This window comes from Eublepharis macularius, chromosome 14, assembly GCF_028583425.1.
Source record: "Eublepharis macularius isolate TG4126 chromosome 14, MPM_Emac_v1.0, whole genome shotgun sequence".
Lineage (NCBI taxonomy): Eukaryota > Metazoa > Chordata > Lepidosauria > Squamata > Eublepharidae > Eublepharis > Eublepharis macularius.
Window position 1 is genome coordinate 48,750,665 of NC_072803.1, and position 269,258 is coordinate 49,019,922.

General features: G+C 44.7%; 2 protein-coding genes across 8 annotated transcripts; both read left to right on the top strand.

Moving 5' to 3' along the window:
- Positions 1 to 20,984: 20,984 nt before the first annotated feature.
- ARRDC1 (arrestin domain containing 1) lies at positions 20,985 to 79,182 on the top strand. 2 transcript variants are annotated; one of them, XM_054998411.1, is made up of 9 exons: positions 20,985 to 21,291; positions 49,881 to 49,991; positions 71,780 to 71,830; positions 72,684 to 72,838; positions 74,155 to 74,337; positions 75,449 to 75,625; positions 76,013 to 76,424; positions 76,507 to 76,721; positions 77,186 to 77,229. In XM_054998411.1, exons 1-8 carry the CDS (start codon positions 21,174 to 21,176, stop codon positions 76,716 to 76,718), a joined length of 1,419 nt encoding a protein of 472 aa, XP_054854386.1. In that variant the 5' UTR covers positions 20,985 to 21,173; the 3' UTR covers positions 76,719 to 76,721; positions 77,186 to 77,229. The 2 variants fall into 2 exon arrangements, with proteins under 2 accessions (XP_054854386.1, XP_054854387.1); XM_054998412.1 differs by lacking the exon at positions 76,507 to 76,721 and having other exon boundaries at positions 77,186 to 79,182.
- Positions 79,183 to 93,584: 14,402 nt separating this feature from the next.
- EHMT1 (euchromatic histone lysine methyltransferase 1) lies at positions 93,585 to 241,974 on the top strand. Of its 6 annotated transcripts, XM_054997506.1 has the most exons (29): positions 128,246 to 128,268; positions 128,528 to 128,575; positions 166,890 to 166,977; positions 171,213 to 171,772; positions 181,188 to 181,347; positions 184,250 to 184,386; positions 185,667 to 185,849; positions 190,164 to 190,244; positions 191,766 to 191,846; positions 194,761 to 194,881; positions 196,336 to 196,467; positions 198,436 to 198,581; positions 201,775 to 201,918; positions 206,210 to 206,436; positions 207,477 to 207,644; positions 208,914 to 208,996; positions 211,188 to 211,294; positions 212,221 to 212,343; positions 216,103 to 216,204; positions 218,377 to 218,481; positions 221,457 to 221,611; positions 224,892 to 225,059; positions 225,765 to 225,909; positions 226,592 to 226,669; positions 229,186 to 229,301; positions 231,066 to 231,152; positions 235,749 to 235,827; positions 237,704 to 237,879; positions 240,277 to 241,974. In XM_054997506.1, the coding sequence occupies exons 2-29, from the start codon at positions 128,555 to 128,557 to the stop codon at positions 240,473 to 240,475; spliced, it is 3,972 nt and encodes a 1,323-aa protein (XP_054853481.1). In that variant the 5' UTR covers positions 128,246 to 128,268; positions 128,528 to 128,554; the 3' UTR covers positions 240,476 to 241,974. The 6 variants fall into 6 exon arrangements, with proteins under 6 accessions (XP_054853482.1, XP_054853484.1, XP_054853481.1 ...); XM_054997507.1 differs by lacking the exons at positions 128,246 to 128,268; positions 128,528 to 128,575 and adding an exon at positions 93,585 to 93,605; XM_054997509.1 differs by lacking the exon at positions 128,528 to 128,575 and having other exon boundaries at positions 128,185 to 128,268.
- Positions 241,975 to 269,258: the final 27,284 nt, after the last annotated feature.

Below are 269,258 nucleotides of genomic sequence, written 5' to 3' on the forward strand. Positions count from 1 at the left end.
ATTTGCAAGAGCTGACCAAACCTGCTAATGATAGGCCATTGGGGAGGTCATTAGTTCATAGTGTCACCATAGGTTAGAAGTGAGTTGACAGCGCATAACATGAACAGTCCAAGAAAGGAAGCACAGCCTTCTGAAAAACTACACCCAATTAATAGCAGTGAAGTCTTGGCTGTGTTATTCATGAATGGGTATAAGGCAGCCAAGACCTCTTCCTGAACTGGGTGCGTTTAACAGTACTGGATTAAGTGCCTTCCCTGTAGTGTGTATACTGAGCGATTCTTTCCTTACAGCAAGGAGCCATCTGAGCTGACTGGTTGCAAAAGAGGCTTTGAGAAAACAAAGGTCATGCAGGTGCCCAAGCTGGGATGTTTTGCAAAGTTCTCTTTTCCTTGTAGACCACGAGGGGTGCCTTAAATGACTCCCCTGGAAGTTCACACACGGAGCAGGGATAGCTAATAAGCATTTCGGCAGACTTAGTGGCTTGGCTCTGGATGGCACAAATCAGAACAGCTGTCCCAACTGAAAAATGTACTTTTCTTTGCTCATCCCCCGTTAAGTCAACAGCTGCATAAAGTGATGCCTTTTGCCAGTGATTCTGCAGCAGGGTCAGTAAAGCATTGGTTCCTTGAGCAAACAGGATGGGATCTGCACCAGGCAAGAGCACCAAAGGGGAGGCTGGCTGGCAGCCAAGGAAAGAGCCGCTGAGCAGCTTCTGTTCTTGGGAGTGGCTGTATGTGCAGAGGTGATGGGGAACCCCAGCTGATTCACTTCCTCACTGCAAATGAAAAGAACACAAGGTCGCCTTGCCATAGATGTGGTATAGTCATCCACCAGCAGCAGGAAGAGTGGCCATTTGCTGAAGCTGGCATAGCCAGCCCTCCCCATTTATGGTGGTTCTGGGGGAGAACCAGGGCTCATTTCAAGCGGGAACCCACAGGAATGCAGTTCCAGCAGTTCCCCAAAGAGGTCACATGTCAGGTGGCCCCGCCTACCTGACTCTCGGCCATTTTGGGCCAGTTTCAGCCTGGATTGGGGCTGAAACATCCCGGACCAGGCCTCTGATGGGTGGTGGATCACTCTCCCACTCAGCAGTGGCCTGATCCTGACCATTTTGGGCCCCTTTTCAGCCATTTTTAGCCCCTTTTTGCCATCTTGGGCCCAATTTCGGCCTTGAATGGTCAGGCTTGGGTCCAAAACAGCCAGGATAGATGATGTCAGGGGGTGTGGCATATGCAAATCAGTTAAGCTAATGACACACTTCCGGTGATGGCAAAGGGTGTGGCATATGCTAATGAGTTCCTCCAGCTCTTTTTCTATGAAATGACCCCTGGGGAGAACAAAGTACAGATCACAGTTGTGGGGGCTTCAGATCACTGAAGATTTCCTGGCCCTCCGTGTGATTACTGGAATCTGAATACATTCTGCAAATAAGAAAATGTGCCTGTTTCTCATGGGGGTACATTTGTGCAAGTATGCGCCAGGAAAAGTTGCTTGGTGAGATATGCGTCAATATTACAAAGCAGCACAGATGCGAATCTTGAGTTGATGGTGCTGGGCCAGCTGAGGCTGATTTTCTGGTTTGTCCATAAGTGGCACATTTGTCACTGTTTCTTGCTCTGTTGAGGAACAGAGGGCATTATCTTCTAACGAAGAATTGGGGACCCCTGGACGGATTTCATGTTTCCCAAGTGGAGAGGTGTATGTTGCCTGGAGGAGAAGGGAGGAGTGGATACAGCTTTGAGTGCACAGAATGTGGGGTGAGGGGACAGCATGCAACTTTTGGAATACTCAGTAAAACTCCTGAGGTCACCTTGTGTTTGGCACTTCACCCTTATGCCCTGGCAAATTCCTCATTTGTCCCTTTTCCCCACCCTGCTTGGAGAAGTGCTTGTCAAGTGACTAGAGTTTGTATTCTAAGCCCTGGTTTCGCCCTTCTCCTTTAGTGTGGCATTCACCTGTTTGTCACATTTCTGGTGGACGATGGCTGTTGGGGTGTTTTCATTGATGGCTGGTGTGTGTTAGACCAGAAGGTGGCGTGCAAATTTTGAAGGGGAAAAAATTATTTCCAGTGTTTGAACAAAAATGAACGTGCTACCTTTCTGACCTATTATGAGCACCGAGGACGGCTTACACTACACAAAACAAAGCCCTAGGAAACATGTAATAAATATTAGCAATAACAATTGCTGTCAAAGACTGATACAAACTACAGCACTAAGCGGGGAAAGAAAGACCACCAAAAATTCAGAGCAGTCTCCTAGTACCTCAACATGGAGCCAGACAGCCATGACTGCTGTAGCATAGTGGTTAAGAGATTTGGCTGCGAATCAGCACTCTGCTGGTTCGAATCCCACTACTGCCATGACCTCAGTAGGTTGCCTTGGGTAAGCTGCTCCTCTCAGCCTCAGCTCCCCAACTCCATTGTGGGGATAATAATAACACTAGCTTGTTCACGGCTCTGGGTGAGGCACTAATCTGTCTAGAAGAGTGGTATATAAGCACAGTTATTATGACTTGAAAGGGAATTCCATATAGCTGGTGCAACCACAAAAAAGGCCCTGAATATGCACATGCCCCTTGATTTTTCAGAAGAGCTTGAAGTTGCTTGTTTCCGGAGTCTATCCATGTAATTTACAGGGCAGCTCTTCAGATGATTCTTGGTGACAAGCCTGCAGCTCAGTCTTTCCCACAACTCGGCAAGGTAAGGGGCTTTGCTAGTGCTATTTTAGAGATGGCAGAACTGAACCCAGGGGAAAGTGATTGACTGAGGAGTTTGTGAACGCACATGATACTGCCTTACGCGGAGTCTGGCCCTGGACCCTGCAGTGGCTCACCAGCACCTCAGGCTGGGATCTTTCACCTCACTTAATATCTGGTGCTTTTTAAGTGGAGATGCTGGGGATTGAACCTGTAGCTTGCTGCCTAAAAAGCTGATGCTGTACCACAGAGCTACAACCTTGATCAAGTTTGAATTCACCTCTTCCCAGCTCAGATTCTTACGCCTTTTAAGGTTATTGCCCGTAATAGGCCACCTTGAAAAAAAACTTCACCTAACAATAGGTGCCTTTGTTTAATCAACACTTTTGAGATATTTTCTGCTTTTTGTTAACTCTGTGATCTCTGTCCCAATCAATAAAAGTTAAAGGATAGCAAAGCTTTGCTGCCTGGTTGGGGAACCGTTTTTGGGAAGATGCAGTCTGTCTGTCTGTCTCTGTCTCTCTTTCTTCCTTCCTCATACTGCTTTCTTATGACCTTCTCACAAAACCCTTTTGATCATTCACCCCATAATTTTCCACCCTGACATACAGCAGGTGCAGTCAAGGAAGTGAAAATGGCCCAAGAGTAAGCCAAGCAGAGCAGTCGCGGAGGGGCTACAAGCCAGTGCTGTAGTGCCCACTGAGCTCAGACCTGGCCAGAGTCACCTGCAATGAGTGTCAGCTCACCTGATGCCACCTCCTGCTTCACTGTTCAGAGAACGCAGTAGGTGAACTGAAGCCCATCATGAGTGCCAGGGGATGTATCTTTTCAGTGGCTCCTGTACGGCTACCAGGGCTTACATCTGCTTGCGCTTGGCTGACAGTGGCCAACCAGGAATTTCTCCTGTAAGTTAAATGGCCTCTCTGCCCCTGCATACACCTGAAGATTCTCTGGACTGTCCTAGATTTCAGGGTGGGATAGAACAACAATGAGGTGGCTGTGGGTGCGTGGATGGATTTGTGAACAAGCAAAGAGGGCTGCTGCAATATTGATTCTCCCCACCAGGGGGAAAGAGGGGGAGCTTTTCTTCTTCCAACATTACCTTGCAGACCGAAATGACATTTACTGCAGAGCAGCCTCCGCCCCAAGGTCGATCTGATTGCAAGGAAGGGTTTATTTGCTGAAAAGATTTTAAAGCAGCCCCATATCCTTTCTGCCCTATATATTTTTTTAAAAATATCTTTATTCAATTTTAGAACTGTAACAATAATCAAACAACAAACCAATATAATACATTGCATTTACAAATATTAACACAGTGCTTCAACTTTAATACATTAACAATGAGTGGTGTGAAGAGGGAGGTTGCAGATCTCTTGCTTCTATGAATTCGTAAAATGGGATCCATTTTTCCCAGAAGTTTGATCCCGAAGATTGATATTCCGTCTGATGTAGATTGTCAGTTATTTTTTCCATTATCAAATGGTTCCAGATTTCTGTAAACCAAAGTTCTGTAGTAGGTGGAGATTGGTCTTTCCATTTGGTTGCTATTGCACTCCTAGCTGCCACCAGGAGAGAGTTGATAAGGTCTCTTCTAACATTTGGGATTGATGTCTGATCCCACAGTCCCAAGAAGATTACTTTGGTGACATAGGTCCTTTCTGCCCTATATGACTTTCAAGATGTCTTGCGGGATCTGAAAAAATTTCAAGAAAAAAACAGTAAAACGCCTAGTACTTTTTGCTGCTGGTTTGGGGGGCTCTTATGAACAGAGTCTATGGGCTTTCTAACGCAGCTCCCTTCTCCCCTCCTCACTCACGTATTTCCTCCCATCCAGTTGTTGATTGTCCCTGAGCTGAACCTCCCCCCCCCAGCACCAGTCCCTTTCATCCTCTTCTGTTATAGCTGCTCTATTACAACTTCTAGCCCCATCCATGCTGGCACGTCTAAAAGGGATTGTGAAAGGTTCCTCTGAACTGATTGGGAGTGTGATTCTCTGATTCTCTTAAAGGACCAGTCAACCCAATATCTTGTGGGATGGGCCCCTCTGCCAGGAATTGGCCTCAGTAGACCCCTAGCCCTGCTGAATCTTGGCACCCAGCCAAGGTCCACCCTCAAAGGGATGACTCCCTTTAGGGCCCTTTTGGCAGCTGTAGGATAAATTCTGCCTTCCCCCCAGATACAGGCCACCAGCTTCCAAGTGCCATCCAGGTGTTACCAGCAAGATGTTCCCTTAACCGCTGTCCTCACAAGCCGTGGTCTCCAACTGCTGTTTGCACTGCAGCTGGGGCCACCCAAAAGCTATTGGGGTGGGGATTCACAAGGGGTGGGGGGTCCAGAAGCTGCAGAGGTGGTGAGACTGTTGAGCACCCGGTGTTTTGGAGCCTCGTTGCCGAAGTCTACAGCTCCCATTTCTCAGCCAGGCAGGTAAGTGGATTTCATGCTTTACTGAATCAGGGAGAGAGGGAGAAGCTTTTCTCAATCCCACTTCTTACTAGGGTTGCCAGGTTCAGATTGGGGGTGGAGCCTGGAGAGGGCGGGGTTTAGGGAGGGGAGGGGCCTCAGTGCGGTATAATGCCATAGAGTTGACCCTTCAGAGCAGCCATTTTCTCCAGGGGAACAGATCTCTGTTGCCTGGAGATCAGTTGTAATTCTGGGAGATCTCCAGCCTCCACCTAGAGACAGGGGCTGTTTCCACATGGCTCCCCGCTGCTCGTAACAACCCAGAAGATCGCGCAAGAAACACAGAAGTTCGCGTTTTCTTGCATGAGAAAACGCGATCTTCCACGTTTTTTGCGCGATCTTCCGGGTTGTTACGAGCAGCGGGGAGCCGTGTGGAAACGGCCTGGGAACACTACTTCTTACAATCTCTTTTATTTAGGTTGAAAGAGAGTGGACTGTCCATTAGATGAGGTGCCTTCCAAAAAGGTCCCGAGCTGCATCAAAGTTTATCCCAGCTAAAGCTACTGATACCTATTCTGAAGCTGTTTCTGTCCATCTTATTGACTCTTTATAGAGCTCTGGCAGGGGTGCAACGAAGCTGCCTCACCTGGGGCAGTACTGTGTGACTTCTGTCCTAAAGTGTTTACTTCTGGCCAGGCCTGTCATGGCACTGAACATACCCAGCCCTGACGGGCCCTCCCCCCTATGGTTGTTTCTGTATCTTCTTCCCTAGTCCTCCAAGATCTCCTGTCCTGCTTCCATAGGTCTGACCTGAAGCCCAGGCAGCAAATTGGTGCAAAATGTGACACCACCAGCCTCTTGTTAGGCAAAGACAGCTGCTGTAGCATAGTGGTTAAGTGGTTGGGTTGCAAAGCAGCTCTCTGCTGGTTCAAATCTCATGACTGCAAATGCAATGTATTATATTGGTTTGTTGTTTCATTATTGTTACAGTTCTAAAATTGAATAAAAATATTTTTTTAAAAAATCTCATGACTGCCATGAGCTCGGTAGGCGTCCTTGGGTAAGCCACGCCCCTCAGCCTCAGCTGTACTGGGGGGATGATAGTAACACTGACTTTGTTCACTGCTTTAACTGGGGCACTATCTGTCTAGAAGTGCAGTTGTTGTTGTTGTTATTAAAGAACCTCTATGGTGGAATCAAGTTGGGCATTGCTGGCGGGCATTCTAAAGCCCATGTTCAAGATGGTACCCTTTGGAAGAAGCTCCTTTAGAACAGCTACAGTCCATGTGAGTGGGAGGTACCATCCCAAATGGTACCACAGCAATTCTTGCTGTGTGACTGTTAGACTCTGTGTGTGTGCACGTGCAATTGAGATCTTACCTTTGGGGACCACACAACCTAGAAGCATTCCATCATTAAACTTGTCTAGTGATCAGGATGTCTAGTTTGCACAACTTTATGCCACAATAAATCCATTTAGTCTTTAACGTCACACAAGGTTGTGATCCTTGACTGCTATAAAGAGTCAGGGAATACAGGTTACCTCATGCTTCAATATCTGTTACAAAGAGTTGATAAGTAAATGGAATCCTTATTTTATCTGGATCTTTTTAGTAATACACGCCCTGGAGCTAGCAAATCCCCTTGTTTCATACATTTCAGAATCTGTTCCAAGCAGAGATTTTCTTGCATTTCCCATAACTCGACCAAACATCAGACATTTCTCACCCACTGCAAGTATTAATCAGCATAGCAAAGTTAGGGAGATTGTAGTATCATCAGTTACAGTGGATATGCTTATTATAGTAATGCCACACCCTGCATTTCTTGCACTTCATGGCTGCGGGGCCTGGAAGTTTACATTTCTCTCTCTAATCTGATCTAGCAGGCTTCAGTCCATGTGATTTTAGATCCCAGTACTTCTATCAGTCTTGAAAGAGCCACAAGAGTCCGGTGGGCTGCTGCAACACACCCAGCCCTCCAGCCTTTGAAGGACGAGCTCCTGTTGTAATTGCCGAAGGATCCTTCCTTGTTCTCAAGGGCTGGACGCGTCATGCTTTGCCTGCAAGGTTAGAGTATCTCCTGCTGAATCACAAGAGCCGTTTCCTGCCTTCCTCACTGAAGTCCAATGCAGTGAGTTGTTGATGGAACTGAACAGCAGGAGGTGCTGCCGATCACATGGAAGCACAGAACAGTTTTGGGAAAGGGCCTTCTTTGTGCCTCACTCTTCCTACCTTTGAAATGGGGAGAGTGACATTCGTCTGTCTCATAATCAGAGATGAGATGATTCATTGACACTCAGTCAGGATCCTGATGTGCTCATCCCATAATTTTGAAGACATGGATCATTTTTTGAAGGACCAGGTCTAAGTATATCAGCTGGTAAGCCTGAAAGTGTACTTAGAGTAATCTGCTTGGCCATTTTGTTGATTTACAGATACATGTTTCTGCCCCATACAATTAATTCACCCATGAACCAGCCTACTTTTTTTTTAAAAAACCCATTAAAATAACAAATCTAGCAAAATAAAGTCATTTAAGATTCATTACAAATTATGGAAACTCACAGTATTTGCATAATTTATTCTGCTCCTGCTTATTTGAGGGAAGGGATGAGAAACTGAAGCCTGACCCCATCACCAGGGGAAATCCTCCTGAAACCCATCGCTGGAGATTTCAGCGGACTTTGCTAGCCCACTTTCAAGCTCATGGTCCAAGAGGACTAGAAACTATATAGATGCTGAATTGTCAGCTCAATACCAAAGACTGAGCTTTCCCCCAGACTCCAAAGCAATACAACCCATTGCCCTGACTGCAGGCAGTAGAAGAAGGTATTGTGTTGTGTGCTCTTACTTTTGGTCTGTGTGGTTTGTGTGAGGTATGACGACTGAAAATATGCTGGCCCTAGCAGAGCTTTCCATTCCTTTTGATGGACAAACCTGAAATTTTGCACTAAGGAATTTAGTAAGCGCTCTGTAACTTCTGAGTTGACAATCAGGAAGCGCTGTGCCATCAGAGCAGTGGCATGAGGAAACTGCTTAACGAAGAATTAGACCTTGTCCTCCCTCCTGGCAGCAACAAGAATGGCATTTTCTTAGAAGCCGGTTCTGTCTGAACGAACAGGAAAGGGAGAACAAGAAATGGCTGCTGTTTTGTTTGTCTCTCCCACACTTAGGAAGGGCTCAAGAGATATTTTGCTATCTCCAGACAAGTAGCTAGGTTGTTTGAGAATGGCATGTCTGCATCCTTGGCAAAGCTGCAAGGGATCATGGGACATCCCCCCCCCTGCCAAGATTCCAGGGGCTTTGGGCCAAGGTGCCTTCAGTGGGCCTTCTTAATCCACAGGAAGTAGGGCATGCCAGCTGAGAATTCACTCGCCCTGCCTCTGACCTCCTCAGGTGCCCTTTGCAAAACAAGAATAGCAGACATCTAGATGCAATGAGCCGTAAGACAGTCACAGCAAAGGCTTGATCTCTAGAGCCGGTTATGTTCTTACCAAGTGCTTATGAACGTAAGAACCACCCTGCTCGGTCTGACTAGTCCAGTATCCTGCTTCCATCTAGATGTTGCCTCCCCACCCGCAAACCATAATGGGGTAACTCCCTGCCTTCACTGTTTGCTTTTGCCAGATGAGTCTCAGAGATGTATATCTGAATCTGCGTACATAGTCATAATAAGGATAATTTATGAGAATTATTCTCCGTGCTAACACCAGAAATGCAGTCAAGAGGGGACTGGGGAAAGAGCCCCCCTTTCTCCAATTCAGCTTCCAGCAGCCAATCACATGAGATGATTTGAGACTGCTCCCACTGAAGTGAACAGAGGCAGGGGCCAGGATCTGGGGGTGGGAGAGTGTCTGCTGAAACAGGCAATCTGGTGAGCCTAATAGCAACTCCGGCAGTTGCCACAAGCAAGAGAGGAAGGTAGAAGGTGTAATGGTTGTAGTAGGATTGCCAGCAGTAGTTTGGCAAATGCCAGAAGGTCTTGAGAGCAGTGCCTGGGGCCAGTGGAGTTTGTGGAGGATGTTGGGTCAGGGTGATACTCTAGGAATTTCCCCTAATCTTATGGTAAAGACCATAGAGATGTGGGGAAATTCCTAGAGTGTCAGCATGGAGGCCATTTTCCAGTCATTTTTTTCTCCTGCTCCTCAATATCTTAAGGGTGTGAGATTGGGACCCCATCACAGGTCCCTCCATCTCTTTCCTTCTGATGCTTGCAGCAGCGGTCAGAGTTCCAGTCCTGATTGCCATGTATTTTTATGATACAGGCACATGTACGCTTCTGGGCAGTATTGTAAGGAAAACATGGCAGCCACAGAAAGCAAGAAGAGCACCAGCAGGCTGAAAGCCCAACAAATCAGTTTGGTGGGAGGGATAAGGTCATCCCTCTTTACAATAAAATTGGTGAATGGAATCACTGAAGGATAACCACACAGGCCAGTTGCCAGAAATCCTATGGTGAGGGGGCTTGAGTACAGACGGTAGGGTAGGGTTGCCTGGTCCCCCTCACCCCAAAGCCTGAGAATCACTCGGTAAGATCTGATTATATCATGGGTAGGTTCAGTGATGTCATGGGATGGGACCTGGTGATGTCACATTAAATACTTCTATTAATAGTAGCACTTCCGCACAGCACCAGGTATGTATCACATGGTATCCATCTGTGGTCACAGTCCTGTGGCTCAGAAGAGAGGGGCTATCTCCCAGACTAAAAAATAAAAACAACATGGAAATTAACTGCATGGTAAAATGTAAAAAATAGATGAGCTTTTAGTAGCAGTTATTACCGCCCATCTCTAATTAGCACATGCAGCTGGTTATCACAGGCAGGCGTGCATAGAAGATCTGCATCACCTATCCAAGGGAAAGTGGTTTGCTTATGATCATACTATGAATCCGTTGTCGATGTAATTAGAGATCGTTCTCTGAAGCAATGATGCAGGGCATAAGATGGTGGAGTAAGATTCAAAACTGTGTTGGGAAAGCTAGTGGAGGGGATAGCAATGAATCAGTGCTTTAATTATTAAAATGGGACATTCCTGCATTCCACCTGGCTGACATCACTCCCTGCCCCAACCTAGAAATTATCTCCTAGTCCCAGGTTGGCACAAGTGTGTGTTTACTATAGAGTGAAGAAAAAGCAGTATCAGCATTCAAAGAAGGGATTATTATTGGCTCAGATTTATATACATCCTACCAAGGACTATATTTTTCTGTAATTAGAGTATGGGTGACAACTCCATTTTGGGAAATTCTTGGGTATTTGGAGGTGGTGCCTCAGGAGGGAGGAGTTTTGGGAGGGAGCTCAGCGGGGATGTATTGTCACTCTAGGACTTCCATTTCTCCTAAACTCTATGATATACTATAGAGTTCACCCTCTGAAGTTGCCGTTTTCTCCAGAGGAACTGACTGCTGTAAACTGGCAATCGGTTGTAATTACAAGAGAATTTGGGCCCCATCTTGAGGTTGTTAATCCTAAATGAGAGGTGATGGAACTTAAAATTCACCTAATCCCTTGGCCATCTATAGTAAAGTATTTTTTTTCCAGTTGTGACAGGTTCTGGGATTTAAACCTGCCTAAGTGTTATGCCACTTAAGTCCTTTAGCCCACACTCCAGGTTTTGGGTCAAGTGAGGATATGAGCCTAACTGTGGTTATTCACTGGTGAGTAAAATGTATTTTGCACATTGTCAGAGGCATTCATTTTGTCACACAAGGTTGTTTTCAATTAATGATTAAAAACAGATACCAGGCTGAGTGAAACTGGTTATCATTTTTCTGCTTTCGTTCCCTCTCCCATGACTCCAACTACTCCAGAGACAAATTTTCCACTGCAAACAGAGAAGGCATCCCCAAAATAGTACAACTCGACTGGAATATAGTCATCTTGGCACCACCTAAGATGTAGTGTGGACAGCAATAACTGTTCCCTCCCTTTCCTCCCCCCCTCCATCTTGCACAGGCTGTACTAGTCACTATCTGGGAACTGTGTTCTAATTATGATTTTGTTTTTATTATGTTTTAAAAATGTATTTATAACTTCTGTAATTCACTCTGAGCCTGCTTGTGGGGAGGGCAGGCTAGAAGCCTAATAAATAAATAAATAAATAAATAAATAAATAAATAAATAAAATAAATAAATCTTTAAACCTGCTGTTGCCTACCTTACATCTATAACCTGTCACATGAAGGTCTCTTCTCTCTCCTCTTTTATTGACTACAAATCCATTGGCAGGATGTATTTGTGTGTAGGTTTTTTTTTCTAATATCAGACTCCAGGATTGTTTAATTATCCTGCTTTTCTCCCCAAATACACACCCTAAGTGGCTTAGGATGCAAACACAACAAAAACAAACAGGAACAATGGGGAAGGCTTCAGAATGTAAAAAAAGCCTTCCCCACCACACACACTTTGCCAGATCTCCCAGCCACTTTAAGCTATGACCTTCAAGCTAAGATCTGAAGGGCTACCTGTGAGCAAGGGGGAAAACTTCATCCAGAATGTACTCAGCTGCCCCTAGCAAACTCCCCCCTACTAGTAAAGCCTCTGGGCTCACCCAGGCCTTAAGTATCTGGGAACAGAAGAGAACAAACTCTGCCCGGTCTCATGCTGCTTCTGCTAGCTAACAAGCAGCCTCTTCCTTGCTTTATTTCCTGCCGGGACGAAGGCCTGGAGGGCAGAAGGTACCCAAGAATGGCAGAAATGAGGGCAAGAACACTTGGTCGTTTGCTAAGGGATCTTGCACCCACCCACCCCTTTTTCAGAGAGAATACAGGAGAAGAGCAGCCAGGGACGCTGGCCGCAGGTAAAATTTAGTACATTGGAGAAGATAGAGTTGAGAAATGGGGAGTCAAGGAGAAGGGGAGATTGAAAACGTCACAAAGGGATGAAAAAGGCTATTGTTTCTGTTAGCAGCAAGAGAGCGGATGGGCATGTCACAGTATACTCTGTCTCTAATAGGACTCTGGAGAGGTGACAAACACATTTCCTAAATGATTGATTGATTGATTGATTGATTGATTGACTGACTGACTGATTGATTGACTGATTGATTGATTGATTGATTGATTGATTGATTGATTGATTGATTGATTGATTGATGGCTAAATGGAACCTCCATGTTCAAATACAGTATACCTCTGTGGGTCAAGACGCTAGGGGAAACAACAGGGGAATGCTCTGGCTTCAGTGTCCTTCTTGTAGGCTTTCTTGGGAGGGGGCAATTGGTTAGCCGCTGTGGGAAATGGAATGGTGGACTACAGGACTCTTAGTTCTGATCTGATAGGGCAGAGGCCACCACCTTTGTTGATCCTGCGGATGGCGCAACAAAATGGCTGCCACGGAGCTGTTTGTGATTAAAGATGGGCGATGCCCTGCATCTCCCATCCTAACATAAGGGAAGCAGCTGTCTCCAAATGTGTGCCCCCTGGAGGCACAAGGATGATGCCTCCTGGGCTGTTCCTTCCCCAAGGAAGTGGAAGAAAACTTGGTTTGGCTTTTTGCTTTGAAGAATGGCTATTCCGCATAAGGAGATTTGGGGGGTGGAGCTTGGAGAGGGCGGAGTTTGGGGATGGGAGGAACTTTAGCAGGCTATAATGCTATAGAGTCCAACCTCCAAAGCAAGTGTTTTCTCCAGGGGAACTGCTCTCTGCGGCCTGAAGACGAGTTGTATTTCCGGGAGATGTCCAACCACTGCCTGGAGGCTGGCAACTCTGGCCCTACTGCATTTTCTTAACATTCAGCCTGAAGAAGAGTTCTATAGAACACAAAAGCTTGCTTGCCACTTTGTGACATTTTAGTCATGTTACCCAACTAGTCTACCCATGTGTATCCCTGACACAGCAGTATCTCCCTTACATGTAAAAGACATACATACACGTAGATGGGCTAACTTTCATTAAAGAGATCCAGCCAAGTGTATACTGAGGTCACAGCTCTGGGTGGTGCTAGATAGTAAATGTGTGTAGACAGAAGGTGAGTGACACAAATAAAACAATTTGTTAAAGGAATAAAAGTTACAGAATGGAATGAGACAGATGCAAATGACAGATGTACACACACATACACACTGTAATACAGTAAATTCTAATACCTAATACTATCCTAGTGGTATAAAAAGCGGGGGGGGGGGACAAACAGAAAACACAGAAGGCTGAAAAAGCAGCTCTGTGAACATCCAGTGAAAGAAGACAGGTCCTCTCTGCACGGTCATTTTGCAGTGGTTCAGATTCCATTCTGCTTTCCAAAATCTCCAGAGTTCCTCACAGACAAAGGAGTCATGGGTCTTCCCCCCTCCCCGCCCGAGTTTGCCCCCTGCGGACATACTGCAACTTTTTTTTGAAGCTGCTGCTGAATCACCGCTGATGCATACTCTGTGTATGCGGAATTCTTGGTCCCTAACTGCGTCTCCCCCCCACACACCTTTTCCTTTCCCTGGGTGCTGATTGGATGGCTGCTCACCGGTAGCCACTCCCACTCTTCTCAGCTCTCTGAACTCCTTTGCCAACATTTTTTTTCATTAAAGACAGGTAAGGGTTGTAAAGGCTGCTGCTCCATTTGCTGCCTTCCTCCTGGCTTTAAAAGCGAGGGAAGGTTCGTAAGACTGCTGCTTCATTCGCTTCCTTCTTCCTGGCTTTAAAAGCCAGGAAAGGGTTAAAAGGCTGCTTCTTCGTTCACTTCCTTCCTCCTAGCTATGCACACATTCGCTCATTTAGCCAAGGAAGGGTGCTTCCCTGCTGCTTCATTTCTCAAATGGCTGTGTAAAATTCTCCCTCCCTCTCTGATTATTCACACACATCTTTGGTTTGTTTCCTCTTTGGCATTGGGAGAAGCCTGAAACAAGCCCCTAGCGACTGAGCATCCATTCCCCCCCTCTTTTTTTTAAATTGTGGGAGCGCAACGCTGTGACTCCTTTAACCACAATGTCTGTCCCGTTCCCTGATAGCAATCCACATTCCCCACTGATCACTTCTTGGGTTTACTTAGTGGAACAAGCACAAAAAGTACATTTCCCCCCAGAACTCCACCACGAATTGCCTCTCCAGTAGGCACGGGACAGCCCAATCAGCAAATACAGAGACAGAGAAGGGGGGAATGGGCTCCAACATGCAAACATTTTTTTAAAAAAGGGATCCTCAGCATACACTAAATTGCCTCGAGGTCATGCAGTGCAGAATACAGGGAGCCCAAGCTGATTCAGCACTGATCGGTGTGAGTAGGCAGAGGCACCAGCTTAAAGTGTGGTGTGCAGAAAGGCCCTTAAAGGGGAGAAAGCACCATGGAGCTAAAGATTAGCTAGCAACTTTGAGATACAGGGATAAGAGCAAAGATCTGGAGGATCTGGTCCAAATTCTAGGGGTTTCTGGGGCTATACCTTCTCCCCAAAAATGTGTGGATAGCAAAGAAACCTGGATATGTTTCAATTAGGATTGGATTAAAGCCCAAAAGTTTAAATGTCATTGGTAGAGGTTGCTAATAACAGCTTGGTAATAAAGTAACTTCCCCAAAAGGAGGAGATTGATTGATGCCCACGAATGTCAGAAATGACAGCAGGTGACAGAGAGGCATGAAGATCCTCATTCGAAAGTAGATTGATGGGGGGAGATGCCTTTAATCAGGCTTGAAGTCAAGAACGGAAAATTACTGAACTGTACTGATCCTTTTGAGTGTAAATGGGCTTTCTGGGGGAAACATACAGATCAAGGAACATCAAGTTTTCTATTGATATGTTTCACATGTCACTGTTAAGTATCTGGGCAAATCATTGCATGCATTTGGGACGAACAAGGAATCAAACAGATGGGACAGTGCTATTAATTTGGCTGAGGCGGGGGTGGGGGGTAGGCAGGTAGATGTTCTTGTTCCCAAACAAAGGATGCTCTTTGAGGTAACTGCTCTCCTTGGAAATACAGGGAATGCTTTCGAGTGCTGATTCTTCCCTGGGCCTCCTATTTTAGCTCCATTCTTTTGATTTTGAAACTTGGGGGAGACGGAATCAAGCAATAAAACAATGCAATTTTAGCTAGAGGCTGCATTAGGGGCCTTATCTGTTCTATTGTGGTACCAATCTGATACCTTACTTGTGGGTCACAGTTGGTCCTAACAAAGGTTTTTCACATTTGATCTCAACTAGCCAGTCAAATATTTGTTCAGAGCTTATAACCTGAAAATCTTATTGGTTTCCAAGGTGCCGCTGGATTCAAATCCTGTTGTTCTGCTGTAGACCAACACAGCTACGTACCTGAAACTATCCAGGCATTTGTGTTTCACATATCAGTTGGATGATGTGCCCCTTCTAGCTGATCTGTTACTGGCATGAGTTCAGGGGCTCTGTTTGAGCCTGAAGTTTGTGCATTCCATTAGCAATTGCTTCGTGCATGTGGTCAGATGATATCTGTACTTTCTGCTCTTGTGGTGTAGTTGGGTATGAATATAGGGAGAAGTATGTAAATAAGCAGTTGACTAATAGCCTGGGAGACAGAAGATTAGGGACGCATAGATGAGCAGCAACTGGCAAGGGAGTTTCATTGTACCTGCTTTGTGTTTGTCATGCAAATGGCTAAATCTTCTCTGTCATGCTTCATGGTTATTGCTGAGAAGGGATGGATTCCCGGAATCATAAAACCAAAGAGTGTTTAAGCATCTTCCTAGACTAAGAAAGGCACTTGTGTCATTTGGTAAATGATAAGCAAATTCTGGAGTTGTAAAACCTTGTGGGGAGGGGGGTTAGTTGAACTGATGTCATGAGGGTACCTAAGCACTAATGTATGCCTGAAAGTTCTGATATGAACATAATGCTGATCCAGGCAAAAGCATTCCTCCAGCAGAGCTTTGTATTCCTGCAGCATTTTGTTTAAACTGGGCTGTTAACTATGCATCACCCATAGCTGCTTTGCACAGGTAATGGTCCAGTTTAAATGAGATGCTGCACAGGTGCAAAGTCCCACGGAAGATTGCTTTTCTCTCACCGGGAGGCATGTTTTAAATCTAGACGAAGTCACAACATTTGTTCGGGACATTCTCCTTGCTGATGTGAGCAGAGGTGGTGGTGGCCAGTTATTGAAAAGGATCAGATGCGCTATCCAGACTCAAAGCTATGGTTGCCAACCTCCAGGTGGGAACCTGGAGAATTCCTGGCTGCTTTCAAGGGTAGACTCTAGGCATTATACCCTGCCAAGGTAACTCTGTTCCCCATACTCTGCCCTCCCCAAGCTCCACCCCCCAGAATCTCCAGAAATTTTCCAACCTGGGGCTGGTAACCCTATTCAAAGGGGTCCTTCTCAACTATTCCTAGACCAGTTCATTAATTTTCTTTTCCCAGCAGGACTCCCTTGATTGCAGGCATTTGACAGAGAAACTTTGCTCGGCATAAAGCTGCAGCAACGGGGGAAAAGGACTGCCCACTGAAATTCTGCATGTCTGTTACAGTAACCAGGACACTCTGGGTAGATACAGCTAGTTCCACGCATACCATTGAGGCTTTGAAAGATCTCCACAAATGCTCAAAAGGTCACATTGGCAGTAGCTTCCACATTGTGGGTAATGTGTACAAAAAGGATGTCAGATGTACACAAGCTTTCCCATCATCTGTCACATGGTGGGGAGGGCTTGTTAAATCTCAGAGGTCTCCTTTGCCATCACATTATTACCCTGGAGAAGTTCAAGCAGTCAGGGTATTTGGGGGGGGGGGGAGTAAGGCTTGAGAACATAAGAACTCATTTATGGATCCGTCCAAAATCTATCTCATCTAGTATTTCCCTACCCTCCACAGTGTCCAACCAGATGCAAGACACAAAGGCCAAAGCCTTCCCCTGTTGTTGCACGCCAGCACATTGCTTCTGAACATGAAGATTCCATTTAGCTATCCTGGCTAACAGCTATTGATTGAGCTATCCTCTGTCTATGCTAGAGGTTATTGCCTGATCTCCTACAAGATTTTTTGTTAATGATGGCAAAGCCCAAGAAGCTCTGCTTTGGAGATTCAGTCCTCCAAAGCAGGTAGTGTGTCAGAAGAATACAGTTGGGGAGGCCTTAGGGTTGCCTGCTCCAGGCTGGAAAATTTCTGGAGATTTTGGGGGTGGAGCCTGGAGGTGGTGGGGTTTGTGGAGGGACTTCAGCAAGGTATAGGCTTGAGTTCAGATCTCCTCTCGGCTCACTGGATGATCCTGATCCAGTTCTTGGGATGTTATGACCATACATACAATAAAAGGGAACACAACCATGTGCAACACTTTGAGCTTCTTTGAGGAAGAATGAGATAAAAATGTAATAAATAATAAGGAGCAGCAGTAGTTCTTTCACAGTCTCTAGCTTTTTCTTGTTCCTGCAGCGAGCAAGGAGAGAGCGGCTTTCGGGGTTTACGGTTAGCAGAAGGCACAGACTGTGGTTCACGCAGATAAACAGTTTTGTTACCAGCAACCCTCAAGCAGTTCCCAGAAAATGAATCAGTGGTCTGAGCTCAGACACCCATTACGTCCTGCAGGGAAACAAGGCAGACTGCTGCGTTCTGAAACACCTGCAGGACTGGCTTCCTCTTCAGTGCTGCACTCCACGGCAGCTGGGTGTCCATTCATCAATAGCTTTGACTTATTAGCCATTGTAGCTTAACACCACCCGCAAAGAAAACCCTCCATATTTATCAGCATGGTACCTCTCAAAGTGACTTCCATTGATTTGTCTCCACCATTGTTCACTTTCTGAAAGTGTGGACAAAGCAGAAAGGGAAAACTTTTTATCTCTTTTCTTAGGTGGTGTTAAATGAGGATTAGACATATCATAAGGAAAACTGGATTAGATTTAGATGTAGGTGGAGTGAAAACTGCTGGAAGGAACATTAACAATTGGAGATATGCAGATGATGCTACATTATACTGGCAGAAAACACTGAAGACTTGAAACAACTGCTGATGAAGATTAAAGAAGAAAGTGCCAAAGCAGGATTACCGCTGAAGATGAAGACAATAGTAACGACTATTGAGGAATGACACAATGTTAAGGTTGGCAATGAAGAAACTGAAATTGGTAACAATTTTCTTTTCCTTGATTCAATCATCAACCAAAAGGGAGACGGCAACAAAGAAATCAGAAAACTGAGACTTGGAAGGGCCACCATGAACTAGAAAAGATCCTTAAGGAGACTTGGTCACTGGAGACCAAGATCAAGATAATTCATGTAATATTATCCTCCATTATTGTGTATGGATGTGAAAGTTGTACAATGAAGAAAGCTGACAGGAAGAAAATTGATTCACTTGAAACGTGGTGCTGGAAGAGAGTTTTATGGATATCATGGACTACCAAAAAGACAAATAAGTGGGTTCTAGATCAAATTAAGCCTGAATTCTCCCTAGAAGCTAAAATGCTTAAATTGGGGCTATCATACTTTGGTCATTTCATGAGAAGACAAGATTCTCTGGAAAAGTCAATAATGCTAGGAAAAATGGAAGGCAGTAGGAAAAGAGAAAGACTCCAAACGAGATGGCCTGCCTCAATAAAGGAAGCCACAGCCTTCAGACTGCAAGACCTGTTAAGAGGCTGCTAATAATAAGACCTTTGGAAGGTCTTTCATACATGGGGTTGTCGGAAGCAAGCACACAGGCAGGGTGACGCAAAGAGACGTTGTGATAACTAAGCGAGACCGGCATATTCTAAGACTGGACTTGAATATGAGTAAGGAAGGTCCAGGAGGGAAAGGTGGTTTCCTCCATGCCCATCTTGTGCGCTCCCCCCTAGGTATTCGGTGGGCTGCTGTGGAAAGCAAGATGCAACCAAAGCATCTTGTGGAAAGCAGCCAAGACTCTCTTGGTCTGATCTCTCAGGTTTCTTTTTATGTTTTAAGGCTATATGACTTAAAGTTTCCTATTCTGATGCCCCTCCCTCCTTTTCCCAAACATATCACAACTGGTTAGATTGTGCAAGAATCCAGTGTGTGCTATAGCAGTGGAGAACTTCCACAGCCTGGACAGCAGAAGGTGTTGAGGGGAGGGCAGCTAAAACCATTGGGGACTTCTGAAAAAGGAAGGGCAAACGGGAACAGCCCTAATTGAGAGCAGTGCAGTGGGATCCTCGCTGTCTTGTCAACCAGACTAGGGTGCAGGTGTGGAGAATCTACAGAGGATGCTTAGATTATAGGTGGGCAAAGAAGCTAAAGGCAGGGATTTGGGGCAGGCAGCTGTCATTTTCCATGTGTTTGATTAGACATTGGTCTCTGGGTGGCGCCATCTGCTAGCCTCACAGGCTATAGAAGCACACTGTTGCTGGAATAAAAAATTGTGTAAGAGCATTTGTGCACACACACATACACATACACACCACTTCTGCTCAGGTCAGTAAATGGTTAATTCCATACAAGAATGGTCAGAATCCAGACTTGGTTGGAACACACACACACACACACACACCCCGGCAACCTCTGATGTGCGTGTGTGGTTTTCAGTGATGGGGGAGAGGGAGGGAATGAACTCTACACCTGCTCTGCACCATCCTCATCCTAGGTAGGTGTGAAAAGCTAAGCCTGCACAGTACAAGTTCCAGAGTTCAATCCAGAATGACGTATGGTTTAAACTAAACCTAGGCTAGCTGTGATAGCAACAAGGTAGGAACAAACTGACCCACAAGGGGTTGAGTATGTCAAAAGAAATATCTTATCAGTAGTCATTTTGATATACATATGCGCTTTTTGGCCAAAAAGGTTTCCACATATTTTCAGGGATCCTCTGTCTTAATAGCTGTGGGGCAGCGAGAAACGCAGCAGGCAGTTTCTCATGTTGCTGCTTCTCTATAGTAGGCAGAAAAACCTCACCTGTTGAATTTCTGCCTATCGCATAGCTATTAACCCTTCTGGATCTGACACATGCAATACAAACATTCCGTTTCCAACAGCGGCTGACTTGGAGCACTTGAAGAGTCCGGAAATGGCACGGCTACAGAAAGACTGCCTCTGAGAACTGAGGTTCTGTTCTTACTAAAAAGGCTTCTAGTCGCTTGAGAGACAAGTCCCCTGAATATCAATTTCTTAAACAGCCATCTCAAGCTTACTGGCAGCCATCTTCACACATCATGTGGCAATGAATTACAACACAAGAATATAAAAAGAGCCCTGCTAGATCAAACCAAGGTCCATATAGACCAGTATCCTGCCTCCAATAGTGGTCAGTCGGGTGCATCGCTCCTTACCCACCCAGCAACTGGCTTTTAAAGGTATACAGCCCCCAAACACGACAGTGCCATTTATCTATTTATTGATACATTTATCTCCCCCCCTTCAATCCACTACAAAAGACATCTAACCCAGAGGCAGTGAACTGAACACACACACACAAAAGCCAAGCTCTATTGGGTCAGGCCCAAGGCTCTTCAAGTCCCGGATCCTGTTTCGCTTCGGGGAATCCCACCCCCAGCCTTAAAGCAACAGCCTTTTCTCCCCTGTTACTTCTTAGCAATGGATATTCTCAGGTACAGTGCCCCTGAACCAGGAGGTTCCACGTGGCTATTATAACTGACAGCTTTATTCCGCTTACACACCCCAAGCAGTTTCTGAAGAAAGGCGCTCTAAGCTCGGACTCTCCAAAGTTCACCCCCTGAAAACCCGGTTGGTCTCAAACTGCCCCCGGACCCCAGTCCCGCAATCATCGCCAATCCCCTTTGAAACCAGCTGGGCCAGCGATGGCCGCCGGCGCGTCTCGTGCCTCTGAATCGGATCCCTGAATGCGGCGCCGCCGTGCGAAGAATGACTTTCTCGCCTCCTGCCAATTCCAGACGCGTGAATGGCCTCCCCTGCCTGCCGGTGCGGGCCCTGAACCCCGGGACCAATGGGCGGGGCCGTGGGGGTGGCCCTTTAAGGGGCCGGCCATTGCCCGCCCGGCCCCTTCGCCCTCGGAGCGAGCGAGCAGGTAGAGAGGCGCCGGGCTGCGGCTTCCGCACTTGGCCCGGGAAGGCGGCAAGCCCGGAGCGCCGCGGAGAAGCGCGTCCCAAGCGAGCAGCAGGCAAGAGAGGAGCCCGCGGCGGCAGCAGCCCCGCGACCAGAGGCCTCCGCCGGCCCCTTCCCGGGAGCCGCAGCCCGGCCTGGCGAGGCTATGGGGAAGGTGCAGCATTTCGAGATCCGCCTGGGCGACAGCCGCGTCGTGTACAGCCCCGGAGAGCCGCTGACCGGCACCGTCACCATCCGCTTGAGCGGCTCTCTCCAGTACCGCGGTAAGCCGGGAGAGCTGCGCGGGGAGGGGCCCGCCCCGGACCGGACCCCCCTGCCCTTCCCACCGGTCGCGCCCGCCTCTCTGCTTCCAGTCCCGGGGAAATCGGGGCTGGCAGCCGCGCCTTCTGTGCGTCTGCGGGGAAAGAGGGGGCCAGTGCCCTTTGCCCGTGCTCAGAGGCGCCGTCGTCCCTGGTGGCTTTAGAGTGGGGGGCGGGGAAGCGGAGTCTTGCTTCAAGCACCGCCGCTTGGCCGGGAAGGAAGGCGCTCTCTTCTCCGGGGCTGCCTGGGAATTAGAGTGGTTGTGGTTCTGTTGTGAAGGTGGAGGACGTGCCCTTTGCCTATGCTCGAAGGCGCCGTCGCCCCTGCTGGCTTCAGCGTGGAGGCTGGGACCGGGCGGGGAGGCAGACTCTTTTATTTCCAGCGCTGCTGCTTGGCTGGGAAGGAAGATGCTCTCCTGTCCGGGCAATCCGTGAGTTAGATTGGTTGTGGCTCTGTGAAGGTATAGGAAGTGCCCTTTGCCCGTGCTCAGAGGTGCCGCCCCTGTTGGCTTTACAAGGCTCAGGGGGCGGGGAGGCAGAATTCTTTACTTCAAGCAACACCACTTGTCCGGGGAGGAAGATATTCTCCAGGGACGCCTATGAATTAGTTTAGCTGTGGCTCTGTGAAGGCAGAGAAAGCACCCTTTGCTTATGCTCAGAGGTGTTGTCATTTTTACTAGTTCAGGCTCAGCACTGAGTGTTAGGCTCTTCCCTTACCTGAAAACCGTCCTTGTTACTAGCTGCCAAACTGTGGCCATACTTGTGAGTGGGATTTTCCCCCTCCCTTCCCCCACTCCATGTGCTTTCTCTGCTCACACAAGCCTATTAGTCCTGTGTCTTTCCTGGATGCGCAGCCTTCTGAATCTTGTCTGGGGCATGTTGGAAGAGGGTTTAAACTGAGTCTGCAGAGGGTCTGGCTGACTGTTCTGCGTTCCCTCAAGAGGGTGTAGCTTATGTTTGGGCTGGTGCTTGGAAGCTATTTTTGTATTGAGTGCTTTGGCCCAGGAGCATGTGAAGTAATAGAAGAGGGCCTCTGAGCTTATGCAGACTGTTTCCCACATGAACTGCTGACTATCTCTGCCATGCCTAGTATATCTGGGAATAATATGTGGAGCTTGCAGTTGCGGGGAAGTGTGACTGGCATCCTGATATTTTTTTTCTAGAATTTTTGTGTGTGAACATGGCAATGGTGTGTAGTTTTTGGAAGGTGAGGGCCTTCTGTGACATGAAGAGGTAGATGTTTAATTTCGGTCATGTGAGGGTGCTTGGTTGGGGAGCCTGGAATTTGATCCACAGGTTGGATTTTATTTCTGTGCCATCTTTCCTCCTAACTCAGGGCTTCAGATGGCATTTAAAATATTTAAAATACTTAAATAAAACCTAAAAACATACAAATAGGGAGGAGGGCTAATAAGAGTTAGTGGGGGGGGGGAAGGTGCCAAACAAAACAAAAAAGTCTTCATCCACCAGCAGAATAGAAGAGTAGCAGGGGGGAGGGGACGACGGCAGGTGGATCTCCTTGAGGAGGGTGTTTCAGTTTTGTGTGCCACAAAGCTTCTAAAAATGACTGAAGTGGTTGGGTAGGTTTATATGGGAGAAGACAATCCTTCAGGTATGCTGGCCTCAGGCTGTACTTTAAAGGTAAATGCCAGCACTATGAGTTGGACCAGAAGCAGACTGGGACTGGGACTGGAACAGGACTGGAATGATACGTTCCCTACACCTGTTTTAGTTAACATTTTGGTCACAATATTTTAACATTTTGGTCACAGTATTTTATCCCAACTGTAGCTTCTGGACAGTCTTCAAGGGCAGCCCCCCTGTAGTAATCTAATTTAGATGCCACCAAGACATGTACCACAGTGGCAAACTCTGTGTGCCTGAAAGCCAGTTTGCACATTCCATGTGTCTGCTGTGGCAAACATGTAAGGTGTATAAAGTGAATACTATAAATGAGGAAACACTTGTAGACGCTTACTGGATAACCTTGTGTCAGTTTTCTTTCAGCCTAATCTACCTTGCAGGATTATTGTGAAGATAAAATGGAAGAGGGGGGAACTGTGAAGGCTGTCCAGGATTTAAGGCGAGCTTAGGACCCATTATTACTGAATAATACTGCAAGCTTGGCTGAAACTTGTAGCCTGAGCAAAGACGTCCGGTGTTCCACTCGGCTAATATTTCTGTGCAAATAATCAGTCAACTGTGAAACAGTGAACAAAAACATTATGTTCTGAAATCAGCTTTTTGGCATTTCTGAGAAACCTCACTTGTTTCAATCTTGACCGCAACTTCTTGCTGGGATCCCAAACTATCTTCCTCTGGGCCGTGTTTTGAACTAGTTAAAGCTGTCTGTCTGATATGGGTGTTGATTTATGGGCCTAAGGAAGTGGGGCTGGCAGAAAGAGGCTGTGATAAGATTCCCCCCTCCTGTCTTATTTTCTAACTATTAGAGCGTGTTAGGCCCTCCAAGTCAGAACCTCTTCCAAAGAAGTCATTGGGGCAAAGTGTTCCAAGACCACGTCTGCAAATAATTTTAAAATTACAAAAACATCCCTGTAAAGCAGGCCCGTGTTAATCTCCAGTGGCCTATATGTGACTGAGGCTGATGGGAGTGGTGGTAGAGGTAGAGAATTTGCCTGCCTAAAGCCCCCTGGTGAGTTGAGTGCAGAGGTGGGGTCCGAACCAGTGACTGCCTTGTTTACAGCACAATCCAGTGCGAATTTACTTGGAAGCCAGCCCCACCAAATTCAGTGGTACTTGCTCCCAGGGAAGTGTGAAGAGACGTGGCTACACTAATTCTAGACTCACCAGCTGAAAGTAAGGGGACATCTTTGTCCAGTATGTGCATCCTTCAACATGCTAGTTTAAACAATTCTGGTAGCATTTATTAACCGGTGCATGTTTGAGCCGCCTTCTGGTTGCGAAACAGTTGTCTCCAAGGAAGAGAACTCTTCTAAAGACTGTGCTTTGGCTCTGGTTCAAGGCCGTTTGAAGGCTGCCTCCCCCACCCCACTGGCCACCTATAATCACTTGAGGATATTTCCATTGGTACAAAAATTTCTAATCTTTTCTTTGGCTTCACCAACAACAAATAGTGAACTAAGTTGCAAGAAGCATTTTTGGAGCAGGATTGGTTACTGATAAGGTCTAAATGCATGCAAGGTTGGGATTCTGTGGTTAGGGCTTCCCAGATATAGCTCTTGGATCTAAAAAGCAAATCCTTGGGATAGGGAACAGATCTGGGAGGGAAGCAAGAATTTAACTCTTCCTTCTCCTTCCTGCAGCTTCTCCAGTCCAAAAGTACACACACCCCACTGCTTCAAGCCCCAGTAAGGGGGGAAAGTAGGGTTCCCAACCTCCAGGTAGTGGCTGGAGATCTCCCAGAATTACAATTGATCTGCAGGGGACAGATCAGTTCCAGTGGAGAAAATGGCTGCCGTGGAAGGTGGGCTCTGTGATATAGGACCCAGCTGAGGTCCCTCGTCCACACCCTGCCCTCCCCAGACTCCCCCCCCCGTAGGAATTGTCCAACCCAGAGCTCGCAACCCTAGGGGAAAGTCTTGACTTTCCCTCCTATTTGGACTTTAAAAAACCCTGAGGTATGGTTTATTCCCCCATCTGGGGAATTTTCAGGGAGGGGGAAGAGTAGATACCCCCCTTCTCAGTGTCAGCCACATTGTGGTTGCCTGCCTGGCTACTGGTGGTGGTGGAGGAGCTAGTTACACATCTGGATTCTAGAATTGTGTGTCGCTTGGCCCTAAGGTATCTTCCCCAGGGGGTGGAAGTTAGCAAGCATGCAAGCAGTCCAAGGTGTTTTTGTCAGTCTCACTTCCCCGTTATCCATCGGCTGTGGAATGCATGTGGCATTTGGGATGGTGCTGTGAGAGTCAGGATGAGCCCTGCCGAAAGGATCCTTTGCATCTGAAGGGATTTGTGCCCCCCCCTCCCTCCCTCCCTCCCTCCTAGGTTTCCAAGCAGGCCATAAATAATATCATAGTGGCATGTGCTTTGTAACTTTTCGGTCTGCTGATTGGGCAGTTCTGGGTTTGGAAGGGGGCTTTTTCTGGGAGGGGCTGTCTGGTGAGGATGTGGGGCTTATTGGTTCAGAGCTGACTTGCAGGCAGAAATAATAACAATGCTCATATACTGCTCTTCTAGACCGGTTAGTGCCCCGCTCAGAGCGGTGAACAAAGTCAGCGTTTTCATTATCCCCACAATACAGCTGGGGAGCTGGGGCTGAGACGAGTGGCTTAACCAAGGCCACCTGCTGAGCTCATGGCAGGAGTGGGATTTGAAGCAAAAACAGCCAAAGGACTGCGGGGAGGGGACTGCTAGTGTTTGTTATTGGGAATCTTCTCCTGACTCTTAACTGCACCTACTCATCTGCCGTGCTGACACGCCCCCTCTCGCTTTGGGCTTCTCGGATCTGGCTGTTCTTTAGATTCTTGCTACAGCTGTGTTGGTGAACGTCATTGGATTGGGGTGGGGGACGCCTTCTCCCCAGCCAAGCTCTCGGCAGTGATGTTTTCCCACCTTCCCGCAGTTACCAGGCTGAAGAAACATCAATCACCCCACTCCTCAGCAAGCGAGAAGATTGCCCCAGAAGAGCTCCTCTTGTTTTCTGATGGGCAAAATTCTGCTGCTTTTGGCCTGGACAGAATCAGTCCTCAAGAAAAATGAAATTGAAAGCTTTGCAGGGGATGGAGGGTTGATGGCACTGCTGCATTAGTGAAAGGGAGGGAAGTCCTTCTCGCCTGGTGTGTGGGAAGGGGGCTCTGGGTGCATCCAAGGGCCACCTCTTGGGCTATCCATGTTCTATGAAGAATGTGCCGTTGAGTGACAACCAACTCATGGCGACCCCAACTATGGGGTTTTCAAGGCAACACATGAGCCACGGTGCTTTGCCTTTCCCTGCCTCTGCATAGCAGCCCCAGTCTTCCTTGTTGGTCTTCTGTCCAATTACTGGCCATGGCCCTCCCTGTTCTGTAGTACCAAGAATATACAGACCCTCTCGCTGCTTGAATGATTGATTTTTAAAAGGTTATTTAATCTGCGTATGAGCAAAAGGCCACTATTGCTTTTGGGGAGGGGGATTCCCTGTATGAAGAAATTCAGGGTGGGATGCATGTTCTGCACTGGAAAATGTCAGATCATTAGGATCAAAATGGCCCAAACTACCATTGGGCTGGGGGTCCTGCAAGACAGGGAGCTTAGCCTCCTGGGTTAGTCCTGTTTGCAAAAGCAATAATACGGCCTGCTGGTAGAACAGATAACATGTTGTGGTGCATATGGTCTCATCCACGTACCGCCTCTTTAGAGGAGCTAGTAATAGCAAAGTGGTAGGCTAATTCAGTATTTGAACTCATTAGGTGTGCCTGTCTATCAAACTCGTAACTTTTCTGAGAGTTTTACGATGAAATCTCCCCCCTGTCCCCCACTCCCTGTTGTTCAGAACACTGGCCGTTTTGAAGTCTTGTTGGGCAGAGACCCTGGCTGAAATGTGATGGAAGGCATGAATTAGGCTGGACCATTATAAATGAAGAGGGGGCAGGGAAGGGGCATAAAATAGATTTCTCTGGAGTTTCTCTGGTACTTCATTGAAAGTACATTCCCAGGATTTTTTGGGAGAAGATGCAAGAAATTGGGAAAATACCCCGTATTGGTGTGTAGTATAGATGGTAAACATAAGCCACATGGAATCCTGTTTGGAACGTTAGCTATCACAACTTTTCTCAAAGAACCCTGACCATGGTAGTTCTGTTCGGTTGCTGAGTACTTCTCTGTTGGAGATCCCCCATCTCTTTCAAAGAGCCGCGTTTCCGGAAGCCCTTGCCTAGAAGCATCAGTTTCGTGTTCAAATCAACTTGCTTGGAAGAAGGCTGCGTTATCTGGCATGCCGACGACTTTCGTTGGTTGGCTTTTCTGCTGGTCCAGATGTCAACTCAATTTGACCATGTATAAACTTGGGAAAACTTCCTGGTACACACAGACACCCCCCGCCCCCGCAGTTCTGCTGTGTACAGTTTATTGATGTTATTTATAGTCCACCTTTCTTGCAGAGACTCAAGGCTGATTATGTAATCAACAGAATGGGACAATACAATAAACAGCGCAATAGGATTTGGATTGCAGAAGTCTGAAAACAAGTAGAAATCTGAGTCATAGCTGGAACAAACTTTAAATATTACTTGTTAAACTATGTAGAAATTACCTAGTAGGAGCATAGTGACAACAGGCAGAAGGTTTGCAGAAAGCCAAGACAGCCCGAGCCCCCCTAGCCTCATCAGGCAGGACGTTCCATAAGGTGGGCGTCCACAGTGGAATGTATGTGTATGGACAGATGTTGATTCTGCCCGTTTGTAGGGTGTCATCTGTAAGAGGCCCTGCATTGATGAGCAGAGCTGTCTTGGCAGAGCAAAGGAAGAGAGGCAGCGCTGCAGGTCATGGTTTTGTGTGTGATAGCCAGTACCTTGAACTGAGCCCGGTAACTGATGGGCAACCAATTGAGTGATTGTAGAATGGGACTAATGCATGTTCCGCCTAGCTCCCGATAATAACCAAGCTGCAACATTCTGTGCCAGCTGGAGTCTCCAAATTGACTTCAAGGGGAGACCTATGTAGAGTGTGTTACAGTAGCCTAGTCTTGATTAGCTTAGCCTGGGTCCAAGTGGCCAGATCGGCCATGTCAGGGTAAGGGGTCATCTTGTGGGCTAGGCTGAGTTGGAAGAAAGTGTTTTGCTGCTGCGTTAACTTGCTTCTCCAGCAGTACTGCTGGGTCCAGTATAACCCCACGGCTCTTAAACAAGTCAGCCAGAGTCAGGTGAACTCCATTGAACGTAGGGAGCTCTATGTCCTTCAAGATCCCCGCCTTCCCAACCCAACAGGGATTGGGGGGGGGCATGGACCACTAGCCCGGTGTTCCAAGAATAAGGCAGGGGGAAAACGTCCCTGATACAGTTCTTAGCCATTTCTGATGTTTAATAATGACTGTCCTCGGTCTAATGGGCTCCATTAGTGTGTGTTTGGAATGGATACGGGCCTCTGAGCAGTGGGCAGTAACAGGAATTGAGTGTGCTTAAGAGAGCTTGCTGCTGACTGAGGATGGGAGCCAAGACCCCCCCCCTCCCTTCTCTGCCTCTGTCAGGCAAAAGATGGCCTTGGGCAGCAGCTTGGCACTGAGGAGGGACCTTGCTGAGTCAGCTGCTCCTGGAACAGCCTGGGCTTTCATCGGGTGGGAGAGGACTCTTCAGTGTGGCAGTTGGAACTCGGGGTGTGTGCGCGTGCCAACCTTGTGTGCTGCTCTTTCTCTTTAGGGTCGAAGGTGTGAATATTAAATGGCGTGGTGAGCTGGCACGGCCCCGAATCTCTACGGCAGGCACAAGGGGTCCTCTTTAGCTGAGCGATGCCCTGATTAGTGTCTCAGAGAGCGGGACCACAAGTGACGCCTGACACAGGTTGGACACTTGCCAGCTTCCCTCAAGTTTTGATGGGAAATGTAGGCAGCTTGGCGGAATGTTGGACAAGTGACAGTTGAAAAGTCCATTGGACAGCAGTCAGAGAGCGAAGCTGTGAGACCAGGCTGCCTACATTTCCCATCAAAACTTTAGGGAAGCTGACTAGTGTCCAACCTGTGTCAGGCGTCACTTGTGGTCTCTGTCCTTCTTCAGGGAACTCAAGCTGGCATTCCAGTGTTGCAAGGACCCTGCTAGGTAGACTGGGCTGAGGGAAGAGAGATTTGCTAGATGCAGGGAGCAAATGAGAGTTTGGATCTGGGTCTAGTGTGGTGTCAGATCAGCTTGTTGGGCGCCATCAGATATATGGGGGTGCTTTGGAGAGGAGCCCTAAAAGGCCTGTGCTCTGGTTTCTGAAATGCCTTTGCCCAATGCTGTGTCTGCTGAGAAGCTGTTCGTAGGTGGATTATTTTACTTGATGCTTTATTCTCGTGAGCTACTGACATTATTTTTAGTCTTCTCCCCTTCTCCCAAAAAGAAACTAATGGTTAGAGTACTTGAGAGACAGAATGTGTGGGGTCGCTAATGTGTGATCCTTAAAATAGGGAGTCCTGGGTTCAAATCCTCGCTCAGCCCTGAAACTCTGTGGTTGGCTTCAGCCAGATCTTTCTCTCTCCGCCTAACTATCTCGCATGGTGGCTGTGAGTTTCTGAATTTCTTGGAAGAAGTGTGGGCTAACAATCTAATGCAGAAGTCAGCATATTTCATGGGAGAAAACAGATTGTCAAAGCATATTTTGAGTACTAAAATCTGAGGTGTAGATGTAGGATTTCTGACTCATCTTTACTGCTAGTTACTTCTTGCTTAAATTTAGCACTCTAGAGCGGCAGAAGTTTTCACAGGCTTTATTGTTTCTTTTCTCAGCACCACTGTGAGTTAGCCTAATATTCCCATTTTGCAGACTGACAACTGAACTGTGATACTGATGGGTCCAAAGCTGTGTGTTCAGAAATAAATCCTGGAATACAGCTCTGGTAACATGTAGCATGTTTACATGTGCATGTAGAGATCTAGCATGTCAGGGGAGAGTGCTGCCTTCTGAAATGCTACCTTTCTATGAACAGAGGATTTTTTTTAAAGTATGGGGGAACATTCAAGCACGTCCCCCCACTTGCATTCTGAGTGATACATTCTCAGCTTGGGGAAGTGTGCTGTATCTGTGTTTTTTTTCTGAATAAGTACATATGTAGACATACACATTGCTTGATGACTCATCCAGATTCCACTGGAGTTGCAAACTGTTCTTTGTGACATGCATAGTTCGTTAAGTTGAAACTGCATGAAACCAACTTTGTCAGTGGCGAGTAATCTACGCTGATTCATTCACACGTGCTCAGGGCAGCTTGATGTGATAGTCAATGAACATGGAACGTGCATGTATGAATCAGCTCTCAGAGTCCATAGCAGAAGTGTGACAAGACTGAATCTAAGACTTATCCTGTCTTGACCTTAGATACAGGCTGTGACTCAGAGACTGAGTAGGCAATTTGCATACAGAAGGCCCTGGGTTCAGTTTCTGCCTTCTGCAGGCACAGGTGTTGGGGAATTATCTGGCTGGCACATTTGAGCGCTGCTGCCAACCAGAGTCCATGTTACTGAGCTAGAGGGACCAATGGCCTGGCTGGGTTTCAGGCAGCTTCGTATATATATATCTTGAAACGGAGCCCAAATAAGCTAAGGGGGCAATAGTTGGTGTTCAAGGGACTTCACTCCGCAGCCTGAATAAGAGCAGGCAGTAGATAGGCTGCCTCTGTGGCTTCTCATCACATCAATTTTTTAAAAAAAGTTTGAACCCTGTAAATCTGTGCTGTGGAAGAGCCACAGTCTCTTGTCATAGGATGGCCTTACAGTAGATGACTCCCCTCTCTAAGCGGCTTTGTCTCTCTTCCATACTGAAAGAAAAAAGTTGAGGGGGGGGATAAAAATGGGAAGTGCTCAGCAGATCTTGGTGTGTGATTACACATTCTGCTTTGATTCCCTATTGTTGAGATCTAGAGCCAGCGAATCGCGGCTGACCGGGCAGAGGGGTTAGTCCTTGCTGTGTGTTGAGAGATGGGTTGTCACTTTGCAAAAAGTGTCTCTTCTGGGATTGCCAAGCGAATCCTCTGTTTCTTATATAATTTCAGAAATAGAACTGTTTTTTCTTTCATGACCCATGAGATTACATGAATGGGGGAAGATTCTGGTGGTAGCAAGACCAGCCTGAGAAGCTGGTGCAAAGCCCAGAAGAAAAGTGCTCTTGAGGCCTGCCCTGAAAGTGGAGGGCTTTTTCAGCTGTGGAATTTCCTGTTCCAGTCCAGGAGGTCTTTCTGAAAACCCCGAAGAGAAGGGGGTCTGATACTTGCGAATACTATTTCGTTCCGTAGGGCCTGGGCTTTTCTTAATTCCCGAAGTTCTCTTTTATTATGGAGATTCTATTGCTGCTGACATATGACAGCATGTAATTTTTGTAACTCTGTAATTCTGTTTTTTTAAAAGTTCTATACATCTTTGTTTTAGGACTGCAGTGATTTGGATTCGAATCCACACTCAGACTTTTTACATGAAACGGATAATAATGATTGAATGGTATGTGGATTTATGGCTTAAGGAATACGGACTTTAGAAAAAGAGCTTTTATTCTTAACATAGAGCAAGTGAAAATGATACATATTTGTTGCAGAGAAGATCAGAATCCTTTTCTTTTTTTCTATTTTCTTTTTCTGTCTTCTTTCTCTTCTTATTTTTTCTCCCTTTCTTTCCTTCTTTTTTTGTTTTGTTTTCTTTGTATTTATTGCTAGTTTGTTGGATGATTTTGTTTTTATATCTTGTGTTGTTTAATGTTTAAATAAATGAAAATGTATTAACATCAAATCCCCAGCTAGGGTTGGCAACCTCCAGGTGGGACCTGGAGATCCCCCAGAATTACAAGTGATCTCCAGATGAAAAAGATAATTTCCCCTGGAGAAAATGACTACTGGATGGTGAACCTGAGTTCCGCTAATGTTCCTAGCCTTCCCAAATTCTTGTCTTCCACGGGCTTCATCCCCAGATCAGGGATTTCCCAAACGAGCTGGCAACCTTAATCCCCACTTAGTCAAGAAGGTTGTTGGGTGATCTTAGATCATTCACTCTTAGCATAGCAACCACATCACCTTGTTGAGAGGATAAAACGGAGAAGGGAAGAAGTCTGTCTGCCTCTCTGAGCCCCTTAGAGGAAGGCTGTGATGGAAATGCAATGGCTTTTTTTTAAAAAGCCTGTCCTAAATTAAACCTAGCTGCATATCTAAGTGAGCTGGTTTAATGTGTTTGATTTATTTTAATAATCACTTACTGGTTAAATTAGGTTCCAGGAGATAATCTGCTAGGTATGCTTCCAAGATGCTCAGGGAAACCTGTTTGGTCCCTTTTCTTTTTATTTGGTTTTATTTATGTGGTTTCATTGGTTTTAAAGTTATATGTATTTTAAATTACTATACTGATTGTAATCCGCCCTAAGCCTGCTGATGCAGGGAGGGCGGAATATAAATTGAATTAAATAAATAAATTCTCACAACAGCCCTGTAAAGCAGGTTAGATTGAGAGAGAATAACCTCATCAGAGGGCCAAGCTACACATGACGAATGACACTTGAACGGCAAGTGTATTTCTCCCTGTTCACTTGCCCTCCACTCAATCCACTTGCCGTTCAAGTGTCATTCGTCATGTGTAGCTTGGCCCAGAGACTTCCTAATAAGCATCAAGCTGAGCAGGGAGTCAACGCCAGGTCTCCCCCGTCGCAGTCGAATGCCATATCTCATCAAACAATAAGGCTCACCAAGTTTCTAGTTGGACTGGAGGTCAAGATGTATTCCTGTTAGCCCAGCCAAGTTGGCTCATGGCTGTCTTACACGCACCAGCAGCAGATGGTGCCCCGCAGTTTGTCACGTTTGGTGAAGAAGCAATTCTCTGACCATTCCGCAGATCGTTCCTTTTATTAACATTTACAGATTGAAGGTTTCGAATGCGATCTTCCTCGCTTTGAGTGTAGAATTCTAGTAATTGACTCAGCCTGTTGTGGTGGTGGCTGCATCCGTAACCACTTGTCCCCAGACAAAGAGAATCGACTTTGTTTCTGGCATCGGTGTCTCTCTGACTCATCTCTTGCAACTGGGGCGTTTCATACGTGTTGCTTCGCTTGTGGCCAGAGTTCTGGTTCTGTGCCAGTAAACCCACCTGTGGACTTCAAATGGTATTTGAAGCTTCTCCTTTTCCTGTGGTGCTGTTCAGATCTTTTGATGATGGACGAAGATGGTCTCTCCAGCACCGAACGGACAAGTTGGTCCTGCATTCCTGTGAAGGCGAGATATTTCCCTGCAGCAAAGCAACATGGAAACGGCAGCACCGCCTGCCTTCAGAATGGCCGGTGTGGCTGCTCTCTGTTGTGTAGCTGAAGGAAGGAGCACACGGGTGAACGAGAAAGACTTTGTGTGGCGTGCTTCCTTCGAAAGGAAGTGCTGTAGACTGAAAATGCCTTTGGCAGCATCTATTTACAAATGTGCAGGCTGAACAAGCGTTGGAGTACACAGGGTAGATGATGGGCAGTCGCATAGCCGTGCCAGGCCTGCCTAGCCTCCACCTCCCAAACTGCTGCCTTCTGACCTTTCTTTCTTGCACACGTTCTCTGTTGGGCACTTCTTTGCCCCTCCCTGCCTTCTCCCATCTTACAGGCACATTCCAAAGTGGCTTCGGACAACGAGCAGCCTAATTGCTCTCCATTGTGTATCGACAATGCGCTACCCTGGGTTACAGTCAGCGGCTGCTACAGGTAGGCCAAGTGCGTGGAGAAAACTCTAAAAGTTTCTCCTTGAAGCCCTTGTTCCGTGGCAGATGGGCTGTCTGACTTCCTGGAAAAGTTCCCCGTGGCTCAACAAGCGCCTCGTAAACGACTTGGCTCCGACTCTTTGGTGGCAGCAGTGACTGCCACCTGTTTGCTTGCTCATTGCCACCTCCAGCACTGCTGCTAGTTTGCATGAGGCAGTAGAGGAGCCGACACCTGTGCCTAGTGTCGCATGTCGGGCATGAGCCGAGCAGCACCCAAAGCACCCAAAGTGATGGTTTGGAGCACCACAGGGGTCACAGAGGGCCAAGCTAAAAGTAAAGAATGACACTTGCCTGGCAAGTGAACAGACTTCCCTGTTCACTTGCCATTCACTTGCTCTCCACTTGATCAAGTGAACAGGGAGGAATACACGCGAGTCTGTTCACTTGCCAGGCAAGTGTAATTTGTCACTTGTAGCTTGGCTCTCAGTGTGGCTTGCTTCTGGCCATTCAAACCTCCCAGTATGACCTTGACTTTGTTCCTTGCATATGTTGTTGTGTAGGTGGCTTTGTGAGGGGCTGGTGTTGTTTACCCGCACTTTGTGCAGTGTGTGGAAGGCCTCATTTTTGCTCAAGTTGTAAATGCCATCTGGGCTGAATGACCTCAGATTGCAGCTCTTGTGACTGAATAATAACTGTAACAACAACTGTGCTTATATATTGCTTTGCTAGACAGATTGTGCCTCACCCGGAGCGGTGAACAGGTTAGTCTTATTATGTGGCTTCCCCAAGGCCATGTGCTGGGTTCATGGCAGTAGTGGGATTCGAACCAGTAGAGTGCTGATTCACAGCCGAACCACTTAACCACTGTGCTAGAAAGTGCTACTCTGTACCTGTTAACACATTAAGCTGCCTTATACAGAGCTGGATCCTTGGTCTGTCCAGGTAAGTCTAGTCTACTAGTCTTACCTAGTCTACTGGTGGCTGCTGTTCAGAGTCTCAGAACAAAGTCTTTCCCATCACCTTTTCTGTGATCTTTTTAACTGGGGATCCTGAGAACTGAAGCTGGGACTTTCCAAGCGGATGCTGTCCCACTGCACCATGGGCACTTCCCCCCCTCCACTCCCCCCCAACCACGTATCTCTGCATAAGGAAAACTAACATATTAGGGAAAGGCTGGGTTAGAGCTTGTCCTTCTCTCCCCCCTCCTTTTTATTATTTTAAGATTTTGTTTTTAAAAGGATAAGGTATTAAAATAAGAAATGCCTAATAAAATTGTATTGATACTTACACACTCTTGTGTGAACAATATATATAGAACTGTTTTGAGAGTTAAACAAGCAATGCATTTAAATTTACATTGACAATAAACAAAGAACATTCTAAATTTATTATACCTAAGCATACAGCTTGTCCTTCTGATGAGCTTGCTTTCCACATGCAGGGAGGCCTGGAGAAGCTTTCGTGCCCCGGCCTGTAGCCAGTACAATCCAGACATAGACTGACCACCTCAAATCAAGTCCTGATAGCATTTTAATTGCTATCAGTTCTTTAACTACTGGTAACAAAGGGCTGGCTCCTCTTGCCTGGTTCGTGGCTCAGTTCTTCCCTGTCTAATTCCTGTATGGTTTGTTGACTGTTAATAGAATGTAGGAGCCAAGTCCAATGGAAAAGCATTCTCAACTTCCGATTGGCTGATATCTTTATCCTGCTTTTTAGCCAAAAAGTGGCTCCCAAAGCTGCTGAGAGGAACGGTAATTCATTAAAATATGTAAATGGCATTCAAATTCAGTATGAAGATACCTTAGGGACAGGGAGTCCTCTGGAGCCAAATCCAGGCTTGCTGGAGGGGGGATCTCGCAGATTCCTGCCTTTGCTGTCATGTTCTGTCTCTGGCATTTGTTCTGGTATGGCCAGTATGCAAGCCGTCACCATGCTGTGGCTTCTAAAGGATGACCGCTTGTATGCGGGCCAGCCATAAGAACCTTCCCTGGATGTGTAGTTCTGGTGTTAAGGGAAAAGTGGCACATGGCAAGATCTAGTCAATACATCCTTCTAGCAAGCATGTCCTTTGCCGGAAGGTTGACACGGTTTCTTCTAAAATTAGGGTCCTGTTTGTTGCTGCAATGTGTAGGCCTGATTGGTATCTTAAATTTTTTTTTTGCTGCGCAGTCTTCCTCTTTGCAGGCAGTGCCAAGAGCTTCCCCCTGCTGTGGCTTAGCTTTTGTTGTTCCTTCAAGGCCTCCTGTAGGTGTTGGTTACAGTTGCTGCAGGCTTGAGGCTTTGGGAAAGGTACCAAATCTGACAGCAATGTTTATTCTGTGAACCGAGGCAGATCATGAGAGGGAGCGTAGGAAGGGTTATATCAGTTCTTAGTTCTTGTGGCCTCTTCTTACATGCCCAGGGTAACGCCAATCGCAACCTTAGGGTCACGTAGCAATTCTCCCCAGGCCAGTTTGGCTAGCGATCCTGATGGTGTTTTGCCATCTTCTGGACATGAAGTAAGAGTCACTGGGTGTATGTGTGTGGTGGAGGAAGGTATTTGAGAATTTCTTGCATTGTGCAGGGAGTTGGACTAGATGACCCAAGATGTCTCTTCTAACCCTATGGTTCTTTGATTCTCATCCAGATGCCCTGTCTGGTGTACAGTTTCATGGAACTCTGTTACTGGGGAAGCATGCCAAATTTTGACTTTCAGGTGGCCACTTAAGACCACCTTTTTTTTAGTCCAGAAAATTTTTGAGGCTGGTCATAAATTAGCACTCCATAATATATTGGTTTTGTTTCTTAGGGGGGGAAGCTGCTTGGTTTTTAAGCTGGCTGTCTCCATTTTTGTGAGTCCTGTGGATGAATAAATGAGTATCCTAGCTCTGCGTCAGTCTATTTTTTAATATATTTAACAAAATTTACGTCTCATCTTTCTGCCTTCAGAAGGGCTACCAAGGCAGCTAACAAGTTAAAACATACATAATAAAATTACATTTAAAAAATATTAAAACCAACCAAAACATCAACAGCAACACATAATTAAAACAAACCAAAGCTTTAAAAAGAGACACAAAAACAATTAAAACGTTTGAAACAAAACATTGGGCTCGAAGGAAGAATCACCGTGGGAATGCTAAACAGAACAGGTTAGGGTGTTTCCAGATTACAGTTTTATTTTGGAAGTAGAGAGAAGTTAATGGGAACTAGAAACTTATTTAAATGTGCTAAAAGGGAACACATTTTTTTTTAAAAAAATTAAACACATTTTAAATAATGTGTTGTAAGGGAATGGCTTCGCCTATCCTACCATGAAGCTGGGAAGGTGTTTTTAAAAAGTTGTTAGGAATAACCCTGATACTGACTGCCTATTTGTGGGGAGAGAGACGCGTGGCAGGCAGAAACCTGAAATTCTCTGCAGTTAATTGCAGCTGGTACTTCTGTTGTTACTCTGTGCCTGTGCTGGGATTAGCTGGCCTTGAGCGCTTTCAATTCTGCCTAGCTCTCCAACCCAGCTGCAGACCCAGACATTCAATCAGCATTTTCTTCCCTTCTGTCTAACACTGCCCTGTAGCTTAGGGAAGGGACAGGTCGGCTGTGCTGGCTTTGTGCCAGAGCCTCTGCAAGGAGGAAGATTTCTCTTGACTCATTTTATTTAAAAGTTCTACTGTATGGTTTTGCATTTGTATGTGAAGGGGGCATTTGGCACTGATAACACTTGCACAATGCAATAATCATATGGCCAAAGTACCTGGGAGGTAACACAGATTCTCTCCCTTATCTTGGGTGTGCACACACACCTCCCTTTGCTTTTGACAAATTCGCTCAAACATCATCACTGATTGAGTTTATTGCTAGCAGTTTCTCTGCCTTGGAGGGGGTGGGTGAGAATCCGCTTCCTTCCTTCCTGAAGAGTGCTGATGACTCCCAAGGGTGTCAAGAGGGATAAGGGTGCTTCCACCCTCTGAAATTTGATATGCATCATCTACAATGTTGCATCATCTAGATGATAATCGAGATATCCCTTTCTCAGGAGGGGAGTGCGAAGTTTACTTCTCCCCAGGGGTCATTTCGTAGAAAAAGAGCTAGAGGAACTCATTAGCATATGCCACGTCCCTTGACATCACCAGAAGTGTGTTATTAGCATGAGTGATTTGCATATGCCACGCCCCCTTACATCATCTATCCTGGCTGTTTTGGACCCAATCCTGGCCATTCAGGGCTGAAAAGGGGCTGAAAATGGCTGAAAAGGGGCCCAAAATGGTCAGGATCAGACCACTGCTGAGCGGAAGAGTGATCCACCACCCGTCAGAGGCCCGATCCGGGCTGTTTTGACCCCAGTCCAGGCCAAAACGGGCCCCAAAGGGCCGAGTCAGGTGGGCAGGGCCACCTGACACGTGACCTCTTTGGGGAACTGCTGGAACTGCGTTCCTGCACATTCCCCCTCAAAATGAGCCCTGCTTCTCCCTATCAATTCAGCGACATCCCCGTTAGCTAGAGAGTACGTTATAATGGCTACTCTCTAGATGGGCTTGCTTCATCACAGAGATCACTGTAGATCAAGACCAGCTGATCAAGTTGGTGTGTCTACATGCTGTCCTAATCTTGAGTTTTTTAAAGTTCTTGCAGATTTGCAAGGGAGCACTAAAGCAGCTCCTCGTAAATCAGAATTTCTTTACTGTTTTGCCCAAGACGGTCATTGGCATGCAACCGCACATTTTGCAAATATCCACCTTGGCCTTTTCTTCCCGATTGTAGGACAATAGGACACCACCTTGCTGGTGAGCTCATTTTGTAAGCTGTTTGAGAGAGGCTTGCGTTTTCCACTGCAAATTATTCATTTGACTGGAAAGATTATAAAATGGTTAATGGGTCAAATGGCCCAAAGGATAAGCAGCTGCAACTGAACCTGAAATTCTCTTCTCCAGCAGAGAAAAACTGGTTAATATGCTTGGCAGGATCAAGTGGTAAAGCTCTAACTGGATACTTTAGGCTGTTCGGGGTGTCAAAGTATTTAAATATTTCTCAGTATTAAAGAAAACCTTGTTGTGTCAAGTTATGATATTGAGCACCTGAAGCTGTTTTATGCCGAGTCAGAGTACTGGCCCATCGGTATTGGTACTGGGTCTACTCAAACTGGCAGCTGCTCTGTAGGGTCTCAGGCAGAAGTCTTCCACATCAGCTTCAGGCAGATTCCTTTAATAGGAGATGCTGGAGTTTGGACCTGGGACCTTCTGCATACCAAACAGATGCTCTACCAAAAATATTATGTGTGCGATATGTATATAAAGCAAGGTGTCAGCAGCCATTCTGGCACCAGAAACCTAAACCTTTCTAGGAAGCCCTGGAGTTGTCTCTGTTGTGCAAAAGTTCTGCCTCCTTCCTGCTCCCCCTCCTTCCATACTAATGTTTTTATTTTCCTCTGCTGCTGTTTCGGCGGCAGTCGGTGCTTGTACCCTGCTGCGCTCTGTCATGCTAACCTTGCTCCCCTTCTCCAGAGATGAGCCGGCATTACCAGCCTCCAGGTGATGGCTGGAGATCTCCCGGAATTACAACTAATCTCCAGGCTGCAAAGATCAGTTCACCTGGAGAAAATGGCTGCTTTAGAGGGTGGTCTCTATGGAATTATACCATGCTGAGGTCCTTTCCCTCCCCAAACCCTGTCTTCTCCAGGCTTTACAGGCTTCACTCCCCCCGCCCCCCGCAATTCTCCAGGAATTTCCCAACTTGGAGCTGGCCACTCTAATTATGAATGGAAGAGGGAGATCTATCTTTGTCTCTAATAGGGCCTGAACTAAGGATCACCTAGCAGAATTGATTTGGCAATAATCAACAAAAGAGAATGTCTTCACACAATGGGTAAATATTGACATTCACAACCACTACCTTAGATAGTTTTGAAAGAGCGGTGGCACAAATAAACAGAAGGGAGATCTCTCTGTGGCTTTTAGCTAGGATAGCTAAACGGGGCCTCCATGTTTGGAGGCACTGTACCTCTAATCATTGCATGTGGGGGGCAGATAACAGGGGAGGGGGCTGGGGCTATTTGGGCGTCTGCTGGCAAGCTTCCCAGAGGCAGCTGGCTGGTGTTCCGAAACATGGCGCTGGGCCGGACAGTCCAGTTCATGCATTCTTAGAACTTGCAAGCTGCAGACCGCTGTGCTATGGTGTTGACGGAAGCCAAGCTAGTGGGACGTTGCAAACTTGAAGCTTTTCTGTGCCTGTTGCTAAGGAACGGCATAGACTTGCCTGTGGCAGTTTTTTAAAAAAGAAGCCAGCCTTGCGAGGAGAGGGTGTCTCTTCCTCCTGTTTTGCACACACCCTAACAGATGTAAGGCTCTTGATAGCTGTTTCCATTACTTGCACACATACAGAGAGAGAGAGAGAGAGAGAGAGAGAGAGAGAGAGAGAGAGAGAGAGAGAGAGAGAGAGAGAGAGAGAGAGAGAGAGAGAGACTGCAGGCGCAGCAGACAGACTTTGCAAACATTCCTAAGCAGGGTTGGGTAGCTTTCCATTTTTCCAGGTGGCCTTGTTCCCTCCCCCCCTGCTTGATAGAAAGCTGATAAGAGCTCCATCAGGCTAAAAATAAAGGTGGGTTCACACATGTACAGGGTAGCCAAGTATGGATGATTGCTTTTCAGAGTTCTGGATATGGTTTCGTGTAGGCTGTGACGTTTCCGCAACAGATGTTCAGTTTTTTAATGTTCTACAACAACCTGGAGGATTGAGCCAGTTTTTGTTATGCTTCCAAATGGACCTGGGAAAGAGCTGACCCCCCCCACACACACACACCCCACACACACTGCACTTGTCTGCATTTCTAACACAGAAGCACCAAATACCTCTTTTGTGTAACCGTTTCAAGTGCCTTCTGGAATAGAGTCGCTGATGGCTCTGCTAAGTTTCCAGCAGTCACCCAAGTACAGTGATCCTAGAGCCTGTTTTTCTGGGGAAAAGTTCCATTGAAAGAAATCGGAACTTCTTTCTTTCTGCCCTTGAAGTAAGCATGCATAGGACTTAGTTATAAAGCATGAATTCAATTAGACCAGCATAGAAATAAAAATACCTCTTGGAAGGACAAAACCACCTTGTTTTTTATGCACGAGTGTTGCATCAGGCAACATGTCAAAAGAGGCATTCCCTGGTGTGCATGTAAGTAGAAAGGGAATGCCTCTTCTCAAATGGCTCCCATCATTTTTGTGATTTGTTTTTTTTTTTAAATGGCTGCCTTACTAATTAAGGTCACCTTTTTAAAATTGGTCAGAAGCTTAATTACTTCATCTGATTAAACGTTGCAGTTATAAATAACATGATTATGAATTATGTAGCATTTAGTTTATTTAATCTCATTACAGAGTTACTCCCTGTGGGCTTAAAATTTTTAAATACAAAAGAAGAAAAAGGTGGGATCAGAAAGGGAAAACTGTAGATGTGATATTGTGAAACAGATAAAGGCATTGCAAGAACCAAAAAGTATGATGCAAGTGGAAATCTTGCGTTTGTTCTTCCTCTAAAAGACAGTTTAAGAATAAGACTTGTTTCAAGGGGCTTGTTCACCCATTTAGCAGCAGGTCAAGTGATTATAATACACTGTGTGAATTACCAAGCCCCCCCACCCCCCGTATTATCACTATTCTCATTCCGAGCATCACTAGCCAAGGTTCTGCAGTAGCTTAGCTGCTACCACTTTTAAGCCATACCAGGGCTCATTTTGAGGAGGAACACGCAGGAACGCAGTTCTGGTAGTTCTCCAAAGAGGTCACATGTCAGGTGGCCCTGCCCACCTGATTTTTGACCATTTTGGGCCCGTTTTGGCCTGGATTAGGCCCAAAATGGCCAGGATCGGGGCTAAAACAGCCAGGATTGGTTGCAAAATGGCCAGGATCAGGCCTCTGACGGGTGGTGGATCACTCTCCTGCTCAGCAGCGGCCCAATGCTGACCATTTTGGGCTCCTTTTCAGCCATTTTCAGCCCCTTTTTGCTATTTGGGCCCAGTTTTGGCCCTGAATGGCCAGGATTGGGTCCAAATCAGCCAGGATAGGTGAGGTCAGGGGGTGTGTCATATGCAAATCAGTCATGCTAATGACACTTCTGGTGATGGCAAGGGGCGTGGCATATGCTAATGAGTCATGCTAATAAGCTATGCTAATTTTAATGATTTTTAAAAAATTATTATTGATTTTATGTTTTTGTGATTTTAATGTATTTTTAATGTTGTTAGCCGCCCTGAGCCCATCTGTAGGGACGGTGGGGTATAAATCGAATAAATAAAATAAATAATAAATAAAATAAATATAAATAATGAGTTCCTGCAGTTCTTTTTCTGTGAAAGGACTCCTGAGCCAAACTATAGCTTGGTGTTTTGATCCAAAAGCTTCTGGTCCAGAACTTCTGACAGCTGTTTTCCTAATCTACAGCATTTTGAAACAGACCGCTTCATCTATTGGGTTAAAATGGCAGGCTGTGCTCTGAATCTCCCCTTCGTATTCATACACAGGCACTGACATGTGTGCAAGATGAAGACATCTACCCCCTCCACTTAGCTCAGATGCGTAACTGGCATGGACCGAATGAGGGGGGCTAAAGTTTAGAATTCAAATATGCTGCATTTCAAGGCCTCCTCCAAATGCAGCAGTGGTGGGTACTAGAAAACGGGGACAGTGAAGGCAAATGGAATTACTCCTTAGAGAGGCGACATCAAGCGGACAGTGGGCCCCAAATAGGTGCATGTGCTCGAATACACCCATGTTGGTTCTCTTCTCGAACTAGCCCACTGTCGCTTGGGGCCCTCAGAATGGTCTGCAGGCACAGCAAGTCTGAAGATAAAAGTAGCTGCATGGAAGACTGCTTGCATGTGCCAAGCAAGTGAAGAGTTTCCTGAATAAAAAGCAGGCTATGGGAGAAATCTGTCATCTTGGAGCTTATTTGGCAGCCAGTGTTGAATATTAGGTGGTATCAAGATTTGTAGCAGGGAGATCTGGGTTCAAATCCTGCCTTGGTCCTAAAGCTCATTTGATAAACCTGAGCCAGCATGGTGGCAAGAATCACATGAGCGTAATCGTGGGGGCTCTGGAGGAGAAACAGGGCTGGAATGTGACAGTACATAAACCGCTACTGTGGAATGGCTTGTCAGCTGTGGCTCAAACTGAAGCATGTTTCCTCGTCATAATACCTCCCACCACCTTGAAGGTTACTTGTGTTTCTTCCGGCTTTACTTCCTTATTAGGAGGGCTTTGTCTGCTCTTCAAGTTGACAGCCCTGATAAAATGCAGCAACTCTGTCAGCTTTGTGCTCAACAGTAAGCTGTGTGGGTGAGTTAAACTTTAGGCCAAGACAAGTTAGCCCTGCCAGCTTTAACCATCAGAACTACAGCTTAGCGCTCGTTGTGATGAGGGAGTGACCTTTAAGGCCCGGAATAACAGGTTGGGCTCTTTGTGTCACTTCAGGGGAACACAGGAAAATTGGGACTTCGATCTTTCTCTTTTTTTAAAAAAAGGAAAGGCAAGTTTCTAGCACTTATGAGTGCGGACAGATGCTTAAAGCTGTCTAAAGGAAGACATGATAGAGACTTATAAAATCATGCAGAGTGTGGAGAATGTTGCTAGAAAGAGCTTTTTCTCCCTTAATGCTTGGAGGTTTAGGCAGTAGTCAAGGATGGACAGAAGAAAAGGAAATGCATAATCAACTTGTGGAATTTACTGTCAAAAGATGTGTTAATGGCTTTCAAAGACATGCTAAGGGAAGAGACATCTAGCAATGGCGTCTAGCTGTGATGAGTGAATGGAGCCTCCATATTTAGAGGCAGTGTATCTCTTAGTTTCAGTTGCTTGTGGACAACAGCAGGGGGAGACTTTGGCCTCCATATATTTGGCTTGTAGGTTGGGAACGTCTTGGTTAACCATTACGATGCTGAATTAGATGGACATTTTGCGTAATTTGGCAAGAGTCTTATATTGATGAGGTCTCTGAATAACACAACACTTGGTGAAATTTAACTTAAAAGCGACGATGAGGGTGCTGAACAAGATTGACAGCAGGGAGGATGAGGGTTTACAGTACAATCCTAAGCAGAGTTATCTAAATCCACTGATGTCAATGGGTTTAGACTGGAGTAACTCTGTTTAGGATTGCACCATTAGTGTGTTGGGCATTGCTCCTCCCCAGTAACAGAGCCGTGATAAATTATGCAAGTTAGTTACAACTGCGCAGTCAACTGCCTGCAAAACAATATGCAAATTAACACACTCAACCCTCAGAATTTAGCTTTTCTTGGAAAGGAAGTTGGGTACAGAATTTTCCTCTTTTTTTATATATAAGCTGTGGAAACTTGCATTGCGCAAGTGTTATCAGTGCCAAATGCCCCCTTCACATACAAATGCAAGGCCATACAGTAGAACTTTTAAATCAAATGAGTCGAGAGAGACCTTCCTCCATGCAGGGTAATGCAAAATAAGCCAGAGTTTTTGGGAAATGCAGAATTGGTTGGGTGTCAGAAACTGGTCAGGTGACGGCCTTCCTAGTAACCTGTGAAGTTCATAGACATGCGGTACAGGACTTTGCCAGTGGGTCCTTCCCAGTCTGTGGATTGTGGCTCTGGGAAAGGCTGAAACTTGCCTTTTGCCCAGGCTAGAATTGTCTTCATGTGCAAGGTTCTTAGAGAAGCTGCAGGTAGCTTGACAGGTGCTGTCAAGGTTCCTCCCGTCTCCCAGGTGACATGACGGCTTATTTTTCTTCTTTCTGGGAGGCAGAAAGATTAAATCTCAAGAACTGTGCGCTGGAAATCTGCTGATGGGTGAAAAGTAGCCCTGGCACTGCTGTTTCTCTTTTTCTCGATTTTTCGTTTCGGGGCGAGGGTTGTACAATTTTTGTCCAAAAGTGTAGGGGCATATACTTAAAAGTAAGGGGAAGCTGTTTACTCACTGCCATCCATCCAAAGTGAACTTGCTTCAAGCCAAAAGTGTGGTTCCACTTCTTAGTCTGTGTATCATCTCCCATTACGTCACCAGGCAAGCCGTTCAATGATGATGGTTGTTGTGGGTTTTCCGGGCTGTATTGCCGTGGTCTTGGCATTGTAGTTCCTGACGTTTCGCCAGCAGCTGTGGCTGGCATCTTCAGAGGTGTAGCACCAAAAGACAGAGATCTCTCAGTGTCACAGTGTGGAAAAGATGTAGGTCATTTGACAATACATCGTTCAATGATGCTTTAGCAGCAGGTCTAATTGCATTCTTTAAAATTGCATTTGTAACGCAGAGAGATCTATTTAGGCTTTGACTGCCAGCATCAGTTACTTGGAGATGTAGATTTCATACCTGTGGGGGATGGAGGAGAGGTTTAGCTACTCCCCTTATCTGTGATGCTGCAATTCTGCTGGAAGACTTTTGTTCAGGACCTGTGGTTCCTGCTGCTGTTTTCTGGTCTCTCGTTGTGTGCTGAAAGAGGGAGGGACCGGCAAATGGACAGGTTTCTTTCCTGGGGCTGTTCTGCCCGTGTCCAGGGTGACTGAGTATTTGATTAAGAGGTGGTAAAATGCCGGGTCTGTCTGTGTTATAATGAATGGGATAAGACAAACCGGTCTCTTCCCCCACAACTCATGTGAACATTCAGATTTTAATGTCCTCAGTATCAGCATCAACCTACCTGATTCATGCCTCCCAACATTTTTATTTGTATGTGTGACACGCCTGTATGTACAGCTATTGAAAGATGTCTTTATTTTATTTATTTATTTATTTTATTGTCTGCCTTTCTCACTGAGATCCAAGGCAGATTATGCAGTGCAAGAGAGACTGATGTGTTGTCTCAAAGGAGAAGAGGAAAGTGCGCACCTCTTTTGTGTATCTGTGCATACATGTGCACCAAAGTAATTAAGCATGTTGAAAGGTCATAATTATTAGGAAGGTCCTAATTTTTGAAACACGAGTTTCGAGGTGGGGACCCAAACCAAAAAGAATTAGATAACCGGAAAGATTGGGAAAAGCAAACTAAAATGAGCGAAATAGTAAAGAGTCCAGTAGCACCTTTAAGACTAACCAACTTTATTGTAGCAAAGCTTTCAAGAGCCACAGCTCTCTTTGTCAGATGCATGATGCATACCTTTCTTGGCCTCGTCAGGGGATATCATGCCCACATGGTATGTTTAACAACAAAGGTTCAGATTTTTGAAGACCATCAAAGGTGTGTTGTTTCACTGCATGTGCAATAAGTTCCGAACTGATCCTAGAACCTGACATACTGTGATTCTCTGCTTTTTGCCTGTTTTTAAAAATTAAAATATTTCTAGTCCTCAAAGTTGTGTGCCAAGAAAAGCTAAGGCCTGCCCGCTGCTTTAAATTCTGCAGACAGGCCAAAATTATGTTCATCTGCAAGAATAATGTATCTTGCTGGTCATGGGGAAGAGCAGCAGTGTTCTGTGTGGGAGGAGGGAGGCCTCTGCCCCAGAGACCAGGAAACTCCAGCGGAGACATGGAGTCTCTTTGTTTGTTGTTACCAATAAGATTCCTCCTCGCACAGAACTGTTGGCCAAGTTGAATCATTTTCTGTGGGCTGTCCTAATGAGCAGGTCAGCGATTGGAGAGCGGAGGAGGTTGTGCCCCTGTGGAGATCAGACTCTCTTGAGAAAACCAGTGTAAAATCTGAACATGATTTGAAGGCTTTGAAAGCAAGGATGACACGCCCACGCCTCTGACAGTCAATATTTTTCATGCAAGCGAGAGAGCGCTGACTGTGTGTTTTCACTGGTCCAAGTCCTTGTTCTTTGGGTCTGCCCTGTAGAGCTGTAATGCCATGTTTAGACAGCTGTCAGGTGGCCGGCACCTTGCCGCTGCTGAGAGCTCCCCCTGGCACGGACGGTGCCTTTGCTTTCCATTTTTCCACATGGCAACTCCTGTGGTTTAGCACTTGCCGACAGAGAGCCAAGCTACAAGTGATGAATTACACTTGCCTAGCAAGTGAACAGACTCACGTGTATTCCTCCCTGTTCACTTGCTCTCCACTTGATCTCTCCTGCTAGTAAACAGCCTTGTCCTTCTCCACTCTGCTTCCTTCCTGCTTCTGGAGGATCTCTACATGTACCTCTCTGAAGTGAGCGCAGTGGGCTGAAAGGGAACTTGAGAATCTCTGCTCAGTTCCTTCAAACTCTCTCCTGCTAGTAAATAGAAGATCACTCAAAACCTCTCTGAGGTTGCCAAGGCCTCTGGGGCAGTCTCCCATTGTCTGGTGAGAGTAGAGGAGCCAAGCATGTCCAGTTGGCATCATGGGACCCTCCTTTATGCTGGAGGCCCAAGAAGATACATGCCTATGCTGAGCCTTAGCTCCGGCCCCCTTGGACACACTTTCCACCTAAGAGGAAAAGGCAAAAACAGTTTGAAGCAGATTTTGTTAACCTGGGTTCATAGAGAATTGGGCAGTGTGAGAGAGCTTGGAGTGGGATGAAACTGGGGTATAGCTGGAAGGGGACTAGAGTTGCCAGGTACCCCTACCTTCTGGGTGGGAGGTTGGAGGCCTGGCACCTACCTTTCCGATGTCCTTCTCGCGTGTGCATTCCTGGCCTGCTATTAATATTATTGTTATTATAAGGGCCTAACTACCGGTACATCCTGAGGTCTGTTTGCAGATGTGTTCTGGTAGCACCAAGTTTTTGAGGCACATGCAGACCTGATGTGCATCAGGACCTTGGCGTGAAGGGGAAGGGGAAGTCATCACTTCTGGGAAGTGATGTCATCACGCAGGCCACGTGCTGCCCTGGGAGTGCAGGGGGCTGAATCAGGCCGCTGTGGAGCTCTGCAGTGGACTGATTCAGGCCGAATCCAGCCCAAATCTGGATGGATTTGGCCCAATTCGGGCTGCTGTGGTGCATGGGAGTGCGCCCCAGGAGGCATGTTCCTCCCACCGCCAGGCAGGGGGTGGAGGGTAGGAGCGGGGGATCCCTTGCCCCCAGTGGTGGGCTAGCATCCCTAGATGGGGAGATGCACAAGCTCCTTTTCAGGTTTTCTGTGTTGTAACCTGCCTCTAACCCAGCTGGTCTTGGTGCAAGCTGGAGAGCAGGAGGGAAATAATTGTTTCGCTTGGCTGCAGTGCTAGTAACCCGCAGGAGGGCTGGGCCTATGCAGGTTGTTCAAAAAGAAGCCAAGGACAATTCTGGGCCTAGCAGACAAGAAACTGAAAGCTCTCAGGGAAGTTCTGTGTTGTTCCTTTTTACAGCCAAGTTATCTACCGTGAGGTTTTCAATGTTAACAAATAAACCACTGAGTTAGGGAAGTTGGATGCTTTGTTGCTGCTCTGCTGTGCTGGGAGAGAAACAGTGCCAGCAGCTGAAGGAGGATTTGCTTTCTGCTTGCTCTGCCTGCAGCATCTATGTGTGAATTCACAAACGCTCAAATTCTCTAAGGGCCTAACTGCAGGTACATCCTGGGGTCTGTTCACAGATGTGTTCTGGTAGCACCAAGTTTTGAGACACATGCAGACCTGATGTGCATCAGGACCTTGGTGTGAAGGGGAAGGGGAAGTCATTTTCCTGACTGCACATACATAATACATGCATCTGTTTGTAAGAAACAGTCAATGTGCATTCACTTTACAAATGAAATTAGGTACCAGCACCCGGATAAATGTGATGTTTCAATAATATGTTCAGCTGCACACACATCAAATGTAACTTGAGAATCATTCAGCGCACATATAAAGAAAAATCAAGTGTACACTGTACACAGATGGGACAAAATAGCAAAGAGTCCGGTAGCACCATTAAGACTAACCAACTTTATTGTAGCATAAGCTTTCGAGAGCCACAGCTTTCTTCGTCAGATGCAAGATTGGACATGCATTCATTGTAGCAGGTGAACAGGGCTGCTGACTTCCTGGGGCTTTTGAATTCATGCACAATCTGTCAACACTTAATTTTTCTTTACTCATGCATTGAGTAATTCTTATGCTGCGTGTGTGTGTGTGTGTGTGTGTGTGTGTGTGTGTGTGTGTGTGTGTGTGTGTGTGTGTGTGTGTTCACTGTCGTGAGCAGGGCTTGTATGTAAGGTAGTTACCCACTATAACTGTGCTGTGGTGGTGGAGGGGAGCTACAAAAGTAGTTCAGTTGGTAAAGGAGAGGGGAAAGAATTCCTGCTGTGGAGAGCTGCAGTGGTCCCAATCCAGCCCATTGGTTACATATCTATCCTTTTAATCCTCAAGGATTTCAGAATGGTGGATGGAGTTTTCCTCTTCTTTTGCTCAGGGTTATGAGGAAGAATAAATGGAGTCTATGTAGTCTAATAGGCGGAGAGTGGCAGACTCAAGGTACACAGGCTGTTGAGCTTCCTGGTTAATTTGTGATTTGAACTCAGGTCTCTACAGTCCTAGCCCAATGCTCTAACCTTTATGCAACACTAGTTCTCTTACTTCCTAGGATGTAAACACACCTGAATAATAATATTATAATAATAGATTTATATACCGCCCTTCAGGATGACTTAATACCTACTCAGAGTGGTTTACGAAGTATGTCATTATTATCCCCACAACAAAACACCCTGTGAGTTGGGTGGGGCTGAGAGAGCTCCTAGAAGCTGTGACTGACCCAAGGTCACCCAGCTGGCTTCAGGTGGAGGAGTGGGGAATCAAACCCAGTTCTCCAGATTAGAGTCCCACGCTCTTAACCACTACACCAAACTGAAGATGAGAGGGCTTACTTACCTCCGTGGTAAATAACTTCTAGGGTAAGGTAGTTGTGGCGGATGTGTTTCGTCTTGATTGGGGTTTAGTCATTACTAACTTGAGCTGGATCAGGGCCAGTGTTTTCTTATTTGTTAAAAAAAAATCTTTGTGCCTTTAAGTGTGGTGAAGATCCTTGTTGCAGCCTTTGAGAAATGATACTGGAGGAGACTGACGCGTGGAGTGAGCCACCTTTTACATGCTGCTGTGCGAGCTCTTCTCTTGTCCTTACGGCTTTGCTCACAGATCCAGAACTGCTTCCTGGGTTGCTTGAAATGCTGTTCCTTTTACAGCCATCTCACATAACCATAGCAGCTAAAAAGTGGGAGGAGGAATCCTCAGTGCAGATTTTGCCCCTACCCTGAACTCATTGGGTAGCCTTGAGCAAGCGACTGTCTTCTCACCTTCCCCTATCTGCCATGTAGGGATTGCCTGGTCTACCTTACAGGGCAGTTCTGAGCGCTGCTGAGATGAATTAAGACAAAGGCTTTGAATGCTCCGTAGTACTACATAAAAGCTAAATTGTAGTTCTGCTGAACTTAGAAATGTGACTGGCAACTTTCCTTTCTCCTCTTCTAGCCATCAAGGTGGTCTGCGTGGGCTCTTGTGGGGTGTCGAGCAAGATAAACGATACGGCATGGACGGTGGAGGAGCAGTACTTCAACAGCACCTTGTCCCTGGCAGATAAAGGTATAGTAGAAGGAGGGTGTGTGTGTGGGTGGCAAGGCTTCCCTTTGGCATCTGTTGCGGCCTGGAGTCAGAGCAGATCGCGATCTGATCCCGCAAGCATTGCTCTTGCTGACGAGCAGCCACAGGGAAGCCTGTTCAGTTCAGATCCATGGCTGGGGGCAGATTGACTGTTTTCTGTATGTCGAAGCCCCCTTCCCCATATCCAGAGTTAACTCTTTGCAGTGCTAGGGGAAAACATACAGGTTGCTAGTTTGTCCCTCCCATGCCCCCCATGACAGTTTTTGGCTTGGTAAACCTTTTGAGGTGGGGGAACAGTTAGCCCCCCCCCACTCTCTGGGCAGTGGCCCTGATCAGAATTGGGGGAAGGGCAGCCCACAGTGCAGGAAAAATCAGATTAGATTCCACCAGGGATTTTAAGAGGTAGGCCAACTCGGAGATACTTTCTAACCAGTGGTGAATTAAAGGGAGGACTGTTGGATCCCCTTTTTGTTGGTTCCCATTTCTGTTCCTTGAATCTCAGCAGACATGAGTAGGTGGTAATTTCTCTCCACGCCATGGCTTCTGCTGATCACACTGCTGCTAGGGACAGAAGAACAGCCAGGATGGGTCAGCTGGCAACCCGAACAGCACATATTCCACTCAAGTGCTGAGCACAGGACTGGGTGCTGACTCTGGGTGTTTAAAAATGCCAGCTTCTAGTCCTTATGACTGCAATGATAGGCTTGAAAGTCGCAATTGATAGACAAGTCTCAGAAGTCAGAAGAGACTAAAAAGGTCTGAAGTGGTTTGGGGGCAGAGCTTCCATGACCTACATAGGAATAGCTCTGCTGTACAGCTTTGGTACACTCTCAGATGACACAAGTGTTGCATAGTGACTCCCAGAAGCTGCAACAAGGCAAGTCTAGCTGCACAATTGTGTAAGCTTGAGGTGGGGGGCAGAGATCTGTGTTTGTTTGTGTTGGATTCTTTGTGGCTCCTTTGAACAAACTGTAGTCCTTGAAATTTCAGGGAGAGTTTGGGATGTTTTCCTGGCAGGCTTTTGTCCTTGTTTCCATATTCAGCTTGTGTTGTGCGTTTATATGTTTTGTGTGGATGTCCTGCACATATTTTTGGAAGGAAGGCAAGCATCATGTACACTGTGTGTGTAAACATGTATGCACGAGCTGGGGAGGAAGGGGAAGCAGTTTGAAAATCCTGCCTCTATACCTCCACATTTCCCCCTCCAGGACTTTCAAGGGTTTGAGCCGGCCAGCTTCTCCCCTCTTCCTCCTTTCAGTGACATCCAGCTATTCCCACCGCTCCATCCCTCCTCAGTCTGCATTTAGCAATCCACCCCCCCACCATGAACTTAAACTCATATTTCCTCTGTATACCAGAAGCAGATACAAATCTCTACCACGTGGCATGGTTTTTCAGCTGTCATTGTCCAAACAAGAGCCGGCCACCGGATACTGTGATTTGCCGTTTCCCAACATGCCATCATGCTAGAATGCCCCTATGGATTACTATATGTTGGCAGCACAGCTTGATCTGTTAAAGTGGGTCTCAGTGAGCATCAATCTCGCATCAAAAATAGAGGCACCAGGGCTTTTTTTCTGGGAAAAGAGGTGGTGGAACTCAGTGGGTTGCTCTTGGAGAAAATGGTCACATGGCTGGTGGCCCTGCCCCCTGATCTCCGGACAGAGGGGAGTTTAGATTGCAGTGGCGTGGAGGGCAATCTAAACTCCCCTCTGTCTGGAGATCAGGGGGCGGGGCCACCAGCCATGTGACCATTTTTAAGAAGTTCCAGAACTCTGTTCCACTGCGTTGCCGCTGAAAAAAAGCCCTGAGAGGCACCTATGGTACAACATTACATGGACAAATTACCTAAGGAAACTGACATGCGGTTTACCCTACTGTATGAGACCAGGGAAAGATTTTCAGAGAATGTAATTAAGGATCTTAGGAGAAAAGAAACTTAATTGGATTTTTAAACTGAACTGTCTGATTCCGGGAGGCTTAAATATAGCTAATGACTATACCTGTTTCTTGGGCTGGTCGTTCTATGGAAATATATTGAGTGGTATTTCTCTTTAAGAAATGGTTCCTTGGAAATGGAGTTGTGTTATTGGAGGGTTAATATAAGACATTTGAGGCATTTTAACAATACTGTGATTGCTACTGCTGTAAATGACATGCATGACTTTGCTGAGAGAAATTGTTATAAATGGCATTTGTGTTTATTACTTCCCTATTTTTAATTGTATGCTTGCAATGATTGTATTCTTATTGATATGTATTGATTTCCAGTATCTGTGCATTCTTTGATAAAGATATGAATTGAAACGGGACCAATAATGATCTAGACAACCCGTTAGAACAGAACTTCAACTAAAGAACAGAACTTCAACTAAGATTATTTTTCACTTAGGACTTTTCGTAGTCACTTGAAATTGCCTCTACCTGAGAGAATATTTGCATTCTCCCACACTATGTGGATATTGAGTGCTTTTGACACTTGTTTGTTGGATGCTATGTTGGATGCTTGCCTTATTGGTGCTAATTGATGCATTTGCACTTTAATATAAATGTGCAATATTGCATATATTAATGTTTACAATAGCACTTAGCAGCAGCACTTTATGTATACCTGAATATAGGGTCCTTTAAAGAGAGTACCTATATGAATGATTGCTCCAACTGTGGGTTAAGAGTCACATTTCTTGGCTTGCCTTCATTGTCTATGTAATACATATATAAATATTTACTAAATTACTGTTTTGATAAGAGATTCAGAGGAGTTAGCCGTGTTAGTCTGTAGTAGCAAAATAGTAAAGAGTCCAGTAGCACCTTTAAGACTAACCAACTTTACTGTAGCATAACTTTCGAGAACCACAGTTCTCTTCGTCAGATGCAATGACAACGAAGAGAACTGTGCAATGACGAAGAGAACTGTGGTTCTCGAAAGTTATGCTACAGTAAAGTTGGTTAGTCTTAAAGGTGCTACTGGATTCTTTACTGTTTTGATAAGATTCACTTTGTACAAACTGTTGTTAGTAAGTTTGCACGGGTATCTTTGTTTGCTATCATGCTAGAATAAGCAAGAAATGGAATCCGGGCGTGGGGCTAAGCAGATGAAGAGGTGGGTTGCACCAGTAAGATTAAGCTTGATTCTGAAGTGGCTGGGTTTTCTAGTCCTGGGGAGAGCTGGTTTAAGCTCCACCCTAGTGGAGTCTGTGAATGCATCCCTTGACATTCTCTGTATGGGGAGCAAAGGAAATCACTTGAGCTGCATCCACACATAATTAGGTAACACTGTATTGTTGCAGTGTAGCAATCCCTTGCAACTGGATCGCTGTAGTCCACACAAGAAAATCAACTTGCAAATAGGATTCATGACACTTGCTCAGCAAATGCCAGGGCATTTGGGGGGCAGTGGCTGGGGAGTGTGGAGTTTTGGGATGATGCAATGTCACTTTTGGATGATACTCTAGGCAGCTTCCCCTAGTCACTATGGTCCTTTACCACAGAGGTTAGGGAAAATCCGTAGATTGTTATTATGTGTAGGCCATTTTTTTCTCCTGTTCCTCAGGGGTGGGAAATTGGGCATGGAGGCTGGTAATTCCCTGTCCCAGTTAAATGGGAATTCTTTAATTGTTACAGTGCAGCAATAGCACATTTATCCCACTATGTGTAGATACATGAAGAGATACTCCTGTAGTAAGGGTAAAAAATGATTCCTCTCGTGTATCCTCCACCGGCTGGGACCCCCCACCCCCACCCCGATTGGTGTTCAAGAGACCCGTGGCAGTTTCTTTCCACCTCCCTCCTTATATCGTTCCATCTCCCCCACTATTGTAACAGGGTTGCGCTGGTAAATAATATGCTAGGTGCCAGTGGTGGAATAGATGCAGGAATCGCTTCTTCAGTGGGCCTGCCTTGTTTGGCACAGACTTGACCTGCAAATGGAGATGCCTGTTAGATAGTACTTGGCACCCATCTATGCTAGAGGGTAGAAGGATATGGCTTTTCTCCAGATATCCTGGCTTTGAATGAACGTTGCCTTCCACTGGCTGGTGAAGGCGCTGAAAAAAAACACCCCTGCACAAATAATTCACGAGGCGTTGATAACCAGACGGCAAAAACAGTGGGGCTTTGTAGTAAATGTATGCTGGGGAGGGGGGTGGATTGGAGCAGGGAATTTCAGGTGAGTCATCAAAAAAGAAAAAGAAGGAGGGAAATAGGAGGAGGGAGCAGCCAAACCAGCTTGGCTGCTTCTGCTTAGACATGAGCGGGGGGGGGGGGGGTACAGAGAGAGATTTTAGTACTTTGGGAATCCAAAAGGCTATTCTAGCTTTAGTCTCCAAACAAGATGAGGCAGGGGCTGGATGCAGTGCTGTTTTGGTTGGGATGGGTGGTCCCAGGATCTTGTGTGTGTTGTAAACAGATACACCTCGTTTCCAGTAGCTTTTGTAGAAAACATTCTGTTCCCACATCACTGCCTACTGCAGACACAGCCCTGCCTATTCTCCTTTTCCCCCAAGGGTTTTGGAAAGCACTGCAGTAAACACCCCCCCCCAACTGAATGTGGATTGCTGCCCTTGGGCAGTGAATGAGGATATCAAGGCTGATCCAGAATATTTTGGGGAGGGGCTATGGCAGAGGGAGGGCATTGAGCACCTGCTTTGCTTTCCCCAGGCTCAATCCCAGCACCTCCAGTTCAAGTATCTCAAGGTGTCACTAACCGGTTACAAAGTCCTTGCATCCCCACTCCCTGTTGACCAGATGTGCTCTGAGAGTTAATAATTGGAACTTCACTCCCAGGAGGGGTTGGGCCCAGTTCAGATCAGAATTGTAGGAAGAGGGGACCGAAGCCTTCCCCTTCCTCATTGTTCTATCCTGAAACAGTCTTGAAGAATTGGTGATTGCCCTGTTGGACTACTCTTACGTTCCCTCAACAGGAGGCTCCGTGGGTTGTTTTCAGGTTGAAAAAAAAAACAGCAAAGGGGGGTTGCTGAAGCCCCCGTTCCTCACAATCCAGATCCAAATTGGGGATGGGGTGGGCAAGGAATCGGGTTCCAGGTGTGCAGCTCTCAGCGCCTGTCTGGTTAGTGGGGTTGAGGCTGACCTTTTTCTTCCTATACTAGGCTGATGTGGATGAAACGCTGCAGTCTTTTTGTACACACCCTCCCTCCCATTAAGATGTCATGAGATTGTATACTTCCTCCTTACTTGAACAGCATTTCCTCCTGCTCTGTTCTCGCCCTCATCTACCCCCACCTTCCTTTGGTTAAATTTTAATTTGGGTCCCAAGCTTCACCCTGGTGAACACAAGCTTGAGTTTCGTTTGTAATGTTTGTAATGGGGTGTGTGTGGGGGGGGGATGAAACGCGCTTATTGCACATGTCTTATTGCACATTTCACCATGGTTAAAGATGGGGGTGGTGTTCAGGAGGTGCAATTCCCTTAGCCTTGGTTGAGCACCCATACAGCCCCTGCAGGTACTTTCTGGCCAGGAGTGATTGGTTGGTAACGGGCACGCCATTCTCTTTTTTGCTGCTGCCATGCCCTTCTGTCTGCCAGGTAACTGACTGGTAAACAAACAAACAAGAGGTATTCCTTGGGAAGGAAACAGTAGATTACTGTTTAGAAAAAAACTATATCTTGTTTTGGTTCTATACCTAGTACTGGTGCTTTTAAGTGACTTGATTTTCATTCCTGGGACCTTGTTTCTTTTCTACTCTTTTCTTTTCTGGGTATCTGATTGGTAGCTGACTGGCGTCTCAAGCCCTACGTGGTGACACCATGTCTCTCTCTGTAGGTGTGGTGGTATCTCAAGTAGGTTCTCCCTGAAACCTCTGGGCAGCCATCCACCTGTCTGACACTTCTGGTGTTACTTCTAGGGAGAACTTGACAACACTTTAAAAAGAAAGCCCTAATTGGTCACACCAGAACTTTCTTTTCTGCCCCTCTTGTGAGTCTATTGCAACAAAAACAAGCAGAGGCGCTTGTGGTGCTTTAAAGATGAAAGAGATTAGTCCCTGAAGGTTTATGTTGGAATAAACACTTGTTCAATTTTCAGTTGTCACAAGACCAGGGCTTTTTTTCTGGGAAAAGAGGTGGTGGAACTCAGTGGTGGAACTCAGGACCGCACAATGACATCACTTTGGGTCAGCTGGAACAAGGGGGGAGTTTTTTAAAGTTTAAATCACCCTTGGTGAAAATGGTCACACGGCCGGTGGCCCCGCCATGCGGCACAGAGGGCAATCTAAACTCCCCTCTCTCTGGAGATCAGGGGGCGGGGCCACTGGCCATGTGACCATTTTTAAGAGGTGCCAGAACTCCGTTCCACTGCGTTTCCGGCTGAAGAAAAGCCCTGCACAAGACTCCTGTTTAGTCTGTTGCAGCATGAACAGCTGTGTGTTTACATATACATAAAAACCAGTGTGCTGCTTCTCTGCTTTCACAAGAAAAGAGATGCTGCAAACAGCTGCATCTATGGAAATTTCTTCTGGTGTGGAGGAAATCAGGAGATGAAATGTTAGGTTGTTGTGTGAGGGCATCTGAATACTAGTAATAACAGTGTGCTTATATACTGCCCTTCCGGACAAATTAGTGCCCCACTCAGAGCAGTGAACAAAGTTAATGTTGTTATTATCCCTACTATAGGTCTGGGTAGTTGGGGCTGAGGAGTGGCTGACCCAAGGCAATAGTGGGAGTCGAACTAGCATACTGCTGATTCACAGCCCAGCCACTTAACCACTATCCTACGGCAGCTGTTTCTTCTGTGGTTCAGATCTTCCGTTGTAGATGGTCATCTTGAATATACCTGAGGCATCTTTGTTTTTCGTTTGCATTAAAACAAGGGTGGAAGGGGAGGGGTAAGAAGAGAAAAATCTGGGCAAAACATTGTCATCTGCAACAGGGCTTGATTCTAGATGGTGCCCATTATGTTCTATGGGAAAAAGTTAATGGGCTTCTGTTGGCAAGTTTAGGAGAGGGCAAGTACTTTTTATTTATAACATTCATTAGTTGCCTTTCTGCCTTGCAGGAACTCAAGGTGGCTTACAGTGTAAATAACCTTAACATGGAAAAATCCTAGGTTCCATTTTAAAAACTGGGGTCACAGTCTAAGGGCAGGCAGCGTTTCCTTCCCATCTCATGTTTGTCCCTGAGCACAGTTTTTTGTGTTCTCCCTTATTGGTGGGTTCCACCACTCACTGGGGCGGGGGCAAGGATGGAGGCAATTAGGTTGTGGGGTTTTTTTGCTACCATTTTTTGACCTCCAGTGATTCATATTCCATGATATTCCCTCTTTCTCTCATCAGGGAACAGGCAATAGGGGAGAGGGAGCCAAATTATCTCCATCCGAACTCTGCCAGACCTTTAGAAATGCAGATGCCTGCCTGGGGACAATGGAGTGGTCAGACACCTAGGAGGGAAGAGATTTGGGAGGGTTAAAATGCTAGAGAGGATTCCTCCTGAAGGTTTCAGGTATGATTCAGCGAGGCTATTAAGTTCTTGGCAGAGGCTACAGTTACTAGGAAGGTGTGATCCATGAGTCATTTCACCTGACCTGTAAATGGAGGTGATGTCAGTGGAAGAATGGAAGTTGGGGCCCCAAGGAGACGGGCAACATCAGGCTGGTGTTGACATTTCCTGTGTTTGGTTTTATGCTTGGCATCGAAATGGGAAGAAATGGAATTTGCTCATGCACTTTTGAGTGTGTTTAGAGCAGCTCGGCCCTGTTGTCGTTGGCGTTGCTTTCCCAGAAGACCTGGGAGTTAGTTGCTCTTTCACAAAGCTTCAGTTTCAGGGTTCTTTGTAAAGGCAGTTGATCCACTCTGAATCTGAGTACTCATAGCTCCTGTATGAATTGGCACACATCACAACACTGTCCGTTTTTTCCCCTCCCTGCTGAAAAAAGAATGATGGCCAATGTCACAGGAACGCTTGGCCCTCCAAAGCTTTCCTCGGATGTGTCTGGCCACAAGATTGTAAGAGTCTGGGTTTGATCCTTGGCCTTGCCAGTATGCATGTATGCTTGTTTGGGGGGTGTTTATATACCTGGACACCTGAGGCAGGTAATGACAACAAATGCTACATAAAAGTAACCTTCTATTGAGATAATTAAAACATACCATTATGCAAATAAGACAGAGCCCACACCTATAACCCTCAAGCTACCCTAGACATTATCTTTCAATAGCTCTGTTGGACACACTCACCGGAAGTCCTCAAGGGTAGGTGCCTGCCTGGGTCTACTCTTCTAGAAGGGTATTAACACTAGAGACCAGGGTCTGCCACAGACGGTATCCTTGAGAGTCAGGAGGCTTTGTGGAGTCCCTCTTTCAAGGAGCACCAGGGCTTTTTTTCAGCTGGAATGCGGTGGAACGGAGTTCCGGAACCGCTTGAAAATGGTCACATGGCTGGTGGCCCCGCCCCCTGATCTCCAGACAGAGGGGAGCTTAGATTGCCCTCTGTGCCGCATCTTATAGCGGACGATGCTTCCAAATCATCTTTGAGAGCAACCTCATGTATAGCCTTGTAGAATATTCAAGTCTAGAGATGACCACAAATCAGGTGTCAAAGGGCCTGTGTGGCACAGTAGTTAAAGTGTCAGATTAGGGTCTGCGAGACCCAGGTTCAAATCCCCACTCTGCCATGAAAGCTCACTGAGTGATCTTAGGCCAGCCAGGCATTCTCAGCCTAATCTGCCTCACACGGTTGTTTTGACGATAAAATGGAGGAGAGAACAATGTATATTGCTCTTGAGTCTCCATTGGGGGAGAAAGGCACAGTATAAGTGAAGTCAATAAAGTCTGCAGAAATGCAGTTGGCTTCCTGACTAACTGCAGCTGGAATTTTTCCCCCTCACTACTTTATTTCCCTCTTTTTCAAATGGATCTAATAAGACTCCCAACTCTGAACCATTCCATGAAAATTGCATGATGTCAGCTGTGGGGAGAATCGCCCTATTCAATGCGGGCATTTTTCTAGTTAGCATCACATCCGGGTTCTGCCAGAAGGGTTGAGATAGTAGGTGTTGGAGAAGACCGTGCTCTGCCCTGGGGAGCCTCTAGCAGCCAGACAAAAGATGGACCTGTGCTCTGACACTTTATAAGGTATAGAGGTTAGAGTGATATACAGGCAGGGGCAGTATTGGGGGATGCTATGGTTGGACCTCCTAGGATCACCTCCCAGTTCCCAATGGGAGAAGCACCAGAAAGTTACACACGCTGCTGTTTCTTGATATTACCCCTCTAATGCAAGCTGTGTATGCCCCCCAGGCCCCTGTGACATCACTCTGGGGCAGTATCTGGGAGACTGTTTCACGCTTGCTGAAACAATTGAGCAATTGAGCTCTGAAACAATTGAGCAATTGAGCTCTGATTCTCTTATGAACCAGTTTGGTGTAGTGGTTAAGAGCACGGGACTCTAATCTGGAGAGCTAGGTTTGATTCCCCACTCCTCCACTTGAAGCCAGCTGGGTGGCCTTGGGCTAGTCACAGCTCTCCAGAGCTCTCTCAGCCCCACCCACCTCACAGGGTGTTTTGTTGTGGGGATAATAATGACATACTTTGTAAACCGCTCTGAGTGGGCATTAAGTTGTTCTGAAGGGCGGTATATAAATCGAATGTTGTTGTTGTTATAACCTTGTAGTTCCACTGGCTTCAGATGAGCTGAAAAGTGCAAGAAAATCACAACTCGCATCCCCCCTTCCGCCCTTGGCAGATTTGCAAGTGGCATTCAGAGGAGGGAACGCTTATGGGGAGGGGAGATGCTCTATATTAAGGTTGGCAGCCATCCTTGTGCACAGATGGACCGTCTGCCAGGACAGATTAGCCTTGGTGTCCCACCGCCCTGGAGGGCTTCTTGTCCCTGGGATAGCCCTACGGTTGGGCTAGTGAGGAACAGCGGGACAGCACCGGCCTCATCCTGCTGTCCTGGGCATGGGGTAGCTGGCAGGGAGGAGCATGGTGGCCCTTTCCTTCCAGGAAGCACTTTGGTCCTGCATCAGGTGAGAGAGTCATGGTGGGAGAGGGGGGCCTTTCCAGGGTCATTTTGGCTTACTAGTTGACTCCCAACCTCCATTAAAATTTGCAAAACAAAAAGAGCCGAGGCTCTCTCTGGCAGCAGAGAAACGTTGCTCTAGGCCTTGGCATCTCCGCAGCAAGCACCATGTTCCCTTTGCCTTGGGGGGGGGGTCCGTTTAGCATGTCAATAAAGATTGCAAGTGTGTGAGGCTCCCTGTCCCTACAGTACCACTTTTTGCTGCCTACACAACAGCACACCTTAAGACATTCAGACACCCGAGCGACAGTGGGTGATGGAGGGGGTGGGGAAGAATTTGATTCCAGGCCTCTTACACTTATTGTCTCTTAAACTGTAAAAGTAAAATATTAATGGAAACATGCCAGTAAGCATACTCCCTTGGGAAGAGATTATCACTGTATAAGTGGGTTAACAGGCTGTCTGAAGAGGTGGAAGATCTCCAGAGGACTTGAGGAGAGAAGACTCGAAGCAGATTTTCCTGGCTACTTGCTTAGAATCTTACGAGGAACTCGAAGGAACGCTGATTTGGAAGGGGAGCTGGCGTGGGGGGGGGGGCTGAATTGGGGAGGGGGCTGGCTTGGCTGCTCAGCGGCTTCTGCACTCTGGTTTCAGAGATGACAACGGAGACTGGCTTGGGACCCCTACTGTTCACCAATCAAGGACCGCTTCAAGAGCCTCCCCTCCCATTAGTGCCCATTGTTGCTCTGCTCTGTTCACTTTCTCTCAATTGGCCTCATTCTCCAATGGTTTATAAAAGCTTTTCTGAAAGGTCAGACTTCGTAGTCCAGCATCTAGTTTTCCCCCCCCCCCAGTGGCCAGGCAGATTCCTCAGAGGGTCTACAGGCAGAGCGAGGATTTGGGCCTCTGCGTTGTCTCCTCCCAGAACGGGTATTCAGAGGTAGACTGCCTCTGAACATGCAGGTTCCATTTAGCCACCATAGCTAATAGCCATCGGTAGACCTTTCCTCCTCCATAAATGTGTCGAGTCCCTCTTTGAACCTGCCTGGGCCATTCATTGCCGCCCTCGATGGCGGTGAGATCCATGGATTCATTATGTGTACAACATGCATGTAAATGTGAGTGTTTTAGTTTGAGCTGCTTTTAGAAGAGGGCTGCATGTTTAATCAACTGAAGCTTCAGTTAATCAATCAGCGGGGCGTGTTAGGCAGGCTGCCTCACTGTTTTGATCTTTTTCCTGTAAGGGCAACACAAATTGTTTCCTTTTAACAAGGAGTAGGCGGCACTGTGTTGTTTGAACAGGTTTTTGCCCTAAACCGCTTTCAGTATCTCGGATGGAGGCGATGTGTAGGCTTACGTAGGCGTCCTTGTTTAATTGCCTAGCAGGTAGATGACTGGCCGTTGCAGTTTCTCCATCTGGTTGTCCACCTTGGTGTAAGGACACCCTGGCCTCCGGTGGAGGGGTAGGAGGCTTCCCGTCCAATGGCTTTTCTCTTTGCTTCAGAATCTTGCTTGCTTAGTATCTTCCTCCTCTCCCTCCTTCGGGAATTCTCTGGTGCTTTCTGGGCACTGTGACCGACCTTCACACTGTGGAACGCTGCCCTTATCCAGCATGCATGCGCCCCTTTGCAGCCAATAGTGATTGAGTCCTCCAGGACTTGTGTTGCTTTTTGACCAAGCTGTGCACCTTCTGCCTGGGCTTCTGGGTAGATCCACAAAGCAGGATGATCTCTTCCCCTTCTGCCTCTGAAACCTGACCACATCAAAGAATCCATCCTTCAGCCCCGGCATTGTTCTCAAACAATCCAGCAAAGTGAATCAGGGGCAAGGCTGCCCGCTCAGGTAGCAGCCGTCTGAATAGGTCTGGAGAGAGGGATTGACATGTCTGCATTGAAGTCTATGGAAACCTGGCCTTTGTCCCAAAGCCTGTATGGAACTTGGCACTGGGAGGAGAAGGGAGCTAGAAGCACTGGGAATGTCTCCTCTGCTATGCCGTAGATCCAGAGGAGTTCGCCACATTTGTCTGTAGTTGCAAAATAGTAAACAGTCCAGTAGTCCCTTTAAGACTAACCAACTTTATTGTGGCATAAGCTTTTGAGAACCACAGCTTTCTTCATCAGATGCATCTGACAAAGAGAGCTGTGGTTCTTGAAAGCTTATGCTACAATAAAGTTGGTTAGTCTTAAAGATGCTACTGGACACTTTGTTATGCTAGACAACATTTAAATTCAGATTTGAGTAGTAAGGCCCAAGGCCCTTGCCCGCCCTGCAGAAGAAGAAGGTCCTCTCTCAAGCTCAAGGCAAGTGTTTGTATTACACAGAACTCTTCTTTTAAAGTCTGTCTATTCCCTAACATCAGGCCAGAGAGTCTGGCTGTGGCTCCTGGGCTGGAGAAGGAAAGGAGGCCAAAGGGCTGATTATGGTGAAGGGGCTTCAAGCAAAACAAGACAATCAAAATTGCTAATAGATCCAGAGGAGTTAGCCGTGTTAGCAAAATAGAAGAGTCTAGTAGCTTATGCTACAGTAAAGTTGGCTAGTCTTAAAGGTGCTACTGGACTCTTTTCAGAATTACTTGTAAGATTAATTTTGGAGACTTGCTCTTGAAAGATGATCTCTGCTAATTTTTTGAATTTATTAAAGTACATCGAATTGGCTCAAGGAAACATTTGCTGGGGCTGGTTCTTGACTTCAGCGAGAGAGAAAGGAGTGTTCTGCAGATGTTCAGGACAGGAGTCCTGAGCGAGTGGAGTGTATCCCTGGCATTCTTCCAGTGAAAAAGGGTTTTGAGGCTCCCAAACAATCCATCCCCTTCTCCCCTTGAAGGCAGAGCCACGAGGTCAGCAGCAGAGCACTTGCTTTGCCGGGCCCTAGCATTTCTAGTTGAAGAGGCTGTGGATAGCAGCAGGTATTAGTGCATTTTATGGCTGCCCTTATTCATAGTTCTCACGTCCTCCATTTTATCTACACAACAACCCTGTAAGGTAGGTTAGGGTGAGAGTATGTGACCAGCCCAAGGTCACTCGGCAAGTTTCATGGCGCAGTGGGAATGTTAACCTAGACATCCCAGATCCTAGTCTAACCACTACACCCCGTACTGTGTCTTTACGCTGTATAGCCTTTGGCAAGCTCTCCTTTCTCAGCTTCTGCCCCATCTGCAACATGTGAATGATTATGGCCTACCTTAAAGGGCTGTTGTATGTATGAGAATGTTGGTGCAGTGCTTTTCAAAATGCTCAGGGTCAACGTCCCCCTCAATTCTCTTGGAGAGCCTCTGCCAGTCAAAGCAGACCAAGACGCAGGCTACATGGAGCCACAGGCTGACTGTGTAAGACAGTTCATATAAACCTCTCTCATATAGCCTTGAGTTCCATGTTGGAGCCTTGATCCATGTTGAAAATCTGGAAAAGTGCAGGGAGCTGAAGGAAAGAGTGAAATAAGACTGCTGACATGGAAGTCTTTTGGAGGATCAGATAATGTTAAAGCTGGAGTGTTTGATGGATATGCCGGATTTTCTGGTCTTTCCTGGAAATGGAGTCTTCCTCCCTCCCACTATCACCGAGTGCAAAATGTGACAGTACTGCTGCAGCGGGCAGGATTGGCAGGAGCCTGCCTCTTCTCTAAAGACCCTTTTTGGGGATGCTGCTGGCTAATTGTAGCTTGCTCCCGAGGAGATTGCAGGCGGGCGCAATCTGTGTCTTGCAACTGGAGTTTAGCTCGGAATGTTAATGCCCACGTTTCAAAGCTGAAAATGGTCCCTTTGAAGGCTTGTTGGACTGATTCTCCAAAAGGGGGTCCTTGAATTTTAATGTTGGGAGAAATGCCTCTGTGTGATTTAACATATCCTTTGCTGCCGAAAGCAGTGGTAAAGGTAAAGCTTTTTTCTTGCGGGGCTGGAGGGGGAGTTAGAAGTGTTTGCGTATGTATGCCAGTGGCTCCTCTTGACCAGGTGTGGGTGGGAGGGTAGAAATAAAGCTGAAAGATACGGGTGATGGAACAGCCTAGTGGAGTCTCCCAGGCTGGGAACTGACCATTCCCTCCAGGAAGGCGTGCTTCTACAACCCAGTGGGAAAGCAGCGGCATCTCTTTGATTTGTTAATGCCTCTCTATCAGGCAAAAGGTTCTGGTGGGATTTGGACCTCAGAACCTGCAGATCCAGATTGGTTCATTCCTCTTTGTCACACGTCCCTGTGTTTGTGTGTGGGACTGCAGACAACTACAGGTGAAGGTGCACACTCACTGTTTTCCCCCAATTTCAGATTCCCCCAGTGAGATAAACGGCAACTTGGGGAGCACGCAGCTAGGGGACATACCGAATCTCTATGCTCCCACCCATTGGGGCAAACAGCAGCCCTGGAGAGCCGTGTAAACTCAGAAAAATGGCAAGTGGAGAAGCCTTAGACATCTGCTCCCTTGGAATGTGGCCTTGGATTTTATCCTATTTGGGGAGTGTGTGGAGGTGGGGAGTATTCTTGTGGCCGCTATTTGTTCATTAAAAAAAATGCTCAAGGAATTCGGCCATGGCCTCTCAGAGCCAAACTACAAGTGACGTCTCACACAGGTTGGACACTAGTCGGCTTCCCTCAAGTTTTGATGGGAAATGTAGGCACCCTGGTTTTACAGCTTGGCTCTCCATTACAGCTGCAAGACCAGGACGCCTACATTTCCCATCAAAACTTGAGGGAAGTCGACTAGTGTCCAACCTGTGTAAGATGTCACTTGTAGTTTGGCTCTCAGTGTCTTATCTGGTTGGACCCTATGACACGGTGTGCAACTGAGCTCTCCCGTTCATGCACCATGCCAGTTGTGAAGTTCAGTTTGAAGTGTTGTGAGCGCATTATAAAGTGACTGTGTTTTTCCTAGTATATTCTTTTGTTTAGACACTCTTGCCAAGAAAAGGAAACATGTGGAAACTGGAAAAGATCTTAAGTGATATACACAGGTGGACGGCTAAGGTGTGTGCTTAGGCAATTCTTGGAACGTACTTGTAACAGCTATACTTTCATCAGTGAGATGTTTTCTAATTATACTCCCCTAATTTAAAAAAAAGCCTATTCGAACCACATCTGGTCGTCTAAACTATTTACTTCTAAATCTGTAAATATTAAACTTCAAACCTTCAAAATTTATAGAAGATGATATCTAACTCCATTAAAGCTCTTTTATTGTAAGTCAAGCAAGGACTCTAGATGCTGGAAACATTGCGGACATACAGGCATGTTCCTACATTGTTGGTGGGCGTGCCCAAAGATCCACATGTCCTGGGAAAAGGTCATTACCACTATAGAAAAAGTATGTCATACAATACAGCACAATCCAGAAACAATACCATTGAACTTATGAAATAGAGCTAAGGTACCCACTTACAGAACAGATCTTATTTCATTAATGATAGCAGCCAAGATAACCATAGCCCAAAAATGGAAAAGTGACAGTATACCTACTATCAGACAATGAATGTCAGAGGTCTGGGATCTCTTAATATCGGACAAAATAACAGACCAAATAGCCCCATCAGAGAATCCTAATTATCAGTTGTTCTTTATGGAGAGATGGCTTCCCTTTTAAAACCATATTACTGAGCATCCTATTAAGGATTATACTATACCTAGCAAATATGTTGACATTAGGGTTCCCAGGAGCCTTGGGACCTCTTGTTCAATCCCAGAATGTTGTGCAGCTTCTTAGCAAATCTTTAATATATTCTTTCCTCTGTGTGGGTTTTTGCGGGAATAGAGTCTTCGGACTTTCTTAATGCTGCCTTGTCTCTGGCTTCCTGCTCCAAGGACATGCACACACTTAACAGGCAAGCATGCAGGAGAGGACGCGGCAAGAGAGCAGTTACAGGTAGAAAGCAATCCAGCCGCCTCTCCATGCATAATGACCTCCCTACCCCCGCCATTTGGGAGGTATTTTTAGCTGCAAGCAAATCTCCAGGAAAAGCTTTTGTGTACAGACACACTGGCTTCTTTGTTTGGGCTTCTGGGAATGAGGCAAGTCCTCGGAGCGGCTGTGCGAGTTCCCAGAGGCCTACCTGACACACACAACCCTTTTGAGGGATATTGGCTGCGTAGCCGACACTGGGGTTTCTTTCCATGTTCTCCCTTCTTTTGCGTGATCGAGGCCAAAAAGAATTGGGAGGGCTGGGCAGGCAGCGCGTGTTGTGTGGCCCTGGGAAGTCTTGAGTAGAGCAGGATGAGAGGGGGGAGAGAGGCTCTTGTCTCGACAGTACTTCTCTCTGTCTCCTTTTTTGTCTTTAGGAAGGTGCTTAGGACGTCCGGCCCTTGGCCCATCGCGATCCTTGCTGTTTGCTCTGACGGGCAGGGCTGTGCAGCATCTCAGGCCCAGGAAGGCCTGTTTTGGCACTCAGAGCCAAGCTACAAGTGACGCCTGACACAGGTTGGACACTTGTCAGCTTCCCTCAAGTTTTGATGGGAAATGTAGGCATCCTGGTCTTGCAGCTGTAATGGAGAGCCAAGCTGTAAAACCAGGACGCCTACATTTCCCATCAAAACTTGAGGGAAGCTGACAAGTGTCCATCCTGTGTAAGGCGTCACTTGTAGCTTAGCTCTTAGTGTCTCAAACTAGAAACCTCCCCTGAATGCAAAGCAGGTGCTCAAGGGCTGCGCCACAGCCCTTTCCTGTTACAGTAGTGATTTGCATTCATACGCACAGTGGTCAGAGAGCAGCAGTCTTTCCAACAAACCTTTTGTGGCGAGGCCTTGTTAGCTGCATTTTGCCTGTGAGAGTGGTTTGCCTCGGGCCATCCCATAAACCCTTGACAGGGTGAGACCTGAAGCAGGGACTTCCTGCAAGCGGGCTCTTAAGCCACTGCGCCGCGCCACTTTCATGCGCAGCTGGCCTGAACATGGAGCCTCTGAGTTCCCTCAGGAAAGAGAGCACACCAACCGGCGAAGCAAACTCATAAGAGACTCTTGATATCTGGGCAAAAATTGTGGGCAGCTTTATACAAAGCCTCTCAAAATTGGAGTTCTCGGGGTTTCTGGCACTGTTTATGAAGGCTGTTTTCAGCATTCCTGAATTGCCTCTTTGATGTTGCAAGGGCACTGGTTTGATTTGGGTCTGCAGGAAATCACCCCTGCAAACAACAGTCACTTGTTTTGTTTCTTAAGTACCTTCTCTATCCCACTTTTCCAAATAAAGATTTGCTCCAAGCAGGCTCTGAAGTCTCGGTTCAGATCTCACTGTGATCACAAGCTAGTTTGATGGACGTAGGCAAACATGACTCTCATCCTCGCTTTCCCCCTTTTGCTGTATGGGGAGAACAATACTGGCCTACCTTACAAGGCTGTTGTAATGATTACTGTGATAATACATGCAAAGTGCATTTGGTGTTTCGTGCACTACAAGAATGCTTACCTCCATTAAAATTCATAATTGATGCAAATAAGCCAGGAGGAGAAAGTCCAGTGTGTGAAAAACAACCATTGAGCAAAGGCACGTCGACGCCATGTCTTGCAAAATGAGAGAGGCATTCACTTTCTTCCTAGATGCCGCTGATGAAGATGTTAAGCGAGCTTCATAGGGTTGAGCGTCCCAGCAGTATAGCACAACAGCCCAGGAGGTCTCAACCTGTGTGTACCCTACCTTAAAATCTCCCTTGATTCTGCTTTCCTTCCCCCGTTACACTGTTCCATTCCTCTGATTAGTTCACAGTGCCCCATGTTCTTTTCAGGATTCTAGCTGGTTAGCTTTACAAGTCAAACCGGTTTGTTAGCCACAACACTGCATGGCTCCTGCAGTTGCCCACAATCACATAAAACACATCGCATTACTTCATCCACAAACTGCTGGCTGACTGCTTCAGGGGCAGAGGACACCGTTAGCTTGGGCCTTCTAAGTAACAGCCAGTGGATTCCCCCATAGTTCTTGTCCCTCATTTTGCTCCTGTTGTGTTGGAGAGCATAAACCAAAGTGTCCCTGGATAGCATCTGAATCTTAGAGGAGCAACAGTATTTTGAGGGTGTCCTGACTTCTAATGGTGCAGCGTCAATTCTGGTTAGTTACTTATATGAATTTTCTTATTCTCTCTAGTAAAGAGTCCAGTAGCACCTTTAAGACTAACCAACTTTATTGTAGCTTAAGCTTTTGAGAACTACAGCTCTCTTCTGTGGTTCTGACAAAGAGAGCTGTGGTTCTCGAAAGCTTATGCTACAATAAAGTTGGTTAGTTTTAAAGGAGCTACTGGACTCTACTCCTTTGCAACTGCAGACTAACACAGCTAACTCCTCTGGATCTTACCCTCTCTAGTTCCAGTGGGACTTATTATCATGTTTCCTGTCCCTATCTTGTGTATGAGTTTTGCTGTGCTATTCTGTGATGTTGGTAGTATTTTCTTTTTGCATATTGGGGGGAGGGATGTGTGTGGTTATAGATAGTTATGCTTTTGGTGGATTGGATTTTTAAAAAATATTTGAGTTGTTTGGACTGATATTTACGTAATTGTTTTTCCGTTGGCCGTCTTGAGCCCTCTGGGGGATAGCCGAGGTACAAATGGTTAAAAATAAGCCTGCCAGCCTAACCTTACATGGCTGGGGCACAGCTGGCATTGGTGGACAGCTTGGAGGGGTATTTGCTGAGCTCCGTTGCCTGGCCGAGATGCTTGGCCCATCTGCTCCCACCAGAAGTGGGGAATCACCCAATCCTTTACATTTTTTAAAATCTCATTGTGGAGGCTTAAAGGAGTATGAAAGAGTTGTATTCTGCTTATTTGTTTGTTTATTCAATTTTTATTCCGCCCTCCCCACATTTCCAGCCGTCTCAGGGCGGATTACAAAATACATAAAGGTTAAAATATATAAAACAGTTATTATAGTTAACAATTCTAAAAACATCCAATTTACACAGTTAAAATACAATTATAAATATCAACATAGCACCACAGAATTCCACTGATTTAAAACAACTTCAGAGCACCTCTGCATTAAAAGAGTTTTTAAAAATGGGGGTATTGGTGGTGGGGAGGGCCCGATCCCTCATCAACCGGCCAGGGGGGCTCTGCCTAGCACCGCCCATATGCCTGGCGGAACAGCTCCATCTTGCAGGCCCGGCGAAAGGATAACAAATCCTGCTGGGCCTTAGTCTCTTCAGACAGAGCGTTCCACCAGGCTGGGGCCAGGACCGAAAAGGCCCGGCATGGCTGGTGAAAGTTTATTTCTCCAGGAAGGGATGCTGTGCACGAGAAGGCAGAATGCTGGGAGGGGGGCGTGGCATCTCTTGCCCTGCCTCCCTCTCCAAACCTTTGAGCCACCCTGCACGGGGACACCCCAAAAGGCCTCTTTGCACCTCTTGATACACTGGTGGATATGGAAGCAGGCAGGCAGTTGGATGCTCTGAGGCTGTTCAGGATCAGGTAGAGAAAGTCCCGCACAGACAAGGCTCCTTTTCAGAAGAGTGCTCCGACCAACTTTTTTTGTTTACGTGTTAACTTCCAGGTAGCAGGAAAGTTACCGGCTCTTTTTAATTAGCCAAACTGTCCAGCCTCCTCCGTTCTGCAAACATACCTTTGATCCATGCAGGACCCCAAGAAACCTTGTTGGTTTCTTCACAACAAGTGCTCGTGCTAGAAGGGCTCTCTCTTTAGCAAACAGTGTCCTGTTGTAAACGTTGTAAGTAAACGCCGGCTTCCAGAATACCAGGTTAACAAGAGTGCCGCAACCTTGGCAGGCAGCTGGCTAGAATTCACCCGTCTGCCCATGGTAGGCTTTGGTGTGGTTTGAAGCAGTCAGTCTTCATGCCTTCCAGTAACACTTTTTCTTTCTCTGTAAAGAGGTTGCTGTAACAGAGAAAACGTGTTCCTAGTGCCAGATCTTGGCTTAACCTTCCTGCTGTGCCAGTTTTATTGTGCATGTAGCTGTCCCGGCAAACAGGGCTTCTCCCTTGTTCTCCCTAATGTGTCGAACCTGTGGGCAGCACCTTTCTACAGCCCCCAGCTGTTGAAGGACGACCTCTTCCACCTTGAGTTTGTCCAGTTTCCTTTTAAAGCCTTCAGTCCCAGTTGCCACAGCCACATCTAGTGGCAGTGAGTCCCGCAAGACAGTAATTCTTCACACAATGAACAAGAATCCCTTGTCTGCCCTGAATCTGCTGCCCATTAATTGCACTGGATAACTCCAAAATTCTAGTGTTACGAGGCAGAAAAAGCTCTTTTGGCTTTCTCCATACTGTACATAATTTTATAAACTTCTTTCATCTGCTTTTTCTAAACTATGCTCCCTTATGTCAGTGTTCAAGAATGTTGAATAAATCCAGTGAAATAAGTTTGTTTTATTTACTTTTTTTATGCCCCACCTTTTTTCTTAATGGGGGGACCCCTAGAGGTTTGCATCATTCTCTTCTCTCTCTTATCCTCGCAACAGCCCTATCAGTTAGGTTACGCTGACGGTGGAGGGACTGGCCCAAGGTCACCCAGCAAATTCCCATGCCAGAATGGGGTTTCAAACCTGGTCTCCCTAGTTCACTGCTGTAACCACTACACTACACTATTCACTTTGCTTGGCTGGCTAGCCTGTTCTGCCCCCCCCCCTCCGTGTGTGCTTACTTGATTGTGGAATACAAAACTCTGAGAAGCTGTGCTTCTTTGCCTAAAGGAGATTAACACTTAAAACAGCTTAATCAATTGATTTATGGTATTTATTAGCCGCTGCCTCCAAAAGGCGCTTGCAGAATCTGACAATAAAAGATTGGAAGATAAACACAAAACAGTACTATAAAATACACAAAACAATACCGCAAAAGAGATTATAAAACAGCAAGGTAGAAGATGTGATGAAATCAATTCAGCAAATAGCAATTGATGCATCAAGCACAAAATGTTAACCATGGGGTGGGCTGAATTACGCCCACCTGGGGTAATGGGGACGTTCATGCAGCCCAGCCACTTGCATGCTTGCCCCCACAGAGGCACAATCTATTATCCACTTCTACAGGAGCAAGCAGTCGTCTCTAAGGATGTCCCAAGATGGGCTGTGGCGCTGTCTTGAATAGCTTTGGGACAAGCCAGTCTTTCCAACTAAAGGCACACATGCGATTGAAAAGCTGCTGCTTATCACCACCTAGTGGCCAAATGGGATATTAGGCAAACCAGTCTGATGTAAGATTTGGGAATTCATCCATCCAGCTTCCGTTTTTCCTGCTATCTTTAAATGCTGTGCCTCTGTATCAAAGATATAGGCAATGGACTAGGGCACCTAATAATGATTCAGATAAGATAATAAATGGCTCATGCAGCCAAGGGTTTTGCTTTGCAGTGTAATCTGGCAGGGGATGCCCTGTGCAAAGAAGTGTAGAACACCCCAGGCAGGAGAGAGGTGGCTGCTCCAAGCAGTGTAGCCACTTGATCTGTTTTACAGTTCTACCTGGGAGGGGGCCTGCTGAATGTCTGAACGCTCCCCCAAACCTGGAACTGGCCCTGTTGGCGAGATATATTAGCGTATGTATTTCTGCTCTTCTTTCCTATGAATCCAGCACTGTTAATTTGCATGTCCTGACCTATAAGCTTTCCCCCAATGTATAGAATAGTCCACTTTGGCATTTCAAGGCGTCGGCTGTAATGCTTTGACCCTGCTTGTGCTGTGCATATGTACACACCTGTCTGTTACCTATCCAGGGGAGAGTGTGTTCTTGACAGTTACTGTTGCTATGAAGAATGTTACCATGAATGAGTAGAATCCAGCCCGGACTTTTCCTTCTGTCTCTCAGAAATAAGCAGAGAGCTCAAGTTTGGCCGTCTGCCACTGGCTACTGGTTCACCTCCCTTCCTGTCTTTGTTTTCACAGGATTCCTGACGGCTGGTGAGCACACCTTTCCCTTCCAGTTCCTGCTGCCAGGTATGGAGAAGTTCCTTCTACTTCTCAGATGGCGATTGTACTGTGATGTCAGACTCCCTGTTGATTTAATACCCCCTTCACCATGTTCCAAAGGTGATCGATGCAGAGTCGTATCCTACAAACACATTTTTTAAAAAGCGTTTCAGTCAAACACTCTGATGCAGGCTTCAGCCCCAAAGGCCTCTCAAGCAGTTGGGAAACCTGTGATAAGTTGAAGAGCATTTTATAAAAAATCAACAACCTAGGACGGCTATTAATTATTTTTTGTGTTCATGCTCATTGACAGTCCTAAAGTGTGTTTTGTGTTTATTGATGGCTAATACATGGTTCAAATAAAAATAAGTTTCAATAATACATTGTAAGCCTCCTTGAGCACCTTTGGAAGAAAAGTGGGCAATAAATAAATAAATAAACATACAAATAATTAAACACTGCACTAATTGGGCATTCCCTTGCCCCTTCCTCACTTGGAGGAAGAGTGGGGTATCATGTTGGAGCTTGTGTGGTCTATGTGTTAGAGGGCTGGGTTGAAGCGGGGAGCCCTGGGTTCAAATCCCTATTCACATTATGAAGCTCAGTGAGTAGCCTCAGCCTGTTGCCTTTTAAGCTACCTCACAGGGTTGGTGTGAGGGAGAGAACCATGCATGTCACCCTAAGCTACGTGGAAGAAAGATAGAATGGAAGTATAAATCAATAGCACAGATGCCACAACTGAAACGTCTGTCGATACAGAGAATCTAAATTCTGGTACAGAACTTGTCCTTTTCCTTTGCTGAGGAAATACTCAGGGCTGTGTTGTTGGCAAGCTGTCTTGGCTTTCTGCCCTCACCTGTTTTTCTTCCTTCAAAACCAGCTTCAGCCCCTACATCCTTCGAAGGGCCCTTTGGGAAAGTTGTACACCAGGTCAAGGCTGTGATAGAGACCCCGAGGTTCTCCAAGGACCACAAGTGCAGCAAGATCTTCTATGTTCTTTGCCCTCTGAACCTCAATGATATTCCTGAAATTGAGGTAAGGGCAGGTGGGGAATGCGTGTGTCTAACTTGCTTCAGTTATACCTTCTCCTTGTCTCTCTCAGTTTTGCTTTTAAACTAGGGTAACAGTGGGGGATTCCCTGACCTGGATAGCCCAGGAGAGCCTGATCTCCTCAGATCTCAGAAGCTAAGCAGGGTCAGCCTTGGTTAGTACTTGGCTGGGAGACCTCCAGTGAAGACCAGGGTTGCAGAGGCAGGCAATGGCAAACCAGCTGTGTTCATCTCTTGCCATGAAAACCTCACCAGGGGTCGCCATAAGTCAGCTATGACTTGATGGTGCTTTCCTCCACCATCAACAGTGTGGGACAGGGTTGCCTAGGGAGTAGATCCTATGGAGGGGAGGCACCCCAGCAGGGTGTAATGCCATAGAGTTCCCCCTTCAAAGCTGCCATGTCTTCCAAGACCCCTGATCTCTTTTGACTGTAGATTCTGGGACATTTGCAGGCCTCGCCTGGAGGTTGGCCACCCTAGTATGGGTGGGAAAGAGTCAACCCCCATCCCTCGTGTTGCAGCACTGATCTATTCCCCCTCCCCCCACTTCACACCTGCTGTTTCAGGCTAAACAACGTGGAGGAATCTAGTCATGTATCCCCAGCCCAATGTGTACTTTGACCTTAATATAAATGCATACCCAATATAGTAACTAAGGGCACTAGAGGGCACTAAGAAGTCTCTGGGAAGTGAAGGCAAATAAAGGCTGCTTTCCCCACATGTACAGTGGGAAGCCCCCATGATACTTGGAAGCGTCTAGATGACGATGTGCCTAATTTGGCTTCTGGGTTATTTTGTTTTTTTCCCCTTTGAGCCAGGTTTAAAACACATTCAGGTTAATTTGGCTCAAAAGGGAAACTGCGGAGGGGCTGCAGGCAGAGAATTCGCCAGCCATCACTCGTGGGAGAGGGGGCAGAGCTAAGCTTTACATCTCTTCTCCCTTTTTAAAGGGTCTTTCCCCACTTTCTCAGCTGATCTGCCCTATAACCTTGCATTGGGTTTTGGTAGGGAAAGGAAAAGGGAGGGGAAGGAAAGGGGTTTCCTGGCTGCTTGGTATGTGTGTGCTGAAAATTACTATTCTGTCTGTGTAGATGAGAAAAAGGGGAGGAAGTGGGAGGGCAGGAGCACAAGCAGGGTTGCGTATGCGTGGATGCCATTCCTGCCCTGGCACATCTTCGCACCAATGTGGTAGAAGCAGCCAAAGACCCAGAGGCCTGGAGTCTTGAGACTGTCTTTAATAGAGAGACCACATATGTCATTTTTATCCCTGAGCGCGCTTATCCTTGCGTTGCTTCTCTGTAGCAGGTGAACACTGCATCAGTCACCAAGAAGTTCAGCTACAAGCTCGTAAAAACGGGCAACGTGATTGTGAGAGCGACTGCAGACCTCAAGGGCTACGTGGTGGGGCAGGTCATTCACCTGCAAACAGACATTGAGAACAAATCAGGCCGCGACACGGGCACTGTTGTGGCCAGTCTCATCCAGGTAAGAGAGACTGAACCTGGGAACTTTTAGATGCATAGTAGGTGCTCTACTACAGTCCATAGCACTTTGGCTTTGCAAAGTGACGTTTGAACCCAGGACATCTTTGCTCATAGCTTACAAATTTAGCTACATTTTTGCACCAGGTCTTGGTAGCCAGTAGCATTTTGACCTCTAGGACAACTGAGAGAACCAGTTTAGTGTAGTGGTTAAGAGCAGCAGGACTCTAATCTGGAGAACTGGGTTTGATTTTTGGGTCGGTCACAGCTCTCTGGAGCTCTCTCAGCCCCACCCACCTCACAGGGTGATGCTGTGGAGATGATAATGACATATTTGTAAATTGTTCTGAGTGGCCATTAAGTTGTCCTGAAGGGTGGTATATAAATCGATGATGATGATGATGATGATGATGATGATGATGATTCCTGGACATCACTTATATGGCTTCCCTCATTTGCCCAGTTCAGTATTTCACAGATACAGGATGGGACTGGGTTGAGACCTTATGGGTGAAAAATACTTTTCTGGGATGGATGCCCCCTCCAGTCCAGTCATCTGTTCCCAATATCATCCAGCTGTATCTGGAGAACTCTGGCAGGTCACAAAGATGATACAGGGCCTTTCCCCAGCATTTGGTACTCTTTAAGAGATCCTACCCCTGAATATGGAGGTTCCACTTGGTTCACCATGCCTAATGACTGTTCGTGGGCCAGTCCTCCATAAATTTTGCCTACAGTAGGAAAAGTGGGAGGGGATCCTGGTGGTTCCCTTCAGGGATGGAGAATTGCTAATGCAGAAGAAGCTGCACCTTTGGGTAACTAATATTCGGTTCTGGATTGTCCGAGGAATCAGTTTTATAGCTGCCACTTGGGATCCACCGGAGAGGTCAGGGATAGGCACAAGACCAGTGGGGCTGGATTAACTTTAGTGAGGGTTTTGCCCCTAACAGTTTGGGTCTTTTGTCCTGCCGGCCAACTTTTGTTACCCAAGTTAGCTGTAGACTGTGCCTTGCGCTTGAACAGTGGCTTTCTTGAGCAGTTAAGACCAGGCACAGGTGGCTTCTGCAAACAAAGTGAAGGGTGGGATTTTTTTGCCCTTTTTCCTCTCTTTTCAGAAAGTTGCCTATAAATCCAAGCGGTGGATTTATGACCTGAGGACCATCGCGGAGGTAGAAGGCTCGGCTGTGAAGGCGTGGAAGCACGCCGAATGGAAGGAGCAGATCCTTGTCCCAGCGCTGCCGCAGTCCGTCCTGCAGGGCTGTAGCCTCATTCACATCGACTACTACATCCAGGTGAGGCTGCTGTCTGGCCTAGGTGGAGTGGTTATGTTTCACGGCTAGGCCTTGGGCCTGTGGCCATCCCCTAGTCCGAGACTGCCCAAAGAATTCCTGTGTGCCATAAGCCATCCAGGTCCTCTTCCCCAAAGCCTTCTGGCAGGAGCCCCAGCAAATGTGCTCTTGTGGGCCACACAGGCAGCTCCCTAAGTTGACTAGGTAAGCGGCAGGCAAAGCCCTGTTTATCCCAACCAGGAAGCACGCTGTTCAAAGGGGCCGAGCCAGTTGCCACATGCAGAACATTGCATAGAATTCCTGATTAAACCATGACACAGAGTGCGTGGGGAAAAAATGATTTACCTTGTCTCTTCTTCTCCCTACCCCCAAACTTCTCCGTTTCTTTAGGTTTCCTTGAAGTCTCCAGAAGTTTCTGTCGCCCTCCCTATTTATATAGGCAACATTGCTGTGAACAGAATTCCTTTAAGTCCGTCCCGGTCAGTCCCCCACATTGTCTCGCCAGTGGTTCCGAGCGCCCCTCCAGAAGACGAGGAGGCTGCCGGCGGCCAACACCCCATGGATAATGTTTCCATTCCCACAAAAAGCCATTCCCAGCAGCAGCCCTTCAGCTACGCACCGGGCTTAAACTTCCAAGAGGCAAGGCTGGACTCCGAACAGACAGGCTCCCCGAACCATCCCACGCTTTGCCTGTCCACAGGAGCGACCGTTCCATATTTTGCTGAGGGTACAGTGGTCCCAGTCCCCACAGCCAGTTCCCTCATCTTGCCTCCAGAGTACAGCACCTGGGGATATCCATACGGTAAGCAGGGTCTCCAGTTGCAGAGGGAAGCTTTCCAGGGCCTGTAACTGTGTGATAGAACTTACCCCCTCCATTTCTTTAGGTTCCCCTGAAGTCTCCAGTGGTTTGTGTCGCTGTCCCTATTCATTTCGGCAACATTGCTGTCAACAGAGTTCCTCTAATTCCACCCCCAACGGTTCCCCACAGTCCCTTGCCAGTGTTTGCGAGTGTGCCCTCAGAAGACACGGATGCCGAATTTCTCCTTTGCAAACAGAAGGCTTTAAATCTAATCTTTGGCATCTCCACCTGAAGTAGCAGGTTTGGGAAAAAGATTCGAGACCCTGGAGAGCCGCTGCTAGTCAGAATAGATAATAGACCAGTGGTCTAATAACTCGATGCTTCAAGTGTTCATAGCGCGTCACTTGACATCTCTTGGGAGGGGTCATACGCATGGTAGGAGAGTATGCAGAAGGTCCCAGATTCAGCCTTAGGTACCAGTTCTGGGGAAAACCTGGAGAGCCACTGCGACTCAAAATAGGCCGTGGTGAGCTAGGTGGACCACTGATACGAGTATTGAAGAAAATTTCATACGCTTATGTGACTTGGTCGCTTTGCGGTGGGTGTGAAAATTTTTAAGGCTGCTGCGAAAGTGCTGGTGGCAGCAGCAGTTTCCGAGAATGTAGTGTTTTATCTTCTATTCTCTGGATTGATTGGGCTGGAGGGAGAAAGTAGCTCGCCTGGCTGTTTTTTTTTTAATCGGTCTCATTTTCCCTCTTTTTCAGAGGCACCTCCTTCCTATGAACAAAGTTGCAGTAGTGCTAACTCCAGTCTGAGTAACGGCAACTAGTCTCTGGCTTAGACTCCATCTGGCTTATCAAGGGTTGGGGGAGGACAGCACAAAAGCATCGCCCAGCAGGGCAGGGTCCTCGAAGATCCCCGGCTGCCACTCACCTGCCTCGTGGAGAATGCCTTGCACGACGGTCTCTGTTCTAGTACTGTACAGTTCACCATCTTCCTTGCTGCTTTACTATCTGAGCACCTGTGATGCCTTACCTGAAATGCTACCGAGTCGTCTGGTATGAATGGAGTGTGGATTGTGTGTGTGTGTGTGTGTATATATATATATATGTTTGTGTGTGTGTGTGTGTGTATTTTTGAGTGCCACTCTTTATCTACTGTGTGCTAACTGGAATGGATATGGCAAAGTCTCGATTTTTTTTAAAGAAACTTTTAAGGTGGACTAACACGTTTTTCTTAGTCTCCCTCACCTCTGGATGCTTGTTGAAAGAGCCGTGTTTGTCCCAAAGCAGTTGTGTTCACCCTATAGAGAGCGACGGCAATAGTTCAGGCAGGGTACCGCTGATTAACATTCCTATGGCATGGAGTGAGTGCAGGATTCCTCCTTCAGGGAAGTGCAAAACAATGAATTGAGAGGAGTGTTGGCTGAATAGTTTTGTTTTTGTTTTAAGCTGAGTATTGGTCTGTCACAGAGCTTGCACGAGAGCAATCTTCCTCTAAAAGATCCAAGATGAGGAGTGTACTTTTCCCCCCTGAGGGGATAGACTGTTCAGCAGTTTTAAAAATGGATCTTAATCTTTTTTTATGGCATTGAGATAGCATGACCTTGCCCACCTGCCCAAGGCCTTCTGGCAGCTTGTGGTGGGCTGGCCCAGGTCGACTTCAAAATGCCTCTCCAGGCTTTCCTTTCGAGTGCTAGAAGACGCTGCTCTTGACTGCCTCTCCTCCCGAAATCACTGCAGCTTTGAACTGGTTGGAAACTGCCGACAATCAAGATTCTGTCCTAATTCTACCTCTGAATTCTCTCCCGAGGAATAAGCCTGGACATGGAGGGGTTGAGGAGGGGACTTTTTTAAAATAAAGAGAAAAATATCCTTTTATAAAATAAAATTTTAAAAAATTGTTCCTTCAGACCAGAAAACCTGTTCTCCAGCGAAAGACCCCCCCCAAACGCACTCTTTATATTGTGTGCAATACCTTCTCTGCCTGAATGCTCCTGCTGTTTACATCCCGGTGCTATCTGGCTGAGAGGGAATGGCCAGCCAGGTTCTTTCCCAAGTGGAAACAGCTCCAGCTGCTTCTCAGAAGGGCGCCTTCCAAAGCGAGAGTGGGCCTGTTCCAGAGGCAAGCCGTGTCCTGGAGCCCAAAGACAATCTCAAGGCTGGCTTCTGATCATAGCTGGCCAGCTTAAATGCTGCCCTTTCTGCTTGCAAGCTGTTGTAGCGATGCTGTCGGCCTGACTTTGTCATTAGAACTCCAGGCATGTAATTGGCCTTCAACAAACAGCTTGTGTAAGGGGGAGGGGGATGCAGTAAAACTGGACGGGTGCCACAGTGCTGGGCAAGTGGGTTAACTCCCCCCACCCCACACACACATTCACAACACACATTCGATTTCCTTTATTGGAAATGCCTTGATTCCCTGATAGGGGAAGAGCGGACAGGTATCCAGAACAGCATTTTAGGGGCAAATGATACACTGGGATTTCTGATCATGGGACTCCAGTATGGTGTGGTTTGGCCCTGAGAACAAAAGCCCCCTTTTGGGGTCTGCTGATCTCTTGCAAAGTCCCTCCAGAGGTGCTGTGCAGTCAACCCCTCCTCTTCTCGCCAACATAGGCAGAAATTCGACACTTTCCTGCACCATCTGTTTCTAAAGACGATTCTCTCTTCTTTTTTTTTTGGTCTGTGTGTCCATTTTGATCAACTTGTTTTAATGTTAAAATTTCAAACACAAATTTTAATGTATTTAATAAATTATTCTGAAAAAATCAGAACAATGCTTGTATGTGTGTGTGTGTGTTTTCCCTTTGCTGGTTTGATTAAATCCTTCCCCCCCCCACACCAAAATCCTGGGGAGATTGTGTCTTTTAGGGTGACTGCCACATTGTGTCTTTTAGGGTGACTCCCCCACCCCCTCAAGGGATAAAACTATAGTAAAGTATCCACGGAATCCCACTCTAAATGAATAAAACTGTTCATTCATTTAAAGATTTTTTTAAAAAATAGAGAACACTGATCAACCAGGTTTTATAATAGCAGGAAAAGACTCATACAAGCATTATGAGTTCAAGGAAATCTTGAGTAATTGAAGACAAGAGATAGGAACTATTACTCAGCCAAAAGCCAACTGTGACAAAAATGACCTTGCCTTTGCCTGGCATCTACAATAAGATCCGGGCCATGGAGGAGAAGCTATTCTACAGTTATGGTTCTACCACCGAAAAGCCCCTGTCCTCTATCACCATGCGCTTCAGTTTATTTAGAGCAAGGGCTTATGGATGAGAGAGGTGAAAACACTTTTGTGTTTTTCATTGTCCTTGAAACAGTCTTGCCAAAGAGGCCGCTACTATCCCTGCATTGCAAAACCTGGGGGTAGGGTGCTGAAGCTAATGACTGGCTGGCCTTAAAGACCACTGAGTGAATTCATAGCAGAGGCGACAGTTAAACTAGGGGCCTGCTTCTTGTTCTCTGAGTCCATCCATCCTATGCATACGTGCCATGGAAATGTAGTTGGTCTTTGAGGTGCTACTAGACCCAAATCTTGCTCTAAGAGCACACTGTTAGCCAGGGCTTTTTTCTAGGAAAAGAGGTGGTGGAACTCAGAACCACACAATGATGTCACTTTGGGTCAGCTGGAACGGGGGGGGGTAAAGTTTAAATTGCCCTTGGCGAAAATGGTCACATGGCCGGTGACCTCGACCCCCCTGATCTCCAGACAGAGGAGAGTTTAGATTGCCTTCCGCACCGCTTGGTGGCACGGAGGGCAATCTAAACTCCCCTCTGTCTGGAGATCAGGGGGCGGGGCCACCGGCCATGTGACCATTTTTAAGAGGTGCCGGAACTCCATTCCACTGTTCCCGCTGAAAAAAAGCCCTGCTGTTTGCTATCTAGCTTTGGCAGGTTGCCCACGTGTGGTTCTGCACATTCTTAGTGAGGCAACACAGCTCTGCTAGGTTCCATTTTCACAGGCAAATTATGCAGTGAGTGTGTTGCTACGGAATATCTATCTGTCTTGATCTTGTAATGAACAGTCTATTGAAAGGCTATCTATAAATAGACAGGGCAGGTTATATTTCAAAAGTAAACTGCAAAAATCTGAAGTCCGAGTAATCCGCTCCGCTTGAATTTATTTGCATGTGGCTGCATTTGAGGCTTCTGCAAGAAAAGAAAATCATGCACAAACACAATTCTGAGGCATTCCGTGCTGTTGTCATTTTTTAAAAAACGTATGAACCATTCCGCATTCGACAATATGATCTCTGCCTGGTTGCAAGCTTATGCTACCATCAATCATTAACCTTTGAAGGCTGTTAAAACTCTGCCTCCGATCATTAGGAAAGGTTGAGATTGATGCATTTTGCCAAAAGTCTTGGACACAGGAAACTGTGCATTGCCCTTTTCCACCACCACGTCTTTAGGGGGTTCTGCCATGTCCTGCCTGTGTATTTTCATGCTCTTTAAGCAGAGGTGCATGCATGAGTGTGTGTCGAGAAAAAAAAAACTAGTGTCAGGTCCTTGACCTCCACAGGGGAATTTGGAGAATACTTCCTGGCCGCCATGTAGCTCACTGCTTTCCTATCTTGGGTCAACAATTTAGACAGTCAACTTTATAGCTATGCTGATAGCTGCTCATATACTACATAACTTGTACACTGCAGGACATTAGTTGAGAGAGACTCGCACCAAATGTAGAAATTATATGTCAAAGGCTTTTTTGTGTGTGTGGCGGTACTCACTGGTCCTAAGTGGAAACTTTTGGGGGCGGGGGGCTTTCCCAAGTCCTGAGCAGGGAAATTGGTAGAAATCAGAGCAACCTTATATATGAGTGCTGGCACTTTTTTCCTACAAAAAAGTGTATCTTTTGTGATTCCTCGTGGTGCTCTGGTTGGCTTGCTCTTGGTGCTTAATTTTAACTCCCACCCTTTTGATCCCTTAATAGTATTGAAAGACTATTCTAAGCCAGAGACAACTCCACCAGTAGCAGCTGTGAGTTTCTTATCCTGGCGGGAACTGGGGGTTGGGATGCTCAAATATCCATGGAGACTGGAGTGAGCTCAGTCGTTGAAGTTTTTCTCCCAGAGATTCAGACAGCGTTGTGACTGTGGGCCAGTCCTGATGTCTTTGCATTTGGGAAAGAATACCCTGGCCCTCCCTAGACAATTTCATCTCTCTGGGTTTACATGTCATATGGCTTCTGTTATATAGCAGCCACAGCATAGCTGCTTTTTTTTTTGCACCTGCATCAATTAACCTCGGTTGCCTCCCCAATCTAAAACCCTGTACTGTAACTGATTCTCATTACCAAGTCGTAAAGTGGCATGGTGGCCAATCAGTCATAAAAGAAGCAAATCCAGGCCACCTGTGGTCAAGGGAGAAATCTCTACAGTGATGGGAGGTTTGCAGGAAACTGACTAGAGTGTAACACTCAGGGTTTTTTTTCAGCTGGAACGTGGTGGAACGGAGTTCCGGCACCTCTTGAAAATGGTCACATGGCTGGTGGCCCTGCCCCCTGATCTCCAGACAGAGGGGAGTGTAGATTGCCCTCCGTGCCGCACGGAGGGCAATCTAAACTCCTCTCTGTCTGGAGATTGGGGCGGGGCCACCGGTCATGTGACCATTTTCTCCAAGGGCAACCCCCTGAGTTCCACCACCTCTTTTCCCAGAAAAAAAGCCCTGGTAACACTGCTTGGGTAAACAAAAAAAGGAGGTCCAGTGATGTTACGAGGACCAAACATGCTCTGTGCTTTGTAAGAACCCCAGAATGTTAAGGACAGCAGTTGTGTAACAGCTTGTGGGAGGAGAAACCAGGGACATTCAAATCACAACTTCACCTATTTCTCAAGGCCAGTCCCTGTTTTCTGGTAAGTCTCTTGGTAACAGCAGATAGCTGAGGGAATCCAGCTAAAGATCCTAAAGTATTGGGCAAGCTTTTCTGTTCCCCTGAACTCTTGAAAACACATTCAAAGAGGTGAGGAGGAAAGACTGTTTCGGGCGTGATAGAAAAGTTCTCCCCCATCTGCAATCCATAACTGCTAATGCAGAGCACAGAAAGTGCTGCAGGCAGGCTTTTTTGATGTGGTTGTAAAGCAGATTTCAGGTGCCTCCCCAAAGGGCTGGGACAGCAGCCAGCAGCAACATGCCCAAGACCTTTGAGAGCAGCTGCAGGTGAGTGACAACAATACAGAGACCCACACCAAGGGTCTGAAATGGTATAAGGCAGCTCTGTAACAGGAGGAGTTGTAGCTTAATGGTCATGCGTATGCTCTGCACGAAGATGGTTGCAAAAGATCTCTGTGGCAGATGTTGAGGAACATCTTTCTAGGCCTGAAACTCTGCTGACCAGAGTGGACTCAGCTGAACTGTGTGGTCTGATTTGGTGCAAAAGAGCTTCCTGTAGAACACGAAGCATGTCCGCTCTGTTACCTGAATCCCTATAATCCGTGAGGCTTGATGCTTTACTGGTGCGTGCTTGCATTTCTTGGGGTGTCCACAGGGTGGCTTTCAAACCTACCTTCAAGGAAACCTTGCTGCATTGACTCCATAGCTGTTTCCTGGGTCCAGGTGGCACAGATGTTTCAGGCAGTACTGGCTATGTCTTTGGGGCCTTATCCGTTGCAATCTGCAGCTGTCTTGTACCCACAACTCTCTTGTACCTGCAGACTACAGGGGAAGATCAGTCGTTGTGAGCAAGCTGTTCCAGGAAGCCTTGCAACGGCTTGTCAAAGAACCACAGGATCCCCCAGAGCACCATTTGTAAACTACTACATTATGGCAAAGACACTTATTTTGACTTCAGCACCAGTCATAGGGCTGCCGACTACAGCCTGGGCAATTCCTGTAAATTTGGAGGCAGTGCCTGTGTTTTGGAGGAGGGAGTTTGAGGAGGAATTTCACAGAGAATCTATGGTATACCATAGAGTCTGCCCTCTGAAACTGCCACTTTCCCCAAGGTAACAGATCTCTGTAGCATGGTGATCAGTCGTAATTCCAGGAGAACTCCAGGCCCTAACTGGAGGTCGGTATCCCTTACCTGAGATTCTGTTTCCATGTCAGAATCTTTCCTCCAATAAACATTTAGCTTGGTCCTTGTAAAAATATATTAAATCGCTGACCGATTTGGGAGATAGCAAATTTAGCTGCCCAACAGAAGGGAAGGGAAATAACTTTCTCTTACCCTAACAATGGGACTTCTCCATGCCTTTCAACCAGTAGTTTATGCTACCCAGTTTGGCTTTAATTGATTCTCCCCCCAGAGCATAACCTAAAAGAAGCCTTGTTTTGTTCATAAAAAGACTGCATCTTTTTTCATGCTGTATTTATATTTAGTTACGGAGAATTCCACCCCCATACCATTTCACTACCCTAGTTAGCCTCTGGTACTTCTTGAAGTCCCTTTTCCATCCTGCACTGTCTGGTTAATTCTGTAATTTTTTTCTGTACTCTGCTTTAAAATGGTGGCAAACAACCACTAGGGGGGCTTTCCATCCTGCCCTGAAAAATCTGTCTTTCTCCAGCCCCCTCTGGTGGTGGTGGTGTTCGTATTGAATATACAGCTTGAGGAACAGTTCTCAGTAACTTGAAAGCCAGCATGGTTAGGGTGTTAGATCAAGACCCGGAATACCCAGTTTCTAAATTTTATTTATTTCATTTATCTCCTGCCTTTGTCCCCAGTGGTGAGTGACCCAAAACAGCTTACATTGTCTTCCTCTCCTCAATTTTTTCCCTCAAACCTACCTTGTGAAGTAGGTTAGGCTGTGAGTGTGTGACTGGACTAAGGTCCCCCAGCAGGCTTCCATGGCAGAGTGGGGATTTGAACTTGAGTTGCCCAGATCCTAGTCTGTCATTCTACCCATAACCTAATTCTCAAGGTTGTTTTTGTGAGAATAAAATTGAGGAGAGGAGAATGATGTTGTAAGCTGCTTCTGGTCCCCATAGGGGATAAAAGCAGGATATAAATACATTTAAATAAATCACCTAGAGGATTGCATTCTACTTTCTGCCATGCTGGTAGGTCATCATAAACAAAGAGGTTACATGGCGCTTGGTTTGAATACCTACGCCTGATAGTCCTTCCTTGGTGCTCTTTTGAACTTCTGAGTTTTTCTTATGAAATTGGTGTCTTTTGGAAGGCCCTGGAGTGACTCCTGTTGAAAAACGCCAGCAGCAACTGCTCTCTGCCCTTTCCACTGGTTTCCCTCCTCCCAGAACAGCATAGCAGTTCCTATGTGCCAAAAATGTTTCCCTTGAGTCAAGGGAGGGTGGGAGGACTTGCAGGAATCCCCAAACTATTCAGAACAATAGTAAATATGTTTTACGGAAGCCAAGAACATTATAAACCCATCGACACAGCTTCCAGCCAAGGCACAATAGGTTTCACCCACTTTGGGGTGTGGTGTTGTAAGTTCCCTTCCCTGAACCTTCCTGATGAAAGACCTCTCCCCTTTTTAGTTCAGAAAAAGGAAGGCAAAGTAGCAATTTAGGAAACTGAAAGAGGGGAGGGAAGGTTTTCCCCTTCCATCCTTGTGCCTAGAACTCCCATCTCGGTCATCAATGAGTTGATTAGCAGTGGATTTTGAGAGACAAAAGGAAGTACTGCTTTAAACAACCTTCGATCAATGTATTGAATTCACAGTCACAAGAGAAAGGGCCTGTAGTTTAGTTGAATTTTTGCAGAAGAAGAAGAAGAAAGGAAAGGTGATGCTTCTGAAGATAAAGGTGTTGATGGCCATTAGCTGCGATATCTAAATAAAGCTGCCTTATATACCTGGGCATGTATAACGGTAAAGGTAGTCCCCCTGTGCAAGCACCAAGTCATTACTGACCCACAGGTCTGCATGTATAGAGGCAGTATATTTTGCTTGGGATTTTCAAGAGGCATCGCTGGCTAGTTACTCCTGGCGTCATCAGAGGAGATGCAGGATCAGAACAAAGGTTCGTGCTGTCCAGCGTTTAGTTTCTACCAATGGCCATCTGGAGGTCCCAGAAAGCCTACAAGCAGGGCACAGCGAAGCCAATGCCTCCTCTCTACTGCCCCCTCTGACACATACAACTGGTATTTGTAGATACAATGCCTTTGAACATGGAGGTTTCACTTAGCTATTACTTAACCTGTCCTCTTTGAATTTGTTTTATCCCTCTTTAAAGCGGTCTGTGCCAGGGGCCAGCGCCGCATCTTGGGTCTGTGAATTCCATCCGTCATGCTGTACCTACAGGAATGCTTATTTTCTCTGTTGTGAATCTGTTGCCAGCCCATTTCTGTGGGTGATTCCTGACATTATAGGGAATGGAATGGGTGGGTAGAATCAACACCCTTTCTCCATGCCTTCTGTCATTTTACAAACCTCAGTCCAACAGATCCTTCCCCCTTTTATCCAGCCAAAATGCTTGATTGGATGAATCTACCCTTACAAGAACACTAGCCTGCGTGTTGCTCTACCGAACGCCCTGTATTCCCACCTCCGCCCTGCAACGGTCCTGTGAATCGCCTTGCTGGCAATGTGGAGGCATATCTTCCTGATGGCTGCCGTGGGATTGAGGAGGGAAGACTTTTATTTTGGTGGCTGTTCCCTGCCCATCTGTTCTGCGGAATGACCATTGGGTGGCACCCGTCTCCTACTCCTGTCACGTTTAGCCTTTCCGCAAAGGGCTGGGCCTGGCTGGGTGGCCTACTTCAGAGGAAAGTCAAGGCCTGCAGTCTTTTGTGTAGCTCTGGGTTTTTTGTTGTTTTTTTGGTAGCCAAGGGATCCAGAGGCGGTTCTCGGTTTGCCTGACTTCTCTCCAGCTTTCCTAGGACAAGCTCTTAGCCAGTCCAGGTTGGAAGAAATTGGACCCAAGAAGTGCAGCACCTATTGTGTGCATTATAGAAAGCCACAGTTGCAATGGTGGCAATGTACTAAGGCTAAGGGATTTGGGACAATGGTCATCAGCCTATTGAGTAAGATCCCCCCCACACACACACACACCATTACAATTAACATTAGAGCTCCATTGCATCATCTTAACCTTGTGTCAAAGTCTCTGTGTTGGAGGTCTATTGAGAATTTTTACTTTATATATTAATTTCATACATCAAGAATAACATTTGCAAAATATTGGAAAAGTGCGAGAACCCCCCCCTCCCCCCCAAAAAAACTAGACTGGCTTTGAGAAGTATGGGCATTATTGAATATGAGCCACATATTGTATAGCTAAACAGTCTTGACTAGGTAGGGAACAGGAGCTGAATATATTGGGGATGCATTCAGAGACACTGTCCCAGGTTTTGAGTGGGTTCATGAACACAAAATGTGTTGAAGAACACAAGCTTTAGATGGCTTGTAAAAAAGGAATTAGAGAGGCATTGCTACATCACTTAGCCATGATAGCTAAAAGGAATCTCCATGTGTACAGGCAGTATGTCATATGCTGGGGAGGAACTGCAGGGGAAAGTTGTGGCTTTTCTGTCACACTTATTGAGCTTCCTGGGAGCATGCTGTCTGGCTTCTGTTGGAAACAGGATGCTGGGGCAAAAAAAGCTTGGCCATCTCCATTTAAAGGATCAGGTATTGCAAGGGATCCCAGAGAGCCACTGCCAATTGGAATAGATAATATTGACTCAGATGGCCAATGGCAGCTTCATATAGCCTTTACAGAAGGTGCCATAAATCAATGGGAATGCATATACTTTGCACGCAGAAATGCTCACAAGTGTCCAGTCCCAGGTACCTGCTGTTAAAGGCTCTCGATTCTTTCCCAGCACCTGCAACCCTTCTTTGGAGAGCCCCTGCCAGTCAGAGGACGCTGCTGATCTAGACAGACCAATGTTGTGATCCGGCGGAAAGCAGTTTCATATGGTTCTATCAACCTCGATCTGCTCCGGCAGCGCTTTTCACATGTTTGTAGAATAGGCAGTTTTGATTTCAGATCTGCTGTAGCACACCGGTTAAGTGGTTCGGCTGCGAATCAGCATTCTACTGGCTTGAATCCCACTACTGCCGTGAGCTCAGTAGGTGGCCTTGGGTAAGCTGCTTTTCTCAGCCCCAGCTCCCCAGCTGTATTGCGGAGATGATAATACCACTAACTTATTCACTGCTCTGGGCGAGGCATTAATCTGTCTAGAAGAGTGGTATATAAGTGCAGTTATCATCATCATCATCATCATCATCTACCCTCAGCCTTAGAATTAAATAGCTCCCCCTCTCTTGGCCTAAATCAACCTACCTGAATAGCTGTGATAATAGGAGGCACATGCTCAGTTAGGAAGCATGCTTGGCACATACATTTATTTGGCCACAAGCCAGGAAAATACAATGCCTGAAGAAGCCCAGCTGGTCCATGTGATTTCACCAGGCCCTGAAGTGCAGTGTGTGTGTGATTGGGGTGGGGAAACTCCAAAAGAGATGAGATCCCCCACTGTACGCTGATTGTAATAAGGCTGATTGTAATCTCCCTTCTACCCGGGGGAGCCTGCTGCTCCCCCCTTTCACCTAAGTGCATCTTCTCTTGATTGGCAAAAGCGCGATGAGCGTAACCAACACAGAAAGCTTTTCAGAGTGCATCCCTCTTGGAGAATCAACGCCCTCTTCTTTGTCTTTGCAAAGCTGCTGAGAGACTTAATTGTTGCCCTCGCTCGAGTGTCGCTTTCTGGTGTTTCCCAAAGTGGCTGATGGCTGAATGTCATTGCCTCCCCCTGGAAAAAATCCAGCTATTAACATAATTCATATCGCTCTGCTACCGAGAAGGGGTGGGGGTGGGGCAAGTGTGGGGGAAACAGGAGGGGATTTGCAGAACATAAACTTTCTTTGAACATTTGCAAAGGTTTGTTTTGGCTCTAGGGGTTTTTGCAAGGCATTTAAAGTTAGTCCTGTGCAAATTAACTGCTACTCCAGAACCTTTCATTAATCTGGGAGATTTATGTTTGAAATGAACGCCTGGGATGCTGGTATATTTTCCCTCCCTCTATGATTTACTTTGTATCTGAACTGTATCGCATCAATTAGGGTTAGGTTTTGATTGAAAGGGTCTAAGAAAGGTCCTGACAGGTCAGATCAAACGTCTATCTAAACCTGCATCCTTTTTCCAGCTGGATGCCCCTCAAGGCCCACAAGCGGGGCATGGCATTCTCTTGTTGATGCCCTCCCAACCCGCTAGCTATAATTCAAGTGTATGCTACTGCTAACCAAGACAGTTCCCTTTAGCCATCCTTGCTAATAGCTACCTATCCTCATAGATCATGTGGCAATGAGTTTCAAATGTTAATTATACTTTGATGATGTGCTTCTCTCCACTTTGTCCTCAACCTACTGCCTATTACTTTTATTGGATGACCCCCCCACCCCCATGTTCTAGTAGGGAAGACTCAGTCCAGAACAGCTATTAGAGGAGCATGTTCCGTGCTCAGCCCCAGACGTCTCCAATTCAACAGGATCTTAGGCTGCAGATGTAGGAAAGACTTTTCTCAGTTTTAGGCTCTGGAGAACTTCTGCCAATCAGAATAGATAATACGGAACTAGATGGACACACAGGTTAACTCAGTATAAAGTAGCTTCATACATTCACTTGCCTATCTCAGTGATCCAGAATATATGCAAACCTAGCAGTTTGAAATCTTCTTTCCCTATGCTTTCATTTGTTTGGTTGGATTTCACCATGCACTTCATCTGATCACAGAAGAAGGTACATTTTTAAATCAGAGGTGTCTCAACCAGTACTCATATTGCCACAAAGTCTACAGAGTACAGATTAGAGGAGTTAGCCGTGTTAGTGTAGTAGCAAAATAGTAAAGAGTCCGGTAGCACCTTTAAGACTAACCAATTTTATTGTAGCATAAGCTTTTGAGAGCCACAGCTCTTTTGGTCAGATGCAACTTTATTGTGGCTTAAGCTTTCAAGAACCACAGCTCTCTTCATCAGATGCATGTACAGATGCAGAGTACAGGCTGTAATGCTACTCGTGAGTTAAGCAGCCTCAAAGTTTGTCTCCAACTTTAGGAAAACCAAAGCTTCTACAAAGGACTGAACTCTAATAATCTCAAAATCCATTTTTAGACCAGGTTAACATTGTGCAAGCTGATGGGTTCTATTTTTGCAGTCATGCATCCAAAATAACCATTGGTATGAATCATAAAAGGTTCTGAAAACACAATGCATCTTTTAATATATTTCAAGGCACTGGTGGTTTATAAAATAATTCTATGAGCTTTTGACCCTTTGAGGTATGTTGCTGCTAAATCTCAGCTCTATTATGAATGTTTTTAAATGTCAAGATTATACCCTCCAGAACTCCTCTGTGACGCTGCCTTCTCACTTCCTTTCTCACTTCCTCAATACCCACCTTCTCTGTAATGCCTTGGCCGGGACTCTTCAGTGCCCTGACTGGAAGCAGGGCTTTTTTTCAGCAGGAACGCGGGGGAACAGAGTTCCGGAACCTCTTGAAAATAGTCACATGGCTGGTGGCCCCGCCCCCTGATCTCCAGACAGAGGGGAGTTTAGATTGACCTCTGTGCCGCCAAGCAGCGCAGAGGGCAATCTAAACTCCCCTCTGTCTGGAGATCAGGGGGCGGGGCCACCAGCCATGTGACCATTTTCTCCGAGGGCAACCCACTGAGTTCTGCCACCTCTTTTCTCAGAAAAAAAGCCCTGACTAGAAGTATGTCCACATTGTAAAGCACAATAAGGAAGAGAGGACAGTGACAGAAGGTCCTTTGGAGAGAGGCAGGGAATGAATGAAGTCAATAAATAAATAAGGTAGACAGGAAACTTTAAATCTGTCTTCCTGTTTGGTCATCATCAGTTGATTCAACAATCCTATCCAAGCGCATTAAATTTGCCTGCTTTTCACATGTGCGTGCCCAGGAGAGGTGCTGAAAAATTGGCGCATGTGAATTTGGTCTAAATATAATTAAGTGCAAGGACCAAACTGTATTTTGAGGAACCAAGATTGGATCTTGTTGCATGGAATTCAGGGACTGGGATGTTGAACTGGCTGTTGCTGTAGAGATTTTTTTAAAAATACTTTTTTGTACATTGTTCCATAGATTGAAACTATCCCCTTACCAGGCAGTTGGACCAGGCAGGGAAAAAATATTGAGAGACTGTCTTGTTTCCCTACCAGGGCTATAGACACACAGTGTGTGTGGGGTGTCAACTGGGGAAATGATGCAAGGGAAAGAATTAACCATATCATCCCTAACCCTGCTTTTCAAGGCTAAACTTCACATTTAGGGATCATTTCATGAATATTCAATTTCACATGAACTTTGATCTTAACTGAAACGAATGCATATTCTTCCAGGTTATTATATTTAATAACGTTAGTATCATTCAATCAATGCTATCAACGTGCATGGTGCTTTAAGGGTTTAAGGAGTGACCAGTGGTGGTAATCTTATTCCAGCTTGTCGTATTTCATTTGCTCATCTATAAGTGTACACACTTAATTCTTACTAGTTAATTTTAAAAAAGTATTTTATGGCATTAAAAAATAGAAGTATTATTTCAGAGAACGCTATCGTACTGCTTACAGTGCAGCATTTGACATGAGGAAACCAAAGCAAAATCCCTGCTCTGCTAGATGACTGGGTGTCCCTGGGGAAGATACTGTCTTTCAGCCAAACCTCCTCCCTCCCCACCCCCATAGGCAGATAAAGTGATGTAAGAATTGCAATAGAAACAGACAGATGGCATCTTTTTTAAAAAACATCCAGGAAGTTGAAAGATGTTCCATTTGTTGAAGTTTCACAGAACTCTTCATCAGACAAAATGAATATTCAAACTAAGCCTGGCGCTACTGAAAAGAATCCAAGAACTGTAAAGCGTTTTTAATGTAGAACAATAGAACCAAATAAATAAGAGTGTGTTTATTTAAGATCGGGGCTGGATTAGTGAAATTGTGTCTATTCAACAGGACATTCCAACATGAAGCTGCTGTGTTGGAGTTCATTGGCAGGTTTGAAGCTATCAACCTTGGGCCTAATAAAGACTGGGAGTGAATAGCTCACTCCGGAAAGCAAATCTCTTTCTGTGGGTTTTTATTAATTATGAAGGGGTAGCTGAGTTAGTCTGCTGCAGGAAAAATAAAACATAACTCCAGTAAGAACTTAAAGACTAACCAGGTTTATTACAGCATAAGCTTTTGTGAGTCAGAACTGACTTAATTAGATTTAGGTGTTTCTGTACAGTATGTTATCTCCTTTGCCAATTCATTACAAGCGGTTGATTGTGAGTCATACCCACTCTGATTAGATTCTTTCACTAGGTCTCAGCATGTGATATATATTAAGTATTGTGATTTTAGCTCATAGGAATAGAGATTTCAGCTCATAGTAACAGCTTTATTGAGAAATGGAAGCAGACAGACACCGACAGGCTCAACAGGAGCCAACTATATACACACCAGTTACGCCCCTTTTTTAACCAACAACCAATATGCACACATAAATAGAATCCTCAGTTTGCATTAACTGTATAGTACTGTGATTGGACTTTTTTATACAGCACGGATTGTCTGCTGCCAGCAGGAAACACCAATGGTAATGAAGACTCCAGGAGGCTTAGCTCAGACAGAAGCTAAGCCAATACATAAGAATATACTTGTCCAGGGCTTTTTTTCTGGGAAAAGAGGTGGTGGAACTCAAGACCGCACAATGATGTCACTTTGGGTCATCTGGAATAAGGGGGGGGTGTTTTTTAAAGTTTAAATTGCCCTTGGTGAAAATGGTCACATGGCCGGTGGCCCTGCCCCCTGATCTCCAGACAGAGGGGAGCTTAGATTACCCTCATCTAAGCTCCACTCTGTCTGGAGATCAGGGGGCGGGGCCACCGGCCATGTGACCATTTTTAAGAGATGCTGGAACTCCGTTCCACAGTTCCCATTGAAAAAAGCCCTGTACTTGTCCCTTGAATCACTGGCCCTTCTGGCCTCACTATTCCTCTTGCTGTTGTAGCAGTATTTGTTTTTCACATATATCGATCCAGTTTCCACCTATGAAGACATCAGAGTGAAGGCAGGAAACAAACAGGCACCTGTCCAGTGCATGCTTGGCTCCAGCTCCAGCTAAGAATCCCCTCCCCAAGGAACACTTTTAATTCATTACTGACTTTTAATTGTTATTTGCACTGGGTTTCAGTTCCTAGGGCCTGCTTTTGGAATGAAAAGCAGGATAAAAATGTAAAATACAGAAATAGAAATAAATGTCTTTGCCAACTGAGAATGAGGACAACATGCATCTGGTCAAGACAGTGTGGTGGTCCATGAAAGCTTATGCTTATAAATCTGTATTTAAGGTGCCATGGTGCTCTTTGCTGGGTCACCCCCCATCACTTTCCTCGCCCCACCGCAAAAATTATTTTCATATAAATTATATGAGTGCTCTCAACTCATAGTTGACTTACGGTGGTGACCCTCGGCCGGGTTTTCATGGCAACAGACTAACAGAGGCGATTTGCCATTCCCTGCCACTGCAGGCCTGGTCTTCCTTTATATACAGAGATTATATGGAAATAATTCATATGTATGGAAATAAGTTATATGGAAATTCATTATGTGGAAATGATTCATATATATATAATATATATGAAGATTATATGGAAATAATTTATATATATAATTATAAATTATATAAATTATTTCCATACAATCCATGGAACTGACTAGTGAAGAAGGCCGAAATTTGTGTAATTTATAGTCCCCCTTTCCCACTGAGAAAGGCGGATTACACAGCGCAAGTCAGTTACAGTCCATTTCAAAGACATTTCGATAAACAATGTGATAGGGTATGCAAATACAAATTTGGAAACCTTTATTATATTAGCGTATGGGATGCATTCTTCCATAGAGATACGGATCGTTCCGTCGTGCCAGGAGCCATTGACACTTGCTTTACTCCCCCCCTTTCCCCCTCCAACCAGCTGTAGCCAAGGCCTGCCCTTCCCGCGGCCATGTGCTTTCTCAGCGCCGCACGCAGAACATCCCTGTACGGCAATCGAGCCTCCTAGGGCGCCGCCATGACAGCCGCGGAGGGCGGCGCCATTGCCGTGCGTTAGGCGCCGCGCACGCGCAGTTACTCTCGGGAGGAGGCGGGAGTCTCCCTCGCGAATGAATGAAGCGGGTGGGGGAGGGGCCCGCTCAGAGTGAGGGAAGCCTCCGAAAGGGGGCGGGGCTACGCTCCGGGGCTGCTCCGGCCATGGCCACAGTGGATGCTGAGGTGAGTACGAGCGCCGGCGGAGTCCACCTCCCCCCAGGCGGGGGCGGAAGAGAAACGAGGGGAAGGGCGGGATTGGGCCTCCTATGGTATCTCCCAAAACCAAGCTCAGTCTAACCGAAGCTTTGCACACGGCTCGCTTCTTCTCATTTGAAACCCCCCCTCGCTATATTATGGTTCAGCCCGGTTCCTCTCAGGCGAAGCCTGCGCGGGCCGTTGCCATTGTGTGCGTACGGGGGGTGGGGGGAGCGGTGGGAGCAGAGAGGGGAGGCCAGAAGAGAACCCGGAACCCTGCATAACGAGCACTTGTCATTGCGAAGAGGCGTAGGGTAAGATAGCCATGCAGGTTTCAGGGTGGCACAAGAAGCGGCGGTTATGCAGAGTCCCGGGTTCGGCGTGGCTGCCATCCAAGCCCAGTTGGCGCTTAGCCATGCTCGGTCCGGGGCTGAGTGAGAAGGCGGGGCAAGGAAGGAAAGGAAATCTATGCAGCTACATGTATGCTTTATTCAGGGCACGGGGCCCAGTGGCTGATATGAGTTGTCCTAAGTGCGGGGCCTCTACGTGTAGTTAATGGGAGCTGGAAGGGTCATCCCCCCCCCAGCATTCTATAGCTGTATTTGGGGGGGGGGGTTCCATGCAAAAGCACCATTAATTGCAATTCTGATTGGAGGCCTATTTTATTCTTTATTTTTATAATAATATTTATTAGTATAAACCCTTTATTAACGATAGTATTAGTTAATGTCAGTATTAATACTTTTTATTATTAGTTAAAAATTGAGATAGTTGTCATTAATAAATGAGAGAGTTACAGAGAATGGAAAGTGACTCATAAATACCAGGTCATGAAAACTGGCCAATGAGAGGGGCCTTGCTCTCCCTCCCTGTTCTGCAGAACAACTATGAACTGTCAGTCAAATTGACTTTTGAAGTAGCTTCCAAATTATTAATAACCCCAAACTACTAGCTACCAAAGAACTGAATTGGTTGAAAAGTTGCAGTGGTTAGAATGTCAGACTAGAATCTGGGTCCAGTAGCACCTTAAAGACCAACTCGATTTCCAAGGTATCAGCTTTGGAAAGTCAAAGCTGTGACTCTTGAAAGTTCATGCCTTGGAAATCTAGTTGGTCTTTAAAGTGTTATTGGACCTGGATCTTGCTTATTGACTGCAGACCAACACAGCAACCCGAGACTAGGATCTGGGAGATCCAGGTTCGAATCCCCTTTCTGCCATGGCTGGTCACTGGATGACCTTGGTCTAGGGTTGCCAGGTCCCCTCCTGGTGGGGGGACAGGACGGGACACAACACTCTTCTTTGCTCCTCACATGCGTGTGCTTCTGCGATGACATCACTTCCGGGAAGCGATGTCATTGTGCAGGCTCGCTGAGAAGTGCAAGAGCATTCTTGGGGCGGCACGATGACATCCTTCCCGGGAGTGACATCATCGCAGCACCTCAGAAGGCCAGTTCCCCCGCTGGCCAGGTGAGTGGTGGTAGAGGGTGGGAGTGAGGGATCCCCCGCCCCCAACAGGGGACCTGGGATCCCTATCTTGAGCCAGTCACACATTCTCAGCTTAACCCACCTCACAGGATTGTTGTGAGGATAAAACTGAAGAGAGGAGAATGATGCAAATTGCTTTAGGTCCCTAGTGGGGAGAAAGGCGGGATATAAACGAAGTAAAATAAAAATAAATGAAAATATTTATAGCTCATGTTTCCTGCTAATCCAAGGGAGTTACAGTCATGACTACAGATCAAGGAACATAGTTTGAAACATTATACAGGAGCGACTAACTCTATGTATTACAGTATGAGCTATTATGAGTCCAAGCTCACATCCTAATATGTAATGGGAAGAAAGAAAGTAATTTTCCACATTTTTACGGGACATTTCATTTGCTTGTGAGCATGCAATTCTTGACTGAACTAGGATACTGCTCCATCGTAAGAAAGGCTCTGTGGAAAACGACGGACATGCAGGTCTTATAAAAGGCCATCCTTGCATACCACTTCCAGAAGACAGTTGTATATACTGTGCTAGGGCACCCATTTAAAAAATCAGGGAACCAACAAAGATGAGCCGGATGAGGAAGTGAGACTGAACGAACGCTAAAGATTGCAATTAAAACATGGGTTGACACAGGGAAAGGTGGTACTTCAGATATATAGATACCATCTTGTGAGGGGCGTTTAAGGTCACAACCATCACCTTGAAGTTCTGGTGGAAGCAAATAAGTGAACAGTGCTATTGTTTTCAATTCAATGTAACTTGCACTTAGCGTCAAAGCATTCTAAGAAAGCAATCAGTCCCAGGTGAGGAGGAGAAGGCATCTCTAGAAATGTTTAGGAGGGGCTGCAAGAGTGTTTCATTTTACAGAGTTTTTAATGGGATGTAGACTGCAGGTATGTTTTGAAGGGAGAGGGGAAATTATTTGGTGTTTTGTTTTATTTTGCATATTTTAATTTGTGATTTGTAAGCCGCCTTGAGCCCTGATGAGAGGTGGGATATAAATATTTTAATAAATAAATACATTCTGTCCTAGTTGAAGATTCCAGGTGTTCTAGAGGGGCAGCCCCATGGAGAGCACATTGCAGTGGTGCTGTGGAGAGGTTACAGAACCAAGGATAGGTTCTCAGAGTCTAGAAGGGAAGACAATTTATGAATCAAACACAGACGAAATAAATTACTTCTAGTAAGACATGTGGTGGCCTAAACACACCTGAGAAAAAGACATTTTTTCCATTGGAAATTTTGGACAGTATTGAAAAAACATTTTTATTAAATATTTTCTCTTTTGGAATTTAGTGACATGCTTTTTACTCATTCAGAATGTGTGGTATGAAGATTTTCTTACATTAATATATTCAGTATTAGAGAACGATAGCCAGGGGACCCACAAGAATTTGTGGAGGGGGGATCTAATTTCCCCCTCCTCACGATGACCTCTTTCCCTTCCCTGATATCCCATGTGGCCTCTCCCTCTTTCCTGCTTCTTTTTCTCCTGCCTGTGTACCAGCCAACCTACCTTTATTTGCTTTCCTGAGTTCAGTTTCCTTCCTGAGTGCATGGTGTTGGCTGCCAAGCAAGGGCGGGGAGAGTTGCACAATGGGAAACCTGAAAGGACTTCTGGAGGCACTTCACTTTTTATGGTATCCCCTTCCTCACCCTACTTTCTCTTTCCCTCCTCCTGACAGTTCTCCATATCCTCACCTTTCCCTGCTTCCTTCCTTTCTGCCTATCCATCAACTTACATTTTATCTGCCACTCTTATCTTCAGCTATATTTATTATTTATTTATTTAATTTAGCGCCCCCCCCCACTTTTCTCTACAATGGAGACCCAAACAGAGCAATCCTATGAGGAATTAGTCCATTGCCATTAATGGGCATGGACTGGAGTAACTCTGCATAGGATTGCACTGAAAACATCTTACATCATTCTCTTCTATCTTCACAACAGCCCTGTGAGAGGTTAAGCTGAGAGAGCTTCCATGGCAGAATGGGGATTTGATCTTTGATCCTAATCTGACCCTAACCACTATACAACATTAACTAGCATGAGGTGGCTGCTGTTGGACAGAAGTCAGCAGGCAGGGCTGGGCACGTCATGCAAGTTGTGTGGTTGTTGCTGGGCCTGGCCCCCGTGAATCCTCCCTCAAAGGTAGAGTTCTCCCGTGGGTTTGCCTCCTGGGGGTTTGCCTCCTCGCCCGCCAATCCACCAGTGGTCAGCGGGAGGTGGCAAGCTCTTAAAGGTTACCCACCATCAGCAGGCACCCAAGGAATGTGCGCTGTGTGCATGCTTCCAAGAGGCGCGACGACATCACCTCCAGAGGAGATATTGTCATGCTGGCCATGGGAGCATTCCTTTGTTTGGGGCCCAATTTGGACCCCAAATGGGCTGACTTGGCCCTGCACAAAGTGTAGGAGTCCTCCCGTGGCTGGTACAACAATATCACTTCCAGGGGTGATGTCATTGCACTGAAGACCTCACTGTTGGCACGAGGTAAGTGCCAGCCCCCCCCCCCCCCCGACAGGAGAGTATAGGGACCTGACAACCCTACTCAAAGGTCAAAACAGTTCTGTAAAGGACCCTGCCGTCCTCTCTCTGTCTTTTACTGACAGAAACCAAGGCTTGAACTGGCAGTGTTATTGTTAACACTGTTAACACTGTTAACACTGGCAGTGTTAACAGTCACAGAGGTATTGTTTTTTTAAAGCTGCAGATGCTACTTCTGTTATTTTGGGGGATGTTAACCCACAGTGGGTATTTTTTAAAAAAGATTTCATATCAAGATCTGTCTTGTCTGTTCATGATTCCAGTCTCTGGATTGATGAGAATTAGATATATGGATAATCCTTGGGCATTCTATGAACATATATACCATATTTTCAAGCACATATTTGTTGTTTAATTAATTTTCTCCAACCAGTTCATATGCTATAATGTATATGACAATAATACACTGTTGAAGAGTTGAATGTTATAAAGTTTAACTTGATATCCAGATAGCTGTATTGTGACTAAATGAGACCATTTCTATCCAAATAACACACTTTTCTTCAGTACAAATTCTGTGTTTTTTACATTTTTTCTTAGATGGCAACAGCTAAGATATATGTGCTAAGGTAGCATAGAGTGCCACAGTTTGTGACTCTCTCTGGTATTTGCAATTTGCTTGTAGAAAACCAATATATGTATACTGCAAAATTTCATAAATCAGCCAAATAGTAAATTTTATAGGTTATAAATTTTAGGTTATAAATGATGCATTTTATGTTTTTAAAAATAAGTATAGCTGTGTTAATAATGTAGGTGTTGCACATATTTAAAATTTCCCCAAGATTACTGGCCTCCAAAAAACAAGAGTTTACAAATACATTACATTTCTACTCCTAGCAATAAAACTGCTGCCAATCAGAGTAGACAATTCTGAGCTTGGCAGATCAAGAGTATGTCTCAGTATTAGGCAACTTCATGTGTTTATTATATGGGCACAGAGTGGGCACAGAAAGGAAGATAAGAAAGGACAAAATAGTAGATGATTTGTCCATATCACAGAAGACCAAGGGTGTTTGAAAGGACTAGAAAATGCCAAGTCAAATAATTATTTTATTATTTAAATAGACACTGCAGCTGAGTTTGCAAACAGACAAATCCAAATTTAACTATGCAGCTTCTGACTGACTCATGTGTGGGTTATATAACCTGATGCTTTACTATGCTGCTGACTTCCATTAGCATGATGGTGTGGTGTTGCTGTGGTGAACTAAACCATTTCCAGGATTGTGGTTTATTAGTTCTCATGCTGGATCCAACCAATTATTTCTCTGCTCCAGCCTCTTGTTTCCTCTCAGTGACCATCCTAGGGCTGCCAAAGCTCTAGCAGGGACGGGGGATCTCCCGCCCCAGGTCTCATTGCCTGCTGCTGCTGGAAGTGGCAGTGAAAAATAAGGGCTTCTCTGTTTACAGGAAGTTCTTACCATAGAGTTCTGGCAATTCTTAGAGCTGCCTGAAAGTAAGAAAAGATAGATCTAGGAAATGCTCTGTGGTAAAATTGGAAGGTCTTACCATACCTCTGGATAGCTTTAGGATTTGCCAGAACTCTTATGATAAAAACTCCCAATAAAAGGATAAGGCTTTATTTTTCTTTTTAATTATTCTCCCAGGACACTGACACCCCCCCCCCAACTCTTCTGGTGGTTGCCAGGCAGAGAAACTACTCAAGAAAAGCTACGCAGATTCCTCAGCTCCAGCAGAACTGAGGCAATAAAGGTTGCTAACTCATTTGTAAACTTTGGCTTTCTCTTGTTGGGCGCACTGGACAAATTAATGGTGGAAAAGGATAGACATGGCAAAGGATTTGTGAAGAGATCCTGATATTTAGCCAACCAAGGTGGGCAAGGCTAGACTAGAGAGCTAAGACATGCATCACCACTCCTAGGGTCCCCAACCTCCAGGTGGTAGCTGGAGCCCAAGCAGATGCCCCTGGAAGATCTACAAGCAGGACATGGACTTCAAAACTTCCCCATATGCTCCCATCCCCAGCTCCCTTTCTTTATTTCTTTGGAAGCAGAAGCACAACTAGTGAATTAAAAAAGAGAGATTGCCCAAAAGTACTGTTCTGTTTGTCTTCCAGAGAGAGTTTCCTGCACTGCCTGGGAGATTGGGGGGAGGGGGGCAGTGTCTGAATGACTCTCTAAGAATTGCTTCTAATCTCTATGGTAGAAACCATAGAGACTGGGAAAATTTACCAGAGTGTTACTGTGGTGGCAATTTTTTCTCCTGCTCTTTGGTTTTTCAAGGGTGGGAGATTTGGTTTGGGGAATTCCTTGGCAGGCTCCAGCAGCGGGGAAGCATACTCCAAGGTATTACAGGAGGGGTTACCACAATTGCCCTGGTGCCTGGTTGTGAGAGGACTGCTTTCACTGAAAGCTAATTTTTGACTATAACTGTAAAAAAATTTACTTCTTATTTATACATTGGATTTTTTTGCATGTGGAACATTTTACAAATACTTAAAACCATTCATCCCTAAAATAGTCCCATTAAGTAGACCAGGAATTTTTTTAACATATGATGAGCTCACACTGAAATACCTTTACTTTTTGACAGCCAAGCAGGGGTTTGAACCCAGGCTCTCAGACTAAGGTCTGCCCCTTTTATTCTCTGGCTTGGGTGTGTTTATTGAATTAGATCTCATTCCCATATGCAGGTGAATTATATGGGGATGAGGTAGAAGGCTGAGGTGGTTGAGTGAAGGGTACTGACGGATCCCAGCTTTGAATGTTCCTTTGTATAAATTGCCTGCAGATAGAAAACAAACGCTGCGCAGAGAAAGCTGCTCTCTCTAATAGCTGCTGTGCTGGTTTTCCATTTCAAGGGAAGTTTTTTAAAACATAAGGGAACACAGCGATGACACTCTACGTGCACAGTCTATTTTATCACCTGATTTTCCAGTAATGTGAGTGTGTACCAGACCTTAAATGGGTAACAGAAGAAGACAGGCAAGTTCACTGCTGTCGAAGGTTCCAGTGAGGCAAATGTGTCTGTTGTTTGGTTGCTTGTTTTGGGATGAGCAGTTGCTTCTTTGACTTCTTTTCATCTTGGATTCTTTGGAAAGAATTCACACAGGAGCAAAGTATCCAGATCAGGTTTTGCCAGACTAGGCGATGAAATACTGAAATTGGTTGGCTCTTGAGAAGGAGTGAAGGAAAATGGCTAGAGGGTAAACTGGCACGCTCTGAAAGACAGTTTATCCTTTTAACCAGTGGATTTTGTTTGCTGCCACGAGGAAACCCTTTTGGTCTCTTCTTAGCATTCCCATTTATAGAGCCCTGAGAAACGCTGGAGAAGATATCTCATCTAGACGCCAAATCTTTTGAGAAAACTGTGTCTGCCAACTTCCTTGAATGCACAGTTGCAATTAGCCATCATATTCATAATTCCAAGTATCTCCAGAGATTAAAAAGCACAGCTCTAAATATACCACTAGGGATAGGAAGTTTTGTATACAAGAAGGATGCCTTTTTGACTGTTTCCCCCTCCAATATGAGATTCAAATAGTCCATTCCAGACACAGTTGCCTCTGTTTAGCAGTGGTGAAACTGATACTGTGGTGTCCCTGCAAAGCATGGGACATGAATGAGCCAAAGTTACACCTTTTTAAATCTCTTCGATTTCAGTGGAAGAAAATTTAAGCAGATGCTTAACCCTTCTGTTAAATTAAATGGGACTTAAAAGTTTTTTACTTTGGTTGGATGGGTCCCAGTGCAATAAATTTTCATCACAGCTGAAAGTAGAAGATTTGCGCTGGGCTTGTGTGTGTTATAGTCCTTCTTTTTAAGCGTGGATTTCACCCCCCAGAACATGTTCTGCATAATACTGTTTGCAGTTATGTGGTGATCAACAATACCTTTGCAAGGTGCTGACAACACAAGGTCTTTTATGTTCAGGAAGCACAAAGAAGACAGTAATTCTAGGGTCAGAGAATGGTTAACAGTTATTATACTTCCTTCATCCAGCCTGCCAGGGCTAGAAGAAAATATTTCAGATTTCTAGGTGTTGGATCAGATTGGTAAAATGCAGTGTCGGTTTTTCAAATAACCTTTTAACACTCACTTTGGCATATTCCTAAATGCTATGTAGTTGCTTTATATTGATTCACACCACTGGTATATCTAGGCCAATATTGCCTGTTCTGGTTGGCAGCAGTTTTCCAGAGAATCAGGTCAAAGACTTTTCCAGCCCTGTGACCCCAGATCCTTTTCCAAATAAGTGTGGGACTCTTTGCCATTGAATGTAAACCCTCCTGTGAGGCATCTGCCATTGGGCTTATCCAAGATTCAAACTGGGGTCCACATGTAAAGTAAGAACTGCATTTCTAGATCAAGAAGTCTTATACAGAATATAGATATCCTCCCTGCACACCACACATGGGCTACTTTGGGATTTAAAAGAGTCCAGTAGCACCTTTAAGACTAACCAATTTTATTTTAGCATAAGCTTTCGAGAATCAAGTTCTCTTCGTCAGATGCCTGATACAGATACTGGCCAAATACGGGATTTAAGTACATTATTAGTTCAGTAAGTCTCAACAGCCTAATAAGGTAAGCCAGTATTGTCCGCCCCATATCATGACTGTGGGGTTGAAAGAACAGTGGCTTGACTGAACCTGCTGTGAGTTTGTGGTTAAGGTGAGATCAATCACTTCCTGGATCATAGTTCATGTTCTTAGCACTTTTGCTATACTGAATGTCACAGTGGGAAAAAATAATTAAAGCTAAGTTTATGTGACCCGCATCACATTTTTAAGTGCCTAGGTTATTTCCAACACAGTCATGTAATTTTTTTGCACCTATGATTGTGTTTCATATTCTTTCTGTGGCAGTCATCAAGTTGGTCCTTTGAATTAAATTGTATATGTAGGTGGCCTTCTTCCATTCATGGAGTGGGGCTGATTCAGTTCTTGGGCACAATTCAACATATTGCGACCATTACACCCAGTTTTAGAAAAATATGGTAGGTAGTCTCACATCTGTTGGGCAAAATGGTTGGGGAGTGAGTAAGGCATAGCCAGCTAGCTGAGCTGGGAAAATCAGTTGGAGGCCAAGCAAATGTGAATGCGAGATGTTCAATTAATTCCTTTAAATTTTTTGAATCTAATTGTGCCATCTTTAGGCCATCCACAATTTGAGTTACGGATAAAGGAAAAAAGAAACTGGATTGAAGGGTTAACGCAGGAAATGTAAGGTCTTGTTTTGCAAGCAGTTGACTAGTCAGCATGCAGTAAAGGGATGAAATTTTGTAGGTGACACACTGATGAGGCTGAAGCAAATGCAGAGGAAAGAGGCTACCTGACTCGAAGTGGCTTGGCTAGACTAGGATTATAGTCAGGTAAGTGGCATATTCTACTCTGTGTAGACTAATGTGAGTAAAGATAAAACTGTCAGACAGGACTTTTGGTTTTCTAGTGTGGTACAGAAGTAAGGCTTGAAGATTCAAGTATCTTAAGCAATTGGCAGGCAAACCTGGGCCAGACAAGAGGGCAGAACTGAAGGGGATCTTTGCACTATTTGCATGACACAGTAAGCATGGTTGTTGCATATATCTGGCACATTTTGGGTTTGGATTCTTGGAAGAGAATCACATTGGCTACTGGTATAGATTATGTTTTAATTGGCATTTGGCAGTCAGTGCAAACTGTAGACTCATTCTCTTCTGTAGTCCCTCCCATCTTAAAAGAAAGCAAAAACTGTGTTTCTAGCTGTACAACCAGGCTTGGAACTCAGAAGAACGGGCTGCTTCATAGCCTCCTCCCTTAATATCTGTCTCATATTTTGTCCTGTCTAGGTTAGCCCCCCAACTGAACAAATTCTTCCGGAGGACAGGTTTTTCCCAGCCTTTAGCTAAATGTATTGTGCCCCTACATCTTTCATTTATTATTTAAATATGTATTATATTTTTTATCACACTCTTAATTGAAAGAGCTCGGGATAGATTACGTTAGAGATAGGCAGCCCCCCCAAACCCCCCAAAGCAAAATGTAGCATCTGGTGCGCCAGCAAACAAAAGGAGAGGAAGAGAGTTGGAGCCAGTTGTGTTGGAACCAGCCAAGCTTGATTAGTGCCATCAGCACTACTTCCGGGTAGCTCTAGGAATTGCCAGAATTCTATGGTAAGAACTTACTGTGAGTAGAGGAGGCCTTATAATTCTTTTTCATTTCCCCCCCGCTGCTGCTTCCAGCAGCAGGGGGAATCCCCTATCCTCATTGGGGGGGGGGGGTCTTGGCAGCCCTAGTAGTTGGCCATTGCCTGCCTCTGCGTAGCAGTCCTAGACTTCCTATCTAAGTACTAACCAGGGCTAATCCTGCATAACTTCTGAGATCTGACAAGATCAGGCTGGTATGGACTATCTAGGTCAAGGTTTCTGCTGGTTAGTATTGCTGATTTCACAAATACTGGTATTTGAAGCTGGCAAATTTCATATTCCACAATTTGTCTTCTGTTTAAGAACAGATGCAAGCAACTTGTGCAGGTGCTCAGTTAATTTAAAGGCAAGATCATACCATAGGGTTCCCAGGTTCCCTGGTTCGGGTGGGAGATCTCCTGCTCCCAACCTCGCCCCCCCGCTGCCTCTTACCTGGTCGGGGTGGGGGGAGTGCAGGGAATGGGAGGTCTGAAGTGTGCTCCTGCTAGCTCTGGAGTCTTCATTGTTACACCAGGAATCATGTCTTTCCTGGTGCGACAAGGAAGGGAAGGCCCCCACAGGGGGTATTTTTGCTTAAAATCGCCTGACAGCAAAGTCTCTGACGTGCACGTGGACTTTGCATGCACACACAATAAGTTTCTCCTATGTGCGCCTCCCCACGACCCCTCCCATCTCCCAGTTTGAATCCCGTGGGACCTGGCTGACTGATCATACCCAGGCACAAGGTGGAGGCTGCATCTGTTCTGCGCTGACACCATCTCATAATATGGATTTGACTTCTGCCACCTTTGCCAAAAAGATTGGGATCAAAACTCTTCCCCATGAATGAGGGATAAATGTTTGTGCAGAAGAAACTTCAAGCGTCTTAAGAGGTGCCCATAAATAGGGGAGGGGCTTTATAATAAAAAATATAAAACTGGTATAATTGACTGTGGGTTGTATTCTGTAAGCTTTTCTGGAGGAGTAAGGGGGGCGATCTTGCCTAATGTCCCTCCTGACTTCAGCCCACTAGGGTTGCCAGCCTCCAGGTGGTGGCTGGAGATCTCCCAGAATTACAACTAATCTCCAGGCCGTAGAGATCAGTTCCCCTGGAGAAAATGGCTGCTTTGGATGGTGGACTTTATGACATTATACCCTGCTGATATCTCACCCCTCCCCAAACCTTGTCCTCTCCAAGCTCCACCCCCCAAATCTCCAGGAATTTTCCAACCTGGAGCTGGCAGCCCTGTGTCCCACATGGCTAAAAACCTGATCCCTGGCATACCCATCCAGACTAATGGGGCCTCTCTCCTTCTTGCAGTAGTAGAAAAGCTGATATGATCTAACTATCAGTGAACAGTTCTTCAAATAACATTCTTTGTCATAAATATTTCAGACAAGTTAGTTTAAGCATCTGGGAATCCTCAAGAAATCAATGACTTTGAAATTATGACTACTAAATAGTCCAGGCTTAATTTGGTACCTCTGTAATTGCAAACTTTGAGGTACAAGCCTGACTCTTATTGGTACAGTTTACAGGATCAGGCCCTATGGGGAAATAGGCAGAGTCTAAATGTCTTAAATATGTGAGTAAACTAAACACCTAGAGAGTGGATTTTAGTATTTTCTGGCTCCTGGGGGATTTATTCCAGTTAAGGTACGATTGGAAAGTACGTGCTGCAGCAAACCTTGCTGAACTTAAAAAGATTGAAGGCTGGTCCGTACCTGGTTGGGAGATCTCTTAGGAGCCCTGTGTACACGACTGAGAGTTCCATACTGCAGAAAACATGGGGTATAAATGGTAGCAACAATAAATAATGTGTAATTATTTAATTAAATACATAGTCTTGTCTTTCCAATTATTTGTTGAAGATGGCTAATAAAATCAAAGAAATTGCATTAAATCAATACCAAAGGGAGAACCGAGGACTCTGCTGCTGGAGAATGACGAGCTGAGTGGCCATCTCAGAATTTACTGTTCTGTGATTTCTAATGCACAACTCCCGTTTTGACTCTGATTATAATTGGCTCTACATCTAAAAGGTAGACAAAACCTTTTGCTGTGCAAGGGCTATTCAGTATATCAGCTGTTTCACAAAAGGGGTACTCTTAACATCTTGATTTGGTATGAAATGCATACTGTTTCTTAGTTTGAGCATGTCAACAATGAGTAGATTGCTGAAGCATTGATTCTGTCAAATGTATTAATTGAGGGACATTGCTGATGTTTAATAGATTAACCCAGAACACTTCGCAGAGGGCACCAAAGCCAGGTGAACAAGATGCTAGGAGGTTTAAATCGCATGCTTGTAAGTAATAGTCAATTGTGTGTGTGTGTTTTTGTGTGTATGTGTGTGTGAGAAAGAGAGAGAGAAGGAGGGAAACAAAAATAAAAGTTTCAAGCAGTTCATCTGCAAGTTATTTATTCTAGACTAGTCATATTAAAGTCAGTACCACATCTTCAGAGTTGATGGGTCATGGCCAGTTTGGTGAAGTGGTAAGAGCAGCGGGACTCTCATCTGGAGATCCGGGTTTGATTCCCCACTCTTCCGCTTGAAGCCAGCTGGGCGACTGTGGGTCACTCATGACTCTCTCAGAGCTCTCTCAGCCCCACCCACCTCACAGGGTGTTTGTTTTGGGAATATTAATAACATACTTTGTAAACCACTCTGAGTGGGCATTAAGTTGTCCTGAAGGGCAGTATATGAATCAAATGTTGTTGTTGTAGCTTTGACATGGGGGGTGGGTGTTACATCCTGCAGTTGCTACATTTTTATTGTTCTGGGGGTTATTGCCAAGCAAATTTTCCTGATGTGCTATAGATTCCATTTTTAACTGGTCAAGGTGAATGCTGCATAACCAGTTTGAGCCTTGATTTGTCTTTAAAATGGGGGTGTTGGGTGAAACAGAATACCAGTTTGCAAGATTCATTCATGTACCTTCCTTTCACTGCCAATTCAAAGAAATCTAGGTTATTGATGAGTAACTATAGGATGTTATTTGAGTGTGTGTGTTTTGAGTGGTCAAACTTTCAATTCTTTACCTGCTCGTTTACTGCGAGATTCAGTTTTACCAGTTGCTGTTTACCAGTTTTACCAGTATGGCTGAATTTGAATGACGGCTCTGTTTTCTACAGTGTCTCTCTTTTGGTGGATGTTAGGGAGAACTTGTTAATGGCACTGGCTGCTTTGGTAGCAACTGTAGCCTCTCCAGGGAGAAGAGAGACAAAGACCCTCTCCTCCGTTCTCAGAATGGTGTGATTTATTTGACTGAGCCATGTGGTTAGGGATTTTCTGTGGAAAGAAATACCCAACCGGTGTGGGAGGGGGAGAGATTTATCTTGAAATGGTGGTATGTAGGTCTCAGCTGTATAGAGGAGGGGTATCACCTTTATGTTCCAAAAATGTTTTGTTTCTGTATCATGATATGTTTCTGTAGTAATAAAACGAATAAAGTGTCTTAGGGCATCTTACAGACTTAGCACATTTACTGTAGTGTAAGCTTTTGTAGGCCCAAACTCATTTTATTTGAACGAAGGGGTTACTCTTGGCTGGCAGTTAATCTTGCATTGAATGAAGCAGAAGCTTTTGCTGAAGTAGATCATTTGATCTTTGAGGTGCTACTCGACTCTTGTTTGTTTTATTGCCTGTATATGCATAGGCAGGTACATGAGAATTTTGCAAAGATATGCGCTGGTGTTACAAAGTGGTTTAGAGACAGAACTACGAATTAGACTTTTTATATTTTGAGTGTTGGTTGCCACAAATACAGTAACTGACTTTAGGCCAACCTTTTGTTTGCCAGGCTGAACAATTAAAAATATGATGAGGAGGATGTTACCTTTTCTTAGACTCACTCTCCAGATACCACATCAAACGATGGCTGATTCCGCACACGTTGGATAATACACTTTCAATGCACTTTATCGATCGCTTGAGGTGGATTTTTTGTTCCGCACACAAAAAAATCCATTCCAAATGATCTATAAAGAAGATTGGAAGTGCATTATCCAACGTGTGCGGAATCAGCCAATCAGACAGAAAGCAAAACACATGAAGATGCCTCATATTGTATCAAGTCAGACCATTTTGTCACTGCTGTTTTTGTGGTTCTTTGTGAATTGGTTAAATACGATGGTTTGGATCTGGCGTGAAATCTCTGGCAGTGGAACATTACTTTTTTCCACTCCTGGCGGTAGCCCCAAATGTCCCCTGAAATGCTGCTTCCGAGGGTCAGGGAGCACCAAGAACAACATGTGTGGTCAGGGGAGGAGTTGGAGGTCTGCAATGGGAAAGTGGAATGGATGAAAATTGCCCCTGTCTTCCATTACCAGACATTTTCTGTAGGAGCCAGACCAATATTTTTGCTGCTATTTTTAGGGGTTCTTTTTTAAATAAAAAAAAAAAGAGTTGGGCCGATTCCAGACGGCCCTCCCCATCCCGAAACGTCGCACGTCGTTGTGCGGAAAACGCGAAATATCACGTTTTCTCGTGTGAGTTCTGCACGACGTCGCACAAAACTCGTGCGAGAAAACGTGATATTTCGTGTTTTCCGCGCGACGACGCGTGACGTTTCGGGATGGGGAGGGCCGTCTGGAATCGGCCCTGGTTAATTTTTTTCATGCTGATTACTGTTTCTATTGTCTAAATTGTTTTCTTTCATACGTACTTAGAAACCACCTCAAACATACCTTTTTTAGAGGATGGAACACAAATATATTAAATAACAATGATTTGGAGCTGCTTTTTTGTTTTTAGTTTTCTATTCTTTCAGCACTTCTGTCTGTAACTATGGTTAGTCAGTCTGGACGACATGCCAAACTGTACTTGACAAACGCTTTTAAAACCAAAGATTCTGATTCTGTCTTTGAACCTTTATCTTTTATTTGAATTTTCAAGCATGGCCCTAGGGGTCTTACAGGTTTCCTGACTTTTAAAACTGTGGCTGGTTGTTGGGGGCTTCTTGTTTTTCCCACTTTTTCTATTTTAGCTAAAGTTTGACTGGCTGTACGGGGAAATGTTCATATTGTTGCATATTCTTATGTATTAAACTGACTGTGGCTGTCTGTGAAAGGAATATTTAATTTTTTTAACTTATTTTTCATTCTTTGAACTTGAGCCTGGCATGCTGTGAGAAGATTTCTCATTCTCTCACATTTTGATTTCGTAGAAATCTTCTTACATCTATTTAGTGAAAACCAGGGTAGGGGGACAGTATCGTGAAGGGTGAACATAAATACTTAAGCCAATACTTAAATCTCAATCAGTAATTTAAAAAGCAGATATTTCTATGTCTTGAAAAGCTTTACCTGCTAATTTCTGAACATCAAGCCTCTGTAAGAGGGACAAAGGAGGTCAGGTGGGGTTGCCCGTTTCCAGGCAGTGGTGAGCAATCCTCAGGTACACTTACCATATTTTCACCATGCAAGGTAAAGGGTGGACATTGAGGTGAGGTAATCAGAGACAGAGAGTAAGAGAAAGAGAGACTAAGCCACTCAGGTGATGCTACAGTGGAAAGTACTACTGAAGTACCTGTTATTTGATAGAAAGTTGCCCGCACACATATAGATTGGGCTAGGTGACTGAGTAGTGAAACATATGTATACACATATATGACTATATACAGGGGTCATTTCGTAGAAAAAGAACGGGAGGAACTCATTAGCACAACTCATTAGCATAACTCATTAGCATATGCCACGCCTCTTGCCATCACCAGAAGTGTTTCATTAGTATAACTGATTTGCATATGCCACACCCCCTGACATCACCTATTCTGGCTGTTTTGGACCCAATCCTGGCCATTCAGGGCCGCAATTGGGCCCAAAATGGCAAAAAGGGGCTGAAAATGGCTGAAAAGGGCCCCGAAATGGTCAGGATCAGGCCACTGATGAGCGGGAGAGTGATCCACCACCCGTCAGAGGCCCGATCTGGGCCGTTTCGGCCCCAATCCAGGCTGAAACGGGCCCAAAATGGCTGAGAGTCAGGTGGGTGGGGCCACCTGATATGTGACCTCTTTGCGGAACTGCCGGAACTGCCCTCGAGATGAGCCCTGATTATATACATATAATGCTATAATCATAGGTTAGTAAAAGAAGCCTCCTTTGGAGCTAATTGAGCTTAATTGTGCTAAAGCAGCTGTAGCATTGAGCAGAAAGACTAGCCAAAGAAGGGGCCAAAGAAAGTTATTTTGAGGGGAAAAAGAACAATAGCTGAACTATGATCAGAAAAGCAAGGCAGATGGCAAAAGGAGAAGGTTACAGTTGGAATGCAGGAAGGGGGGAAGAGAGCCATAAACAACTGTGTGGAACAGGCTCTTGGAAACCCACAAATCTGTTTTTGTGATATCACTTCTGGGCTTCACTGAGATAGATTTTGCCTGGAAATAATGTCATGAAGTCAGTGATGCCATTCTTCCTTCTGCCACTGCATTGTGACGGCTTGGCAACCCTAAGTCCAGGCCAATTTTTCCCCTAACTATTTAGTGATTTGGAAAAAACAGAAAGAATTTTGTTTCCACAGATCCTCATGGCTACAGCTTAACTGTAATTTGTTTTGTAAAAATTAGTTCTGTGGGAGAACCATCCTGGGCCCCCAATCATTCATTTCTCTTTTTATTTGTTCAAAGTCTTAAGGGAAAAAAATGTGCTTCAGATGGTGCACAAACAGGAATGCTTAAAAAAAAACCCAACAAAATTAGTTCAGCATAGTTACCACAACCTGATACAGAACTCACAATTGCTAAATCAATTTTTAAATTCCTCAATGGTTTCCACATGGGGAAGGGCATGTGTGGTTTCCCCACTGCTGCTGTGGCGGCCGATATAGCACAGTGGCACCCGGGCTTCCATATGGCAGATCTCATGCATTTTCCATGCCCTAGCCGCAGCCATTCCTCCTGTACCACTGAGGGGCTTTTTCATTTTATTTAAATATCAGCAATTGACATATTGTGATAGTGTTATACAAAGCTGTTTGTCAGATTCTCTGAATTCCCAGTTTTCATTTAAAAAAATAAGCAAATCTCTATTGCCTTTTATTTTGGAAATATAAAGGAAAAGTCATGTCTCCATAACAGAAGGGCTAGAGAGTTTAAATGAGAGCTGGGAGCATCTGGTAGAAGATTGTTATGATATTATCATAGTATAGCGATATGTCTGTTGCTGATCCTCACTTCACCTGTAAGAATACACTGAAAGTGGACAGAAAAAGTCTGTTCTTTTCCTACTTTTTAGTCACCCCAAGGATATATACAGAAGGGTGTTTAAAGGGTGTTCAGGGGTAGCAAAGCCACATCAAGTGAATGAGTGTACTTCTTCTCCCATCTCCTTTGAGCAGGCCCCGTATCTGTCACAGTCGGCATTCCTGTTGTGGCTAAAATCTAAGAACCAGTTTTCACACAGTTAATAGAACTGAACAAATGGCAACCCGCAAGGACTCATGCGGAAGGGAAAATCCATTTTCACCTCCTTGCGGCATCCACCTCCAATTCCCCACTTCTGTCTTGCCTTTCTGCTACAACTTAAATCTTCTCCCATCTTCTCTCTGCAGCATCCATTCCTCCCATATATCTTGGATCCCTCCTCCTCATGATGCTTGTGGCTGGCACCACTGCCTTAATGTGAGGTGCCATTTGGGGTTGCTATAGCAACTCAGTGTTGCCTGAATTCTTCCCGCCCTCATCTGTGCATGCATGACATTGCTCTTTACTTCTTTACCGCCTCCCTCCCAATACACACATATTGTATTTATCTGCAAACCTGGGGTGTTCCCCAGTTTGCAGAACCCTACATTGCAGCCAGGGCTGGCTCTCATTTTGTAAAAAAATTTTCGTTCCATTCAGTGACCAGCCCTTGGCTGTTAGCTATGTGGACAGCATTTACAGCAGAGGTCCCTAACCTTTTTGAGCCTGTGGGCACCTTTGGATTTTTGACAGATGCTAGTGGGTGTAAATGCAAAATAGTTGTCGCAAAAGGCAGAGCCAAACACAAAATGGCTTCCTCAGGCTATGGAGCCATTTTGTGTTTGGCTTTGCCACAGGAAGTAGAGCAGACCACAGAATGTCAGGAAATGAGGTTATGCATAACTGTAATAGTAGCACTTCAGCGTAGCAGGCAGAAGCTCTGGTTAATAAGATCCCATTTGTTTACATTTTTTTTTGCATATCCACAGTTTAAGTCATGCAGTGAAGATCCTTGTGCTGTGGTGACAGTTACTGTTAATAGCAATTTTTTAAAAATCTGATTAGTCAATCAGATGTCCAGTGACCAGTCAGAAGCCTTGCTGGGCAAAATTCCCACATGGCCCCACCCACTTTATAAAAACATATGGCTGATGTCAGAGTGCCCATGGGTAGCATGCTGGGGATTTCTGATTTGCAGGAATAGAATTGAATCCCCCAAACTGTTTAATTTAGCTGTAGAAATGATCTCACTAAAAAAGTCTTTGGTAGAAGTAATTAATTAAATGAGAAAGAGGACTATACTGACTGGTAAAGAGGAAGCTGAATTCTTGGGTTTGTTTTACTTCTGCTTTCATATCTGATTGGTTCCTTGTTCAGGTACTTTATAACTTACTTTCAGGTGGTAAGAACTGAGTTGGCATTTAGGAGACAGTGGCTGATTCCACACACGTTAGATAATGCACTTTCAATGCACTTTATCAATCGTTTGAGGTGGATTTTTTGTTCCACACACAAAAAAATCCGTTCCAAATGATCTATAAAGAGGATTGGAAGTGCATTATCCAACGTGTGTGGAATCAGCCACTATCTCCATTTTCAGTAGTAAAAGTAAATTGTAAAGTAGGGTTCTTAGAGACTCATTCTTGTACTGTGATAAGTCCTAAGGATATTGGTTATTGGGAACATCACAGTCCATTCTTAATTTTCCATAACTTTAGGTGGCAATCCTACTTTTGGAGAAGGGTAGATTTGACTATGAATTAGGTTCCTTCAAAATGTATCTTTTATGGTTTTATACTGAACCTGTTATTCTTCTCATTACCATTGTACATCAATCTATTATCCTTCTGGTTAATTCCCTGGAAGTTGAAAGTTTTAGTTCAAATATTCATGTATGGCATTACTTCTGGAAGATGAGAGAGGTAAGTTATCTAACAGTACATAACAAAAGATCACATGTATTACATTAATTAATCTAGACAAATGCACATACCCTAGTTCTGTACTCTTGATTCTCATGTTACCCAGATATATGAGGTGAAGGAATGGGGAAGAATTCGTTCTGATTGTTTGGTAGAATAGTAGCTTGTATTAAGAGAGTTTTTCATGTCTACCCTAAGCAAATTAAGAATGATATTTATTCAGGTGTTCATTTAATGTTACAGTTGTCTGTCTGGTGACATAAATGATTATGTCTTAGACAAGCAACCCTGCAAAATTAAGTGGATCAAAAGATTTGGAGATGGAGAACAACTGATTAATCAGGACAAATATCATAATGGTCACTTTGGGTTGCCAGGTCCGTGTTGGAAAATTTCTAGAGATTTTGGGGGTGGAGCCTGAGGAGGTCAGAGTTTGGGAAATGAGAGACCTCAGTGGGATATAATACTTCTTCCAAAACAGCCATTTTCTTTAAGGGAACTGATTTCTGTCACCTGGAGATCAGTTGTAATGTTGGGCGATCTCTAGCCACCACCTGGAGTTTGGCAACCCTATTACTATTCAATTTGGCCTTTTCCTAATACTAGTTGCATCTAGTTCTTTGATGAGCCAAGCCGTTTTCTTCCTTTCCTTGTGAAGTAGTACACAATACAAGGAATAAGCTGATATCGCCACTAGCAGTCAATCTGACAGAAGTCCTTTAGTTAACCTACACTAACCATTCCTTTGCTGGGATTCCGCTGCCTTTATTACACATTCTAGCCAGATTATAGGTATGAAAGAATTTGTTTCGTGCTGGTTTTTAAAATGGAGATGGGAGTTGATGTATTGATTAATTGAGCTGAGTTGCCCCATCTAGTATCCAGAGTCAGCTGCTGTCACATAATTGTTTATTATTGACCGATTGCCCCCTTAAGCCACCCTGTTTGAAAAAGAATCAATGGCAGTCAATCTTCAGAGGATAAGCTTTCAAAGAGGGAGGCTTGTTTCCAAATAGGGATTGATGGGCCAGCTCTATATCTGATGTAACTTCCCACTTGGGATAGAAGAATTCTACAGTGGTACAGGAGTAACAGGATAAGATTGTACTGTGTGCTTATTCGTTTGCTAGTGGCCTGCTTTGGTGTCTGCTGTTATGCTTTGCTTTCCTTCCCCTCAGATTCTGGAGCTGCTTTTAGCGTCTTCTACTCCTTGGCATTTGACTTTCGGCTCTTGCCAGACTTTGCTTCAAGCTCAAGGACAATAAATTCCAGAACTGTCGAGGACAGAATTGGCAGAATCCTGAAACATCACATTCAACCAGTTATAGACACCTCATAAATAAAGCCAAAGATCTTTTAAAATGCCCATTAACAGGTTTCATCTCACTGCCTCAGTCTCTTTCTGGTGTTTTTGGTGTCACAAAATTATGATGAGAATGCAGTAATTCAAAATAATGTTAATGAAAAAATGAAACAAACAAAAGCACACTCCATTTATTTTACATTGTTAGATGACTCAAAGGCTTAAAGAAAAGGTTTTGTGAGGGTTTGAACTAGGGCTGTTTCTATATACAAAGCGTCTTTTTAAGCTGTGGTCCTGTCAGGAAGGTATGTGCCTCCCAAGGGGTCTGTGTGTCTGTGGTCAAGAGTCAATTGAAAATAAAAAACTTTAAATTCTATATTGCCCCCTCTATAATGCACCTGAAATTAGATTTTTCCTTTGGTTTTAAAATGTTCAGTTGGTGTTTACAGACCTTGCTATCCAATTTGTTACTCATGGGGCCTTTTTTGCAAATGCCCAGAACATTATTTATAACTCTGATGTATTTTTGCCCTGCGATCTGATTTATGACAATTTAGGATATTAAACAAATGTAACTTGTACTAAACTGAAAAGAGATTTAGATTCTTTAGTTATGAATATTGAAAGCTTTGAGATCATGCAAAGGTTGGCTGCAAATTCAGATTTTTACTGGAATAATGGGGCTTCCAAGTATTCTGTCGCAAAGTGTTTATTTGTGTTTAGAGTCTAATAGCAGAGGAGGGGGGTAAAATAATTGGAGATGGAAGAGAAGGAAATGTTTATATGATAATTACAAGAAGAAAGTGATGGAGACCCAAAGCGGCTTACATCGTTCTCCTCTCCTGGTTTTTATCCTCACAGCTACCTTGTGAGGTAGCTTAGGCTGAGAGAGTGTGACCCAGTGAGCTTCCATGGCAAAGTGGGGATTCTTAGTTCAGCACTCTAACCACGATACCACACTGGCTGATTCTGCACACGTTGGATAATGCACTTTCAATGCACTTTATCAATCGTTTGAGGTGGATTTTTTGTTCCGCACACGAAAAAGTCTGTTCCAAATGATCTATAAAGAGGATTGGAAGTGCATTATCCAACGTGTGCGGAATCACTAACTGTTTCAGCTGCATTTTCATCATAAAGCTCTGGTTCTAGCTCAGAGCTTATATGTGTCTGCTGTGCTGGGTAAAATGGTTTCCAGTGCAAATCCATGCAGACTCAGTTGCAGAGTGTGAGCCTAGAAGGATGCAACTCTGTTTACGACTGCGCATTTGATCTTATATGTTTAAAATGCATCTAAATGGGGTGAATCCTGCAGATCCATTTTGTGACTGATGGCACTTTCTTCCCACACAGAGGGGTCTTCTGTCTAGAATTGCCGTCCTCCATGTGGGGCCTGGAGATCTCCCAGAATTACACCTCATCTCCAGACTAGAAAGATCAGTTCCCCTGGAGAAATGGCTTCTTTGGAGGGTGGACTGTATGGTATTATACCCTACTGAGCTCCCTCCCCTCCCGCAACCCCTTCCCCAGGCTGCACCCTCCCAAATCTCAAGGTATTTCCCAACCTGGAGTTGGCAACCCTACTTCTGCCAATGGGAGCATCTCCTTCCTTGTACAAGAAGAAAGCAAAACATGCTACAGTGGGGGTCCTCAGCCTTTTTGAGCCTGTGTACCCATTTGGAATTCTGACACAGTGTGGTGAGTGCAGCAACAATATGGCTGCCACAAAAAGGCTGCTGCGGGAGGCGCAGCCAACCACAAAATGGCTGCTTTAGCTGACCTTCAGTCCCACAGTGAAGATCCTTGTGCTGTGGAAGCAGCTTCTGCCGAATCGCTGCTTTTAAAAATCTGCACAGCCAATCAGTACTCCAGTGGCCAATCAGAAGCCCCATCTGGCCCCACCCACTTTGTAAAAACACCTGGTGGACACCAGGAAAGGCGTTGGCGGGCACAGTTGTGTCCACGTGCACCGCATTGGGCGTCCCTGTGCTACAGGGTCCAATCAATTGAACACAGATACAGTTATATCAGATTGATTATCCATAAATAAATCTTTATTCTCACGAATAAATCTTTATTCTCGCAGTCCCTGAATTCAGAATATTAAACCTCTTCCAGACTTTTGTCATTTTTTTCATTGCTGTGCTGACGAGTAAAGTTTCACTGTATTTTCACTTTTGCTTTAAATAAACTATTTAAAAATACCGTGAAGGCATCAAGCTCTTCAAAGAGAAACCAGTACAGGCCAATACAAGAAAATAAAAGGAAATATTTCGCTGGCCAGTTAGCAGAAGCTTGTTTTAATCAAAAATTTCAATGTACAAAGTCAAAGGCAGGTAACAGAACTGTATCTGTTTTAAGAGAGAGAGGAAAAAATAATACTAATTTATTTTAACAGTCTGAAACCTGGGGCTCAAAGGTTTTTGAAATCTTGAGAAGTACAACAGGAAGGCATGCTAGAACCATCAAGGGGGGATTGGCAATTGTTTAATATGGAGCTGTTCCGTTTAGCATGAACACCAACCATGAAATGGCATTTCCTAATGTCTGCTTTCTGCAGACCTCATTTCATGAAATGGATGCAAAACAAAAAAAAAATCTTGTGTGAGCATGCTCACTGGAAGATTAATCCTTCAGAGGGAGTTGGAGAGTTGAGCTACTGTATTTCTCTGCAGTTGACTGCAGTAAACAACTGTTCAAAAGACATGAGCGGGGAAGAAAGGATGGAGGTACATATGACAGGCTAGGCATACCTTTATGCATTTCTGTTTTGACGTAGAGGGCTTCAAAATGTTTTCAGTTGTTTTTTTTTAAAATAGGCAGCTTGTAAAATAGCAGTGCTGTGCAATTATGGGTGACCTTCACAACCTGGTGTCTGTGTTTCTAGGCCAATCTAATCCTATTTCCGGAGAAGGCCATTGCAAAACACAGACACTTTCCAGAGACAGAAGGTAGTGCAGTACGGATAAAGGCAAAAGAATGGTTCTGACTGAGGCCTGTTCATATGTTGTCTGAGAGAATGGTTTGGGTTGGTGAGGGCATGGATCGTACTTGATGCTTCCCTACTCTAGTCCAATGAATATATTTTGATTTGAAACATACTTGCTAAATAGAGTTGCTGGTCCCCCGGTGGTGGCCGGGGATCCCCTGGTCCTACCCTCCGCCACCACTCACCTGGTTGATGGGGGGAGGGGAAAGGCGAGGGAATGGGACTCTCGGGGCATGCTTCCGGCGCGGCACAACAACGTCACTTCCAGGCGTGATGTAATTCTGCATGCTGTGGGAGCGCACCCGTACTTTGGACCGGGTCGATTTGGGCCCCAAACAGGCCAATTTTTTAAAGAATCAGCCTGGCGCGAAGCACAAGAACACTCCTGTGGCCTGCGCTATGATGTCACTCCTGGAAGTGACATCCTTGCACTACGCCAGGCTGAGGGCCTTGGGAATGTTTAGTTTGGAGAAGAGGAGATTGAGGGGGGACATGATTGCTCACTTTAAGTATTTGAAAGGCTGTCATTTGGAGGAGGGCAAGGAGCTGTTCCAGTTGGCAGCAGAGGGTAGGACCCAAAACAGTGGGCTTAAATTACATGCACAAAGGTACCGGCTGGACATTAGGAAGAACTTTTTCACGGTCAGAGTAGTTCAAAAGTGGAATCAGCTGCCTAGGGAGGTGGTGAGCTCCCCTTCACTGGCAGTTTTCAAGAAGAGGCTGGATGAATATTTGTCAGAGATGCTTTAGGCTGATCCTGCATTGGGCAGGGGGTTGGACTAGATGGTCTGTATGGCCCCTTCCAACTCTATGATTCTATGAGCGCATGTGCTCCCTCCCTCTGAGGCGGTACAGAGACCTGACAACCCTATTGCTAAGTAAAGGAATAAATCTCAGATGTAGGTAAATATTTGTTCACATTCAGTGAAATTAAACTCATGTCTGGATTGGGAAAGGCCTAGGGGATATGCACGTCTCTTGTGCATGCTGCAAGGGAGCCTTTCTTCTCAAGTGTGAGCTGGACATTAATGTAGTTCTCAGCTGCCTGAAGGAAAAATAAGTGGGCATGTTATATTTCAGTGGATGTTTTTGTGATGGGTGATGAGTGGAGTTGCATAAGGTCATTAAGAGGAAAGGCCTTTCCCCTGTGCTTTAACAAAATCCAGTGTGCCCAAATTTAAGGTTTAATTTTTTCACCTTTACTGTCAGCTCCACTCTTGAGAGCGGAGGGGGAGCTCATGGGGTAATCCACAGCAACGAACTTGGCCATTTCAGACTTCTAACGAATTATCCTGGGAGATGATGAAACTGAAGCGAGCTGGTTGTTGGTGAAATATGCTAGGGGATTTGTCTGGAGGAGGCGCACTGAAGGATTACATTTTTAGTTTGAATAAACCAACTCTTTCTAGTTTGCTTGCTGGGCTTCTCTGTTGCATTACTTGCTTCATAATTTCAGAAAAATGGAGGAGGAGGAAAAGAATTGTCTCCTTTTCCTGTCGACAAGGCATGTACTTCAACATTAGCACTGTGAACATTAGCACCAGGGCTTTTTTCCAGCTGGAATGGAGTTCCGGCACCTCTTGAAAGTGGTCACATGGCTGGTGGCCCCGCCCCCTGATCTCAAGACAGGGGGGAGTTTAGATTGCCCTCCACGCCACTGCGCAGAGGGCAATCTAAACTCCCCCCTGCCTGGAGATCAGGGGGCAGGGCCCCCAGCCATGTGACCATTTTCGCTGAGGGCGATTTAAACTTTAAAAAACTCCCCCCCCTTGTTCCAGCTGACCCAAAGTGATGTCATTTTGCGGTCCTGAGTTCCACCACTGAGCTCCACCACCTCTTTTCCCAGAAAAAAATCCCTGATTAGTACTGTTCCTTTTGTATTGAATTGATACTGTCTTGAGAGGCTGCTATGTGGAAGTTCAACTCTGGCCTCACTCAATAGATTTGGATTTCCAGTCCACAAACCAGTTGGATGAGGAAAATGTACGTTGAGGAATGGCTGAGTTTGGTTAATGTACCAAACATAATAGCAATTTGCCAAGAGCTGTATTGTTGCATCCCATAATATCTGCCTTTGGCAGATACAAGTTTAATGATGTTAGCAGAGTTTCAAGCAACATCTCTGCTGTTAAAGTTGCTAATATATATTTATTTAGTGAGTTGGCTGATGTGTTAAATGTGTGTACTCTCTCTCTCTCTCTCTCTCTTGTTCTGTCTGTCTCTCTCACTCAAGTGTGTTTGTGTGTTTGGAAATTAACAAGTTTTCCTTTTAAAACAAGCAGAAAAGTGAATATACCCTCTACCAAAATCCACAAAAATTCCATGGAAGGGAACAGTAAGAAAAGCAATACAACACTTGGAGCACAGCTAAAAATTCAGCTGATTTTAACAAATAATACACAAGAGTTTGATTCCATACATATCTCTAAGGAATCATCTTAAGTCCAAGAAATGCAAATTAGATGTCATGATGTATGTAACTTTTGGGATTGCTGAAGGAATAAACGGGTTTAGTCTCTCAGTCTGAATTTTGCCTAACGCAGCTCCCCTTCGAAAGCTGTGGTCAGTGCAAATTATCTGTATCTGGAGAAATCTTTTGAAAAATGCTGTTTTGAAGATGTCCAGAGGGAACAGCATGGTGAAGAATAGCACACAGCATTTCTCCTTACTGCTTCATATTCCATGACGAGGTTTGTTGGGACGAGCAAGTGATGACTTGGGTTTTTTGGTTGTCAGAAAGAGAGGAGGAACGTTGTCTTTGTCTGCATAACACAAAAGGCTCAAAATTTTGTTTGTCCTCTTGCAAGAGCTCACATGCTTTTGGAATACAACCAAGCTGTGCATTTCCTATTGTGTGTCTTTTTGTGATTCAAACTGTAACAATACGGAAGCATAACTAAGGGCCAAGCCACAGGTGTTTCTGGGTCCCCCTCCGGTGCTGTCGGAGGATACAAGCGCTGCGTGTTCCATGTTCAGTGATTTTGGAACCTTAATTCTCAATTGTGTCGGGCCCAGTTCAGAGTTTGGCATATAAGGTAACAGGGTTTAAGCCTGTGCCATTTTCCTGAATGCCCTAAGGAGCTGTTTGTCCCACTGGGAAAACTTACCTGAAGCCCTCTCTCCCCATGTTCCATGGTCCCAATCCAGATCAGCCCCACATGCACCTGAGAATTAAGTTTAAAAAAAACCACCAGTAGCCTCCAACAGAACTCCCATCACAAGTCTGGGTTGTGGAACCCAAGGCAGAATAACAAACAGTGTAATGTGTGATTAGATCCTCCGGTTGCCAGGGCTGGGGAAGAAGTGCTGATATTCAGTTTAAAGAGCCAGGAAATTTAGATGGTGGCAGAACTGCAAAACAAAATAGGAATCAGATGCAGAAGACAGCTTGAAAGTTAATTACAACAGAGAAGTTTTAGCAGATTTTTATAGGCTGTTTTTGCCCGTGCTATTGAAGTGAGGGATTAGCTGCATGCTTTGAAGGTACAATTAGTACAAAGGGGATTAGGCCTATAGCACACCCTTGGACATTCTGCACCTGAAAATAGGGAGATGCCTGCAACAGCCTTGTTCGCACATTAGAGATATTTTTCAAGCCCCACACCCTCTGTCTTTACGCATTGCTGGCTGTACATTTATTTCTTTGATCTGCCGTAGGCTGTCCTACACTGTTTTAAAAGCAAAGAAGGCATTTTTGTTTGTAGGGTTAAAGATAAACTATAAAACCATATTTGTCCTACCGTATGTTATCAACAACTCAGAAGACATTGCAACAGTGAAATAGGAGGCTGTGCACTGCATCATGCCTTAATGCGCATGCACACATGCAGGTAGCAGCAAGTTACAGCCATTCCCCACTGTGAAATTTAACTTCTAGAAATTAGGAGGGAGAGGGCTGAATTCTGAAGGACAGAAAACTAGCAATTCCCGCTAACAAGACTTTGACAGCACCTCTCCAGAAGGTAGAAACAGAGACAAAATAGGGGACCCAAAGCGGCTTACATCGTTCTCCTCTCCTGGTTTTTATCCTCACAGCTACCCTGTGAGGTTGCTTAGGCTGAGAGTGTGTGACCCAGTGAGCTTCCATGGCAAAGTGGGGATTCTTAGTTCAGCACTTTAACCACGATACCACACTAGCTGATTCCGCACACGTTAGATAATGCACTTTCAATGCACTTTATCAATCGTTTGAGGTGGATTTTTTGTTCCGCACACGAAAAAGTCTGTTCCAAATGATCTATAAAGAGGATTGGAAGTGCATTATCCAACGTGTGCGGAATCACTAACTGTTTCAGCTGCATTTTCATCATAAAGCTCTGGTTCTAGCTCAGAGCTTATATGTGTCTGCTGTGCTGGGTAAAATGGTTTCCAGTGCAAATCCATGCAGACTCAGTCGCTGAGTGTGAGCCTAGAAGGATGCAACTCTGTTTACGACTGCGCGTTTGATCTTATATGTTTAAAATGCATCTAAATGGGGTGAATCCTGCAGATCCATTTTGTGACTGATGGCACTTTCTTCCCACACAGAGGGGTCTTCTGTCTAGAATTGCCGTCCTCCATGTGGGGCCTGGAGATCTCCCAGAATTACACCTCATCTCCAGACTAGAAAGATCAGTTCCCCTGGAGAAATGGCTTCTTTGGAGGGTGGACTGTATGGTATTATACCCTACTGAGCTCCCTCCCCTCCCGCAACCCCTTCCCCAGGCTGCACCCTCCCAAATCTCAAGGTATTTCCCAACCTGGAGTTGGCAACCCTACTTCTGCCAATGGGAGCATCTCCTTCCTTGTACAAGAAGAAAGCAAAACATGCTACAGCGGAGGTCCCCAGCCTGGGGGATAAAATAGGAACAGCAATTTATCAGGGACAGGGCCCAGATACTATAATAACAACAACAACAACATTCGATTTATATACAGCCCTTCAGGACAACTTAATGCCCACTCAGAGCGGTTTACAAAGTATGTTATTATCCCCACAACAAATCACCCTGTGAGGTGGGTAGGGCTGAGAGAGCTCCAGAGAGCTGCGGCTCTCCAGATTAGAGTCCCGCGCTCTTAACTGCTACACCAAACTGGCTCCCAAACTGGCACCAAACTAGGGACAGTTCTAGTGCATACTATAGTGATGTAGGAGACAATGGGATAAAAAAAGCGTGGATGAAGTTGCAAGCAGTACGAAAGAAATGTAGGATTTCTGCATGTTTAATACTCTTTTTGCAGAAAGTGACTGAACTGTATTTGCTTGTTAAAAAACAGGCAGAGCTGGGGGGAAACAGAAAATGCCTTGAATAAATTAAAAAACATTTTTGCTCTATTCCCAAAATATAACTGATTCTGTGCCTGGTGTATTTCTGTCGGGATGCAGACTGTAGGCACCACCGAAAAAATGGCCCCGTCCCTAGCGTCCACACATTATGCCAGTATGGTGCCATAGGCAGAGTGTTAGGCTAGGAGACAGAAGATCTGGGTTCATATCCCCGCTTTGGGCCAGTTATTTTCTCATAGAGTTGTTAGGGTAAAATGGGGAGGGGAGAATCATGGACAGATAGCCTCAGAAAGTAGGGGTTGACAGGGCCCTAAGAAGTTGACCTTAACTGCTGCGCACTTTCTATGGAAGGAGACTCAGTCATTCAAGTGCAAATGCAGTGTGGCAGTTTGAATGTTGAAGTAGGGTCTGGAAGACCCAGGTTCGAATCCCTGCTCTGCTGGGCGAGCTTTGGGCCATTCACACTCTCAGCCTAACCCACTTCACAGGGTTGTTGTGAGGATAAAATGGAGGAGAGGAGAATGTTGTAAGCTGCTTTGGGTCGTTATTGGGGAGTGGGATATAAGTGGAGTAAGTAAAGGCATTTCATAGCAAAACGTCCATCCAGATTTATTAGGGCAGAAAAATGTGTGTGCATGTGCCAATGTGAAGAATATATAGCAGATGATAATCTGAATTTGAATGGCGAGTCTTAAATCTATGCTTCACAGTACTGTAGGAAGCGAAATTATATTATACTGTATGTTAAATTGTTGGACATAATATTTTATGAAGCCACAGTGAAGCCTCCTGATTCTTTCTAAACAGGCCACAGGAATAGCCATAATCTTGCCAAAATTATGTCTGAGCAAGGCAAGGTAACAGAGTAGCTTCAACAACCAAGAAGAAATGAACACTGCAAGTAAAACATTGAAGGCCCATTGGCCTTTTCTTCAGTCCCTTAACTCTTTGAGTTGCTCATTATCTAGTTGATGATAACCATAAATCCTTACATTACAGCTTTAAAGATTGTAATTAGATATTATGATGAATCCTCTTTAGGCTGGGAAGGGTGTGTGGGAGGGCTTTCTTTTAACCACTGTCTTGAAAACAGATGTATGTTCTTTGTTGGCAGTGTTTTTTTCTTCTTTCTTTTTCTGGCATTGTTTCAGGAAGGAACCCAATGTTTCCACTGCTTTCCCAAGCTCCTCCTTAGCCAGTGCCTCTGTTTCCTCTTAACTTGGTCACTTATCTCGAAAGATTTTTGGGAAAACTTTAAATCTGATTCTCTTAATATTCTGTTCGTGGGGTGCCTTTTCTGCCTCCTCCTTGAGGCTTTGCAGTCCCTGAGGACTGGATAGGGTGTTCTATTCCAGCTTGATGGTTTAAAAAACAGCTGAGCTGACATCTCAGAGGGAGGTGCTGCAAATCATTTGGGATCTCTGCAATCAAGTAGGGAGATGTATGAACAGAAAGGGGTAGAAGAAGAGAAGAACCATCAAGGGTTCTTTTGGGGAGATGTAGCTAGCTCTACCACCCTTCTTTTAAATGAAGCAAATGCAAAGGTTGCTAAATGGGCATTTGCTGTTATCAATATGTTTGAAGAGGAGGAATCCGATTATCTTGATAATACACAATCTCAAACCACATTTGAAACTTACTAAGGAATTGTTATTCATAGCTGCAAGACTGTTTTACTACTAGTATATACATATGCATCTTTCTTACTTCTCTAAGGGAAAAGCTGTCTCTTACCATATCCAAGGTGGCTGCTGAATTGCAGAAATCATTAATATTCTTTCCCCCTGCTTCTGCCTATTCCCAGCCTCAGTGGGATGTAATGCTTTTGTTTCCAGTGTTGGTTTCCCTGTTGCTCCAAGAGCCAAACTCACTGGATCATGAATAGGTTAGGTGAGTCTGACTGCAAAGAATTATTAGGAAGGAAATATTTTACCTGGATATTTAAACAGTGTTTTCAGGTGACCTTAAACAATTCAGATTATCGCGAAATGGAGTATAAAAATACTCAAGTAGTTCTTTGGCATTTGCTACAAAGATTTGCCATTGGAATCTTCCTTCATGTCATTATAATTTCACTGGTTTTTATTCTGGCTGTCTTCAGTGGAGTTGGTAAAAGTCTTTTTCTTTTCTTGAGATACACAGCAAAATCCTTAATTATGCTAATAAATAAAACAAGGACTCTGATGAATGTATAAGTAACAGACAGGACAAGAGTTCACTCTGGAAGCATTGCCTTGGCTACCATGTCCTAGAAAGTCTTCTGTGAAAACTTAAATGTTCCCTGGTTTGCAAACTCATCTAAGCTGATTAATTTGTTTACTGCTATAATCCTCTCTTCCAGCATAAAAGGAAGTTATTTGTTTGCCTATTTTCTGTAACCGTTTGCCCTTCAGATGCAGTCGAAATCATTAACATCCTTGTGTTGAAAAGATGGTGGCTGAATTTAGAAAATATTCTCTTCCTCTAGGACAGTATTTGGATTTCAATTGCTCAAGCCTCAAGGGGCTCAGGAGGGGAACCATTGATCTTTCCCCTACATCTACACATGAAGAAAGAATGGGTTGAGCCTGTTGTGATAGAGATGAGGCTTAAATAGGGTTTTGCAAGAAGCAAGGACTGGGTAAAATGGTATCCTCAGAGCACACAGCACTCAATATAGGCTTAAAAGTCACCCACACCCACAAATGTAGTGGGTGACATTTAAGTTGCAGGCTGATCATCAATTCTTGTCAAATTCAGGGGATAGAGGATAGGATGTAGTCTAATAAGCTCTTGTGAACTGTGCATTATAAGGTCTTGGAGCCTTATTTAGGCAACAAGGGAAGTAGACGTTTTCAACATCAGCCTCAGTAATTGGCAGGCAGTATGACGTCTCTGGATTGTCCAGGGTTGGTATAAATACAAAGGGCTTGGCCTTCTGCCATCCCCTCATTAACAGGGCATTTGCCTTGTGTTTGTAACACTCCAGTTGCCAGCATTAAGCCTACTCACCTACGAGGGGTTAATTTTAGTCGTGTCCTCAAAGTGACCCTGATACCTTGCAGGTTATGGAAAAGCCTGAGCTTCCCCAAGAGTTCAAAGGTGCTTCTTTGTAATAGCAGGCATATTTGTTGCACTGCAGGAAGACAGTTGTAACTGTCGCTGAATTAGTATTGCTGCAAACTGGTATGAAAGACTAATCAGTTATTGTGACATCTGTTTCATTTATTTATTTTTGCTAGAATCTGCTTTATCAAGTGCATATCAGCTGGTAGATATTTATGCTACGTGAGTATAGGCAGGAAAAGGGCAGGATTTTTTTTTTCATAGTGAAGGTGATAAGAAAACCTGGCAATGGCATGTCACATGAGAAGGACTATAGACAGGTACTAGTGGATACACCTATATTAGTGATTTGTCTACTTTTTTTAAAAAAATAGGCTTTTCATTTGGGACATGACATCTTCCATTAGAAGAATGAGAGTGTTTATAGAATGGGAAAATGTCTGGTTTTCAAAATAAATCCGCACCCCCAGATACACTCATTGGATCTGGCTTGAGTCTGCCTGTCTAAGATTTGTCTTGGATCAGGGTGGATATTTCAATGTCACCCTCATCATTCTTCAGTGGTCCTCTTAAAAAAAAAACCCTCTTAGATACTGAGTATAGCAGGTTATTTAAAGGGGTCACTTAAGGAATTAATTCTTTTTCTGAGGAAGGTGTCATTTCTAAATGAGAGTCGAACTTTTTTTTTTTTTTTGGTATTCATCTTAAACATTTCTTTGAAGCTCTTTCTGGAAATGTGGCAGCTCCACCTAGCCTTAATACAAAGTACAAATGAAATCTGATCTGGTCAAAAGAGAAAAAAATTCACATGAACTCCTAAAATGTGTCAGTAGGTTTCTTCTGGGAGTTCAGGCCACCTCCCTGCGATTAATGTTGGTAGAATTACCATAGTTTTTTTTCTGTCTTTGAAGCAAGATTATTGAATCCCTGTGAATTGTGTGGGCAACTGTCTGTCTGATCTGTGCTGAATTATTGGGGCCCTACAATAACTGACTTGTTCAGATGTAATGGCAAACAATGGTTATGTTTGCATGCTCTCTTCATTTTACAAGCTGCAATTCAATTGTTTTTTTCTGCTTCAGTGTAAACCCTAGTTAGTTATTACATCTGAACTGGCAAACAACAGTTTGCACTTGTCTTCCTATTCAGGATTGTGAACTATGGTATGAAGCTGATTTGCAATCCTGGACTGGAGAGTCACCATGTGGCTGTTCAGATGTAATGGCAAAACAGAGGTTTGCATTGAAGAGGAGCAAATAGAATTGCTGGGTACAGGAGAAGGAGAGACGAGCGTGTCCAAAGGCTGGTGCTTTATCAAAGCGTACCACCCTACATAGAGTTGATGGGTTCCCTTACTCTCCTGGTGGGAGGGAGGATGGGACCCAGCACTCACCCTTTCTCCCCTGTTCATGTGCACGCACTCCTGGCGCCAATGCGATAATGTCATTCCCGGAAGTGACGTTGCCATGCCGGCCACAAGAACACTCCTGCACTCAGCGTGGAGCCGATTCTTTGAGAATTCTTTAAGAATCAGTCTGTTTGGGGCCAAAATTGGCCCCAAACGTCACTTCCAGAAGTGATGTCATTGTGCGTGCACCGCATGTGTTCCCCGGGTACCTGCGGTGGCGGGCAATCTCCGGGCAGCTCAAAACGCCCTGAGCCCATCTGTGGGGAGGGCGGGGTATAAATTGAATTAAATAAATAAATAAATAAAACCAAAACCACTGGGAGATTGTTGGTACCTGGGATCCCTAATCCTACAGTTGCCTCTTCCCCAATGGGAAAACTTATGCTTGAGACAACGGCATCTTTAAATATAAATTCTGCATGCTGTTTCAAGAAATATGGAATACGTTTTAAGTCAGTTTCACAAATAGTACTTGTAAAGTGATTAAGATTTGGGCTTCAAGAAAGAATATCGTCAATTAAAGGATGTGTGGTTGAAAAGCTAGCATGTATGGAAATAATAGTAGTAATAATTAATTATAAAACTCCAGTGAAGTTGAGTTACAAGCTGTTTTACTCTTAAACCAACTTTACCCCTCCCCACTTTCAATGAATTACATACTCATGTTGGCATAGAAACTGCTTGTCGAAGCGTCCAAATATAGCTCCCTCCTCCCTTTTTACAAATATGTACACTATAGTCTAAACCTGCAAGAAAGCTGGCTTCTGTATTTTTCCCCCTAATGTGTCAAATATATTTCACCAGATACTGCTGGCATTCGTAGCCATTCTGAATGTCTCAAGTGTTTTTATTTACATCTGGACAACTAAAATGCCCTAATTTGATATGAAAGGGACCGTGCTGGATTTTATTTCCCCCCTTCATTTGCGAGCACGTATAGTTTTAAGTATTTTTGGAGTTTTGTGCAGTTGAGAAGTGGCTAGGCCTTTGTTCTCGAGAGCCAGCTGTTGTTAAAATTGAGCCATAATTTGGGTGTGGTTTGGAATACAGAGAGAGCACTGCAGTAGCTGGAATGCCTCTTCAGGCCTTCCTCTTGGTGTGAACCAGAATCCTGGAGCACAGAAAACGGCTTTTCTCTTTGTTCATTTGCAACACCTAACGAGGAAAGCTATCTCCTGTACCTTCCTCCCATCGACTTCCTCTTTATTTGGCTAGTGCAGTCGCAGGGCCTGTGGAGGCATTGTGAGAGGGCTGTACTGAGCATGCTCCCCAGCACCTCCTGTGGGCTTGGAACTCATGGAGAAACTAGACTAGGCCTCTGCACTCCTTGATGAGAATCCCCAAGGCAAGCAGTGGCAGACGGAGGTACGAACCCTTCCAGGTTTTCTTTAAGGGCTTTCTGCTATTGATTCTTTTGTCCCTGGAGGCTGTTTGAGAGGAAATGCTTCTCTGAACTGAAATAGCTTCAGCAGCCTATAGAAGTAAACACGGTTCTCTGTCAGAGATCCCTTTCCCTCTACTCTGTTGAAGGCCATAGTTGGGGATTTTTGTAGCCTGGAACCTGTCCATTTACTCTGAGTAAAAGTTCGGTTTCTGAAGTGGTGTGTGTTTTTCTTGCAAGCAGCTGTTCTTGGAAACGTTTCTGTTGCACATGCCTCTCACTTCAGAACAGGTAAGGCCATGTTTGATTGATGGTGGCTGTTGTCTGTCCGTCTGTCTCTCCGCAACGCCGATTTAAGTTGTCTTTGGTAAGCTTTCCTTTGCCTTAATTATAAATGCAGAAAGAATGATTTTGAGTGTCTTGAAGTATCATTGCAGATTATGAGGTTTCTGGAATGTAAGATGGCTAAAGTGTGGGTGGAACCCTAGGACTGGAGGAATGTTTGGGGCACGAGGGTTCAGGGAGCAACTTCTTTGTACCTGTTACAGTTTGCCAAGAGAGTTCTTTATCCTTAAAGAGAAAATGAGGCCAGTCGTGATGAGCGTGTAGAATGCTCTTTAATGTGTCTTGAATTGCTTTTGATTTCTTGATTGTATTTGTAGAAGGATGTTCAAAATGGTTCAGCAAAAGAGCCATAAGTGTGGGTGGAGAAGAGCCCTTTTTAGAGTCGACTTCAACTGACACCAAGTCATCTCTCTGCCTTACAGAGTTAACCGTTGATTGTGTTTCACTTACACTTAAAATGGGTGCTATTTTAAGTGGGTAGGCCCAGATGAAGCGAATATTTTTCCCTTGTTCTTCTCAGAATACTTTGGGTAATTTTTCCTCTGACATGCTTTAGTATAATCTGTGGAAATAAAAACAAACCATTTTTAAAAGTCCCTATCAGTGACCTGGTGTTTGTGAGTTTTCTGTTTGTTAACCAATCCAACTGGCAGCCTGGAAGCCTTAATGGTAAAGATTGAAGCTACAGTTGTTATTTTTTGTGGCTTCTATGGCTGTTAGGCAATGGATAAGAGGTCATTAAATCCTAGTCTGAAATACATTTTATGTTTTTAAGCAGTTCTTGAAAGTACATGAATGAGAAGCCTTTGAAGACCAGATTGTATGTCCCTATCTGTATCTGGGTTCAAGTGACTTGCTTGCCCACTCTCCAAGTTGTGTTAAACCCATTCACTCTGCTTTGTACAGTGCATGCAGTGGTGTTTGGGGTGAACTATTGTTACAAGAATCTCAAAGTTTTAATTGCACTCCCACCCCAACCGGCAGTGGGTGGTGGATACAGTCTATTCCCAATCTTTATAGGAAGATTTATGCCCCAGAAACCAAGAATTGATCTTCGTGTATGTACAGCACAATTAGAGACCAGAGGCACCTTAAAGACCGACAAGATTTTCAGAGTATAAGATTTTGAAAGTCAAAGCTTCCGTTGTCAGATCTGACAGAGGGATAACGTCTGTTATATGATGAAGGGAGCTTTAACTCTTGAAAGCTTATGCCCTGAAAGTCTTCTTGGCCTTTAAGGTGCCGCTGAAATGGAATCTTTCTGTGCTACTGCAGACCAACATGGCTACCCACCTACCCACTAGAGAGATGGTCCCCAAATCAAACATTGCCTCTGCTGTGGGTTCAGTAGGTGGCCTTAGCTCTCAGCCATGCCATCTATGATAAAGTTATAATACTGACTTGCTTACAGGGATATTGTAAAGATTGTAGAGGTTATGTATGAAGCTCTGTATAAGTATGATTATCTAGCCCCTTGCATTCTGAATCTTCTTCCTATATATGTCAGAGTTTAATAAACCATATAATCCAAGCCACAGAACAAAACAGGGCACACCAAACACATGCTTTCAGAGTAAATGGTTCGAGTAAGTGAGCCAAACCACGTGCTTGTAGAAGAAGGAAAAAGAACAAATGTATCTCTCGCAAACAATTGAGCATCATAACTTGTGTAAACAGCTTAGTGGATTGGGGTGAAAGTCCTTTACATGTTGCCTCTTTCTCTTCTTGGGCATCCTGCACTCATCTTGTCATACCAGTGGATCACTGATGAGTTAAAAAAAGAGAGGTATACAAGTAATATTCCTGTGCACATGAGGGACAAGGTACTTCGAAGGTAACATATACTGAAGGGAGCAAAGTCACAAATCAAAGAGAAAACTCATAGAAAAAAGAGAGAAGGGAGAAAAATGCAAAGAAGTATTTCTGGGGATTTATATTTCTACTAACAGCATGTACTGGGAAAGTCACAGGGGCTTAGGAGCAAGGTTAACTAAAATAAAACCACCTGAATACAGCAGAATGAAGAAACTGGGTTCTTGGGAGAGCCAAGTAGAGCCTGAAAATCCTTAAGCATATAGATGACTGGACAGCTGCTTAACCAGAAGCAAAACTGAAAGTTAGAAAACTTCCCAGCTTTTTGCAAAGAGTCCCAGCTCATTGGATGCTGTCAACAGCAGTGCTGAATGTTGAGTTGATATTTGGAATCTCCAGCAAAAAACATACAGAAAAGATAGTCAAGGAGGGTCTTCTTCCCAGACTCTTTGCTAACAAGAGTTTTGTATCTCAGGCTTCCTAAGTCTTGGAAGCCCATCCAGAGCTTATTAGGAGAGCACCACAATCTGCTTTTGCTCTCTCTAAGCGGAGCCCCAGTTTCCATTAATACCATTATTGCAGCACAGAGCACTGGAAGAACTAGATTCACAAATGGAACACGAGGTTGTGATGCAACACCAGGAGCACTTTCATCTTTCAGAAAGTTTTGGCGAACTGAATGGAGCACTTGGCATAGTGTTGATAGTTAACCTCAAAACCCATAAAATGGCATTGCTATGGGTGGATCCAAATAGGATTATTTTTCCCCCTTTCTGTACAACTAATGGCATCCGTTTTATCCTTCAGCAGAAAGGAAATGACACTAATCAGGACGTAGACATACTAGAATGAATGGCAAGGCATTGGTTTGCTTCACTGAATCATTCTCCAGTGGTCCTAGGAGTGGGGCAGTCCTTACTTTTGGGATAGAGCTCCTCCTTTCTGAAGGCAGGGTCAGTCAGCTGATTTTGATCCTGGAGGGGAGAGGCTTGTCCCTGGAATCACCAGTCTTCCTGGCCCTGCCATCTGAGCAGGAGGTCTTCAGCAATTCTCTGCAGAGTGCAGCAATCCTGATGAAGAAGAAATGGCCAGAGATGAGCCAGGCGTGGTGATGCGCGCCTGTAATCCCAGTACTCAGGGAGGCTGAGGCCAAAGGCAGCGCAGAGCTCACAGGGGAAAGGAAAGGCCCTACCACCTACCCTACCCCCATTTCGCTTGGAGCGACGGCGAGCATTAGAGCCAGAGGTTCCTAGGTTCTACGGCCACAACCGCAAAACTCCACCGGTTCCCCACCTTCGGGTTGGGAGGAACCCCCTCTGAGGTGGCTAGAGGGTGCGGTGTTTGAGTCTGCGGTAGCCTGTTGTAGAGACCGATATTATCGGGAACTCCCTCAGGGTTGGAAGGAGCAACATCCAGCAGCAGCAGAGGACCTGCTGCAACCCCGGCAGCCCCAACTGAACCATGGTAAGACTGATCCTGTAGTTAACGGGGGCAGCGAAAGGAAGGAGGGAGGAGAAAAGAGTAGCAGAAGCCTCAGAGCCAGCCCGCCCTAAATAAAAAGGAGCCCTCCTTTATTTCTCTTTCCTTTCAGCCGGGGTGTGAGGTGCACTTTCACTTTCACTTTTCCTTTTGGCGGGAAAATTGCTGATGGCAGAATGTCAGCAAAGGCAGGCTTAGCTGCCTCACAGGCCTCAAAGTCCACACGCCTGTGGCCTAGACTTTTCAAACTCCCAGGCCTCAGCCCCTTCTAGGCCTCTCAACAGGCCAATGAAGGAGAAATGCCCAAGGGCCCGGATGGCAGACTGTCAGCAAAGGCAGGCCTAGCCGCCTCCCAAGCCTCGAAGAGAATAAGTTTGTGGCCTAGACTTTCCAAACTCCCAGGCCTCAGCCCCTTCTAGGCCTCTCAACAGGCCAATGAAGGAGAAATGCCCAAGGGCCTGGATGGCAGACTGTCAGCAAAGGCAGGCCTAGCTGCCTCCCAGGTCTCGAAGAGAATAAGCTTGTGGCCTAGACTTTCCAAACTCCCAGGCCTCAGCCCCTTCTAGGCCTCTCAACAGGCCAATGAAACAGAAATGCCCAAGGGCCTGGATGGCAGAATGTCAGCAAAGGCAGGCCTAGCTGCCTCACAGGCCTCAAAGAGCGTAAGCCTGCAGCCTAGACTTTCCAAACTCCCAGGCCTCAACCCCTTCTAGGCCTCTCAACAGACCAATGAAAGAAAAATGCCTAAGGGCCTGGATGGCAGAATATCAGCAAAGGCAGGCCTAGTTGCCTCCCAGGCCTCAAAGAGCGTAAGCCTGCGGCCTAGAATTTCCAAACTTCCAGGCCTCAGCCCCTTCTAGGCCTTTTAACAGGCCAGTGAAAGAGAAAAAGCCCAAGGGCCTGGACCTGTCACACAAGAATGCCTGGAAAATTTTTTGCTAGTAGTATGTCAGCAAAGGCAGGCCTCTCCTCTTTCCAGGTCTCAGAGAGTGCAAGCCTGCAGCGTAACATGCCCAGCTCCCAGGCCTCGGCCTACTCTCAGGCCTCTCAAGAGACTAGTGAAAGGGAGGTGATGAGGATCCTGGAATCTTCTCCCTTAAGGACTAAGGGGTTGGAGAGAATCCTCCCTAGAATCAGGAATAACCCCATCAGGGATTCCCTTCCAGTAGTCTCTCACACTTGTAGAAGTCAAAGAGGGAAAGTCTGGCGAAACTAACTACTCTTACTTCCTTTTCCCCCTAAGTCTTATACATTAGTTCCTGGGGTTACTGAGAGGATCAAGCTGCCATTGGTGGATGATCTGGTAACCAGCCTGCCATCTAATCCTGTGCTGCCCATTGACAAGGACGGACTACCTAGAATTCCAGCATCAAGTGGTTTGAACTGGCTATGCACAGAAAATTGCAAGTCTCCAATACATCCTTCAGAGCATTGGTGACAGCTCCACTCCTTCCTAGAGTCACATTCTCTTGGGTCTCAGATCTGGATTCAGTGAGCAGTAAACTCCTTTAAAGAGCCAAAGAGCAAAACTAAGAAAATAGCCCCGGCAATATGCTATGCTGTGGTCAACAAGAACCATGGTTTTTCAGGTAACCAGGCACAACACTTAGCTTAGAAATTAGAATGTGGACCATTCGCCCCAAAGCCAAAGTAACCGCGGTTCCTTTCAAAGATATCAACCTGTCTGTAGAAATTCTGAATAAAGGAAAGCAGATCAGACATCGAGAGGAGGGTAGTACCTTCTCCCTCAACAAATCCGGTAAGAATACTAAAGGACCAAAGAAGGGAACTCATTGTGTCTACACCAAGGCAGCAGGTGCAGTGGTGTTTGGGGGATGCTTACAATGCTTGGCAAACCCTTGGCAGCCAATAATAAAAAACAGGCTGGTGTTGGATACTGTGACCAGTGGAATTCAATTCTGTGCCACCTGGTCCCTTTTCCTCTAGATCTAAAGGAATTTGGTCAAATAACATAGGCGCCTAGGAACAAGAAGGTAGGAATGGAAAGGCTAAAATTTGTCTTAACTGCCATTCAGAAGAGAGATTGTCTGGCTTCCATCGATCTCTCAGAGGCACTTCCAACATTGGGCCCTTTCCTTTGAGCTGAAAATGTCACCTAGGTTGTTGATCAGAATCCTAGTAGCACTGATAGCATTGCTAAGCCACAGAGAGTGGCTCCTTTCCCATATCCAAATGACATCTTGACCTGTGCACTTCAGAGATGCCTGTTGCCATACCATTATTATTTTATTATTATTTATTATATTTATATCCTGCCCTCCCTGCAAGCGGGCTCATGGGGCGTTAGATCACAAGAGGTCCAAGATAGTTGACTTGCCAGAGATCCTCAAACAGGAAAACAACAGTGGCTGTACCTCATTCAGTCCCATGAGGGTATCCTATTCAGGGAACCAGAAAGAACAGTGATGACCATGGACACATCTTTGGGGATGGGGATCTCACACCCAAGGAAGAATGGCATAGGGCATCTGACTGAAGGACAAATGATCAGCAGGGTAAACCTTTTAGAACTCAGAGCCATCAGACACGGTGTGGTGGAATCTCAGAATCTTCCCACAGGTCACTATATGTTTATACAGAGGACAACTCCGAGACAGACTGGCTAAGTCAGAGAGTAATGAACCAAGCAGAATGGATGCTATCCAGAGAGATTCCCCAACTGGTCTACCACAGTTTTTGACAAGGCGCAAGAAGAAGAAACCCTCAAACCATAGGGATAGATGATGTGAGCAGCAAGCTGCCTTCACACGTTCTGTATGTCTTCCACAGTACAGCTATTGCACAGAGCTGTTCAGAAGATCACACAGTAAAGTGCAGAAGTGATGCTAATAGCTATCGAGCGACATTTTTCTTTATAGACTGAGGTATATATTATGCACAAAAAGAATGTAAATCTGTTCAGATATACATTCCCTTTGTTGCACAGGTTGTCTTGTTTAGATTTAATATTTTAAAAGTGTACATTCGTGGATCCTGGTTTGAATGGGACAGGTAATATGAGATAACACATGGTCCTTGTAGCGCTTCAAAGAAGAAATCCAGTTTCTTTATTTCCTCAAATATAGGAGCACTAAAACCTTGTTCATTCCATTGGGGAATTTAAACAAAAAAAGTTCAAGAAATGTGGGTTTATTGATCTGAAAAAAATTCCCCTTACTAGTTTTATCCCAGCATCTAAAGGGATGTTAAAACCTCCCCGCAGTGAGTTGCTAAAGTTGTCAACACTGAGCCTCAAGTGCCCTGCCTTTCTCTTCAAGCAGAAAGAGAAACTGAAAACTACTTTTCTATGAAGAGGTTTGTCATATGGCTGCATTTCTAGCTCATGCTTGTTGATCACCTTGTTCCATGAAGGCCTCTCTGCATACCAGGGAAGATCCTAAAATGTTCATATTTTTAGCTTGTGGAAGTTGAACGGATTCCAGTGTAAGATGTCTTTGTCCGGCTCCATATTTTTCATCTTGTTCTACGGGTACTTGGCTGTAGGTCATTTTAACGTTCAGTCTGAGTAAAAGTATGAATCATCCTGGATTTCATATCTAGCAGAAGGTTGCATAAAGGTTCGCAAGCAGGATAAGTTGTGAAAGCCTGCCCGAGACCCTGAAGAGTCACTAGCTACCACTTAGAATAAATCATATTGAGCGAGGTGGATGTTCTACTAAGACCAGTTACCTTATAGATGCTCTAGTGACAATCAGAAGTAGTAAGGGAAGAAAGCTTTCTTTGTTGGCAGGAGAGTGGAGTTGCCAAGAGAGAGCCTTGTGATGCAAAGGCTGTGATTCACTAAATCTTTGCTCAGGACTAAATTCCATGTAAATCAATGGGACTTGCTTCCAGTAAACAAGCACAGAATCAGACTGCACTACAGTCTTTTGGAGGGGGTCAGCATTGTATAGAAGCCTGATGGTGATGATAATATTAATTATTATTAATATAATAATATTAAAATATAAAATGTATATAGTAATAATATGTGCTTATATATCACTCTTCTAAACACATTATTGCCGCACTCAGAGCAGTGAACAAAATCAGTGTTGTTGTTATTATAACCACAATCCAGCTGGGGAGCTGGGGCTGAGAGGAGTGGTTTACCGAAAGCCACCGACTGAGTTCATAGCAGAAGCGGGATTCAGATGAGCAGAATGCAGCTTTTGCAGCCTAACGACTACACAAAATGACCAAATTCTTCCATCTTTACATGGACATGCAGATTTTATGTTCTTCAGAGCAGAGGGTAGTAAATAAGATATCTTGAATATTACTCCTTTGAATAAACCTCAGTTAAAAGAGTTTCCTAATTTGTAGAGCACATGAAGGAAACATCCCTGCCTGTCATTTTATTGAATCATATATATATTCTTCTTTTCCAAAGCTGGCTCAAGCTGATCTAAGTAACCTCCCACAAACTGCAATGGAACAAATGGGTCTAAAGTCTGGATGTTTCAGTTGGGCATATCAGTTGAATGTGCAATATTCTCCTGAAGGTTGGTTGTACCTTTTGGTGGTAAGACTGTAGAGCATGTAACTGAACTCAGAGTGATCTTCCATTGAATGGTACCCAACGGACAGCGGCATTGGCTTTGTTGCATGATCTAGACCATTCGGTTATCTTACACTTGGGTAGAGTTTGATGTGCTCAGTGGTGCAGGTTTCTGGGGAGAAACTCTTAATCTGCTGAAGAGTCCCAATTTTGATAGTCTGTTATTTAGTAAAATGCTAGTTCAGTGGTACATTGTGCTTCTCAGATTTCTTATGTTATTAAGAAGTGGACCATATGAATGATAATCATTACTCGTGACGAACTTTTAACATGCACAGATACAGGTGGTGTTCGTGGCAGGAGCTTGGTTTCATGTCTATTCCAAGAAGGTGCCTTAAGATGGTACTGTGGCTCAAAGATGGTACTGTGGCTCTGCAATAGAGGGCAAGGATGCAGACAGTTCCATGTTCTGTCACTGGCATCTTCAGTTAAAGGACATCAAGTAGCAGGTGTTGTGGAAGGGCCTTTCTCTGCCAGAATCTTCCAAGAGCGACTGCCAGTCAAAAGAGACAATATTGTATTATACTTATATCCTGCCTTTCTTTCATCATTGTACTCTGAGGTGTACAGAAGGTTCCAAGGAGAGCTATCCTCCAAGCACTGACCAGATCCATTAAGGTTACTCCGTCATGTGCCTTCAGATCATCCCCTGGGACAATACTGTGCTAGGTGGACTAATGATTTAGGGCAGCTTTAGTAGCACCAGAGAAGGGCCATGGTATAGTACACTCTTTGTATGCAGATAGGTCCTGGATTCAGTCTCTGGCATCTCAGGTTGAAGGTATTAGGAAAGAGCTTTCTCTGCTTGAGACCCCGAAGAACGGCTGCCAGTCAGATACAGACAATACTCAATGGATCAACACTCTAACTTTGTATAAGGTAACTTCATATACCCAGAGGGGTGTATCAGTTGTTTCAGTTGATATGCCATTACCAGTGGGTTTATAGACTGTGAGCTTTCTTTAAGAATAATTACAGGTTGCCCTTCAGCGCTTGACTTACTGCAAAGCCAAACTCGCTCAAGAAGCATTCTGGTTTACCTTTTGATATATCCATGCTCCTCTTTTTTGTTCTGGCAAGCATTTCTTGAACAGTACTAATGTATTGGCTTGGCTGCCGAGGGCGTTTACGTGCTTTTCTGCTTAACGTTGTCCACTGGAAACTGCTCCCAAACTAGTATAAGGTACAAAACTTTGCCCCGACTGACTTAAACTCATCCCCAAAGATGGTCCCAGTTTGTCAACGGAATATATCTTCTGAATGTGACAGGTTTGAATAGGCTTGCTGCATTATGTGTGCATTTTAATAATAATAATAATTCTTCCCATGAAGGCTTTACAGCTTCATACTGACAGTGGTCAGATGTAGTTTTTCATTATATAACCTTTTTAAAAACAAGCAAATAAACCCATACTTAAAAGTTGGTAGGACTTTCTTTTTTGTTTCCAAGGAAACAAGCCCGAAATGCTTGCGCTAGATGCAGATACACTTAGCAGACATTGCTTCATGCGTATATAGTCCCAATATTGTATTTAATAGGTTTAGCAGGAGAAAGCAAAGAGAGTTGGCGGTCTTTGTTTGCAGACATCTCCCATCTTACGGCTTCGTGAAAATTTAGAGCGGCAAATCATATCTGCTGCCTGCAAGAGACTATGCATGCCCAGTCCTGTATTTGGAAGCAGATGAACCTGCTTAATATCTTGAGAGAAAAGGTGTCACAGGGCCTAATGACTGCTTCGGAGCCCTTAAATGTGTGAGTGGGATAAAACAGCACCTCTCTTAAATAGCATAATCAGCCAGATGCATGGCACATTTTAAAAACAACGCTTGGCAAAATTTCTAATGGCACAATTCAAAGCTCAGTAGAACTTATGTGCCTAGTATTGCAGACTTTCGCAAGAATCAGCTGTGTAGTAGAGCCACTTTTGAGAGGGATGAGCAAACTTTAGGATGTCTGTGAGGAAAAAGACAAAACAGCTGCCCATTGTTGAACTGACTTTTCCCCTTTGATTTGGCTTTAGAGGACTAAATGGAAAGAGTCAAGGTAGATACTGCCCAGGGTGATAGGAAAAAAAATAGCATTGGAGATACCTTAGCACTAGAAAATATTGTTGGCATCTGAAAAATGGCATAGTTTTAACAAGCGTACGTCAATGTTTAAATTGAGCGTGGATAAGAAAAAGATTTGTTCTTTTGGCTTATCTGCCAGTTTCTCCAAAGCTGCTTTGGCTTGCATCCTCAAAATCTGGTTTTTTTAAAACTGAAATGTTTTGATGCTTAATAGGAAATGCTATAGCTTAACTAAATATATAGGAGTAAGGGGAAATTTGCCAAGGTCAATATTCAGTGGGTGTGTTTAAATGCCCAAGGAACTTCAATTAAAATATAGATTTGAGCAAAAGTAAAAGGTTGTGTTGGCTAATGGCTCTGTTTGTTACTCTTCATGTACGTGGTTCTGTTGAACTTAGAGAGCCGTTTACATTGCAAATATGTTCAAGAGCTATGTTTTTATTGCAAGCAGTTTTCTGTGTGCATGCATCTTTCTTTTTTTGACAGTGGCAATGTCTTGATGGCTTTCAGCATTCTGAGAAGTGCAAGGAATACAAATTAGAAATGAATACAAATTAGAAATGAATACAAATTAGAAATGAAGCAATACTGTATTAGAACCTCCCCCTCTCCTTTGTAATGAAGCGATGTAGAAAATAAATGTAGGTAATATGGGACTGGATTTTCCTAAACCCTTGTCCTCCCTCCTTTATTGTATATTGTAATTGTGTGTGTTTTCTAATAACTAATTGATTTGGAATGAATATCCAAACAACATGCGTGTTTCCATGTTTAGGACTAATATGGGGAGATGTATAAGCTTTAAATACCTTTTTATCAGTTGGAAACTTCTTTGCAAGTGTGTTCTTTAGTGACAGTGAGAAAGGTGGACTATAAATAACGTAAATAAATAAAATTGAGAATGGCTTAGGGTGTAAATGTTTGTCTGTTGATATATAACTTTTTGCACTCATTTTACCGGAAGCACATACACTTCTTTGCTTTCTTTCCTTCACAAGGATCCATATTGATGAAGCTGTGGATGAAACAGGCAAGGTTGGCTGCATCCCTGTTCTTTGAGCTAATGGCACTTCCTTATGCTTACGTTTCATTAAAGCTCTGAAATGGCTGAAGATAAGCTACTGAGCATGCTCCGTTGTGGAAATTGCACCCATAGAGGGAGATGGGATTGTGAATGAATGAGTTTAGAGGCCTCGAAGGCGATTGCAGCTTTCTCCAGACAGAACCAGAGGTAGGGTGATCTGGCACTTTCATTTTCTTGCCAAGGGGGCTTTAGGAGGCACTTTTTTTGCCATAGGACTAAAAGCTTCTTGAAGAGCTAGAATCAATTTCTGAAAGCAGCAAAGTAAGCAGTTGACATGAAAAGGTTTGAGATTGTTTCCTGCTGATATGCATGGAGGGCCAGAAGGCAAAGATGTCCTATAAACCAGCACAGAGCAGTTATCTGTCTGAAGTTTTTGTCTGTAGACTAGAAGAATAAGAACCAAGGTGAGAGGAAGGGCAGTGAGCCATGGCTTGCAATATGTTTGCTTGGGCCTTCCTTCTAATAGGCAGCCAAAGGCACAAGTTCCACATCAAGTTTGCTTTCGGTTATGCAAATAAAGGAATGCAATCGTAACAACGTTCTTTTATTCTACAATTTATTCTATAATAACAAATATCTAATGTCTAAAATGGTGCCCTGCAAAATGAAAAGCCTTTATAGCTATGTAAGACTTGGAACAATATATCAATAGCTGTTTGTGAATGCATGAACATGTGTGTATGTGCCAAAGGGATGGCATTTGGTTGATGCTCTGTTTCGTTCTGAGTGACGTACAGATGTATTGGAAAAGGCAGCAATGGCATATAAGGCCTTGGTGATGTCATGGCTGGGTTTGCAAAACTCACAAGATTATTGCCTTTTTTTTTTGCTAGAGCAGATTATAATGATTCTTGTTTTGGCATTTGGATTAGGAGGAACCAGCACAGTTCCTGAGTTGGTATTCTTGACATTGGGTAAATATGAGGGTGGAAACTTTTACTCTAAAGTGTGCTTATTGGGGTTAGTTTGCTTTATTCTTTGGGTTTTTGATTTCTAATTGCCAGTTGCTTGTGTAGGGATCATCTTAACATGCTTTCCAGTTTACCATACTGCTAGCATGCTGCATTTGCTATGGCTGGATGTAAAAATCTTTGACTCTGTACAACACCAATCAAGTTTCACATCACATTTAAGAAGAGGATCTTTTGGACATAGACTGGTATTGGTAGAGCTGCCAGCTTTATTTCTGGAAGGGCTCTTGTATTTTTCATAGGAAAAATTCATGAACAGTACGTCGCCTTGGCATGAAGATGTAAAAATGAGAAGAAAAAAACTTCACCTACCAAATTTTTGTCTGCTGTGTAGGTTGCTGGAGGCACAGAAGTTTTGCTGGGAAAAAGATGAGCATTCTTAAGTATCTGAGTTGTGAATGCTGACATAAACAGGTTTTGGATTCATTTGCCATTCTGACATAGCTTGCAGTATGTAGTTATTCAATTCTGTGGAGTGGGTGAAGCAGTTTGCTTCCCAGATTATTCTACCAAAGAAGCGTGGTGGTGGTAGCAGTTTTAAGGACAGAGATTTAATTCTGAAGCAATCCCCCGTCTCATATATTTATAACCGTTTATTGGTGAGCAATTTCACCTGTTATTTGATATGCATTTGGCATTATGAGAACAGCCAGATGTGAGGACATCTGGATTCGGAAACTGGACCTAATGCAGGTGATCAGATATATAGTTTGTGTTAAGATTGATTCTTTACTGGTGTCATCATCTGTTTAAAAAAAAGTAAGTTCTCTTCCAATACGTTGTCTCATCTTTTATGCCTTTGTGAAGAGATGTCTTCACTCATCGTGCTTCATGCTAAACTCGCATGAAACCATTTTGCTGTTTTTGTTTGAAAAGTAAGGTGGATTTTACAGGCCCACTGCCACCTCCTGGTATATAGTGAAAAGCTTTTTGCTTTAGAAAGAAAAGTTGCAGATCCCACTCTTGGTGTTTTCTCCTCCTCACTCAATAAGGATATTTATATGAAAACTGGGTGCCTGCTTTTGTGGCTTCACCTATCACTTTTTTTGCCTGGCAGATGGTAATAATAGCCATGCAGAGACTACAGAATTGCCTATTAAACCTACTGCTTCCGTCGCAAGTGCTGGTTGACGATTGGGTATTACAAATAAAAGCCGGTTGGACAGATGAGTCTTCAAAACCAAAATCACATTCTCCTGCAAATAGGACAAAGGATTAGGAATCAGATGGAAAGGCAAGTGGGAGAGAGACACCTAGAGTACGAGAGAGTTGGAAGCAGAAATTGCTTCTCATGTGATCTCTGCTTTTGCAGAGAGACAACAGAAATACAAGTGCATAGAGGGTAGCCATTTTGACTGCCTCCTTCAGTGGCACAGTAAAGAACAGAGCCAACATGGCTATGTGCTTATCTTGAGCGCTGTCTCTGGTTCTTTCTATGTGATTCCTCCTCCCATACGGTAGAGAAATGTTTTCCCTTGGCTGAACAAAACACTTTATGTTGATTTAAAGCCATAACTTTGAAACATGTTCATGAAGTTAAGAATGTACACGGTTTACATGAGTATACAGTCTCCATTCTTGTCAGGCAAAAATTTTATTTGTACAACTGGAACTCTAATGCAATGAAGCTTTAATGATAATACATTTTTTCATATTTTTCAAAACTTTTTCTGATTTGACAAGCTGCCGTGTGTTTATAAATATACAAGAATTTGTATAGAGTAGTTGGATGTTTAACATGGATTTTTCTTTCCAGGGGTTCTCTATGCTAGAGGAGAGATTAATAAGGGAGTTTTCTTAAAAGAGAGAAACCCGTTTAGCTAAATGGGGGGGAAAGCATGCATATTTGTATCTTTGCTTGTGTCTCTTCTCCTTTAGAAAGTTGACATTTTTGACTGGCTGAAAACATCAGCTACTTTGTAGAGTTTTTACTTAACCTATAAAATAGCTAGTATATTTGTATATCCAGGATTACTGTTCACCAAATCCCTTTCAGACTATTTTCCAATATGATCTTTAACCTGTCAAGTTCCTAGGCCTCTTCTTGTCAATTAGGTGGCAAGAGATGATGGCCGTCAGTATCTTTGCATGATGGTTATCCATCCCCCCCCCTCCCCAGCACTGAGAAAGGAAAGAGAGGTTTTTGCGGTATGGCTGAGTAGCTTTTAATAATGTAAAAGTAAGACATGAGAGAGATCAATGATTTTCCTCTTGGAAGTTGTGCCATTTCTTTCAGACTCTTTATGCTGTCCTTAATATAATTTCTGTAAAGACTTAAAAGCAGCTTCATTTCTAAGGAAGAAATAAGGTCTGCAAATGAGAAATGGTTGAATTTGCCAGGGGGGGGGTGTGTGTTCTGAGGCAGTCCTATCCCTTCTTCTTTTATACCCAGAATGAAATAAGCTACGAAAAACAATCTGTTATAGTGTAAATTAAGCAATAATCGCCTTAGGGTTTGTCAAAAGGAGTTGTTTTTGTTCTTTCCAAAATGTGAGATCTTAAAAGAATTTCAGGCACCATGTTAGAGGAAGCCAGCAGTTCTGAGGGATCTTGATGGCTGACTTGACCTCTTTGCAGAACACAGTTGAGCATGGAAGCAAAAACGCTTTCCTTGAAGAGAAGCATACATTAGAAGGTAGCTGAGTGTAGAAGATAGTAAGGGACAATTGGATTAACACAAGACCTGAGAATCAAATATGCTGTTCTTAAAGTTGGGAGCTAGTGGTGGTTGCATGTATTATTTAATTAAATCAGTGCTGGAACTAAGAAAGCTTCATCTTGGCCATCTTCAGAGAAGGCTTTGATCCTCCCCCCCCCCCCCTTGGGAAAGAATGAGAATAGATTCAGTTTTCACAAAAGTTGAGGCTTCTTAAATCACTTTCTCTCCTGCAACGTCAATATCTTTCCCCCTCCCTTCTTCACAGTCACTGTGTGTGCATATGAGATGCTTGTTGTAATGTCTTGCAGGCTGAGTTTGTGCCTATGAAATGGCTGCCGTTTCTGCAACGGGGAGAGAGGAGGTTGAAAGGAAATGGTGTCCTTTCTGAGAAGGCTCACTGTGATTCAAGGGCCTGTAGAGGGAGCCATGCCCTGTATGGCCGGAGACAGGACTGTTGTTCTTGTAGACCAAGAAGGAAACAACCTCTCCTGTGCTATAAACAGCCTTTGTCCTGGTCATTGAATAGTAATGGGAAAGCATTTGCTGATGTTGAGACACAGTTAAACTCAGGGGGCTAAGGGGGCAAAGAAGCTCCAACTTCTAGGTACTGTAACAGATTTTTTTCTGCAGGCTTCCACTGAAGGAGAAAATTTTCTTTTTGGTGTATGTAATGGTTTGGGTTTAAGATATTAGGTGTTGAATGGCAGTTCCAGGGACTGAAGGCATGACTTAATATTTCCAGGGCTTCTCCAGAGCAAATAATGGCTTTTGAGCTTGGAATTGCCAAAAGAGTTGTGGAAACCGTGATGAAACGAAGGCTTGTTTCATACAATTGGAAAGATGAGGTGGCAGAGACCTAAGGTGGTAGAGCAGACTGTACCACTACACTGGCTATAGGTAGAGGATGATTGAAAAGTCATAATTTGATATTCTTCCCTACCTGCTGATAGAAAACAAGCACATCAAGCAAGGAGAGGAAGGGTCTTTCTTCCAGCTGTGCTAGTTTTCTGTTTGTATGGAGGTTTTTTTTTAAGAAGAAAGGACACTTGGTCATGTCTAAAGAAGGGAGCTCTGACTCTCGAAAGCTTATACTCTGAAAATCTTGTTGTTCTCTAAGGTCCCACTGGACTCGAGTCCTGCTGTTCTCAGTTAAAATCCACAGTTTGCAATCTGAAGTGGTGCAGTCCGTTCTGTCATCTCTGGTTTCTGTGACTTCATTGCTGCGACATTCTCCTGCATATGTTAATAAGGCCTGAATCTGCAGTTCTAAGTATTCTGGATAAGAAGGCAGTTCTTTTGAATGTCTGGGGTGGGTGGGATTAGGATTAGACTGCAAGGTGGCTAACCATTTTTCCTGTTAAAATGTCACACTTGTATTTAAGAGGCAGATTGCTTTGGGTTTCCTTGGGTTTCCAGCTTTAAACCTTATCGATGCCAAAACTTTTCCAAATCAAGGTTTGTCTAGGGTGAAAAATAAGTATTTTCTTGTGTGTTTAACCTTGGGCATGCCGTTGCTGGAATCAAGAGCTTTTGTACAGTTGGGGATTTTAAAAATACTCTTTGATTTAGAATATGGGTTTGTGACACAGGGTTAGTATTTCTTTGTTAATCTAATGTTATATGACATTGCAAAACTGTATTTGAAAGATGCCTAAGTTAGAACCATGGTAGTTATTATAATGTGAAAGGGTTGGATCTGTTGGGGGTTTTTTTTGGAGTGTTTAAACAGAAGACTCTTACTCCTTGGAGGGGCTGAACTAAATAAGAGGAAAACCCTCTTTAAACCAAGCAAAACTGTACAGCCATTTCAACAGAACCTTCCTTTGGGCGAGCTGCTCTAAGCTGTCTCCTTAGGTTTCCTTTTGAATTTTGTCCCCTCTGACCTGCCCTTTTAGCTGTTCAGAGGAAATGGTTAACGTCAGTGTTTCCCAACCTCTTTCCACGGAGGAACCCCTAAATGAATTTTTGACATCCTAATGAACCCATGACATCCCATGAACCCATGAAAATATTTACAGGCCAGAAAAAGTTGATGGCAGAGAGCACAGTAGTCAGCTTACATAACCTTAATAACCATGGGATTGAGGGATATTTGGGATCTTTCATGGTATTTCAAAAATTGCATTTATTTATTCCATGATTTCTCATGGACCCCTGATGATGTTCCAGGGAACACTAGGAAAAACTGGGTTAAGTGATTGAAAGACAGTGGTACGACTTTTTTTTTCTAACCATCCTTTCCCATGTAAACTATCAAGTTTCTTAGCTATGATGATTTAAAACATCTTCTTGTGGTACGGCACATTCCAGGACCTTGGTAGGAGCTAATGGAAGGTCCCTAAGCTAGGAGTTAGGGTGTTGTGATCAAGATAAATGCCACAGTTCCTACATCTCAGTAGATTTTAACCCCTTTGGGGCAGAAATCCTTTTTTCTTCCCATATAAATCAGTTATTTGGTTTACAATTTCTTGCATTCAATTCTTAAAACAGTTGCTCCAACTCTTCTTGATCAGTGTGCTTTCTATATTAAGAAAGTAGTGGATTTATTCTGCACAAAACTTACTTCTGTTTCCCTCTTGTCTAACTCTTCCCTCTTATTTGGGGGAACGCAAGAAACAGAGGAAATCATTGTACTTGCTTCACTATACATATGAGGCTGCTCTTATTTAAAATCAATAATGCTTCCTTTAACCTTAATAGACAGTTTTCTTATGGGATACTTGGATAAATGGAAATGGAGGCAATCTGCCAATAATTTACAAACTGAAAATTTCTTATTTTGAACTTTTCTTCCAGCTGGTTAGTTGCATCTGGGAGGGGAGGGGGCTTGGTCGGCATCCTGTTGTTCAGTGCAGATCAATATAGGCTCCTGCTTTAGCATCACTCATGTTCCCCACCCATCCCTGTTAAAAACTGTCATCATTGCATATGTTTTTCAAGCCTTGCCACTGAAGGAAGTAAAAAAGAATTCTTTCCTGTTGGGCAAAATGTAGCTTTCCAATTCAGTGTAGTGGATCTGGAAACTCACTTTGAGATGAGTTCTTCTATATCGCTTGTCTTGGAATCTTTAATTCTAAGAGGCACCATTTTGCCTTTGCAAGCACTTGAAGGCCGCTGACACTATGTAGTGTTCTTCCAAACACTTTTCCCCCTTTCCTTTCAGGCAAGTGATCTTTCTGAGGCTTGGCATCATGTCAGAATGTGGACCGATGATCTTGATTAACCACATATTGTAACTAGAGAGAGGCAGTGTCAGTGCTTGTGTTGCTTGAAATAACAGGCTCTCCAATGACAGGGAAGCCCTGGAGCTTGCAGGTTGCTTCTGAAATGGCTGCTGCTTGCACACTGAAATGGTCTCCACTGAGCATGCTCAGTCTGTAGAGGGAGCTTTCTATCACATGAGCAGAAACTGTATCACTTGCTCATGACGATCTGGGACTTGGAACTCTTTGAGCCTCTAAAAGAAGTCAATAGCTGCTGTTGCAGGTACAGTAGCTCCTAACTCCCACCTTCCCTTGTGACATAAGTTGCAGATTCCTTCCTTATTGTGATTGAGAGCATGTTTTCAGATAGTAAAGGAAGAAATTTTGGAAAGACAGTTAAAGATCATTATGGCTGAACTTGAGGATTTTAGTTATTGCCTGTACGAGAAACCAAGAGTACAGCAGAAAGATGCATCTTGAATATTGATTCAGAACATTTAAAGGTGTCTGGGGCTCACTTTGAAGGAAGATTAAAGGATTATCATGGTCAGCTGTAGCCTTCTTGACTCTCTCGTGGTTGCCCCCCAAGACAGTTTAGTTCAGTAGAACATTGTTCACAGCTCTAAGCTTTCAGCAAAGCAGAGATGACAGTTTTAGAAAGCTGAAATTCTGCAGTGTCAGCAATTTCAAGTTCACCTGCTTTCAATTTAATGTGTATTTTTGGGAACTACGGAAGGGGGTTAAACTGGTATTTGCATCTTTTTTCCCCTAATGTGTCATTTCCTATTTGCCTCCAAAATCTCTTATTTTTTGTTTTGCACAATGGAGAGAAGATTCTAGGTGGCTGAGATGAGGGAAAACGGCCTGTAGATCTGCTTCATTTTTGCCTGGATAAAAGTGTTCTCAAAAACCTTGGGTTGTGTGAAGAAATCTTACTGTTGTATATTGGAGAGAATGTGAGGTTGGCATGTGTGTATGTTAATCACAAGATAGTTTTATTCTGGCAGTTCATCTTTATGGCAAGAGTCTCGGGCTAGAAAGCTGTAGATAATGTTGACTTAAAGGGAGGGATTCATGTTCTAGGCCTCGTTTCAAAGGCATGAGTTATATTTAAACATCACAGGCCCCAGTTAGTTGTAACAACTGAATGCTTGATGGTCCAACATACTGGGGGTTTTGTTGGTTGGTACCAAACCAGAATTTTGGGCTCATATTGTTTGTTTGTTTTTGTAAAAAAATCAGCTTGTTGAACATCACTGACTGACTTGGCCACCTGGCTAGAGAAAAGGCAACATAGGGAAGATGTTAATCCTCTTGAGAAGTAGAGAGGAGGCAAGAAACAAACTGAAATTTGTTACTTATGTTTCGTTGATTATCCAGAGTTACTTGCACAAACTGTAGTTTAAAAATACCACAGGTTCATTATTATGTCATTAATAAGTAAGATAATTCATAATCATTCTTCTTTCCTCTTGATTATAGAGGGATATTGAAAAATTAATCTTTTTGTGAGGATAGTCTTTCCTTCTAGCGTTAAGGCAGCTATATATATTTTAAAATTTTTACTGTTCTGATGAAGTGGCAAGTGCAATCCTAAGAAAAATTATTGCAGTCTAAGCTCATTGAAATCAATGGGCTTAGACTGGAGTAACTATTTAGGATTTGCAGTGTTAAGAGAACCAGAAAAAAAACTAACAATATAGAAATTTTCTTTTCCAGTTGTATGGGATGTATATAGTTAGGAAAAAGGAAATGTATACATTATTCTTTCCTTTCTTAGTTTGCTTTAGAGAATTTATTTTATTTATTTATTGGTGTCATTTATAGTTCACCTTTCTTGCTGAGACTCAAGGCAAATTACATAGTGTGAGATTAGTCGATATCAAAGACATTTCAATAAACAATGCAATAAAGTATATAAATGAGAATTTACAAAGACATAAAACGTGAAAATAATTTTTCCACGTGGATGAAATTATGGATAAGCTTCACATTAAAAATTTTGGTGGGGCTGCCGTGGGCCTGATAAAATGGCCGGATTTATCCCATGAGCTAACAGCTTCCCTTTATATAATGTACACAGGATTCTACCCATTATCCTTAATTTGGCTTGATAGGGGCTGATTATCCCTAGACTTAGTTTATTTTCTCCACTTATCCTCAACTTTGCTGATACCCTGTTTTGCATCATGTATTTTGTCACATTGCGAAGAACCCCATGAGTTCTGAGGAGCGCTTGAACATAAAGGTCTTCTGCACATAGTTACCCTGCTGAAAATATTTTGCTCCTCCTTGCTAGCCTCTTTCTCTTTTTAGTTCTTCTTTCTCTTCTTCTATACTTCGTCGTCGTTATTAAAACAACAGTTCAATGCAAAAGTTGACCCAACAGAAGTAGCAATTGAATAATAAAAGAAAAATTAACAATTACCTCCCAAGTAATAACTTATGAAAAAGATTAATCCAATAAGAATCATGAATGTTTTATGCAGAGGAAAATGGAAAAAGAAGTAATCAACAATAAGTTTATAATATTCTTGTTAGTAAAATATAATTCATAGACCCCAATAAACCTCAGACAAAAAGGACTTTGTAATCCATGAATGACTTGAAGGTCCCATAAATCCCTCTGGTTTACACTTGTATAACACTGCCTCCCTAAGCAAATTTACAGCTTTCAAAGTTCTTTGGGCTTAAAACGTAACTGTGTTAGGGTGGTACTGCTAAACTACTAATTTCTGACTCAATTTTTCCATCAAAATATATTTCAGATTCTATCTTCCCACTAAGCTTCAGAAAGGATATGATTAGTATGCTCTTTACTGTCTTTCTGCTCCTTCTGGCGTTCAAGAACTTTCAACTCAGCTGGGTTAACTTTGGCCTGAATGTGCAATGCCATCCTTCTATTCTTATTTTTTGCTATCAATGCATGAAGCATAGTTCTGTTTACCTTAGAATGTATTTGGGAGAGAGAGAGGCTGGCTGATGTGTCCATTTGTATTAATCAATATTATCTGTGTATGGGGCGGGGTTTGATGGGCCTCATGAGCTTGCAGATTTTTGGTACAGTTCAGAGGCAGAAGATTAGACCTCTCTCTCATGGTTTGGATTGACCCCTTCCATTCCTTTCTTGTACTTTGATCCCAACAACTCTAAACCTATATGGTGGGATCAATTGAAAAAATTACTGTTCCATATTGCCATGCTACATTATTCCATAGTTCCATGTTACATTATTGTGTACTGGTTTCTTAAGGCTGTGCCATACCAAAGTTTTTCAGTCCAGAGTTTGAAAACCAGTGGGTTCAAGAGAAGCTAGAGGGCTGGTAAATGACTCATCATGAGCCATTGTTTTTACCTAGTTTCCCAGAAGTAGCTTTTAAAATAACTGTACCAGGAGGAAATCCTACCAAATTTGCTGTTCCATAGACATCTTTGTTCAGAAGATATGAACACGTGCCAAAGTTCAGAAAGATGGTACATGTGGAAGCATCTGTCCCCCAATTTGTTAAGCAGCACAGTATCAGGATTATAGAATTGTAGCGTATTGGCAGTTGTAATGGCTCTGCCGCTGAGGTGAAGCTCCTTCCACTCCTCCCTGCAAATTAGACGGTCCAGACAAGAGCCTTGTGCTTTCCTGCTGCCTTTTGATGGCCTTTTGAACATGCTTTATACACGAGTCTCCAGATGTCTTCTAAGACGAGGATTCCAGGACTTACTAAGTTTGGAGACACCATCCTTCCATTTCACTCCTACCAAAGTATTTAAAGTTCTTCTTCTTTATTATGCCAAATTAAGCATAGTCTCTCCACTGGCCTAGATTATTATATGTCAGGTGGCAACTTTTTAAAGAAATAACACCCACTAGTTTCTTGGTGCAAGAAATGTTCAGAACATTTCTGGAGACGTCGCCACTGCCTGGAAGTTTGTGTTGGCCTTGGGTGTCAGAGTGGGTTTTTTACGTGCTGCCGCTTCTTAAATAAGCTTTACATTCTGCTGGATCATACCAAAAGTTAATCTAGTCCAGCATCCTGTTTCCTATAGTGGCCACCTAGATGGTTATGGGAAACCAACCAACAAGTGGGGCATGAAGGCAACAGCTTTTCTCCTGTTGTCCTGTTCCTCTCATGCTCCCCCATTGAATGGTGTTCAGTGACACTCTGTCTTTTATTACTGATTGATGGATGGATTGATTCCATTTATAGCGCACCCTCCTCGCGAACGGGCTCAGGGCGGGTTACAATAAAATGCTCAATAGGCATTAAAACATAAATACAGTCAAAAACCAAAAGTATCGTAAATACAAGCATTTCGGATGGCGGCCCTCCCTCCAACTTCTCAACCATCATATAAAACAGAAGTTCCCTTTAGCTATCATGACCAATAGCCGACATCCATCAAGTGGCCCATTTCCCTCTTAAAGACTTCTGGGCAACACTGCATCGCATGGCAGCGAATTCCATGATGTTTGCATGGCTCCAGAGACCAGCCCACAGATTCGGGAGCTGTTGCAAGCACATCTGGAGGAAGTCTGAAAGACTGTTTTGGATTCTTCAAAGATGTCCTGTTAAAGGAATCTTGAAATTGAATTCTCCTCCCTTTTTAAATTAAAGTCTTGAATCTTATAAGACCTGAGCTGCTTCTCTAACCACCGGCAGCAGCACTGAGCTGCAAACATGCAGCAGGAAGTTGCATGACATCAGAATCATGTGGCATGGAGGAACTAGAGCCTCTGAACCTGCCTAGGCTAAAAAAGAGCTCCTTTCCACCTCCGAGCGACTATGTCCTGCTGTCCTGCTCAGCATATGTGCATAGGGAGGCAGGAGGCATAGTGCTCTTGCTCGCTAGTAGCAATTTTACTAACCAATAAAAACAGCTTCACAGGGACTTGCAACCTGCAGGTGATCCATCCATTGAGGGTTCTCTTCCATGTGCTGTTTTAGTGGTTTGGCAATTTTTTCTCTCCGTGAGTTCTGCTTTGCACATATTGGGTAAGGAACTTGCATCTCTTTCTCCTGTCTTTCTGCTTGAGGTGTGAGCTTTGGGACCTGTGTGATATAGAACTGATTGCTGTGCTGCCTTGAAATGCTCATGTGGAAGGGATAGGAGATTCAGAGCACCTAACGCTGACCACTAGCCTTAATCACCCTAAATGGGGAGAGGTTGGGGGCTCAGCAGTGGTTTACATATAGAAGGTGCTAGGTTCAATCTCTGGCACCTCCAGTTAAAGGGCTTCAGTTAACAGGAGTTGAGACAGTCTCTTCTGTGCCTGAGATGCTGGAGAGCTGGCAGTCAATGTGCACCGTGCTGAGCCAGTGGTCTGAGCCAAGCTACAAGTGACGCATGACACGAGGAGGACACATGTCAGTTTCCCGAAAGGAAGTGTAGGGGTCCCCATCAGTGAATCTCTCAATTCGTGTGCCCTATATTGCTCCATCAATTCCCAGTTTGTTGTGGGGGTCTTCAGGGGGCATCTTTGCCAGGAGCTGAGCTGGTGGTGACAGGGGTGATGGTGCAGGGGAGCTCACTTTCTGCCAGCCCAAGGGATCCCCGGCAGTTGGCTCCGCTCCAAGCCCTCTTGTGTCATTTCGCCACTGGCTGGCAAAGCTGCCAGCAGCCGGGACTGTAGGGAGCGCTCCACCAGTGGCAGCAGCGAAGCTTCCAGCCCACCGCAGCCCGCCCGGCCTTTGTGGGCTCCAAAGCAGGCGCAGGGCGAGCGAGACGCAGGGACGATGCTGGAAGCCAGTATTGTAGGGAGCGCTCCACTGGCAGCCGCGACAAAGCTTCCTGAGCCGTGCTGCAGCTTGCTCGCCCCATACCTACTTCGCCCCCCCCCCCCACAGCCTGCCTGGCCTTTGTGGGCTCTGAAGCAGGCGCAAGGCACAGGGATGATGAGGCGGTGGCAGACAGGGCCCACAAAGGCTGGGCAGACTGCGGCGGGGGCGGAGCAGGCATGGGGCGGGCGAACTGTGGCACGGCTCAGAAAGTTTTGCTGCTGCCGCCAGCGGAGCACTCCCTACAGTCCCAGCTGCTGCCAGATTTTCCAGTCGGCAGCGAAACAGTGTAAGGGGGCTTGGAGTGGGAGCAACTGTTGGGGATCCCTTGGGCTGGCAGAAGGTGAGCTCCCTGCACCCCCACCCCCACCGCCACCAGCTCAGCTCCTGGCAAAGATGTCCCTTGAAGACCCCCTCAACAAACTGGGAATTGATGGAGCAGCATAAGGCACTTCCCGTCAAACCTTCTGAGAAACTGACACGTGTCCTCCTCGTGTCAGGCGTCACTTCTAGCTTGGCTCTCAGTATCAGGCAGCTTTCTCTATTCCTAAAGGACATTCGCAGTATAAACCAGTGCAATTGTGTGTGCGCTTTTAAAAATACTTGCACTCAACATACTTCTGGAAATTTCTTGCTGTAGCATTTCCCACTTTTTCCTGTTGTAAGCAGTTCTTTTGATCTCTAAATTGATTTGCAGGAAGGAGGAGGAAAGTAAGAAGAAGGGTTCATAGGAAAACCATTCCCTAAAATGCTGCTTGCCCGATTTTGTTTTCTCAAGGGGGACAGAATCCATTGTTTGTTTGTTTGTTTGTTTCTTCAGGAGGTGTTAGATCTGGTAGGAGAGGAATAGAAGCATCCAAGCTGGCTATCTTGTAGGGCTTGCCATAGAATTCATGTGCCAAATTGGAAATGCCCTCCAAGTCTTTGCAGAAGGGTTGTGATTCACATTTGAAGAAGCAAGCTGTATGTGCTGGGATGAAACAAATCAATTTATTCAAGGGGGAAAGCTTCGCCAGCCCCCCTCTTCTCCCCCACTGGAAGGCATCAGTAGGGTGGTATTATTAGCAGCAGCCACAAAAAGAAATGCCACCTGGATAGCTGAACTTCTCCTTTCAAGAGGAGAACTGCAGCTCATGCTTCCTAATGGACTGAATTTTTAAAGAATATAGGTTTGCACCAAAAAATGCATGCTCCCTGCTCTTGTCTTCCTTAAAAAAAAAACAAAAAAACCCACCCAAGGTTTTTTTTATTTCCAGACAGAGCCTTGGATTCTCTTCCTGTTAGTGAGCAAAGAGCTGTGTCCTGAACAGGGCTGTGAAATGAACGGAAAGTCTTGTCGTGTTGCAAATACCAGCTTCTATTTTACTGTCAAAAAATGGCAGGTCGTTGTGTGTCTGTAAACAATGCAGTTATGAAATGGCAGTGCACGACTGAGCCGAGCATGCTCAGAAGCAGCCTGTAGGGGGAGGAGATCCGAGTGAGATGATCTAATTCAGAGCAGTTTTGGGGATGGAAGGAAAAGGCCAGGCTCCATCCCCATGACAGAGCAGAAACAAGACTTCTGGGGCAAGGCCTGTAGGCTTTTGTCGGAGAGCTTTAGAGGACCTGCTGCCCTTATAGGATCTGGGCTGCTGGCTGTGTTGTCTTGGTTTTTTTTAAGCTTTCCCCCAAAGGATCAAAGCTTTGTTTCTTGGCAATGGGTAGGCCCTTAAGAGCTGTTTCTTTCTCTGTCTGTTTTTTGTCCTCATGCTACTAATCCCTCCCTCTTTCTTTAATCCACTGGCCGTGTTGCATTTTGAACTGGAAGATGGTCTGATACTTGGGTGACACTTTTTGCACACCACCATCAGAAACACATCTGGGGGGGTGGGGGGGGGAGAGGATGAGGGCCATTTTATGTCTGTCTGTCTTTTTTACCATCCCAACCCTGATCTGAAGCTTGTATTGCGAGCGATGGTTCTGGTTATTCGGGATGAAGAGGGTTTTCTGATTTATAAAAGCACAAACTGGAAAAGCGAAGACAAAAAATGTATATTCTTGGGAACTTTCATGAGCTAAATGACATGACTTGACTGACCTCAGTTCTCCATAACATGTTATTCTTGTTACTCTTGTAGGTCTTCTAGGGGTGTGACGTTTCCAAAATGGACATTTTCCTGCCATCAAGAGAGTGCAGCCTGTGCTGTGCGTGATGCTAGTTTGCCAGGCAGGCCTTCTGATCCTAAGCATGTTTACACATAAGTAAGTCCCATTTGTTTCACTGAGACTTGCTTCCAGGTAAGTGTGCTTAGGATAGCAGCCTTAGACTCTGGATTCCCTTCCCCTATGGCTGTCTCCCCCCACACCCTGGGTTATCAGAAAAAAAAAGATGGTAGTTCTGAACAAGGCATCTATGAAAGATGATCTTCTGATTGCTGTGTACTTGGGTATGGGATTTTTTAAAAAAATAAACAGTTAACCGGCGTCTGGCCATTATTGTACTTTGATATCATTCCTTCCTTTTTGGGAGGATCGCTGTATATCTGCGATAGACAAGAAATGGAAAGAAAGGAGCAAGTGTCGTTCGCAGGAGAGGATGGTTGCTTTGATGAACCATCCTGAAGCGCTTGCTAAACTTTGAGCAAAAAATTCTCATCTAAGAACAAGCAGAGCGAAGCTTTGGCCGTAGCTAGCTCAGTGTCTACAGGCCTGCAAGGAAACAGCCTGATCTTGAGCACAGCCTGGCAAAATGGTAACCTCCTTTTGCATGAGTATTTCAGCCGCCCTTAGTGTGGAATGCTGTTGGGGCTCAGCACTCCAAATGCTGATCAAAACCCCTTCTCTGAAACTGATTTTAATAATTACTTGGTTGATATTGGTGGTAGAAATGCATTGCTCCCTTGGTTTTCTTTCTTTCTTTCTTCCCCCTTCCATGCCAGTCTTACAGAGGTGATATTTTTACATTTTCGATCGGGGCATAGAGGGTGCCGTTTTGTTTGATTATTCAGCTGCTGAAGTTGCATCATTTTATTAAGGGCTTGCCTACCAGTCTTGGCTCCGGTACATATTGCAAGCTTTGGCTGTCTTTACACGGTAAGTGAACAATTGCTTTGACAATGAAGCAGGTCCTTGGAGAGTTTGCATGCTATTAAGATGCGGGTGGATGAGGAAACATGGCATTGAGCCTGAGTAAGGTAGCAGACCCTCATTTAGGGTGGGGTGTCGGGAGAAGTACTGAGCCAAGGAGGGTGTTGGAGGCGAAAGGAAGGAATGGGTAGACTAGGAGTTCTGAAGCTTGCAGTTGTGAGTGTTTCTAGGCCACTTGGTACCATTCTTCTCTTGCTTTTGTCCTCCTTCTGCATACAGATCAGTGCTGCAGATACTGCTCTAGTTGGGTACAGAATGGAATTTCCTACAGTGCCCTGCACAGCTGGAAGTTAAGCCTTCCCTTGATTTATGCCCTTTCCGTGGGTTGATGTGCTTCTGCTCAAAGAAGGCAGCGTTTCCTCTGGTTCACTATTTCTTCCATACAGTAAATTCTGAAAAACAGGACAGATTGCTAGCCATGTTAGTATATTAAGCCTCTTCTTGCCAACATGTAGGCAACTTGGTTCTGATGCAACTGCTCCTGGGGGAGTGGGGGGAGGGAGGAAGAGAGAAGGCCAAGGGAAGCTGCGCCATGATATCAAAATGCACGTGCTGCCGCCTTTCCCTGTCCTCATTAGAACCTGATGGAGCTGGTTGTTCCTGTACTGATTTTTTTACCCAGTGCTTGTTCTTAAAGATCCCATTCAGCACCTGCCTGCCCTCAAACCATGCCTCTGGCATTTTGGGATCTTGCGCATTCTTCCTAGTTCTCAAGTAGCTGGTATGTAGAGGTGGGAAGGAAATTGCTCCTAGGTTTAGACTTTGGATTGCCATCTCCTCCCCCCTCCCTCCAAAAGCCCCTTTTAGATGGGCCACATCTGCATTGTTTTTTTAAGATGCAATGATTTCTCCCCTCTTGAAAATGTGTGTGTTGGTTCTGGTGCCTAACCTTTGTGAAGACTCTCTAGTGACTGAAGATTAATAATCACTCTGTTGTAGGCAGGAGAATGGAGACAGACGGCTGCAGGAAAGAGGAGGGGGGGAAGAGCGAGTGCGAGACTTTTATTTTGAAGCAATCCTTGCTTGGCAGTTGGCTTTTGTTGGGAGTGCTGTTAAAGCAGACATTTCTCTGCTTGGGAGGGTTGGGTATAAGATTTCTCTGCCAATCAGGAGCCGACAGATTGGGGCATGGTGGAGTGTGAGCAAAAGGGAAGTTTGCTTTGCATTTAAGGGGGAAAATGGAGGTACTGACACTTGCAACAGAGTTGCTGGGAACACGTTTGGGTGGGCTTGGGGTATGCTGGAAGGAAGTGGATGGGCAGTGGAGAATGCTTCTGATTTGTGAGGGATTGTGAAAGTGTGTGTGTGTCATTGTGGGGTAGAGTGTAGGGTTCTTCATGGCTCTGCTTTTTTTTATGAATAACCTTCAGCCTGAAAACATGGATGCAGTTAATATTTCTGATCAAGAAGAAGGGAGGTTGAATCCTTGGCAATTTCATGGAGGTCAGACTGTGCAATAATCCTGTGACTGGTGCCTCCTTGATCTTTCAAAACTTGCCTAGGATTTGGTTTGGTTACCCCCTTCCCTTTCTCCCTACAAAATGAAGAGGCATGGTAACACTTCTGTTGGGTTTGGGCTCTTGTTTGATAGTGGAAAGAAAATGTTGGAGGGAGAAAAATGGTGACTGTAAAAAAGGACCTTTTGGATGAATGGCTGGAAATGATGCTCCCAATGTTTGCAAGGCTAACAAAAAGTCTTAAGAGGGATAGGATAGCCTTTTGTGTGGTGCTGGTGACAGCCAGCCTGAGAAAGATGCTTTTCTCACTCGGTGAATTCTCATTTGAAAGCATCAAGAATGAGGATTTTGAAAATGAAAGGCAAGGAAAGCTTCAATTAGTCTCTGGTTATGGTTTGCCCTGTCTTCAGGGCCTACTCTGTAGCGGCTGCTTGCTCCGATGAGAGAGCGAAGAAAGACTTGGGCTTCTGGATATCCAAGCAACTATGAATTTTGAATTATATTCCCCAGTCCTAGATAAAACTTGATTTAGTGAGAAAGGGGGTTTGTTAGATTCCCAAGATTCTGAACTGCAGCGATCAAACAGGCATGGACCTAAAATCCTGGGGCTTTTAACTGAAACTGGCGTTAAGGCTTTATTTAGAAAACAGATAACATACAACCTCTTGCAAATGAAATGGGGTCCTCTTTTATAGAGCGGCTGGTGATGCTGAGGAAATACGTACTCTGTGAGCATGAACTTGGAAGAGGAGGCCTGATTGTGTTTTTCCTTGCGCTTGTGTTGAGTGCCGTTGTTTCATTATGATGTCTCCCTGGTTGGCAGCAGGCGTCACATGAGCCCTCTGCGTGACTGCTTTTAAGAACACCTTTTGACTTACATCAGTTTGTGTTCTAGGCTTCTTTCTGAGAAATGTGAGATGATTATTTTTTCCCCCAGGGTTGTATTTGTGTCTAAGTTTACATTAAATAGCTATTGCCTTTTAAAAATGCCAATCTGTTGACTCACAGTCAAGAGTCCACAAGAACTTCTTCTCCACATGATCAGTCCCAGTTCTCCTTCAGTAAGTGATTGAATGTGGAAAGGTATTGTACAAATCTGTAGCACGTTGACACTTCTTGACAGCTGTATTTCGGGAGCTTCTTTAACTACAGATATTGCTGCCGAGCATATCTGCGCAGTATCCAAATAACTGCAGTTTCACATGTTAACTGTCTGTTTGTGATTGCACGTGCATGAAGATACAAAACTGTTCAGATTTATGTGTGAGCCAACCCTTTGTTGGGAGCAAGGCTGAATTTTCCTCTTGGGAGCAAGGCTGAATTTTCTTGGGAGAGAAGCTTCATTGTGGTTGGTAAGGAAGTAGCCATACTTAACTGGTCATGGCTGTTCAGGAAGACACATCTAGCGAAGGAAGAAACTGGCCAGCCAGAAGTAGACAATGCTTGGTCTGGCAGCTGTTGTTTGAAAGGGATAAATACTTGCTCCTGTGCACATCCATACATCTCTCGTAGTAGTTCTGTGGTCGATGGGCAGACTTTGGGATTTCTTTTGTAATCACAAAATGTTCTTTAAATCTTTTGGGTCTGCCTGGCCATTGGATGCATATCTGTTCACCAAAAGATTGGGTTTATCTTGGCTGCAATATTAACTGATCAATAGGGCAGTTCCTGTCACCCCAGCTCCTTGAAACTGCCTTTCAAGCCTTACCAGCCATGCATGCTTGTTTAATTGTTCCTATTAGCTGTCATGAGTACCAAATGTGCTTGCCTCATTGGTTGGATTCCAGGGGTTTTTTGACTGGGTAGGCTAAATTTGCTTTGGAACTTACGAAAAGGAAATTCTGGCAAACTGAGAAAATGTAGAGGTAAAAAGCTCTCACTAACAAAAGGGGGAGTGCATATATTTTAAAATTTTATTGAGGAATGCTAAGAGCTGAAAGGAAGTGGATTGTTCTCACTGATAGCTTTTTATACCCTTTTTCCCTCTTGTGTTATATACGTGCCATCAAGTCACAGTTGACATCACAACCCCAGCAAAGGGCTTTCATGGCAAGTGAGAAGCAAAAGTGGTTTGCCAGCGCCTTCCTCTGCAGAGTCGTCCTTGTCGGTCTCCCATCCAAGTACCGACCCTGCTTAGCTTCCCAAATCTGATGAGATCGGGCTGTATCATACCATTCCACGTCCCACCTTTTTTTACATAATTGAAAAGAAATGAAGATTTACATTTAGCACGTGTTGGCAAAGAGGTGTGTTCTGTTGGCATTTTTGCAGAGGAATTTCATATCTATTACTTCAAAATTAATGCTCTTTTAAAAGTACCTTTTAAAAAATGTTCTGCTTTTAAAGAAACAACCCAGCTTTTTCTAGGGTGACAGCTTCCAGAAGGGAAGCTTCATTGCTGTGTTGTAGCAAAACATAAAGGAGTCTTTTTGCAAGTTAAATATTAATTCTTGAGATGAAAGCCTCCAGGACAAGATCTCAAGCCATTTGAAGGCCTCTTTTTCCTATTCCTGCTAAACCTTCGAGCATTTTTAATACGACAGCACTTTTTCCTCCGCTGCAGAAGCTCCATTCCAGCTTCTGCAGTCACTGACCAATATGGTAGGGTTTTTTTTAAAAAAATTTTTTTAGAAAAAGAGCACTTGCAAGTGTACAAAGGAGACTTGATGGGAAGAACATATTTAACATTAAAATTCAGTCTGAATTGTGGAGTTTTAATTTACCTGCATTGAAAGTATAAGAGTTAAAAATTGCACTTCCTGCTCGAAGAAATATCAGGCATATTCCTCTGATTCATTGAGTTTGGGGTTTTCAGGGTCATAAAAGGCCCAGTGCTGTGTCATATTCAGGGTACAGGGTTAGGCATGAAGTTCAGGTTTTGAATGATCAGCCTTGAAATGTATTCAGTAGAAATGGGAATTTTTTTAAAAAATCAGAGCCCACCTTTAAGTCCAACCCTTCTCCATATGATGTTGTCAGAAAACTGGCTCACCTAGCTTAGTAATGTCTGATTTGACAGTGCAGCTGTAATCCAAGATTTCTAGCAGGGAAGAGTCTTTTCTCATACCTGCTACCCCAAATCCTTTAACCAGAGATGTTGGACCTTAATGCATGCAAAGTGTGAGTGACCCTTGCCCCCTAACACGGGAGCTGCTTTTGATTATTTTTTTTTGAACCTGCATTTCCATCTTTCTCTTTTTACAGTAATCGTATGAAAAATGTTCCTATGGAGAAGAGAATTTTGGCAGATGTGGTTTTTCTGATCTCTGTGTAACGGTCTGCAGCTGCCATTCATCCAGCTTTTTAAATGCTCTTACATACAGCTTTTTAAATGTAAAAGGAATTCTGTCTGCATCTGATTTCTCCCTGACTTTGTCACTAACCCCCCCCCCCCCCACTAAACACCTATAACGATGATACAGGTATGTCCTTCCTAGGTCAGAGTATGATGCACTTGAGGGGCCTAACCCACTAATAGAAGACATGTGACTTAGAAGATGATCAGAGCCAGTTAGGTGTAGTGGTTACGAGCGACGAGACTCTAATCTGTAGAACCGGGTTTGATTCCCCGCTCCTCCACTTGAAGCCTGCTGGGTGTCCTTGCATCAGTCACAGCTTCTAGGAGCTCTCTCATCCCCACCCACCTCACAGGGTGATTGTTGTGGGCATAATAATAATATACTTTGTAAACTGCTCTGAGTGGGTGTTAAGTTGCCCTGAAGGGTGGTATATAAATCAAATGTTGTTATTATTATATAGTTGAATTCTGCAGAATATCACTGATTACGTTTTTTTCCTGCCTTCTTGATCATGAAGATAGATGCAGAGCAATTTATAGCTGGACCTGATTTGCTACTTTCTTTAATATTTAAATTCTGTTGGTACCATTAGGACTGACCCTTTACCATCCATGATACAAGGTGGTTCTTTGGTACATAGATTGTCATATGGGAAATCACAGCCGTGTGAGGTTAGATGCCTGAAATACATGGAAATTTTGCTTGACTTAGTGAAATACATTCCTCAGAGCTTTCCTCAGATCTTTTATTTGAAGAACATCCCACCCATATGGTTAGCTTAAATTTAATTTTAGGTGAAATTTTAATAGCAACTTTAGTATGAAGTGGCTAACACCTGTGGGTGTCATGGCTATCCTAGTTGCATTTATGTATTCTGGAGAATCATATTGGTTGTTTTGATCTTTGACAGGGGCCCACCCAGTACGGGTGATTCTGTCTTCTCTCATAGCTTGGTATTCCTGGATTGTTGGCATCAGGTCTGCCAACTTGGGAAGCCTGAAATACATCTTAGGGTGCCAGGGGAGGTCTTAAAGAAGAAGGTACCTCCCAACGTGAATGGTTTCATGGAGTAGGTTTGTTGGTTGTTGTGTTGAGTATGGTATGGTGTATATGTGACTGCCTAATTTTCTTGAGAATGGTGTGGTTGGGACAGCTACTTTCCACAATACAGCTGACATGCTAATAGCTGCCAGAACCCTTCCCTCAAATGTAACCAGTGAGGTGGATTTTCTGGAAGAATGAGAATTTTTCCAGAAAATGTTCTGGAAAATTATCCAAACCCCTAAATACTGTGGGACCTGGTTTAGCATGCTTGTTCTTGACATATTTAGTAAACATTTAAAAATACCTGATGTTAATTTTATGCCCCAGTAGCAACAAATACTGGAACTGAAATATTTGATTAGTGGGACAAAATTGACTGTGATTTAAACGTTCAAACAAATTTGAAACTGTATATGGAAAATATTTTTATTAGAATATTACTTGTAAAAATATTTTCAAAATAGCATGTACTTCCCTTAGTGAGTCCATTGCTTCAGTGTCTTCCTTATTTTCCCCCTAATTTTATCACTCCAGCAGAATTGTGTATGATTTGCCTTTGAAGTAGTTGTCTGCTCATTTATTTCAACAAAAATGAACTCTTTTCCATAGATGTTGGTGGGGCACTTCAGTTCATCGTCGCTGTTTGTAGTATCCCTTGTATTGCTACTTGTTTGTTCCGAATAAGATTGGTGATTACGATATCCATTCCACCATGTGAAAGGTGACATGCATAAATAAGACTTTTGCCTTTGATTTTGAGTGGGTGAATTTATAACCTGTTTTTTAAAAGTTATATATATTTGTGGCTTTACCCATCTGCATCCCATTTACCAATCAGTAAAACTTCTATTTTCTCTCACCCAGTTCCTAGGGATCATCACTTGGAGAACATTAATTACAACTTCAAAACTGCCAAATTTGTTTCATATTTTATTGGCAATGGCACACATTCATTGTTCTTAATTTTATGAAACATTTTTTAGAAACAGAAAAAATGCCCATGAAATAATAAAGCATTGGAAATTTTTGCCCCCAGCTAGGGTTGTCAGGTCTCTTTACCCTGCTGGTGGAAACCTGGCACTTACCTGTGGGCAACTTCCTCATGCACACTCGTGGCTGGTGCGAGAACGTCACTTCTGGAAGTGACACCATAGCACCTGATGGTGGGCATGCTCCCGCCCTTCAGAGGGGCCAATTTGGGGCAAGCGCAATGACATTACTTAAGGAAGTGATGTTGTTGCGGCCGGTGGGAGCATGCCCGCTGTGCGCTGGCCTGGGAGTTTTTTTTGCCTCCTGGGCACATTCCCTCAGCCTTTTCCCCAGGGGCAGGGGGGTAGAGGCTGGGAGTAGGGCAACTCTACCCCTAGTCAGCATGATGAAGTGGTTAGAGAGTTGGACGAGGATCTGGGAGACCCAGGTTTGAATCCTTCCTCACTCTTGTCATAAAAGCTTGCTGGATGACTTTGAGCCAGTCACGCATTCTAACCTACCTCACAGGGTTGTTGTTGTGAACATAAATGAAGGCGAGGAGAATGATGTAAGCCGCTTTGGGGAGAAAGGCAGGGGTGTAAATGAAGCAAATAAATAAGTTAATATCTCTAATGTAATTTATTAGTATATTGGGAGAGCTGCGATGGACATATAGATCATCAGTGGTACAGGGAATGCTTATTGGTCTTTTCTGTTAATTAAAGCTCAAAGGGAGTGAAATCAACACGTAACTGATTTGCAAGAGTTCTTTCGCATGTCTCGCTGTCAAACATTGGAACCTAGCAGTTCTTCAGGGTGTTTCCAGCTCTGGTACTTGAAGAATGCTATGCTTTCATTGAGAGGTGGATCTTCTTAGTGCAAAGCTGCCTGTTACGAAGGCAGACAACTGGTCACTCTTACCCATAATGGCAGAGAGAATTGGTTCCCAGTACTTCCTACCTTTAATTAGAGAAGTCACAGAATGTCTGTCTCTAAACTATGACCAGTTCTTTGCTTTTAAAATCATAGTATGTTTAGATCTGAGATGTTACATCCTTGCTGTACCAAAAAATGCCCATTATCGTGCTAGCCTGCAGTAAATCCAATAGATCACAGAGAGACTGTGGAAACCAAGAACCAGCACCTGCAGGCAGTTTGGGGGTGGCTGAGGACTAACAAGCTGAAACGTAATCTTGATAAAACAGAGGTGGGAGGAGTTTGATCTAGGAGTTGGGACCGCTTCTGTTCTGAATGGTGTGGCATTTTTCTTAAAGCAGCAGGTCCAGCAGCTCAGGGGTGCTGCTGGACCTGGGCCTCCTGTTGGATAAACTGGTAGCAGTCGTGTCCAGGGGTGCCTTTCCACCAACTTTGGGAGCTAAGCCAGTTGCGGAACTTGCTGGGCAGAAAAGATCTTACCACAGCAGTGCATACCCTGGTAGCATCTAGATTAGACTACTGCAATGCGACCTACATAGGATTTCCCTTGAAGAATGTCTGTAAGCTACAGGTAGTGCAAAATGCTGTGGCAGAATGTTGACTGGAGTGGGTTGTGGGGATCGTATCACTCCAGCCTTGTTCTGCCTACACTGGCTCGCAATTTTGCTTTCAGGGCCAGTTCAAGGCTCTGGGGTTGGTCTTTAAAGCCCCATACAACTTGTGGTCAGCACAGCTCAGGGCCGCCTCTATTGTAGGAACCCATCCAGATAGTCTGGTTATTTTCAGAGGCCGTGCTTCAGGTACCTTCACCACCTGAGGCTAAATGAGTAGCAACCCGAGAAAAGGCCTTCTCAGTCATGGCAGCAAACCTCTGGAACCTTCTCCCGGAGGAGAGTCTGTCTCCTTCCCTGTCATTGTCTTCTGTGAAGGTGTTTAGTTTTGCTTTGTTTGCCATTCCTTCACTCTCTCATTGGCTGGCCTCCCTGTTTGTGAGTCTCTGTGTTTGTTTCTGTATGTTTCATTTAATCGTTTTAAATATATTATATAAATGTTTCTCTGTATTTTAACATTGTTCTGATTGGTTGCTGCCTTGGGGAGCCTAATTTGGGTGGAAAGGCAGCATACGAATATTTTAAATGAAATAAATAAGTAAATTAAGCTTTGCGCTCATTATTCTGCTATGCCTCATATTTCTCTGCCAGTCTTTTTCAAAGGTCTCATGGTATCGTTAGTGTGTTTATCTGATTTTATAATTGCAACCGCCCTGTGATATAGATACACTGGTTTGAAAAGAAGCAGTTTTCTTAAGGCTGCCCAGTAGGGTTGCCAGGGAACCCTGGGGCCAAAGCGGGGCAGCCGAAGGCTGGGGGACGGGGTATAGCAGGGTATCTACCTCCTGTGCATGTGCGCTCCCATGCTCCCCTGTCGTGCCAGAAAATAAGCGTGCCAGAAGAGTCACGGTGCACACCAAAGCTAAGCTTAGTGAAAACCATCTCCAGTGGGATAGTTTTTACGAAGCTTGGCTTCAACCCACCTTGCAACTCCTCTGTTCCCATATAGAGATGTAGAATTTCCAGAACTTTTGAAGGCATGGGTGAATTCCCCCCTCCCCTTCTTTGTCCTCCTGGGAAAAACAGAAATGTTGAGGAAAATTGAAATATATGCTCTACTTGCTTTGCTATCAAACCTAATCTTCTCTGACTGATTTAACAATATAAAATGCATCTCCTTATAACTTTGTTAGCATATAAAATTTTACTCTTTGGCATATTGATAGAATTTAAAAGTTTAAATACCTTTATTTTCTATAAGGAAAATTGCAAGTATGGCCAATACTTGAGAAAGAGTTGCAAATTGCTGCACCCTATGCTACTATACTATACTACTGTGGTGGTACAGGAGAGTGCTGTCAAGTTGTGGCAAATTTATGGCAGCCCCTGCTGGATTTTTCAAGGTGAAGAGATGAACAGAGGTGGTTTGCCATTACCTGCCTCTGCTTGGTGACCCTGATCTTCTTTGGAAGTCTCCCATCCAATTATTAACCAAGGCCAACCCTGCTTAGCTTCTGAGATCTGACAAGATTGGGCTTGCACTCATTATTCTGCTATGCCTCATATTTCTCTGCCAGTCACAATGAGTAGAACTATCCACATGTTTGGATATTAAGCTAAACTTTATAACATTGAAAATACTGAACTCTTTAATAATGGATTATTATTAATTATATTATAGCACAGATCCAGAGGAGTTAGCCGTGTTAGTCTGTAGTTGCAAAATAGTAAAGAGTCCAGTAGCACCTTTAAGACTAACCAACTTTATTGTAGCATAAGCTTTCGAGAACCACAGTTCTCTTCATCAGAATATGCTGTGTTATAGCATATTAATTGTTGGCAAAATTATTTACAAAAAGTTCTTGTTGTATGTCTACAGTATATGAGTGTTGTTGTTTTTTTTAAGTGCTCCCTAAAATTTCTCAATTTTCCGACTGGAAAGTCCTCAGAAGTTTTCATACTATACATTCTGAGTGAAAAAAAAACTTGCTTTAAGCAGCTTTTTACTCATTCTAAAAGAGAAAATATTTCATAAGGTTCCCCTCCCCCCAGTTTTCCTCCTCCTCCAATTTTTTTTTTACGGGAAAAACTGAAAAAAAGGCATAGGGGGTGGAATGGGGGTTTCCCCCCCAATTTGTCCATTTCTTTCCTCGTGGGCTTCCAAATCTCTAGGTTCATAACCCAAGGTCACCCCTCTAGTCAGTGCCCGACATTGCAGCCTCTTGACCAGGAATCTTGCTTCTGGTTTGAGGATGAAAACACGGCCTGTTCAGCAATGTGTCTTGCTAATTTAATTTTTATATATATGCCTCATTTCATATGAATTAAGATCAGAGCAGTAGGTTCAGGACAGACCAAAGGCCATGCCTCTTTGTGTTATGTCCCGTCAAGTCGCTTCCGACCTATGGCGACCCTATGAATGAGAGACCTCCAAAATGTCCTGTCATTAACAGTCTTACTCAGATCCTGCAAACTGGAGGACCTGGCTTCTTTTATTGAGTCAAGCCATCTCGTTTTAGGTCTTCCTCTTTTCCTACTGCCTTCCGCTTACTGCCTTTTCCAGAGAATCTTGTCCTCTCATGATGCGACCAAAGTTTGATAGCCTCAGTTTTGTCATGTAATTAAAGTGTGGAGGTACTGATGGCCATGAGTGTGAATTAAAAGGGAGATAGACAGACTGATGGAGGAGAGATTCATCAATGGTTACTAACCACGGAGAGTTAAGAGAACCGCCATATACAGAGGCAGCAAACCTCTGAATACCTGTACTAGGTGTAGCATCAAGGGAAGGCTTGCTGCGGCCCTGTTTGTTGTCTCTCCCGGCCAACTGGTTGTCCACTGTGTAAAACAGTATGCTGGACTAGATGAACTACATAGATGGTTAGCTTCAGCAGGACTCTTCTTATGTTAAGTCCCCCTTTCTGTGTGTGCCATCACTTTCCCTAATGACGACAGTAATAGCAATTGGCAGGGTTCTTTTGGTGGTGGCTCCTTAATTTTGGAATATTCTTCCATTTGAGGGTTGAGAAGCTACCTTCGTCTTAAGCTTTGGGAAAAGATGCAAAACATTCCTCTTTCAAAAGGCATTTGATTGATACAACGTTCTTTTGTTGTTGTTTTATTGTTTTTTATTTGTTTCTGTTTTATTTTGTTAAGCCGCTTGGCATTTTGGAGAAGCAGTATCAAATGTTTTAAATACATGAACAAAGGAATGAAAAATCATAGAGAAGGAATCTTTGGTTATGGTAATTGTTTCTGTCCCATTTAGCGAGCTCTGCTGGGTAGAGGAGAGACTAGACGAGAGAACTGCATGAAGACTGAGCTGCTGAAAGATATCACCAACAATAAGGAGGAAGGTGAGTACACGTTTCAGTGTAGGGCTGCAATTTCCTTGCCAGTGGAGTTGGTGCACATGTGGCACAGCCCACAGAGAGTTTTCGGCAAGGCTGTAAGGGTTTCCAGTGGAACTTCTTGTGAGCGATGATGAAGACTTGAAGATTGTAAACATAGGTTTTGTTTTCCTCATTGTTTTTCAAAATCATCTTGGTAGTTTTAGCTGCCTTGATGTGCTACGGATGCTTGGCAAGGAGCTCAGTGTGCTGTTCTGGTATTCCTCTTGTGAAATTCTAATGATTCACACAAAGCCGGATGAAAATATGTCACGCTTGTCCTCAGCTCTTTGTCCAAAGTGCTCAGAGAAGGTTATGCATTGTTCCCAAGGTTGGGTATTGTCTTTCATCCAGGAAGTGCCTGGGACAAACAGCATAGCTCCAGCATCATCTTCCAGAAGATTCCGTGGGAAACCAAATTCCAAACATGTCTCCTTTTTGTTTTATGTTCTTGCCCCCTAAGTTGTGAGTTACTGTCTCATTTTATGATCTGTAAATCTCAAAAGATGTATGTATTTGGGTAGTAGATTTAGCGGTAAAATTTAAGCGATATAATGTTGCTCAGTTTTCATAAAAGAATTTTACTAATTTATGTCCTGTTTTTCCAAATTAATCATACAAAGTAGTTTGCAGTAGGATAATCTAAATGATAATATTAGTATAAATGATCTACTCTAAAGAAATAAAAACAAATTCCAAACATAACTAAATCACAGAGGGTTTGCGTGGATTGATTGGAACCATAGCTGGAGAACCAAACTAAAGCTAGACAAAACTTGACCCAAAGTAGAACAAAACAGAAAACTCTTTGCCTGGTGCCCAAAATTCGGGTGAACCTCTTGAGTAAGAGTCACCACCACTGAAAAGGCCCTATCTCTAGGTCTTTGTGCATTCTGTAGCCTGGCATTCCTAGGTTTCATTCTCAGTTTGCTCAGAGCAAGGGGTTGAATAGAAGCGATAAGCCGATGTGAACGATCTGTTATTTTAATATGTGGGATGGTAAGTCAGCATTGCTGTTTACCGAAAATGGATTGAATTGTGCCATATGCTATCATTCCAGGAATTATTTCCATGCCCCGTGTGCTTTTGTCCATATTTGACATAACTGCCCTCAATCATTGTTTCCAGTGTCCACTTGACTAAGGGTTAGATGTGCCTTGCATTAGTCCCTTGATTGTCCAGTTCTTCCATCACTTTGCCAAACCTTCTGTTTACCCAGCTGTCTTAACTTATATCAAATGTACCTAACTCTCTTTCTGAGAGAGAACACACTCTCCGTTTCTCTTTATGAGTCTGTAAGTTGAATGATTTCCTTTTAAAGGATTTGAAGTTGCTAGGACCCAGTAGTTGCTGCAAGAAAAGCTTTTAGGTGGAAGAGACTCTTTTGCCTGTCTGCTATGCACTCTAGGCTGAACCCCGATGTGTTGTTCAGCTCTCTTTCTGTTGTTGGTGTGCACATGTGAAAACTTAAAAGACAGTTCTAAATGCACAAGTTTCAGGTGGGTAGCCATGTTGGTTTGCAGTAGAAGAGCAAGATTTGGATCCAGTAGCATCTTAAAAGCCAACTAGATTTCCAGGGTATGAGCTTTTGAGAGTCAAAGCTCTCTCTCAAAAGCTCATACCCTGGAAATTTAGTTGACCTTTAAGATGCTAATGGACCCAAATCTTGCTCTTCTAAATGCACAAGTATCAGTTTATGCTATATTAAATTCATGTAGTTTTAAATGCATTTTTACTGGGCTTCTGAATTAATCTGTGACTGTACAGGTTGGTTAATGCGCAACCTTCTTTTTTTTTACAATATACATGTGAATTCGATCCTAGAGAAACCACTGTTCTATACAAGCCCTAAACTACCTACCACAGTGTCTGGCTTCAGACAAAACAGACTTATTTTGTCTGCCTTCCTGAAAATTTTAAATTTTTAATTGCCTGCCGTTCTAAGGAAACAAAAGCTACATTTTCTCTTGTTTGGATGAAAGCAAAGTAGGCAGCATTGGTTTGGTTCATGCTCTCTTAAGAGGGATAGTCTATGTGTAGAAAACATTCAAAATGAAATTGGTTAAGTTTTGGAGTTTCAAAATGTGTTTGAAACATATACTGACTTTTGTTTCTACTCCAGATGTGATTAGTTGAAGAACTTGATATAGGGATGAACAGTGGGTGCCTGTCATCTGAAGTTCCATGTCTGCCTTTTTATCAAAGGAAACTTTCCCTAGAAATGTCTGAAGTTACAAGGCTAAAGAAAGATGCCCAGTTTGAAATAATGTTCATGTCTGTTCATTATAGTGTTTTCCTTTGGTCTGAATCTAGAACTAGCCCTTCTAAAGAAACCACGCTTAGCACCTTAACCTAGAGCAGGAATGGCCAACTTGTATTCTTGATAAGGTGTTGTGTTTTACAGACAGTTCAGGGACTAGAAATGTATTGTGCTACATGAACTGACCTACTTACTGTCAGGCTCCTTAATACATTTGGTGCCGCCCAGCATTTAAGAGGTTCTCAGTTTACGGAGCACAACGTTCTGTACAGATCTGTACATTCACAGGCTACATACAAAACTAGAGGACAGATGAAATATCTTACAGTGAGAGAACGTTTTTTGCAGCCTTGTGAAGGAAACCGTGGGCAAACATTTCATTGTTATCAGGATTCAAATTTGCTTGGGGGCCACCTTTCATAAAATTAAATTTCAATTTCTCTTTTTTTCATGTACGAATTTTCCCCAAATAGCTTTGTTTTGAGAACAAACCGTCAACTATAAACTAAAATTTTACTAAAAATTCATGAAACCAACCAGCAACAACACATGTAAGAGATCAAAATGAAATGCAAACACCAAGGCAGGTCAGCCAAGAGCTTGATGCAATAAATGGTCTTTGCCTGGCACCTAAATGCCACCAATGAAGGCGGTTGCCAGACGTGATGGCAGAAACTGTTCTGTAGTGCTGTGAAGGCCCTACCCTAGTCAGAATGTACCTCATCCTGCTGGAGGAGGAATCTAGAAAATGGCCTTTAGAAAAGGTTTTGTTGAATGAACAGGTGAATGAAGGAACAGGCAGAGCTTTATCTCATGTTATCCTCATTTTCCTGTTGAAGTAGAGCAAGAGAGAGACAGAATAGTGTAGTGGTTAAGAGTGGCAGGACTCTAATTTGGAGAGCCAGGTTTGATTCCCCATTCCTTCACTTGGAGCCAGCTGGGTGACCTTGGGTCAGTCACAGTTCTCTCAGAGCTCTCTCAGCACCACCTACCTCTCAGGGTGTCTGCTTGTGGGGATAATAATGACATTGACTTTGTAAACCACTCTGAGTGTGGTGTTAAATTGTCTTGAAGAGCAGTGTATAAGCACAAGGTTATTACTAAGGTTATTATTACAAATTCACCCCTGATGTGAATTTGAAGCCAGCTGGGTGACTTTGGGTCAGTCGCAGCTCTTCCAGAGCTCTCTCAGCTCCACCCTCCTCACAAGGTGATTGTCCTAAGGATAATAATAACACACTTTGTAGGCCTAGGTCAATCTAGTGAAGTGTTATTCTCTCTCCTAGAAACTCAAGGCGGTATACACTATTCTCCTCTTATCTTAAGCTCACAAAAATCCTTTAATGTGGTTAGGCTGAGAGAGGTCGAGTGGCCCAAGGTCACTCAGTGCCGCAGTATGGCTGAGGGAGGAATTTAACCCTAGGACTCCCCTCTCCTAGTCAGATACTGTGGTTATAATACTGTACTGTCTCTGTGTCAGTGCCTAGATCTTGGGAAACCTTTTTGTCTCCTTGAGTTCCATGCATGAAGAAAGTCCAGACATAAATACTTTCTTGATAGAGATCACCACACCAAAGAGAATGGCCATGGATTGATTGGTTTGGGTGTGGGATCCCTTGTTCATATAAATGCTTAGTAGGCAGACAGTCCTAGACTATCTTTTCTAGCAATGTAATTTTGCGGCCCTCCTTCCAATTTATGACTCAGTCGGGAAAGGAGCTGACAGTATCTAGCTTCCATTTATTCTCCTTATGAGCCCCTTTTAGTCCACTGAGTACTTTTTATAAATCCAAGCTGAGTGCTATGTAGAATAGAACCCAAACCTGCCAAGTTGAATCTGGGATTTTGTTGTGTTCTTTTGATTTTCTGCCTTGTATTTGTCTATTCTGCCTTTCCTCCTCTGCTTAATCTTATAACTCTTCTCTTTTTTATCTATCTCCAGGATTTAATGCTATGGCAGCAGATGAGAGTGCCATAGAAAAACAAGTTGGGGAACCAAAGATGGCCCCAGATGGTGAAACCAACGGGTCCTGTGAACGCAATGAAACCAAGAGCCACCCCAATGCAGCTAGAAACCCTCAGGACAATATCAAAGCAAGCCTCGGGGACTCCACGGCTAAGTTGAGCCGGATAGCGGAGAATGGCATTTCTGAAAGAGACAGTGACACTGGGAAGCAGAACCACATAAAAGCAAATGACTTCACACAGACTTCCATCACAGGGAGCAATGGGTACATTTTACCGAAACAGACAGCCCAGGAGCCCCCTGTAAGGACTACCAGTGGTGCTTTTGCTTCCCTCACCGGCCATGCTGCAAAAACTCTCCCAGCAGGAGCAGGCAAGGGTAGAACACTGAGCACCCTTTCTCAGGGGCAGGCTGCCTCACCAGCCAAGTTTCGGGAGGGTGGGAAAGACGTGGAGGCAAAAAGAGCCACAGCAGCAAATGCCAGCGTCAAGGTCCATCGAGCCCGGAAGACGATGCCCAAGGCCACTTCTAGCCTGGTAAAGTATACTTGCAAGCGGCTGCTGAGAGCCCCCAGTGGTTCTGTGTTGGTGTGAGAGGTGGTAAGTGCGAGCTGAAGTGTGTGGTGTGATTCCTTTCTCCAAGTGCTTGTCCAAGTCATGTAGTTCTGCAACTGAATTCTGTCTGTGCTGTCATCTTGGTAAGAGCTACCTCGATCCTGAATGACATCTTCTATAACATAAAAAAATCTCTGATTGTGTAATCTTGTAGTAGCAGTCAAATGCTGTCTGTTTGGTTTGCATTCAATTCACTCATAAACAGTATAGCTGGTACATCATGTAATCTACCTCTTGCCTCATCTCCATCTCCCTGAGAAGGGAATGATCTTCGTGCAATACAAGGATTCAGCTTGGCTTAAGGACTGCTTGCTGGATTCCCCCCGCCCCCCAAATTTCCATTCAAAAGTGTTTTCTCTAATAGGCAGTATGGTCCTTAGAAACCCCAGTTGTCTTTCATTTTTGACATACTTGGCAGCATCTTCCGAGCATCCTATGGGTGAGCTTTGATTTGAACCCATGAAGTTGCTTTCTGCTAAATCAAACCAACTCCTTATTGCTTCCTCTCCAAGACTTCAGGCAGGCCAAAGGTCTTTCCCATCATGTGCTATCCTGAGACTCTTCAACTGGAGATGCTGGGGATTGAAGCTGGGCTGGGATCCTCTTCACGCAAAGCAACTCCTGCAAAGCCGCAGTGATAGTTTCCCCTTTTGTACAACAAAGCTTAATGTGAATCTTGTATCACACTTAGGGCTTGTTTCAGCTGCTGGCTTTTGTTTGTGTTTCTTTCTTGCTTGCTTATTTGCTCATTGAGAATCGTTCCACATTTTTCCCAGAATGGCTGCGAGCGGGCCTTGTGTTTGTAAATACTAAGCAGCCTGCATAGGAAAGTCCAGCAGTCTGGCTAACAGGCCTGTGTTCGTTGTGAGGGTATTTTTAATACTGCACCACCTGGAATATTTTTAAATCACTTGGACTTGGGCTGGCTTGTTAAAGGGACTGCAATGGTTGCGAATGACCTTTGGAAATGCTTTCCAAATGTTCCCCCTCCCCAGCTTGGCAGATGCACTCTGGATGGCAGTCAGAATGTTTAGGTTCGCTGTTAATGCAAATGGCTTGACAGCAATTCAGGCCAGAAGATGCTGAAACTGTTTAGGTTCCCATGGCAGGTTCTTTGGTGGGCAGAGAAGCATATGGATATCAAGCCAGGTTCCAGATGAAAAGAGGCTTTGAATTCCAGGCATTACCTGGGATTTCTGACAATTAGGAATCGGTAAGCCTGCTCTTCCCCGTTCAATTATGTGCAGAGCTTCTGCAGAAACACTGAAAAAACTTTCATCTTTTTATTTAACAAGTCAGTTTCAAGCTAGAGTTTGTTTCCCTTGAGTATAGTTTTGACAGCTGTGTGTGGGATTTAGGGGCAAGTTTTTGTACCAGAACCCTGAAGGAAACTGCTTTCTGGCCTTCTCAGACCCATCCTCCCTCTTTGTTAAGTGAACTGTTTTTTAGGAGAAACTATAATCCAGGGCAAAGAAAGGATACCTGTTGCATGCAGAATGTCTCAGCATCAGCACTGGTAAGAATCTTTCTCTCCCTTAGACCCTGAACAGCTTCTGCTATAGGTGATACTGAGCTAGATGGACCAGGATTCCGATTCGATGGAACAGCTTCTTGTGTTCAAGTGGGCAGGCTTCCAGGGCTGCATTTATACGCAGCCATTCCTTGTTCGAGTAGTGTGACATCAAGGGTTGATGTGCATGAAAAAAAAGAGATTCTGATTCCAAGAACAGGGCTGTTGCATTGCCCATACCATCTAAAACAGTGTTTCCCAACTAGTGGGTCGGGCCCCAAAAGTGGATCATGAAGCCTTTGGAAGTGAGTTTCAGTCCAGCCATTCCTAATTGCGGATCCTGCCCTTTGCGCCCTTCTTTTTCTTTCCTCTTCTTCTTTGCCAGCTTCTCACATTCTCACCTTGCCCTTTACAACAACAATGAGGGATAGAGAGCTGTCTGGCAGCTAGTAACTTTACGAGATCGTAGCTGGAAGGGAGGGAAGGCTGTAGAGTAGGTGGGAGCTGTTCAGCATATGGAAAAGCAAGTGGAGGAGAGAAAGCATAAGCTCTGTCTCAGCATTGCTCCTGCAGCATCCCAACCTCTTGCCCCGCCCCCTGCAGTGCCTCACTGCCCTCTGCCTGGTGGTGGAGATGTATTGCACTGAGCCACTTGCCACCCACCTCTTTGCCAACTTCTGTCATCTTTCTGCACCTCCACAATGAGGTGCCCCCCCCCCCAGTACTTTTTCAGCTGCTTGATCCAGCCCAGGATGGGTCACCGTACAAAGTAAATTTGGGCTTGTGGGACATGATAGTACATTTCATCTGGAGGCAATGCCTTCTGGTCTGAATAGTTGAATGTTAAGTCAAAGAGAGTCTCTCTACACGAGACCTCTTACACAAGAACACTCAAGTGTAGGGAGACACAAAGCTAGCCGGGAAGTGTAGTTTAAAAAGACAGAGCCTGCAAAGATGGCTCCTCAGAGGGTTTGTTAATTTCCTCTTTGCCTCCCCCAAGGGGAGGTGAAATTGACAGAGCCTTCAGGGAGGTGAAGAGGAATTGGGCTCTGCAGAGAGGTGAAATTGATAGAGACTTTGGCTTTCCCTGAAGAGAGACTCTGAGTGGAAAGGTAGGGATGAGGGTCATGCAAGTGTGAACTGAGTCCTAGCTTTCCTATACAGGAGAAATTTGGAAGCGGAAAGTGGAAGTAAAAGCACTTAAAAATAATTTATTATTCAATGTCTTTTTAAAAATGATTTGCTTAAAAAATAAAGTGTTCTGCTGGATCAGACCAGTGATCCATCTCGTTCCGTCTCACACAGTGGCCAGCCGGTCACTCTGGAAGGCCAGCAATGGCATAGAGGCCAAGTACTGCCCCCATGTTGCCTCCAGGCACTGGTATTCTGAGGCTGGCTGCCTCTGAACGTGGAACTTCCCTTTTGTTGACATGACTAGTCCCCGCTGATGGGCCTCTCTGCCATGACTTAACATTTCACACCGTTTCTTCTCTGTGGTGCCCTGCAGTTTTCTTGTGAAGAGAAAATGGAGAATGAGAGAATTATGAGTTCTGCCTTGTGCTCTCCGGAGAAAGAGCCTGGTAAAGGCGTCGTCAACAGGAAGACATTCTTATTAACATATATATGGGCAGAGCATTTGATCCAGTCACCACTTCTTCGGATACCAGTTTTGAAGCTTATTTCTCTTTTGTGTCCTGGATGCTGCCCGGCTCTCTTATTTGTATTGAGCTTCTGGGAGTTGACAGCAATTCCCGAAAACCTTCGGAACCAGTTATTCTGGTCCCGAAAAGATCAGGGACAGAAGCTGTTGGTGCACCGAGAGGAAGGCTGGTCCTCAAGAGGAATGTGCTGCCTTGGAGACAGAGTCAAGAACCGTCTTTCTTCTCTTAGAGTTGAGAGATCAAAAGGGCCCTTCTTGTACAAGGAGTGGCTTTGCAGGGAAGGCGGGGATCATTGCGATCCTTTCATTTTGCACACGCAGTGGCATTTTCAGCCACACCATTAGCTCTTGCACTGTCTGTATTTACCCGGGACCATGATGCGGGGAAGGATTTTTTTCAGGGAATTTTCTAATGCTATATTTTTCCATGGAAATTTTTCCGCCCCACATCAATCTAATCTGTTTATAGTGGTCAGGGCAGTTGTGCTGCAGATCAGTCATGTTAGATGAGCTGATTGTGGGATATGAAGAATGGACAAACCCCAGTGCTTGTACATGCTCCAGGCTTCTCCATGGTGTTGCTGACATGATTTAAAATTTGCTAACATTATTTAAATTTTTATTTGGAAATTTTTCAGATTTAAATTTGCCTGGAAAGCTCACATCACTGACCAGGAATGGTTCCTACTTTCTGGGACCTGCCTCTGGTAAACAGCTGTCCCTAATACATTCTTTAATTTGCTTCTGGGGAAATCTTGGATGTTTGGGGGCTCATTTACTCCAGTGTGCTCCAGAATTGTCATTCTTCATAGTTCAACCTTCTCCCATGGGTCTCAAGAATTTAAATCTCTTTCATGGGGCTGAGGGAACCTTGACCTCTGATACACCCAAAACAACATATGTGCTGGTTGTAAAGAACAGTTGTAAAAAGCAGTGTCGCCTGTCGTTTTGTATACCAAAGCTGGCACAGCTTAACATGAAATGTTAACGTATTGTAAGATAGGGTGGGGAAATTAATTCAAGGAGTAGCAATCCTACGAGAGCCTTCTGCAGTGTATAATAACGCACTGGGCATGAGGGTTCATCCCAGTAGGAATGAAATTGTCGGGTCCTGCAGGGATTGATCCTGTTCCCAATGTGCATTATTATGCACATCCCTCCCTCTCTCTATATATATCGAGTAGTGAGAGTAATAAATTCTCCACAATCAAAGTTCTTTCCAGTCACATAACCTCAGTTTTCATATTATGTGGCTAGGAGGAACTTTGATTGTGGGGAATTTATTACTCACACTTCTCGATGGAGCCCAGCTCCCCGCTGTGGACTCCGTGAAAATTCTGAGGGTTTGGCATCTAAGCTTTCTGTGGACAAACAGGAATCCAGAGTAGCTAGAATAGCATTTTCTATCATTGTCAGGCCTAACAACTTTCCCCATATCAGTCTGACAGATATGGCTGGTCACCTCCTGTTTAGACTATTGCAACTTGCTTTACATCGGACCATCCTTGATGATGCTCCAGAGACTTCAGGTGGTACAGAATGCGGTTGCTAGGTTGTCGACTGAGTCATCACAGTCAGCTCGTATGGCACTAATTTTGAAGCAGCTGCATTGGTTACCAGTTGGTCTCCAAATCCAATTCAAGATGTTGGTCTTCACCTTTAAAACCCTTAATTGCCTGAGATCCTCACACCTTTGGGTTTGCCTCTCCTGTTATGAACGCCCCCCCCCCCATTCATCTTTGTGGAGCTTACAGGTGGTTCCCATTCCCAGGTTAGCACGACTTTCTTCCACTGGGAAGAGGGCCTTCATGATTGTGCTATTCTCCCTCTGAAACACGCTGTCGGAAGGCACTCGTGCTCAGCAGGATCTCTTGATGTTTCCGAGACTCAGGAAGGCAGTTCTATTCAGGTGTGCTTTTGGCTCTAAATACTTGTTATTGTGAGGCATAGTTGATTTGCAGAGCATTGTATTTACCTGTAATTTATGTTCATTTGCAGGGTTTTATAGCCTGGGTTGGGATTAAAGTGGTTTTATGTATCTGTATTGTGTTGCACGTTTTACTGCAATTTTATTGGATATATATTATGTTTTGTATTGATTTCAGTTGATGTAATTTGTTTATTGATCTGCACCTCTTTGAGTTCTTAATCGAAGAGAAGCAATATAAAAATCAAATAAATAAATACTAGTTGGGGAGGGGAATGAATCTTGGCGTGAAAAAGAGTATTTCTAGAAGACATAACGTGTCCTTATTTCCACCTGGAGGGTTAGGCGTTAGTGTTTGAGCGTTGAGGCCTCGATCTTACTCGGTCAGTGATCCTTGAGTTATGCCTGTGCTTCCAGCAGTATCTGCACCACCAGCAAAAGTAGCACAGTTGTCTAGTTACTGAAGTGCGATAGTGCAGGGCCTACCCAGATGTTGGGTAAGGGTGATTTCTCTGTTTGCGCCTGAAAAACCAGAGATACCAAAGAGGCCAAATTCTTTCTTTTTATTTAGGCCAGTTTGCTATTCAGGCTGTGAGCACGCAAGGTGTTGGCTCTCGCAACACTATATAAAGAACAGGAAAGCTGCTGCTTTAACTTTCACAGTGGCGGGTACAAGGTTTGTAGCCATGCAGGTGTTGTTTTTCAAAAGATGAGTGCTCAGTATGTCAAATCACAGGAAACTTTGCAGTGAGCCAAAGTCCATTGTCCCTTTTTAGTGTATTTTGATTCCCAGGCACATTTATTAAGGTGTTTGCTCAGACTTCCTGATGAGGACCAGCAAGTGAAAAAAAAGGAGATGCTGTTCTGGGGGGAGGATTTTTACCACTGGTGACTAGCAGCAGGATTATAAAGTAATGATCAGATTGGAGAAATACTGGAATTCAGGGCTACCTTATGAAACTGACTGCCATTCAGTTCTAGAACAGAGAAAAGGATATACATACAGCTTCTTGCAATATGTAATTAGCTGGTATGATCTAGGACTATGGCCACCAGTTCAGTTATCTTATAGCAGGATTTAGATGAATTTATGGAAAATGACTTTTACTCTCTGTAGCTAAATGGAACCTCTGTGTCCAGAGGCATTCTACCTTTGAGGACCAAATTTCTGAGATTAAACAACCAAGGAATGATAACACATACATGGCCTGCTTGTGAGCTTCTCCAGGGCACTGGGCCAAATTCTGTTGGGAACGGATGCTAGGCTATATGATTTTTGTAGTGCTGTCGTGGCTCTACATGAGCAATGATTTAGGATTTAGGAGGTCCCTGGTACAAAGCTTGCGTCTGCCACAAACTTGCTAAAGGGTCTGAGGAAAACCTCTCGGACTCAGCCCCCTCTTTCTATCTGCAATAATATGGGTCTGTTACAAAGATTACCTGAAAATAATGTCTGTAAAGTGCTTTGAATGCTGAAATGTATTCGGTTGTTATTATATGGGCTAATCTTGCAGAGCAATTCTAGCATTATTTGTCTTTGCCTTTCTTTAGCCGGAAGGGAAAGGGCGCAGGGAAGAGATGTATTACCATTTCCTTGTTAGAATCTAACTACCAAGTTCTGCACAAGGCTTTTAAGAATAGTGCCCTGCTGGGAATTCCATTGTTTTTCCATGCCTTATGGAGGAAGGATGTGGTTTCTGCTAAAGCTTTTCCAAGTAGACATTTGGGCCACTCTCATCATTATGGCTTAACACGCAAGCTGGTGAGCGTTGGAGCTATTTTTTATTCTTAAAAAAAGAAAACACGACTTAATCGCTTTACAGATAGGAAAGATGCTCCCTTGTTGAAAAGCTTACAGATTTGTCATTCCCTGTCCTTTCTGTCTCCAGAATCAGAAATGCATAGAGCAGCTATACTATGAACAGATTATTATTGTCCTGCATTTTGCCACCAGAGTCTCATTGACTCAGGAACAAAGATCTATAGAGAAATTCCAAAAACAGTAGCGTCTTTCTTCCTTATCTCTTAGGACCTTTTTTAGTAATGCATTTTCTCTTCCGTCTCTTCACCCTTGCACTTTTTTTCTTGTTTTTTTTATACTGAATGTCCAGCCTGGTAAAAAGTTTTTGGGAACTCAGAAGCTTGCTTTTTTGGTGAACTTTTGGTTGGTCCTAATAAGAAAATATATTACATGGCCTGGTTTTGGAAGAGGGAGAGATTCTCCCTCCCAATCCCCAGAGAACTTGGTTGGTAACAAATGTGGCAATGGATGTTTATGTGCCCTTTGCCTTGCCAATTCTGGGCTTGTCTAGAGTCTTCTTTTTCCATGCTTTATTTGCAATTTTCCTTTGTTGTTGTTATTTTCAGTAATCTGTGCTCTAAAGGAGCCTCATCTGGATGTTTGTTACTGGCAGGCAAGGAAAGATCTGAGAAGATCCATCTCTTTTTTTTTTTAAAGGTGGGAGAGGTAGACCTAAGCAATCTCCTCTACAATGTTTTGAACTGATGAGAACTTTTAAAAAATAATAGTAATTACATTTTTAAAGTATCTTTCAGCTTTCTTAACATGTAAGCAAACTGAGATATCAAATTTCATTACAAATATGCTACCATGTACCGTTGGTCTAACTAGTTTCAGTGTTGTCTACACTCACGGCCGTTATCTTGGTGATATATAGGTCATTACAAATTCATTTAATTACTGTGATTCCCAAATCAGAACCATATTTAAACTATCAGCATCAGTAGCCTTGCTTGCTTTAACATAAAGAAAATATGGTGGTGGAGAGTGCCGTCAAGTCATAGCTGACTTATGGCAATCTCTGGCAGGATTTTCATGGAAAGAGACTATCAGAGGTGGTTTGCCATTGCCTGCCTCTGCAACCATGGTCTCCTTTGGAGGTCTCCCATCCAATTATTAACCATCCAGATCACAGAAATATAAAGCCCACTTATTCTGAATCATATTATTGAGCCTGTCTAGCTCAGTAGCATCTACTTTGATTGGCAGTGGCTCTCCAGAGTTCAGGCAGCACACACCTGCTACTTTTAACTAGAGACACTAAGGATGGAACCAAAGAATTCTGCATGTTAAGCTTGTGTTCTTCCCCTGAGGCACCATCCTACCCTAGGACCAAACAATAAGACTTGTTCGTATGATTCATTAAACAGTTCTGTGCCACTGAAAGGATTAGAGTGTTAAAAGTCAACAAAGGAGAAGCAAATGGAGCTACAGAACGAATTTTCATTGGTTACCATTTTGGTCTCCTGCATCTTGCCATTTGCTAGCCAGCTTGGCTTTTGTAAGAGGAATGCTGGTAGGCAGAGGGACCGGGATGGAAAAGGAGAGCTGTGGCCTGAATCCCAGTTGATAGTTGAGGGCTCACTGAACATGGTTTGAGCTCCTCTTGGCCCAGGGAGGAGGAGTATATTCGAGACGAATTCCTGACATGAATCAGCACGTGGGTATTGGATGGAAAAGGTGTTGTCCATTTGCTTGGGAGATGATATTCCTTTTGTCCCCTCTTCAGGTGAGTGTCTCATTGAGCAGCTATGTTGCTTCTGGAACTCTGGCCTAGTGCTGTTTCATTATTTACCATTGCTCTGATCTCTTTGTTTCATGGCCTGAAACTTTCAAGTTGAACCTTTGTGTATAAAAATGAAAGGCTGGGTGTGATAAATGTGCAGACATTGCACACAATGGTGCAGAATTTGGGAGTCCCTGGGAAAGATGTCCTCTAGTGACCTCCCCCATTGTGTTAAGTATGTTATCCATTTTTTGTGCATCTCCTGGAGGAGGTAGAAGACTGTGACAATGCCTCTCGGCCCCAGTAGCGGGGCAGGAAGTGGGAAGTTACTCCATGGATTTCTGTAACATCGCAGGGGATCTATCTAATGCCTGGTCAGAAATGGCTTTCTGTCAGGCCATGGACCCCTCTCCCTATGTTGATTCTTGACACCAGTCTGCAAGGACACAAGGTGGCTAGAAGAGTTGTGAAATGGGCTGGGCTGCAGATGGACCAGAATACTTGGCTTGGATTGAGCATTTCTGTCTCCCATTTGTGAAAGGGAGAGAGAAGAGAATGAGACCTAGGAGTGGCAGAGAATGTAAGGAACTGTGTGCTTTGGGAAGATTATCTTAAATGTGTTTGCTTGCTTGCCAGCTTGCACGTCTATGCATTTTCCTTCAGTAGTAGCTCTGTACAAGCATATAAAGGCTCCTTTAATTTCTGTTCCCCAGAATGCAAGTAAAGACCCCAAAGAAGCAAAAGCACCCAAGGAAGACGGTAACAAACACGTTTTGGAATTTGGGAAGCCTACACCTTTGCCCTCTGTCCTTGGCCTTCATTCATCTCTACCTCAGAATCAGAGCTATGTGGCCGCCTCAAAATCACAGACAGGTAAAAAGTTGGAGGGGGGCTGTGTTTGGATTCAGTGGGGCAAAAGGGTGATTGAAATCCACCAGCCCCCACACCCCTAGATTGTAAACCTGGCACCAATGTCAGCATGCTTCTGGTGGCCAGAATGATTTATCTGTGTCGTGTTGCCTACTCCCAGCATCTCATTTGAATTGGTCCTCTTCACGTGTGGTCCGCACAAAGTTAGTATCTCTACCCCAGCTACTAACATTGCGCAAGTATTGGCAAAGAGTTCTGTTTAAACCGAATTCTGGGCATGTGCAACCTCACGCAGTGTATGCTCTTGCCTGTTCAATGCAAGGCTCAGTGGTAACAGACATGGAGCTAATTTCCACATATAAGACCCCGATATGCAGATTGTGTTCCTATGCAAACATGGACCCTTCAGAGAGATATATGTCTGCTACCAACCAGCAATCCCCTGACACTTCTCCATAACGCCTGGTGAAAGAATGGTGTTACATGATAACTTCAGTGCACTCTGCATTTTCCCCATCCTAACACCTTTCATTTGGGTGTTGCTTACAGTGATCAGAGGAATCTAGAATTTCTCAGTGTCATTTGAGAGCCACTGTGGTGTAGAGGATAGAGTGGGGACCAACCCAGGTTCATGTCTCTATGCTGATCTTGGATAAATCAGTCTTCCTCTCTCTCAACCTGTCCTACCTCATAGGACTGTTGAGAGGATGAAATGGAGAAGGGGAGAAGCATGGACCTGAGGTGGTTGGAGAATGGGCAGAATAAAAATGCGTTTGATAGCGTTAGACAATCTGTTTCTTTCATTAGACGTTACCTGGGCCCTGCCTCTCCCATAACATCTAGGGCTTATCTGTGAGTAAGCATACATAGGATTCAGTTATTATTAGGATTTTAGCTGCAGGTTTAAGGCTCAAGATTCTCAGTCTATGAGATGAGTTCATAGGGTGCTTTCTTCCTCTTATTGCAGAGGTGAATAGTAAAATAATCATAACTTGAAGTGTGCTTGGTTTGCTGGTGTCTCTTTGCAGAATGTACAATGGGTGGCTATTGAACGTTGCCATTCTCCTCTGATGTCCCAAACTAAGTTCTCCAGACCAGGGCCGGATCTACGGGGTGCAGGCACCCGGTGCAACCCTGCCTGGGTGTGTGTGTGTGTGTGTGCGTGCGCACGCACGTGCGCATGCTCCCGGCGCTGCGTGATGACGTTACTTTTGTGATGTCATCACACAGGGCGGGAGGCATGCCGCCCATGCAGCAAGCTGGCCGCTCCAGTGGCGGTGCACTGCGGAGCTGGTGGCGGCGGCACGGGTGTGTGCTGGGGCGGCCGGCTGGCTTGCCGCGCGCGGAGGGCCTCCTAGCCCTGCGCTCAGCCACCTGCGCGGCAAGCCAGCTGCCCCAGTGCACACCCTCGCCGCCGCCGCCAGCTCCACGGCGCTCTGTGCGCTGGGGCGGCCGGCTTGCTGCGCGGGCGGCTGAGCGCAGGCCTAGGAGGCCCTCCGCGCAGTTCGCCTGCCCCGCTGCCCCGTGCCACCGACGCGGCAAGCCGGCTGCCCCAGAGCACAGAGCGCCGTGGAGCTGGTGGCGGCGGCGGCAAGAGCGTGCGCTGCTGATGGGGCAGCTGGCTTCCCGCGCGGGTGGCTGAGTGCAGGGCTGGGAGGTCCTGCGGGCGCGGCAAGCTAGCTGCCCCATCGGCGGGGCTGGCGAGGGCCTCCCAATCCTGCGCTCAGCCTCCTGCGTGGGAAGCTGTGGCGCGCTCCTGTGGGCTGGCAGCCGAGCCCGGCGCCCCCTTTTTGGCAGCGCCGGAGGCAGGCTACCCCCCCTGCCCCCCTCGATCCAGCCCTGCTCCAGACATCTGTTAGAGTCATTTCAGACGTTGTGAACAAACCAGAGTTTGTCCATGAGAAGCACCAACGTATTTAATTGCTAGGCTTGTATGTCTCCCCCTTCTTATCAAATGGCATGCCAAGATGGAAAACAGAAGCGTTCAACCATCTGAGCTGTTGTGACGTTCGAACACAGGTGTCTTTTATACGCTGAGGTTAGCTTCTTCCCAATAAGTAAGATTCTTAACCACAGTTTAAACTTGGTTAAGAATTCAAGTTACACCTCTCCTTTTTCATCTCCTGTTTGTGATGTCTGAATTGAGCTTAATTGGAGCTTAGAAAATGGCACGGTGCTCCTAGGCAACTGAGGTAGAGAAGGAGCATGGCCACCTCCCGAGCCTGTTGTCGCTGTTTTCTCCTTTCGTTACCACCTTTTGTACCTGGCTTCTGTGGCAGTGAAACTAGATTGCTGTCAGATGCAGTCTGCATCGTTGGTGCAGAAACATTCTGAAATAAAAGAACATTAGTGGTAGGTAGGTAGGTAAATTTATTGTATATGGCCATTGGCCTTTACAAGCCAAAACATACACAATAAATTTACAACCAAAAATGTAAAAATTGTAAACAACAGACAGCACTAAAATTATTCAAATCCCAAGTGGAGCCTCCTCAGCTGCATTTTGCCTTGTGTTAGTCTCTCAAATATCCTGTAATGCCTGTACCACTGGCCCATGCTCTCTGAAGACTAGCGTCAGGCACTGAGCTGTGATCTCTGCAGTGTCTGGAGGGCAGGAGAGAGGCTGGCTGGCTGAGTCTAGAAAATTGAGCCATGGTTGTGGAGAGCTCTGAATGGGTCTCCCCGTTGCTCAGGACTCAAGTTCCTGGCTGCACTTGCCTGTTAGCTCTTTGATTGCTTTTCTGACTAAAGCAGTCTCCGAAAGGAGTGAGAGTGAGATCCAGCATTCCGTCTGGGTGGCCTTGCTTTGTATTTATTCATGAACTGTTGGATGCTTCTGGTTCCACCCCAGGAGGTGGTCACCCCCTTCTTACCCCGATGTTCTTCTCTCTGTCCTCCCATCCAGCTGCTTCAGTGTCTCGGAAGAAAAAACGAAGAATGGGAACTTACAGCCTAGTTCCCAAGAAAAAGACCAAAGTTTTAAAACAGCGGACTGTGATTGAGATGTTTAAGAGCATAACCCATGCTTCTGCAGGTGGCAAGGTGAGAGCCAGAGATGGGCTTGGTAGGCAGAGGAAGGCTCTGGTTTACTGCTGCCCTACCTACCTACATAGAGACTAGGAATGCCTCCACGTGATGTGACAGTCAATTACAAAGTGTAGCATCTGCTGTGCAAGAAATACGTCCTTTGGCACAAAAGGTGATCAATCCTTTCTGGTCCTCCTTTCTTCCTCCCTGCTGACATTTGTGGAGAGGGGAATGCTCTTTGGCACATCCGTGACCAGCCTTTAAGCTGCGGTGTTTTCAGGCTGCGTAGTCTTAGACCGCTTCATTTCTTGGAGACCATTTCTCCACACTTTTGGTTACAGAAGAGTCTCTTTAACGTGTGTGTAAATTGTAAATGGTCTAGCTTTCATTAAGCTCACTGGGGCCTGTTCACACAAATACTGTTAAACACTCCTGTACACTCGCCTTGTCCCTTCTGAAGCCCTGTAGCAACCCGACAGCTGCCAAAACCCCCACATGAGTGGTTCTGCAGCACAGCAGCGTTATATATAAGTGGCAACTTGACATATGAAGGTCTGGGAGGAAAACTGAAACATTTTTGAGAAAAAAAATTGTTCATTTTTTTTCTTCCAAGCAGTGAAAAACAAATATTTTTTTTTCTTTTGGAATAAGTGAAATACTTTTTAAGACGAGGAGTCACTCATTCAAAATATGTACTATAAAGTTTTTAATGTTAGACAGTGTACAACATTAGATAATGGTAAATGCTTTGTATACCACAGACATGTCCAAAGATGCGTTCATTGTTTAAACGTGACTAATTTTGTTCATAACTGATGTGCAAGGCAACAGTGCGCCGCATTTTATTCATGTCCTTTCATTTTATTACTTTTATACCCCTTTTTTCGTCCATCAAGGAATTCAAAGCAGGCTCCGTAGGGTTCGCTTTCAGGTCCCGCTCCCAGACCTGCTTAACTTCAGCAGGGTGGCTGTGTTCTATGCCCTTCATCCAAACTTTGGGTCCAGTACAAAATATAATATAAAACTAGTTAAGCAGAAATAAAAGCACTTTCTCCCTTCTCAGGATGCTCCCGTGTATGCCACACGAGAGTTACTCCCTCCATTTATAAACAAAACATCTACACTCTTTTGCTTTTTTGTTGTAAAACATGCAAATTGGGGCTCCCTGGAAAACAGGATAAAGAAGAAAAAAATGGATGTTTTTGCACAACTTTACTGTGGTAGGTTCTCGTTGGATGCTCGCGCACAGTTGTTGATGACGTTACCTTGCGATTTGTCTGTCTGGGCATATTCAGGGTGAAAAGGGTGACGCTAGTCCTCATGTAAATGGCGAAAGCTTAGAGGTGGATTCTGAAGAGGAAGATTCGGACGAGCTAGAGGAGGAAGATGAACGTGGGGCGGAGCATCCCTCTGCCTTTCCTGCAGAGGAGAACCGAACGGCTAAGGAAGGGGCTGTGGATGTCAGCAAAGTCAGAAAGGTGACTGGGATGCCACTGGGGGGAATTTTTAGTTTTTGTCCTTGTAAATGAACAGTGCAAAGGTAGACCATAGTTGATGGTGTGGAAGAGGGGCCCCAACCTTTTTGACTTGGGGCAAACTTGTAGTTTTGAGAGGAGGGGGTGAGCACCACACCAAAAGTAACTTCCACAGGAGACGGAGCCAAACTCAAAATGACTTCCACAGGACGCCGAGCCAAGTGTAATACCGCACACCTCCTGGGCAGAAGGAAAGCCAGAAGGGAGAATGGAAGCTCAGGTGCTTACCAGTTCTCTTGATCCTTCTGTGGAAAACCACTTCATTTGGTTGAGGGCAGCCAATAACACGCCCTGCCTTGCTGTCGCCCCACACACTTTCTGAAAAGCTTGGCAGCTGCCAAGGGAAGTACTGGTGGGCACCATGGTGCCCACAGGCAACATGTTGGGGGAACCCTGGATCAAAAGCTTTTCTGAGTCAGAGGAGACTGAGAATGTGGCTCAAAGTGACCAAAATTGTGCTTGTGTGTCTGAGAGTGAGAGAGACAGCGAGAGAGGCTCCTGAAGTCATTGGCAGAGGATGGAAGCCCCATCTTCTTGAGGGACCAGCTAGGTACCCAAGCGTTCCCCAGTGGGAAGCAGGGCACTTAGTTCATCACTGGCCTCCCTTCCAGAGCCAAGGGCCTCCTCTTTTGCTGCAGGATACGCTTGGGGCCATTTTTACAGTTTTCAGAGTTCTAGTGTTCCCTTCACAAAGGGGGAGGGGTGCAATAATGTCAGATGTTTAGCAGATCTTATCTTGGGCTTGGGGAGAGACTCCCTTGTGCCTCTTTCACCATTTCCCCTGTCCTGCTCTCTGAAGGAGGAAGTTAGTTCTGCTCAATTATTGCTGTTCCCCAGACAATGTGAGTGTCTTTGCATTTCCAGCTCTGGTCCCAAATGAGGCTGTGGCAGGGGCTTTAGATACCCTCCAGGCTCAGGGAGGGCTGCTGGCTGTTTGCCAGATGCTGACTGGTGCTGCTTCCAGTTTGTCTTGATCCATTGTGGGTCGGGCTGGTCAGCCTGTCCCTGTTCCTGGTCTGACCCCTGGATCTTCCCTCTCTGAGTAACATTAATTGCTCAAAGGAAGAGCATGTTTTCCATCTCTCCTGTTAAAATTTCCAGTGGGCCTTTTTGAATTTGATACCCTCTACATCGGCAATGCTAGCCCTTATTGAGTCAGTTCATATCCAGCCAAGTTGCTGGATTACTGTGGGAAAGTGATCATTTTAGAACTTAGTGTAGCTGCTTTGGCTACCTTTTCAGGAGAGTTTGATATATAGAATCTCCATACTTGGAGGAGGCAGCATACTCTTTAGTACTAGTTTTACTTACTTTATTGAGACCCTACCTTTTCTCCCTAATGGGAACCCAAAGCAGCTTACATCATTCTCCTCTCCTCCATTTGATCCTCACAACAACCTGATGGGGTAGGTTAAGTCAAGAGAGTGTGGCTGGCCCATGGTCACCCAGCGAACGTCCATGGCAGAGCGGGGATTCGAACCTGCATCTCCCAGATCCTAGTCCAACACTAACCATTGCACTACACTGGCTCCCTAGTTAATAGGGAGCAAAGAGTGAGGACAGGCCATTGCCGTCAAACTCTGTCTGTGGGCTTTCCAGAGGCATCTGATTGGCCACTGCCAGATATAGGATAATGGATGTCTTTGGGGCTGCACCAGGATGAACACTTAGATAGAACCAAAACAAAACCATCTCACACGCCTCCCTGAATGCAGCTAGGGAAGGGGCACTCCAAACCCACGCTGGCAAGCCATTTCAGAGGGCTGGACTTGGCACAGAAAAGGCCTGTGTCCTAGCTATAACCATATGGACAACAGAGGGTACAGCAAGGACCAAATTTTAGTTAATCTACCCGATGCAAGTAACAAACTGGTTTGCAGACAAACGGCATTTGTCTGTTTCTTGCCCCCCTTTATACTTCTCAGTATTCCCCATGTCACGAGGTGTTGTATTGCTCAACAAACTGTGACACCTCAGTGCACAAACCACAATTAGTATATACTAATTGGCCCACAAACAAGTTGAAATCCTGGTATGAAATACTGGGATGGATCCAGGTTAAATTTTCCGCTAATGGAAGGCACTTGCGTCAGTGGAACAGAACTTTTCTACCTCCCTATTCCCTGTGAACCCCATTGATCTCCCCAGAATACTGCTCCTGGAGAACAAGGGACCCTTAGGAATGGCATGAAAGACAAATCTAGGGGTCTGCAGCAGGAAGGAGGAATTGGCAGAAATTACACCTCACTTTCTATTAGCAGAAAATTTAGTCTGAATCCTACCCATCAGTTTGGTGCCATTCAACAAACCCCAGTTGGTTGGACTGTCTGCATTTGTACGTTACAGTTTATGTAGGTTTGATCAAACGATTGTTTATAAACCATGGTTTATTGTGATACCTGATACCTTGACCTGATCCACTACTATTTTTATGTCTTTACATGCATGGCATTGTGGGATGCACACTCCTGGTCTTTTCTAAACCAAGTCTCATGCTTCTACATGCTTTGACCTGGTTAGATATGTAGAGAATGCATTTCAAGGCACACCAGAAACAGCCCTTAGAGCTTCCCTTCTAGGAAATCTGGGAAAGGACTACAAACATCCAATTTCTTGTAAAGGACAGAAAGGTTTATTTTCACTTTAACCGGAATACAAATTGCTAGGGATTAAACATCCATTACCAACCTGTTGCTTAGACCCCAACCACCAGAGTGAGCAAGGAAGCCTTGAGGCTTGGCACTTCCTTATAGGACTGCAAATCTTCTTCCTCAGAATGGAATTTTGCCTTGAAACGCTCTCCCTCTGCAGTTAGACTTGCCATGTGAATTAAAGAACGGGAGAGGAAACCAATTCCCTTTGGGGTGATTCACACACTGCACAGTGGCGAATGCACATTTAGCACCACATGGATACCACCCTGAGGGCTTTTTAAAAAGCCATGTGCCAGGATATAAATTCTAACAATGAGGGAAAAAAGAAATAAAAGAATACACTGCAGGGACCAGTAGTCTGTGCCAGTTCTCTGCTCTGCATACTTACTGTGTATACTCCTTTATATTTTTATGTTTGCATGTACACTTAATAACATAATTATGTGAACAGATCCCAATCCATTGTCTTATTCAAAAGCAAGATAATTAATGTTGTTCATAACAAAAGTAACTGGCTTGTTGGTTTATACGAGTGATTGTTGTTTGGGGTTCACTTCCTTGACAGCCTCTGCCAGGAAGGATAGCGAGGCTGTTACTTGTTAGGTTAGAGCTTATATGTTTTGTATGCAGAAGGTCCCAGATAGGGAATGCTCCCCCCCCCCACACCTTGATTTGAAAACTTGGGAGAGTCACCAGTAGTCTGGGTAGACAGAGCTGGACTAGATGATTCAGTGGTCTAACTCTGCATAAGACAACTTTGTTTGCTTCCCTAGCAATCATTTAGCACTTTTCAAGTGTTCAAAGCACTTCGCATATATGATCTTAGTAAACTTCATTGACAAAGAAGAGGAGAAAAATGCAACAAAAAAAGCATGATCACGCGTTACAAAGTTTCAAAAACACAAAAGGAGAAAAACCATTGCTATCATTCCATGACATTATAAACAAAGCCCATTTTTCCATGAATTCATCAGCCCTTGTATCTCATTGGGTTACAATTCTGTTCTGATGAGTCAGTTTAGACATGAGAGCAATTTTCCATACTGTCATAATAACCCAGAAACTGAGAGCCAGTATTGAGAATTTCCAACAGTATTATACATTGTCTTGTACGAGTTAACAGGTTCATTCTAAGCTTGCTATCCAAGGCAGGTACACAGTCTTTAACACAACAAAATAAAGCAACCACAGGATTAAACAATAAATCATGGCCAGTTGGCTCTAAAATGTACGAATGCACCAAGGCGGCTGTATTTTAGAACAAGTCTAGGAAACATGTAATAAATATGCCTGACTCAAATGACATCTCAGCATAAGTAAACTTCTTGCATTCCATTATGTTAGACCAATATTGCCGTTCCTGTTTTGCTGGGGTGGGGAAGAAGGCTGAGGCTATGGTAATAGTATGAAACCAAGTGGTGAGTTCATAGTGAGGTGGAGTGGGTAGTTCCCAGGTCATCTCCTAAAGTCTTTAAGAGTTCTGCAGCTTCTTGCTGAAGAAGGCCCTGATGCGTGATGGGGAAGGAAGAGGAGGATCTGGTGGCATGAATATTAGTGTGCACACACCTTACCAGGTGTCACAGGGTTTCTCTGGGTATTGTAGATGGTCGATGGAGAGTCCGAAGAGGATCAAGACTCTGGAGAATCAGGAGAAGATGAGGAAGACGGTGACGAGTCTGACTTGGTGAGTTGTTTCTTTGGATCCCCTTTATTTATCTTCCTATTTGCACACACTGCAAGCATGATAGGGAGAACCTCACCACACCTCCAAGCCTGTATTAATTAAACCCTAGGCAAAATTTATTTGTTTTGCTGATCTTTTTAGTTTAGCAGCAATTGTTCATTCATGATACTGTTTCTAGCAGGCTGTGCTGAGCCTCTCTTCTCAGTTTTTATTTCCACTTATAATAAGAGTTTACTGTAGTTGCAGCATGCCTCAGATTTTGCCTTGACATTTGGCCATGTCATGCCTCCATCATTCATCCTTTCTTTTCTTTCTTTTTTTGTTGATGAGTTTCAGAGTTCACATCCATAGAGACACTTACTCGGTTTGGATGTGGGAGGCTCAAGCTGAAATCTTTGCTCTGCCATGAAGTTCATTGGCTTGCTTTGCAAGTTGCAAATACCTGGGAGGTGCATATGTCAATTTATTACCAAAAAATGGCATGCAAATACATACATAGAACTTCAACAAGAGACTCCCAACACACTTTATTAATAAACGTTGTCCAGTCCAATATAGATCAGCTTGTAAGGTAGTCCCTTCCAACTCAATGAGAACTGCTTCAGGTAGGTATGTATAGGATTGTAGCCTTAGTCTTAGTATTTGAACTCAACTTTTTCCTTGATTAAGAGAATGTTGGATGGGTAGAGATGCATTTAGTTAGCAAAATAAAACAGGAATCCTGTGGCACCTTGAAGAGTATCAAAACTCATTCCCGCATAAGTTTTCATGAGTCAGAGCTCACTTCAGACTAACTTCATACATCTGATGAAGTGGTCTCTTATTTGTGGAAGCTTATGCTGGAACAAATCCAGTTAGTCTTTAAGGTACCACTGATTTTATCTTGATGAAAAAAATCATTCAAATTCAAAATACGTTGAGTTTGCCACATTTGTTTTAAAAGAAACCCTGCTTCTTCATGTTATCCCCAGTCTTGTCCACCATCTACAAACTTTCTTAGAAGCTATTTTTGCCGGAAAATTTAAAATACCCTCCCCCCCCCCACTTATGTCTGTCTTTGGATTGCACATAAGCATGGCCTGTAATTTTGCCTTCTTCTTGAACTAGCAGTCTAATACCAAGGTTGAAAACAAATCATTAACCCTCTAGAGATAACTTACCTGTTGTGGATATGGCTTAAACAGTAGCAAGTTTTTCAAGTGTCCCACCAGTTTTTACTTGTTGGTCCCAGCAGAGTAAGGGTGGATGGTGGATTTCAGTCTGTTATTAAAACTTTAATTGCACCGATTTCATAACCTTCCTTATTACTGATTTTAACCTCTGTTGATTTGGTGTTACTCCCCGCCCCACTAGATTGTGTTATCTCTACATCACCTTCACAATATGATGATCAGGTGATATATATATAGAAAGAGAGAGATATATAGAAAGAGATCTGAATTCATGGGTACAGGGTGGGAAACAGATGTGAATGAATGAATAAACAGTAAACAGGACATCGTTCCTCTTCTGCCCGAGCAGGAAGGAGGGAAAGCGGAGCTGATGGTCACCGAGACTGGCTGTAAACCGAGGAGCCCTGCTGCACTTACGGGTGCAATTCAGGCAAGGTTTGACTGGAGGGGATGGCCGCCTAGGTGGCTGTGCTCAAGGCTGAGGGCTTGTGGCTTGTGTTTCTGCCAGTGTCCTGCGCAACTTTTCCTCTTACCTGTCCTAAGTGCTGCTTTCCACCTTGGCTGAGATGATGAGAGTGGCCACAGAGGCGAGGCTGTCACTTGAGCAGTGGGAGATGGGGGGAGAGGGTACTTGCCCAAACACAGAGCAAATGTCTCCCATCATCTTGCTTGGGACACTTTCCCTCCCTATCCAGTGGATGCCTCAAATGGAATTTCCAGAGATCTGCATACAGACGTACAAAGCTATCTGTTGAATCGTTGGGCTGTTAAGCTCAGTACCTTGACTGGCAGCAGCTCTTCAGGGTCTCAGAGGCATTGGGAAGCTTTAGCAGCACTTGGCTACCTAAGATCCTTTTAACTGGAGACGGCAGAGGATGAGCTTGGGACTATCTGTGGGCTGCAAAACATGTCTTCTGCATTCTCCAGGCAGGGTACTCAAACAGACAAGCCCCTGGAGGGCAGCTACCACACATGCATTGCATCAAGCTCAGTTTGGCATTGCGAGTCAGAAGCTGTGCACACCTGACCCTCTGCATTTCTTTGCAGCTGCTTGTCCAGCTTTTTCTTCCGGTTGTTGATTGCCAATTAGGTGTTACCGGTTAGCTGAAACAGTGTCTTTTTATTAAGCCAACCTGTAGCTTAAAAATAAACTTCATGGCTGAGCGGGGATTGGAACCTGCATGGCCCGCACGGAGCGTGGCCATCAGTCGCCTAAACCATTACATTGGAACAGTTCTAAAAGGAATTTTTTTTTTCTGTCTTGGTGTATTTTTTTTCCTTCTTCAATCAGTCAGTCATCACAGTCAAAGACTAGCAGAATAAAACATTCATATATTTTTTTTCTTGTTATCAAACTTGAAAGCTTAAAAGGAAATAAGCCTTTTGCTTTTTTTTAAATAGGTATTGAGGAATGTTGTAATTGGGCTGGGGTGGGGGAGGCCAAAGTAAGAGTAAAGCATGCTTAAATGTCATTGATTTGGATGGGACTGAAGTGCACATAGCAAGATACAGTATCATCACCTTCTTGTTTTCTTGTTCCCATGCATTGGCTAACAGTGTTATAGTTTTATTCCTAACAGTAACTTATCAGTTGCAATTATCTGTGCAGTTCAAGATACGTGATTATGCCATTTTAGTTCAAATATCAGTTGAATTTGTTAATAAATAGTTAAGTAAAACTGATGAATCTGTTTGGGGTAACTCTTGTCTCTCTCCTGGTGCGCAGGAAAACTTTGCATCTGGAGCCCTTTTGGTACATTAAAACATCTCTAGCTTGGATTTTTTGAGAGAATGGATTTTATCTTGTGGCGAGTTGAGTCGGTCTGTGAGAGTTTGTAATTTCTGTTGTTTTTATTTATTTATTTATATATTTTTGTTAGGCTTCTAGCCTGCCCTCCCCACAAGTGGGCACAAAGCGGGTTACAGCAAGTAAAAATACATTTTAAAATCAAATAAAACCACATCAGTTTTTTATAAAATCGGGCTGCCATCATAGTCCTTCTGTTGAGGACAAAATCAAAAACAAAAAACCAACCCCATGTCTGTGCTCATAGTCTTGGCTTTGTAGCTATGGGTTTTGTAGCTTTGTTTCTACCATGAATGCAGACAAAGTTCAGAATGCAGTATCAGGGCCAAAATGTTTAAGCATGAGAATCTTTGCTTTCGTTTCTTTAAAAAACAAGTTTCTAGTCCTTATGGAGGCGGAGATAAGCTTAAAATTTGCGTGGGTGCTTCTTGCTGGAGTCTCAGAAGCCCTGGTACAGGTAGTGGTGATGCTGAATAAGATTTCGAGTGGTTGGAGCATTTATTTATTTATTTATTTATTTTGAATGGCTTATATCCACACTCTCACTGCATAAGCTCCTCTGGCAGCTCAGTCAATAAAGCTGGAAGGGGAGGGAATAAACCGTCGGGACAGCCAACAGTATTTATGTGAAACATTTCTGTGGGTTTTTTAATGCCTCAGGCATTAAACCAGCAATAAAGTCAGCAGTGATTTCACATGACCGTTCAACAGCAAACCCCAGCAGGGACACGGGAGGAACTCGTAAAATAGAAGAAAAAAAAAAGTGGTGGTGGAGGGGAGATCACCAAAAGGATTCCAAAGATCAGTCAGAATTCACACGCACAAACACACAAAGAAGCCTGGGAGAATAACAATATTTTTGACTGGGACTCAGCTTTGCTCTGGGCAAATTGTTGCATGGAAGACCTTCCCTCATCAAGGCACCACCGCAGAGAAATCTCTACCTCTGGGGCCCATCCGCTCCCTGTGCAGCTCCATGCCCCTCCTCGCGAATGACAGAGAAGAATAAATGTGGCAGAAGCTTAGCACCTGGTAGGGTCAAACTATTTCACTTCCAGCTAGCAGCTGCTCATGCAGCTGGTGGCTGGAAGCAAAATATTTTTTGTGCTAAGTCCTTGCACTAAATTGTAAAAATTGTCTAATGTAAGATACAAAGTCAGGCAAAATAGTACTGAGTTTCTCATTTCACATAATTTGTGCAGAACTGGGCTTTTCTCGACTCAGAGCACAGAGTGGTCGGGGGCAGAATTTCTTCTCTTCCTCCCCTCTCCCACCCCCAGTTTTCTGCCACTGGGAAGCAAATACTGTTAATATGATGCCAATGGCTTTTCTTTCCAAGCTACAGACCTCCTTGATGTTGAAGTCTCGGACTGCAGAGTGGGTTTTGTGGTGTTTTGTAGAACTGCTGTTTTGCAAAATGCAGGGCATGCCACTAAACTGTGGCCATCCTGAGGAAGGGCCGCGGGCGCTCCTACCCTGATATTACTGAGGATCAGGTCACTGGTTCCTGAAGCAGCTGGCTCCTCTGTTTTTACAGAGTTCAGAGTCCAGCCTCAAGAAGAAGCTGATGAAGAGGAAAGGGAAGACGGACAGCCCATGGCTGAAACCCACCCGGAAGAGGCGGCGAAGGAGTAAAAAGAAACAAAGCAGTGTTCTAGGTAACTGGCTCAGTCTTGCTTTGGGTTCAACATGGACTCCAAGGTCTCTGCTGCCTTATGAGAGAGCAGTTATACGGAAGGAGAAGTGACAGCGGGCAGGCCCAGTCTGGGAAGGGAGGGTAAAGCCTGACCTGGCCCTGGCCTGGCATAGTAGATGGAGTGTCAGTAGGATCCAGGGAAACCTGGGTTCAAATCCTCGCTTCTACCATGGGATCCTGCTGGGTGTCCTTGGGCCCATCACAAACGCTCAACCTGGCCTACCTCGCAGGGTCGTCTTGAGAAAATGGAGGGGGGGAACCATGTTCTAAGCCACTTTGAGTCTCAATGGGGAGGAGAGCAGGATATAAAGAAATAAAATGCAAATGCATCCATCCCTCCTTCATTGTGGTGGTCTTAAAAAACTAGCGTCTAAAATGGGTTTATTAATCCCAAACAAGCTTTCTTGAGCTCCTGAGACCTGAGCAGGATTGCTGACTCCCAGCAGGCAGAATTGATCAGGCTCTACTGGTCAGAGAGCAAGATTGCCTTTAGAGGCAATGGATCTCAGAGTTCACTGTGGTAAAAATACTGATCTCCTCCTTGCCCTTTCCAAACCTACCTTGATCTCTCTTTAGAGCTGCTCCAGAGCTCAGAAAAATGCATTTTGGCCCTATGGGTGGGCCCATCGTGTGTGTGACTGGTTTTACTTGAAGTCATTCAGAACATTCCTCTTCTCTGATTGGATGGTGGTGGCTTAATTTTAGAGAAGGGAGTGGCTGAGGGGATTGCAGGGTGAATTACCAGCTCTAGGCTCAGGCAGGCCACCTTGCTGGCAGAGCACAGCAGATTCAGGAAGGGAGGGGGGAACAATAGTGGAGCCATGGAGGTGGGGGGTAGAGAGGCAAGGACTAGTTGCTGTTAGAGGTTCCTCAGTTTTACCTAGCAGAGCCTGCTTCGCTCATTGAGAGGCTGCTGTTAATGCTCGCTTGTGTTGTTCCCCTTTGGATGAATCCAGATGTCCCTTCTTCTCATTCTGCATCATTGGTCTTTTTTAGTATTGCTCAGATCCAGAGCTGTTTTGCATCCGAGTAGGATAAGCCCAAAGCTAGCCAGGTCTTCCTTCCTTCCTTCTTGCCATGTATGCTTCTGCCGTTACTGCAGTTTAGCAGCAGACAGATGTGTCTGAAAAAAGGAAGACTTCTTTTGCTTATGTCCCCGGTCTCTTAACACCTTTTCCCTCCTTTTCTAAAACTGTGAGAGGGGAAATCTGCCTGGATCTGGCAGAGAAGGAAGTAGGATCTCAGATCAATTGGCCCAGCTGTTGCATTTTAATTATTCTATCTGCATCTGTATTTGCAGATCCTTCAGCGTGTAGCCAGCAATACTGTCTGTTAGAGATGAATGTGGCCTTTAGAGAGACATAACATGCATAGTTCTTTTTCTTGCTATATAAATATGTCTGTATTTTAACCCAGGTTCCGAAATGTATAAGCCATCTTTGGGGAGTGGAGAAGGAGCTGGGCAAGAGAATAGCATGGAGTACATGGAGGTGTCTCTGGATTCCTTGGATCTCCGAGTAAAGGGAATTCTATCTTCGCAATCAGAAGGTGAGTGTCAGCTTTCTAAATATGGCCATGTACCATGTTGGTTCTTTGTTTCCTTAGCTTCATTTCTCTGTATTAAGATGATGCCCCCTGGTGGCTGCTAATAGGAGAAGAGGCCAGCATCACTAAATAAACCACAAATGGATCAAATAGCAACCAGCAGAAAGGAGAAGGCTAATGGCTCATTTGGCCCAGTAACACATGCAATTGAGTGGATGGGACTGGGGGGGGGGGGCGGTGATGCAAGGAATGAAACTGCCCATATATTTGCCCAGTGGGAATATCCTGGTGAGTGTTGAGGTTTGGAGCATTTCAGGGTGCAAGACCCGGGGCTGAGTGTATCTCCCTACAGTCGTGTCTGACGGTCTTCTTTTTTGCGTAACCCTTGTCAACGAAAAGGTTCCCCACTATCCAGTGTGTCTTTTAATGATGTTGTGTGCTTATTCTTGGGCCCGAGGCATGTGAGATGGTAGTAGCAACGCATACGTGTGCTGTTGATCGGAAGACTGTTGTGTAGAGCAGACGGGGATTTCCGACGGGTTTGCTTGGTAGAAGTGCCTTCTGCTTCAAATGTGGTTGGTCCCACTGCTAAAGGCTGTCTTGCTGTCCAGCCTCTAATCCTAAAATGGGCTCCCAAGCCTTTTCTCACTCTTTGTTCTTGGTTTCATGCTAAGTACTCAGGGACTGATGCAGAGATGCTCTTGGCCCATTGCCTTGCTAGCCCCCCCATCTTCTTATCGGTACTGGCTCTCTCCAGTAATTTGTTCAGCCAGGCTGCAGTAGGCTGAGCAAACTCTGTGTTCAATGATGCATGGTCTGTGACTGCTTCAGTACTTATTGAAAGTGATTCACAGGACCTTCTGTCCCTCCTCCCAACCCCCCATATGGCTTTTACCTCTGGAGGGAAGCCCAGCGAGACAAAGCACATTGATTTCAAGAAATGCTCTGGCACTGACACTGCCACCAGTACATTGATTTCAAGTGGCAGCTGCTGGGAATCTGCTCCAGGAAACGATAGATCAGCTTAACCCTTTGACAGTGGCTTCTGGATATTCCATGTACAAACACAGGAGTTCAAAGGCGGAATCTAGATTGGAGCACAGTTCCTAAGCTTGGATTTAAAAATGAATTAATTAAAAAGACAGTACTGCTTTCTTTGGACGTCTCCAAACGTGGTTGAGATACGCATGAGACTAAAAGTGTGTGAAGGCAAAGGTGAAACAGTAAAACGTTGAACGAGTAAGCAATTGGTCATAATGTGTTCGTCAGAGCTGGTGTGGTGTCTTGGTGAAGAATGGACCATAGCCTGGAATGCTGCTGATTATTCCCAGCCAAGGACTTGTTAGATCGTTTTAAACAAACCGTTCTTACACAGCCTCGTATTTGCAATATGTGGCCTACTTTACTGGATTGTCGTAAAGATTACTGAGACAATGTGTGTGAAGTGCTTTGGGCTCTATAAATAGGAAGTATCATTATCTCCTGAGCTGCACGTGGTCCACCATTTTCTACTTCATAGAGATTTTGTGTTGTGTAGTGTTTAGATCTGACTTGGGGATGCTTCTTATTTCACTAGTTACACATCTTAAAATCTCCTTGTTTGATTCTTATATCCTCTCCCGCCTCTAAAACTGGGGAAGGGGCATTCCTTTGTCCGTGCAAATGGCAGAACGAATGTTTTTCAAAGCACTTTGAACATCTTTTTTGCAGGGCACTTTCGGGCCTTATAACACAGCCGTACAAATCAGTCTGCGAAAGCCGACCTGTGCTAAGTTATTGGTGTGCAAAAAGGAAACCTGCCTGAGTTACCAAGACATGGTTCTTCATTGCCACAGACAAGGGACTATTTACAAGCCCGTTTTAGCAGACAGTTCTGGGCCTCCCATCTGTGTTCACCCTGTTAGAGCTCTATGGTTCTTTGCACTGACTGGCTTGCTTGCTATTCTGTGTGCGTCTCCCCTCCCTTTGCAGGTTTTTCCAATGGCCCTGAAGCAATGGAAGCAGACAGCCTGCAGGAAGTGCCGCTCTGTAGCTGCCGAATGGAAACCCCCAGAAGTCGAGAAATCACCACGCTAGCCAACAACCAGTGCATGGCAACAGAGAGCGTGGACAAGGAGGTAGTTGCGCGCTTGCTGTGGCTCGCACCCTAAGGTCATGTGCCTTCTTTGCTTTGGGAGAGAACATGGAGAAGGCAGGCTGGCATACGGCCGGGCCAAAAGCCCAACTGGGGCTACAGCAGTGGGTGGTAATTGGTGCAGCCAGAGGATGATGGTGCTTCACGTCTTTGTGTTACGGTTCTTAAACCCTGCCTGGTTCTCAACAGAGGGGTGTTGAAGTCAGTTGGATGCACTGTTTGGATTTGCTGCCACATACAGGGCAAGGCATGGACTTGATTGGCTGTTTCTGCCTTTGCTTCTTTTACTTCATAATAGCTGTGGAACTTGGGAATGGCTCAGAGCTGAACTAGGCATTACATTTAATGTGTGGCTGCCACGGGGACCTGTAGTCAGACAGCAGCTGCAGATTCCCTATAGGAACTTGTTTCTGCAGCGCTGCGGTGGCCTGATTAAGTTTAGGTCTGCGTTGCAATGTGGGGGAGGCCCTGAAGCTGTGCCTCCCCTGTGCCGCAGTCCTGATCCGAATCAGGGCTCTGTGGAAGTGAGTACCCACGGGGGAACTTGCAGCCGCTGTCTGATTGCAAGTCCCAGTGGTGGCCAGGCGTTAAATGCAGCATTTAGTTTTGCTCTCAGGTGTGGCCAGCGCCGGAAGTAATTCCCTAATTTGGGTTTTGACAAATGTAGCTGGGGCACAAAGAATAAAGATTCCAGGCATAGGTGGGGTGGGGATGCCAGTGCAATTCCAGGTTCCAGGAAACAGAACCCAGGAAAACCAAAAGAGAGAGCTGATTGGAGTGTCAGACCAGAATTGGGGAGGATCTGAATTCATGAAAGTCACTGGATCGTTTTGGACCCATCACTCTCTCTCTCTCGGCCTAACCCACATGCTGCACTGAGCTCCTTGGAAGAAGGACAGGAGAAATTTGTGACGGGGGTGGGGCGGGGGAGAACGTGATGGAGAGAAGATGTGAGCAGACAGCCTGGGCAAGGCACACAGAGGTGGAGTGGAAACGGAAAGGAGCTTCCAAAGCCGGCTTCAAGGAGATGAGTGGTTGAGAAGGGAGACCTCTAACACAGAGCAGCAAATGTGCTCCCCTTGACAGCGCCTGAAACCACCTGTTTGCACCATATTGAATGCTGCTGTGTCCTTTTCGAAAATAAAGGCACTGGTGCATGCACAAGTAAACAAATAGAGCACAGCAAATTAAATTGCTAGCATGCAACCAGGTGGTCAAGCTTGTGGACACGTCTGTTCCTTCTGATTAAAAATGTTACTGCCTAAAGGATGTATGTAAATCCTCTGTCTCTCCTCTTCAAGGGACCCCAGGTGAAGAAATTAGCAGAGGGACTATGCGTCCCTCACTTGTATATGTCCATGTGGACCCTAACCCTCTCCAGCACCTCCCCTACTCATTCTTCCTGGAGACACCTCTGCTGAATTCCCTCCATTAGGCCACTGCCATAGGCTGCTCTGTAGCCCAGAAGCGCTCTGTTGCTGCTGCAGATTCCGTCAGCCAGCTGCCGCCGCCACCCCTGTAGCTTTTCAATTAGCCACTGCTGGGATAGCCAGGCTGTAATGACTGCCTGTGGTCAGGAGATAACGGGCAGATTCGTTTCCTGCAGGGGCTTGGATGATTCCCCCCCTTGGGTTGGTAAACAGGGTCAAAAGTCAGGCCAGGGCCTTTTTGCTCTCCAGATCAGCAGCTTGTGCATTAGGGAAAGCAAGAACTCCAGCTAAAAAAACCCATAGGCGATGCCCGGATACTGGAGGGATATTTTTTTAATGGATAGCAGGAATAAGCAGCCTTTTTGAAGTAGCTTGAATTAAGGCTTTTTTGTCTGAAATCTTTTTGTTTCTCAGCTGTTTTTTCCCCGCTTTTAAAGCATCTATTTGAGAGTGATGTGGCTGAGCAAAGTTGATATGGAGGGAGGGGGGAGAAAACCCCTCTGTGTTTTTAGAATCCCAAATGCAAGCACTGCCCTGCTGCTGTTGCTGATATACTAAGGATGGGGTCTGATGAGAGATTCCCAAAGCTGACTCTTGAGCGCACATCCATCATCCAACAATTGCAAAATCAGGCAGTGACTTGCCTGAGTGAATGGTCTGGAATGCCAGAGATGGAACTGCCATGACATCTGAGATGACGTGCTTTCTTCAGTAGGGTCATTCTACCCGCAGAGGTGTCCATCAAGTCTAGAGAAATGAAGAGATGTACACGGATTAACCGCTGTTTCCTTGACTTGGTAAAGCAGGTGCTGTTGGTGTGCCTTCAGTGACTGGATTGTGAAGAGAGCCAAAGGAGATCTGAAAGTCCGAGCAGAGAGGCTAGACTAGAGGTTTCTCTAAAGCCAAATTGAATGTTGCTATCAGAGGCTATATAGAGGCAGGCAGTGGCCCAGCCTCCTCTGTTGATTTCTGGCCTTGAAAACCCTCTGGGGTTGCCATAAGTCAGCTGCTATTTGGTGGCACTTAACTTACACACACACAAAACAACTTGGGGCCTTTATTTGGAAAATGCCTTTGCAATCCAAGTCTGCAGTTCTCAATGAGCAGAAACAGTAATTCCCCCATCTATCCAAACCCACCATGGGTTTTTTTTCAGCCGGAACGCGGTGGAACGGAGTTCCGGAACCTCTTTAAAATGGTCACATGGCCGGTGGCCCCGCCCCCTGATCTCCAGACAGAGTGGCGCGGAGGGCAATCTCAATTCCTCTCTGTCTGGAGATCAGGGGGCGGGGCCACCGGCCATGTGACCATTTTCTCCAAGGGCAACCCACTGAGTTCCACCACCTCTTTTCCCAGAAAAAAAGCCCTGAAACTGACTGTGTGTCTTCCAGGGATTTTGCATTTTAATGAGCCTAACTGTGGTGCACAAAATAAGGCCACCCTTCTTTCAAGTCACTGAGCAAGAGTGCAGGATGTGACTCTCACTGTTTGCATATGTGACTCTGAGATGTGTGTTCTTGCTTTTGGTTTAGAGGCGAGTTTAAGAGGGAAACACTGCATTTCTTTGCCGTTGAACATAACCAAGGCTGCTTGGCATGCATATGAATTGTTGCAAAGGGGCCACAGCTCACACGATGCAGTGTATGAAATCTCTCTCCGTGTGCCCAGTGTGGCAGACAAGAAGGCTTTCTGTTTCTATAATGTGCTTTTCAAGCATGACTTTTTCCTTTTTCTCCCCCTTTCCAGCTGAGCCGCTGCACAAACAGCGTGCTGAAATACGAGTTGATGCGCCCATCTAACAAAGTCCAGCTCTTAGTCCTGTGTGAGGATCATAGAGGGAGAATGGTGAAACATCAGTGTTGCCCAGGATGTGGCTTCTTCTGTGCAGCAGTAAGTCCCCGGTTGAGTTGTGGGGAAGGCCCTCAAGGCTTTGTGGATGGGAAGAGAATAAAGGCTGCCTTTTGGGACTGGAGAGTCTGCCATGTTGCCTCTTTAAAAGGATTGTTGGAATGCTGGGAGATAGGAAGAAGGTCGTCTGGTACAAACTGCCAAACTCTGTCCAAGCCTCCTTAAAACACTGGTTCAAAAACCTCCCCAAGTTGGAATGCATTCTCTCTGCAGGGCATGCATTACTGTGGCACGCTTTGACTTTGTAAGAACATGCACGGTACGGATTAGGCCAGCTTTCACAAAGCAGCGAATCAGTTGCCCTGAAAGGGCAACAAACCGGGGTCAAGGATCAAGGACTCCCTCTGATATTACCTCCTAGCCTTGGTGTTCAAAGATTGGCTGCCTCTAGATGTGGAGGTTCAGGTGGAGAGGTGGGCAGAATGACATTCTAGCAATTTCCAGAAAATGGTGAAAAATGAAGAGTCGATGCACCGATAAATCAGCACACAAAACAAGGGCACTCAGCCACTTCTCCTGCGTTGGTTGTCTGGCAGGGAGGCAGCTTTGAGTGGCACGCTGCTGTCTGGCCCAGTCAAGATATTCATGGATGAGGGCTTGCTAGATGCTGCAGCCTTTGCATCTTCTCAGTGGAGTCCAGCATCGTGTTGATGAGAACCGGTGCATTTAGGGATAGCCTTTAACTTCCCTCACTTCTCCTTCCCTTTTGTCTTCTCTGCTTTCAAAACTTGGTTTGGAACCCAGCATTCCCAGAGGTGTTACAAATGGAGGACTGAGTGGCTCTGGAGAGCAGGTGGTACAGCAGCCTTGCTGCAGTTAGGCCTGGCACTAGATAGTGCCTGGAGGGGAGACTTGTCTTGAGTTTTGGGATGGAGAAATGATGGGCTACAAATGCAGGAAATGGAAAAAATAGAATTCCATTGCGCCTTCTGTGCTCGTGTACACTCCCTCCCTCCCTCCCTCCCTCCAGTTTAATGTCTCTCTTCATTCCCTTTACACCTTCGTACCTTCCACTTTTGTAGCGCCCTCTTAGTGGTCCAGTGAAGGGACTTCAGGACTAGGTTCCTCTATCGTGCCTCACATTCCAGTGAAGATCTCAAGCAGCCCCTTCAGTTTGTTTTCAGTTTGCAAAACAGCAAAATTCCAACTTGAGGGGTCCAGCCCAGAATGTTTTCACACCCAAGGTCGTGATACATTTTGTGTTTGACTAAAACATGTTGGCTAGAAATTGCACTTGGTTTTTAAAAGGGGGCCCTCCTTCTGCTTTCTGTCAGTTGGCGTTAACAACATTCACTCACGCACATGAATAGCGCAAGGAGAGGTTCAAAGGCTTTCTAAATGTCACGTATGGAAACACTTTGATCAAGCCACTTGGCGTGCTGGAAAGTCTGGGATGAGATTTTACTCCCTGCCAGGAGTATTAAAGGGGGTGGGAGTGGATCTGGATGCTGTGTGTTTAAAGCATTTTCCCCACCTCTGGGGGTGACAAGACCACAGCAAATAAAAATTGCCACAGTAGATACACTAAGACACGGCATTGGAAGTTGTGGTGCCAAGTCAAAAACCACTGAGTACTTAGAAACTTCCATGGGCAAATTGCAGAGCTAGGAGAGAATCAGAGATGGGTTTGGCTCATTACTGGAGGGAATGTGCCAAAGAAAGAGCGAATGTGTGTGTGAGAGAGAGAGAGAGAGCGCAAGTGTGCTGTAATGAGCTACACATGTTTAACTCTGCGGCTGGCATTACTAGCTTCACAGATGCTGCTTTGGGATACACTGTCCACAGCCCTTACATGATTCAGGCTCTGTTCAAAGCTGCCGTGTAGTCAAGGGAAGCAGCCGCGTGTTGCTGGCTGTGTTTTGCCTTATGGCCTCTGAGGAGTCTTCTTGACACCCAGTTTTATTTATTTAAACTCTTTAGACCCCACATTTGTAAGAGCAGAGCAGGTGTAGAAACTTCCAATTAACTGTGGATTTTTTTAAAAGAAGATGGAACCACCAAAATGACATTTAAAATACAATTAAAAAGGACCAGAGCTGAACAATAGAAGCCATACAGAAGGCACTTAAAACGCACGCACACACACACACACACACACACGCACACACACACACACACACACTAGTACTCCCTTAAAATAGACTTAAAGAAAGGAGATTATAGAAGGGGACAGAGAATCACAGCCATTCACCTTGTCCCCCCTACAACAATAACTAAGATCAAGCGCAATTGCTATGGGGAGGTAGTTCTACAATCAAGGTGCCACGGCAGAGAAGGACCTGCCTCAGATGTTCCTGTACCTTTCTTCAAAAGGCAAAGACAGAGTCTTTGAAGTATATCTTAAACTATTGGAAGGCTTCCATGGATGGAGGAGATTCTTCCAGCCATGACCCTCCGCTATTGCATCGGTAACACATCTTATTTAGCAGAAGCTATCATTGGAAGATATGGAGGCATCCAAAAGATTCCATATAGGTGCCTAACCCTGCCAGTTTCTTAACTGGCAGTACTTATGATGTGCACTTGGGACATGAGCTGTGCTGTGAACATATCAATCTCCCTTATACCAAGTTACACCATTGGATCATTTAGCTCAGTATTTTCTGCACTGACTGGCAGCTGCCCTCCAGGGACTCAGGAAGAGGGAGGTGTTACTCAGCTCCTGTTACCAGAGATTGTATTCAGCTGGAAATGTTGGGAATTTAACCCAGGACTGTCTGTGTGCAAAACATGTTTTCTGCTCCCTGTCCTAAACTGCATTTATGCGCATCACTGCACATAGTTTTACTGGCTATCCAGTGTTCTGATCTCCTTTTTGTCCCATTTTTGGTTGGGTAAACATCTCATTCTGAAAGATGGAGCAAATGTACTTGAATTCAGTAAGGGAGAGTATAAATTCACGGTAAGTGTCCAAAGGTCCGTTCACCACCTGGGGTAATTCAGAACAGCGCCTGTTAACAGAAATACAAGAGAAATTTTATAAGCAAGCTTTATGGAGAATTGGAATTAAGAACATGGTTTATTTCCTCCAATTTTTCCCGTAGTTAGTGAGTTTGGCTGAGTTGTTCATTTCTTGGTCTAAAATGAGTAAGGCCCATTGCTCATCAGTAGAGTGCGTTGTTTGAGTACAGTAGGTCCCAGGTTTAATCCCTGACATTTCTTGTCAAAAGAAAAGACTTCTCTGTGCTTGCTGTAATACCAAGCTAAGTGGAGCAGTTATTTGGTTCAATAGTACAGCTTCATATGCTCATATATACTGTAGCAGGTGATGCCTTGGTAAACATAATCCATCTATTACTGCTTTATCTGTTTAGTACTTTATTTATTTATTTAAATATTTTTATTTCAATTATTAACAAAACTGTTTACAATATGAAATACAACATGGGTAAATTGTTAAAAACTACATAACAAAGAAAGGTAAAACATGGAAAGACAAATTCAAGTTGAATGATCTGATATATTTTAGTGCTTTATTTTACCACGCCCTTCTTACCAGGAGTTCTGGGTGGCATATATCACTCTCTCTCCCCCATTTTATCCTTACAAGAGCCCTGTAAGGTAGCTTAGGCTGAGTATAACTGGCCCAGGGTCACCAAGCAAGCTTCCAAGGAAGAGTTGATTCATTTGAAATGTGGTGCTGGAGGAGAGTTTTGCAGATACCATGAACAGCCAAAAAGACAAATAAGTGGGTACTAGATCAATTCAAACCTGGATTTTCCCTAGAAGCTAAAATGACAAAACTAAGGCTATCATACTTTAGTTGCATTATGAGAAGACAATATTCCCTGGAAAAGTTAATAACACTAGGAAAAGTAAAAGGCAGTAGGAAAAGAGGAAGACCTAAAATGAGGTGGCTTGACTCAATAAAACAAGAGATGTCCTACAATTTGCAAGATCTGAGCAAGTCTGTTAATGATAGGATGTTTTGGAAGTCTTTCATTCATAGAGTCGCCATAGGTCGGAGGCGATTTGATGGCACATAACACACACACTTCCCGATCCTAGCCTTGTCACTCTGATGACAATACCACACTTCTATATCCTGTCCTTCCTACTGGGAGATAGCATAAATCTGCCCACCCACTCCCCAGGCAAAACCACCCCATGAAGTAGATAAGGCTGAGTGTGACCAGCTCAGAGACTTCGCAGTGAGCTTGATGGATTTGAACCCACAGCACCTCAGTCTGAGTACAACATGATAACTGCTACAGAATACCCCAGTTCTTGCTACTCCTAATATATGGATATTCCTTCTCATCTCTGTTCTCAGGGCACTTTCATGGAGTGTCAGCCAGAGAGCAGCATCTCCCACCGGTTCCACAGGAACTGTGCCTCCCAGGTCAAAGGCATGAGCTACTGTCCACATTGTGGGGAGGAGGCCTCCAAGGCCAAAGAAGTGACAGTCGCCAAGGCAGACACGACCTCCACACTATCACTGACTTATGAGCAGAAGAAACCAGGGACTTCGGAGGGAAGGGCGGACACAACGACAGGAAGGTGGGTCCCTCTTTGGCGCGAACTACTGCAAGCAGAAATTTGCTTATGTTTAAGCGTTTGGGAAATTGCAGTGGCTGAATTGTCTTTCTGCTGAGGAGAACCAAAGAGATGAAGTGAGGCTCCTTCCTGTTAGAAGGCTTCCAAAGGCAGTTGATGGGAAGTTCAAGCCTTATTGGTGATACTCCCTGTTGAGGAAACGCTGCGCCATTTGGTCAGACTTTCCCAGGGTTTTTTTTATGAGAAAAGAGGTGGTGGGTTGCCCTCAGAGAAAATGGTCACATGGCCAGTGGCCCTGCTGGAGCGGCACAGAGGGCAATCTCAACTCCCCTCTGTCTGGAGATCAGGGGCAGGGCCATCGGCCATGTGACCATTTTCAAGAGGTTCCGGAACTCCATTCCACCGCATTCCTGCTGAAAAAAAGCCCTGGACTGTCCTATTGCTTACAGGAGTCCCAGCTGCAGGAAGAGACATTTCAAAAACTGACATTACTTCTCAGAACTGAACTGTGGGACAAGTAGGAACTTCTGTATTTTGTGGTTGGGAGGCAGCAGGCTTTATTTTTCCACTACAAACTACGATGTAAAGGGACTGGATGCTTGAATGTTTCCCTCACCTTTTTAAAAAGCACTCTGCAACCAAAATCTAGCAGGTCAGAGAGAAGGCTGTCCTTGAACACTTCTCCCTGAGATGTTAACTTTCCACTTGCAGGAAGTTTACGAAATAGGGTTAGGGAGAGTACCCAGTTTTCCCCCTTCTGTATTTTGAAGTGAAGCCCTCTAGGGAGAATTACGCCATGAGATTTTGTCGAAAGAAAGAGAGTAGGTTTTAAGGAGAGCCTCTACTTGCAAGTAATAAAGCCTTGGGTGGAAGTTCACAACACTGTCCTTGACGTTGCTGAAGAGTAATGCAAGCCAGTGGCATTTTAAAAGCAACCTCTTTTCTATGTTTGATGCAAAATATGTGTGTGGCATTGACTGTTGGTGATGGTTGTGTTTACGCCTCTCTCTCCCACCACCCACCCCTCTTTTTTTTGGCAATAGTGGCATTGCAAGTCAACCAACGGAGGAAGGCCGGCCAGAGAGCTTGCCCGCTGAAGGGTTTGATTTGGCTGGAACCTCTACCTTCCCCAAGCCAGCCCCACCTGGAATGCCCCAGGGACCTGTTAAAGAAACCCTAGAAAGCGCCTTGATTGCTCTGGACTCAGAAAAGTAAGAACGGTCATTGGAATAGACCCTGTATTCAAATGTCAGTGGAGCCTTCCGTTCATTCAGGTTTCAGTTCATTGGAATGCCTCAGTGGGGCACATTAGGATTCACTCTGCTCATTTTCCATCCACCAGCCCTATATTAGCACTTCTCTTGTTAAACTAGGCTGCTGTCTCAAAAGTTAGGGCAATATTCTGATTGTGTTTTCAATCCACACTCTCCACTACACCCCTCCCACTCCAATGAACTGTAATAATCGCATGGTCCCAAACTCGAGTGAAATTCCATCTGTGGGTCGGTTACTTATTTCCATTTTCTCCAGTTCTTCCTCCAAGAAGTTCAGTACAAAGTATGCTGTTTTTCTTTGGAGCTGTGCATGTCTTCTCTCCCCACTCCTCTTTCTTTTACTTATATCAATCTTGTGAGGTAGATTAGGCTGACAGAGAGTCACAGGCCCAAGGCTACCCATTTTTAGTCCAGCGCTGACCACTGCACTCCACTAGAAGTGCTGTCACTGCCTTACTCGTGTATCAGCTACAGCCTTATTCCGAGGCACACCCTTGAGCTTCAGTATTACCTCCTGATCAGCAGTGAGAAAGTATTTTCCCACTGGAGATGGCAGTGGTTCAGCCTTAGGCCTTCTGCATGCCAATCAGATGCCCTGCCATTGAGTGATAGGCCATCCTCCATTAGGAAGAAGGTGCCTCGTATTGACCATAAGTCCGTCTTCCGGTGGCCCTCCAGAGGTTCAGGCAGAAACACATCTTTCCTCTCACCTGCTGCCGGACATCCTTTAAGTGATCATACTTGGGATGAAATCTCAGACCTTTGCCATGCAACGCTTGTGTTCCACCCACCGAGGAACAGCACCTCCCTCATTCAAGTCAGTAGAGAGGAACTGTGAACATTCCCCCCCCCCCCCCCGCTGCGGAAAAGATTTTATAAAGACAGAGGGAGACTGTTTTACAAATGGGGATTGTTTTCATGAGTCAAATAGTCGGTGAACTCAAATAGTTTGTTAGAGTCTCTTGCACATCTCGGTGCTCTCTACCCAGATCAGATTATGGCACCATTCTTTCTGACACTTGGAATCTCAAGTCCTTTTTTTGTGATTCCAGGTTGTTGGCTGACTTTGGGATTCAAGGGAAGTAAGAGCAAGTCAGGCATGCAAATAAAGGCGTGTGTCTTGATGTGCAATTAATAATAAAGAGGGGAGGCATTCAGGACTTCCCTGCCCTTCTGGTTGCTAATAGCCTCTCTGCTCCATGACAGGCCCAAGAAATTACGGTTTCACCCCAAGCAGTTGTATTTCTCTGCACGGCAAGGAGAGCTGCAGAAGGTCCTTCTGATGCTGGGTAAGTGGCTTCATCATCTTACATCAGGGGAGAGGTCTCTGTTGCGTGGAGGATGGATCTTTTCAGTTCGACTAGGATTTTGCTTTGATTTTAACTCTTGGAGTGACAGCTTTGGGATGGGAAATGGACACCCATTCCAAAGAGTGGTTGAGCCAAGAGGGCTCCCAAAGAGGAACATTCATCTGGCTCCACCTTAATGGAAACTCGGCAAGAATTCCAATGAATTCCAATGAGAGCATGAGTTAATGAAGGGTTTGAAGGGACCAGGTCCTTCCTCCTAAGGCTGGGCTGCCTCCCGCTGTGTGATTTTGCTGATCACCTTTCTCCTTTCTAAGATGTGGTGAAAGTTTGGGATGTTGTTCTTGGTTTTAGGATTCTTGTGTCTCAGTTTTATCTACTGGTATTTTAGTTGTTCTGTTGCGTTGTTGTTTAATTTCCACTCCTTTTATGTCTTTAGTTGATTCTTTTAGTGGTTATCTTTCTTTCATAGTTTGTTTAAATGGGTCCTTGTGTGTGTGTGTGTCCTCAAATATTCTCAGCCTCCACAACCATGCTCAGTCCTCATAAGTCATTTTCCCTAATAATAATAAACAATAATAATAAACGACTTGCTCACCACCTACCTGAATTAGGGCTGTTAAGCAATTTGTTTCTGACCTGAATCCTCCTGGTGACTTAAAATGAGGGTGAGGGGGAGAAACCCTGAGCTATGTTAGTAGTCCTGGTTTCATGTGTACAAACTCTATGTTTGCTCTCCCCTCTCTTCCTCCGAGTAATTTTCAGTTGTTTCATTTCTTCTGGTCCTTCCTAGCACATGCCCTCTGTGATGCTCAGGGCTCAAACTGGTACCGGTCAGAAGAGTGCAGATGACTGATTAAGGGCACTTGCACGCATGTGTGTGTGTGTGTGTGTGCGTGCGTGCATGTGAAAGAGAGAGAGCATGCACACACAGCTTTTCACCTGCTGCTCAACACATTAGGGTAAATCTGATAGAGCAGGTTTGTTGCAGGGTGCTGGCTCCTGCTCTTTCCATGCTGCATATCAGAAAGTTAGGTATCTCTTCCCCCCTCTCATTCCTTGGGTAGCATCTTCCTCTCAATGTACAAATGGGGGGAAAACCTGGGTGTGATTTGTATTTCAGGGGGCATATGCTCATGTGACAATCTCTTTCTAGGTAGAAATAATTTTTACTGTACTGAGTGGTAAAGTGGGTGGCCTGTTCCAGTCCCAAAAGCAGCAAACACAAGGCCACCCACGGACAAAAGAGGTGCTTCTGCATAATTGGGAGAGGCCACAGATATGCAGAAAAATACAACTTTTTATAAATTCAGCAAACAGGAGGAAAAAAAGGAAAATGACTTACGAGGACTGAGCATGGTTGTGGAGGCTGAGAATGTTTGAGGACAGTTGTATCAGTTACAGGAAAAAAATACCATGGAGAGGGGCTGAGAAAATGACCTGCTAAAGACCATGAGGGCCTCGGGAATTCTGGAGAGGGAGATTAGGTACACGCATCTGGATGCAAATATTTAGGCTCCCTTTAAAATCCCTCGCAAGCTCACTGCTTTGTGCACTTTAATAGCAAAATTCATAAGTTGCTGATTGTGAAGGTAACAAAAGGTGCCCCCGCAGACAGGCTTCTGCATGATTTGAGGACTTCCTAAATATGCAGAACAATACAAGTTTGTAAGGTTCTTTTAAAAAAAGACTCCCCTCCCTATCTAAAAAACAAGGCTCACGAGGGCTGAATATGCGAGTGTTAATGTTAAGAGAGGCCATGCTTCAATAAAGCAAAAAAACCCAAAGCAGACAGAGAGACGTTCAAGCCTGTAGTGGCTTATGGTATCTTGGAGGAGGAGATGTCATGGAGGGCGGGTGTGTGTGTGTGTGTTTCCCGTTGCACAGATACACACCACGATTCCTTGCAGGCCCTCAGCTTGTATGTGCCTGTTTGATCTCCTATAATATAATAGAATCTGTATCCCTGGACACATTCTGTTTTTGTCTTTCAGCAGAGGCAAGTCAAGAAGGTAAATCAGTTCTCTCTGTCTCTCCTCCTTTCCCTCCAAGTGTCATATTGTGGGGTAGGGGTGGGGGAGCCTCCTGCATTCTCATTCTTCTTGACTGCTAGCTGTGGATTTGCTCCGTATTTTCACTCCAGACGGAAAATTCCTGTGTTTGTGTTTTTCAGTGGATGGGATTGACCCAAACTTCAAAATGGAGCACCAAAATAAGAGAACCCCTCTTCATGCGGCAGCAGAGTCTGGGCACGTGGATATTTGCCACATGCTGATCCAGGTTTATCTCAGTTTATCTTTGTTGCTCAGAATAACCGGGTGTGGAGGGCAGGGGAGTAACCTTGGCATCTTCTGCCAGCTGCATCTGAAGAGCCACTACTCCGTCAAGATGGTCAGACATCATTGGGTTTCCCCCCTCTTTAATTAAAAGTAAGAGTGTGCATAAAAAAATCCAGGAAATCCGGATTTGGAGATTCCAGAAAATTCCTGGATTCCCAAAATTCAGGACATATTCTCTAATTAGGCTCAAACAGATCAGAGAAATCTGTGTTAATTTGGCCATTATTCCCTATGGCAAGAGCTATTTGGGGGGCTCGGGGAGGCATTTTTTCAAGCAAACTGCACCAGATTTGCAGGGAACCTACTCCTTAGTAAAGACCACAGCCCAGGTTTATGAAGATTGGATCCCAGAGTCCAAAACATGCATGGTGAGAGCTAGTGTAATAACTAAGTGTTGGAATCTGGAGATCCCCAATTAAAACCTCACCAGGTGACCTTATTTATTTATTGACTTCATTTATACCACATCTTCCTCCCCTGTGGTGTCTGAAAGTAGGGACACACTGAAGCAGGGTCAGTTGTCAGGGACGTTCATACAGGAGGAGGCAGCCCTTTAAATACCCTGATCCTAGACCATTTAGGAGTTAAAAGCAAGAGATTGCACTTTGGATCATGTTGGAAATGAGTTGCCGGTCAGTGAAACTCTTTGATTACTTGGCAAGAATTACATTGTTGGGGAATCCCCCTGTTGAGCCTCCGTGTTTCTGAGCAGATTCCGTGGTCCCTGTACGTGTGGGAACAGGATGCTGCGAATTCCTCTGTTGCTCAGGATGAATTAGCAAGTAAATAAGTCATAAGCCCATCTGGATGTGTCTCGGCAGTAAACAGACACTAACTGTTGTCACTCTGCATTGTGTCTTGTCACAGGCTGGGGCTAATATAGACAACTGCTCAGAGGACCAGAGGACCCCACTTATGGAAGCATCAGAGAACAATCATCTGGAGGCTGTGAAATACCTCATCAAGGCAGGAGCACTTGTAGATCCCAAGGTATGGGGTGGCTTCTTTATTTTGAGGTCTTTGCATTTCTTTGTTTCCAGCGGCCTGGCTGTTGCTGGTTTGCAGCATTCCCAAGGAGACTTAATAGTGAAAGAGCAACTGAGAGCTTTTTTAAAAAAAAAATTACTGCAATCTCCTTTTTTTTTTTTAGCGAGAGCTGAAGATTAGAAGCTGCTCGCCTGCACGCTTCCAAACCTGGTATTCATCCTAGCTCTGTAGCTGGGCTGTGTGCTAGTTTCTCTCTCCCTGCTTAGCATAGATGTGCCCATGGAGCTGCCCTGTGCAAAGTGAGCTCAGTGCTCTGCCTAGGTCAGTGTTGCCTTTTTTAATTGTAACAGCAGCTCTTCGTGGATCTTTGGCAGAGAAAAGTCTTCTCTGACACCTTCTACCTGAGATTTTTTAACTGAAGATGGCATCTTAGAGACCGACAAGAACATCTTGGTTTCTAAGGTACCACTAAATTCAAATCTTGATGCAGACCACAATGGCTACCTATCTAAATTTAACTGGAGATGGCAGGAATTGAACCTGGGACATTCCTCATGCAAAACGAGTACTCTGCCACAGCCCTTCTCCAATGTAGCTATGAACATATGAATTTATCTGTCAGTTATCTAGTATATATCTCACCTTTTCTCCAAGGAGCACAGAGCACACTGGCCTGGGGTCATGGCAAAGGGAGAATTAGTTTTCCTAGATCCTAGTCCGCCACTCTGACCACTACACCACACTGGCCTTTTAAATATAACTTGTACCAAAGCAAACCATTGGTCTGTCTAGCTCAGGAGCTGAGGCAGAGAATGGCCTTTTCCTGCACTTGCTGCTGCAAGTAGTGCAGATTGAACTTGAGATTGTCTGTGTGCAAAATGTGTGCTCTCCCATTGAGCCACGGCTCCTCCCAGAAAAGTGGGAGCCGGAAGCGTGGTAATGCAATAGTGTGGTTTGGTAAAGGGGATTCTGCCTCCACGTAGATCACTTACAAGTCCTGTCATGTTTCAGGATTGTGCGAATTAGTATATACAACGCATTCTGGGGCCTGGTTGCATTCTAATGGCAGAGGCGAGTCTGTTCCAAAAACGGTTTCCAAATTGCAGTGTCAAAATTATATAATGTCTGGGAATGCCATTCAGTGTGACGCCTGCCAGTTGATAATCAGGCAGAGCGATGGATGTTTGATCCCCCCCGCCCCGTCCAATCAGGCAATGTACAGAGGTGGCTTTTAAACTGGAGACGTGCAAAGGCGATTTTTCCAGCTGACTAGGACAGTTTCGGGAGCATGGATTTGGCGAGAGTAGTTCTGGTAGGAAGTACATTGATCGCTCATTAGGAGGATAAATCAGAAGGCACACAAAGTGCAGGCATTTCATTTGCTCCGTTTGCCTTGCAGAGCAGTGTAAGTGACAAGCGAGTAGCTGTCTACCAAAGAGCCAGGCTGTGCCCGAAACGCTGCCCTGCCAGCAACCACTAGCAGCCAAAGACAGTCTGCCAGAGGACCTTGGCTAGACCCCAAGAATCTATAAGGATGGAGAGAGCTCCATTTGGGATCCAAACGCTTCCCGACATAGTGCTGAAGAGGCCCACTTGAGAATACTAAGAGCCATCACCCAGAATAGGTGTTTGCCTTTTTGCCGGGAGGGGGAGGCAGGAAGGTTTTGTTGTTGTTGTTGTTAACAGAGACTAAGGCTAAATGTTCAGCCTATCAGATTATTATTGCCACATAATAAAATCCTGAAATCTAAGCTGATTTATTCATGTTAATTACTTTTTCTGTAGAACATAAATCATCCTTGAGAGGTAGCAGCACGCTGGTAATAGAAGTCAAAGAAGGCAGACTGTGTGGTCTTTATTTGCTGCCCACCTAGCTTACAGCCGAGAGTGAAGCTAGTGGGACTCTGGAAGTACCCAGTTGCCCCCAGGAGCAGCATGCCAGATCCAGCTCATGAAAGTGAACTCCTGTGGCTTAAGCTGCCAAGAAAACGGGGCATTTGCATGGAAGTCGGCGAGGGCAGAAGTTGCTCGTCCAGGCTTTCCTCTCGCACAGCAACTTCTGCGTCTTGCAATAAAGAGATACTATATTTTTTCCAGCCACAAATCCACCTTCTGGCCTTTTATCATGTGTTTTACTTTGGGTCTGCAACATTTTTGACCTCCCAAACTGAACTGAGAGCCATATAGTTCATGTATATATTTACTGAAATCATTTATATCCTTCCCTCTCGTCCTCCGTATGGACCCTCAAGGGTGGGGAAGAGGTTATACAACATACCAAAAACAACTGTCTTAAAAGGGAAATAAAAACAAAGCCAGCAGAAATTCAGATTAGGAAAGTGTTTCTTGTGTGAGGCCCATTACAGTTGTGTGAGGTCCATTACAGTTGCAGCACACGAGAAAAACATGGGCAAAGACAGTACAACAAATAATAAAATTATAATGCTAAAACCAAATATAAAGATATTAAGACACACAGCACCTTCATTATATACGAATAAAGGAATCTCAGCCATTAGACACGGCTCTAGCCTGTATTTTCTTAGCTGCCAAGGCAAACTGTGCCTCTTTATAAAAAACATACTGATCCAAATTGGAAAGAAGGGAAATGAATTTCTCCTCCACAGGAGAAGAATCTATACCTTTTAAGATCTCTGTAAGGAATTTATTTCTGGGTTGTTTATACGAAGGGCAGAACAAAACATAGTGTGGAAGATCTTCTGGGGGTGGGGTCAAAACTCACCCTTGCTTAACTCCCCCTCTCCCCTTGGTAATCATAATCCCCTCTCTTAGAGAGCCCAAGCAGCCTGCCTTAACATTAGCAAATACGTTGGAATGAAATTCCCACATTAGGAACAGTAAGCAGTTGTACATAGTGATACCTGCTAGTTTTGCCCACAGTTGATTCCAGTTGACTGCATTGAAGGCAGCAATTGGATCCGCAAATACTGAGAACATGGACTGGGTGAGGCCTTTAATATGCTGTTGAGCCAGCTGGTAAAAAGTCAGGCAGTGATCAATAGTACGTCCCCCCCTTTCCTGAACCCAGCTTGTTCAGGATAGATACCGTGGTTGGAGGTCTCCCAATCCTTCCATTAGCACAACAAAAATGTGTTGTATAACTTGGAGGCTATGTCCAACAAGCTAATTGATCGATGGTTTGGGGGAAACCATTTGCAACCCTCTCTAAATACAGGCGTGACAATACTCTGTTTCCAACTGAAGGGCAAAGTGCCAGTAGAATTAATCTGAGTAAAAAGCTTGGCCAGAATAGGTGACCACCAATCGGAAGAATGTGTATACATCTCTGGAGGAATCGGATCTTCCCTTGGGGATTTACCTAATGCGAGAGAAGCAATACGAACATCAGCTCTGGTCTTCCTCTAAAACGTATCGATAAAAACCGTCATCCGATAAAATCAGCTTCAAAATTAACATAATTAAAACTTTTTTTAAAAAAACAGCCTAACCAATAAGCAGCAGTGGAACCGGGAAAGCATGCCAGCAAGGGTGGAGTGAGGCAATCTTATTGGAGGGGGGAAGTTCCAAACTGACACAGCCACCTACCAAGGTCTCTCCTGTTCCTGTTTCCCCAGGGAACGCAAAAACACCTGGCCAACCACAACTCACAGGCTAGGAGTTGCGTTGCTGTTGATGGATCATGTTCTACAGGTGGTGTGCAGTGTGCTGCTTGTCTTACAGCACTGCAGTAATGTGCCATGTAAGCTTAACGCAGCACAACTGATTGTGTGCTTTGTCCAGGATGCAGAAGGCTCGACGTGTCTCCATCTGGCAGCCAAGAAGGGCCATTATGATGTGGTGCAGTATCTCCTATCCAATGGTCAGATGGATGTCAACTGCCAGGTAAACCATTTGGATTGTTAGCCTAAGGACGTAGTCCTTAGAGAGCACTCTAATGATGGTGTACTGTGTGATACAGCAAAGGAGATGCATGGTCTTTACCCAAAATATGGCAGTGGAAATTTTAGACCCAATGGATGGCAATGGTTAGAGGGTTGGGGTGGTATCGAGGAGACCCGAGGCTCAAATGTCCACTTTTGAGGGTTGACTTTGGGCAAGTTGCCATCTCTTGAAGGAACCTAACTCACAGGGTGGCTATGAAGACAAGATGGATAAGGAAAGAAGTGTGTAGGAGCACCTTAAAGGAAGCGTGGACTTTGGGTAGGAAAGAGTTGGGTAGCCAATGTCACATCAGTCTTTAAAAGGGAGATACAGAGGGAAGGAAATTCCAGACCAGTTGATTTAACATCTGGTGATTGCACAAGTTCTGCTGAAAAAAGGCTAAGCATGGCTTCTGCAAAGTGAAATCCTGTCTCCCCAAACTTTTAAAGCTCTTAATGAACAGCATCCAGGGCTTTTTTTCAGCTGGAACACGGTGGAACGGAGTTCCAGCACCTCTTGAAAATGGTCACATGGCCAGCGGCCCCGCCCCCTGATCTCCAGACAGAGGGGAGTTTAGATTGCCCTGCACGGAGATCAGGGGGCAGGGCCACCGGCCATGTGACCATTTTCACCGCGGGCAATTTAAACTTTAAAAAACTCCCCCCTTTTTCCAGCTGACCCAAAGTGATGTCATTGGGTGGTGCTGAGTTCCACCACTGAGTTCCACCACCTCTTTTCCCAGAAAAAAGCTGACAGCATCAAACTTGTAGATATAGTGGAGGATGTAGGCAGGCCCTGTTAGGGGTTATTGACTGGTTAAAGGTCTGGAAGCAAAATTAGGAAGTAAATGGATAGACTTCACAATGGCAGTAAGCAAGGCCATGTCTTGCCATTTATGCTCCCTTCCTCATGCGTGGAAGACTTTAATAGAGGTTGAGCAACGAAATAGTCAAGTTTGCAAATTACATGAAATTATTCAGGATGGAGAAATCCCAAACAGACTGTGCAGAGCTTCAAAATGGCTTCCCCAAATGGTGTGAATGAGCAACGGAAAGGCAAAATAAATGTAAAATTTTGCATACTGGAAGAAAATGTCCCCAACACGTCACGTCATATACAATAATGGGATTTGAACCAGCTGTGACTGATCAGCAAAGAGATATTAGGGTTGCAATGGATAGCTCACTGAAAATTGCAACTTACCATGTGGCAGCAGTGCCGAAGGCGAATCCTATAAAACGGTGCTGGTGGTTCTCCGTTAATGGATACTAGGAAACGGAATGAAAATGAAGCAGCCAATATCATTATGCTGTTGTATAAATTCTATAGTACAACCGTTTACCAGTCTAATTGCCCCATCTCTCATAGGATATCCCAGAATTGGAAAAAGTGCAGAAAAGAGTAACTAGAACGTCTTAAGAAGTTGGAACATCTTAGGGCTAAATTACAATGGATCCAACCCATGGCTGCCAATGCCATTTTAGATGAGAATTTAGCCATTTAAAGAATTGCTGTAAGCACTATACGGTGGCACCATGTGACCTCGTTTCCCCTCCAAATGCCTTTTCATGTGCTGAAAGGGCCCCCCACAAATATTTCACCCTAATCAGGATTGGGCCCTTGCAGCAATTTTTAAATGGCTGGCGTTTCCTTTAAAATGTTGTTGGCAGCCACTGGTTGGTTTGGCTCTTAATGACATGGAAAAGCTAAAGAATTCCAGTCTTTTTAGGATAAAAAGGCTGAGTGATGGTTATAAAATCATAAATGATGTAAATAAATTATACAGATAAATTTTTCCACTCCCCCTTTCACAGTACTGGAAGGTAGCAAGGGTTCAGTCAACTAAATTGAAGAGTAGGGCAAAGGAGTTACTGCTTCACACAATGCATAATTGACTTGCAGACTTCGCTGCCACGTGATGTGGTGGTGGCTTGTGAATAAAAAGCATCAGACAAATTCAGTGAGTGAGACCTCTGTGAACCTGAATACCGGTTGCTTGGAGGGCTTTGGCCTTCATGCCCCGCTTGTGGGCTTCCTGGGAACATCTGGCTGCCGCCCGTCTATGGGGGGAGAGATCGGTGAACTCGATGGCTCCTTGGTCTGATCCAGCAGGGCTCTTTCTTACGTTCCCAGGATGATGGAGGCTGGACGCCAATGATCTGGGCGACGGAGTACAAACACGTTGAGCTGGTGAAGCTGCTGCTTGCCAAAGGTTCCGATATCAACATCCGTGATAACGTAAGCCTTTGATCCGCTCTGCTTTACTATATTTGGACTGCGTTGCTGCTAATGAGCTCTTGTTGTGTAGCTTGAGAAAGCTAGTGGGTGCTAGTGGAGAACTCATGATATTTTCAAGCAGGCTCGGTCTCTGGTATCCCTAATTGTAGAGGATTACAGGTAGCAGATGTTGGGAAAGGCCTTTCTCTGCCTGGGACCTCTGGGGATCCTCTGCCATTTAGAACAGACAATAGTAAGCTCTGTGGGCCAGAAGTCTGATTGAAGAAATAGGAGGGACTTGAGTGGTAGAGCCCCCTGGTCGGCATGTAGAAGATTTGTCATGCCCCATCTCCAGTTAATGGTTCTTAGGTAGCAGGGCAAGGAGGGATTACTGCTTGGAAGGCTCCTGTCATTGAGTGGGCAGTTCTGAGCCGGAAGGACCAGTAGCCTAACTCCGTGTAAGACAGCATTATATGTATATAGGTATTCATTTTTTAAAAAAATGTTGAAAGAAATGGAGACATTCGACACTGCAGTTTTATAAACAAAATCCCAACGTGATATACAATTCCCTTTACTGCTGGAGGTCAGTAACCTGACCCAACAGTGAAGGGGATTTGAGGGCAAAATACAGTTCTGGCCTCCACTCTCCCCTGCAGAACTGAGCAGCCTGCAGGAATACAGAAGTGGGCCATCTCCCCCTACTATCCTGGTTCCAGCAGCTTCAAGTAAATCTGCCGAGGAATAAATGTCCTCATTTTCTTTTTAAAAAAAACTATTTTGGTGCTCACAAGATTGCATATAGAACACCGGACAGTCAAAGGTAGCATGGGACCATTGTGAGCACATATGTGGTCATAGCGCATCATGCAGAATGAGTACAACCTTAATGAAAATGCCAGCATGCCCCAAAGCAGCTATTGACAACTTTTGATCTATTTTGATGGGGGTTCATTCCCCCTTTCCCTGAAACCATGTTTGGTCTAACAAGAGAAGAAAAATTTCCAGAATTTTTGAAGCCCTGGAAAACCCATCATCTATTTCTCAGTGAGACTCAAGGCAGGTTACACAGTGTAATGCAATACAATCAGTACTGGGACATTCAATAAGCAATATGATAGGGACGTGGTTGCAGAAATTTGGAAACACACAGAAACTTAATACAGAGCAAAACAAAACATAAACAATGACACGACATATTGAACACAGAAACTACCCAGTAGGAGCAAATTTACAGCAATAAATGGACTGGACGTAGTAGTGTAGTCTAAAGTTCCTATCCCTTTAACCAAAGCATCTCTCTGAATATACACAATAGTTACTTATAAAACAGAAACTTATTTTACTGCTTTAATAAGATAAAATGCATCCATGTTAACTTAGCCTGTAAAATTGTATTTCAGGGCATTTTTATGAAATTTAGAAGAATAAATGAATTAGTTTTCTAAAAGCAAATTTGTAAGTCACTACAGTACTCTAGAGAAAGAAAGCTGCAAACTGCCACGATCTATGCTCTCTTAGCGCATGTATCCAGTTTTTTTGCTATGTGCAAGGTAGGAAAAAATTTAAAAATATTAAAAATAAATTTTGTAGCAAAGAAAGGAATGCATGTTGTTTGGACAGAAACAGTTTTATTCAGTCATATTAGGGCTAGCAGCAGATTTAGATATCCAGGTAAACTTTATAACGTTGAACTATTTATTAGTGTATTACAGCATAGTAATTGTGAGTAAACCTTATATTTAAAAGTATTTCAGTCATTCCCCAACATTTTTTCAATCTTTTCCCAAAATTTCAAAAATTTTTCATTAAAAAAGAGGGCTCAGAAAAAAAAAGAAGAAATTTTTTTTTTCCAAATTTTTCTAGGCTTCTTTAAAATTTTCTAGGCAACATCCCTTCTTTGAATCCTGCAGGATTTGCAGTGTTCCTCAATCTATACAGTAACAGTAAGATGCATGTATTTGAATGATAGGTCTCTCTAGTAGGAGTATAATTTCTGTCTATCTGATATATCGTCCTCATGACATTTTCCCTGTTGCATTCCGTCAACTAGGCATGAGCTTAGAGTTCTGTGCTCAGAATTCAATTCCCAGGTGTGAGGGGAATCTATTCAGATTAGGTGCCATGGACTCAAATGTTGCTCTTCAGGTTAGGAGTGTGCCACATGGAAAGAGGGGGCTTTTTCCTGACCTTAAACAGCTCCAGGGAGTTGCTATTTGCCCCAGTGGGGAAATTGGCATGTGATTAGTTACACAAAAGTTTCTTCTGCTGGGCAAATAGTGGCTCTATGGGGTTGGGGAAATGGTGTGTTTACGGTGGAGGTTTAAACCCTCACCCAATGATCCCAAACTGAATCACCCCCCGCCTCCCCAATGCACCTGGCAGTTAATTTCTGAACATGAAAATGTCCCAGGCCATGCCTGGTAGGAGAGGATGTGGGGCACACGTGATGGGGGGAAGGGCAGGATGGGGACAGCATATTGTTAGGCCCTCAGGATTCAAATTTTTCTGGGTTTTGAGGGGGACACCGCAGCACTCAGGGGTGGCTGGTAGCAGCCTCCAGTGGGGAGGAGTGTTGCTGCTATTCCCCCCCGCTTCCAAATTCACCCGCTGTGAATTCATCCCTTCCCACTAGACTAGGCCAGACAGCTCAGAAGGAACAGCTGCTTCTCCTCTTATCTGTGAATTCTGTGTGTGGATTGATCCGGATCCTTCTGTGTCTTGCAAACAAATGACTCATCTGCCCTTATAAGGGGAGGTGGGCAGCCTTTCCCTGCCGCCTCCCTCTCTTTGGAGAGCTTGGAGGTGGCTGTTGCTGGGAGCTTCCCTGTCTCAAAACGAGGCTGAGAATCTAGTGAGGGGGGAAGGCAGCCCACGCCTTAGAAACAGCAGGAACAGAGAGATGGGAGGGATAGGGGAGTCCCCAAGCGACAGTTTTTGAAGCACAATAAACAGTAGGTTGGTCTCTCTCTCTCTCTCTCTCTCCCCCATTCCAGGAGGAGAACATTTGTTTACACTGGGCAGCTTTTTCAGGATGTGTGGACATAGCAGAGATCTTGCTAGCTGCGAAATGTGACTTGCATGCAGTGAACATTCATGGGGATTCCCCCCTGCACATTGCAGCCCGAGAGAACCGCTACGAGTGTGTAGTGTAAGTATTGGCACCAGCAGTTCCTTTGCTTTCAACTTTATCATTTGTTATTTGCATGCCCTTCTCCGAACAATTCAAGGTGGCATACAGCCCCCCCCCCCCACCTTTACTCTTCATGACAGTAAGTTGAGCCAAAAGACAGTGGCCCATCCTTCAGACTCTTTTTTGTGGTTCAGTCACAACACAAGCTATGTGAAGGGAGACTGGAAAAAGCATTTGGCTTCCTTGCACAATTCCTCTTCATCCCTGTTTTGTGCACAGTGAGCACATTCGTACCTTCCCAGTTGTTGATAAAGATTGTCTTTATTAATTCTGCAGTCCAGGATAGCACTTGTCTTGCAACCTGTTTTCTTACCTGGCCAAATCACGGTGGTTCACTGCCAGATATGCGGACCATAGTTTGTCTGACACAGGGGCATGTGGCCCTGAGGTTTCTCCCAGGCTCCTTATCAAACCTTGATGAGATGCCTTCTCACTCGGGAGTGGGGGGGTGTCTTAGGGGTGATTCCTCCCGTGCTAAGATGCCTCCCCTCATGCTAAGATGCCTCCCCCCACCTCAGAACAAAAGGAACATTCATGGCAAGTCCAACCTTCTTTGTTCCCTCTGAAACGTGGTCTGGCATGACATCTTACCCACGCTAATAGACTGTCACTCAACCACTTTGTGGCTGAGTGGGAATTAGAGGGCAGTGCCTCGTCTTAATCCAGCACTCTAAGCACGATACCACCACACTGACTGTTGCTGGGAAGAGATGTCTTTCCTGCCTTGAGATGTCTTTCCTGTTTGATTGCAGTCCTGCTTAATTGCCACTTTTTACCCCAGGAAAGTCGGGTATGTGCTTCTTCCATCCCCCTTTTCACCTTCCCAACAACACTGTGAGGCGGGTTAGAGAAAGCCAACGGGCCCAAAGCCATCCCAGTGAGCTTCATGGCAAAGTGAAGCTGGTTCTTCTTTGGGCCAGCACTACCTGGGACACCACACGGAGTCTCTTTTGCTCCTCTTCTGGCACCTGGAGGCAGTGGATATGGATGCTATGTGACTGTTTACCGCACATTTAAGAGCACTTCCAGGCAACGCTGCGGTGGCCCTCCACCCTATGGAACAGCCTAGTTAAAGAGGTCAGGAAAGCTCCCGCTCTCCTGGTTTTCTGCAAATGATGCAAAACTGAATTATTCAAGAGGGCTTTTTACTCAGATAGCAGGGCTGTACTGTAGGGAGGTGGTCCCAAAGAGATGCAGGATTAAAAGGACAGGGACTTTGCTTCTATGCCCTGTCTGTTGCTGTAAGTATGATCCTACTGGATAATTTATATGTTGTTTAATATGTCTGTCGGAGGGTTGCATATGCTTTGTTTAGCATTTTGTTAACTGTATTAGATTCCTGCTAGCTTTAAAGCTTTGCAGATTTGCATTTGTATACCCAATTACACTGTTTATTGAAATGTCTTTGAAATTGACTGTGTAATCTGCCTTGAGTCTCAGTGAGAAAGGCGGACTATAAATAATGTAAATAAATAAATAAACAAACACTCCTGCTTTCACTTATAGAACTCTAGTTCCTGACAGGGGCTGATTCCACACATGTTGGATAATGCACTTCCAATTCTCTTTAGAGATCATTTGGAACTGGATTTTTTGAGTGTGAAACAAAAAATCCACTTCCAAACGATAGCTAAAGTGCACTGAAAGTGCATTATCCAACGTGTGCGGAATCAGCCCATGGATGCAGTGAGAGATCTTGGGTAGTGCTCTGGCTTTGCATGAATACCTCCCTTATACTTTCTGCTCCCACGCTGCCCACCCCTAACCCTTGCTTTCTCAGGCATCCCAGGGAATATTAGGGGTGATTCAAACATGATTTGCTTTTGATACCCCATTACTTTGTCTATCCCTTCCTCAGAACACTAGAGCTCAGGGTCCCCCCCCCAGTGAACTTGAGTGGCTGTAGAATCAGGAAGAATGAAAGGATATACTGCTTTATACAACACGATTGACTTGTGGTATTCACTTCCACAGGACGCAGGGGTGGCCACTAGTTTAAATGAGTTTAGACAAACTCATTGCTTCGTCTTATGTATATTTATGCTGCATTTTGTCTGACATCCCCAAACCAGCTCACTAATTCTGTAAATTGCAGCAGTCTTCTGATGAAGTGAAGACTTCCCATTTAAAACTATGAAGAGATGCAAATTGGATTGAAGTAGAGATGGGAATGGGGAAAGAAAAGAACAGATTGAAAAACAAAATTTTAAAAATACTGAACTACAAAACAAAACCCAGCAAAATCCAAATAAACAAAAACCAACCATCCCTCCCCCAGTATTCATGGGAGAGCATTTAGTTCTTCTGAACTTGGGGGATGGGAGAGACATAGAAGGGCCTCTGAGCTGGTCCAGAAGGAGGCATGGGGTACTTACTGTCTTCACTATCTGCCTCTTTCTCCTGGCTGTCTGTCACAGGGCACTTGGCCTTATATGACCGCCATGGCTCAGGAAGTGTCAGGGTCAGTTGAACCAGTAAGAGACATGTGGTAGTGTCTTTTAGCCATGATAGCAAAATGGAGCCTCCGTGTTCAGAGGCAGTACACCACTGTATACCAGCAGGTTGGTAGCAGCAGCAGGGGAAGGAAAACTGTTTCCTTCGTGTCCTGCTTGTAGGGTTCCCAAAGGCACCTGGTTGGCCACTGAGGGCTGCTCCTGCAAGCTTCTCCTGTTACTCTTCATGCGGCATGTTTGAGGTGCGTTGTGCAAGCCATCTTTTAATGTTCACCTCACTGAACAATGTACATGCCATGAGTAAGACAGATAGGGCAAAATGATGGCAGCAGAATTGCGTATCCAGACAATTTTAAAAGCCACAAAATGTGCGCCAGTCAAAAAAAGGTCAAAATCTTATCCAGAAAGCCAACTGAGACGTGTTCGTCCATGAACTTCTGTTCAGTTTCAAGAAGCTCCAGTGCTTTAGATCTTTGCCAACATGTAAAAGTTCTGTCTTTTGCAAGCTTGACCATTGCAGTCACCCTTATGATAACTGAAGGAAGAACACTGATGGGCATGTGAAATTTCCCTGCAGTAGAGATGAGTGTTTCTGCATTCATTTAGAGCTCTGTTAGCTCACCAGTACCATCAGGAAACCATTTTTGGCAGTGAGGATGGAGCTGACCTTAGTGGCTTCTCCTCTTGCCCCTTGATATTACTAGTTCTGTGTTGCTGTTTTCAGAGTTAGAAGCAGCTGTTGCATGGACTGTAGTTACATTACTGATGTGTCTTCTGTCTCACAGCCTCTTCCTGTCCCGCGGCTCAGACGTCACTCTAAAGAACAAGGAGGGTGAGACGCCCCTGCAGTGTTCCAGTCTCAACTCTCAAGTCTGGGTAGCTCTGCAAATGAACAAGACCCTCAAAGAGTCGACTCCTGACAAACCTGCACAGATGGAGAAGATACTGAGCAGGTGTGAGCTTGAGAGCCTTGCCCTCCTCCATGTGCTGCAGCCAGAGACTGCTTTTCTGGATGTATTCAGATGTTAGAGTAAACCATCATGTCTTGGTTTCATCAAACCCTTGTTAACTTGATGTCCAAGTGTCAATTGTTAAATGAACCTGACTTTGTCAATGGACACCTAACTGGGATTTCAAACTAGGGCTTGTAGCTGGTTTGTTAACTGCGGTTTGTACTCATTGCAGTTTGCTTTGATGTCTGAATGCACAGCTACCCCATACAGCTCCATGCCTCCAGAGGCAGCCAGAGAAAGTGCAATAAATTGTCAAACCAGGGTTTGTTGCTTTTATCTGGTAGGCTGACTATAGTTGTTTGTACAAACCAGTATACTGTGATGTCTGAATGTAGCCTGTTTCTGAAAAGTTGCAGCTCTGGATAAGAAATGTCTCATTGAGGCTGAGGTGCCAATTTGCCATGCATACAGAGATGAGAATCTGCAGCAGAAAATAATGACACAGAAATCATAGGAAGGAAAAAGGGTCTAGATAATTTCTTTCAAGTTTGGAAATCCTAAAATGAAAGGCAGACTTGACTTGCTTCATGCACGTGTGGGGGGCTGTTTAATACACTATCTTGATGGAAGGCAGTGTCTATGTGTCTGTCTGTGTATCTGTTCCTGTGGCTTAAAGTGATTATTTCCTTCTCCCTCCTGTAACAGAGACATCGCCCGGGGTTACGAGCGGATCCCAATTCCATGCATCAACTCTGTGGACAGTGAGCCTTGTCCTAGCAACTACAAATACGTTTCTCAGAACTGCGTGACTTCGCCCATGAATATTGACAGAAACATCACTCATTTGCAGGTTAGGCAGGCTGCTTGCAGCTTCTTCTCTTTTTCCTCCTCCTTCCCCCTTCCCTGGGGTGATAGAGGATGCTCGCTGCTCGGCACGTGCAGGTGTGTGGGTGGACAAAAGTGACAGGAGCGCGCACAGCCAAGCAGGGATCATTAGCTGGCATTTCTCTCCTTCCTCGTCCCTTTCCTCCGTGCGGTCCTTCTCTGCATTTGATGCGTCTGGAGAGGAATTTCCTAACTCTGTCCTGTTCTCTTGGATATGGGGTGTCCATTGGGGGGACATTGTGGCAGGACCACAGCACCTGTTCTAGTGCTTATGTTTTCAAGTGGAACGTTTCTCTCTTGTGATGCTTGGCCCAGAGGTATTCTTGCCTAAAAGCTCCACAGGGCAGTTCTACAGCAAAGGGCCTTGGATTGGGAGTCCAGTGACTTCATTGGCATCACCGTTCTAGCCTAAATTACGCCGCCAGGATTGGAACTCCTTCTGGGCCCAAGACAGCTTTTGTGGGAAGATCTCCTCTTTTTCTAGCACTGGCACCAATCACGCAAAGCCTTATGCGCATGATGCCTCCGTAGCTCAGCTGACTACGTCGCTTGAGACTTTGGTAGCTCAGCTGCCTACGTGACTGCATCACACTTGTTCTTTGGCTGCAGGCACACGGATGACTGACTTGTTTGTTTCTCCCTTTCAGTACTGTGTATGCATAGATGACTGCTCCTCAAGCAAATGCATGTGCGGCCAGTTGAGTATGCGCTGCTGGTATGACCGGGTGAGCACTTCCGTTCTGAGTTATGTGGGTTCAGGAAAGGGTGGATTTGTGTCTGCTGCAACAACAATTTGAGGCAGGCTAAGGAGAGTCCAGGCTAAATAAAAGGAATTTGTTACTCTGAGACCACTAGCCTGTGGTGTCCTCAGCCTGCAGTGTTAGACTAGAGTCAGGGAGACTTGAGTTGAAACTTGCCAAGAAATGCATTGGGTAATCAGTTACTGAGTGATTCCACACACGTTGGATAATGCACTTCTAATCCTCTTTATAGATCATTTGGAATGGATTTTTTTGCGTGCGGAACAAAAAATCCACCTCAAACGATTGATAAAGTGCATTGAAGGTGCATTATCCAACGTGTGCGGAATCAGCCACTTTCTCTTAGCCTAGCAGAACTGTTGCGGGGCGGGGGGGGGAAATGAGATGGAGAAAACTTGTATGCTGCCCCTGGAGAAAGGGCAGGGTAAAGTATATGAGGTAGGTAGGTGCAAAGACTCAGGAACGTAGGAGTACTTGGTTTTCTCTCTGATCCACCCTTTGTCTCCCCAAGAATAAAATCTAGCTAGTGCCATGAGGTCGTGATGAGGGTTAGTACAGGTTAAGGTGTTTCAGCCCTTGCCTGTAGAGGGCACGCCTTGCCAAATCTCAATAGTGCTGTCCTAGATTTCCATTAACTGGAAGGATGCCTCTGCCTCGGTTGGCCCGTATGTGGCACTTTCAAGCCTGTGCCTGACGGGGCCTGTTGGCCTCAGTCGGTCAAGTTCCATTTTGAAACACACGCATGTTTTTGAGTACACAAGCAGCCAGCTCAGAGAGACACTGCTCTGATTTAGCCCCATCAATTGGCCTTTATTTCCAGACGCATTCTCTACCATGAAAGCTCTCTGCATTATGTTAAGTGGCAAGACTGAAGAGGGGGAAGGTAAAGGTGGGATATTAAGGAATGATGGCAATGCCAGGGATTGTGAGCCATTGGCAAATGCTGCTGATACATTTTTCGTTTTTTACTAAGATCATCCTAAGAACCCTACTGGATAAGCCCAAATATCTGTCTAGTCCAGCAGCCTCTTTCCCACAATAGCTGCCAGGTGCCCCTGCGAAGCCCACAAGCAGGGCAGGAAGACAGCAGCCATCCCCTTCTGGTGCCTCCCCCCCCCCATGTATATTCACAGGTGTGCTGCCTCTAAACCCAGAGGCTCTATTTAGCTGTCATGGCCATTGCTAGACCTGCCCTCCTCCCTTAATTTGCCTAATCCCTTTTTAAACTATCTAACCCAGGGATCGATCATTGAATTTGCCTATGTTCTTTCTGTCTGTGTCTGTCTGTCTGTGTCTGTCTGTCTGTCTGTCTGTCTTTCTTCCTTCCTTCTTTTTCCTTTTTAAATCTTGTAAATTGCATGTATGTACCTGTTACATGTACATTAAAATGTCGTGATATTGATTGTACTGGCTCACACTATGTAATCCACCTTGAGTCTTAGTGAGAAAGGCGGACTATACATGACGTAAATAAAATAAATAAAATATGGCAATGCGTTTCATGTTAATTCTTGCACTGCGTCTGTCCTGAATTTACTGCCAGTCCATTTCATGTTCCATCCCAAGTTCTAGTGTTCTATGTATGACGGAGGAATTTCTGTCTCTCCACCTTCTTCACACCCTGTATAGTTTTATGAACTGCCATCATGTTTCACTCCTAGACCTGGTGGACACAAGCAGGAGAATGAAGTGGCAGAATGGACTGCACCATCTGCAGATATGGGAGAACACAGAGGATTTTGGAACATCTGCCGTGTGTTAAAAAAACTCCCTACAAATAAGAAATTAGCACAGCAGTCAAAAAGAGGGGTCTAACATCTCTGTGCTAATTTTCTGTTTGTCTAGAGATTTTTATGCAAAGGAATATTTAAATCTAGAACTTTACCTGTAGTCTGAATTGGTGTAGTCCATTCTCCTCTCATTTCCCCCTCCTCTTCCTGCAGGTCTTAACTTTTTTTTCTAAAGTTCTAAATGCTTTCGTTTGAAATCTAGAAAATTGCTAGGTTTCTTGTTCTTTTTCTTTAAATCAGAGTTGAGATTCTCTGGCAGCCATTTACATTCCAGAAACCATGGTGCGAACTGACTAAATAAGCATAGACCCTGCTTTGAGACCAAGTGCCAGCATCCATATCTGAGGCTGCCCCTTTTGAGAAAAAATAGGTTAGGTGTAGATCACATAATGAGATGACATGGCCCACTAGAAAAGACAATAATGCTAGGAAAAGTGGAAGGCCCAGCATGAGTTGGCTTGACTCAATAAAAGAAGCCACGACCTTCCATTTGCAAGATCTGAGCAAGGCTGTCTATGACAACATGATTTCAGAGGTGGTTCATTCATGGGGTTGCCGTAGTGACTTGATGGCACATAACACATATAGGTTGCGAGTACTGGTGCCAGGACGCAACAACACACACACGCACACAATCTGTGACTCATCCATTCACCTAACTCATCCTTCTGCTGCTTGGCCTCTCTACAGGATGGTCGCCTCCTGCCTGAATTCAATATGGCCGAGCCGCCTTTGATATTTGAGTGTAACCATGCATGCTCATGTTGGAGGACTTGCCGGAATCGTGTTGTGCAAAACGGGCTCAGGTGAGTCTGTTGAATGTTTTGCCTACCCATGAAACCCAAGGAGGGCTTCTGACAGCACGGAAGTGGATCTCCGTTAAACATGTAACACAAAGCTGGAGAAGCTTTGGTCAAGAGTAAGGAACGGATCAGAATATTGGTGCAATTGCAATATGCTATTCTCACCCAGCCCACTTCTCAGCTGTGGGAAGTATAAGGCTTCCAGGGGTGTGGCCATGGTTCAGTGGGATAGAGTGCTGGCTTTACAGTCGAAAAGACCCAGGGTCAGTCTTTAGCATCTCCAGTTAATGGAGTCTCTGGTAGCAGGTGCTGGGAAGACCTCTTCCTGACACCTTTGAGAGTCACTGATCATCAGAGTATACAGTTCTGGACTAGATTTTGGCTTGGCATGAAGGCCAAATGGGTAAGGACAAATCTTGTTAGGATTTTTAGAAAATTAAACAAATGCTGCAGGTGATTTTCAGGGTTTTATGAAATTTTTCATTTTGGGTGAAAATGTTTACATTGATCAAAGCTTCTCTTTCATCACTCCGCTTTTTCTGCAGCATGGTAACATTGCATTTGTTAAACCATACATCTGAAGTCATTCGATCAGATACTGAGCCGATCATTTATCTGCCTCCTGATGCATTTCCTTTTGTTCTTCCTTGGCTTTGTTCTAGGATTGTCACCCAGTCAGAGGAATTTTTGTTGATTAATTGTATGAGTTGCTGTTGATTGATTAAATCTCAACAGATTTGCCTATGAGAAATTACAATAATTGTGTCTGTGTGCTGCTTCAAGTGCCATCTTACAAGTGGCATTTCCTCCCCTCTCTCATGCAGAAGGCAAAGCCTCTTCTAGTACCATCTTAGAGGTATTACTGCCTCTCTCATATAGGGAGGGAAGCTTCTTCTAAGATGGTGGTTGCAATCAGTTATATGTGGCAGCTGGAACTCTTATCATAATGGACTTATGTTTTCTGTTTTCAGGGCATCCTTCCCCTTATCATATTAGATTAGGAGTTTCAATTCACTGATAATATATAGTTACACCCAGGGCTTTTTTTCTGGGGAAAGAGGTGGTGGAACTCAGTGGGGTGCCAGCACAGGGGGCAACTCTTGGCGGGAGGTGGTACGTCTGGTACCACATGTGCATGTGCAAAGTGCATGCATGGTGCCAGGGCCAATGACGTCACTTTGGGTAAGCTGGAACAAGGGGAGAGTTTTTAAAAGTTTAAATCGCCCTCGGCGAAAATGGTCACATGGCCGGTGGCCCCGCCCCCTGATCTCCAGACAGAGGGGAGTTTAGATTGCCCTTGCAGATGGCAATCTAAACTCCCCTCTGTCTGGAGATCAGGGGGCGGGGCCACCGGCCATGTGACCATTTTCAAGAGGTTTCGGAACTCCGTTCCACCACGTTCCAGCTGAAAAAAAGCCCTGGTTACACCCAAACACTGTGTTTGTGAACTGGAGCACACCACAGAAGTAGATTCTGAACATGCTGTTGCTAATGAAGCCGCAGGCTGATCCTGTGATGGTCGGCGAGTATTTGAAGTTTCAGGGGAGGGGGAAAGCAGTAGATGCAACTGGGGGAGCAGCACATAAGTGGGAACATCAGTGACCCATTTTGTAGAAGTGACGAAATGACTTGCTTGAATCAGAATTCGTATCAGAGATTGGATTCGATTTCAAGCTGTAGTCTGAGAGTATTGCCAGATTCAACACGGGGCCTCGAGGGTGTATCCAGTGCAGACACTCATGAGTTCTGTCTCTTCCTGTCTTCCAGGGCTCGATTACAGCTTTATCGGACAAGGAAGATGGGCTGGGGTGTGCGGTCAATGCAGGACATTCCATTGGGGACCTTTGTGTGCGAGTGAGTGCCTTGTCTTTTGAGAAGCTGGACAACTAGCAGGAGCGCTACATGGAGAGGGAAGAGAAATCTCCCACAAGAATTTGTAGAGAACCACAATTACTTAACCTGACAAAGTGCTGAAATATACAGACTTCTCTGACTTGGTCCATCTCGTCCCTTTGCTATTATATGTGAGCAATCGAGGCTTTGGCAGGATCAGAGCCAAGAGAAAAGAGATTGTGGGCTCTGGGTCATCATTGCCTATGCGGTTTGTGGCCTTAAGCCTTCCTTGGAGGTATGGCTCATTGGCAGAGCAGCTGCTGAGCAAAGAGAAGGTTCAAACCCCAGCCTGTCTAGTGAAAAAAAATCCCAGATAGCAGGTGCTGGAAAAGACAGTCCTCCAACTGAGAGAAGTGTTGCCTGTCAGACAAGATGGTACTGAGCCAGATAAACTGGTCATCTGACCCAGTGCAAGGCCACTGGGGCCACTCACACTCGGCTGCTGGTCCTGAGTAAACCAATTACAAGTGCAACTAGTTTAGCAGCTACCATGTGATGATGCTAAACATCCATTCAGAGGCATCCAAGGGCAGGCATGTTGCCATCGGTCTGCTCGCCTCCTCTTCTTTTGGCCTGGATAGAATCACGTGTGTGGTCCTGGCCAGCTCCTCTAGCTACCAAGGGCCAGAGCAAGCAGCTGGACTAGTACCCTGAGGGCAAAGATAGGAAAAGGATGCAGAGGGTTGTGCTGGCTGTGAATATTTGCTAGGCCGCATGAAAGAATAGGAGCTCTTTTCTGGAATATGGTTCATAAAACTCAGTTCAAGGAAGGATTGGAAAAAAGGTTGTTGCGGGGGGCGGGGCAGAGAGCAAACTTCCATCCTTGTGGCTAAACAAAAGCTGCAGCAGCACAGTGCTCATATGAAAGGGCATGGAATGAGGATTATAGGCTCCTCCTACATTTGGAACGTGAGTGGGCTAGTAGCAGGAATTTCTTTTGTTGTAGGCAGCTACTATTAATAATAACTGCGTATATGCAGCGCTGTTCTAGACAGATTAGTGCTCAGCTCAGAGTGGTGAACAGATCAAGCTGGGTAGCCATGTTAGTCTGTCTGTAGCAATTGAAAAGAGCAAGAGTCCAGTAGCACCTATAAGACTAACAAAATTTGTGGTAGGGGATGAGCTTTCGTGAGCCACAGCCCACTTCTTCACACACAGCTAGAACGAGAATCCATCTGTCCTTATATCTTGGAGAGTGGAGTGATTACAGAAGCCGAATGATAAATAGCTGGTGAACAGAGTGGTGAACAGTCAGTGTTACTATCCTCACAATACAGCTGCAGAGCTGCGGCGGAGAGGAGTGGCTTACCTAAGGCCATCTACTGAGCTCATGGCAGTAGTGGGATTCGAGCCAACAGAGTGCTGATTCCCAACCTTACCACTATGCTATAGCAGCTCTAACAAGTTGGCATATAATCAGTCCCTTAAGCAAGGGCAGGAGCTAAACTCCCCCTGCTGAGTTTTTTGGACTGCCCCATCAACCTCTGTTGAAAATGACCTGCTGCTGAGATTCTCATGGATGGTTCCTTTCAGAGGGAACATCCAGCGTGTTTAGTGAACATAGCACAGAGGTGTCGCAAGCCAGGATGTTTCCTTTGGAAGTGCCAGCGCAGCTTCTGGGTCTCAGTGCCACGAAGCGTCTTGGGTAGCAGCTGCACGTGTGCTTCCCTGAGCAGCCCCAGGCAGTTGCATCCTCGGCAGCACCTGGCTGGATGTAACTTCTTCTCGGCAGCCCAGGTGGTTTTTACTGTTCCTGCAATGCTGTAGAGCTGTATTAGGCAATGCAAAATCGGAGGCTTGAAAGGTAGCTGGGCTCTGGAGATGGCACACAGTGGAGGCAGCCTAGCCTCCATCTTCTCCGCATGTGCCTGATGAGTAACTTGGTGTCAGTTTCTGTGCTGTTAATTAGTCTGGAGTAATTACTTCCTCTTGTTTCCATATTTGCAATAATTGGTGTTAAGGAGAAGCCCCATTTCACCCATTAATGAAAGAGAGCGGGGGAAGATTAGCCCTTTAACCACTCTTCTAGTAAATCTGGAAGAGCGCTCAGAGGGGATGTTGGGAGACAACAAATCCATGTTCAGCGGCCTTGAGTAGGTGCCATGGCTTTGAAAGCTTCTCTGTAAACAGCAGGGCTGGAGCCTGTGGAGTCCACAGATGGCTCTTTGCCCTGGCAGTGGCCAGCTGTGCTCCACAGTCCATCCGAAAGAGTTATTTAAGCGGCTTAATTGAGGATTGCTTTAAAAGGGTTAATTACAGTTTCTGTTTTGTAAAGGAGGATTATATGATGCTCGAACATCAGTAGACGAACACAGCTTTTTTCTCAGAGATTCTTAAGAATGTGTCCTCATACTTTGCACCATCACTGAGAAGTCAGGCAGGGCCTAGCAGCAATTAGTGCATTACAGTGCCCTTCTAAGCAAAGTTACACCCTTCTGAGTCCATTGTTTTCACTTGGTTTAGAAGGGCAGAACTCTGTTTAGGATTACACTATCTATTGATTGATCTATCAGTCTGTTGATATTTCCCAAATGTAATTTTATTTATAGGTCACTTTTTGTCATAACTGCTTCCAAGGTCCAATTTAAAAACAAAACACTTCACAGTTAAACTGATTCACACTTAGAACTGTTTTTTCAATCAATAGTGGGAAGAGCTGCTAACCCAGTAACAACAACAGTAGGACAAACAAAGCAGAGTGACAGAATAAGCAGAACAAGCAGGAAGTGAACGTGCTTAATCTAATTGCTGACGGCACAGTTAAAGGTTTCACTCCTGCACAAAGAGAGGAGAACCTGTGCCTGCCAAAGCTCCAGCAGAAAGGATATTTAAGGAACAGGGACCATCATAGAAAAGGCCCTGCTCCTTGCTGAGGACAGCTTAGTATCCATTGATGGTACCCAGAGCTGGGCTTCATTCTAGCAGTCTTCTGAGTTTTGTGATTGAACTCCCTGCAAGAGCGAACACTCAGCTATTTGCAGACGGGAAAGATACGGTGTGGAGATCTTAAAAATAAAAAATTATCTGCAAGAAGGCTGGTGGCTGTTTTTGCACTTTCGCAACTTGAAGGCTGATCTGCCTGCTCCTAAATCCCATCTTTTGGTGGCGCCATGCCAAGCATGTGACCTGCCTCGGGCTTTGAAGTGGTATGTAATACGAAAACTCGGGGGTGTTCAGTCTGCTTCAGTGCCTGTCACATTGCAGTTGAGTGATGAGCATGTGGGCCACACCCTAAGGACTGCCTTGTGCATTAGAGAAAATGCTGACCTCTCTAGGTCCAGATGTATGCAAACATGCCCCAGGTTTCTTAACCCTCTATGTGCCTATAGCCAAGCCAGCCAAAGGCCTAGTTGTGAGATCAGAGCAAGTTGGGTGTTTCCTACACAAACACAGCCTATGGGCTGTGGTTGTGTTAGTTTCATGTAAGCAAGGAGATAAAGTTGAGGAAGGGCAAGTCACATTTGGGGCCTGTGCAGCCTACAGAGTCTCTAGCCTCCTGGATACCTAGAAGGTGACATTCCTGGCCCAGAGGGGAGTCAAAAGGAGCTTTGCCCACCTGACCCAGGCAGATTAGCCTCTTGGCTTAACTCTGCAGAAGGGGTGCAGTGGCCAGGACAGGAGCTTAATGAGCTGGGAGAAGGACTCCTGCTGGGAAAGCAGCCCTAGCACCCAGGTGTCAGCAGGTGGAGATGATGGAAAGTAAACTGGCTGGGCTGCAGGAAAGCAATTAAGTACTGGAACTGGCTCTTCAAAGGAGCTGAGCCGATACATTTCATGGCAGCTTCCCCGGGGGGCTGGGCCCCTGAGGCCTGGGGGCTTCACAATTCTCTCTCTAATTCTGAACATGGCCCTAGATGTGGATTATTAAATACACAGATTAGGGCCATGGACAGGAAAGGGGGATCTTTCTACAAATTTGGGGAGACACCCAACTTTGCAGAAATATCACAACTCCTTTAAAAAAAGGGGGGGTTACAAGCACAAAACAAAAACCTAAATGAAGAGAAGTTGTCTGCATAAGCACAGAAAACGTAGTCCTGTCCCACCAACCACAGACTTACCAGTGTGGGGACAGCTGCCGACAAGACAGTCTGAGGCCTCTGGATGGGTCGGGGCTTGACACCTCCTCATCCACCCTGCCGGTGGTGGAGGCAGCCAACAGAGGGCTGCACCTGGCCTGGCCTGGGTGGACAAATGTGGGCGCTAGTTGAGGAGGGGAGAAGTAGGGCAGTGGGCGTGTGAGTCAGGCAGACAGAGGCACTGGCACTGCAGGCAGGCTGCCTAGCTGGCTGGCAAGTAGGAGGCCCGTCAAGGGAGCAAAGGGGAGGGGGGTGAAAAAGGATGAGTCTCCAGCCTGCATTCATAAATAATCAATTGCTAATATGTTTAGCCTAAAGAAAACAGCATATTGCCTTCATGTTGGGTTTTAGGGGCTTTCTAGAGTCATCTGGCTGGTCTCTGTGAAAAAAAGAATACTGAACTACAGAGACCTTCTGTCTGATCTCACGGGGCTCTTCTTAAGTTTTTCTGTCCCTTTGCGTTCCCGTTGTTCTGCAGATATGTTGGAGAACTGATTTCTGATTCAGAGGCAGATGTACGTGAAGAAGACTCCTATCTTTTTGACCTTGACAACAAGGTAGTGTGTTTGGCGGGGAGGGGGGGAGTTGAAGTGGGGGAGAGTGGGGGGAGGTAACAAGAGGCTCCCAGGACAAATGCAAGTGTTAAAATAAATTCTCCCATTTCACTGGACAGAACAATCTGCACATGGGTGTGATGGAAAGCTCTTTGCGCCTTTTGAAAAAGTGCAGTCCCGTTAGAGCATGGAATGTGGGCTGAGAAACTCAAGGGACTAATAACTGAGCGGGGATAAATTTTTTATCACATCACTGGCTCAGAAATTGCCTGGGTTGACTGCTGCTGAGCATAGCTCTTATCTGAAGTTAATAAGAGAGCAAAATTAGCCATTCGTCTTGTTACTGATAGTTTAATGACTCTGCGGCCATGTCCCTTCCCTATTCCCCCTCCACCGGTGTTCCTTATTGCCAAACTTGATTTTTGGACCAGGCTACCATCTTCAAAGGCCAAGGTGGTCTCCTCTTCTGCTTTTACAATGGAGGCTGCACAATGTATACACACCCAGCCCCCTCCCATCAAGATGTTCTATGTGTATTCTAATAATGTATAATGTAATAAGATGTATTATAATAATAATAATAACATTCGATTTATATACCACCCTTCAAGACAACTTAATGCCCACTCAGAGCGTATGTTATTATTATCCTCACAACAAGCAAAGGAGGTTTGCATAGCTTCTGGGTGAGCTGCAGGAGTGTTTTCTTCCTTCCTCTGATAAAAGGGAATTTTTATCAGAGAAAGAGGAAAACATACTCGCTTTCTTTCCCTAAGCTTAGTTTCTTTCCTATTCTGACATTTGCGCAGGAGCCAGGCCTCTAGGGTACAGCTTGATTCAGGGAAAATGTGAAAATGCGAGATTGTTGCCTTCAGAAAAAGGGGATGTGTGCACACATGCTTGAGACTTTTCCCCTGTAAGGATTAGCTAGCAGTGGACCATTGCTTCTTCTCTATGCAAGAAAGAATATACATCAACTTTTGCAACTTCCTCAGGAATTGCCCATGCTTTTTCAAACTTGTCTTCATAACTTCAAGGGTTAGAAACCTGAACTGAGTATGCTTCTGTGGCATTGTGATATATACAGACCCCAAAGTTGGGGACCAACTCTGCATTTCACAACAGTGCAGGAGGCTGTTTGTTGCAGGAGAGATTTCAGTTGTGCATCCAAAAAAGAAAAGGTGATCCCCGGTTTGGAATGCAAGGCAAAGATGATCAGACCTTATAGATGCAATTGATGTAGGCTGAGAGGAGAAAGGGGGAGGAAAGACTATTGGCTGCAGCCCTTTGAGATTCTTAGAGTGATCCACAAGAAGCGTTTCGCCCCCAAAAGGCACCACATGTTCCGTGAAGGGATCTTTCTTCAGTGAGTGTCTATAATTAAGGACCACCGCTTGCTGTTTTCTGCCAGAATAATTTTTTAAATGTCTCGCAATTCAAGGAAAGCCAAAAGTTAATCTTGCTGCTCCTGGAGTAATCTGCTGTCTCCCTTTTGTATTGGAATTTTAGGGTTCCGGGTACTCTGCAGCCACTGCTTTGGCGTTATTCAGCTGTCCAATTAAGTTTTAAGAAGAAGCCGGAGACTTGATTTGTCTTCCAAATAAAATACAGCAATTCTGCATATGTAGAGCATTCCTGTTCTTGCTCCCAGGGACATGTTTTGTCTGACTTCAGACACATAAGTTGTGTGTAGAAATGACTCGTTCCTAAATTCCTGACTGTAATTCCTGGATAATTTTTGTCAGTGATTCCCGATCCCCCTAGCTCTTTTGCATGCAAACTATGACCTGACCCTTGTGATTTTTTACATAACTTAGAGACACTCCAGAACCCCAAACTTAGGCCTGTCTAACTGGATACTATCCCCGCCTTTTGCCAGGATGGAGAAGTGTATTGCATAGATGCCCGCTTCTATGGCAACATCAGCCGCTTCATAAACCACCTTTGTGAGCCAAACCTCATCCCTGTGCGAGTGTTCATGTCCCACCAGGATCTACGCTTTCCCAGAATCGCCTTCTTCAGCAGCAGATACATCCAAGCGGGAGAGGAGATTGGGTATGTCCTAGCTCGAAGGAGCAGGAGAGGGGTGGGGAGGAATGGAAATAGGGGTCATTTTGACGGCTTGTTGGGTTGTCTTCTCTCACTTGGCACACCTCCCTGAAATGGCAAAGGAAGCAGTCCTTTTGTTGAGTAGGGAAAGCTGTTCAAACATGACTTGTTCACATGGATGCTTCGATTCAGATAGTGCAGTCGATACCTAAATAGTCCCCTATGCAAAACGTCCCCTTGCAGGAGCTGTGTGGCATCACCCAGGGTGCTGAAGCGAGAGAGCTGAAGCTGCTCCCCTTCCGGTTCTTTGCTGGCTCTGCTCCCAAGCAGGGCTGTCGCAGGGACCTTTTCTGCAAGGTCTGTGGTAGCCGAAAGCTGGATGGATGCGTGCTTCTTCGCTCAAGGAAGTGGGAAAGATAGCATTGGGATTAACTCTTGAGGTGAACATGATATGTGAAATGAGCACAAGAAGCTACGTTTGCTCACCGCGGCCCAGCTGGCTCGGCCTCCTACCCAAAATGTAGCTGTGCGCCGCCCCGTTAGCTTCAGTAGTGTTGTTGCACATCTCTCTTGGGGAAAGCCAGATTAAATACAGGAAGAGGAAAAACCATGTGGCTTGATGAAACTCTCTCTTTGGGGCCATTTTGTCCATTCCCCACCCCCCTACGCGCCCCCCCAGTCCCACTTTATGCTAATACAACACTTAGCAAGGGACTGGAGCGTCTTGAATCAAAAGGCCTCTTGGCTTCATCGTGCCTAAGTTGGAAACCTCTGCTTTCAACTGGCCAGCTGTGCTAGTGGCTCAGAGGTTATTCCTTGCCATGCTATGGCAGCTACTTCTCCTATTTTTAGGAAAAGGCAGCCCTGGGTGGACTGCCTCTTTGTGCCCTGGGTTACTGTAGTGGAGGGTGGGAGGGATAATGGAGGTGCTGTTTGCAATCCCCCTCTGTTTCTAGGCCGAGGCTGTGTTTTGGGTGAGGTTCAGTTTCTCTGAAAGGTACTTTGCAACCCACCCCGTTGCGAGATGCAACATAGTGACCATGTTTACTGAAAACCCTCTGCATTTGCAGTCTCAGGGAGCCAAATCAGGAGGTCTGTCAAGCCCTCTTCAGGCCACAGTACCTGTTTGATGGGCTGTGGTTGGCTTGGTAAGTTGCAGATGATGCAGGGCAAAGGCAGTAGTAGCTCTCCTAACTGAGGTGTCTTGGTGGAAGGAAACAGGCTGGCATTCATGAGACACAGGGTTGCCAGGTAGCTATTTCAGCATTGTAAGAGTTGCCCAGGTGACTTGCGCTGCAGGTAAATAGGCTGCTTCCAGAATTCTCCATGGCTTGTTACTTGGAGTCTAAATTTAAGGAAGGGCAAAAATACATTTCATTCATCAAGCACAATTTCCCCTCTCTCCTTCCTTCAAAGAGCGCCAGGTAGTCTACATGGCTCTACCCCCAGCTCTCTTATAGTCAAAACACCCCTGAGGTTAGGCGGAGTAGAGTGTGTGACTGGCCCAAGATCGCCCAGCAAGTTTGTGTGAATAAGCAGGGGTCCCCTTAGCCAGCACTTTAACCTTTACACCAAAATGAGTCATCCCAATATCTGCTGTCCCTCACACCTCTGGAGGTCCTTGAATCCAACTGATTGCTTCAGAACTTTTGCCTGAATGAATCTGGAAATGAAGGATGATAAAGGGAAAGGAGGAGGGAGGAAGCTGCGGCAACTGTCTGGCTGCTGCTCTGTCTAGAAAACATAAATGTGCAGCCTGAACCTATGTATCTCTACTCAGAAGTAAGCCACACAGAGATCAGTGGGTCTTAGTCTCAAGTAAGAAGGTCAAGGATGGCTGCCTTTGATAGAAAGCAGATAGCAGAAGAGAGCTGGAGTGGGAGGTCTCCCCATTAGTATTTGTTTGTGTTGCTCGTTCTTCACTATCTCTCCCTCTCTTCTTTCCATGAACTGAGAAAGAGACTGTGGGTCAGGGGTACATTACCTGCCTTGCCTACTAGAGGCTGCAGTCTCCAGTTGAAGGAACTCAGGTTGCAGGGGTTGAGGAAGGACCTTTCTTTGCCTGAGACCCGCTGGACTATGCTGGGCTAGTGGCCTGACTTTTAAGGGAGAGGCTGCAGCTCAGGGTAGAGCAGTTGCTTGCATCCTAAAGATCCAGCGTTGAGTTCAGTGAAAGGATATCAGAAAGCAGATGATGGGAAGGGCTTTTCTCTGCCTGAGACTTAGGAAAGCTGCTGCTAGTCACAGTAGAGAACAGTGACCTAGGATGGCTGGACTGGAAGGTATAAGGCACCTTCATATGTCCAGTTGATCTCTGCTTCTTTATGATGTTCCTGCCCTTGAGCGGGACACACCTGCAACCATGGCGCTTCCCCTTACCTCGGTCTCTTTTTTTACTTTTAGGTTTGACTACGGTGAGAGGTTCTGGGACATCAAGGGCAAATATTTCAGTTGTCAGTGTGGTTCCCCCAAATGCAGGCACTCCAGTGCCGCCCTGGCTCAGCGGCAAGCAAGCACATCATCTTCATCCCAGGAAGCACCAGAGAACGGACTCCCTGACACCAGCTCTGCAGCAGCAGCAGGGGTGGCTGCCCCCTTTTGAGGGCTTCTTTTGGCTTTCCAGAAATCCACAGATTGTATGCATTTCTCCGTCAAGGGTAACGTGGGAAAAGGAAACTTGCGAGCTCACAACACTCTGGCTTCTGGGACTGCCGTGACTGTTACCCGAGGAACGAATGTAAGCCTCGTGTTGTTGCCCCTGACCCAACATGCTTACGACAGGCCAGGAAGCAGCTGGCTTGACAGCGTGCGTCCAGGGGTGGCTGCTCCCATTTGTTTCACTCTGAATGACCCACACGGCCTCTCTTAATGTGACGCGTGTTCTCCAAGCCAAGGGGAGACTCTTTTCACACCCCTGTCTCCCTCTTGGAAGGCTGAAAATTGAATGGACTGTTCATGCCAAGTATCTCCAGTTTGCTTGTAATAAACTCTGCATACTTGATGATGAAATTTCTTTCTCAAAGCCAAGCCCTACTCTTTCAAGACAGCTCCAGGGGGAAGGCTTTGCTAGCGCGGAACCTTTCTTTTCCCTTGCTCGTTGGCCTGGGATTGAAACAGTGTCCTCTCTTAAACAGGTGCCTGCCAGTGGCCTAATCCAGTGCGTTAGACGTTTGCACTCTCTCCTGCACCCACCTTTGATTTCTCCAGGCCTGGCAGATGTTTCTCACGAGTCCTACCAGGGCTTCTCCGTTACAGACTGGCTCTTGGAGCATGTTGCTTTACTCAGTGTTTTTCCCTCCCACCCGTGGGCGTGTTTCCCTCTTCCATTATGCTAAGAAGCGTACAGGGAAATACTTTACATGACACTAACTTCTAATATGAAAGGAGCTTCTTTTTTAAAGAAAAACAAATCAAAAGGAAACTGGCATTTATAGTGACCCTGTTCGGGGCGTTTCTCAAGCGGGTGCTCCACTTGGGCCCTCCAAGGACGTGGCGCTGTGAGAAGATGACCTGTGCCATCCCCTCTGTCCAGTCTTGGCCTTTCCCTCCATGTTCATTTTAAAGCTACACATAATGAAGTTGGAATGAACCGATTTATTTTTTACCATTTGAGGTTGAACGTTTAAAAAAATCCAAAACGAGCCTGCCGCCGCTCTCCCTCACCCAAGTAACTAAAACGGTGCTGATTCTAGTGCGATTTTTACTCACTACGTGAATATAAATTTATCAATTGTATAAAGAAAGAAAAAGAACAAAGTGATTTTAGTATAAAATGCAGGAAAAAAACCCCACAATCCTTTTTTTAAATTGTTAGTATTGTAGTGTGAATAAATTTGTCATCACCTTTTGTGTGGTGGCAAAGCAGGTCATTTTAATTTTTTTTCATATATCTTTAAATACTGTAATTAGTGCAGTACCAAGTTTTGTTTTGGTTTTTTTTTCCTTTGTGCATCTCTTCTAAACCGTTCATATTGCTGGTTTTTTTGTTTTGTTTTTTGTTTTTCTGTTTATGTTTTTACAGTTCTGAAGGCGCCTTCTTACGGCTCCCCTCATTTCCTTGTTCTGTTTCAATGAGATCAATAAAAAGTGCTTTAAAAAACAGTGTGGATTCATTTTTTTAACCTTTCCCGTGGCTCCAGTAGAACAGAAGAAAGTAAAAGCTGAGTATCATTATAGGAAGCAGCTGTCTATCAAGTTCCAACTTTTTTCACCTTTAGCTCATTATTGCCTATTTGGCCTGGCAGTAGCACTATTTTTCTGATTCCTGCCATATAATATTTTTTTAAACATGCATGCTGAGGACAGAACCCGGGACCTTCTGCATGCAAAGCCACAACTAAGCTTTGTCCTTTCCCACAAATATGCTTTTGACCAGAAGAACCCATGCCGCCATGTGACCTGAGCAGAGCATCTTGTACCAAAAGGGGAACTTCCTCTTCCTCCCTCCTAATACCAGTTTTATGCTAGCTAATTATTTCAGAAGTATGGGACAATGGAAAGATCTGGATCCCTGGTGCAAACTTGGGAATACAGCGTGTGTGCCACTAGATGATTAAGCAACCACCTTGACAGTGCTCAGGGAAGTTGGGGAAATAGGATGAAATTGCTTCAGATCCCTACGGAGAACTTGGCGGGAGGGATTAGGCTAGGGGAGTCCCCCTATAGCAATTATCTGCATTGGAGGGAACAGAAGGAACTCCCTGTGTTTTCCATCACATAAGCTACGTTGGGAATCCTCCTGGGCAGAATTCATATAGCGGGTGTATCTTCCCACATGGGGTGAGAAGAGACCCCAGATGACCTCTCCCAGTGGTTTCATATTAGGGATTCCTCCATCCCCCCGCCACCATTCACCTGGCTGGCAGGGGGGGAAAGGCAGGAAAACAGGCCTCCTGGGTACACTCCCAGGAGTCCTGTCATTGCACTGCCCCAAGAATCCTCCTGTGCTTTGCAGCAGGCTGATTCGGACCCCTTTGTGAAGCTCGTGCGAAGTGCGTGTGCATGCTCCCGGGCCTGCACAATGACTTAACATCCCAGAAGTTATGTCGTGTGGACCCAGGAGCCCCTGCATGCAAAGCACGTGCACATGAGGGGGGGGGAAGGTGAGTGCCGGGTCCCCCCTCCAGCTGGGAGAGTAAGTGGACCTGGCTGCTCTATTTCATATAGATGTTAAACAGCATGGTGGACAAAATGGAACCTGTAGCATAAATGCTAGGCCAAGCGGAACGACCCTAGCACTACCTTCTGGAATGGGCCAGTCAAGGAACAATGGAACCACTGAAGCACTATGCCCACTGCTTCCAACCCAGCCATCCTATCCAGAAGGATCCCAAGGTATTGAAAGCCACCGAGAGATCCAGGAGAATCAGCGTGAACACAATCCCCAAGTCCCTCTCTCAGCAAAGATAATCACTCGGTGCAACTGAGGGCCAAGCTAGAAGTGACGAATGACACTTGAACGGCAAGTGGATTGAGTGAAGCGCAAGTGAACGGAGAAATACACTTGCCATTCAAGTGTCGTTCGTCACTTGTAGCTTCGCCCTGAGACGGGTTCTGTCCCAAACCCAGTTTTGAATTTGAATCAAATAGATAATCCATCTATTTCAAGACCACATGTTAAAGAACAATTTTATTCCAGCATAACCTTTCATCTGAAGAGTTGGGCTCTAGTCTAAGAAAGCTGATGCTGGAGTAAAATGTTATTTAAGGTGCCACTCGACACTCCTTCTTTAGCAGAGTTATCTTGGCCTTTATCTCAGTTATGAAAATAGTTCTCTAACAAGCAAGATATGAAGCCATGAGTCAGCTCTACAGCAAAAAGCCCTTATTGCATCTTATTATTATTTGATGCCCATTGCAGAAGAGTTGATAAACCTTGAATGGCCTTTTCTTCTAAGGTTTTGGACTGTTTCCTGGAGGTAATTATTTGCTTCCTGGGTCTTCAGTACTGCTCAAGGACCCATCAGGGTCAGGTATATTCTTCATGGCTGGGAATTGTACTATATCAGTATGGAATTTAGTATCTTGCAGAAAATCCCACTGGTGCATCTAGAAAATGTTGGGGGTAGCTGGTGCAACCTTGAATAATAAAAGGAGGCCAGTTGTTGGGAAGTGACAATTTGGTGCTCTGTAACCAAGTCCACCTCTATGGCTACCACCCTCAGGATAAAAATTTATAAGCAAACCTGTGATGTTGAATAGGGGTGCAAAATCAGCTTCTCTGGTACAGCATTCAAATTTCTTTGGCACATATGTAAAAATGTGGGAGGTGGAGGGTGCTACTACAGAATGCACATAGCTCTGTGTATTTGAGAGTTGAGGGTAGGACAGCATGGAAATGGCTTTGCATGTTAAGCAGTTTGCATATTGGAGCTCTTAGGGCTCTTCCTTACAGTGCCATTAATGTGTGCCAAGGAAAAGAATGCCTCAGATGTAATTCCTCATGTCAAACCAATCACAAGATCCCAGCCATGTGGTGAGACAACCATAGGCTTACCAGTTGCCTGCCAATGGCGGGCAATCTCCTGGGGGTTTGCCCAGTTGCCTGTGGATCAGTTGCCAGTGGTAAACCCTCCAGTGATCGCCTACCACTGACAGACAATCCAGGAAAGCGCACGCTGGGCATGCTTCCGGAGGGTGCGATGACATCACTTCCTGGAGTGACATGATTGTGCTGGCCAAAAGCCTGCTCCTGTGCTTTACTGGGGCCAATTTTAGCCTCAAACAGGCCAGAATCAGCTTTGTGCAAAGCATGGGAGCACGCCCGTGACCAGCATGATATCATTTCCAGGAAGTGATGTCATGCCTCTCTGGGAGCATGTGTGTGCAAAGTGCATGCAAGAGGAGACTCCACAGGTAAGTCCCTCCTGCTGGGAGGGGGGAACCTGGCACTTACCTCATGCCAGCAGCGAGGTCCTCTTCTGCGCAATAACGTCACAACAGGAAGTGACATCGTCGTGCTGGCCATGGGAGCACTCCCATGCTCTGTGCGGGGCCGATTCGGCCTGTTTGGGGCTCCGTGGCCAGCGCGACGACTTAAGTTCCAGGCCAGGCTCCATGGCCAGCGCGATGACTTAACTTCCAGGTCGCTGTCCTTTGGGGGAACGCACGCACAGCAGACACCTGGAAACCATAGTCCCCTCCCTTTTCCTGCTGGGAGGGTATAGGGATCGTCCTCGTGTAAGAGGTCTTTATGTAGAGGTTTGGATTCCAGATCAACTGGCGAATTTAGCAGATTGCTTTCCTTTTCTACTGCTCCCCTCTCCCTTTAAAAGTTTCAGGATAAATTTGGACCTGGAGAAAGAGAGACCAGACTGCTACTTTGCAAATGTCAGTCAGGGAAAACATTTTCATACACCAAATGAGTGCACTTTGTCTACTCACCAGGTCAACAGCAGAGGTGGAATCCTTCCCAACTTGTGGTAAATTCCTCTAGGAAAAGCACACTGTATAGCAATCACAGACTTTTCCTGTTGGCTGGTCTGGGAATGAAGCAGCCTGGGGCTACCTGCAGACAGCTGCACTCTTAGAGCCCGTCTGTGCGTCCTTCTGAATTCAAGGGGACATGATGCCCAATAAGAGTCCAGCTCTACCTACCACCTGTCCCTGCTGACCAAAGATTGTCCCTATTTGCTGGTACCTATCTGTGCTAAATCATTGCTCCTGTTTTTGCCTTCTGAAAAAATCTTATCCAAACTGTATCTAAATCTGTCATTCTTCAGGGTTCAATTCCCTCCCCTTAGATGGTAAATCTCTAAGCAGGGAGAATGAACATTGAGTGTTAAAATTCAAGTCCAGCAGCACCTTAAAGACCCACAAGATCTTCAGGGTATAAGCTTTATATAATACATTGTATGTTAACTTTCTGTAAAAACAGTCTTTTGGAATGATAGGCAGGGTGGAAATGAAATACAGAGTAAATACAGTGCACATGCAGGGATGGGGTCACCGACTGTGGGTTGGGAAATTCCTGGAGATTTGGGGGTCAGCCTGGTGAGGGCAGGGTATGGGAAGGGGAGGAACCTCAGTGGGGTATAATGTCATTGAGTCAACCCTCCAAAGCAGCCATTTTCTCCAGGGGACCTGAGTAGAGAAGGGCATCAACTGAAATACGAACCAAAGTTCATCACAAACTGGGCCGGTTCGTGGTTCATGAACTGGCAGTTCGTGGGAGCTCATTTCTCACGAACTGTGATGAGTTTTAGCCCAGTTCATTTGGCTTGTATTTCAGTTTGTCACTGCAGTCAGCCTGGCGCCGATCAATCAGTTTCCTAGGCAATGGGGCTCTCTGCAGGCCTTCTGCTGATCTGGAAGAGACGTTGTCACGAACCAAACAAGCCGGTTCATGAACCGGGGCAAGTTTGTGAAAGTCCATGGTTTGTGAAACACGACAAACCACGAACCGCACGGTTCGGAATTTCCCCAGTTCGTGCCCATCTCTAGAACTGACCTGTGTGGTCTGGATATCAGTTGCAATCCCAGGAGATTTCCAAGATACACCTGGAGTTTAGAAATCCTATGCTTGGACAACGGTAGTAAGTGTTCTCCCATAACATCCCTTACCTCTGGCTACCACAAGTATACACAAGTCCTACACAATGGGTTATATAATTTAATTTCCCATCAGTCTACAAATATGTATTGTGTGTCACAAAATAAGACAAACAGGCTGGAGCAGACCAGCAGTACAACTCACCCAGCATCTCGTTCCTCAGAGTGGCTAACCTGTAGCCCCAGGAAGCCCACAAGCAGGGGCCCAGATTCCCAGGCCTGTTGTTTTCCCCTAGCAACTAGTATTCAGGGGCCTCTAAACATGGTGGTTCCATTCAGCCACCATGGCTACTACTGGCCTTTGCCACTCCTTCACTTCTTTAAACCAGTTTCTCTAGAGTTGCCCTTGCATTTCACATGTTGGTGAGAAGAACTGTGGAAAATAAAATGCAGGCCAGCGTTCTTCTATTTGCCCTGAAGAACAAACACATTTGGATTTAGAACGTTTGGCAATGTATAATTGGAGTAGAGTTGCCAGCTGTGGCTTGGGAAATTCCTGGAGACTTGGGGTTGGGGCCAGGCAGGGTTGCCAGCTCCAACTTAGGAAATTCCTGGAGATCTGGGGGGTGAAACCTGGAGAAACCTGGAGAAAGTGGGGTTTGGAGAGGAAAAGGAGCTTGGCATGGCATAATTCCATACAGTCCACTCCCCCCCCCCAAAGTAGCCATTTTCTCCAGGGGAACTGATCTCTGTGGCCTGGAGACCAGTTGTAATTCTGGGAGATCTCCAGCCACCACCTGGAGGCTGGCAACCCTAGGGCCAGGAGAAGATTGGAGAGAGACGTCAGCAGGGAAGTGATGCCATAGGGTCCAATCTCTGAAGCTATCATTTCCTCCAGAGGAACTGGTCTCTGTAGTCTGAAGATCAATTGTAATTCTAGGAGAACTCAAGTTCCCACTGGAGGCTGGCGACCCTAAATTGGGAAACCAGGGTGGCATTGGGGGAAACTCAGCATGTAAAACTTGATATGAGAAAAAGGGTGTAGAAATGTTCCCATGTTTTCATCTATGAAATGTTGGTGGTGATTTAATTATTTTATTTATTTATTTTATTTATGTCATTTATAGTCCGCCTTTCTCACTGAGACTCAAGGCGAATCACACAGTGTGTGATTAGCAAAATCAGTAGCAAGGACAAGGGTAGGCATTTCCATACAGTGTCAAGGACATTTCCATAAATAATGTCATAGGGTAGATGAATACAAGTTTACAGAGACATAGCATTAGCAAGGATCCAATACAGGGTTGAAGGATTGCTGAAACAGAACATAATCCATTCTAGGATTGACATTAGACATTAGACAACATGATACATAGAGGGAAAAAAGTGATAGGTGTGGGGCCCCAGGAGGAAATCCTCCCCTTCCCCTAGAATCGGAATGTCAAAATAAACATATATTGATACAAAAAGAGATACAGCCTGTTTTTGAGAAGTAACAGGCAGAAAGAACAGAATAACATAGGTTTTAGGACTATTGCCAATATGGGTTTTCCTCAGCCAAGAAAGCCTCTTCAGATTATTTCCAGCATTCAGTCTAGATGTGGGAGACCCAAATCTATTCTGAGCTCTGAGGCTCCTTTCTGGCCAGAAGAAAGTCAGTATCTGCCTAATTTTACTCTGCATGCTTATTATTGTAGTGATAAGAGTTTATAATTTAGAGACATTCTCTTATAGTTAACTGTGTTAGGGAACTGGTAGTTTATGGACATGCCCTACCTAACATCACATAATTCTAGAACAGGGCTGAGGAAGGTTTTTCTCTTCATGCTGAAGTTGTTTGAGGCCATTCTTATTCTGGTAGATTTTATCTGTGGACCCAGCAATATTATAAGGTCTCATCTCCTTTCTGCCAAGGTCCCTGTGCCTTTAAGAGTTGTGCCAAGCAGAAACTCAGTAGAGAGAAGGGGGGCGGGGAGTTAAGATAGATATATTGTTTAGTTAGGATTTCCCCCTCCCAGAAATTTAGTAATATCTTTATTAGGACCAACTAAAATATAATGAAGTACTGGGTGTATTTGTCCAGGAAAGGGATTCTTGTAAAAAGGAGGAAGGGGACCTTCTACCAACCAGTGATGGGATTTAATTTCTAGGGAATTTGTCCTCCATCCGCTAGATAACATAACCCACATTTCTCTCTGTACCATATGTACCCAGTTTCCTGGGGGTAAATTGTAGATGACTGGGGAAGGCAATGGCAAACCACCCCGTAAAAAGTTTGCCAAGATAACATCGTGATGCGACGTCCCCCCATGGGTCAGTAATGACTCGGTGCTTGCACAGGGGACTACCTTTACCAAATGCACTAACTAAAATCACATCAGTTTAGCTAACATAAGCACTACCAGGCTTTTCTGTGCACTTGTTCTCTGCCTTATAAGGAATACATCTGTTATGACTAAAACTGGAGACAGAGCTGAATTACTACTGGATTTCATATTTTAAAGTGAGAACATGAAGACAGCAATTACAGCTTTCTCCTTGGATGCAGATTGAGGGGGTTGTTTTGTACCCAGCACTGTCAAAACTAATTAAATCCGCATTATAACATGATCTCATCATGCTCCATTTGAAAAACAATTATCAGTTGCAGACTATTTTTTTTGTCATGTTCAGCAACAACTTCCTCTCTTCCCAGTCCTCACACATGTGCGTTTGTATTGTGCTGCTTAAACTACAATTGGAGGATGAGTTCTAGTGGGACCATTTCTTTTTAATTTTTTAATGGGCTCCAATAAAGGTATTTTCCCTATTATTTAGGAATGCAATAGGTGAAGCATCTCGTGGCATGCCAGTACAAGACCACAAAAATGGCCGGCTGCTCTGGTTAAGGTAATATCCTTCCTTGCACTGGCTAAGCAAGTTTGGCAGGAGAGAAAGGCTTCCCCCCCTCCCCGCCTCTAACCCAGTGCGAGCTGATAATTGCTGATCGTGCTGCAAGTCCTCCTGAGTATCCCCTTGGGAAGACTGGAGCCTGGCTTGGCTGTGAGCTTTTGAATCGGTGTCTTGTTAATTGATTTCCTAATAGCTTGGTTTGGATTAAGGCTCTGTGTCCTTTGTCTACTTAATTATCATTTTCAGCACTTTGGGGACCTAACAGAGCTGGGCTTGGTGAACTCTGTGCAAGCAGCGCTTCCTGGGGGCTTGGCTGCAGTGCATATAAAAGATCAGCCCTTCACAGAGGGAGGGCTAGACAGTGTGTGAGGAAGCATAATCAGAATAACAAGGGATGGTTGCCACCTCCACAATCCTCATTGGTGCCTTGGAGAAAGTAAAGGCTAGCTGTTTCACTGGCTGTTTCATCTCTCCTGTTCAAAGGCTTTGGAAATGCCCCGTGGTCTCTTTTTTATGTTTATCTACATTCTTTATGGGCCACCTTTCTCACTGGAACTCAGGGGTGCATTACACACAATACATCACTACAGTCAACATGATGAGACATGATCCAATGGATAATGCAATAGGATTTTGGCTTGTAGAAATCTGAAATCAACAAGAAATCTGAAACAGTGGTGAAACAAAACTTAAGTATTAAGATAACACGTTAAACGAGGCAAAAATTACATACTAGAAACCTACTTACAGCAACATTAGTATAGTCTGCAGTCCCTAACCCTTTACCCCAAGCTTATTTCTGAACCATTTTGTTACAGTACAGCCCTATTTCATGTGCAAAAAGCCCTCTTGCATAATATAGTTTTGCTTAGTTTGCAGAAGCCAGGAGGGTGGGAGCCTTCCTGATCTCATGGATGTGAGGGCGATCTGGCTGCGACATCTGTCACCCCATTGATCGCCAGGGTTGATTCGGCTGATCTGGCTGGCTAGGCGGGTGTCCCCTTCCTCCCTCACCGCTCCATGTGCGTCCCTCCTGAAGCTGCGCGCTCGGTGGAAGAGGACGACCATCCCAGATAGAAGGAGTGTACCGTTCTTCAGTCAAGGGTATACGATAGCTGCGCTCCCCTGCTAGAACCTCCTGATCTCATCAAGCAGGCTATTCCATAAGGTGAGAGCCATAGCAGAGGATGCTCATGGACAGGTAGTTCTTGATTTTGCCTTTTTGGATGGTGGCACATGCAGAAGGTCCTGCTCAGTTGAGTGAAGTTTTTGCAGCAGAGTATAGGAGGACAGGCAGTCGCACAGATGTAAGGGACCAAGGCTATGAAGAGCTGTGTATTTGATTGAAAGTACCTTAAATTGAGCCCAGTAACTGATCGGCACCCAGTGGAGTAACTGCAGAATGGGGTAATATGCATGCTCTGCCTAGCTCCTGATAACTGAGCTGCAGGAATCTGTACCAACTGAAGTATCTGAATTTAGTTTTATGGGAGATCTATGTAGAGCGCATTACAATAGTCAAGTCTCAATATTACCATGCCTTGGATTTAGGTGGGCAGATCAGCATGTCAAGGCAGGGGCCATCTTTTGGTGTAGACTGAGTCTCCAACATCAACCTTTTGAGTCTGCTCGACGAAGAATGATTTGAACCAGTCCAGGACACATCCCCTGATACCCACTGCTGCCTCTAAATGCCTCAACAGGATGGCATGATCTTCTGTGTCAAAGGATGCAGAGAGATCCGGAAGGAGCAATAAGGAGGCATGCCCTTTGTCTACATTCACGTGGGGCTCATCCACTAAAGTGACCAGAGCCATCCTCGTCCCATAGCATGGCTTGAAACTAGACTGAAAAGGGTCCAAGAGCACTAGAGTTATCCAAGAGGGCCAATAGTTGGTCTGCTACTGCTGTCTGAATCACTTTGCCCAGAACAGGCAGATTAGATACTGGGCGATAATTGGCCATTTTTGTCTAGGGTCAGTTTTTTAAGTAGTGGGTGCCGCTCTGTTCTTCCTTGTGAAGTAGTCACTTATCACCATGTTATAGTTCCAAATCCCTCTTCAAATGGCTTAAAAATTACAGCTTGCAAAGGAATTGGAAGCAGTGTTGTCCTTATAAATACAGAGACTGCTGTTTATCAGCCTGGAAAAATGCAGAAGCCCAGGCAGGAACTGTGTGTTAAGTGTGCATGCCACAATCCCACGAGGGCACAGGAAATGAGAAAAGCAGGATGGACGAGGCAGGATTGAGCTTTCCAAAATTTTTCTGCTTTCCTTTTTTTAAAAAAAAGCAAATTTCTAGCCCTTATGCTTGCAATTGTGTAGGCAATGGATGAATTACTTTTCTAGTTATTTGGAGTGGTAGTGCCGGCTGATTACTAACAAGATCAGAATAAATTATGCAAAAAAGAAAATGGAAACAGGTGTAATTTGTACCATGTTTGCAGGTTGCAGAATTGAAATTTCTTTTTGCAATTTGATGCAGAATTCTTTTTTTCAGTGCAAATCGCATGCCACCCAGAGCAATGGAGTACTTGCAGTTGGGTGGTGCAGCCTTTCATCGCTGTTGTCATTCCTGCTGGCTAGTCAATTTCACTTCATATTTGGAGGGGAAGGGAAGCCCTTACCAGAGCAAAACTGAGCGGGTCGTAAGAGTAAAATTGACTAGACCACTATCCTAGCCTTATGGGCTTCATGTTTGTGTGTCATCAGAGGATCAGCCTGTTGACCCTCATACACGGGCTTGATTAGACAGAGAGCAATATTAGGCCCAAACTTGGGGCGGGGGGGGGGAAGGTGCAGGGTAAGTACTCTTAATCAAGACTTGGGGAATCTCTCGGGGGTGGGCCCTAGCCTAAGGTGTAAGTCCATTACCATGATATCTATCTATCTATCTATCTATCTATCTATCTATCTATCTATCTATCTATCTATCTATCTATCTATCTATCTATCTATCTATCTATCTATCTATCTATCTATCTATCTATCTATCTATCTATCTATCTATCTATCTATCTATCTGTCAAATATTCTTAATCATGGGATTGTGTATATGGAAGGGATGGTGCTGCATATTTGTAATGGGATTGTATAATTGATACTTTGGTACTGAGCATTAGTGCAAAAAATAAATAAATGGCTGCTGTCCTGCTCTCCCAGTCAAAAAAGTGAAAAATCTGGGGAGAATTGAAGACCCCAGACAGTGTGCAATGTGGATGTTTCGCAGACCCTCTTAGTAGTTCAAACAGAGATGTTTTTGTACTGCCTGTGAAAACACCTTTAAGCCCAGGTCTCCTTCTGAGTTATGCAGAATTCCAGTGCGGATGCAAGCAGAAGTTCTGCCGAAGGACCCTTATCTCTGAGGCTGGCACATTATGAGAAGCTGATGGGAAGGCGGTGATAGTCGGGCTGCCTGCGCACAAGGCAGGTGAGAGCCGCCCAGTCTGAGTACAGATGAGAGCCATTTCCTCACTCCAGAGCCTTTGCTGGCCTGTGAAAGAAATATTAGTTCATTTCTCTGATATTCTATCTCCTCCCTCCCTGCAAAAAGAAAGGCGATCATCTTTTTAATTTCCTCTCTTGGCTCTGCATGTGTATAGTCTGTGCTCTGTGGGCAAAATCCGGGGATTGTTATCTGCTCTTAGAAAGTGAAAGCCCAGCTGTGTGAGTATTGGTTACTCTCCTAATGCCCAGCTTTTGGCTATGAAACAGCAACACACTCCTCAGAGCAAAATTTGCATGCCACAGGATTGTAATGTAATGAAATAGTTCAGAAAGATGCTATGGTAAAGAGACAGGGACTGTTGACTATACTATTGCGTACTGATCGTTGCTGTCCATTTGTTCTTGCTAGGCAATTTCTGCATGATTGAACATGTCACGTTTAAACGCTAATGCTTTGTTTCAGCTCTGTATCGAATTTCGGCTTGTTTTCAAATTTCTGCTGTAGAAATGCTATTACATTGTTTATTGGATATCCCATCTTGTCATCATATTCACTTACACTGTGTGATCTGCCTGAGTCTCAGTGAGAAAGGTAGATTACAAATGATGTAAATTAAAAAAATAAGAAGTATTTGGCATTCAAGCAAGACTCCTATAAAAATCCTGACACCCTGGGAGTTAGGTGCCTCCAAGCATGTGTAAAGTGCCTTTCCTTTGGTCAGTAAGTCTGGTAACCAGACACTGAGAAACTGGGTTGGGCTAGACAGAGTTGTACTTTCCCTGAAAAGGCAGACTTGCTGCTTGCTGCTGTTAAATTTGTTCCTACAAATAAATACAGGTGCAGGTCTGCTTTATGGTGCATGATATCTTTTGTCCCTCTTTAGTTGGTGTGTCAGCTACAGCCTTGCAAAGACAAGGAAGATCCTAATTGGCAGTCTTCAAGGAGCAGCTGGATGAATACTTGTCCGGGATGCATTGGACTAGATGGTTGGTAAGGCCCCTTCCAACTCTAGGATTCTATGATCTGCCTCTGGTCATTTATACCCTGATTACATCCAGACTAGACCATTGAAAGACAATTTACCTGGGAAAGAACTTTTGGAAGTTTCAGTTGGAGTGACGTGTCACAGCAAGATTGTTGACAGGCACTAACTACAGGGGACACACCTCCTAGTCTTAAAAAAATGTAGAAAGGCAGCTCATAATTGTTTTAAATAAAAGAAATTAAGAACTGTGCAAGCAGTTAATGTGTGCAATTCAAAGTGCTGCTTATTATCTTTAAAGGCCTAAACAGTCTGGGACTAGGTCACTTAAAGAACTGCTTGCATCCATGTGTCAAAACTGACTCTTAAACAAATTTAGTGAATACTTAGTTGATTAAGCGTATGCTGAGAGCAACGGTCGCAGCAGCTAACTCTGCCTGGGGGGAAAAATGCCTGTAGAAGAGATCATCTACGTCTATACTTTCTTCATAGTATTTTGGGTGCCCCTAAATGCACTTGCTGAAGTATGAGAATAGTTGTTGGAGATGCAGGGTTGGTTAAGAATTTTTAAGCTAGAGATAAAGATTTTGAGTTCTGACTTGCTACTGGGACTTGTAAGTCTAGTTAAGAATTATAGTTTTAAATCTGAATTGACAGGCTACTGGAAGATAAGTTGATGTTTCAAAATGTCACTACTGATGTTTTAAATACACTAGGAAGTTGGGATCTATATTGTCTGATTAAAAGGCATCTGAAAAAACTGGATTACAATAGGACTGCTATAAGATCTCACAGGGTTTGCTCATTCTTTGCTATAGGAATATAATAATAATAACAACAGTGTGCTTATATATACTGCCCTTTTGGACAGATTAGTGCCACACTCAGAGCAGCAAACAAAGTCGCTGTTATTATTATCTCCACAATACACATAGGGAGTTGGGGAGTTGGGGTTGTTAAGTGATTGGGAGAAACAAATGACACTGCAGATTGCAAAATCGGTGTTATTATTATCTGCACAATACAGCTAGGGAGTTGGGGCTGAGAGGAGTGGCTTACCCAAGGCTAATCTACAGAGTGCATGGCAGTAGTGGGAGTCGAACTAGCAGGGTGCTGATTCACAACCCAGCTACTTAACCACTATGTCCCACATTGAAAATTCCAGAGTACTTTTGGACTCTGACTGTACTGAGATCTAGATGGGCTTTTATGTTGGCCTGCCTGAAAGCTTCTCCTCCAGCAGTTACAACGAGAAAATACTCTTGTTGGTATATTGTTCCCTGATAGGTTGTGTGCCTGCGAATTAAAGAAAATTGATATGACGGAACACATTCTTCTTGAATGTCCTTGGTTCTTAGATGCTAAAAATGAGCTGATATTTCCTTTGATTGAAAAGAATCTAGTTTATGTGGAGGCTAATGTCTCATGGTTGTTAAGTGATTGGGAGAAACAAATGACTCTGCAGATTGCAAAATACTCGATAATAATAATAGCTCGTCAGATTTCTAAAACCCTTTAATATTCTAGTTATGTTTTCCACGTTCAAATGAACAGTAAGACAAGTAAGTAAATGGGATGAAAGAAAGGAAGATTTGTGGCTAATCTGCTAACATATCAAGTAACTTGTTAGTAAGGGGATATTAAAAATGGGAGGTATTTGTCTCTTGATTATTTTTGTTCTTTCTTTTGTTTCTAGATATCTGAGCCAACATTTCGGTTGGAAAGAATGTGGTCTTGAATGGTGATTCAATTCTTCTTCATCTTGAGAGAATTTTATACTCTTCCCTATCGTAAAGGTAAAAGTAGTCCCCTGTGCAAGCACCGAGTCATTACTGACCCAAGGAGGACATCGCATCACTACATTTTCTTGGCAGACTTTTTGTTATGGGGTATAGGCTGAGGCTTTCTACTAACATTTACAAGAACACACAGTTCTGTAGTAGTCATACCTGCTATTCTTAAAGAAGAGTTTGGCTGAGACAGAAAGTTATACACTACCATAATATTCACAATACCTCATCCAAAAAATAGGAGCATTGTAATTTGCAGCATGGGATACTACTGAGTCACAATTCCAAGCCACTCACACGTTCTACAAATGACTCACTGAAAAAAAGGGAGGCAGAGGTTCAAATATAACCCCCAAGAACTGATAGTCAGATCCATATGCCATGTAAACAGTGTATGCATTTCCTGCCTAATTCATAGAATGGTTGCCAAGCCTGAGTATCAGTCCACAGGGTACACTTGATACCTTTGTTCAAATCTGGTCTCAGGCATCTGAAACAAAAAGCTACAAAACCCACTGACTACAGGTAAAAGTGGAATAAACACATTTGCTGTACAAGGAAGTGCAGTGGTTCGGTGGCCGAGCGTATGGTTTGCATGCAGAAATTCCTGGGTTCAGACTGTGGTATTCCCAGTACAGGAATAGCAGGTATCAGTTCACAGGAGTTCAATAACACTTTCCCAAGCTGTCTCCTCAATGTCAAAATAACAAAGGGGAAAGAGTATTTCCCTGTTTTTACAGTTCCATGTGCAGAGAATACTTCACATGGAGCAGCAAAACCAGACACCCCCTCATTATTTTGAGAATTCCCGCCCACCCCGGTGGTGTTCTGAGGCCGTTTTGGCTCTTCTTTATTTTTACAGCCATTCTCCACAGCTGCTGTGTGGCTGCAGGGAACTCAAGCTGAATCTGAGGAACCCGGATTCAGCTCTTTAAAAACCTGCACATTTAGTTTGACACTCAGAGAGAATAAAGAGCTATGGATCAATGACATAACTTGGTGTTGCAGTATGTTATCTCACTTTAACCACTAAACCACAGGGCTATATTGAAACAGCTGTTCTTTTTCACTACCTCTTTCTTACAGGTCAACAGCCCTCTGACTGAAAGTTTATTTTATTCCAGGTATAAAATGCTGTCTTTCAAGATTTTTTTTAAATCCGTCTGATCCATCTTGAAGTGATCAAACATACAAGAATCACAAAAATGTAAAAAAACAGTTCCACGTGTCAAAGATATCAGAAGCAGATAAGCATACGTGTCATTATCCCTATATTGAATCTAAAAAATAAAATCCAATTTTAAGAATTTCGCCAAAGCACTTTTAGAAATATTGGATAGTCTCATGCAACACAAGTCTGAGAGAGGTTCGGGGGTCTTTTTGAGGTGTCTATCTAATATAAATTCAGTTATGTGAAATCCACATAACCATACCAAAGTTCTCCTATTTGTCACTTCTGATTACATGACACGAGTTCCTCTCTGAGCTTAGAAGGCATTTCTCATGGAATAAATGTAACAAATGTTGTACTTGTTTGGGCCAAGTTGTTAAGATATTACTGTGGGCATCCATTAAACCATTGAAAATTATCTTTTTCAAGGATGGAACAGTGAGAAATTAAGCTGATCAAGTAACTTGTACATGTGCAAATATAAAATGAAAACAAAATGTCAGGCCTGATTCTGTTGTTCAACCAATACCTGTTTCAGACTCGAGTGTGCAACAGTGTAAGGCAGCTGCGTATGTTAACAACAGGTTGCACGTTTGACCTGTAAAATATATATATTGGTAGGTTAACATTTTAAAAATAAATTTACTAGAACAACAGACACTATTTTTTTCATCAATAGTTACACAAATGACAAAAATAACAAAAACAAATTCGTTAAGTAATGGGAATTTACTTTTAAAAACTGTAATTATTTAACATGGGTGGTCTTAGGTCTTTTCCACTAATGATTGCTTGCTATTTCTGTTTCAATATGCTTGCATTTGTAATAGTTTTAGGTTGGTAACTGTGTTGATTTGCAATAGAACACCAGGATTTGAGTCTAGTGGCACCTTAAGAGACCAACAAGGTTCTTCAGAGTACAAGCTTTCAAGAGTCAGAGTGCACTTCTTCAAATACGGGTAGGAATGGAGATCCCTGAGTCTTTATATCCCAGCTAGAAGGGGGTGGCGAGTGTTACAAGGAAGGGCATCAGGAGGATGCAAAGGTACAATGCAGCTTGATTAGATGGGAAGAATATAGCATCCTCCTTTGCTGCTTTGTGTAACTACTCATATCTGAAGAATTGAGCTCTGACTCTTGAAAGCTCATACCCTGAAAATCTCGTTGGTCTCTCAGGTGCCACTGGACTCAAATCCCGCTGCATTTATTATAAGTGTTCAATAGGAGAAGCATTGCTATGTTGTTCAATTTGCCCCAAGCTTCAGTTTCAGTTTCTCTCCCTGGCTGGTGAACATTTGAAGTAATAAACAGGCAGCTGAGATGGATTTGTTGCTCAGGGGAAGTTCCTTCTTTCTGCAGCTCCTCTCCCCCGTGAATTGTAGCTTCTGCTGTCTGCGTGATCTCATTGTCTGTCTCTGGACCATGAATGCTGCCGATAGAAATGGAATTGTCTTATCGCATAGACAGATGGGTTAGTTTGCAGCCATGCTCTGGGAAAAGGAAGGTAGGCTCATTAAAAATGACTCCATCCATTAGTGCTTTTGCCAGTTGTGATGAGCTAGAACTGAATGGATACATTTCAGTGGAGCAACGGTGGTGCTTAATGGAAGGAATTCAATTTAGAGACGTTCTGTATGGCAGTGGAATGGTTGCCAGCAAAAAGTATTCCTATGTGAGTGGGCTTTGCATGGCTACTGTAACGTGACATTGATCTACCATTCACTTATGCCAGCAGCACCAAGGAAAGTGTGGGATTGGCATGGAGATTTTCCATGCAACCAATCTGGTTATCCCCTTAGGGCCAAGCTACCAGTGAGGAATGACACTTGAACAGCAAGTGAACAGACTCAGGGCCAAGCTACAAGTGACGAATGACACTTGAACAGCAAGTGTATTTCTCCCTGTTCACTTGCCCTCCACTCAATCCACTTGCTGTTCAAGTGTCATTCGTCACTTGTAGCTTGGCCCTCAGGTGTATTCCTCCCTGTTCACTTGCAATCACTATGTGATTGAGCGGAGGGCAAGTGAACAGGGAGGAATACACGTGAGTCTCTTCACTTGCCGTTCAAGTGTCATTCCTCACTTGTAGCTTGGCCCCTAGACAGATTTTACAGAAACCATGAAGAACTCCCTACACTTTGAGGTGATCATAAGGTAAACTTATGAACTTACCCTTGGACAACTTCCCACATAGGTCCCTCAAAAGATTGGTGTTTTTAAAACTGATTTATTAAAAGAGCTTGCACATCACCCAAATCGTAGTGTATATTGTCAATTTGCTAAATTTCAGTCCAGAAATCCCTACTGCCTGTACCTTACGCAGAAGAATATCACCGAAGCTGGCTAAAATTAGCTTATTAGTCTATCTGCCTCATTTTTGCATACTCTAACTGGCACCAGCTTTTCAGAGACTTGGGCAGAGAAAGGTCTTAACATAAAGCCTCTATCAAGCAGGTTTAAAATTACATGCCTATTAAAAAAATGACATTTTAGTACTACAGAAACTCTATATCTGACCTTGGGATAATAACTCTTGGCCTAATGTGCCTTACAGGGTTGTTGTGAAATAAAATGGATGGATGAACCATTTACATTGCCCTGAGCTTCTTAGAGGAGAGCCGGGCTGAATCCACACATACCAGCACAGTGCTAAACTGTCGGAATGCCAGCATCTGCCTAGCACAATTTCTGACATCATCGCACCACGATGCCACTCTTGTGGCGCGATGATGTCAGAAATCCCCACAACAAAACACCCTGTGAGGTGGGTGGGGCTGAGAGAGCTCCTAGAAGCTGTGACTGACCCAAGGTCACCCAGCTGGTTTCAAGTGGAGGAGTGAGGAATCAAACCCGGTTCTCCATACTGGGGCCCCAAAGCTGCTTACATCATTCTCCCCTCTCCTCCATTTCCCCCTCACAACAATCCTGTGAGGTAGGTTAGGCTGAGAGTTTGTGACTGGCCCAAGGTCACCCAGCAAGCTTTCATGGCAGGGCAGGAAATCGAACCAGGGTTGCTCAGATCCTAATTTGTCCCTCAGGCCATTACACCATAGCAGCTGTCTTTTTTTAGCAATGATAAACCAAACAAAACGGGTTGGCAGCCATAAGATAGACATTTTATGCATTTAGTAACCGCTGAGTGATGTGAGGGGTGGGGCCTGTTAGGGACGGCAAATGCTAGATCATGGCTTGAGGGCCTAGCCCTAATGCTTTGCTCTTGTTTTTCAAGGGGCTCTTCTTTGAGAAGAACTTGAATCCACCCCTCCCCCTATACTTGTGCTATCTTCTTTCCGTAAATACCACAAAAGGTTCGAAATATATTTAGCATGTCTAAAAATGCCTTGCAGTTTTACTTTTAGCTGCAGCCTGCCCATCTCTGAGGAGAACAATCAGTTTTCAACCTTTGTATGAGTGTTACCTCAAACTTGGGAAAGCTGTGAGGGGAAACTTTACTCTTTCCACCTTTTCTTAATCTTTAAATATTGCCCTCTTCTTTTTAAGCTTTAACTTTCTGTTCAAGTCAAGCTGATTATGAGAGAAAGGGACAATTTCTACCCTTTAAAAAACCTTTATTATTTTTTTATTTGACTCTGAAAGGGTCTGTCATTTCCCCCCTCACTTAAAAAGATATTTTGGATGACTATGAGAGGATTTCCTTATGTACGATATGTATAGACTTGCCTTTATGCAGAAAACTTTTTACAACAATTGAGAAATTTTAAATATAAACTGATGTCTACTAGCTTAGGTAGCCCTAAAGGGGGATTTGACAAATTCTTGGAGGATGGGTCCAGCAGACCAGTGGCTATTAACCACGTCACAACAACTAAAAGAGGCATCCGTGTTCAAAGGCGATATCATCAAAACTACTGTTGAGGGCAACAGCAGGGAAAGCTTGTGTTATTTTATTTTACAAGCAGAACTCTGATAGGACAGCAGAGAGATCTCCCCCCAATAAGTAAACCCTCAAATGCCTGGTAGAAAACTGCTCCCAGCCCATATTATACACTGCATTTTCTGCATTCACAGTGGCGATTTAAAAAAATAGTTAATATTGTTAAAATAAATGCTACCTTGTAAATAGAATCTAAAAAACTAAACAGCTTTAACAGCTACTTCTCTAGAAAAAAACTCACTACTAAATTTAAGAGAATAACAGTTTGCGTTCACCCATCTTTTGTTTACTAGGGAAGAACAAGACGTGCAGACTTCTTGGGAGAAAGCACTGTGTATCTCTGGAACACCGTGGAAAAGCCTGTAATTTTTTTTTTTAAATTGTAATTTCTCTTGCCTCCCTCCCCCATTGTTGCCTACATGCCATATCTTATTATTTCTTCTAAAGAAGAGTCAAAGAAATATATTACTATGGGAGGAAGGAGGAGATGCCCCCCTTTTAAAAAAATCAAATTACCCTGTGACTGTGGCTGCCAACCTCCCAGATCTCCCGGAGTTACAACTGATTTCCAGGCCATTCAGGCCATTCAGAGATGAGTTCCCCTGAGAAAATGGCAGCTTTGGAGGCTGGATTCTATGAGATTATACCTTATTAAGTTCCCTCCCGTCCCCAAACTCCACTGTCTCCAGCTTCCACCCTCCAAATCTCCAGGAATTCTAGAGCTGGCAACCCTACAGTGACTCAGTGCGAACAGTGCTTGGGGGAATTGAGCAAGCAGAGCTTAGAGATCTTGCTCTCTCATCTTCCGTAATGCAGAGGTATGACTGAGGGACAGCACTGTTTCCTTTGTGGGTACTCTTTGGCCCAGTCTTGTTGATTATAAAACCAGGTGTGAGCAGCTGTTAGGGATACTTTCTTTCATCCTCACCTTATTTGTAAATTTGGTTCATTTTCATGATCTCTGGGCAGTTTCATATCTGGGAACTATGCAGGCCTGCTGCAGGAGAAACTTTTAACATATACTATTAGCCAAGTGGCCCTTATCTGTCGATACTTAAATCTGGAGATTGGAGCCATAAACAGTCAACAGATCTACCTACAACATCTGAAAAATGCCTCAAATTTGCAGAAAAATCTGAAATCCTTAAAAAAAAAGAAAAAAGCCCAAAATGATAAAAGGGGTGCCTGTAGCTTTGACCTGATGTCCTCAGTGACTGTTGCAACCATAACAGTTTATTTAGTATTCCAGGCAGGGGGAGGCCTTTTCCAGGGCTGTTTTGGGTTTGAGGGAGAACTCATTGGGTCCAGGTCCAGAAGCAACCACTCAGCTAGTTACTGCTCCCTGACTTGCATGACACCCAGCTGCTTGATGCTGTTCAACAGCAGCCTCTTTCACTAAAAAAAAAAGCCCATCTAGTATAATGGTAAAAGTTTCAGAGTAGGATTTGAGAGACTCTAGTTTGAATCATCCCTCTGCTGTGGAAGCTCACTGGGTGATGCTGATCCAGTCACACACTCTCAGACTTATCTACCTCTCAGGGTTGTTGTGAGGATAATGTGGAAGCAAGGACAATGATGTAAACTGCTTTGAGTCCCTAGTGGGGAGAAAGGCAGTATATAAATAAAATAAGAAGTGGGGGCAGATAAAAAGGAAGTTGCTTATTTATGTATTTATTTTCGATTTTTATTCCAGGTTTGAAGGAGCGAAGGATGTAGGGAAAGGTGAGCATATGGAGGCTGCCAGGAGGAGGGAAGCTTCTAGCAACCATCTTTGTTTTACTAAAACTGTATCCCTTTGTGCAGAAGCAATGGTTATTGGGGAGTGGGCCATTCAGCATCGTTGTTGGCTACAGGCCATCCATTTTGCTGGTGTGGAAAACACCTGGGTGGATTTCCTCAGCAGGTCAGGAAGAAATAATCACAAATTGTCACCCCTGCTTGATATCTTTCCTGGATTTTCCCCCAGTGGGGCCATCCTCAAGTGGATCTTCGTTCATCCCAATTCAACACAAAGTGCTCCCAAAGAGATCCCTTTTACCTAGGGGACACCTTTCAGGTCCCATGGAGTGGCATTTTGTTCTATACTTTGCTTTCATTCTCCTTAATTGGCTGGGTTTTATGCAACTGAAGCTTCGTAGTGTATTTCTGCTTGCTCCCTTCTGACCCAGACAGCAGTGGTTCCCAGCTTTTATGATTATGGCAAAAGGACAGTACATTCCGCTGACTACATGGAACAACCTGATACCATCGACTGCACCGTGATGTTGTGTCACTGCACCTAACAGCATGGAACATGAGTTTTTAACCCCGATCTTTGCAGCCCCAGTACTGGACATTACAGGGGAGTCCTGGAAGCCTTCAACTCCATGCTCATCTTCTTCTAAATGGACAAGATTTAGCCACTGGCCCCTTAAAAGAAATCTTGTGCCTTCTTCCTGTTTCTCATCTCGTTTTTTTTTTTAACTCTGTTGACTGAAGAATTCTGGACTGGTTTCTACTTTCAATAAAAATACATTTGTCTACTATCTCAGCTTTTTACAACAGAACTCAGGGAAGGTTACTTTTTATTCAGTCAGACTCTAAGCATTTTCTGAAGGGGTTCTTTAAGCTTTTCCTTCCAGTGATACCTCCTACTCCTCAGTGGGCTCTCTCTCTAGTACTCTCCAAACGGATGGGCAAACCTTCTCACTCCTTAGCCACTTGTCCTTTTCATCACTTCTATAGTGAGGTTATTTATTTATTCATTTGTTCATTCGTTCATTCATTCATTACCTGCCTTTCTACCCTTTTCAGAGCCACCAATAGCTATTTTTCTGCTAGCTGTTTCCTTAGCAAGGACGGTCAGTGAACTAGCTGCTCTATACCATGATCATCCATTTACCAAGTTTTGGAATGGGCTTCTGGAACTCATTTGTAAGGATTCATCTCCCTGCCTTTCAGAAAGCATTCAAGATGGTGTTGGTTCAAGAAGGCTTTTGATGCGAGCCTGAATTTTGTCATTTAAAGGTTCTTGCAGGTAAATCGCATTAACATTTTTTGTGTCTGCAAGATTGTGTTGTATTGTGTTGTAAGCTAAGCTGCTCTGAGCTATTGTAGAAAAGAGCACTTAACAAAATTCGTGGTAGGGTATGAGCTTTCATGAGTCACAGCTCAGAATGTTGTTAGTCTTAGAGGTGCTACTGGACTCTTGCTGTTTTTGACTGCTACAGACAGACTAACGTGGCTACCCATCTTGATTTATCTCCTGAGATATAAAGGGCAGTGTAGAAATAGTTTAATAAATAAACAAATGCCTAGGATTTTCCGGCCTTTCTCTTTTGTCCATATGTGAGGGGTCCCTCTAGTACGTAGATGGGCTGTCCCTTGTCATAGAAAGGCAATTGATTATCAAGTGTGCTGGCAGAAAAGGTCTTGCTAATGTTTCAGCAATGCCCATGCCATGCCCCTGTACTAGATGACTCCAACTATCGGCCGCTTAATGGTGTCACTTTTTTGGCAAAATTAATATTTGGCCCCCATGGTCACTGTCTGGTATTCTCAGAGCCCTTTCTGTTCTCCAGTGATGGTCACTCCTGCCTCATTTCCCTGGATATTGGCTAATACCTTCACCTATATTGTTAAGTATTTGTTATGCGGGGAGGGGGGGGAGTCTCCTACTAAAAGACTCTTGGCACACCAAAAGAACTTGTTCTTCCATAAATGTGCAAGTGGTATTATACCGGTATGTGACAATGGTACTTCTTGGGCATTGGTGAGAGAAAAGAGGAACTCATCAATCCTGCTTTTATTTCTACAGCTAGCCCACAAGGGTGCCTAGAGCATGAGCCAACATCTAAGATTGGGACTCTTTACTTCTTATTAAGCCATCAAAAGTCATCATCCTCCCGCTTCATGACAGCTCTTCAGAGGGAGAGGAGAGGAGATGAGAGAACAAACAGCTGCCTGCTTCATGAGTTGATATTCAGAGAAAGATGTAAAGAGTATGCCAATATTTTCTGTGCTGAAACAGAGGGCACTAGAGTACAATGAAAAGGCAGCAGCTGTACGGTGAGGGCTGCTTTCCATGCACAGCGTTACAGCTCTCCCACTAAATCTCTTCTACATTTCTGTTCAATGCTGACTTGAAGCAGGGGAGGACCATGGCTGTTCTAATGAGTGGAGGAGATTTGTGACACCTGCTCCTTACCCACGGAACATTGGCCTTTTCATAAGACATTACTGTTCGAGAAAGATCTGGGTTTAATTGTATAGATCAATGTGGTGGGGTCAGACTTCAACAGTAAAAGGGGTACGTGACTGCAGCATGCAGAAATCCTCTGCCAGACTCCCTATCTCACATGCCTCTTCTCAGTGCTTTTCTGATAACTGGGAGCCAAGCTACGCCTGACACAGGTTGGACACTTGTCAGCTTCCCTCAAGTTTTGATGGGAAATGTAGGCGTCCTGGTTTTACAGCTTGGATCTCCATTACAGCTGCAAGACCAGGATGCCTACATTTCCCATCAAAACATGAGGGAAGCTGACAAGTGTCCAACCTGTGTCAGGCGTCACTTGTAGCTTGGCTCTGAGTATTTTCTGGTATCTGAGCTTTGCTGGGGTGAAAAACATGTTCTGGGTATGTATGCTTGCACATACATGTGCTGACCAATTGGAGGAAAGAAAGAGTTCTTTTCTCACCTGTGCATTGTTTTTGTTGTTAAATGGACACCTCCCCCTCCTTCCTCTTTTCACATGATTGGAGCAGTTGCACATTTAAATGCTTAGATCTGTACCCACTGTATCTAGTTTATGCTACTTAATTTGCTTTTTATATTGCTTCACAGCCATAATGTTCTCAGAGCAATGCACAAAAATGACATTACACAACTGATTACTAACAATATTAATAAAAATTAAACAAGCCAATAAAACCAACAATGAAAAAAAACCCTTTTGGGCAATAAAAGCAGCAGCAATGGTTAAACAAAAATACTGTGCAGCAGGAAAAATCTTCAGTTGAGCAACAAACAAATCTATTTATTGTTATCTTTTACTTATGGCAGGTTAACAGAAAGCAATAGAGCATTTTTAGAATATTAATTTTTGGTTTATTATTTGTTTTAATTCAAAGATCGTACATGCTCCCACCATGAAACAGACTACTGTTTAATTAGCTCAGCACGTATTTCTGCTTCATGTTTGGTACTTGTTGCATATAGTATTAACCTGGATTATGGTAAAATGATAGTGGCAGCCTCATATAATCTGTGAGGGCCTACCTTTTTCTTGAGTAAGAATTCCACCCTGCATTTTGAACTAGTAGTGCAACCCTAAACAGTTACACCCTTCTAAATCCATTGCAGTAAATGCATTTAGAAGCATGTAACTCTGTTTAGGATTGCAGTGTAAATCTCAGCTTAATCTATCTCACAGAGGAGTGGGTCTCCCTGCCCCACCCCCCTTGTCTGAGCTCCTCAGTGGATGAGATTAAAAACTGATACAATATTTATGCATTTTAGTTCACTTTTACTCCCCACAACAACAACAATTATTATTATTTAATTTCTAGCCTGCCCTCACCATGAGCGGGCTCAGTGGGGGTTACAGCAGTATAAATAGTACAAAAATAAAAGCATTTGAATATATTAAAAACCAAAATCATTAATACATATATATTCGAGATCCCAATATGGCAGCCCCCTCCACTCTTCCTCAACCATAGACATAAGCAAGGGGGGAGAGGGGGTACAAATTGATATAATCACTGTGACTTTGCATATGAGGGGGGCAGATGATTATATAGCTCCCCTCTGACCGGTGACCAGTAAGGAGGCATTTCTAGAGGCTGGCCTCAGCCATATGCCTGGCAAAACATTTCTGTCATGCAGGCCCGCTGAAAAGATGTAAGATCTTGGTGGGCCCAGGTATCCTTTGACAGAGAGTTCCACCAGGTTGGGGCCAGGACTGAAAAGGCCCTGGCCTAGTCGAGGCCAGCTGGGCCTCCCTAGGGCCAGGGACCACCAGTAGATGTTTACCTGCCGATCTAAGCACTCTCTGGGGTGCATACGGGGAGAGGCAGCTCCTCAGGTATGCTGATCCCAGTCCGTTTAGGGCTGGGACCTTCCTCTCCAATGGGAACCCAAAGCAGTTCACATCCTTTCCTTCTCTTCAATTTTTTCCTCACAACAACCCTATGAGGTAGGTTAGGCTGAGTATGTGACACTCGCTATACCACATTTGCTCTCAATATATTTATCTTTTAAGTATATATTCTTTTAATTAACTCCATGGAACCTTGGCCTTGTAGTTTTCCTTTTTCTTCAAATATTTAAATGGCTATGAAAAAAGAAATTATTGCCAGTGTCTGTCTTGAATCTCTTCTCCTAGGGTCACATCTCCACTTTTTATATCGATCTCCAGACCATCTTCTCCGAATCCTCTCCCATCAGTCAAGAACTTCATCAAAGTATAGCTCTGAAAACTGAACACACAGCAAATAAAGGAGGTAAGAACAAAAATATTTGTATCAAAATATTGTCACTATTTATTAGCATGAATCTAGCAGTAATCGCTAGGCAACAATATTCGTATTGCATTATCCACACAGAGTCAATAAAGTCAAATAGCATAAAGTTAAAAGCTGAATGCGTTTCACAGTCAGTCTTCATCAGCAGCTTTGGAAATGTGATTACTGAGTTTTATTCTTCATAGTTTCCTGAGCAAGATTAATATCTTTTTCTGAACCTCTCTGTGTAACTGTAGGGTTATGTAACTCAATGTTTGTTTTCATTGGTTTGAGAACTTGTGATGGCTGATGTAAGTCACTTTAGCCTCAGCACGAAGCAAAGGACTCTTCTTCTGAGATACTTATATGGAATGATGGCTTTTGGAAGTTAGTTATGGGCCCCTCAAAGAAATGTGGAAATTGTTTTTCCTGAATAGTTTGTTCATGTGAACGTTGCCAACAGTAGGGCAGGTTCTTAAATTCAAAGTACACATTATGTGGGAGCTCTTATCATATCTCCTATTTTTTTTAACATGAAAACACTGGCTAATGTCATGTATGGTTTTAATGCAATTTATATATAATCAGGGATTTTTTCCTGGGAAAAGAGGTGGTGGAACTCAGTGGGTTGCCCTCGGAGAAAATGGTCACATGGCTGGTGGCCCCGCCCCCTGATCTCCAGACAGAGGGGAGTTTAGAGCTGAGTGGCGCGAAGGGCAATCTAAACTCCCCTCTGTCTGGAAATCAGGGGGCGGGGCCACCAGCCATGTGACCATTTTCAAGAGGTTCCAGAACCCCCTTCCACTGAGTTCCAGCTGAAAAAAAGCCCTGTATATAATGGATTTTAATGTGTCTGATTGTTGCCACTTTCAGTCTGCATGCGGGCCCAGTACAAATGCAATAAATAAATTCAATTTCCTGATTACCTCTGAAGCTTATTATGTGGCTTTGGATAAACCTCTCTCTTAACAAACCTCACAGAGAGCCAGTTTGGTGTAGTGGTTAAGAGCAGCAGGGCTCTAATCTGGAGAACTGAGTTTTATTCCTTACTCCTCCACTTGAAGCAGCAGGGTGACCTTGAGTCAGTCACAGCTTCTAGGAGCTCTCTCAGCCCCACCCACCTCAGAGGGTTTTTTTTAAAGGGGGTAATAATAACATACTTTGTAAACCACTCTGAGTGGGTGTTAAGTCATCCTGAAGGGTGGTATATAAATCAAATTTTTATATTATTATTATTATTATTATTATTGTTATTATTGTTATTAATTTTTCCTACACAAACAACAATTCTAACTATATGGAGTACACAGTACTGGCCTTATGACACAAACTAACAAGTGGCTTTATTTTCAATTTTGCAGGTAAGGGTGGGAACCTGTGGAACCATTAGCCAAAGAATTGGAAGGAAGGGTCAAGGCAGCACCTTTTATTTTGTTCTGCATAGTGTGTGTGTTTGCGATTGTGGGGTGCCACTGCTCATTTTGGGCTCCAATAGTCAAGAGATTTAATTCAGGGCTGTTCAAGCATGTTCCAAGCTGCTTGTCAGGTGACGAATGGCTGCCCTAGGGTTAGATGCTTGTTTAATGAATTTATTTAGCGTACTGGCAATTAGCCATTGAATGGTAGGGGGAAATAATTAAAAATGTAGATGCACACAAAAGACAATATGCTCTATGCTGAAAAGCAATAATCTCAATACAAAGGTTAATGATTAATCTCAAAACATGAACCAGGAGCAAATAACAATAACCCGAGAACACACCCATCTTCATATTGTAGACTTAAAATCATTTAAACCTGTAAAAACATAATTACCAAGTATCAGATGAAAGCATCCCCCAAGGAGCAAATGGAGTGGCTTCTGCCTTCCCTCCCTGCTTATACTCTGGGTAGTTTGTTAGAGGCCTTCCTTCTTCTTCTTCTTCTTAGGTCTTGGTCCCCTATTAATGGAAGTGAAGGGCTTTGGTTATATATGGAGTTATTGTGGTAAGTTCCAGCTGTGGATTCAGGCATACCACTATATGGTTTAAAAGTTGAAGAAACCATTCGGGCTGTTTTCTTAAAATGCCAATAAAAATAGTAAGATGAGGGCTGAATTTTCAATATGTATAGCTGCTTTTGTGTTTCAGATCTACATGGAAGCCTGCCATGGAAAGGAGGAAGTCCTGCTAAACATGGGGGGAGTGGTAAATCTCAATTGCTAATGTAACAAGGAATTCTGTACCTGCTCAGAAA

What these genes read in the sequence shown, in the direction of transcription:
- ARRDC1 (XM_054998411.1), top strand. Translation starts at nt 21,174, where the DNA reads ATGGGGAAGGTGCAGCATTTCGAGATCCGCCTGGGCGACAGCCGCGTC. An exon ending in ATGATATTCCTGAAATTGAG is followed by an intron (nt 72,839 to 74,154) that starts GTAAGGGCAGGT and finishes GCTTCTCTGTAG; the next exon opens with CAGGTGAACACTGCATCAGT. An exon ending in ACATCGACTACTACATCCAG is followed by an intron (nt 75,626 to 76,012) that starts GTGAGGCTGCTG and finishes CCGTTTCTTTAG; the next exon opens with GTTTCCTTGAAGTCTCCAGA.
- EHMT1 (XM_054997507.1), top strand. Translation starts at nt 93,585, where the DNA reads ATGGCCACAGTGGATGCTGAG. An exon ending in AGATGGATGTCAACTGCCAG is followed by an intron (nt 216,205 to 218,376) that starts GTAAACCATTTG and finishes TTACGTTCCCAG; the next exon opens with GATGATGGAGGCTGGACGCC. An exon ending in GAAACATCACTCATTTGCAG is followed by an intron (nt 225,910 to 226,591) that starts GTTAGGCAGGCT and finishes TCTCCCTTTCAG; the next exon opens with TACTGTGTATGCATAGATGA.